This window comes from Pteropus medius, unplaced genomic scaffold (genome assembly GCF_902729225.1).
Source record: "Pteropus medius unplaced genomic scaffold, Ma_sr-lr_union100, whole genome shotgun sequence".
Lineage (NCBI taxonomy): Eukaryota > Metazoa > Chordata > Mammalia > Chiroptera > Pteropodidae > Pteropus > Pteropus medius.
This window is the reverse complement of record NW_024344241.1, coordinates 3,671,965-3,960,322: the sequence shown is the minus strand read 5'-3', so window position 1 is coordinate 3,960,322 and position 288,358 is coordinate 3,671,965. Positions and strand designations below refer to the sequence as shown.

Below are 288,358 nucleotides of genomic sequence, written 5' to 3'. Positions count from 1 at the left end.
GTCCACAAGTATACAAAAGATGAAAGCTTGGGTCTGTGTGAGGCAGACATTTGGAATTGAGGAACCCTGATATAATGCTGGAATTTGTGAAGGCCTGCATTCTCAATTAAAGGGTAAATCAGAATTGGAAAATAAAGCTTGTTTAAATTGAATGGATTCTGAGTATAAGAAAATAGGCCTCTTCTGAGATTTCTAAGACCCAAGCTTAAATAACACACAAGTTTGGGATTCCAATTTCAGTACTCTTGTGGTCAGAACCTTGGGCCAAACCAAGAAATGTTAATATGAAATTCATTCTGGGATGCTAATACCCTTAGGATTGTGTCAGAGCCAAACCCAAATCACTTTGGAAGGGTGCATCCATAGCTCAGACCACAAGGAGATCCGCAGGAAAAAAAGTCCAAATTAAAATGAGTCCACATAAAAATTACAAAACTGATGAGGAAATAATTCACCTTTGACAATAGTCAGCAGATATAGACAATAGATTTAGAATTCTCGAGGACTTAAGATAATAGATTACTTAAGAGAGAATACAAATTAGTAGAGTAGTCCCTCCTTATCTACAGGGGATATGTTTTAAGACCCCCAGTGGATGCCTGAAACTGCAAATAGTACCAGACTCTATGTATACTACATTTTTTTCCTATACATACAATCACTTTATAGCTTCTCTTTGGCATATCCAAATTGCCTGTATCACTACTGTTGCATTTTGGGGCCATTATTAGGTAAATAAGGGTTCTTGAACACAAACACTGCAATACTGTGACAATCTATTTGATAACTGAGAAGGCTACTAAGTGATAGGCAGGTAGCGTATACAGCAAGGATACTCTGGACAAAGGGATAATTTATGTCCCAGGTAGGGTGGAGCAGGACAGTGAGAGATTTCAACACACAGCTCAGAATCGTGTACAATTTAAAACTATGAATTGTTTATTTTTGGAATTTTCCACTTAATATTTTCAAACCACAGTTGACCATGGGTAACTGAAAGTGTGAAAAGTAAAATCACATATAAAGGGGACTACTATATGTTTAAAATAATAAAAGACATGAAAAAGCAATTGGCATTCTAAGCAAAGAAAGAGTCTGAGAAAAAAATAGGCAGATTTGAAGAGGTACTAATTTTAGTTCTAGAATTAAAAGATATAGCCGTGTAGTATAAAACTCTCTGTGCATGTTAGATAAGAATTATGACAAATACGAAGAAAGAATTAATGAAATGCATAATATTTTAACAAATTACTTGTAATGCAACAAAAAGATAAAAAGATGGAAGACATAAAAGTAAAGTAAATAAGAAGGTATGTTGTGTTTAATAGGAATTCTAGAAAGAAACAATAAATATCGGACATACTATATAATAATGGTAGAAATTTTACCAGAATTAAAGAACAATAAGCCTAAGGTTGAAGAAATTCAGGGTCTTATACAGGCTAAATAAAAATGAATTCACATACAGAAACATTGTAGTGAAATTTCATAGCACTAAAATCAAAGAGAAAATTTTATTCCTTTTGAAATGTTTTTCTATTTTTATAGTGCTCTGTTATAGTGTTTTGTTTTAAGGTGCTCCATCAGAGGTCGTGCCTTGGTTGCATTGTCACATTTCAATACCAAGCTTATAACTTATTTGAAATTCACATCCAGCACTGAGAATAATGATCTTCAGTTATCCTCATGTTCTCTAGACTCCATTGGACATGAGGCTGAATCTGACTATTATCACTTACTGGCATGTTACGGAATTTCCCTTGGCCTTGATGGTCTCGTCTCATCTGTTAGATGAGAATTATTCTAAATAACCTAAATGACTTGACAAGGCTATTTATAAGGTCAATACACAAAGTACCTATCCTAGAAAAGACATCAATAATATTCAATTCCTATTTCCGGTAGCATTTTAAATTTCCTGAGAAATAAATTCTCAAGACTTACTTATATATTTTGGTCTTGTCTGTAGGGGATTGTTACAGATCACTTTTTGTTCAGGAGACTTGAAAGAGAAAGTAAAAGAACCAATCTGATCCAAAGAAATATTGAAGGGAAATTGGTGCAGTTGGCCAGTGGGCCTTCTAAAGGTTATCTCCATCTTCATCTCTCTCTCTCTCTCTCTCTGTATATCTTGTGTCCCACTGAACACAAATTCTATCTTCTAATTTTTAAAAAAATAATTAAAAATTTTTTTCAATTATGGTTAGCATGTAATAGTATATTAGTTTTAGGTATATGACAGTGATTAGATATTTATATAACGTATGAAGTGGTCACCCACATAAATCTAGTACCCATCTGACACCATACATAGTTATTACAATATTATTGACTATAGTTCTTATGTTATATCTTACATCCTTATGACTATTTTGTAACTATCAATTTGTATTTCTTAATCCCTTCCCTTTTTACACCCACCTCTGGAACCCCTCTCATCTGGCAGTCCTCAAAATGTTATTTTGTTTCTGTTTTGTTTGTGTATTTTGTTCTTTAGATTTCACACATAAGTGAAATCATAATGACATTTGTTTTTCTCTGTCTGACTTATTCCACTCAGCACAATACCTTCTAGAGCCATGTATGTTGTTGCAGGTGGCAAGATTTTCTTCCCTTAAATTTTTTTTTTATGGCTGACTAATGTTTCATTGTATATGTGTACCATCTCTTCTTTATTCATTCATCTATTGAACACCTAGGTGGCCTCCATATCTTGGCTACTGTAAATAATGCTGCAATGAACACATTAATGCACATGTACCTTCAAAGTAGTATTTTGGGTTTCTTTGTATAAATACCTATAAGTGGGATTACTGGATTCTTTGTCTCTTTTTATAACCATTGTTTTAAAGTCTATTTTTTCTGGTATAAAGTATTGCTACCCCAGATTTTTTAAATTTCCATTTTTATGAAATATATTTTCTATCCCTTTACTTTCAGTCTGTGTGTCTTTGATCTGAAGTGAGTCTCTTGTAGGCAGCATATATAAAGGTCTTGTTTTCTTAACCATTCAATGACACTTATATTTTGATTAGAGCATTTAATCCATTTATATTTAAACTAATTGTTGCTATATATGTAGTTATGGCCATTTTATTATTCATATATTTTTTCAAAAAGACTTTGGTATTTTATTCCTGATTGGTTTCATACACACCCATCTTACAGGTAAGTCCAAAGCTTCAACTACAACTTTATGAGTTCACTTTTTTTTTAAATTCTTTTTAAAAAATGTATTTATTTTAATTAGTTTCAGGTATACAGTACATTGGTTAGACATCTATATAGTTCGTAAAACGATCCCCCCAATTGCTTCCTCTTTCACCTGACCCTCCACCTAACCAACATATTAATGCTAACTGCATTCCCTATGCCATGCTCCCCATCCCCGTGACCATCTATCAGCTATTAATTTGTACTCCTTTAAACTTTCACCCCATTCTCCTAGCTCCCCAACCCCCATCCCTTCTGTCCATCATCAAATTGCCTTCTATATTTGTAAGTCTGTTTTTGATTAATTTGTTCTTTTTATCTCTTAGATTCCACATATAAGTGAAATCATAAAGTGTTTATCTTTCTCTGTCTGACTTAAATACCTTCTAGGTCCATCAAGGCAATATATTTTTCCATCCTCTTCCTTTTAGCCTGTGTGTGTCTTTTAATCTGAAGTGAGTCTCTTGTAGGCAGCATATGTAGGGGTCTTGTTTTCTTAGCCATTCAGTCAATCTATCTTTTGGTTGGAGCACTTAATTCCTTTCCATTTGAGGTACTTATTGATAGGAATGTAGTTATTACCATCCTGTATTCCTGTTTTTGATACATATTTTTTCTTCTTAAAGAAGTCCCTCCAACATTTCCTGTAATACTGGCTTGGTGGTGATACATTCTTTTAGTTTATTTTTGTCTGGGAAGATCTTGATCTGTCCTTCAACTCTAAATGATAGCTTTGCTGGATAAAGTATCCTTGGTTGTAGATCCTGGGTCTTCATCATGTCAAATATTTTGTACCAAGCACTTCTGTCCTGCATATTTTCTTTTGAGAAATCAGCTGCCAGCCTTATGGGTGTTCCTTTGTAGGTAACTATCTGCTTTTCTTTTGCTGCTTTTAAGATTCTTTCTTTGCATTTAACCTTTAGCATTTTAATTATGATATGTCTTGGTGTGGGCCTATTTGGATCCCTGGTATTCTCTGAGCTTCCTGGGGTTTTATGTCCATTGTCTTCCCTAGATTAGAGAAGTTTTCCATCATTATTTCTTCAAACACCTGTTCAACATCTTGTTTTCCTTCAGGTAAGCTGATCAGAAAGATATTTTGACACTTTTAGTGTCCCATATACTCCTTAAATTATTATTATAGTTTTGGCATTTTTTTTTTTTTACCATTATGATTGAATGTCTTTGGCTTTCCCATCCTCTAGATAGGGCATTTGATCCTCTTCTTTATCCACTTTGTTTATTCCATTTAATATGCTTCTCATCTCAGATAATGTGTTCTTCATTTCAGACTGGTTCCCTTTTATAATTTCCATTTTCATTTTTATGTTTTTAATCTCATTGTCAAAGTTCCAAGTGAATTTATCTAGACTTTCCAAAAGTTTATTGAGCATCTTTATAACCAGTGTTTTGAACTCTGCATCTGTTAGATTACTTGACTCCATTATACCTGGATCTCTGTTCTCTCATACGGTTTCTGCTTCTTTGTCTTCCCATTTTGGCTGACTTTCTATCTCTGTTTCTATGTACTAAGCAAAGCTGCTAAGTCCCCTAGTCTTATTAGTGTGGATTTGTGAAGTAGGTGTCCAGTGGCACAGTCCTGAGAGTTCAGCTGCAGGCCAAATTTAGCCCCAGACTGTGACCCTCCAGAGCCACCTGTTAAGATTCTGCAAGCAATTCACAGATGCTGTGCTTATAGTTACCTCAAAAGGCCACACCAGAAACCAAGGCCAGCTGCCTCCAGTGTGAGTCTAGGTGCGCTCACCAAGAAGCACCTGACTCCCTGAGGATATATCTGGATGTGGCTTGGGTGGGGCTGTGAGTTGGGAGAGGTGGGGTTTCAGGAAATCCTCTGGGCGGAGCGACTTCTATTATCCAGATTGATGATGGTGGCGCTATGTCTAGTGCATTGGTAGTGGGGAGAGCTCAACAGGGAACAATGGATACCATCAGCACTTCTGAACAGAGAGAGTCTCCCCTTGGCCCTCACTCTGACAAGGTGTCCCTGTAAGTTCCTGGTGCTCCCTGTGAGCAGCCAAATCAGTACTGGTGCTCAGAGTGAGCAGGTCCGTCATTGTGAAAATCCACTCACAGACGCGGCCCGTTTAAGAGGTGCCTTCCCCTGCCACTGCCACAACCTCCATCTCACCCAGCCGCTGGGGACAGAACAGAACTTCATCCTCACATTCTTGTCCCATCCTATCTTCTGCTGTTGTAGAGCGATTTCTTGGATTTCTCCCTAGTTGTATAGCTTGCTCATCTAGATCCTAGGTGATTTTTCCTTGCTGCTGCTCTTTGTTTCTGTCACAACTTTGATTTGGTTGCCAGAAGGATGAACAAAGCTTCTATAATCTATGACATTTCCCCCCTACCTATTATTTATATTTTTGATCTTTTCTTCCTATTAAAAAAGTCTCTCTAAAATTTCTTGTAATACTGGTTTGGTATCCATAAAACCTTTTAGCTTTTTCTTGATTGGGAAACTTTTTATCTGTCCTTAGATTTTAAATGATAGCTTTGCTAGGTAGAGTAATCTTGGTTGTAGGTCCTTGCTTTTCATTACTTTGAATATTTCGCGAGAATCCGTCTGCTCTGCAAAATTTTTGTTAAAAAATCAGCTGACGGTCTTATGGGGTCTCCCTTGTAGGAAACTAATTGCTTTTGTCTTGCTGCTTTTAAGATTCTCTCTTTGTCTTTAAGCTGTGGCATTTTTATTATGATGTGTCTTGGTATGGGCCACTTTGAGTTCATCTTGTTTGAGACTCTCTGTACATCCTGGGTATGTCTATTTCTTCTACCAAATTAAGAAATTTTTTCATTATTATTTATTCAAATAAATCTTCAATACTTTGTACTATCTTTTTTCCTTTTGGTACCCCTATGATGTGAATGTTGATATACACGATATTGTCCCAAAGGCCCCTTAAATGATTTTCATTGTTTTTTGGCTTTTTTTTTTCTTGTTGATGGTCATATTGAGTGTTTTATGTTACCGTAACTTCCGAATTGCTGATTTGATCCTTTGCTTTATCTAATTTACTCTTGATTCATTCTAATGTATTCTTCATTTTAGTTATTGTAGTCTTCAGTTCTGATTGCATTTTTTATGGTTTCTATCTGCATTTTTATGTTTTCTATCTCTTTATTAAAGTTCTCATTGAGTTCATCTACTCCTTCCCTAAGTTCATTGAGTATGCTTATAAGCAGTGTTTGGAATTCTGCATCTGGTAGATTGCTTGTCTCCATTTTGTTTATTTCTTATTCTGGAGCTTTGTTCTGTTCTTTCATTTGGGACATGTTTCTTTGTCTCCCCGTTTTAGTGCTCTCCCTGTATTTGTTTCTATGTATTAAGTAGAACTTCTAAGTCTCCCATTCTTAGTAGAGTGGCCTTATATAGCAGGTGTCCTGTGGGGCCCAGTGGTGCAGTCTTCCCTGTTCACCAGAGCCAGGTGCTCCAGGTGTGTCCCTTGTAAGGGTTGTGTGTGCCTTTCTGCTGTAGTTGAGCCTTGGTGGCTGTTTGCACTTGCATGGGAGGAATTGACCCTTGGAGTGATTGGTTGTGTGGACTGGCCATTGAAGTACTGACCCTACAGAGCAGGATTGAGTTTAGCAGGCTCTGGTGCCTTCCCAGTCTACCCATTTGGTGTATTATCTCAGGTGCAGCCCTATGTAGTACTCTAGTTCCTATTGAAGCTGGCCACCACACATGCTGACCCCAGAGCCTCCTAGGAGGGGCCCAGCCACAGGCCAAGTTCAGCCACAGCCTGTGCACTGCCCAGTGCCATCTGGCAAGAGTCACCAAGAAATCCACAGATGGGATAGATTAGGTTAAACATGGCGGTGTGAAAGACGTTCCCAGATCTCTCCCCTTGAAACAACAATAAGCTGAACACCTAAATACACAAACTGCACACCAGCACATCTGAGCATGGGATCTGCGCATAAGAGCTATCACAGGTCAGAACCCTGGGTGTTGGGCAGTGTACTGGAAGGAACAAAGAAGCTGCCTCTTGCAGCCCGAGCTCCCTGTAGGAGGAGGAGGTGGAAGGGAGAAAGAGCAGCGAGTTCCCTGAACAGCTCTGCTTGAGAGTACTGTGAGCTCCACGTAGCTGGTGGCAGAGGCCCAATCATCAGGGCAGAAGGCAGAGAAACAAGAATGGCAGAAAGGCAGGACAGCAGAGAAACAGTAGTCAATTTTTACCAGCCACAGTTGCAAAATGGAGGCTGAGTCGCAGCCCCAACCCCTAACCCAGAGGGCCCCTCCCCCCATACTCTCTGAGATGGAACACCGCGGAGCCCAGGGGAGTCTGAGCTAATGCTACCAAAACTGCACTAACACTGACAGGAACTGAGACTGAGGGTAGTGAGCATGATTAAACATCTATAAGGGAAAAAAAGACATTATTAACACTTTATATAAAGCAGAGATCCAAGAGGCTTATACACCACCTACTGGAAACTAAAAGAAAAACACCTTATTTGCAACAGGCTAAGGACCATTATATAATAAATCTTTCTGCGGGGAGCGGGGGGCGGAGGTGGGGCGGGATGAGCACACTTTCATTAATGCCCAGGCAGAGAAATAGTCCATTAAACACCATGAATAACCAAGATGACAAGGCATCTCAGAAAGAAAGAGAAAAATCTCCGGAAAATAAGCTTACAGACATAGAAATATATGACTTAAATGACAGAGAATTCAGGATGGTACTTCTGAAAAAACTCAATGAGATCCAAAACGAATCATATCAGCAATTTCAGGAACTGAAAAAAAAAATTAGAAAACCAACAACAACAAAAAACTAGATGAGCAGAATGAGTTCTTTAGCAAGGAGATTGAAACCCTCAAAAAGAACCAAATATAACTTCTGGAGATAACACACTGCAAGAGTTGAAAAGTGAAATCACAAGCTTGAGAAATAGAGTCAACCAAATGAAGGAAAGGATCAGTGATATCTAAGACAGAAATCTAGAAATCAGAAGGAAGAAGAGAGAAACCGAAGAATTAAAAATAATGAAAGAGAAATACAAAAACTAGCTGATACTATTAGGAGAGAAAACATAAGAATAATGGGAATTCTTGAAGGGGAGGGAAAGGAGCAGGAATTAGAAAGCATTTTCAGACAAATAGGTGACAAGAATTTTCCAAATCTAAGGAATGAGCTGGAGCTTGGAATTCAAGAAGTCAACAGAACACCCAATTATCTCAACACAAAAAGGCCTTCACCAAGACACGTTGTATTAAAGTTATCAAAAATCAACGACAAAGAAAATTCTCAGGGCAGCCAGGGAAAAGAAGACGGTAACCTATAAAGGAAAACCTATTAGATTATCGTCAGACTTCTCAGCACAAACCTTACAAGATAGAAAGAAGTGGAATCAAATATTCATACTATTAAGTGAAAGGAACTACCAGCCAAGAATAATATATCCAGTAAAGCTCTCCTTTAGATATGAGGGAGAAATAAAGACCTTTCCAGACATACAAAAATTGAGGGAATAGTCCACTATGAGGCCTGCACTAAAATACAGGAAATACTAAAAGGGGTCAGATCACCTAAACAAAATGACAAAAAAAAGAAAAAAAAAAAGCGTAACTAGGAGTAAGGTGACTAGCAGGCTGATAAAAGCAGAGGAGTGCAACCCTTACTATGAACAGGTTATTACAAGCTTAAAATAAGAAGAGATTTGCTATAGCAAGATAGTAATGAACGTTCAGCATACATAGGTACAAAATTAGACAACAATGACTGAAAAGAGGAGGATTCAAAGATCCAAATTCGCAAAGGGGAATGGAGATAAGGCACACACAGAAGAAAAGGGACAACAGTATATGTTCAACTATCCTTTTCGTATTTGTAATGTAACCACACACCAAAGATTCAGAACTGTTGTATATAACATAAAACAAGAATGACCAGAGGGAAAACCCACAAAAGCCAACCAAAATAAAGAAAACAGAAACACAAGGACGAGGAAGCAATGGAAACACGGAGCTATCAGAGGCAAAAGGTAAAATGGCTATAAGAAAACCTCATATTTCAATAATCACCCTAAATGTAAATAGACTGAACTCACCAATAAAAAGGCACAAAGTTGAAGATTGGATCAAAAAACAAAACGCAACCATATGCTGCCTCCAAGAGACACATCTCAGTTCCAAAGACAAATATAGACTCAAAGTGAAAGGGTGAAAAATGATGTTTCAAGCAAATGGCATTCAGAGAAAAGTGGGAGTAGCAGTACTAATATCAGATGAAATAGACTTCAAAATAAAAAAGGTAAAGAAAGATACTGAGGGACACTTCATAATGATAAAGGGAATCATACATCAAGAAGACATAACACTTATTAACATGTTTGCTCCCAATCAGGGAGCCCCGAAATATATAAAGCAATTTCTAACAGAACTAAAGGGAGAAATAGACCAAAACACTATCATAGTAGGGGATCTAAATACCCCACTGTCAGATATGGACAGATCATCCAAACAGAAAATCAATAAGGAAATAACATCCTTAAATGACACATTAGACCAACTGGACATAATTGACATTTACAGAGCCTTCCATCCCAAAACAGCTGCTTATACATTCCTCTCTAGTGCACATGGAACATCTTCAAAATCGACCACATACTGGGACACAGAGCTAGCCTCAACAAATATAAGAGGGTTGAAATCATACCAACCATATTCTCTGATCATACTTTGAAACTAGTGATCAACTATAAGCTGAAAGAACCACAAATAAATGGAGATTAAACAACATGCTACTGAAGAATAACTGGGTCAGAGAAGAAATAAAAAGGGAGATCAAGAGATACATAGAAACGAATGATAATGATAGTGCAACATATCAAAACTTTTGGGACATGGCAAAAGTGGTCATAAGAGGAATGTTCATATCGTTACAGGCCTACCTCCAAAAACAAGAACTAGCCCAAATAAACAACCTAACGCTTCTTCTTAAAAAAACAAAAACAAAAACAAAAACAAAACAAAACTAGAAAAGGAAGAACAAATGAAGCCTAAAGACAGCAGAAGAAAAGAAATCATCAAAATTAGAGCCGAAATAAATGAAATTGAAAACAAACAAACAAAAAAATAGAAAAAATAAATGCAACAAAGAGTTGTTTCTTTGAAATGGTTAATAAAATTGACAAATCCCTGGCTAGACTCTCTAAAGAAAAAAGAGAAAGGACACCAATAAACAAAATCAGGCATGAAAGAGGGGAAATTACGACAGACACTGGAGAAATACAAAGGATCATACAAGAATACTATGAAAAAGTATATAACACCAAATTTAACAACATAGAAGAAATGGACCAGTACTTAGGAAATACAACCTTTCTAGACTGAATTAAGAAGAACTGGAAAATCTAAATAGACTGATCAGCAGTATGGAAATTGAAACAATCATCAAAAATCAACCAAAAAGTAAAAATCCAGGACCAGATGGCTTGACCAGAGAATTCTACCAAACATTCAAAGAAGATTTAATACCTATTCTCCTCAAACTCTTCCAAAAAGTCGAAGAGGAGGCAATACCTCTCAACTCTGATATCAACAGCTGGTAAAGATAACAAAAAAAAGAAAACTACAGACCAATATCTCTCATGAACAGAGACGTGAAAATTCTAAATAAGATACTAGCGAACCAAATATAGCAACATGTTAAAAAGATTATACACCATGATCAAGTGGGTTTCATCCCAGAGGCACAAGGACTGTTCATATGCAAATTGATTAATGTGATACACCACATAAACATTCCTATTTTTTATCCTTAAAAAATAGGAATCATATGATCATATCAACAGATGCAGAAAAAGCCTTCGACAAGATACAGCATCCATTTATGATCAAAACACTTAACAGAATTGGTATAGAAAGAAAGTACCTTAACATAATAAAGGCCATATATGACAAGCCCTCAGCCAACTTTATACTTAATGGTGAAAAACTAAAAATCTTCCCTCTAAGATCAGGAACAGGGCAAGGCTGTACACTATCACCACTGTTATTCAGTATAACATTGGAGGTCCTAGCGAGTGCAATCAGACAAGAGAAATATATAAAAGGCATCCAAATAGGCAACCGAGAAGTCAAACTATCACCATTTGTGGATGACATGATTCTCTATATAGAAAACCTCAAAGACTCCAGAAGAACACTACTAGAAGCAAATACAGTAAGTCTCTGGATACAAAATCAACGTTAAAAAATCCATAGTGTTTCTATACTGTAATATAGAAGTGTAAGAAAAAGAAGTGGAAAAATAATTCCTTTTGCAATTGCAACAAAAAGTATAAAACATCTAGGAATAAATTTAATAAAACAAGTGAAAGACCTATATAATGAAAACTATAAGACCCTATTAAAAGAAATTGAAGAAGATACAAAGAAATGGAATGATATTTCCTGTTCTTGGTTTGGAAGATTCAACACAGTTAAAATGACCTTATTAACTAGAGCATTATACAGATTTAATGCAATCCCCATCAAAATCCCATCAGCATTTTTTAAAGAAATAAAACAAAAAAATCATCGGATTTGTATGGAAGCACAAAAGACCCCGAATTGCCAAAGCTGTCTTGAGAAAAAAGAATAAGGCTGGAGGCATCACTCTTCTTGACTTTAAATTATACTACAAAGCGACAGTAATCAAAATGGCATGGTATTTGGCTGAAAAATTAGACACATGGACCAGTGGAACAGAATCGAGAGTCCAGAAGTAAACCCATATTTATATGGGCAAATAATTTTCAACAAAAAAAAAGCTAAAAACATACAGTGGAGAAAGGAAAGCCTCTTCAATAAGTGGTGCTGGGAAAACCTGTAAACCACTCACAAAAGAATGAAACTAGACTGCTGTCTACTACCATACACCAAAATTAACTCAAAATGGATTAAGGACCTAAATATAAGACCTGAAACAATAAAATGCATAGAAGAAAACATAGGAACTATACTCAAGGACCTTGGGCTTAAAGACGATTTTATGAATTTGGCTTCAAAGGCAAGAGTAGTAAGAACAAAAATAAATGAATGGGACTGCATCAAACTAAAAAGCTTCTGCTCAGCAAAAGAAATCGTCACCAAGGCAAAGAGAGAACTATCCAAATGGGAAAATATATTTGCAAGCAACACCTCCGATAAGGGCCTAATATCCAAAATATACAAAAAACTCATACAACTTAATAACAACAACAAAACAAATGATCCAGTCAAAAAATGGGCAGAAGACCTGAACAGATACTTCTCCCTAGAGGACATACAAATGGCCAACAAACATATGAAAAGATGCTCAACATCGCTAGCTGTTACAGAAATGCAAATCAAAACCACAATGAAATACCATCTCACGCATGTTAGAATGGCTATAATAAACAGGACAAGTAATAACAAATGTTGGAGAGGATGTGAAGAAATAGGGACCCTCATACACTGCTGGTGGGACTGCAAATTGGTTCCGCCACTATGGAAAGCATTATGGAGGTTCCTCAAAAAACTAAGAATTGATTTACCATATAATGCAGCAATCCCTCTACTGAATATTTACCTCAAAGACTTGAAAACTCATATTTGAAAAGATGTTTGCACACTACACCGATGTTCATAGCAGCATTATTCACAGTGGCCAGGACATAGACACAACCAAAGTGTCCTACAATATACGATTGGCTAAAGAAGCTGTGGTACGTATATACAACGAAATATTACTCAGCCATAAGAGATGAAATACTGCCATTTGCAACATCATGGATGGACCTTGAAATAATCATACTAAGTGAAATAAGCCAGACAGAAAAGGTCAAAATAAGCCAGACAGAAAAGGTTTATATGTGGAATATAAACCTAAAAGCAACAAATGAGCAGGACAAAGAAACAGAGATTCATGGACATGGACAATGGACTAGTGGTTACCAGAAGGGAGGGGATAGAAGGGAGGGGGAAAATAAAAAAATAAAATGTTAAAAAAATTATGTATATATAATATGAAAAAAAAAACTGGCATAAAAAAAAAATCCGCAGATAGTCGCTACCTTATACTGAGCTCAGAGGTGCCTTAAGAGGCCAAGCTGCAAGCCAAGGCTGGCTGCCACTAGTGCTGGGCTTGGGGTGCCTAGCAAGAGCAATGAATGACAACATAATCTCTAAGAAATTTTGAGGTTATAGATTAAGTAGTGTTTAGAGAAAAAAAATCATATATTTAAGTGTACATAATTTTTAAAAGAATAGAAAAATTCACAAGGTAAACATACAACTAAAGGAGTTAGAAAAATAAGAAAAGAGTAAACCAAAAATAAAAGATAAGAGAAGAATTTAAAGAAATAGCAAATTAACCATAGAGAAGACCAAGACTACCAAAAATTATTTCTTTGAGAGGAAAAAAAAACATTTAGTAAAATATGCAAAGCTTTAAGATTAGTGAAGACACAAAATAGATATTAGAAATAAAAAGGAGCTTTAACTATAGTGACTTTTAAAAATCATAAGATGATCTATGCCAATAAATCTAAAACTTAATGGAAACAATTTTCTAGAAAAATATAGTTCTCTAAAACCTACTTGAGGAGTCATATAAAATCTAAGTAGTCTTGTGACTTTCAAAAAAAGTGAATGAATACTAAACAAATATATTCCCCTAAAAACAGCAACCCAAACTATTTCATTAGTTATTTTTATCAAATATTAAGTAAGTCATAATTCTTATCTTAGACAATGTTTTCTAGAGAATAAAAAGAAGGCATGTTCTCCAATTCCTTTTATGAGGCTGGTGTAATCTTGTTGCAAAAATTGGTCAAAGGCATTATGAACAAAGAACATTATATGTCATTCTCACTCATCAATATTGAGGGAAAAAATCCTAAATAAAATATTAGCACTCCAAACCAAGCAATGGAGTAATAATCTAACATTAATGATCTAACATATTAAATCATAATAAATCACATGCACACATTAAAGCAACTATATGATCATTTCGAAAGATATAGAAAAACATTTGCTAAAATTCAACAGCCATCCAAGATAAAAATCTTTAATAAACTATAAATTAAAAGTAACTTCCTTGGGAGGTTGCATTAGAATTAGTTGGTGACAAGGAATGGATGTGTGCTATTATTATGTCTACTGAATATTGACTGAAGGTCCTTACCAGGTCACTAAGGCCAGACACTGGAATACAACATATAAGGGCTGGAAAGCAAACTTACTTTTTTATGGATGACATGAATGTCTATTTGGAAAATGCAAGACACTATACAGGTAAACTGTGGGAACTCTTAAGAACATTTGGCGAAGTTCTTATATAGAGAGCAATACGGAGGAATCAATAGCATTCTTAAACAGTGGTACCAAATGATTGACAATGCAATTTAAAAAAAGATAACATTTATAATGTTCCAATCTGTAAGATTATCAGAAATATAGCTACAAAAATACGACACCTTCATGGGCAAAATTAAGAACGCTTACTGTAAGACATAAAAGAAGATGTCATTAAATGTTGAAACATACCACATTCTTGGATAAGAAGACAACATTGCAATGGTTTTAATTCTCCCCTCAACTGTTTATAAACAATGCAATTCCAATGAAAATTTCACTTATCAACAATAAAATTCTCATAAAATTTTTCATGGAACTCAATACGCTTGTCCTAAATTTCATGAAATAGTAAAGGGCCAAAAACAGTAAAAAGTTTTTTAGAAAGCAATAGCATTCGCAGCAAAAGTAAAAGTAGAAGTAACAGAAGCTTAAAAAGGAAAAGGAAGGTACAAGAGATAAAAAGACATTATATAGCTCTAATAATGAAAATGAACAATAATGTAAGAGAGTGGCATAGCATAGACAAATAATGTGCCAGAAGAAGAATCTAGAAACTGGCATATAAATATCCTGTAACCTAAATGACAAGGTTGGTATTGCAAATTTTGAGAGAAAGGATGAATTCTTAAATAAATGATACAGCTACAATTGATTATTTATATGGAAAAATGCAATTACTTCTCTACCCTTTACAAAAAAAACCCCCACAAATTCTTGATAGGTTAAAGACCTGTTATGAAAAACAAACTGTATGCATTTTAGAATTAAACCCAAGATCCTGTTATTTTTAGCACTTTTCTGTGTCCTTAAAGTATTTCATAGTTAAAAAGTGTGTTTTTTTAAAGTAAGTGAACCAGATGTTTGGAGTTTCAGAAAATCCAAGGTATAAAATATTTATGATAATTATAAAATAGCCATAAAAGGCATTTTCCAATTTCTCATGGATAAAATGGCACTGAAGGCCAAGATGGAATATACTAGACTGCTAACGACTATTACTTGGCTTCACCAACTCCCTGTAGAAATGAGAAAAATAAAACATACTTCCTATGATTGTGTCTTTAATGTCTTTTATAATCTTTATGATCAGGTCTTTTATGGCAAGAGGACAGGAACACAATTTAAATTTGCTTCAGCAAAGATATGAAGTTTGGCTCACGTAACTGGAAAGTTCATGGACAATAATAATAAATATGTGTGCAGTGCCAGGCACTAGTCTAAGTACTTCACATCTATGCACCCATTTATTTCTCACAATGACCCTAGAGAGTGGGTTCTGTAATTCATCTTGCAGATGAGAGGTAAACAAAGAACCTAGAGATAAGCAACTGTATCTTTGTGTCCATAGTCAAGAAGGGACTTAGGAAGCAGAGACGCCTCATACAGATTTCTAACATGTTTGTTCAGGGCTATGCAATGTGAACTCCTGTTCCTATCTCCTATGGAATCACCAGCACTTTGGAATGTTTGGTTTATTTGGCAAAACCCAAAGAAGGGCCAAGCTCTTTTTTTTTTTTTTTTTTTGAGGTAATGTTAATTACATTATATAAATTGCAGATGTACATTATAATTTGCTATCTATATACTCTATTGTGTACTCACCACCAAAAGTCTAGTTTCTATCCGTCACTACATATTTCAACTCCTTTACCAACCCACCCCTCTTCCCTCCTAATAACCACCATTCTGTTGTCTATATTTATTTATTTTAGTTTTGTTAGTTTATTTGTTACTTTTTTGTTTTATATTCCACATATAAGTGAAATCTATGGTTTTCGTCCTTTTTTATCTGACTTATTCTACTTACTGTAACATGCTCAAGATCCATCCATGTTGTCACAGACATCAATATTTCATAATTTTTATGACTAAGCAGTATTTCACTGTGCTCCATAAATATATAACATATTCTTTATCTATTCATTTGTTGATGGATACTTAGATTATTACCATAACTTAGTAGATAATGCTGCAGTGAATTCAGTGAATTTCAGTGAATAAGAGTATATATATCTTTCATGAAAAGATGTTCAATACCATTAATTATTAGGGAAATACAAATCAAAATTACAATGAGATATCACCTCATACCTATTAGAATGGCTACTATCAAAAATCCAAGAAATAATTGTGAAGAAAAGGGAATTCCTGTATACTGCTGGTAGGATGGTAAATTGACACAGCCACTCTGGCAAACAGTCTGGAGGTTCCTCAAAATATTAAGAATAGATCTATCATAGCATCTAGCAATTCCTCTTCTGGGTATCTGAAAACAAGCTCTTAATCTAGTTTAATATGGGACGAAAATAGAGAAAGCATGTGTGAAAGGAAGAACCCAAGGGTAAAGGGCCAGTTGGCCTCTGGGTTACACAAAACACTTTGGAACTTATTCTGCAAATAGAGAGCCCTACATAAGTTTTTGAACAGGTCTAATCCAACCAAAACAGTGTTATGGGCATTTCAAGTAATATGTGCTGGAAGTGAAAGGTAGAAAACTCCAAAGCAGGGAGACCAATTAGAATACTGCTTGATGCATTAGTAAAACACTAGATAAAGTTAGATTAAATTAGAAGCATAGGTTGAGGTCATATGAAAAACAAGAAGAGAAAGACGAGAAAAGCATTATTATAGAAAAGTCAGCAGCACTTGATGACTGAATGGATGTTGGGGAAAGAGAGTGGGGAAAGTTAAAGATAACTTTGAAGTTATAGTCTGGGTGACTGGAAGAATGATATTATTGGAAAGAAAAGGAAAGTCACAATAAATAACAGGCTTTAGGGGAAAAAACAGAATTCAATTTTAGACAAATTGAATTTGAGATGATAGATCAGAAACTGTATCAGTTAGGAGTCTTAGTTGGGAGCAGCCAAAACCAACTCTAATTTAGGTGGCAAAAGAACTTTTTAGAGGGAGCTTGGGTAGTTTGCAAAGTCTTCAAGAGATCTGTAGAACCAGACTTAGAGACTCTCACCCTGGAACAATGACCTTAACCAAGAGGTCACCCCTGATACTGGCTCTGAGCCCTGGACATGGCAGCATGTACTGCCAAGTGGTTGACACTGCATTCTGCTTCCCTCAGCCTTTCAGCCACTGCTTCAGTCACCAGTGCTGCCAGGCTTCTTGGTTCCTGATTCCCTATGTCATGAACTAATTCCAGGAGGATAGGTGTATTTGATGGCATGGGCCATACGGCTATACCTAATGGCAAGGACAACTGGAAGAGTGAGTGCCTGGCTTTTTCAGCTTTATAGTGAGATGCTCTATATCTCACTGGAGTTCATTAGATTTTGGAAGTCTCTCAAAGCAGGAAAGGAGGTCACATGCCAGAAGGTCAAAAGAGCATTCAAGTACAAGTACTTATCAAGGGTTTAGAAAGTTTGGATTGGAGCTCAGGGGAGAAGCTGGGGTTGGTGATAAAGCTTTGGAAAGGGATGTTTCCAAAAATAGAGGGTTTAGGGCATGATAGGATATTTATGCGTCAAAGGAAGTGAAAGTAGGGGCATCAGACAAGTTTGAGAAGTTTCAGCAAGAGAGGAGAGAGCTTCTGTGGAGTGGAGTGGGGTGAGCAAGTATGGGATAGGTTCATAAGCCCCAAGAAAATACCAAAATTTTTAGAATTAAGAGGTCAGCGTTGGTCATCCCAGGAGTTCAAAACTGTTACAGCAGTGAGTGCGTAGTGAAGAAAGAAGGCAAGACATGTGGTTAACCCACTTGTAAGCATTATAGAGAACGCATACTATACAGACATACCTTGTTTTATTGTGCTTCACAGATGTGTTTTTTACAAATTGAAGGCAAGACCCTCCACCAGCAAAGATTATGACTTGCTGAAGGCTCAGATGATCAGCATTTTTTAGCAATAAAGTATTTTTAAATTAAGATATGTGCATTTTTTTAGACATAATGCTATAGCACACTTAATAGACTATGATACATTGTAAACATAACTTTTATAAGCATTGGGAAACCAAAAAATTCGTGTGACTCAGTTTATTGCGGTGGTCTGGAACCGAACTAGCAATATCTCTGAGGTATGCCTGTACGATTGGGGGCAATATTATTTGTGCTGTAAAATTATTCACGTGCTCCATTACTGGTCCCTTATGGAGAGCTCAGCTCTAGAGTGCTGTTTAGCAATTAGCTTTATGCATTTTCCTGAATACTTAATGTTTTTTGGCCAGAGACTGGGCAGTGAGGGGCACGCTTTATCAATATTTGAAATCTCTGGTTAAGTATAAAAGTCCTGCATTAGTTTCTGCTGATGTCTGCTTGACAGTAGATCACAATCATGACATATTAGAGATGGGTTTACAGGGGCGACACCTGACTTGCAGATGGGCAGATGAACTTCTTCAGGGTCTACAGCAGTGGTCCCCAACATTTTGGCACCAGGGACCGGTGCTCCTATGAGAATCTAATGCCTGATGTTCTGAGGTGGAGCTGAGGCGGTGAAGCTCGCACTGGGGAGTGGCTGCAAATACAGATGAAGCTTCGCACACTTGCCCGCCGCTCACTTCCTGCTGTGTGGCCCAGTTCCTAATAGGCCACGGACCGGTACCGGTCCACAGCCAGGGGTTGGGGATCCCTTGTCTACAGAACCAGGTAAAGAAGAAACTAATTTTATTGAATTCTGGTTGAATCAGAAATTTCAGTTGAACTTAATCAATGCGAAGCAATCAGCTATGCTCTCTGGGAAGGGCCAGAAAAGAAGGGAGGTCTTGGGAACAGATTTAAATCCTCATGGGTTTTCTATTCCACAGGAGAATGATGTGGCTGGGTCTGAGGTTTGGTCAGGGCATGAAGGCCAGCGTGTGGCAGAATGCCTTCGGGCTAGGCATAATCATCTCTCAGTTGGAAACCATCATATGACTTTATTGCTTACAAATTCCTCCACTCTCTGCAGTAAACACTCAGACTGTAGCAGCATGAAGACATAGTCAGAAGAGACTACTGCTTAATTATTTGATCCCCTGAATGATTAATTTGGCAGTTGGTGTCTGTTTTAAGAGGGCCTCAAACAGGATCTTGGGTAAATTCTAAGTTTTAGAAGTGTTAAAGGGAGGTGAGAAGGTGGGAGCTAGGTTATCAGAGAAGCTGGGAGAGACAAGGGGTGGGGCTGTGTGATTGTGCAACAGCAGATAGTCTGAGTGAGCTATCTTGAAGGCTTATTTGTTAAAATTTTAGGAAGTGAGTCTTTCCTGATGAATATGAACAAATCCTGTATTGCTATGAATAGCTATTAATGGCCACCTGATCTTCCCAGGTGAAAGTGATCTTTCTTCTAAAATTCTAAACTCTAATCTTATTTCTTTGTTTCTTATGGCTCTTACTGGTTTCCAACAAAGCCATTACATATCTTTTTACATCAAGGGACACTTTATTAACTGGGAAGCAGCATATAAAAATTAGTCATTTATATGTGTAGTATAAAAGGAAGTCAAAATAGAACAGTCTCAATTTCTTTGATCCCACAGGCCTTGATACCAACCAAGCACACATTTCAAAGTGAGACATGAGAAAATCCATATGAGTTTGGCCAAAATTTCTGAAAATGAGTTTTGTGACTGTTCACTCATCACGCACCTTCGAAATATATAACTGAAATATATAACCAAAAGCTAAGAATTTAGGGAAAGGGCTTAGACATCAGTAAGTGAGTTCCTTCAAGGAGAGTTGTTGGAAAATGGTGGCATTTATTTTCCCTCAAGCTATATGAGAGGGGCTTCAGGAGAGTGAAGCATCAATCTTGGTCTCCTGGAGTATGTAGGATCCAAAGACTGATGATTTCCTTCTCCTGGAAGGTGAAAGGCTGTGCTGGACTCTGCCTGCTTGCCTAGGGAATGAAGAAAGATGACTGGTTTGGACATGAACATCACTCCCAGAGATGGTGGCCAAAAGTCCATGCTCTGCCTGGGGACCAGGTGGATGATGCTAGTCTAGGAGTAGTTCTGTGATTTTACCTAAGAAAATTACCTGCAGTGAAGAGGGTGACCTCAAAAGAGGAGCACTAACAGATACCAGAGGCAGGTGAAAAAAATCCCAAATTGCCAGGCAGTGCCCACATACAGGAAGTTGAATATGGAGGGTTCCCCTGGGGATGCCCTATAGTTTGCATCCCAGTCAGGTAAAACCCTTCTTCCTCCTTGCCTTTCTTCCCTCCTTATGCCTCCCCACCCCCTGCCTTAGAGGACCCGGAGACAGCTTAGTAACTGGTGGAGGAATGATAGAAGAACTTGGCTGGCAAATACACCCACCCTTTCTTACCTCTGTCTTCTTTGAAGCAAGACAGAGTTGGAAGGAAGGAGAGAATAGTGTACAGTGTTGTATAATTTTGACATTGAACTAGATATTACTGAAATGAGACTGTTCCTATAACTAAAATGGACAAAAATCTTTTTTATTCTCTGAGCGGGATAGGGAAATCCAGAGTCCTGCAGGAGATATCATCCAGGGATTGGGAACACCCTAGTCCGCAGTTGGATTTGAGCCATCTTTAAAGGGACAGTGGGAGGGAAGAATGAAGTTTTCTGATTGAATCCTGTAGGTACCACTGTTTCAGAGAAATGATTGCAAAAGACTCCTCGAAGGCAGGGAATATGTCAGATTCATCTTTTTATCTCTGTAGTGCTAAGAATGTGTAGTTCTTGAGTATAGTTTTTTTTGTTGAAACCTGAGGCTTTGACTGAAGTAGAAGTTCTCGAACTTATAATGTGCATATCAGAACTGTTTGCAGAGCTCAGTAAAACACAGATTGCTCGGCCCCCTGCTGGGACTGATTCTGTAGGACTGTTGGTTTTGGGGAGGAAGCCTTTACTTATGGACAAATTCCCAGGAGATGCTGCTGCCGCTGCTCAGGGGGCCACACTTTGAAAGTCCTGATCTAAATGAAATAAATAAGGAAGGGCAAGGTTATTCGTCAACTAATTTATTCATTTTTTTCATGAATTAATTCAACAAATATTTACTGAGGGCCTATTGTGTTCTCTGTGCAGGTGCTGGCTGCAATCGGGATTACTCAGCTATCTAATTCATTAAGTGAAGCTGCAGCATTTCCACCAGAGAAATGAAGAAGCTTGATCAGAGAAACACTCCTCTCTGGCGCTCACATCTATCTCATGCGAGGTTTCACTTTCCTTGTTGGCCTAACTCTGGTTGGAATGGAAAGCCTACTTCATATTTAATTGAGGCTTTTGTTCCCCCTTCACACAATATATTGATTCTTATAATTGGGCCTTTTTGCTTTTTCCCAAACTACATTACCCACATTAACAGCTGGCTTAAAAAGCCATTATAAAACCATACGAGTCTTAGTGGAAGTGAAAAAAGGAAATGAACCTCTCAGAGCTCCATCTCTTCCAGTAAGGAGTTCCATGGATGGGGAAATCTGGCAGTGTTTGCTTTTCCGCCTCTCATTGGCTACAGTCCCCCAGAGCTTTCTAGCCAGCAGGCCAACTGCTTACTCAGCTCTGCCCTGCAGACCAAGAATGTGAGAATGTGGTAGGGGTCTCCTGTTTTCTTTCTTCTTTCTTTTTTTGGTATTAAATCTGTTCAATATCTTTAATAATTCTACTATTTCTAAATCCTTCCACAAAAGGGCATTACAGTTCTTCAGTTTATTGCAAATATGTCTTTAAAAACAAGTCAGCCCTAATATTGAAGCTATAATACAAACTTTTAATTATTGGCACTATACTATAAAGCACAATAAAAAACATCTGAGTTGAATAAAAGAAAGCTACGTTTTGCTCGGTAAAGCTATTGTACACATGCCATGTGAGCTGTTTTACAGCAGATACTAGTTTGCCAAACTTTAGATGACAAAATGCTAAGTTTTGAGTTTGATATTGTCCAGCTAGTTGTTTCTGTCGCCCTGGAGAGTCTGGTGGCATGTAATGTTGAGAGCCCACCTTGTTGCCACCATTTCTCTTCTCACAGGTGACTTCTCTTTGGTAGAACATTCATATACTTACGTTGCAAGGCTCAGCCAAAAGCCTCCCACAAATCCCAAAAGACTCCCACAAACCCACTGGATGTCATAATATTCTGTTTGACAAATTCTGTTGCTTTTTCAATTATGTTATGGATTTCAAGTGCTGCCTTATTCGCTCGTTTTTTAATTTGTCTTTTTGCTTTGTTTACACATTTTTCAACTTTCTTCTAGTTGATCTGCACATAGCCACTGTGACTAGCAATCTAAAGGAAAAGAAAGTCACCATCTACTACGGTTGCTCCAAGTTTCCCAACTTTCTGGAACAAAAATCCTGCACACTTGCCCAAAAGGACTCTTTGTGGTTAATTGGGCTCAAAATCATAACAAGAGTCTAGCAGCCATTGTTTACAGAGGCCCCTCATGCAAACTGCATTTCCGGGAAAAGCTGCCCTGAGCTGCCTGTTTCTTGCACTGTGCCATATTTTCTTATTCTACTCTTCTCTAATGAGACCTATGTCCTGTGAGTCATGCATATGTATTTGTGTACTTTTCTGGGCCTTGGCCTGTTGTGTTGTGAAGTTAAGAGGGCTGGCTACACAGCCCTGTGGAAATTCCCAGGTTAGCAAGTCAGACTTTGTTTTAGTGGTCCTTTCTTTATTTAATATCCTTGGGCTTACTTGGCCAAGGGTATTTTGGTCATTCCAACACTCCCAAATTGTGATTTTGACATTTCATTAGTATCAAGGAGATTTTTAAATATATGCAAATACTTTTATTTGAGAGTTACTTCCTTCCTGCCCCCTGCAGTTCTTACTGCTATGAGTCAAGTGCAGTGAGGAAAGAAGAGAAAGGATAAAGACAAGAGAAGTTCTCCAAAAAGATAGTTCCTCACAAATCTCTGAATGACATAATGATTGCTTTTCAGGTGCTGACATAGCATCACACATGGTAAAGATCTATATATGTATTTTGATTGAACTTAATTCAGCCCATGTTTACTGAGAGCTTGCCATGGGCAAGTGATTATGGCATACCCCGGGTGGGGCAGCAAGATGGGGATTCAGAGAAGAAAAAGTCATAATATTTGCCCCCTACATGCTCAAAGATGTTGGTGATCATTAATTTTATGTGTCAACTTGGCTTGTCCATGGTGCCCAGATATGTGGCCGAACATTATTCCAAATGTTTCTATGATAATGTTTTAGGTGAAATTAACATTTAAATTGGGGACTTTCAGTGAACCAGATTGCCTTCTATAATATTGGCGGGCTTCATCCAATGAATTGAAGGTCTAACTAGAACAAAAGACTGACCACCCCCAAGCAAAAAGAAATTATGCCAGCAGATGTCCTTTAGACTTGAACTGCAGCATCGGCTCTTCCCTGGGTCTCTAGCATACTGGACTACCTTGCAGAGTTTGGACTTGCCAGCCCCATAATAATGTGAGCAGATTCTTCAAAATAAATCTCTCTCTCTTTCTCTCTCTCTCTCACTCTCTCTCTATGTACCCTTTGATTCAGTTTTTCTGGAGAACCCTGACTAATTTAGGGGTCAAATACAGATTTGCACAAATGGAACATATAGATTGTATCACTGGAAATATAGTGTAGGGGGAGTTATGAGATCTGTTGAGAAGTGCCATGAAGTGTGGATAGAATGACCACCCATGATGTAAAGAGAGGGGATCCCCAACAGAGAACTCAACAGGAGCAAAGTGCAGCACCTCTTTAGGGAAGAGTACACTCTAGTTGCCTGGAGGACTGGGTGTCAAAGGGGGACATTTGGGGACAAAGGCATAAATATAATTGAGATAAATTGTGAAAGATGTTAAGGAATTTAGATTTTAATCTATATGTAATAAGTGAAGAGAGAGAGAGAGAGGACAGCTTTCTATTTGGGAAAAACATACCAGTAGCATTTGATAAAATATATACAAAATGGTAGGAGAGGACAATTGAAGAGAAATTAGAACCTGTGGGTCATAGGCATACAATGTTTACTTAAGAAAGCAGAAGAGTAGAAGATGGGAAGGCTATATTGTGTGGGACAATCTTCCTAAGAAAGAGGGAAGATCCAGAAATACATAGAAAGGGAGAAAAAGGAGCAGCAGAAAGGGAAGCAAACAGGTTGAGAGTGAAGGTGCTTAGGAGGCTTCGAGGAAGTTTATGATTCAAAGGTCAGGGACCATTTCATCATTTGGACTAGGTGGCAAAGTTATTGTTAAGGTTTCATAGTTTCTCTTTGAGGATGAGTTCATCTTGAGCTCCCACGCCCCCGCCCCAGGAATAGAATGGATTTACCCATATCCAACTCCAGCAAAGATGATACTTTGTTATAAAAAATTATGCATTTGTTTATCTGTGTGTGCGCATGTATTCCATGTCCCTAAAAGACAATTTTGACCTTATGACTCTTCCATAGCAGCTTCTCTCATCAGCTAAAGGTATGAGGTGCCATAATGTACTGGCATATTTCCTGGTACGCAGCAGGTGTTGAACAAATACATATGTGCAAATGGATCTCAGAGTCAATCAGAGGATTCAGAAGTTAAATTGTATGCACAGACACACACACACTCATTTGGCTTCTTACATTTTGAATGCTTAGGATAGCACAACCATTAAGTCTTGGACACCAGGAAAATAGCTCTGGTTCTGGAGAGAAAGAGAGACTGGGGGAAAATCTTGACAGCACAGAAAGAATGAAGTTTACTGTTGCTCACACCATAGGTTTTCCATCTTGGCTATATGTTGTAAACATCTCAGGAGCTTAAAAAAATACTGATGCCTAGGTCCTGATTTCTTTGGAATGAGGTATGGGTTGAGAATCAGGATTTTTAAAAAGCTCTTTAAATGACTTTATTGTGTAGCCCAAATTGAGAACCATTGCTTTAGATCTCTGCTATCCAATTTGGTAGCCACTAGCCACACGAGGCTATTGAACACTTGATATGTGGCTATTCAGAATTGAGATGTGCTCTAAGTGCAAAATACACAACGAAGTTTGAAGATTTTAAAGACAGTATGAAAACCAGACTGTAAAATAATATGTCATTAATAAATTTTATATTGACAGTGGCTGACAGAATAATACCTTCCATACCTACATTTTGAATTTCAAATCTCCAGGTCTTAAATGTCTTGTTTTAATCCACTTGTGGTAATTTGTTGTAAGAAATTGCATAATTGCAATAGGAAATTAATCTATTGCTGTATACATTGAAATAGTAATACTTTGGAATTGGGTTGAATAAGATATATACCTTTTTTTAAAAAAAGAAAATTTATTTATTTATATTTTAAATTTTAAAAAGTTATATATTTATATAGTCCACGAAGTGATCCCTCATTTACTCTAGCACCCGTCTGGTACTGCAAATAACCATTATAGTAATATTGGCTATATATCCTATACTATACTCTAAATCTCCATGACTGTTTTGTAACCACTAATTTGTATTGCTTCATTCCTTCACCATTTTCACCCAGCCTCCAACATCCCTTCCCTATGTCAATCACCAGTTCATTTTTGTATCTGTGAGGCTGTTTTCATTTAGTTTGTTCATTTCTTTCATTCTTAGATTCTGCATATATGTGAAATCATATGGTATTTATCTTTCTGTCTGACATTTCACACAGCAGAATACCCTCTAGGTCTATCCAAGTGTTGCAAATGGTAAGATTTTATTTTTTAATAACTGAGTAATATTCCATTGTATATATGAACAACATTTTTATTCAATCATCTTTGATGGATAGCAAGTTAGGTTGCTTCCATATCTTGGCTATTATGAATAGGGCTGCTGTGAACATAGGAGTGCATAAATCTTTACGAACTAGTGTTTTGGTTTTCTTTGGATAAATACTCAGAAGTGCAATTGCTACATCAAAGAGAAGTTTTATTTTTAATTTTTTGATGCACCTCCAAACTGTTTTCCAGAGTGGCTGTACCAATTTGCATTCCCACCAACAATGCACAAGGGTTCCCTTTTCTCTACACCTCTCCAACATTTGTTGTTTTTTGATTTATTGATAATAGCCAATCTGACAGGTGTGAGGTGATATCTCACTGTGGTTTTAATTTGTGTTTCTCTGATAATTAGGGACCTTGAGCATCTTCTCATGTGTCTATTGACTATCTGTATGTCCTCTTTGGAGAAATACCTATTTTTTAATTGGATTGTTTTTGTTGCTGTTGCTGTTGTTGAGTTGTATGAGTTCTTTATAAATTTTGAATATTAACCCTTTGTCAGATATATCTTCTCCCATTTAGTAAGTTGTCTTTTTGTCTTGTTGATGCTTTCCTTTGCTGTGCATAATTTTTGAATTTGATGTAGTTCCATTTGCTTATTTTTTTTCTTTGGTTTCCCTTGTCTGAGGAGTAAATCAGAAAAAAACATTACTAATATCAATATCAGGGGGTTTACTGCCTATGTTTTCTTCTAGAAGTTTTATGTTTTCGGGTCTTACATTTAAGTCTTTAAACCATTTTGATTTCATTCTTACATATGGCATAAGAAGGTGGTCCAGTTTCATTTTTTTCATGTATCTGTCCAGTTTTCCCAGCACCTTTTGTTGAAGAGACTGTCTTTACCCCATTGTATATTCTTGCCTCCGTTGTCACAGATTAAATGACCATATAGGCATGGATTTATTTCTGAGCTCTCTATTCTGTTCCATTGATCTTTATGTCTGCTTTTATGCCAGTACCATGCTGTTTTGATTACTATAGCCTTGTAGTATAGTTCGATATCAGGTAGTTTGATCCTCCAAATTTGTTCTTCTTTCTCAGAATTGCCATGCCTATTAGAGATCTTTTATAATGCCATATAAATTTTAGAATTATTTGTTTTAGTTCTCTGAAAAATGCCATTGGTATTTTGATAGGGATTATATTGAACCTATAGATTGCTTTGGGTAGTATGGCCGTTTTCACGATGTTGATTCTTCCTACCCATGAGCACAGTACATGCTTCCATTTATTTGTATCTTCTTCAAATTCTTTTTCGATGAATTATAATTTTCTGAAAACAAATCTTTTACTTCCTTGGTTAATTAGATTCCTAGATATTTTATTGCTTTTGATGAAATTGTGGAATTATTTTTTTAATTTCTCTTTCCAAAAGTTCATCGTTGGTATAAAAATACAATCAACCTCTGAATATTAATATTGTATATTGATACTTTACTGAATTCTTTGCTCAGTTTTGATAGTTTTTGGGTGGACTCTTTAGGATTCTCTATATTTAGTACTACATCATCTGCAAATAATAACAGTTTTACTTCTTCATTTCCAATTTGGATGACTTTTCTCTTTCTTGTCTGATTGTTGTAGCTAGGCCTTCCAATACTATGTTGAATAGAAGTGAGTATTCTTGCCTTGTTCTCGATCTTAAGGAAAATGCTTTCAGCCTTTCTCCATTGAGTATAATGTTAGCTGTAGGTTTGTTATATATGACCTTTATTATGTAGAGGTATGTTCTCTCTATTCCTGCTTTGCTGAGAGTTTTTATCATAAATGGATGCTAGAATTCGTCAAACACTTTTTCTGCCTCTGTTGATATGATCATATGATTTTTATCTTTCAATTTGTTCATGTGGTGTATCAAATTAATTGATTCATGGATATTAAGGCAACCTTGCATCCAAGAATAAATTCAACTTCATCATAGTGGTTTTAGAATCAGGGTAACAGTGCCTTTGTAAAAAGAGTTATGGAGTCTTCCCTCCCTTGAATTTTTTGAAATAGTTTGAGAAAAATTGATGTTAATTCTTCTTTGAATGTTTGGTAAAATTCACCTATGAAGCCATCTGGTCCAGGACTTTTGTTTTTTGGAAGTTTTATGATTACTGATTTGATTTCGTTATTGGTAATTAGTCAGTTCAGATTTTCTGTTTCTTCTTGACTGAGTCTTGGGAGATCGTATGTTTCTAGGAATGTGTTCATTTTTTCCAGATTTTGCAATTTGTTGGCATATAATTACTCATAGTATTTTCTTATGATCCTTTGTATTTCTGTGGAATTCAGAATTACTTCTCTTTCATTTCTGATTTTATTTTTTCGGGTCCTCTCTCCTTTTTCTTGATGAGTCTGGTTAAAGTTTTCTCAATTTTGTTTATCCTTTCAAAGAACCAGCTCTCAATTTTATTGATCTTTTAATTGTTTTTCTAGACTCTATTTTGTTTATTTCTGCTCTGATCTTTATTATTTCCTTTCTTCTACGCGCTTTGGGCTTCACTGTTCTTATTCTAGTTCTTTTTTTTTTTAAGCATGACCTCACAGTCCTTTTAAAAGTTTATTATTATTTTTATAATTTTTAATTAAGTTTATTAGGGTAACATTGGTTAATACAATTATATAATTTTCAGGTGTACATTTGACATTTGTATATTCTATTGTGTGCTTACCACCCAAAGTCCAGTTTCCTTTAGCTACCATATATTTGATCCCTTTTACCCACTTCACCTTCCCCCTAAACCCTATATTTGACCTGCTTGACCCCATCTACCTCCTCCCTCCTCCACCACCCCACTAGTAACCACTAGTCTATAGTCCTCTGGTAACCACTAGCCTATAGTCCATGTCCATGAGTCTCTGTTTGTTTGTCCTGCTCATTTGTTACTTTTAGGTTTATATCCCACATATAAGTGATATCATGTGATTTTCAATGTTTTCTGTCTGGCTTATTTCATTAGCATGATTATCTCAAGGTCCATCCATGTTGTTGCAAATGGCAGTATTTCATCTCTTATTATGGCTGAGTAATATTCCATCGTATATATGTACCACAGCTTCCTTAGCCACTCATCTATCATAGGACACTTCGGTTGCTTCCATGTCCTGGACACTGTGAATAATGCTACTATGAACATCGGTGTGCAGATATCTTTTTGGATATGGGTTTTCAAGTCTTTGGGGTAAATACTCAATAGAAAAATTGCTGGATCATATGGTAGATCAATTCTTAGTTTTCTAAGGGACCTCCATACTGTTTTCCATAGTGGCTGTACCAATTTGCAGTCCCACCAGCAGTGTATGAGGGTTCCTTTTTCTCCCCATTCTCTCCAACATTTGCTATTACTTGTCCTGTTGATTGTAGCCATTCTAACAGATGTGAGATGGTATCTTATTGTGGTTTCGATTTGCATTTCCGTAATAGATAGCGATGTTGAGCATCTTTTCAGACGTTTGTTGGCCATTTGTATGTCCTCTAGGGAGAAGTGTCTGTTCAGATCCTCTGCCCATTTTTTGATTGGATCGTTTGTTTTCTTGTTGTTATTGAGTTGTATGAGTTCTTTGTATATTTTGGATATTAGGCCCTTATCGGAGGTGTTGCTTGCAAATATATCTTCCCATTAGGATGGTTCTCTCTTTGCCTTGGTGACGATTTCTTTTGCTGAGCAGAAGCTTTTTAGTTTGATGTAGTCCCATTCATTTATTTTTGCTTTTAATTCCCTTGCCTTTGAGGTCAAATTCATAAAATCCTCTTTAAGTCCAAGGTCCTTGAGTTTAGTTCCTATGTTTTCTTCTATGCATTTTATTGTTTCAGGTCTTATATTTAGGTTCTTAATCCATTTTGAGTTAATTTTGGTGTATGGTGATAGACAACAGTCTAGTTTCATTCTTTTGCAGGTGGCTTTTCAGTTTTCCGAGCACCATTTATTGAAAAGGATTTATTTTCTCCACTGTATGTTTTTGGCTTTTTTTTGTTGAAAATTATTTGCCCATATAAATATGGGTTTACTTCTGGACTCTCGATTTTGTTCCACTGGTCCCTGTGTCTGTTTTGCTGCCAATACCATGCCGTTTTAATTACTGTTGCTTTGTAGTATAATTTGAAGTCAGGAAGAGTGATACCTCCAGCCTCATTCTTTTTTCTCAGGATAGCTTTGGCAATTTGGGGTCTTTTGTGCTTCCATACAAATCTGATGATTTTTTGTTCTATTTCTTTAAAAAATGCTGTTGGGATTTTGATGGAGATTGCATTAAATCTGTATAATGCTTTAGGTAATATAGTCATTTAAACTATGTTGATTCTTCCAATCCAAGAACAAAGAATATCTTTTTATTTCTTTGTATCTTCTTTGATTTCTTTTAATAAAGTCTTATAGTTTTCATTATATAGGTTCTTCACATGTTTCATTAAATTTATTCCTAGGTATTTTATACTTTTTGTTGCAATTGCAAAAGGAATTATTTTTTCCACTTCTTTTCTGATGCTTCATTATTAAAGTATAGGAACACTATGGATTTTTGAATGTTGATTTTGTATCCAGAGACATTACTGTATTTGTTATTGTTTCTAGTAGTGTTCTTTTGGAGTCTTTAGGGTTTTCTACATAGAGAATCATGTCATCTGCAAATAGTGACAGTTTGACTTCTTGATTGCCTATTTGGATGCCTTTTATATCTTTCTCTTGCCAGATTACACTTGCTAGGACCTCCAACGTTATATTAAATAACAGGGGTTATAGTGGACAGCTTCACCTTGTCCCTGATCTTGGAGGGAAGGATTTTAGTTTTTCACCATTAAGTATAATGTTGGCTGAGGATTTGTCATATATGGCCTTTATTATGTTAAGGTACTTTCCTTCTATACCAATTTTGTTAAGTGTTTTGATCATAAATGGATGCTGTATCTTGTTGAAGGCTTTTTCTGCATCTGTTGATATGATCATATGATTCTTATTGTTTTAATTTGTGTATGTGGTGTATCACATTACTTGATTTGCATCTGTTGAACCATCCCTGTGCCTCTGGGATGAAACCCACTTGATCGTGGTGTATAATCTTTCTAATATATTGCTGTATTTGGTTCGCTAGTATCTTATTTAGGATTTTTTTGTCTGTGTTCATGAGAGATATTGGTCTGTAGTTTTCATTTTTGTGTTATCTTTAACAGGTTTTGGTATCAGAGTAATATTGGCCTCATAAAATATGTTGAGAAATATTGCCTCCTCTTTGATTTTTTGGAAAAGTGTGAGGAGATTAGGTATTAAATCTTCTTTGAATGTTTGGTAGAATTCTCTGGTGAAGCCATCTGGTCCTGGAGTTTTACTTTTTGGTTGGTTTTTGATGATCGTTTCAATTTCCATACTGCTGATCAGTCTATTTACATTTTCCAGTTCTCCTCAATTCAGTCTAGAAAGGTTATATTTTTCTAAATACTGGTCCATTTCTTCTAGGTTATTAAATTTGGCGTTATGTAATGTTCGTAGTATTCTTATATGATCCTTTGTATTTCTGTGATATCAGTCATAATTTCTTCTCTTTCATGTCTTATTTTGTTTATTTGTGTTCTTTCTCGTTTTTCTTCAGTTAGTCTAGCCATGGGTTGGTCAATTTTATCAACCTTTTCAAAGAAACAGCTCTTCGTTGCATTTATTTTTTCTATTTTTTTGTTTGTTTGTTTTCAATTTCACTTATTTCGGCTCTAATTTTGATGATTTCTTTCCTTCTACTGACTTAGGGCTTCATTTGTTCTTCCTTTTCTAGTTTTTTAAGATGAAGCATTAGGTTGTTTATTTGGGCTCATTCTTATTTTCGGAGATAGGCCTGTAATGATATGAACATTCCTCTTATGACCACTTTTGCCATGTCCCCAAAGTTTTGATATGTTGTACTACCATTATCATTTGTTTCTATGTATCTCTTGATCTCTCTTTTTATTTCTTCTCTGACCCAGTTATTCTTCAGTAGCATGTTGTTTAATCTCCATTTATTTGTGGTTCTTCTTGATTTCATTTTGCAGTTGATCTCTAGTTTCAAAGCATTATGATCAGAGAATATGGTTGGTATGATTTCAACCCTCTTATATTTGTTTTGAGGCTATCTCTGTGTCCCAGTATGTGGTTGATTCTTGAGAATGTTCCATGTGCACTACAGAAAAATGTATAAGCAGCTGTTTTGGGTAGAAGGCTCTGTAAATGTCAATTATGTCCAGTTGGTCTAATGTGTCAATTAAGGATGTTATTTTCTTATTGATTTTCTGTTTGGATGATCTGTCCATATCTGACAGTGGGGTATTTAGATCCCCTACTATGATGGTGTTTTGTTCTGTTTCTCCCTTTAGTTCTGATAGTCATTACTTTACATATTTTGGGGCTCCCTGATTGGGAGCATAGATATTAATAAGTGTTATGTCTTCTTGGTCCATAATTCCCTTTATCATTATGGAGTGTCCCTCAGTATCTTTCTTTACCTTTTTTATTTTGAAGTCTATTTCGTCCAATATTAGTACTGGTATCCCTGCTTTTCTCTGAATGCCATTTGCTTGAAATATCATTTTCCTCTCTTTCACTTTGAGTCTATATTTGTCTTTGGGACTGTGATGTGTCTCCTGAAGACAGCATATGGTTTTGTTTTGTTTTTTGATCTATTCTGCTACTGTGCCTTTTTATTGATGAGTTCAATCCATTTACATTGAGGGTGATTATTGAAATATGAGGTCTTCTTATAGCCATTCTATCTTTTACTTTTTAGTAGCTTGATGTTTCCATTGCTTCCTTGTCCTTGTGTTTCTGTTTTCTTTATTTTGGTTGGCTTTTGTAGGTTTTCCCTCTAGTCCTTCTTGTTTCGTGGGTTTTCCTTCTAGTCCTCTTTATGTTATATACTGAGGTTCTGAATCTTTGGCGTGTGCTTACCATTACAAATATGTAAAGGATAGTTTACATATTTGTAATGGTAACGGATATATATATATATATATATATATATACACACACACACACACACACACATACAGTCATCCATTTTCTTTTGCGTGTGCCTTATCTCCATTCCCCCTTGCGAATTTGGATCTTTGAGTCCTCCCCTTTTCAGTCAATGTTATCTCAATGTGTTCCTATGTATGCTGAACATTCATTGCTATCTTATTATAACCATTCTCTTCTTATTATTTAAGCTCATAATGCCCTGTTTTTAGTAAGGGTTGCACTCCTTGCTTCTATTTGACCGATAGTCACTTTACTCCTAATTATGTTTTTTTTTCTGTCATTTTGTTTTAAGTGAACTGACCCCTTTCAGTATTGCCTGTAGTGCAGGCCTCATAGTGGAGAATTTCTTCAATTTTTGTATGCTGGAAAAGTCTTTATTTCTCCTTCATATCTAAAGGAGAGCTTAGCCGGATACATTATTCTAGGCTATTAGTTTCTTTCACTTAATAGTTTAAATATTTGATTCCATTCCTTTCTGGCTTGTAAGATTTGCTCTGAGAAGTCCGGGAATAATTTGATGTGTTTACCTTTACAAGTTACCGTTTTCTTTTTCCTGGCTGCCCTGAGAATTCTGTCTTTGTCATTGATTTTTGATAATTTTAATACAATGTGTCTTGGCGAAGGCCTTTTTGTGTTGAGATAATTGGGTGTTCTGTTGACTTCTTGAATTCCAAGCTCTAGCTCACTCCTTAGATTTGGAAAATTCTCGTTAACTATTTGTCTGAAAATGTTTTCTAATCCCTTTTCCTTGCCTTCAGCAATGCCCATTATTCTTACGTTTCCTCTCCTGATGGTATCAGCTAGTTCTTGAATTTCTATTTCATTATTTTACATTCTTCGGTTTCTTTCTTCTTCTTTCTGATTTATTTCTAGATTTCTGTCTTTGATATCATTGATCCTTTCCTTCATTTGGTCGACTCTATTTCCCAAAATTACGATTTCATTTTTCAACTCTTGCAGTGTGTTCTTTATCTCCAGAAGGTCTATTCGGTTCTTTTTGAGGGTTTCAATCTCCTTGCTCTAATCATCTAGTTGTTTTTTTCAATTCCTGAAATTGTTGATTTGAATTGTTTTGGATCTCATTGAGATTTTTCAGAAGTATGATCTTGAATTCTCTCATTTAAGTCACATATTTCTATGTCTGTAAGCTTATTTTCTGGAGATTTTTCTCTTTCTTTCTGAGATGCCTTGTCATCTTGGTTGTTCATGGTGTTTAATGGACTATTTCTCTGCCTATGTATTAATGGAAGTGTATTCTGCTGTTTTTCCAGGAAGATTTATTATATAAAGGTCTCTCTTTAGCCTGTTGTAAAGAAGGCACTTTTTTTTTCATTTCCAGTAGATGGCGTCTGAGCCTCTTGGATCCCTGCTTTATATAAAGCCTTAATAACGCGTTTTAAATTTTCTTGTAGATATTTAATTATGCTCGCTGCCCTCAGTTCATTCCCTGTTGGTGTCAGTGACAGTCTCAGTAGCGTTTGCCTAGATTCCCCTAGGCTCCTTGGTGAACGGCCTCGAAGAGTATGGGGGGAGGGGCACTCTGAGTTGGGAGTTGGGGCTGAGGCTCAGCCTCAGTTTTGCAACCGTGGCGGCAAAAATCAGCTGTTATTCCTCTATGGTCCCATCCCACTCCTCTGCCTTCTGCCCTGATGACTGGGCCCTGCAGCCAGCTGGCCACGGGAAGCTCACAGCTATCGCAAGAAGGGCTATTCAGGGAACTCACTGCAGGAACTTGCTGCTCCTTCTCCTCTCCCCCTCCTGAAGTAGAGAGCTCCAGCAGCTGTGAGAGGCAGCTTCTTTATTACTCCCAGTCCATCGCCGGACATCCGGGGTTTGGACTTGTGGTAGCTCTTAAGTGCAGATCCCACGCTTAGACGTGCTGGTGTGCAGTTTGGGTGTTTTTTGGTAGTGTTAGATGTTCAGCTTATTGTTGTTTCAAGAGGAGAGATCTGGGGATGTCTCTAACTCTTCCATGTTTCCAAAGATCCTCCTTTTAGAAGTTTAAATGCAAATTTCTGTCATGTAACATTCCAAGTGAAGCATGGTAAAAAGCCATTTCCTTTGCAACTTCAGACCCCAAATCTGGAACAAAGTTCGGAAAGCAACTTCTAACAGTTTATGTCACTCTTCTTTAAACTGATTTTATTCTTGGGACTATCAACTTCTCCCTGGAGTCCAGTGAGAGCACCCTGCCCTCCCGGGAGTCTGCACAAGTGCACTCCTCTAGTTCTTTTAAGAGTAAAGTTAGATCGTTTATTTGAGATTTTTTTTGTTTCTTGAGGTAGGCCTGTATTGCTATGAATCTTTCTCTTAGGACTGCTTTCACTATGTGCCATAGATTTTGAGTCGTTTTGTTTTCATTTATGTTTGTTTTTAGGTATCTTTTGATTACTTCCTGAATTTTATTGTTAACCCTTTCATTGTTCAGTAGCATGTTGTTTAACCTCCATGTGTTTGTGTATTGTCCAGTTTTTTACTTGTAGTTGATTTCTAGTTTCATATCATTGTGGTAGCAGAAGACACTTGATATGATTTTGGTCTTCTTAAATTTATTGAGACTTGTTTTGTGACTTAACATGTGGTATATTGTCAAAAATGTTCCATGTGCACTAGAAAAGAATGTATATTTTGCTGCTTTGTGATGAAACACTCTGAAAATATCAATTAAATCCATCTGGTCTACTGTGTCACTGCTGTTTCCTTATTGATTTTTCTGTTGGAAGATCTGTCCATTGGTTTCAATGGAGTGTTAGAGTCTTCTACTATGAGTGTATTACTGTCAATGGGGTGTTAGAATCTTCTACTATGAGTGTATTACTGTCAATCTCTCCCCATATATTGGTCAATAATTTCTTTATTTATGTAGATGCTTCTATGTTGGGTGCATATGTTTACTAGGGTTATGTCCCCTTGTTGTATTGATCCCTTTATCATTGTGTAATGCCCTCCTTTGTCTCTTATTATAGCTTTTATTTTAAAGTCTATTTTGTCTGATATATGTATTGCTACCCCAGCCTTTTTTCCATTTCCATTTGCATAAAATATCTTTTTCTATCTCTTTACTTTCAGCCTGTGTGCATTATTTGATCTGAGGCGGATCTCTTGTAGACAGCATAAGAATGAATCTTATTTTCTTATCTACTCAGTTACCCTACGTCTTTTGATTGGAACTTTTAATCTAATTACATTTAAAGTGATTATTGATAGGTACATAGTTATTGCCATGCTATTATTTGTATTTATGGGTTCCCCTCTCCCCCCGTTTTGTTTTTACAGAAATCCCTTTAACATTTCTTGTTATTCTGGCTTGTTAGTGATGAATTTTTTTAGATTTTTCCTGTCTGAGAAGCTCTATATCTCACCTTCAATTTTAATTGATAGCCTTGCTGGGTAGAGTAGTCTTGGTACAGGTTCTTGTGTGTGGTTTTTTTTTGTTTGTTTTTGTTTTTATCATTTTGAATATTTTGTGCCAATCCCTTCTGGCCTGCAAAGTTTCTTTTGAAAAGTCAGCTGATATTCTTATGGGAGTACCCTTGTAAGTAACTAGCTGACTTTTTTCTTGCTGCTTTTAGGATTCTCTCTTTGTCTTCAACTTTTGGCATTTGAAATATGATGTGTCTTGGTGTGGGCCTCTTTGGCGTACATATGATGTGTCTTGGCGAATGCCTCTTGGAGTTTATCTCGTTTGGGATCTTCATGCTTCCTGGACTTGTATGTCTAATTCCTTCACCAGGTTAGGAAAATTTTCTGTCATTATTTTTTCAAATAGGCTTTTAATTCCTTGATCTCTCTCTTCTCTTACTGGTACTCTTATGATAGAGATGTTGGTACATTTGATGTTGTCCCAGAGGTCTCTTCAACTTTCCTCAATTTTTTTGATTCTTTTTTATTTTTGTATTTGTATTTGGGTATTTTCTGTTACTTTGTCTTCCAACTCACTGATTTGGCCCTCTGCTTCATCTAATCTATTGTATATTCTTCATTTCAGTTATTGTATTCTTCATTTATGACTGGTTCTTCTTTATGGTTTCTATGTTTTTTTTTTTTTTTATACTTACTATCTCTCTGTCTCTGGTAGGTCGCTTGTCTCCATTTCATTTAATTTTTTTTTCTAGAGTTTTCTCTTGTTTTATTTGAGGCATGTTTCACTCTTTTCTCATTTTAGTTGCCTCTCTGTGTTCGTTTCTATATATTAAGATTTGTTACGTCTCCCAGCCTTGGCCAGGTGGCCTTGTATAGTAGGTGTCCTCTGTGGCTCAGTGGCACAGTCTTCCTGATCACCTGCATTGTGGGCTCTGGGCTTGTTCCTTGTGTGGGTTGTGTATGTTCTCCTTGTGCATGTTGTAGTTAAGCCTTGATTTCTGTTAGCACATCAGTGGATGGGACTGATTCTCAAGCTGACTGGCTGTGGGGATTGTCTACACACATAGGGTACGAGTTGCTATATGGAGGCTGACCCATTAGAGTGGGATTCCTCCCAGCAGGCTTGTGTACCTCTTGAGCCCGCCCTTTGGGTGTGTCACTTATGGGGCTAATCAGGTGTTCTGTTGTGGTCTGATGCCAGCCTCCAGGTGTGTTGGTTCTGTGGCCACTTGGGAAGCATTCCCATGTATGCCAAGTTCAGCCACTGCCTTTGATTTCTCAGGGCTACCTGGTAGGAGCTACAAAATGATTCAGAAATAGTTGCTGCCTATGCTGGATCTGGAGGGAAGTGGGAGAGAGCACGCTGTGAGCCTAGGTTGTTTACCCCTAGTACCAGGCCTGGGATGGCGTAGCAGAAGGACCAGTGCTCCTTAGGGCCTGAGACTGCCTGCCAGCTGCCTGTATGACTCTGCAGCTAGAAGAGCCTTTGAGTGGTATGTGAATTGGATGGGGCGGGGAAGCCAGGGAGTCACCAGGGTCAAGCAAACAAATTTCACTTGGCCAGTGAAGAGTCAGGTTTCATGCCAATGTTAAATTTGCGGTTTCCTGTAAAAAGTCTCAGGTTGCAGCAAAACCCGCACTGTCCTCAGGCCCTCAGACCCCCGTGATTCACCCAAAAGATACTGCAGTTTAGGCTGGCACCAGTGGCTCACCACCAAAAGTCTCCCCTGAAATGTATGAAATGTGTGTGGGCCATGTGAGCTGCCAATAAATATGCAGTTCGGGGAAGATGTAGGATGGGGCTGGCTGTCCAGCAATGGGCTTGTAGGGACTATTTGTGGTCTCGGTAGGGCAGGGCCCCTAGGAGACACCAGGTGGAGTGGGCCAATCTCATGGGGCCAATGTAGCTTCAGAATTGGCCGTAGAGGGGGAGGGTTCAACACAAGCAATATGACAGCCACCTATAGACTGCCCCTGAGGGGGGACAAAGGAACAATGGCAGCTGTCTCTCCAGCCTTTGCCCCAGGGCCACACAATTCAGTCTTTCCCCATATGTCTTTTGTACCTCCTGAGCTACTGACCCTCCTCCGGAGCCCAGGGTGAATGTCTGTGAGCAAGTGAGTCTGTGCATGGCCCCTTTAACCAGATGTCTGGGTTTTCAGGTTTTTTCCATCTCATCCAGAGAGCCAGAGTCCCCACTGGTTTTTACAGTCAGATTTTGTGGGAATTCCTCTTTCCAGGACTGGAACCCTGGGCTGGGAACTCCTGTGTGGGGCTAGGACCCCTCATTCCTTCATCTTTCTCTTTCTACTTGTTTTTAATGTTTGGCTACTGGTAATTTTACAATCAAATATGTGGCTTTACTTACATTTATTTTGAACAGTGCTTCTGTAGACCCTCTCAATCTTTGGATGTTATGGTACTATGTCTTACTCTATCTGCCCCCAGTAGATAAGACACCAGTCAACATGGGAAGAGTAATGACTTCCATGGGGATTTCTTGGCTAATTGAAAATAGTTTATATTCTTAGCTCCCTCTAGTTATTGGTAATAGGAGGAGAAAGTATATCTCATGACTGGACCATATAGTGAATAAATGGCTATAGGTCATTTTGAGTGACCACTTTCCAAGTTTGTAGACACTATAAAACTGGCTCGATCCAATGAATTGTTAGAGGTTTTGAGAGAAGTGAGCACAAATTGATGCCCACTCACCATTGGAACACGATTCTCTTAGTTCTCTCAACAACAGTGCAACTACTATAGGAAAGTGATGTGGACTAGATCCGTCAATCCACAAATACCACCACTGGCTAAACCTTTGAGTGACATGTTTGTTTTTTGTAAAAAGTGTCTTTTTGGTTACAAATAATAAATTTAATGTTTAGGCAATTAAGATGGTCCATAAGAGGAAACATCTCAATCTACAGTGCCTGGAGGGAAGGGAATAGGAGTAAGTAAAATTCAGAGTAAAATTGAGGCCTAATTCCTTAGCACACTCTCTTGGCCAAAGAAAAGCAAAGGGGATTGAATAGAGACTTCTTGAGAGGCCAGGACAAGACAGAAGTGGCCAGTCCTTGCTGTATCAGGATACACAGGTTATTTCTTACCCTCAAGCACACCAATGACTACTTTGAAAGAAAAATGGGGAGAAGGTGACACATTGAGGCAAAGAGCCTCAAAACATAACTGTCTTTTTCTTTTGCCATGATACAATACTTTCGTCCAAAGACACATACCTAGAGTATTATAGAGATTGTAATAAACATTAAACTTCCAAAATTCATATTAATAATTCTGGATTTGAATGCTAGGAATATTTGGAGTCTGATAACATTTTGTGACATTTTCTGAGTCAAAGGACTTTTGTTCTACAAATGTGTAAAACCATTTCCAGCAATGTGCAATGGAAAAATTTGTAAAACAATTCCAAGCTATGTGTAATGTTCGTAGGACAAAATGGGGAGCACTCAAAATGACTGCTACCACTCTGCAGTTGGTTGGAATCAAAGAAAAGAGAAAGCTCTTTGCTTCCAATTTGAGTGGTTTTCCCCTCTAACCCTAATCATGCTGTGTAGAACATGAAGTGGGAATGAGAGTGTTTTCTGCATTTTCTTCATGGCCTCATGCCAGTATCTAACGCACTTAATGCTACTTTATATTTCCGGCCAACTCCTATAATCCACTTACAATAGATTTTGGAACTGCTGTTGGTGTGGATGTCCTGCCTCATGCCCCAGCAGTAACAGGCCTGTGCTCCATGGATAATAAAAGCAAGAAGGGTATTGGGACTATTTCTTAGAAGCGCTTCTAATGAGCAGTCACCACACTAGTTGCAGGAAATACTGTGATGTTCTTATAGCTGTAAAGACACTTTCCCCCACGTGAATAAAGTTACCTGCAATAAATTAACTGTTTCTCTCCTAAAGACCTCTGCCTGCATTTCTCCTTAATCATTTTCTATAAAAGTACAGTGATGGAACTACAAGATATCCTCTGAGCTTTAATTCTCCAAGCTTCAAGATACCATCCAACCACGAAGGGCCTTTCACAGTCATAATGTTAAGGTTAAATACCATACAGCATCTTTATATTTTTCTTCCTTGTAGCTAATGGATTGGTGCTTCTCGCAAAGCCCAGTCTTTCTAGGTTCAGCTTCCTAATAAAATGGAGTCACAGGATTTCTTTTCACCTGTGTACACTATTCTGGGAAGCATCTTTCCTATTTTATGACTCACCCTTCCTAACCCTTTTTGGTCCAATTTAATTCTTTTTGCATATGAAAAGAGGATCTACAGAAGGCCAGTAAGAGTGCCTCCAAGCCACTGAATCATGTCTTCGCTTCAAACAGGAATCATGTCTAAAGGCATAAGAGCCACCAGTTTGGGTGAATATTTAATGCATGGTGAAAAAGAGAAAGAAAAGTGAAAGGAAATATTCTTAATTTTCTCTTTCTCTGCTTGTTCTTCAAACTTTTGCATGACATTGCCAAGAAACAAGATAAACTTGCTTTTATTTTCTTTAGTTTTTCTTTCCTCGGAAAATTTCTTAACTTACACATATAAATATAAGGGCCAGAGGCTGGGACAAATAAATCTCCAGCAGAACCATGCATCTGATATGGACTTCTCTGGTCTTCCCGCTCCTGCAGTTGACCTCCTTCAGTCATTGTCAACAGAGAAGCAGAAGTGAATCTGTTAAAACTGAAGTCAGGTCATGTGATTTCTCTACTTAAAACCCTCCAAAGGCTTTGCTATAGGCTGAAGGTTTGTGTCGCCTTCCCCCAATTCATACGTTGAGATCCTAATGCCCAATGTAAAGATTTTAGGAATTTGGGATATTTGGGGGTGATTATGACATGAGAGTGGAGGAGCCCTCATGAATTAGCGCCCTTATAAAAGAGGCCCTAGGGAGCTCCCTTGTCCCTTCCACCATGTGAGGACACAACAAGAAGTCTACAACTGGGAAGAGAGCCCTCACTTGACTATCATGCTGCTACCCTGATCTTGGACTTCCAGCTTCCAGAACTGTAGGAAATGAATTTCTCTTGTTTGTAAGCTGTTTGGTTTATGGTATTTTGTTACAACTGCCTGAATGTGCTAAGACAGGGTTCCTACTTCAGAGTAAAAGCAAACTCCCTGGAATGACTCTAAGGCCCCATGTAATCAGGTCCCAGGTCACACTGTTTTCCTCAGCTTCTAGACTTTTCCACTTAGTCACTCTAGTTCGGCCACCTGATTTTCTTGCTGTTCTTTGTGCCAGATTTATTCCTGCCTTAAAACTTTGCTTTTGTTATTCCATCTGCTTAAAAAGCATTTACCCTAGAGATGTGCTTGGCTCACAGACTCTTCCTCTTCATGTATTTACTCAAATGTTACCTCTTCATTGAGACCTTCCTTGGCTCTGACCTTCCCTCTTCCCCTTCTCTGCTTTATCTTTCTCCTTAACACTTAACTTGCAACATAATGTATATTTTATTTAATTAAATTCTTTATTATCTATCTTACTTAACCAGAACGTACACTCCATGAGAGCAGAGATTTTGTCTGTTTGATCACTGCTGTGTGTTCTGAGCCTAGAACACTGCCTATGGGAAATGTTTGTTCAGTGTGTTGAATGAGTGGATAAATCGCTTCTTTGTGGCTGGAAGGCAGTCAGTTCTGTTCAGTTTTAACAGACTCATTTCTGCTTCTCTGCTGTCAATGACTGAAGGAGGTCAAGGAAAGGAGCAGGAAGACCAGTGAAGTCGACATCAAATGCACGGTTTGACTGGAGATTTATTTGTCCTGGTCTCTGGCCCTTAAATTTATACATGTAAGTTAAGAAATTATCCAAGGAAAGAAAAACAAAAGAAAATAAAAGCAATTCTATTTTGTTTCTTGGCAATGTCATGCAAAAATTTGAAGAATAAGCAGAGAAAGGGAATATTAAGAATATTTCCCTTTACCTTCTTTTCTCTCAGTAAAATAAGAATAAGTGAATTGCTCCCTCAACTGTTCTCTGCTTTGACAAATGCTTTGTGGCTATGAATATAGTATCTGAAAGTTGCCCTTGATAGTTTGTGAATAAAATTGATTTGTCATTAATAGAATTAAAAGTCACCAATGGGATTAAAAAAGGATTACAGAGTGAAAAAGAAAATCAAACCATATTGATAACCTTCAATAATCAGAAGTAATATCAGAGATATTACTTATCGAATTGCAAAATAAAAAACAGAAATGTCAGTGTCTCCCTGACTGCGTTAAAACATGCTGCCATTGAGACACTGTATTTTAGGGTGTATTTTTTCTCAACTTTATTGAGATATAACTGATATATAATATTGTATACGTTTAAGGTGCATAATGTAGTGATTTGATACATGTATATATTGCAAGTGTTTATCATAATAATGTTAGTTAGCATATCCTTCATCTCATCTAATTACCATTTTGTTACATGATTTTTCTTGAAGAAGTCTCTCCAACATTTCCTTTAATACTGGCTTGGTGGTGATAAATTCCGTTAGCTTATTTTTGTCTGGGAAGCTCTTGATCTATCTATCTTTCAACTCTAAATGATAGCTTTGCTGCATAAAGTAGCCTTGGTTATAGATCCTGGGTCTTCATCCTGTCGAATATTTTTTTGCCAAGCCCTTCTGTCCAGCATAGTTTCTTTTGAGAAATCAGCTGCCAGTCTAATGGGTATTCCCTTATAAGTAATTACCTGTTTTTCTCTTGCTGCTTTTAATATTCTTTCTTTGTATTTAACCTTTGGCAATTTACTTATGATGTGTCTTGGTGTGGGCCTCTTTGGATCCATGATTTTTTTGAATTCTCTGAGCTTCCTGGGGTTTTATGTCCATTTCCTTCCCTAGGTTAGAGAAGTTTTCCATCATTATTTCTTCAAACAGCTGTTCATCATTTTGATTTTCTTCAAATATGCCGATCAGACAGATATTTGGACCCTTAATAGTGTCCCATATCCTCCTTAAATTATTTTTATAGTCTTGACATCTTATCTCTTGCCATTCCGATTGTATGTCCTTGGCTTTCCTGTCCTCTAGATAGGGCATTTGATGCTTTTCTTTATTTACTTTGCTTATTCCTTTGTTTATTCCATTTAATATACTTCTCGTCTCAGATAATGTGTTCTTCATTTCAGACTGGTTTCCTTTTATAATTTCCATTCCCATTTTTATGTTTTTTATCTCTTTGTGGAAATTCTCACTGAATTTATCTACACTTCCCAAAAGTTTATTGAGCATCTTTATAACCAGTGTTTTGAACTCTGCATCTGTTGGATTACTTGACTCCATTATATCTGGATCTCTGTTCTGTTCTTTCATATGGTTCTATGTCTTCCCATTTTGGCTGCCTTTCCATGTCTGTTTCTATCTACTAAGCAAAGCTCCTAAGTCTCTCGGTCTTATTAGAGTGGATTTGTGAAGTAGGTGTCCAGTGGCACAATCCTGATAAGGGTTCAGCTGCAGGCCAAATTTAGCCAAAGTCTGTGACCCTCTGGAGCCACTTGTTAAGATTCAGCAAGCAATCACAAATGCTGTGCTTATAGTTGCCTCAAAAGGCCACACCAGAAACCGGGCCAGCTGCCTCCAGTATGAGTCTAGGCGCTGCTCACCAAGGAGCACCTGACTCGCTGATGATACACCTGGATGTGGCTTGGGTGGGGCCGCGAGTTGGGGGAGGTGGGGTTTCAGGGAATCTTCTGGGCGGTGTGACCTCTGTTATCCAGTTTGATGACGTCTCGGCTGTGGCAGCGCTGTATCCATGCCCTGGGAGAGGGGAGGGATCAACAGGGAACAATGGATATCCCCTGCACTTCTGTACAGAGCAAGTCTCGCTTAAGCCTTCACTCCAAAAAAGTGTCCCTGCAAGTCCCTGGTGCTCCCTGCCCACAGCCTAATTGGCACTGGTGCTCAGAGTGAGCAGGTCCGTCGCCGTGAAAATCCGCTCGTGGACACGGCCCCGTTAAGAGGCTTCTGCCGCAGCCTTTGTCTCACTCAGCCCCTCAAGACTGGGCAGCCCTAAGTCCTCGCCTCATCCTACCTTCTGGCATTGCAGGGTGCTCTCTTGGACTTCTCTCTAGTTGTATGGCTTGTTCATCAAGATCCCAGGAGATGTTTCCTTGCTGCTGCTCCTTGTTTCCATCACAACTTTGATTTGGTTGCCAGAGGGATGAACAGAGCTTCTATCATCTATGCCATTTTTTTCCTACTCCCAGTAAATCTTAACTATATAGTACAATATTATTAACTGTAGTCATCATGGTGTACAATAATCTCTCCAGAACTTATTCCTCTTATAATAGAAAATTTGTACTCTTTGACCAACATCTCATTTCCCCTACCCTTACTCCTGATAACCACCAATCTATTCTCTTTCTATGAATTTAGCTTTTTAGATTCCACCTAGCATAATACCTCCAAGGTTCATCCATATTGTCATAAATGCCAGAGTTTCCTTTATTTTTATGGCTGAATAATATTTCACTATACGTACCTATATCTGTCTGTCTGTCTGTCTATCTATCTATCTATCTATCTATCTATCTATCTATCTATCTATCTATCATCTATCTATCATCTAATTTTTTCCCCTTGGCTACTGTAAATAATGCTGCAATGAATACAAAGGTGTAGATATCTCTATGAGACAATGATTTCATTTCCTCTGGATAAATATCTAGAAGTGGGATTGCTGGGTCTTATGATAGTTCTATTTTTAATGTTTGAGGAGACTTTGTACTGTCTTCTGTAGTATCTGTACCAATTTACATTCCCACCCACAGTGCTTTTGTTATCTTTTTTCTTTTGATAATAGCCTTTCTAACAGATTCTACCATCTTAATGTAATTATTGGCTATTTGTATATCTTCTTTGGAAAATGTCTACTCAGATTCCTTGCCCATATTTTGATCATATTGTTTTTTGCTATTGAGATGTATGATTTTCTTATATATTTTGAATATTGACTATCAGATATATGGTTTACAAATATTTTCTCCCATTTCATAAGTTGCTCATTCGTTTTGTTGATTGTTTTTTTTTTTTTTTTTTTTTGCTGTACAGAGCTTTTTAGTTTGATGTAGTCCCATTTGTTGAGTTTTGCTTTTGTTGCCTGTGCTTTTGATATCATGTCCAAAAAATCATTGCCAAGACCAATACCAAGGAGATTTTTCCCTACATTTTTTTTTCCCAGGAGTTTTATGGTTTCAAGTCTTACATTTAGGTCATTAATTCATTTCAAGTTTATTTTTGTGAGTTGTGTAAGATAAGAGTTCAATTTCATTCTTTTGCATGTGAATACCCAGTTTTTCCAACATTGTTTATTAAAGAGACTGTCCTTTCCCCATTTAGTATTCTTGGCTTCTTTGTCAAATATTAGTTGACTGCATATGCATGGGCTTATTTATGGGTTCTTGATTCTGTTCCATTGACCTTTGTTTTGGTTTTTAGTCTAACACCATAATGTTTTGATTACTATAGCTTTGTAATGTAGTTTTGAAATCAGGAAGCTTGATGCCTCTAGCTTTATTCTTTCTCAAAATCACTTTGGTTGTTCGGTGTCTTTTGTGGTTCCACATATGGAACCACGAATTTTAGAATTGTTTTTTCTATTTCTGTCAAACATGCCATTGGGATATTGATAGGGATTGTATTGAATTTATTGATGGCTTGGGGTAATATTAGACACTTTAGTAATATTAACTTCTCTGAAAATATTATTTTCTTCATTTCTTTTCAGATGGTAAATTGTTAATGTATAGAAATGGAACTGGTTTTTATATATTGATTTTGTTATTATTCTAACAGGTGTGTGTGTGTGTGTGTGTATGTGTGTGTGTATGTGGGTGTATGTGTGTGTGTGTGTGTGTGTGTGTGTGTGTGTAGTCTTTGAGATTCTCTACATGCAGGATCATGACATCTGCAAATAAACAATTTTATTTCTTTTACAATTTGGATGCCTTTTATTTATTTTCTTGACTAATTGCTCTGGCTAGGACTGCCAGTACTATGTTAAATAGGAGTGACGATAGTGGGCACCTTTGTCTTGTTCCTGATCTTAGAGGGAAAATTTTCAACCTTTACCATTGAGTATGATGTTAGCTGTGGGTTTGTCTTATGTGGCCTTTTTATGTTGAGATATGTTTCTTCTGTACCCACTTTGTTGAGTTTTTATCATGAAAGGATGTTGAATTTTGTCAAATGCTTATTTTGCATCTGAGATGATCATATGATTTTTATCTTTTCTATTAATGTGATGTATCAAATTTATTGATTTGCATATGTTGAACGATCCTTGCATCTCAAGGATAAATCCTACTTCATCATGGTATGTAATCATTTTAATGTGCTATTGAATTATGTTTATGAATATTTTGTTGAGAATTTTTGCATCTACATTCAGGGATACTGGTCTGTAGTTTTCTTTTTCTTTTCTTTTTGTAATATCCTTATCTGACTTTGGTATCATATTAATGCTAGCCTTATCAAATGACAAGTTTGGGAATACTTCCTTCTCTTTGATTTTTTGGAAGAGTTTCATTAGGAATAGTGTTAATTCTTCTTTAAATGTTTTGTAAAATTCATCAGTGAAGCTACCTGGGCCAGGACTTTTCTTTGTTGAGAGATTTTTGATTACTGATTCAATCTAATGGTTATTGGTATGCTCAGATTTTCTATTGTAAGCATACCTCGTTTTGTTGTGCTTTGCTTTATTGTACATTAGATATTGTGTTTTTTACAAATTGAAGGTTTGTGGCAACCCTACACCAAGCAAGTCTATCAATGCAATTTTTTCTAACAGTATTTTCTCACTTAGTTTCTCTGTGTCACATTTTGGTAATTTTCAAAAAATTTCAAAATTTTTCATTATTATTACATTTGTTATGGTGAGCTGCGATCAGTGACCTTTGATGCTACTATCGTAATTGTTTGAACCATGCTTTTATAAGATGGCAAACTTAATTGATAATTGTTGTGTGTGTTCTGACTTCACCAACCAGCTTTTCTCCATCTCTCTCCCTCTAATTAGGCTTCCCTATTCCCCGAGACACAATAATATTGAAATTAGGCCAATTAATAATTTTACAGAGACCTCTAAGTGTTTAAGTAAAAGGAAGAGTCTCATATCTCTCACTTTAAATAAAAATCAGAAATGTTAAGCTTAGTGAAGAAAGCATTTCTAAAGCCAAGATAAGCTGAAAGCTAGACCTTTTGTGCCAAATAGTTAGTCAGGTTGTGAATGTAAACAAAAAGTTCTTGAAGGAAGTTAAAAGTGCTACTCCAGTGAACACAAAATAAGAAAAGGAAATAGCCTTATTGCTGATATGGAGAAAGTTATAGTGGTCTAGATAGATGTTCAAACCAGCCACAACATTCCCTTAAGCCAAAACTTAGTCTAAAGCAACCCCCTACTCTCTTCAATTCCGTGAAGTCTGAGAGAAAAGTTTGAAGCTAACAGAGGTTGGTTCATGAGGTTTAAGGAAATAAGCCTTCTTTGCAACATAAAAGTGCAAGGTGAAGCAACAAGTATTGATGTAGAACTTACAGCAAGTTATCCAGAAGATCTAGATAAGATAATTAATGAAGGTGGCTACACTATACAAGATTTTCCATGTAGACAAAACAGCCTTATATTGGAAGAAGATGCCATTTATGACTTTCATAGCTAGAGAAGAGAAGTTGATGCCTGGCTTTAAAGCTTCAAAGAATAGACTAACTATCCTATTATGGACTAATGCAGCTGGTGACCTTAAACTGAAGCTAATACTTATTTACCATTCCAAAATATCTAGGGTCCTTAAGAATTATGCTAAATCTACTCTGTCTATACTCTATAAATGAAACAACAAAGCCTGAATGACAGCACATCAGTTTACAACATGTTTTATTAAATATTTTAGGCCCACTGTTGAGACCTTCTGCTCAGAGAAAAGGATTCCTTTCAAAATATCACTGCTCATTGAAAATGCACCTGATCACCCAAGAGCTCTGATGGAGATGTACGAGATTAATGTTTTCATGCCTGCTACCACATCATCCATTCTGCAGGCCCTGGGCCAAGGAGAAATTTTGACCTTCAAGTCTCATTATTTAAAAAAATATATTTATTAAGACTATAGCTACCATAGATAGTGCTGTTCCTCTAATGGATATGGGCAAAGTAAACTGAAAATCTCTGGAAAGGATTTACAATTCTAGATGCCTTTAGAAACATTTGTGATTCATGGGAAGAAGTCAAAATATCAACATTAACAGGAATTTGGAAGAAGTTGATTCCAATCCCCATGGATGATTTTGAGGGAATCAAGATGTCAGTGGAGAAAGTAACTGCAGATGTGGTGGAAATAACAAGAGAACTAGAATTAGAAGTGGAGCCTGCAGATGTGACTGAATTGCTGTAATCTTGTGATAAAACTTTAAGGGATGAAGAGTTTCTTCTTATGCATGAGCAAAGAAAGTGATTTCTTGAGATAGAATCTACTCCTCGTGAAGATGCTGTGAAGATAGTTGAAATGACAACAAAAGATTTCGTATATAATGTAAACCTAGCTGATAAATCTGGGCAGGGTTTGAGAGGATTGACTTCAATTTTGAAAGAAGTCCTAATGTGATTACAATGTTATAGAACAGCATTGCATGCTACAGATAAATCGTTTGTGAAAAGAAGAGTCAATTAATGAGTAAATATCATTATTGTCTTATGTTAAGAAATTGCCACAGTTACACCAACCTTCAACCACAGTTACCCCAATCTTCAGCAACCACCATCCTGATCAGTCAGTAGCCATCAATACTGAAGCAAGACCCCCATCAACAAAATGATTATGACTTGCTGATGGCTCAGGTGATGGTTAGTATTTTTTAGCAATAAAGTATTTTTTAAACTGAGATAGGTACATTGTTTTTAGACACACTTAATAGAATACAGTATGGTGTAAACATACTTTTAGGTATGCCGGGAAACCCCAAAAATTCATGTGATTCATTTTATTGCAATATTTGCTTTATTGTAGTGGTCTGGAACTGAAACTGCAATATCGCTGAGGCACACCTGCACTTTATAATTCAGTCTTGGTAGGTTGTATATTTCTAGGAATTTACCCATTTCTTCTCGGTTGTCCAATCTGCTGACATATAATTGTTCATAGTAGTCCTTTATGATCCTTTATATTTCTGTGGTATCAGTTGTAATCTCCTTTTTCATTTATAATTGTATGTATTTGACTCCCCTCTCTTTTTTTCTTGGTAAGTCTAGTTAAAGATTTGTCAATTTTGCTTATCTTTTCAAACAACCAACTTTGAGTTGTGTTGATTTTTATATTGATTTTCTATTTATTTCTGCTCTGATTTTTGTTATCTCCTCTTTCAGCTAACTTTGGGCTTAGATTATTCTTCTCTTATGATTTCCTTAAGGTATTAAGTTAGCTCATTTTCTTGAAATTATTCTTTTTTCTTAATGTATGCATGCATTGTTATAAATCTTCTTAGAGCTACTTTTACTGTATCCCATTAGTTTTGGTATGTTGTTGTTTTCATTTTCATTTGTTTCAAGATATTTTCTCTTTTCCTTTTTTATTTCTTTTTTGACCCATTAGTTGTTCAGGAGCATGTTATTTAATTTGCACATCTTTGTGAATTTTTCAGTTTTTCTTCTGTTACTGATTTCTAGTTTCATATCATTGTGGTCAGAAAAGATACTTGGTATGATTTCAATATTTTAAAATATTCGCTAACACTTGTTTTGTGACCAACATATAATCTATTCTGGAGAATGTTCTATGTGCATTGAGAAGAATGTATACTCTGCTGCTGTTGGATGTAGTGTTCTATATAGGTCTGTTAGTTTCATTTGTTCTAAAGTATAGTTCAAGTGAAATATTTCCTTATTGATTTTCTGTCTGGATAGTCTATCCACTGTTCAAAGTGAGGTATTGAAATTCCCTACCATAATTATATTGTTGTCTATGTCTCCCTTCAGACATGTTAATATTTGCTTAATACATTTAGGTACTCCAATGTTGGGTGCATATATATTTGCAATTGTTATATCCCCTTAATGAATTGACCACTTTATCATCATATAATGATCTTCTTAGTCTTTTGTCACAGTTTTTTACTGAAAGTCTGTTTTGTCTGCTGTATGTATAGCTACCTCTGCTCTCTTTTGATTTCCATTTGTGTAAAATATATTTTCCCATTCTTTCAATTTGAGCCTACCTGGATCCTTAATGCCAAAGTAAGTCTTTTATAGGCAGCATATAATTGAGATTTTTAAAAAAATTTAGCCACTCTGTATCTTTTGATTGGATAATGTAATCCATTTATATTTAAAGTGATTACTGATGCCATCATATTAATCATTTTCTGGATATTTTATAGCTTCTTTGTTCCTTTCTTTCCTCTCTCTTTGTTTTCTTTTGTGAATTTATGATGTTTTTACAGTGATATACCTTGATTTCCTTTTATCTTGTATGCATATATTATAGGTTTTTCATTGTGGTTACACTGAACCTTACATAAAACATCTTGTAGATACAATAGTCCATTTTAAGCCAACAACAACTTAACTTCAATTCCATACAAAAACTCTACCTTTTTACCATCTCTTCCAAATTTTATGTTTTTGATGTCACTATTTACATCTTTTTATATTGCATATGCAGTAACAAATTATTGTAGCTATAACTATTTTTAGTACTTCTGTCATTTAATCTTTATACTAGAATTAAATGGTTAACACATCACCCAATAATAACACTAGAGTATTCTGAATTTGTTTTTATACTTACCTTTACTAGTCTGTTTTATGTTTTCATATGTTTTCATATTACTGATTAGTGTCCTTTCATTTTACCTTGAAAAATTCTTTTTAGCATTTCTTGTAAGACAGGACTTGCAGTGATGAATTCCCTAAGCTTTTGTTTGTCTGGAAAAGTACTTCTCCTTTATTTCCGAAGGACAACTTCAGCACTTTGAATATATCATCCTACTTTCTCACAGCCTTTAAGACTTATACTAAAAAATTATATCTGTGGAATTTTGGGAACCTATGGGCATTCATTTTTAAGTGACAAGCTTTGTTTCTCTTGCTGCTTTTAGTATTCTCTCTTTGTCTTTGATTTTTGACAATATTACTATAAGATATCTTGGAGATCTCTTTAAATTGAATTTGTTTGGGGACAAATGCATTTTATGAGCTTTATGTCCAAATCTCTCCTCATGTCTGGTAAGTTTTCAGCCATTATTTCTTTAAATAAGCTTTCTCCCCTTTTCTCCCTCACTCTCCTTCTGGGACTCCAATAATACATAACTTTTTTCTATTGATGGTCTCCTATAGTTTATATAGTCTTTTTTCACTCTTTTTTATTCTTCTTATTCTTTTTGCTCCTTTGATTGAATACTTTCAAATGATCTGTCTTTGAGTTCACTAATGCTTTTTTCTGTTTGGTTCAGTCTATTGTTAGAGCTCTCTATTGAATTCTTCAGTTTTGTCACAGTCTTCTTCAATTCTAAATTTTTTTGTTTGATTGTTTTGTGTCTTTTCTATATATTTCTTGAACTTGCTCTTGATTTGTTTCCCTGATTTTGTTAAATTGTTTATCTGTGTTCTCTTGTATCTCTTTGAACATATTTAGAATAATTATTTTGAATTCTTTGTAAGGCAATTCATGTATTTCTATTTTGGAGGATTAGTTACTGGAAGTTTACTGTGTTACTTTGATGGTGTCATGTTTCTCTGATTCTTCATGATCCTTGTGGCCTTGCATATGTGTCTGTACATTTGAAGAAATACTCACTTCCTCTAGAGTTTATGGATTAACTTTGGTGAAAAAATCTTCACCCACAAATGGGAGCATGCTGTAGTGTGTTGTGACCCTGGGTCTAGTGGTGTGGGGTGAAAGTGTGGGACATGTAGTGGTTCCAAGTTGAGGTACAGGAGGATCAGGGCTGCTGAGGATCAGGGCATTGACAACTGCGTGATCCTTGATGATAACTGTGGGAGGTCCACAGTGGCTACAAGGGCTGTTGGGGTCTTCAGCAATGCCTCTACTACGTTCAGTGACTAGGGACCATGGCAGGTATCAGCAGTGGTCAGAGTCATTGATGTGCACATGATCACCTGCAGCGACCATTTGCAGGTGCCTCTGTAGTGGCAAGGGGCTAGCAGGAAGGTTTGGGGTCAACTGTGGGCACACTAGTAACTGTGGGAACTCTGGCTATTGGCATGCACTGTTGTGGCTGTAGGGTCCTGACAGAGATACACACACAGCAGTGGAGGACAATGACAGGAATTGAGCTGGCAGTATGTAGGTACACAGTTATAGGAGATAGCCATGAATGCACATTCAGTAATGGGGGTCAGTCATGGAGGTCAAGGCTGGCATTTTGCATGTGCACATCAGAGCGTAGAACTGGCTGCTGTTGTAGATCCCAGGCTCTGGCAGCAGGTGGAGAGAGGGAGCAAGGAGGGACTCAGATGGCTGGCATCTGTGAATGTAAAAACCTGTGGGGAAAAAACCTCAGTGGTAAAATCTGCAGGGGTTCTGCAATGGTTGTGCTGCCTGTTGGTTTCTTCAGCAGCAAAAGCTGCTGGGGTCCTCCTCACAGCAGACCATTGGGAACTGTGCTCATTCCCATTATTTGGTTGGTACTGGTAGCCCCTGTCTTTCTTCCTTATTACTACTAGACATCTCTAGATATCTCAGGTTTGCTGGTCTCTGGGTAGGGTAGTACCCCGTAAGCTGGTTGCTCACACTGTACTCCCTTTTCTGGTGAGGAAAACTCTTTCAAGCCACGGTGTTTCTCCTAGCATTAAACAGTGCTGTCTGGGGGGATGGGATTGGTGCAGACAAAATGAAGCTGTTCTTCCTGCCCTTTTTGTGCAATTAGTCTCAGTTTTGTTGTTGTTGTTCCACCATATTTCCAAAGCTTCTTAAGTGGACTCTTGAGCATTCCCAGAACCATTTTGTTCATGGATAGGTGGCTAATTGTTTATCTTTGTGAGGGGACAAAGACTGGGCTCTCCTACTCTGCCATCTTGGTGACATGACTCTTTGTGCGTATTTTAAAATTTCCATCTGGTACATGATCAGGGCCTGCTAAGACATGGAACTTGATTTTAATCCTGGATTCTTTTATCCCCATCACATTTGAATCAAGAAAAATTCTGAATTGATATTAGACCTACTATCCTCATTGAATATCGTATAATGCTTTTCATTCTCTCCTTTAAACTTGTATAAAATATAAAAAATATATAAAAAAATATAAACAATTTTTTGTCTTATTTGTTTGTTTTTGATAAATTAGCTCACAAAATATTTAAGCCATCTGTGCAGCTTTGTTTTACTCAAGAACTTTGTTCATGAGTGTTCAGTAGATAATTGGTTTGTGCATACCTGTGAACAAACTACCTGACGTCAGAGAAAGAAATATATACCTGTATAATTCCCACCCCTATCAAGATGCAGAATGTTTTCTCGTACCAGAAAATCCTTCAAGCTCCTTCAAGATCAATCCTTGCTCACACCTGTACCCATAAGAGGCAATAATTTTTGTGATTTCTGTCATATAGATTAGTTTTGCTTATTCTTGAATTTCATTTAATGGAATTATATAGTCTGGCTTCTTCTGCTTCTTCTACCCTCTGATGTGCACATGCAAAATGATTTGAGATTCATCCATATGATTGAATATATGTGTACTTTATTCCTTTTTATTGCTGAAGAATATTCTTTGTATATATGTAACCACAATTTGTTTATTCATAGTTCTGTTGAAGACATTTCCCCTTCCATGCTCCCAGTTGTTTTTACTCTTATAAAGAAAGCAGCTATTGATATTCATGCAAAACTCTTTTAATGTTCATAAATTTTTTCATTTCTCTTAGGTAAATTTCTAGAAGTGGAATTCTTGGTTCATAGGAGATACTTAATATTAAGAGAAGCTTCCAGATGTAGTTTTATATTTTCTTTTCCTAGGAGCTTCATAGTTTCAGCTCGTGCATTTAGGTCTATAATTCATTTACAATTAATTTTGTGTATGTTGACAGATGTGAGTCAAGGTTAATTTTTTCCCTACAATGGATATCCAGTGGTTCTAGCACCATTTCTTTATTCATTGGATTGCTTGGGTTGGTCAAAAAGCAATTTACCATGCAAATGTGGATCTGCTTCTGGATTCTCTTATTTTATTTTAGTCATCCAAATAACTATCTTTACATCAATATCTTGCTTACTTTTATAGTAAGCCTTAAAAATCTAGTTATACAGATGACTATTCCGACTTTATTCTTCTCTTCAATGTTGTTTTGGGTATTTTAAATTCTTTATATTGCCATAATCATTTGCCATTTGTCAAAATATATAATGATGACTGCTGTTATTTTTATTGGAACCAGATTGAATTTGTATATCAATGTGAGGAGAATTGATATTTCACAATATTGAGACTTCTAAACCATGAACATAGTATATTTCTATGGTTTAGATCTTAATAATTTTTTTCAATAATATTTTATAGCGTTCAGTACAGAGGTCTTACAATATTTTTAAAAGTTATCTATAATTTATGCTTTAAATGTGATTGTAAATAGAATTTTAAAATATTTAATTTTCCAGTTTCTTCCTAGTATATAGACGATCTTGTACCCCATGACTTTATTAAATTTATTTATTAGATCTAGTAGTTTTTATGCAGATTCCTTGGGATTTTGTAGGTAGATGTCATGTCATCTATGAACAAAGTCATTTTTATTCCTTTTTAGAATCTTTATGCCTGTTATTATTATTTCTTATTGCCCTGATTAAGACTTCCGTTTACAGTGTTGACTAGAAGTATGCGAGAGATAATATACTTACATTACTCTCAGTCATGACAGGGGAGAGTTCAATCTTTCACCATGCAGTGTTATGTTCAATGTGAGTTTTATCAGATTGGGAGAAGTTTCTTCCATTGCTGCTTTGCTGAGTTAAAAAAAAATCCTTTGAATATAATGTGTCTTTTATCATTGTCTGTTTTTAAACCCTTTTTCTCTTTGTTACTAGTTATTTGCTAGGTGACTATAGTGTACCTTGCTGTGAGTTTGTTTATCCTGCTTGAGATTTGTTTAGCAACTTGAATAAACCCACGGGGACTCAGTTTTTTTTAACAAATATTTAAATTTTAAACCATTATTACTTCAAATACATTTTCTGTCTTTGCTTTCTCTCCCACTTCCTGCTCTTTTCTGGTGTTCATGTATCTTTTAGAACATTTGTTATTGTTCCATATGTCACTGAGGCCTTTTTTTCTTTGTGTATTTTTTTAGTAGTTTCTATTGCCTTGTCTTTAATTGTTTAACCTACTTTCAAACAGATCCAGTAAATTTTGTTTTCATTTTATTTATAGATTTTTGTTCTAGAATTCTCATTTAGTCATTTTTTAATATTTTCTAATTCTTTATTAAGATTCCCTATTTGTTCTTTCATTATGTATATGCTTTTCTAGAATTGTTGCTCATGTTTATATCAACTGTTATAATAGTCTTACTCTTTGTTGACTTATAATCACTTCAGTCATATCTGGGTTTATTTATATTGACTGATTTTTCTCCTGGTTATGAGTAACATTTTCTCGCTTCCTTGCATATCTAGTAAATTTTAATTTTATACTGCCTGCTATATTTATATAGGAGCTGTATTTTTGAGTTTCTGTATGCTGTTGTTTAATAGAGTATTAATATTTGTTGTTACAAACAGTTAATTTGCTTGAGCATCAACTTAAAACTTTTAAGCCTAGCTTTCAAGTCTTGTTAGGGTGAGTCAAGAGTAGTCAGGACTAAATTAGCCCTACTTCTAAGGCATTGCCTTTTTGGGATCTCTACTGAAGGCTGTTGGTTTTCAGCTATCTTTTAGTTCTGGAAGAGCTCTGGTAACTGATCTCAGAAGTTTACAGGTCTCAGTAGTTGTTCTTTTCCCAGTTGTTGTATTTGCTTGACTTTGTGGAGTCTCAGCCTTTGCATACACTTTAGGCAAGGACATATGCTGCTTTCTGTAGCTTCATCTCTTCACAGCTCCCTTCAATATAATACCTTGTTCCACAAAATTTTAATACCTCAGAGGCCTTGGATTTTAATCTCTGTACTCTCAGGACTGTTGTGATTTATTTGAGCTCAACTTTCTTGCACTAAAATCTGAAAAGGACTTCCAGGCAGAATGTTGGAGAGATAACAGGGCTAATTTAGCTGTTTCCCTTCTATAACAGGGCTAATTTAGCTGTTTCCCTTCTCTCAAGTTTCACGGTCTGTGCTGCCTGGTATTCAACATTTGAAAGACTGGTTTTCTAAATTTTGTCTAGATAAAGAGCTAGACTGGTACTACTCTTTTAAGATGATCAGAAGTTGATGTCTCTTACATATATATATATATATATATATATGAACTTGGAGTCCTTTGTTATCAACATTCATAATAGCTTCATAGTTGATAGATCATAAATATTCAGTTGTGAATTATAACTCTCCAGATCTTGTTTCAGTTTATTTAATAAATTCACAGATATATGGTTTTCAGTTAGCAAAAATATTAAAGATCATTTATAATATATTAGACTGCGTATACAAAATAATCTCCAGATAATCAGCATTTGTCACATATATCGTAGACCAGCAGTCCCCAAACTTTAGCACCAGTGGTGCTCTTAAGAGAATCTAATTCCTGATGATCTGAGGTAGAGCTGAGGTGGTGATGCTAGAGCTAAGAAGCAGCTGCAAATACAGATGAAGCTTCACTGGCTCATCTGCCACTCACCTGCCATTTACCTGCTGTGTGGCCTGGGTAGCAGTTCATAGCCCCCAAGGGTTAGGAATCCCTGTTGTAGGCTGTAATTATAGAACAATTTTAATTTATGACTTAATTTTGTACATATTTCCTCATCATTTAGATTAATTTCTTATGAAATATTTTGGATAGATCAGTCACTTTGTTTAACTTATTTGCATCTTTCCAGGTAGTCATGAAAAGTAGATAAATTTAGCAATTAGCTTGACAATTCCAATCACATTTCTTTTATTTGGAGAATGCTGTTTTTCAGCATGACCTACATATGACCAAACCTTTTTCATATAAAGAAATGTGATAACTACAACTACTCTTATAGCACCTCAAAATAATGTTTTTTCTTATCTGTTCTTTAATATATTGATTCTATCCATTTTAATTTTGTAATCCAAGCAAACAGATCCTTGTTATACTTTGTGGAATCTCTATGACTTTTGAGAAATTTTAATATATTCATCCAGTCTGCAAATTCATCTGATCTAGATAATGTTTGTCTTGCTGAAGACAGTTCTCCAACAAAGTTAAGAAAACAATGACAAAACAATAACAAAACTTTTAGTTTTGTAATAGGCTACTCAAGATCTCAGAATATTTTGAAATTTTTAACTTCTATTAATAAAATATCTTTTTAACAAAAACCTTTTAAAACTCATTTTGTATTCTGATTGATTCTCTATTAACATTTTTGGGATACACGATTTTAAAAATTGAACAGTCTTTTACTAAAGAATTCTAATGAAATTATTTCTTATTATAATGGGTCATTTGGAAAGACTACAAAACAAATTGAAATCAATAAATTCATCAAATGAAGCTGGGACTGACTTTCCTACATGATCTGTTGACTGTAAAAACTTCTACAAGTCTTTCTTTTAGTTTATATTTTGGCTCCTACTAAAATTTTTCCTTCTAGTCACATTTAAATTTTAGTGTGATCTAGAATTCTGAAAATAACTCAAAATTTATCTGGTATTAGGGCATGAACAAAAGCAATTTGAATGCATTTTAAAATTACTGTTATGTTATACCTAGTTGTATAATTACTATTATGGCATATCTTCGACTTATTGGTGAATATATGTAAGAGTTTGTCACTGAAACACTTGTTTCTTCAGCTTGTTTCACTGAATTGGTGGGGATTTTCATGATATTTCATCTGGAACTACCAGACTTGACAAAGATTTGGTGGATCAAATCTGCTAAGATGTGATCTGATACTTGGGGTGCATAAAACATGTGAGTACAGATGCTAAGGTAATTGCTTGTATGCTACAAACTTGAGAATTTCAAAATCTATTTTACATTATTCTCATAAATACATGCTGTATTATTTAGTGTATACCTGACAGAAGAGCTCTTTCATTTTTACTTGGGATTGATTAGAACTGAATCCTTAGTTAACGAGTTTACCCCAACTAGCTTTCAGCTCTCTGCATTTTAAACCTAGTTTCTCTCACATACTTCTAAGGAGGAGCACCTCAGTCAGTTCTGTTGCCTGGACCTCTGTGAGTCAGAGATGGCAGTATTCCTGGAAGTTGTTCTTACGCTGAGACAACTAGCAATAACTTCACTACACACAAGACGGACAATGAACCACATAAATGTATCCAACTACATACAAAGTGAATCTGTTCTTAATTCTACCTGTCTTTTCTGGATCTTTAAAATGCCTGTGGGTAGTCTAATGCCACCTGACAAAGAGAAGTGTGACAGAGGGAAAACTGCTAATGTAATTGGTGATGGTTAAAACATCTTCCTTTTGAATATTTTGCATATACTTATGACAATGTGAAAACAATGCCAAGACCCCTCCAAGTCTTTAGAAGGGCTCTGTGCAAGTGAGGGGCCCTGAAGCATTTGTTAGCTCCCTGATTACTCTGTCTGGGCAGGGCTGCCCTGGGGGCTCTATTCTGTACATACTATTGGAATCTTGGAGTGCCTTTAACCTTCATCTTATATTTCCTGGGCCCTGTCATTTTGAGATACCATGAGAATCTGACCTTAAATAGTTTTTGTTCTCATTAAGTCCTTGGCATTCAAGAGGAATACAGAGAAATATTAAGAACTAAAAAGGCATGTTTTTAGGTTCTTGTGAAAGAAGAGAGTTTAAGAGGTCTTTTTTCACATGGATAAGTGATAAATGGAGAGAAAATTAAATTCAAATTATATTTAATTGAGAACATACATATATAAAGCATTTTATAGATCATGTGAACAACGCAGAAGTTAGAAAATCATATGAATTATCTATTTTTACTTGAATGACTTTAAAAAATGGTTAATTAAACCTGGCTTAGGTGATTCAACATGGAAGATAATTTATTCTGCAAATCAGGAGGTATAATTTTGCACTTGTAAGCCTCAGTATTTAGTGGCAATCTCCCTGAGATGAATACTTACCAAAGAATAGATAATGAATTAGCCTTTTAAGACTAAAATGATACTCCATTCCAATAACTAACATGGAATGAAATCATCACTGTTAATTTATAGAGTAGATTACCTAAACCATTGAGAGGTCATCAAAAAAGCATATCTTTATTGTTTAACTTTTTAATATCTTTTCACTCATTTTTTCATGCCTTTCCTTTCTCTTCATATATAAGAAACAATTAAATATAATAGAATTAAACAGAAATTATCATAAAAGTCAATGAAATTAGATACCACTGAGAGTGACTGTATCTTTGGAGAGAAAGGCTATTGTCTTTATTTGAAGCTTCTTTAATATGTAAATCTAGAATCCTTTTAGTAAGCTCTATAGTAGATAGTGCTTTGTGTTTAGCTCTGCCCATATTTTAATTTGGATTCATGTAAGGATCAGCCACAGTGAAGCCCTGTGTCTTTATTATCCTTTCCAAGAATTCCACAATTTAATGTTTTTCACATACATATGCAAATGAGCCAAAGTAAAGAGAGGATGTGCAGGGGAGACAAGGATGCTGAGAACCCTCCCTGAAGCCAGGAGAAGGTGAGGGGAGAGAGCTATTGTAAATCTGAGATGACGTCTATGAAAAGAGGCAGCATTGAGTCATGGTGTGTCAGTTCCCAGTCTTCTCAGGCCTTCCCACACTTTCTTAGCACTTAGTGCCAATGCATTTACAATCAGAAGATGTGGTGGCAGTGCCGGTCTTTTGAGACATAAGGAATTTTCTTTCTTTTCTTTTTTTTTTTTATAATATCATTTCTTTTAATTTATATTTCGCTGAGAGCATATTTCTCATACATTTAAAGCCCTAAGAATTTGGAAATAATAGACATCTATATTTAATTCTAAATGAGACATCTGTAGATCTGAATTTACAGGCTTTTGCTTTCCTAGAAAATTACTTCAGTGGAAGCAAAGGGTCAGACGCAAGAATGGAGTTTGAACATTACTCTTTCTGTCTTGAGCTGGTATTTCTTGTGGTCTGTTAAGATGAAGGACACAGAAAAGTAATAATTATATTATTAGGTCTTAATAATATTCTTTATAGGACAGACAATCCCAATTTTCTATGACCTTTTGTAGGATTATAGACTGTGGGGACCAAACTTTCAGAGTAATAGCTCAGCTCAGTTCTGATATACATACAGAAGACTTGGTGGATAAAGCAAGAGAAACATGGTTCCCAAGGATCAAGGCCAAAGAACCAGAAAATTGGTTAATTTTGGGGAAGAAGTGAAGGGAGAAGGTGGAGCAATATTAAGTGGATTTGGATTGATAGGGGACAATTTGGTATCTCTCATTTAAATGCTCCATCTCCCTATTTTATTGTGTCCTCTTTTGGGCCCAGGTCTTTCATTGCATTTACTCTTGCCTACCACTTTGGCCTACCCTGCCAATGGAGGGGTCCTTAACACTTCTCAGGCTAAAGGAGGAGTCCCTCTCCTATCTGAGTATGATGGATGATGAGCCTTCATTTCATCATATAGGGTTCAGCTGTCTTGCTCCTGTCTTCTTATCCTAGTTATCTCAAAGCTTATCCATATTCTGGGTGGTGGTTAGCTAAGAATGGGTCTGTGTAACACAGAGTATTATATCTTTCACAATGAATTTATGCCTCAAATACATATGCAGTATTACTTGAAACATCGGCTCTTCCAACCTGCTAATACAATTAAGTCATTTTTGCAGCCAGGGTTATTATTAGTTGCCTAGACCTTAATATCACTTTGCTTCCAAACCTTTATTTTCCCTGCTCTTACCAACATCCTATGTTTGTTAATTGGAAGGCAATTGTGATTAAAAACTGAGCCTTAGGTGCTGTGGAAAATCCAGCTAATAAATTGGGAAGTCTCTCTCCCTTTTTGTTACTTCTACCCTCTTTCATTTTGTCACTCAAAGAGCATATTGTCTTTATCTGATTAAAAAAAATTGTCTAGAAGGGCACACTGATGAGGCTTAGATTATGGGTTAAAGATAAGGTAACAAAATTATTATTTATATGCACTACAAACACAATCCATGATGGCCATCTTGGTCACTAAAAAGACTGAATGATGCAGTGAGTATTTCAGTTCACAGTGTTGGTCGGGAAATGTTAGGTGTTATAGTATATCAAATACAAAATCTTAATAGTAGTAGATTCTTAGACTTGGAAGTTACTTTAGGAATCATCATACCCATTCTCATGCAGTTTAGCAATCTTCACCAAACCATTCCCAATGGGTGGGCTGAGTGTCTAGCTTCTGTTTGGGCATCTTCAATTTGAGGACTCACTACTTTAGATGGTTGTTTGGTCTATGGTGAGAAATTATATTTGTGGGAAAGTCAGCACATGGTGCCTAGTTTTGAGATAGGAAATGAAAGCTTAATTTCTCTCTTCTGTTAACTTCATCTCTAAATTCCCTAAACCAGCCTCATCCCAAATTCCAATTTTAGCAACAGAAGGTGCTTAGAGCTACTGATGTTTTCTGCAGAGTTCTTTAAAATCACTTTGGTAGTAGTATGAGGAGGGAAAAGGGCTATTTATGACTCTCCAATTATTGTTTCAAGGGTGCTTGTGCATGAGAAAATGGGAACTAGGAAGCTGGGAAAATTTCGTTAGGATAATTCAGGTTAGAATGATTCAGAATGTTTTATTTCCAAGGAGGAGCAGATAGACATTGGACTATGTTCAAATGAGCTGTATTTGATGGTTGAGTTCTGATTCTCAACCCATCTTGACCCCTGTTCCCTTTGATATTATTTGGGCTTTGATGCTTAAGTCAACTCTGGAAAGTGGAATGGTAAAGAGGAAGGAAAACGCCTGAGGACAAAGAACTTTGGGATTTTAGTGGTATGGAAGATGCTTGAATGGAAGTAATTAAGATTTCAGGGGACAGCCTGACCTACGTAGTACCAGGGAGAGAAACACTTCTTCCTCACTCCATTAGGTAGCTATTATGGTCATTCATTTATTCATTCATTCATTCAGCAAATGCTTATTTACAGGCTATTCTGCACCAGGTACTTGGTGATGTACTCCCTAGAACCACAGAGATCCTTTTATAAGTTGAAAAGTGGATGCTTGCCTGAACAGGATCTATTTTAGTCATTTGGGGCTGTTAGTCATTTTTGGCAAAGGAAATCATCGTGATGGGTCAGTCAGATACTACAACTTCTTTCAACATTTGGTAAAAATTGTCAGGGAAGCTATGCCAAGGCACAACAGAGATAGAAAGAGATAATCAACTTTAAACTTAAAAGGTATTATTTTTCCATGTGTTAACATATGGTCTGATATAAAATCTTTTCTGTATTTACTGCTTTTTTTTTTTAAATATACATATAATTAGGTGAATCCCAATGAAATGGCCCAAAAATTAACGGTAAAAAGTATTAATTTTCCAGGTTCTTTTCTAAGCTGTGTTTAAAATGTGATACTGAGGTAAAAACAGCCACTCTTACCCTCCTGGCATCCAGGTAGTGTCTTCTTAGCTAGAGAAGTAGACTAGCAGGTCAAAGAGGCTTATTTGGGTCTAGTCAGATGGTGGTCTGACAAGAAGAAAATTCTGAAGCTTGATGTCTTCTGTTAAGAAGAAAGAAGCCTCAAGAAAGCAAATTAGAAATCAGTAAGTATTCATGAACAGCTTTGTAGGCCAGAGAAGAAAGACAATGTGAACCCAAAATATCTTGTGTAGCCAGACCCTGTGGCTTCATCTTGGCCATTATAAAAATAATTTTTTTCTGTAAATTGAGGTATAACTAAGATAGCCTCTAAGGATCCCTGCCTCCTGATATTCATGCCCTGTGTAATCCTCTTCCTCTGACTGTGAGCTGGACCTAGTGACTCACTTTTAATAAAATATGACAAAAGAAATAGGGTGTCATTTCTGAGTTTGGGTCACAAAAAGATTTTGACTTTTGTCTTGCTTGCCCTATCTTGCTCTTTTGCTTTCTCACTGTAATAGAAGTCAGATGTTAAGTAGTGAGCTGCCCTATGGGGAGGCCAGCCCAACAAGGGACTGAGAGAGGCCTCCAGCCAACAGCCAGAAAAGACCTGAAGCCCTTGGTTCACCAGTTTGCAAGTAATCCATGAATGAGCTTGAAAGCAGAGCCTCTTCCAGTTGAGCCTTCAGATGTGACCATGGCCCTGGCTAACACTGATTGCAGTCTTGTGAGAAATCTCAAGCCAAAGTACCCAGCTATACCATGCCTGGATTTCTAATTTTTTGAGGAGGGAGGAGGGGTTATTTTGAATGCTATAAATAATCTTGAACATTCTTATCTTTTAGTGAATATGTGCACGTATATCTGTTGGAAATACACATAGGAGTGGAATTACTGGGTCACCACATGAATTCAGATTACTAGATTCTGCCAAATAGTTTCCCAAAGGGGTTACACCAATGTACTCTTACCAGCAGTGCCCAAGACCAATCAATTATCTCACTATTTCAGGTGTGAATTTGTCACTTGAAAATCTCTGGAAGTTATAGATGTACATTTTTGAAATATGGGTAATATTAACCATAAGAAACTAGTATCGGAAATATAAAGGATAAGTGAATGACAAAGGATTAGGTCATTATAGTAAGAAAAAATTCAGCAGGGCTGTGTAGTGCTGTTGAGCACAGGACTTTTTGCTCTTTCTCAATTCAGCACAGCACCAAGTGTGCCATGGCATTTTAATGGCACATTTTATTAGTAATAATACTAATAAAAAGATAATAACAGTGAAGGTAATATTTTGGATACCTAATTACCCAATGTATTAATTTTCGAAGAGCCATATATAGCCAATACTTCATTATGTGTTATTATTTTATATGTATTGAGCACTAACAGAACAACACATTAAGCACCAGTTAGAATACATAAATAGCCTGGTTGTCTTTAAATTAGGTTTTTAAGGAGATAACCAGGATTAAAAAAATAGTTGAAGTAGAATGCTTTCATATTTTGTTCTTAACATTTAGGTTATTTAGGTGAGCTCAGGCTTTTTATTTTTCAGTTTAAATTTCCCAGATAATGGCCTTCATTTTTTGCTTAACATTGCTAGAGAAAATATCATTGAAGCTTATTTTCATTATAGAGAGAGGTTTTATTGTATTGTACCTATTTTTTAATTTTATGTCACTAATAATATTTTGTTGATCTATATGGGCTTTTAGCATTGTATACTCAATAAAACTAATTGGGATATTATTGAAGATAACTAGAATTTCTTTTAATGATTAGCATAAAAGCAGATTCCTTTATTAGAATTCATGGTTATAGGCAAGACAAAAGAATAATACTCATGAGCTTAGCCTTGTGTCTATGAAAAAGGCAATTTACAAAAAAGCAAGTTTGGCAACAGTAGGCCAACACCATGGACACTGTAGCCTGGGCAGGCTTGGTTTAGGTAGGGAAATACTTGGTGGGGTGTGAATTTGTCACTTGAAAATCTCTGGAAGATATAGATGTCTACATTTGAAATAAGGGTAATGTTGGCCATAGGTAACTAGTATCAGGAACATAAAGGATAAGTGAATGACAAAATATTAGGTCATTATAGTAGGAAAACATTCAAAATCCACATTAAATGCCATGATTCATAATATAAGGGCATGCTCTACTAAGTTTAGGAATCTGTCTTCTGAGGATAAGGTGTAGAATGACAAATCAGATGTTCTTCCGCTTTCTGAGGGCTGTGTAGTGCTGTTGAGCACAGGCAGGAGCCATGAGGGAGACTAACTCCAGTGCCTCTGTCAGGGACCTTGGGGAGATTGCCTGGATATTGGCTTTCTGTGGGTTTTGGATGGTACTGTGATGGAAGACTCTGCACAATATTGTGAGGCCCAATTGTGGCACAAAGGCTCTTGTAGAAGAGAGACTGGGCAGGAGAATGGCTATTCATGACCACTGGTAAATGTTGAGGACACATTTCTAGGGAACAAGACTATTTTAAGGTCATTACCATCAACTCTAGGGAACAAGACTATTTTAAGGTCATTACCATCAACTGTAGGACAAGGGTGACATTTACTACATCTATGGCTAGTTTTTGACTCATCTTTAACCTTGAACCTCCTGCTTTCAAGCCATTATTGGACTTAGCTGTAGCAGTGGCCACAAGTATTGGTTTAAGTATAACTAACATCAAAATAAACTGTTGTGACCGAAATAACCAGGCCCAACTCGAGTGCTCTAATCCAAGAGACAGTTTATTAGCCGGCGGCTGTCCTTGCAAAGGAGCAGCCCCGAGACGCAGGGGCACAAAGGTTTTAAACCCTCGATTCCATCCCCCACATCCTTAATCTTTACACAAAAGACTATATCTCCTCCATTCATTAACTAAGAGGTGGGTAAGCAAGCAGGGGTACAGAAGCAGAATGCGTCATTGTTAAAATATTTTGTACCTATAGGCAGTGATCCGGCCAGTAAATCCCTTTAGTTAATAAATTTTTAGCAGATAACTAACTAGAAGTGAGACATGACCGTTAGCACGTACCATGTCTTATCCTTAACCTATTGTTTCTAAAGGTGAGGTCACTACATTCCCCACTGGTTTTCTTTACAGTGACTCAATCTTCGAGTCAGAAGTTGGAATTCTCGGCCAACTCGTCGGGGCTGATGCTCCTAAAATTAAAATCTTTGCCCCGGTCATGTGAGACTGTACTAAACTTATAAGCCACTTTAGTAAGCAGGGTCCAAAAATTAATAATAATATCAGCATAATTAATGGCCCTGCTATGGCTGACAATAGCGTGGTTAGCCAGGAATTTTCATTAAACCAAGACTCATACCAGTTACTGCCCTGCCTTAATTTTTTATTTCTATCCTTCACCCTCTGTCTAATTAATGCTAAACTATCCCTAATAATACCAGAATGATTAACATAATAACAGCAAGTTTCTCCTAATGCTACACACAAACCTCCTTGCTTAAGAAATAAGAGATCTAAACCTCTCCTATTCTGCAGTACTACTTCAGCTAAGGAATTAAGAGATGTTATTAGTATTCCTAATAGTTGTTAACTGGGTAGGAGTTAAGTCCTTTAACCCTTCATTATTAGACCCGACAGGACCTATGGCTATCGACGGTATCCGGACAGGCTTTTTTTGTATTGTCATTAACATTCCGGGATCATCTCCAGAAACATACAACCTTAATCCTCAAGTTTTCCCAGTCACCCAAGATGGATCTTCCCAATTTTTGACAGTAAAAACGACAGGATTGCACTTCCCTGCTGTGGCACAGGAAGACTGACTAGGTCGTGTAAGAGTCAGAAAGGGGTCTGTGTTCTTCCAAGGGGCTATGGTCTCACAACCCCAATGACCACAATAATATTGGTTAGGCTTATTGCAAGTGCTTTGATCTTCTCTAGGACACATATATAACTGCACTTGTTGGATACCCTTTTCATAATTTTTAACTCCACAGCCCCACCACGGTCCTGATCCTGCTAGCATCTGTTCTTTTGTTTGCTTATTTAATTCCTCCCCAAGTATATTACACAAATCTACATGAAATGTAGGCTGGTACATAGTCTGGTTTACTAATATGGAGATACCTGTTTCTGATTTAATCAATTCCCATTGAGCCTGTTGAGGTTGATGAGGGTTCCCATGTACATTGGTAATAACAACTAACCCTAACACAATTATTCCCGCGAGAGTCTTATCTTGAGTGGATCTTCTGTGGGTGTTGCTTTCCATTTCTCCTTTTCTGGGGGAGGTTGAGCTGCCTTAAGGCGAGTATGGTGAATCCAATGTCTTTTTCCTGCAACTTTGACAGCCGTTGGTGTGGTCAGGATTACTGGAAACGGACCATCCCACCGGGGCTCTAGGCTAGCAGGCTGAATCTTCTTTATCCACACCCAATCGCCTGGATGATGTGGGTGAGGTTGTGATGTCCCCGGAGTCGGTCTAGTAGCTTTAATCAAGCCCTTGACTTGATTTTGGGTTTGTTGCAAGGCCTGTAGAGACTTAAGGAGACTTGTGTTATTACTTATTGTAACCTTTTCAATTCCAATTTTAGGGAGTAAAGGGGGAGGTCTCCCAAACATTTCATAAGGGGAAATTCCCATAATATATGGAGTACACCGGGCCCGTAACAAAGCAAAAGGAAGAAGGCTCACCCAATTCTCCCCAGTTTCCAGCTTAAATTTAGTTAAAGTTTCCTTAAGTGTTCTATTCATCCTTTCTACTTGTCCTGAACTCTGAGGTCTGTAAATACAATGTAATTTCCAATTAATCCCTAATACCTTAGCTAACATTTGACTTGTTTGGGCAATGAATGCCGGGCCATTGTCGGACCCCAGTGATAAGGGCAAACCAAATCGAGGTACTATTTCTGTGAGTAATTTCTTAGCTACTACTTGTGCAGTCTCCTTTCTAGTGGGGAAGGCCTCGGTCCATCCAGAGTAGGTGTCGATGAAAACCAGAAGATACTTAAACCCGAAAGTGCCAGGGGCAACTTCTGTAAAGTCTACCTCCCAATGTTCTCCAGGAGCTTGTCCTTTCTGTCGCACGCCACTGCCTCCTTTTGCGGTGGAGCAAGAGTTGACTTGTGCACATATTGGGCATCGCGCACTTACATCCCAAGCCTTTGAGGTTAGTCCAGGAATATAATAGTCTCTTTTTAGCAGTTCAATTAACTTAGTTCCTCCAAGATGGGTAGCGTTATGCATTTGATTGATTAAATGGCTGCCAAGAGCGGCAGGGAGGAGTGGCCTTCCATCTGGAATCCAAAGCCACCCATTTTCAAACTTCCCGTGCAGTTGCTTCCCCAACTCTATATCTTGGGGGCTATAGTTTGGAGCCTGTACCAAGGGGGGCACAAGAAGGGGACCAATTATGACGTTAGTCCCCACTGGTTTTCTGGCTACTTCCTTTGCTGTTTTATCTGCCAAGAGGTTTCCTTTTTCTACCGCTCCTTTCCCTTTTTGATGGCCGGGGCAATGGATAATAGCCACTTTCTTAGGTAGCCAGATAGCCTCCAAAAGAGCCAAAATCTGCTCCTTGTTCTTAATTTCCTTTCCCTCTGATGTTAATAGTCCTCTTTCCTTGTACAGGGCTCCATGTACATGTGCCGTTGCAAAGGCATATCGGCTATCAGTGTAGATGTTAACAGTTTTCCCTCGAGCCCATTTAAGAGCTTCAGTTAATGCCATGAGCTCGGCCTTCTGGGCTGAAGTCCCTTGTCCCGAGAGCCTGAGCCCAAACCACAGTGTCATTGGCAACTACCGCTGCTCCCGTATACCTGACGCCTTCTGTGACATAACTGCTTCCGTCCGTGTACAGGGTGGCGTCTGGGTTGAGCCAAGGCTCATCTCGTAAGTCAGGTCTTACCCCAGTTATGCTTTCAAGCAGGTCACTGCAATCATGTACAGGTTCCTGGGGATCATCATCTGGGAGCAAGGTGGCTGGATTCAATATTGTCGGTTTAGCAAATTGAACCTGTGGAAGGTTTAATAAGAGTACCTGGTATTGGGTGATTCGAGCGTTCGATATCCATCGCTCGGGTGGTCCCTTCAGGAGCCGCTCCACAAAGTGAGGTCCGATAACAGTCACAGGCTGCCCAAGCGTCAATTTGTGGGCTTCTTTCACTAGAACTGCCGTGGCTGCAACGGCCCTCAGACAATTAGGCCACCCTGCAGCCACGTAATCTAACCTTTTAGATAAGTGTGCAACTGGTCTTTTCCACGGTCCCAGCATCTGAGTTAATACCCCTAGTTATCTTCCAGAAGAATTGGGGTGCTTGTATTTTTCTTGTCACCTTTTGGTTGCTTGGGACACTCATTCTTCCAGTGCCCTTTCTGTTTGCAATATGCACATTGGTCTTTTTCAAGGCCAACCTGTTTACTTCCTGGTCCAGGTGGCCCGACAAATCCTGATCTTCCTCCTCGGCCCCTTCCTCTTCCTCTGCCTGGCATAGGTCCCTTCCCCACAAACATTATTTTCTGCACATCGTCTCTATTGTTGAAAACTTTCTGGGCTATTTCTAGCAATTTGGATAAATTCTCTCCCTCAAAACCTTCTAGCTTCTGTAACTTTCTCCTAATATCTGGGGCCAACTGGCTCACAAAGGCCAAATTAATGGCTCTTGTATTGTTGGGGTCCTCCGGGTCAATAGGTGTATACAAGCGGTAAGATTCTAATAGTCTCTCTAAAAATGCTGCAGGTGACTCATCCTTGGTCTGAATTACTTCGCTTACCTTGGACAGATTTATTGGTCTACGTGCAGCAGCCCGGAGTCCCTGTAGCAGGAACTGGCGATACCTTAGGAGAGCCTCCTTACCTTGATCCGTATTGGGATCCCACTGGGGACGCTGAGTAGGAAACACAGCCTGTATCCTGGTTAAGTCTGCTGTTGGCAGCCCATTCGGGTCCGTGACTCCTCTGGCTGCCTCCCGCAAAATCCTTTCTTTTTCCTCAGTGATGAATAAAACCTGCAAAAGCTGCTGACAATCATCCCAAGTGGGCTGATGGGTAAAAAAATAGACTCTAGAAGGGAGGTTAATCCTTGTGGTTTTTCTGAAAAGGAGGGCGTTTGCAATTTCCAATTATATAAATTACTAGTACTGAACGGCGGGTAGATGACAGTAGGCTCACCTCCACCTCCTGGAATCACCTTCAATGGGGCTTGAACAGATACTGGCTCTTTCAGGGAGGTTGAATCAGGGGAAGGTGGCCTACGACCCCTAGACCGGGTTACAGGAGGTTCTGGTCTTTCCGGAGGAGGACGTCCACTCCCATCACCATGATAGGGTGGTGGATACCAGTCATCCTCCGACGGAGGGCCCTGCAACACTGGTGGGGGCTTCTTAAGACCTTGGGGTATGGCTGCCATTACAGTAACGGGGGCGCGACTACAATTCTGTAAGTACTTAGGGGCATCAGAAACAACGTCAATCCATACATCAATATAAGGAATTTGGTCAGGATGCCCCGGATTCCCATAAACAACACCCCAAACCCGAAATGCAGTCTGTAAATTAAATGATCCCTCGGAGGGCCATCCTACTCCGAAGGTCGGCCAATCTAGTTGACAAAACCGCTGCAAATCAAAAGGGGTTACTGAAGCACCATAAGCCTTTGCCCTGTGACGGAAATCTTTAAAGTGATTAAGCATGCATTGAAGCGGTGTTAGCTTACCCTGTGATTGTCCCATAGTTCCACAGTAAAGCACACGAAGCAACACAAGAAAAACAGACACAGACTAACGAACCAAAAAACAAGACTGAGAAAACTGTCGTCACAGTCTCAGTTGACCGCCGACTTACTTGTCACGTCCGACGTCCGCACGGTCCTGGGGCCCCTACCAAAAACTGCCTCAGCACTCCCAAGATCACGCTCCACAAAGCGAGAAACCACGGGCGGTGGGCTAGGGCAAGTGCCCTAGAGGCCTCCCCAACCGCAAATGGTCCAACGCCCTGGTGCACTGATCAATTTTCCCACAACGAGAAGATCTCGCTGGGGCCTCCAAATGTTGTGACCGAAATAACCAGGCCCAACTCGAGTGCTCTAATCCAAGAGACAGTTTATTAGCCGGCGGCTGTCCTTGCAAAGGAGCAGCCCCGAGACGCAGGGGCACAAAGGTTTTAAACCCTCGATTTCATCCCCCACATCCTTAATCTTTACACAAAAGACTATATCTCCTCCATTCATTAACTGATAACTAAGAGGTGGGTAAGCAAGCAGGGGTGCAGAAGCAGAATGCGTCATTGTTAAAATATTTTGTACCTATAGGCAGTGATCCGGCCAGTAAATCCCTTTAGCTAATAAATTTTTAGCAGATAACTAACTAGAAGTGAGACATGGCGGTTAGCACGTACCATGTCTTATCCTTAACCTATTGTTTCTAAAGGTGAGGTCACTACAAAACTACTTTGTATTTTTCTAATTTTATTGAAATATAATAGACAATTAGTTGCTTGTATTTACATTGTACAATTCAATGTTTTTTTTCAATTACAGTTGCCATACAATAATATGCCAGTTTCAGTTATATAGTATAGTGATCAGAGATCCCTATAACTTGCAAAGTGATCACCCCACTAAATCTAGTACCCCTCTTTCCTCTTACATATTTATCACAACATTATCAACCATCTTCCTCATGCTACACTCTATATCTTCGTGTCTATTCCGCAACTATCCATGTGCACCTCTTAATCCCTTTGCCTTTCTTTTGTCTCCCCCAACCCCCTCCCATCTAATAGCCCTCAAAATATTCTCTGTATCTATGAGTTTATTTCTGCTTTTGTTGTTGTTGTTGCTTAGTTTGTTCTTTAGATTCCACATATACATGAAATCATGTGATATTTGTCTTTCTCATTCTGACCCATTTCATTCAGTACAATACCTTCTAGGTCCATTAAAGCAATATCTTTTTCCACCCCCTTCCTTTTAGTCTGTGTGTGTCTTTTAATCTGAAATGAGTCTCTTGTAGGCAGCATATATAGGGATCTTGTTTTCTTATCCATTCAGCCACTCTCTCTTTTGGTTGGAGTACTTAATTCCTTTCCATTTGAGGTCCTTGTTGATAGGAAAGTAGTTGTTACCATTCTTTATTCCTGTTTTTGATACATGAAATTTCTTCTTAAAGAAGTCCCTCCAACATTTCCTGTAATACTGGCTTGGTGATTATAAATTGCCTTAGCTTATTTTTGTCTGGGAAGCTCTTGATCTGTCCTTTGACTCTAAATGATAGCTTTGCTGAATAAAGTATTCTTGGTTGTAGATCCTAGGTTTTCATCACATTGAATATTTTGTGCCAAGCCCTTACATCCTACATAGTTTCTTTTGAGAAATCAGCTGCCAGTTTTATGGGTGTTCCCTTGTAGGTAACTAACTGCCTTCCTCTTGCTGTTTTTAAGATTCTCTCTTTGTATTTAACCTTTGGCATTTGAATTATGATGTGTCTTGGTGTGGGCCTCTTTGGATCCCTGGTTTTGGGGACTCTCTGAGCTACCTGGGGTTTTATGTCCATTTCCTTCACAAGGTTAGGGAATTTTCCCATCATTTATTTCTTCAAACAGGTCTTCAAGTCTCGGTTTTGTTTTTTTTCTAGTATCCCTGTGACACAGATATTTTTACATTTAATAGTGTCCCATAGGCTCCTTAAGTTATTATTATAGTCTTGGCTTCTTTTTTCTTGCCATTCTGATTGAGTGTCCTTGGCTTCCCCATCCTCTTTATAGGTCATTCGATCCTCTTCTTTATTCACTTTGTTTATTCCATTTAATATATTTTTCATCTCGGATAATGTGTATTTCATTTATGACTGGTTCCCTATTATAATCTCAATTTCCATTTTTATGTTTTTTATCTCTTTGTTAAAGTTCTCACTGAATTCATCTACACTTTCCATAAATTCATTGAGCATCTTTATAACCAGTGTTTTGAACTCTGCATCTGTTAGATTGCTTGACTCCATTATTTCTGGATCTCTGTTTTGTTCTCTCATATGGTTTCTGTTTCTTTATTTTCTCATTTTGGCTGCCTTTTTGTTTCTGTTTCTACATACTAAGCAAAGCTCTTAAGTCTCCCGGTCTTATTAGTGCAGCTTTGTGAAGTAGGTGTCCAGGCACAGTCCTGAGAGGAGTTCAGCTGCAGGCCAAGTTTAGCCTCAGCCTGTGCCCTTCAGTGCCACCTGTTAAGATTCAGTAAGCAATCCACAGATGCTATCCTTATAGTTGCCTCAAAGGGCCTTGCCAGAAACCATGATCAGCTGCCACCAGTATGAGTGTAGGCGCTGGTCAACAAGGGGCACCTGATTCACTGAGGATATGTTTGGATGTGGCTTGAGTGGGGCTGCAAGTTGGGGGAGGTGCGGTTTCAGGGAATGCTCTGGGTGAAGCAACCTCTGTTATCCAGTTTGATGATATCTCAGCTATGGCAGTGCTGAGTTCCACATGGGAGTAGGGAGGGCTCAACAGAGGAACAAAGGATACCGTTGGCTCTTCTGTACAGAGTGAGTCTCACTTCAGCCCTCACTCTGACAACTCAGTGTCCCCATGGTGCTCAGAGTGAGCGGGTCTGTCACTGCAAAAGTCCGCTCACAGACACAGCCCCTTTAAGAGGCTTCTGCAGCTGCCAGCTGCTGCTGCTGCAGCCTCAATCCCACTCAGCCACTAGGGACTGGGGAGCCTTACATCTTCATCCTGTCCTACCTCCTCCCATTGCAGGGTGATTTCTTATTTCTCTCCCTAGTTGTAGGGCTTGTTCATCTAGATCCCAGGCAATTTTCCTTGCTGTTTGTTCTTTGTTTCTGTCACAACTTTGATTTAGTCACCAGAGGGATGTACAGAGCCTCTATCATCTACACCATTTTTTTTTCTCCCTCCAAAATAAATTACTTTGTAGTATTTTGTTTCATATAGAGCTAAATCAGTGTAGACCTCTGTGCAAATCAAGGCATTTTTGAATGTTCAGGGAACAAAAAAATGGAAGGTAGTTTTGTGACCAGACTGTTTCACTATTTTCTATTGCTTCAGCTCATGAGAAAGCTGGGTTCATGGGGGTGATAGAGGGTCTGACACTTCTTCGAGGTTCTCAATGGAATGGTCCTATTTCCTAAGACTTTGTGAAAGAGCAATGTCATCCTTCTCCATCGTGCCCTCTTGCTCAACTTCAAGTTATTCCTAATTGGCATCTAACCAAATATTCCTAATTTGGCATCTAACCAAATATTGAGGGAGATGAGGGCAGGAAGGATCTATACTTAAAAGAAAGAGGTGAAGGCACTGAAAATACTTACACTATTAAATTGGGAATATACACGTTAGGTCTCTCCAAATATATAGAAGCTGCTGAGTAGCAACAAACTATATGTATCTCTATATAGTTTTCAGGAAGATAATGATCAAAACAGAGCATTTCCTTAAAGCAAGAAGAGCATTAATCAGTAAATTGCTCTCCTTTCTGAGATTGTTGAGGTAAGTGCTCTGGTTATATCTTACTGCATTACAAATAACCTCAAACTTAGTGGCTTAAAACAATAACTGTTTTATCATATCTCATAATTTGGTTGGTCAAAAATCTGGGTAAGGCTTGGCAGAGTGATTCTTCTCTAAGTGGCATTGATTGAGGTCACTTCGTGGCATTCTGCTCATAGGTAGACTGGTCTGCAGGGTCCAAGATGGCTTTATTATCATGTCTAGTGCCTTGATGGGGTAGCTGAAAGGCTGTACTCAGTGAGGGTGGTTGATCAGAGCATCTACATGTAGCTTCTCCAGGATGGCAGTCTCAAAGTAGTTGAGCTTCTACATGGTAGCTCAGGACTTCCAATGGAGAGTATTTCAGGAAACAAAAAGTGAAAGCCACTTGTTTCCCAAAACCTGGCCTGAGAATTGATAGTGTTGTTTCTACTGCACTAGAAACACTGAGCCTGACTGGAATCAAGGGGAGGTAATGGAAGTTTGACTCCACCTCTCAGTGGGAGAAATAACGATAATTTTATGGTTGTTTGTATTCTGTCATCTTAAGATAACAAATTCTAAGTCTGATTGTAATTTTTTTCATGCCATACTTTCTCAATGTCTAAACTTGTTCAAAACAAAAAGAAGAGTAAAGAACCCTCTTTGTGGTATGGGCACTTGATTTTACTAATAGAAAATACTCATTAGAACCCCTTATTTTTTAATTAGTTTCAGGGATGGTAAAACATTGCTTAGGTAATTACTTAAGTCCTAGAACAATGATTAATGTGAAAATTAATGGGAGTTCATGAACTGTATCAACAGCAAGCTTACTAAGCAACTTTTAAAAACATCTATTGTCTTTGGAGCTAGAAAATGGTCAGTGTAACTCCTGGCAATCGAGGTGAGCACAATTTCCTAGTAATTTTTCCTGCTGCAACTGAGGTGCTTTTTTTTCCTTCTCACTTATTTGTGTTTGCTTTTAAAGAGTGATTTCTGACAGCCATACTAAAAAGATGTTATTGTTGCCTTATTTTCATTTTTTATAGAGAGTTATGGAAGTAAAACTGAGTCTAAATGAGTTGAGGTGCTTAGAACTTAAGGAAAATCTTAAACTAAGATGGGAAGAAGTTTCTTTAGACACAGTTGACTTTCTTGGGTACCAAGTTCGAGATCTTTGCTTTAACACAGAAGTGAGCATGGGCCTAGGACCTAGGTCTTTTAACAGTCCCTGACCATGGCAATTACTTGGCTGCCAAATTTTAGCTTCTAGAAATTTGTCTGACACACACTTGTATAAGTTTTTGAAATAAGCAGCTCCCCTCAACATGCTACCTCTCCCATTTTATCTACATCTCATTTCCCAACACTGAATGCAAATGTAGCCACACCTCTAGTCTTATACCTTCCTAACTGACCTGAGTTAGGCATTCCACCCCATACACTTTTGGCTTGGTCACTCTTTGACCCACCCATAGATTTTAGTTCTGCATTCAGTGTGCTATTCACAGCCTCTATTAGCCTCCCTCCACAATACAGTGCCAGGGGAACAAACGCTTGTTTCTGGAATGTTCCAGCTCTGATCCATCCTGCGTTTTTGTGGCTAAAATCTTTGTAGATACTTTCTCATGAATGATCTCATCATGATGAATTTGGAGAGCCATACCTCTCCTTGCTGGATACTCATCATCTCTCCATGCCAAGCTCATCACAGTTCACTAGAAGGATCATGCTCTTCTTTTCCTCCAGGCTGTCATAGGAGCTCTTCTCTGTAAAATGATCTCCAACTTACCTCCCATTCTGTTTTTATTAAAATCTTTTCTCTATTATTCTTGTAGATTTTGGGGGAGGCTTTTTTATACATCTTTTTAAAAATTTCCATTATACTCTAGACATACTTCTATTAATGTATCCCTTTATACTTTATGTAGCTGGCTCCTCCTCTGGCTTGTGAATTCTTTCTGGGTAGGGACCATGGACTTTCCAGCTTTGAATCCCCAGGATCATGTAAGATGCCCAATATTCAATAAATACTTTTGAATTTGTTCATATGCATTTATTAATAAGTAATTGGATGGTTAGATGGATGGTTGGAATAAAGAATGGATAGGTAATTGCAAAGCTGGCTGGCTGGCTGAATTGTGGGAGTATGGCTGAATGGTAGAAAAGGCGAATAAATGTTTAGTTCAACTGGTTGACTAGTAACTTTATAATAATATTGGATGGATGTTCATAAATGACCTTACACCTAGAATTCTATGACTTTTAATTGCCAATGCATCTAGCACAAACTTCATTTCCCCCCGCATTCCTGTTATAAACTTGTGCATATTTTTGTTTGTTATACTGCAGCTCTTCAAAGAGTCTTTAAATTGGTTTTATATTAGCATTCTTAAAACTCTGAGAAGACAGCAAGAGGTTTAAAGAGTGTACAGAAAACCAGAGTTTGATTTCACTACTCCCACCTCAGCTTAATTTGCCATGATATATATAGCTTTTTAGCCCTTTTTAAGTTCTTCATAAACAGTTTGAAAATAATAATACTTACTTTTTTTACAGGTTGATAAGGTAAAATTATTTGGAAAAAAAAACACCCCATGTATATTCTATCTATCTATCTATCTATCTATCTATCTATCTATCCATCCATCCATCCATCCATCCATCCATCCATCCATCCATCCATCCATCCATCCATCTGAGTTTGATATGTGTTATTGCTAGGGTTTGCTTGACATATCCTCCAGAATATCCTTATGGAAACGTAAGCATTGTTACCCATCTTTAGTCATTGAACTTTAAATACAGATGAGGATTTGTTCAGAAGCATGGAGGACTAGCACAGGCAGAAACTACAACTCAGATTCTCTGTTGCCATCTGAGATGCATTGCTTACCATTGCTAATGTATGACTTGTAGAGCCACAACATGATTACACAGTATGGAATCCCAGCTATTAAAAGAGTTGACCTAGCTCTAAGGTAGGCATAACAGGCAGGTTTTATTTTGTATGCCAACTCCAAATCAGTTGGTAATAGCTGCCTGGAGTACTGTGTTGAGGAGGACTCTGAGGCCCTATCTGAGCTGCAATTGTTTAGTGATGTTTGCTATGAATATAGGCTCTTCTGTGCATATTTGCCATATATTTTCCATCTCTGTTTTAAGACCATAAAAGGTATATGTTGTGATAGGTATTTGTGCTGGCTTGTCCACTGATTCACCCTAATGATTCATGAGATCATTCATGAAAAAGTTTCTACAGACATTTTGCAGTTCTAGAAGATGGTTTTTGAACTAAATATGTAAACATCCTCCTTCAGTGAATATGGTTAAAATGTAGAGAGAGCAGTGAGGAAAGCTAACTGTGACATCAATACCTATTATAGTTATTTTCCTGAAAGGGGAAGTGCTTATCTTCCTATCCAGGTGGGTTATTCCTATCCAGGAAGGGTGATTTCTTGAGCAGTTGTGGTTAGTAGTATGCTGTATTGAAAATTCAAAGCATTCATTTCTGTGCAAATGCAAATACAATTAGATCAAGTTTATTTTAAGCTTTGATTACATTCTAGCTAATAGGAGTATACTATGTTAAGCCAACTTAGTCTAGCAAAATACATTTAATTTTAAAATTGGAAATTTTAAGGCTTGGCAAATGCTGGGAGATTACTTAAGAGTTAGGTATGCTGTTCCTATGGGGTACCAGCTACCCTTATGGATTCCTGGTGCTGGAGGCTTAGGAACAGTCTCAAAGGCTTAGAAATGTTGTTATATAGAGCAGAGAATTCCATTCTGACTCCTCCTTCCCCCTGGCCCCCTCCCCTAGTTTCTTCCCACTATTCATTTTTTTGTTTGTTAAGAATCACAATATACTGATCTAAATCACTCCCTAGGCATATCAATGGGTAATTTTGACCATAAATCAGCCTTGCAAATAAATATCAGGCAGCCTTGTCTGTTGGAACCTTGGGGCACAATACAAATGATGCCAGTGTCTTCTGTCATAGGGTAATGCTGGCTCTTTGCAAAGAGGAGTCCATGTTACTTTTCAGCACTTGAGTGATAGGCTGTGTTCTCAACATAGGTTATAAGAAAGACAAGAGAGAATTAGTGGCTGCCCATTCTTCCACATGCCTGCTCAATAAATCTGCCATCTTCTCCAAATCATTGGGCTTATTCTATCTCTAAAACATACCTAGGCCTGCATCATTGTGTGAAGATGATCTCAGAGAGACAGGTGAAGCATAATCACTAATTAAAGACTAATTCCTCATTCCTCCTGTCCCAAGACAGCCTCATAACTTTTTAGTACAGGCGTACTTGTGTTTTGTTTGTTTGTTTGTTTGTTTGTTTGTTTTTACAAATTGAAGGTGAGACCTTTCACCAGCAAAAATATTATGACTTGCTTTATAGTTTATTGTGGTTGTCTGGAACCGAACCTACAATACCTCTGAGGTGTGCCTGTGTTGAAGCCCAGAAAGGATTAAAATAAGGGCTATTGGTTCCTGCTGATCAGGCCATGGTGTGACACCTCCTATAAAATGCACCATAAAACTATATTATTTAATAGATCTGGGTATTACACCTGCTTTCTCATCTCCTCTTAGGTGATTAAGTTTCTCATAAATGCAATTTGTTAATACGGGGCCACATCTTCTGTGAAATTTGGCAGGCAGTTATTTCGCTGCAGGTGCAAGATGAAAGACCTTTCTCTGGCTTTGCCAAGAAGACAAATGATGTTGTACTCAATTCTTGGGAAAAATGTTCTGACACAGAGAGCAGAAACTGCTTCTAAGAAAAGGGAATAGAATTCTAGGGCCCAAATCACGCACTTCTCTCCATTTTGGGGAGTACGTTACCCCCAAAAGGCTGAATGGGGATCTGAAGTCTTGTTTTACATGAGGCCAGGTATTAAGCAAATCCCCTCACTAAGGGAAGTCCTCTGATATTTGGAGCTGCAGCCATTTGTGATGATAAATGATGACTTTTACTCTTATGAGCTATGAGAGCTTAATTAGAGCTTAATTAAAGCTAATCCTCAGAATCCTTCAGAAGGTGGAGCAATTAAAAACTAACTTCCACACTGAGTAGCCTGGGTTTGAAAAAGTGTGTTTTTGAAATACATGGCATCCCCACTCTGGGCCCTACCCAGTCCTATCTAGGTCTTCACACCTAAGTTAAAGCAAGAGCTGACTATTTTTGCATTAGAATTTCCTTAGCCAAGACAATGAAAGGCCAAGTGCCTAGATCTATCTCAGCCTCCTGTGCATTTACATAGAAGGTTGTCTTTGAATCTGCAAATCCAGCTCGCCATACACATGTCTCAGAGAGTCACTGGTCATGCTGGCTATCAGCTTCCGATGGCCAGAGACCCAAGGCCGACACACTTCTTCCCACTGCACAGTGGAGTTGGGCTGGATTTCACTGAAAGGATGGAAAAGAAAAGAAAGATTTTACTTTCCAGAGAGGTAGATCCAGTTTCCTATCTTGACTGGGTAGCAAGAGAACCTCTTTTTCCTTCTAGTTGGTGGTGGTTAGGATATTGGCTTATTCCACCAGTTACAACCCAAATGAGGCCCCTAATGAGGCTCTGCCAGATCCTGCCAGTGATAATTCCTTGGAGCATGGTTATTTCCATTTGGATGCATGTCTCCCAGTATACATGGTCTGGTGGAGCTGGGCTGAGCCGCACAAGCCACAAGTTAACTGAACTCTAACTTGTCTCTAAGCCTCCCCAGTAGCCTTGTCAGTGTGACTGATCTGCCTCAGCTCATTTTTTGGCACTCTAGTTCCCTCCTGGGCCTAGACTCCTATCTGAATCCCCCAGCTGCCTTTGCTGAGGTCCTGACACTCTAATTAGTTCTTACCCACCCCCTTGAAATAGACCTTGTTCCCAGCCCAAGATCATGACCCTACCTGCTGTGAACTGACTATGACTATATGCATGCTTTGTAATTTGTAATCCTGTTTCAACCATCAAATTAGGTCTTCTACCCATGCGCCTTTCTGCTCTCATCTGTGCCAATGCCCAAATCCATCCTGATAATGGAGCTAATCTGTAGTGGTCCAGGTGCTCTCCTTTTCCTCTGTAGCCCATGTTCTGAGGTCTTCCTAAGTGTCATGTTGGGGGGATTTAGGCTTTTCTGGGATGCTTTACCTATATTACCCCATGTAGTCCTCAGGAGGAGGTTATATGCAGGTTTTATCTGTATAATTGTCTCTAGAGGTAGCTACTACTTGACATATTTTGGAAGAAAAATGGAGGTTTAAACAAGTGAAGCAACTTTTCCAAGATCATAGAGCTGTTAATGAGCAGAGACGAGATTTGCACCCAAGTTTATCTGATTCCCAAATCCATGCTGTTTCTACTAGTGTATACTGTATTTCATACTATATCCTATAAGAAGATGACTTCTTGATCACTGTGCTTACTTTTTCACATGTTTGCTTTCTCAAGCAAGACAGATAACCTTTAATTCTGTAGGAAGAACTTCCTGCAAGTGTTGACCACGGAGGATTCTTGGTCTTTGCTAGAGGACACATGCTAGTTGGCTTAGTATGGGACCCTGGACTAGTGGTTTTCTGGGAGAGCATTAGGGAAATAAACAGAAGCCCCATGCATGTCTTGAAAAGAGAGAAAAGGAATCTGACTATTTTCATGGGGTTATTAAGGCCTCGCACGTGAGAATTGGAAAGGACTAAGAAATCACTTAGTTTGATTGTCTCATTTTACAGATGAGGAAACTAACTGAGATCCAAAGGGGACTAAGGACTCTTTCACAGTCACAGAACCCAATGGCCCAGATAATGGATGAAGAGAGATACACTGAGGGACATAATAAGGGTGCTTGTATTCAGAAACAAAGAACATGTTGTACAGAGGAATTCTGTGGCTAGATTCACAGACAACTGAGCAAGGGGTCAGGGCTGGAGGAGGTTACATCCTGCTAGTACCCCATGGAAGGACCTGGGGGACCAAAGGAGCTAGGAGTGACATTATAGTTTGGGTGGTTGGAGGTATTGTAAGGAAGGAGAATTGTGAAGGAAAGTCTAGAGTGGCTCAAAGGTCTTAGCTACGTGAGTCCCCATTTGCTCTTGGGGGCTGGAGCCATAGAGCACCACTTTAGACAGAACCAAAGTGAGGGAAGGAACACAGGACCACATACCTGTGTTGGACCTATTCTACATAAAGTTGGTACCTCAAGATTTCCTCAAATATCACTAAAACTATGTATTTCAGCTAGCGGTGGTATAAAAAGAGAAAAGTCTTTAAATTCTAGAAACCCACACACTGAATAAGAAGTCCCTTTTTTTCACTTATATCCGTGGCCTGTGAATTGGGAAAGGCACCTAAGGCCTTGGGGACCTCTTTCTTTGGGGCTACTCCAAGGCATTGACTTTGACACTGATAGTTTGAATGTCTCAGTTAATTTGGTATTTGTCAATGTTTTTCCTATTTTTTGTTCTTTAGAAATGTGGCTATATAAATTATTTAAATCAGTTAGATGAAAGCCAAATTGTGTGAAAAGTACACATACAACCTATATATGTATTTTTCAAATTCCGTATATTGATTTTATGATTCAAGGTTTGAAAATCACTGACCTCACCATGATTTTCCTCACCTGTAAAAGGTGGACACTTTGGAATATTGAATAGGCTGTGGAGAGGGTGAGGTGAGTTTATATTTGCATGGTGCATAAAACTATGGCAAGACATGGTAAGTGCCAAGTGTTAGATATGTAGCGTTGTTCTTATTATTACTTTTATTATTACTATCACTTTCGTGGCTGTTGTTTGCTCTGCTTGAACTCGCTACAAAATAATTTAGGAAAGTAAGTTCACTCTGCCTGTAGCAGTTTCCATCTTTAATTTACAGTGATTAATTCAATATGAATGTAAATTTTGAGATATTTATTTCTCAGTAATTGTTATTTTAACCCTGATCCATTCATTTGCTCTTCTCTGGTTTTACCAAGTGATCAATCAGAAACACTGTAAGATAGTTGTCCTGCTTAAGGATCTGGCCTAAGGCCATGTAATAAAGGTAACCTCAAGCAGAAACTATAATGCATTCACAAGCTTTACTTCATTATTTGCACTTACTCATAAACTCATCCATATAATGATATTTATACCTGCATCTCATACATGTATACATGTGTACTTATCATGTATGAGTATCATGAAAATATACTCATATATGAAGATATACATGCATGTCTAAGTATGCATTTATCTACATCCAGAAAGAGAGAAAAAATTCTTTACCCATCTTGGTAAGTGGAGTAATACTGGAATAATCCTATTTGCCTGGGGATAGATGTTGTGATAAATGATTCTCAGTAATGTGCTGAACCATCAGGATATGCTGGCCATTTATCATCTTGAACACACGCAGGCAAATGGGATTATTATTACAATAAACTGCAACTATCTATGGTTTGTCCTCTGTGTGTCTAGCCCTTAGCTTCTGTCCTATTTGAAAAACTCAAAATTTAAACCAATATTACAAAGTCAGGGAACTTTTTTCTTGAAATAACTTCCTGAATCTGACCATTTTTTAAAGAGAAAAATGAATCTGGAAGATGAATTATTTGATGTTCTGGAGTATCAAGTGTAGAAACTTGAAAGCTGAGAGTCTGTGGGAGCAGCACCTCCAAGCATTTGAGACAGGTGGGAGGAGGTGGGGGAAGGGCAGGAAGGTAAATTATCTTAGAGTAGAGTTGGCTTGTACCCTGATCAAGGAATGAGACATGGCACCGTCTGCCTTCCTTGTTTCTAGTTCAATTCCCTGCTCACCAGCTCCTGCCTTTCAGGCCCTTGCTTTGAGCTAGAGAACCCCTGCCTTCTAGGGCCCTGGCATGGGTGTGGGTGGACAGGTGGGGTGGTGACTCTCTAGACTATTCAAGATGTGTATCCTAGAAAGAAATACAATCTTGTGAAAGATTCTGGTTCTACAGAATTGCCCCTTTTAAGGCCCATGTCGATATATGGATCTGTCACCCATAGATTTGATCTTGGCAGCAGAGGGTAACTGGAGATTCTAATTATCTGGCAATGTGGATGTGGGCACTGGCTGGCTCAGGTCTTGGTTGTGAAGGTGTGTGCTGGAGTCAGGGGGAAATGAAGAAAGTAGTGCTTTCTCCAAAGTCTTAAGCCCACCTGGATAATAAATATTTTCTATTTCAAATTCTTTCCAATTTTTGACAGTGTCTGAGAAATAAAGCTTCCCTTGCTTTGGAAAGCTTCACCCCTGGATCTGAATTTCCATAAGAGTTTGAAGACCTGACATTCTATCTATTACCCATCTGCCATAGACCAAGATGCTGAAGTAACTAGTAATAATATAGGTGGGCCATTTGCCTAGTGTTCATGTAGGGACTGGCCTCTATCATACTTTCCCTGATTCACTCCACTTTACCTGTCCCAATGTCAGATATTAACAATAAACAATGCACCTGGACACTCAACCTATTTTGAGACCCACCTAAGTAGTGGGTCACTACTCTGAGTGAGCATTAATCTTCATTTTAACACATAGATTGCTTCTTTTTGTGTACTGGCTTTTGATTAAGGTGGAATTCTTGGGACAGCCAAGGTGTAAAGGTAGCTGGAAGTTCCCATATCCTCAGATAAAGCTTGTGGGGTTACTATTTGAGATGGAAAATTGGATACAGCAGGGGACTTTTTAGAAGTAGAAATGTGTTTCACTTTGCCTGAGTGATTATTGTATCTGATTCGAGTGAGAAGGTGTGAGAACGGACAAGTGAGACTATCATTTCTGACGAAAGCAGGACTATTACTGCTGACCTCTCCCTCTAGCTGGAGTTGATTTCTAATTTAATTCTCCCCCACCCCCCTGCAACTTTCCTATTAGCACAGGAAAGTTGTTAAGTTTTGTGCTTGCATTTTTTTTAAAGCACTCAAATCATTTTCTCTACTGTTTATTGCATGCACAAGCATAAAGTACCTCTTAAACTATGGGATGAAGAAGCTGTGAACCCTGTAATTTGAAAGAAATGCAGAGAGCCCTTAGTGGGAAAATTGGTTTTTAAAGCCACCCGAGAAAGGATGAAGGAGGCCTTGCACTTGTCCCACAGATTACAGATCAAGGTAGCTTCTATGAAGGATGTTGGGGGAATTCCTAACATATCCGGTCATGAGGCAGTTTCTAAAACCCTTCACCTCCTTTCTATGCCTTAGAAGGTCACCCACAGGAAATTTTCTAGATTGATTGATGCTGACAGGGACTTATTTGTGGTAGAAATGAAAGTAATAAACCTTAAGACTGGGATCCATTCTGGTATCACAGTCTTAAGAGGAGCACTAACAAATTGGAGCATGTGGGAGAGGGAGGAAGCTAAAACCACATTAGAGGTGAGAGGAATGAAGTCAGGGTAGCTATAGAGAGGACTCAAGAAAGATGTCACAGTTGTTTGCAAATATTTGCAAGCCATCAGATAGAAGAGAGATGGGCCTTATTCAGTATATAGGTCCAGATGACAGAATCGGGATCATTGGGATGATCTAAAAGTAGTATTGTTATCTAACAATTAGTGCTACCTGACCGTGGAATGGTCTGTCTTGTTGAGTGACAGCCTTTGTCAGTACAATTCACAGAAGCTGAGAACTGTATAGCACAATTTGACAGTGCTAGGTGTGAAAGAAGCAGTTTCATTCAAAGTATTACTGAACCTGGGGTTCCCTGACTAAGGAACTTAGTCTCAAACTCTTTAGGCTCACCTTTATTCTACTGAAAGCAATAGTTCTAGAGAGTGCGTGGGTTGGTGAAGTCCGGGAGGTGGAGTTGGATAGAAAGGACCCATGAAAAGGAACATCTTTCAGCATAATATCTGACACACAGATATTAGTTAATATTAGTAGGACTGATACCTGAGGAAGTTGTATGGCAAAATGCTTAAAACTTGGGTTCTGGATTCAGCCACCCTGAATCTGAAACTTTGTATTACTCTTATAAACTGTGCAACTTGGGGCAAACCAATTGATCTCTCAAAGCCTCAAATTCCTCTGCTACTGAAAGGAAATAATAACAGTACCTACCTCGTTTGGATAGTTTTAAGGATTAGATGATGAACGTACCAGTTGAACCAACCCTATTTTTATCCCTTGTCCCAAAGAAATGACAATAAGGAAGTAGCAGTTTCTTGGACATTTTCATTAGGGATTAGACATAAGTTTGGTAAAGACAGAGAGAGAGATAAGCTTCCCAAAGCCCCACATCACCTTCCCACAACTCCCTAGCACATACCGGAACAGCTTTCTCTTTGGTTTTATCACTCCAGGACCATCCAGATGTATCCAAACATTTTGCAGAGTTTCTTTTAAAGGATTAGTGAACTCAACTGTCACAACCATGTCAGAACCAACCATCTTTGGGCCGCGGACCTAAGAAATGAGTTGGGGGAGAATGCAGATAATTAGCAGCACAGAAACCTCTTTCTGCTCTCTTGTGCCCTTAACCACCTTTACTTTGCTTCTGTTTTACATTATGATTATTTTTTGGCAATGGAACTAGTGCAATGAGAATAGCTTATTGCTTTGATGGGGGGATATACCTATTGAGAAAGAGATAGAAAATTACTAATTAGAATCACACACTTTTCTTCATTATAAAAACCACCCTAATTAGAGCTCAGGTTAATAACCTGGCTACCAGCTGCTCTCTTTGTCAGCAGGAGGTGGAAGTGCATTTGGTGAAGCAACAGATTTCTGTGGTCAGGGTGGCCAGGCGAACTCTGCTTCTGGATAGGGCTCAAGTTTCCTGCCAGCACTTGGGGGATTCCTGAGTTCAATGGGAAACAATCGCTCCAGGGAAACTGTGCCTTGCAAATATTAGAAACACTGTAAAAAGTGTGTCCAAAGAGGGAGTCCTTACTGTTGAACTTGAAGAAGAGAAAGCTGGACACTAAAATAGACAAAAGAGAATTCTTCTACAGTTATGACATGGGAGTCCAGCAGGATGTGAGGCTATTTGTTGGTGAGTTCCTCCATAACAAATCTCAGAAGTATCAGGTATTTGGCAGGAGATGAGAGTTCAATGCTAGCTTCAACACTTACTAGCAGTGGGGCCTTCGGTGACAACCTTCTGAGACTCAGATTTTTTGTCTCTGACAGTGACTGACATTTCTATGAGGTGATCTATGTACATTGCTATTATTAGTAGTAATTCTTATGCTGTGTTTAATCTGTGTGGTCACTGCCCTTTGCCCTTGGAACTATATGTTTCCCAACACCAACACCATGTGCTGAAAAATGGCCAGGTGACCATAGTTTTGGTTGTTTGTTTAGAGATTATGTACCCCAAATAGATGGAACTGTATAAACTTTAAGTAACTTGGGAACTAGATAATAATAAAAGTTCTTTCTGATAAGAAATGGGTAGGATGAGATAATATATACAAAGCAGCTAGCACACTGCTTACCATGTGGCAAAGACTTAATACATTATAGCTCATACTTTTTTGAAGTAGCAATGCTTGGGGTAGTTTTTTTATTCACCTTATATTTCAGCCCACTTTCTACTCTAGTATCTAGCCAGTGCCCAGTAAATATTTGTTAAAGTAGTTTGGCTACAAAAAAGTAATGATCATTTGAGTTTTCTATATAACAACCCAGTCATTACTATACCTTATTTCTTTAAGCAGTGTATAATATAGAAAAAAAATCATGTGGAAATGAGCCTTTCTTATGAATAGAGGAAAAGAGGAAGAGCATTGTCCGGAGAGAAGACTCTCACTGACTCTACAGTTAAGAATAAAACCTAATGGCTTTACTCTTTAAGATATAGTGTGTGACTAAATCTATATCTATGAGATTTTTTAAAATCTATAAGAAAAATGAAAATTCCAGTCAATTCTCCATGTTCATTACATTCAAAACCCCATCTTCTGAGGTAAGATGGGCAGAGAGTGGGTTCTGAGGGATCAGGGGTGAAGCAGATACTGATCATGATGGTGACTGCAGCAGGTGTCACCTACAGAGCATGAATTGTTTGCCAAGCAGTGTGTTCAGCACTTTAATCAGTGGTCCTCAGCCTGGCATGCACAGGCCGAATCACCTGGGGAACTTTAAAACTATGGCAGTCAAGGCTCAACTCACACAATTAAATTAGAATCTCTGGCAGTGGAGCCTGTAATCAATGTTAAGCACCCCTCTTGATTTCTAAAGACCAACTTAGAAAACTGTCCCTCACCCCTCCAGCCAGATGAAAACCACTGATGCAGATGAAACATTTGGAAGACAGTTTTTCACTTTTTCCCCAAATGTTCCGACTCTATCATTGATGTTGGAGGTATGAGAATGCATAATACTGTAGGTTTAATTCTCAAATGTGTCCCAAATATTGTCTTAAGTTGAAAAGAAATTTCAGAATGCTTTTGAATTTTTAAAAATACAAGATAAAGATAATATTTATAAAAACTCTAAATTAGAGAAAGTGGGGCTACTTCAGACACACTATTGGTAAAAGTATTTGCTCTGATCACTTTAATTTTGGAAAGGAAAATATTTTGGAGCCATCTGCCTTCCTCATGGCATACTTTTACAAGTACGGGCACAAGCTCCTTAAAATAATCTGATAGTATTTACTGACCCTTATACCACACAGACGTAAACAGTGACAAATATATGGGACATACAAAGTCCACATGTAGTTTTAAGGGATTCATTGCAGACCCATGTGCCCTCTGGGGCCCATGGGCTCCGGGTTGAGAATCATTTCTATACTGGTAGGCTAGCTTTACAGGAAGATCCCCATGCTGTGGAAAGCCAAGTGTATCCTTTCAGGTCACTGATGACAGTGATAGGGAAAATTAGATATTTGAAAGATTGGCCCAAGTGTTTGGGTCTTCATGGATAAGTTTTAGACCTGAATATGATTAGAAGATTAAGTCTTCTCAGATAATTTCACATGTCATGTCTAATTAGTTTGTTTCCAGAGATTATCTCTGTAATTAACTGCTGGCAAGGGTATATAAATACTTCCCAGCCTTCCCTGATGCTGAAGCAGGGAGGAAGCCTGGGAGGGGTGGGGTATTGAAAGGAGAGGGCCTTTCCAGGTTTTATAGTGCTTCTTCTGCAGTAAATGAATACTCAGTGTCACTTTTCTGACATTTGTCCCTATTTAACATCTTTCGTCTGACTACTGAGTTGATAACGAGCCTTAGAACTCAAACTAAACCAAAATAAAAAAGCCTGCCCAACATTTAACATCAATATTTTCTGTTTAGGAATTTAAGTGGAGATGTTTCCCTCTGTTCTTTTGAGGAAAATGGAGCACACACATAGTATTTTCATATTCTGTGTTGATTTAAGTGATGTGCCATGCTATGGTATCTGTGAAATGTTGAGAATGATGACTATTGTAGGTAAAAATATCTGTTCACATCTATTTTTTTTTTTTTTTAGGGACTCTACAGTGCTTTCTTCAGTGCTGTAAGAATCATTCCACATCAACATAATTATATTTCTGATTTTCTTGCTCTCATAAAACCTTAAGTCAAGAGAGCCTTTAGCAATCCTGAGATGGTTAAATCAAGAAGCTTTTATGTGCATTCACTTTAGAGAAGAGTATTACTCAGACCAGAGAAAAGGATAAAGCATATGTCATACTTGGTGACATTAAATCCTTTTCCACATATTTGATGTCCTTGGTTCTTTAAAAATTTTCATTTAAACTATTTCTGTTTTAAAAAATTGACAAAATATGATGCTTTTACAAGTTAAATATCATTCACCAATATTAACATACTAAGTTCTTGTCTTTGATGCTATTTCATGATAATGAGCAACTATTCTGATTCTTTGGTAAACAAGTCTCTCTCTCCGCTCTCTCCTTCTTTCTCTCTCTCTTTCTCACACACACACACACACACACACTTTTGGGAAAAAATTACTTTTTAGGAAATTACAAGAGCTCTTCCATGGAGTATACGCTTTACAGTATACATAACCATGTTCGAAATTGAAACTGAAATGAGAAAAATTTGAGAAAGAATGAACTTAGTTGGCTATATGAGTCACATGATTTATTAATTCACCTCACAGCCCTTACTTCCTGTGCTTTCAATCATGTATTATTATTACATGTGTTGCTGAAAGATGAATTTTTTTCTCCTCAGCCTAAGATCACTGCTGGTAATAAACAATTGCTTGTTTGTAAATTATGCTCATTAGTGATAGCGCCACCATTGCTATCAGCTAATATACTTAGGTTGGCATTTGCTAAACAATGCTAATGGTTTAAGATAGGTAATGTTATAGTCTGCGCTGTCCATTATGGTAGCCACCAGCCACATGTGGCTATTTAAATTAATTAAATTAAATTAAATTGAAAAGTCAGTTCCTTGGTTGCACTAGCCAAATTTCAAGTACTCAGTAACTACATGTGGCTGGTGGCTATCATTTTGGACAGCACAGATTTAGAATATTTCCATAATTATAGAAAGTTCTATTGAACAATGCTGTTAAGTGATTTATGTATATTATAACTCATTTAATCTTCACAACTATATGAGTTAGATACTGTGAGTCTTCACTTTACAGATGAGGAAACAGACACAGAGAAGTAAGTTGCTCAGGTTCATGAAGATAGTAAGTAGAGGAAGTGAGAACTGAATGCAGACGGTCTGGTGCCAGAGCCATTGCTCAACCATACTTCTAGATTGACTCTGATTAGTAATAATAATAATAATAATAGTAACATACATATATATTATATATGTATATATGTATATATATATACATTACTAGGTGTATATATATATATATATATATATTTAGTATTACATTACTAAGTTAACACTAATATATTCTGCTTATCATTTTATTTGTATTATTTAATCCTCCTTACAGCCCTATGAGCTTGGGAGTTGACATGATTATATCACAACACATTCCATTGATGTGACACTGAAACTTAAAAGATAAAATGTCCAAGTTACAGAGCTAGTAAGTCTGTAGAATCCAGATATAAATCTAAGTCTTTCTGACTCCAAAACATTCATCTTTAAACACTGCATACACTGTGATCTCTGACAGCAGAGAAACAAAAATAGTAACATTTTCTTTGCTGGAAATAGCCTCATTATTTTCTGAAATTCACTGAAGAATCATTTGCAGTATTACCTTATAAGGTCACTAAACTACTAGTTGAGCACAATGAACTAAATTTGAACTAAATTTGAAAACATATACATGACCCAACTCTTTGATTTTATGGGGAAAGAATCAGATTTCTATAGCATAGTAAAATATGACAAGATGGACTTAGGGCCTTGATATATTATATTACTTGATGATAACAGGATTTTCTACTTAGAGTAAAGATGGAGATATTTTAAAAAACCAATAGCCCAAACATAGTGGGATTATATGATAAGGTAGATGAGATTCATCATTCTTGATGTTTAACTTTATGTGCCTTTTTATAAGATCAAAAAAAAAATAGCAAAAGGATATGCATAGAGCAAATTATGTTTTAGGTACACAAGTTGCCAGAGATTTCTCATTTTAACTCTCAAATACAGGTTGTTCTGTGGCTGTACTGGGTAGGGAAATAGAAGCGTATACCTTCCAGTTGTGGGGCTTCTCATTGACAGGTCTAGGATATGTACTCCTGGCTATTGGAGTACACCCACTGTCTGGTCCTCCATGACCAACAGCCATGATGGGGTGGAGAGTTAGTGAGCTGAGCATAGAAAGCCATGGCTGGTGGTGCCCTGCCTGGGACCCTCCCGAGATACATAGATTTTAACCACTCAGAGCCTATCAGGGTAGGATCTTACACAGACATGTTTGATTTTCTCCACTGATGGTCTAGGACCGTGCCAAGAGGCATGACCGAAGTGGCTGAGACACGGACAATGACCATACTTGGGGGAAGCTGAAGGGAAAGTGTTCTGGACTCAGAGTCTGAAAACCAGGGGCTGCTGCTGTATGTCCTTGGGCCAAATGACTTGGACTCTCTGAGCCTCAGTTTCTTATGTGGTTATGGAGAAGATTCGATGTGAAATGATTTAGAAGAGCATCTGAAACACGTTAACATTTACTGAATCTAAATGCTATTGAGTTTTAAGAGAAGAAATGTTGCCAGAGTGACCATAAGAACCGTCTAAACCATAAGTTCCCCTATGGAGATGTAGATTCAGTTTCTTAGGTATTAAGGAAGAGAATCACAAAGGGGAGAAGCTGGGAGCCTCCAGCAACGCTTTTTAAAAAGTGGAGAGGCTCACCTCCCTGCGCCCTTGTCTCAGCCTCCCACTGAAGGATCAAGGGGAAGGGCAGGGCAGAGGTGCATCCTAGTGACTGGGACATGTGACAAAGTCAGAGAGAACACAGGAAGTTGAAAGGGAGATATGTGCTTGGTTGGAGACATGGGAGGGGAAATGGTTCAGGGATTAATTAGAACAGTCTCTGTTTTCATTTTCTGCCTTGATAGAAGGTTTCTGATATTTAAGTTCTCATAGAACAAAAAACCATAGTGAGGTCTCACCCTTTTTACCCAGTGGCTGTCAAGCGTTTTGGGGACAATTATTACATCTCGAGTGGTTTCCCCAATTTTAACTTTTCCTGTGGGATAAAGGTATATGAATTGGGATGTTGTAGGAGCAGAGCCCAGTCATCTACCTCAGCAACCATCTTGGCCTTGCTCTACTCTGGTTAAAATGGTAGTTTCCATGGATACAAAGAGGATTCTAACTGGAGCCCACACTTCAGGAAGAAACATGGGCTCCAGTAAGAACACATTAGAATAGTTGTTCAAAAAAGCCAAGATAGTGTCTTGAGTCAGAAGAGAGCTGGACATTGAGCCAATGTGGGTGTGCATCAGTGCAGGTTAGGAAAGGGCGCCCCTTTTAAGGGTGGATGTAGCTCTCTGCATAGCTTGGCGAGTGGGCTAGATTCGGTCCCTTTATGGCCTCCTCACACCAGGCTGGGGACAGTCTGCGCAAGTGTTGGTGTTGACCTGGAGTAGAGCCCACCCAGAAGTAGGTTCTGGCACCCACCCTGGAGGGGTTGGCAGGGACATTGCCCATGCCACCTGTGTTATCCTTACCACTGCAAGTCCAGAGTGCTGAGGCCCAGGTGATTGGGGCTAGCAGTGCAGACATTCTGCTTACAAATTTCTATGAATTACCTGCTTTTGTAGGTACTGTGAACACTGTTTGTATGAGAGGGGTGCTTCAGGCTGTGTGGTAATGGTGGTCAATCCATGAGAAAACAGAGTGGCCTGGAGCTGACCAAGGTTGGCTACCACTAAACAGAAATACGAGCAATCTTTCCCCATTTCAAAGGAACAGTCAATACAAATGACTTTTTTCCTCTGATAATTAAAAAAAAAAAAAAAACTTCTACAACTTATGTACAGAGGGGGCACCAAATAACTGTTGAATGAAGTGAATAAAAGAATGAATAAATGAGTGAATGACTAAACAAAGGGATGAATAAATACTGGAAATTTCTTATAGTCAAGAGAACAAATAAGTAAGAAGCAATCCTTGTTAAAATCTTGTTAATGCCACTAGGCTAATACCTACACTTGGGCAGACTATGCCCATGCCAGGGGTGGGAGGCAGTGAGGCACATTAAAATCCATGTTAAAAATTCTTGAAAACAGTCAGTTGTTCTCATTTTAAATGTTTAAAAGATTTTTTAAAGAATTGAGGGGGGGCACCTATTTGTTCATAGCTTGTTCATGGTTATAATTTTTTAAAATCATGTACATAGAAAGTAGTTATATTTTCTCAGCAAAATTGCTCCTACGAGCAATTTCGTTCATATGAGAAAATGAGTTCTGGTATTTCATGAGGTCCTGCAAAGGCTACAGGAATTGCTCTACATAACACTACAGAGGTATTGGCACCTGAGCTATCTTAGAATAGCACTTGAAAGAGTTTATTTCTCAAGTACTGAATGAAAGTCATCTGAGGAACACATGAAAACTTCTATCTGCTCCCACTTTTACATCAGGCTCTTTAAAACTGGCCTTCCTCACATGAGGGTTCCACAGGGAACAGTGCACACACTCGACACCTAGAAGTCAGATGCAATGCCACCAGATGAATGTTACCTTCACTTTAGGCCACAGGGCCAAACATTGCTTTAAGTAATTTTCCAAGTGTGACTGCAGGATTTCCAGGCATAGATGGGACTAGGCAGGGAAGGAAGAAACTTTTATCAACAACTACCAATTCCTGGCATGGGCTAAGCATCCTCACAAACATTACAAATGTTAACCTACAAAACTTTGTGTTTTACATGTGATTGTAATTAATAGGAGTAGTATTATAATCGTTAGTGGGGTAATCATTTTGCAAAAGGGACACTGAAGTTCAGAGAGGATGTATGTATGTATGAGAGAGACAGAAAGAGAGAAGAGGAGGAGGAGATGAAAAAGCAAAGTGGAGGGTAGGTATGTGTGGTGGAAGCTGATAGACATTGGCCTTCATTGAGGACTTAATATGAGGAAAGTACCATGCTAAGCTCTATACGTGAATTATTTTAATGATCCCTCCCAGAAACACAATGAGGTCAGTACTATCATTGGACCCATTTTACTTCTCATGGTTGAGTAATTAACACAAAGCAGCCCAGGTGGATTATGACCCCAGCCACTTTGCTTCTACAAAAGGGGCTACAGGTGTCCCTCTTGGTGTTCTTATTCTAGTTGACTTGAGCGAAACCATGAAAAACGTGAAACCTTTGCTAACTGAGAATGGGAGAAACCCACCATAGTGCTATTTCCATGTTACACATCACAGATTCCAGACAAGCCAGTCTCTAGCCTGGAGACTAGCTGAATTCTCCCAATTGCCTCCATTCTCTCAAAAAAAAAAAAGCTTTTCATTAAAAACAAAAATGCCTAAGAGTCTTTTTCTGACTTAAAGCATCTTACAACCATCACCACATGGGAAGCCAGAAAAAAATTCTATGTCTGATTTTAATAAAATATTCTTTTCTCATCAAAATATTTTGATAGCATGGAAAAAGAAAAGTGTGCTCATTAAAGTTTAATGAACGTCTCTCTCTGCCATTTTCCATATGAGGATCACACACTGTGACTCATGCATTGTGGGTGCTGGGAATAATTAACTTATCATTATGGGGAAGAATGCATCCAAGACTGGGTCCATTAGGGTGTAATTACATGTCCACTGGCCAACTGTTTTGGTTGACATGACATAGATTCAGACAGGTGAGCTCAGTATTGTTCCAGGTTGGCCTTCACTTGCTCTAAAAATGGGGCTGGTTAAAAGCAGCTGCAAACTTGCTGCCAGAAACCTCCAGTCCCAAGGATGAGCTGAGGACTCCCAGAATGAGAGAGCGCCTTGGGCAAAGGCTTTAAAGAGAAGGGAGAAACAAAAGAGGTTCTGACTCTTGGGAGGACAGAGTTAACAGTAATGTTACATTTATGCTCTAGAACAGGGGTCCCTCTCTCGGGTCACGGACCAGTACCCGTCCAAGGCCTGTTAGGAACTGGACCACACAGCAGGAAGTGAGCAGTAGGTGAGTGAGCAAAGCTACATCTATATTTGCAGCCACTCTCCAGCGTTAGCATCACCACCTCAGCTCCACCTCAGATCATCAGGCATTAGATTCTCATAGGAGCACTGGTGCCTGGTACCAAAAAGGTTGGAAACCGCTGCTCTAGAATCTTTGCTGAAGCCTCTCTGTTCATAAAGTGAATTATAAAGCCCTCATCCCCAAATTTTAGGCTTACTTTAAAATGGCCTTAAGCTGCCTTTCTAGGTTTATCTCCACTAGTTCCCTGCTCCCAGCCTCGACTCCAGCCAAAGCAGGATTCTAGTTGCTCCCCACACCTACCATCTACCTCTCTCCTTGTCCTTCTTCATGTTTTTCCCCCTAGGATCTGGAGTGGTCTCTCCATCCATTTCTATTGCTTTAAATGTTATCCATTCATAGGGGATCATCTATTGTTCTATAGCATTAATTTGTGACACCCCACTCCAACCAAACTCCCTTGAAAAACACAGACCCTTGTTAAGGCAGTCACCATTTTCTACTTTCTGTGAAAATCCCAGTGTGAGAGCAATGTAGCCTAGTGGTTATCTACACAGACTTCTGAGTCAGAAGATCTGGGTTAGAAGCTTCACTCACTAGGCACGTGATCACAGGCTAGTCACTTATGAAAAGTAATGACAATAATAACAACCGACATATACTCAGTGTTTACTGTGAGTTAGGCATTAGGTGTCCATTAAGTCATTATATACTCATAACAGCCCTGTGAAGTATTAGCATTGTCTCCCTTTTACAAATGAGAAAAAAATGCTAAGGGAGAGCAAGTGATATGGCTAGGTTACAGTTATTATGTTGAGAAAATAGGCTTTGAATCCAGTTTTATTCCAAAGCCCATGTTTTGACCACTATGCTACAGGGCACTTTACCTCCTCTGGGCCTCAGTTTTCTCATTTCTAAAATGGGGGGTATAGTAATACACACCTCATAAGATAGTAATGATTAAATTAGATAATACAAGAGAAGTATAATAATACAGAGCTCAATAATTTATAGCTGCTATCATTGTCATCACCATATGCTGGTCTCATCCCTCCTGCCTGTGAGCTAAGGACAGGAGGATCAGGTCCTCCTAACCCTTTGTCTCTCACGTGGTCTCCCTTGTGCCCAGAACATTCATTGAGATGTTCTGGGCCCATCTCAGGCTCAAAGAGATTGACAAAGTTTTCTAGCATTTTCCTAGAATTTGAGCACATGTCCTAAGCAATTCTGGACCTCCGAGCCATTGTGCTTTTTTTTTTTGTACTTTCACCACATTTAGCTCCCTCTCCAACTCCTGTTTTATTCAATTTATTTGACACCTTTCCCTAAGGTCTCCTGTGTAATACTTCAATGTAACGTTTTCTTTCTCCTCCCTCCTTCCCTCTCCTTCCCTCCCCTCTGCTCTTCCCTCCTCTTTTCCATTCCTCCCCTCTTTTCCATTCCCTTCCTCTCCCCTCCCTTTCTTTACTTATTTCTCTTCTCCTCCCCAAAACCCCCTCCCCTCCTTTTCTCTGTGTCCTCTTTCCCTCTCCCAGTCACTTTCAGAACAAGAAGTGCCATCTGGATGCCATAGCTCTGTATTTCATATCTCCAGCAGCCTCCCAGGTCCCCAGTCCTTTAGCCAGAGTTTCTGGAATGAGGGCTTCTCACAGCTCAGGGATACATGGGTGGCTTTTAAGGTGTGAGGTGCTTTACCCAGAAATACCTCTTCCTCTGCTCAGATTTAGTTCGTCCTTGGGTTAATATGGTTAATGAGATTAGTGGTTAAGGAGTAGTTTTTTGAGGATGCCTCCTGACTCCTCTTTCAAATAATTTTGGCACAGGACAGAAGCCAGAATTTTTATTTCTCTCATGTTCAAATCCCAGTCAAATAGTCCTATCTCTAAATAAATTTCTCCTAGGAATAGCACCCCTGATACCTTTATGGAAATTCAAAACAAAACAAAACAACAAAAAAACAAGAATACAGCTCTTTTAAAAAGTGCATCCTTCCCGCCCAGGTCACTCAACTTATGGGAGAAGGTATTTCCATTCTGTCCCTGAGGAATGAAACTGCTCTTTAAGTAAACCCAAAAGATAACTAATAAATAATCCTTCAGATTAATAATGTCTAAAAGATGAAAGTTATTCGTTTCCTTTATACATACTGTTTATTATCAGCGGTGCAATTAAATTCTATTTTATGCTGTGGTTTGAGCACACAGCTTGGAAGTGCTCTCTCCTGAGCCCTTCACAGTGACAAGCCATCGCTTCATAAATAAGGAGAGCATATAGGCCTTGCCTCTGGTGAGAAAGCTTCTTAGGTTGAGTTTGTGGATGAGACTGGGAAAGGATAAAGGATGCCTCCACATGCAGCTGGGAGAGGCCTGCAGAGCAACACTGCACGTCTCCGAGGGAGAGCCAACCATGAGGGCAGCCTGCCTGTTTGTGAGTAGTGGGAAGGCCCGCCCCACTTCTGGTACCTTATGCTATTGAATTCATGTTCTCATGGGATTGACAGCACCTCTGGAGGAACCCAATGCCACTTCTCTGTTTTCCATTTGTTTTCTATTCCGCCTGCAGACCCGGCACATCCTCATTTTTGTCTCTTAAGGCCTCTCGTGCAGATGGTGCTGTAATGAGCCTGTGGGAGGTGACTGAGGTGAACGAACCAAACAGAGAAGATGACTTAAGCCTTTCTAGAAATAAAAGGCTTAGAATTCTCTTCCTCCACAGGCACTATACATCTGTGTTTAGATGAGCCTTATCCTAGGGTGATTAATGGTGGTTCTCAAGTGCCATCTACATGATACTAGATCCAATAAAAGTTATCATTTTGAATGCTATACAAGTTATTAGTTTTATAAATATTCACAGAAAATTATCCATGACTTAAGGCCTACCTCCCCCTCCTGACCCATTGCCTTCTCCCTACCACCTCTAGGGGCATTTAAAATATGAGCAACTTTATAAAACTTTGATTTGTCTATCACTTTAGAGGAATGCAGCTTAGGCTCTGTGCTAATCATTCTTAATTACTTCAAGGAAAATGTTCCCCAGTCACTTGGAAAGATCTCTAAGCCCTGGATCTGGCTGGTATAAGATGTCATCTCCCAAGGACCCTGCTGGAGGCCTGGGTTCCTGCTCACAGGTCAGGGTGGTGTCCCAGGGATGTGGCTGTAGATGCTGCCAGTGCTCCTGAGATGTGGGAACAAAACGGGCTACCATATTCAGCTCTTCTTTGCCAAGTTCCTTTGAACCATCAAGGCAGAGATTTCTGGTGATAAATGGGGAGATGTTAAAACTACTAGCCAAATGGTACAAAAAAACCATATGGTGACAAAAGTCAGAAGAAGTGGTTATCTTGGTAATGAGGGAGGGGATTATTTACTGGAAAAGGCATGAGGGAACTTTCTGGGGTGTTGGAAATCCCCTACATCTTCATCTGTCCGGCGTTTACAAGGTGTACACATATATAAAAAGTCACTGTCATCAAGCTGACATTTCAGTTCGTGCATTCTACTGTATACAATTATATCTCAATGAACAATAGTACAGTCCAAAATGCAGGTGGGAGATGATCCAAGCGGTTTCCATTTTATGCTATGCCTGACCCACTTTATACTGGAGACCGTGAGAGTTCTAAGTATCTGTATCCATTACACATCTTTATCTTCCTCCACAAGTATGTTTATACCCACAGGTTATATTTATATCTGCAGCCAGATCTATATATTTAAATCTGGAGAGGAGAGAAAAGTGTTATATGCTGTGTCTATATATAGGGTAGTTTACTTCTTTCAAAGAACAGGAGGATCCGAGCTCCATTTGTTTTTTTGTTATTGTTTTTTTTTTGAGCAGGACACACATTCAAATACACACACACACTCACAAACACACTAAAATACAGTAAGTCTGGATAACTAATCAACAAATTTGCTGCTCTCCCTTGTCTGAGATGCTAAAAACTGACCTTGATGTTGACCTTGGGGATTGTCAGCACAGTGGACTTCTGCTTGGCCAGAATATCTCCTGTCTTATCGACACGAGCTGTGACGAAGAATTGCAGAGATGCTTGTTCCAGTAACTGGCCCATGTACTCGCCAGCTCTCACCAGCACTTCCTCTTCCTTGACTGCCAGAAGGGAAAACAAACATGCTGGATATTGAGACTTGAGATAGAATCTACTTTACTTTCCCCAAGTGACCTCATTTTTTTCACATTAGCACAGCACCCACTGGAACACGGCAAAGGTGAAGGGCAAATGGAACAGTCGATCAGGGATACGCTCTCCTGCTTCCGGGTAAAGAATGTGCTGGAAATTTAATATTCAGTAAAGTCTTACTAGAGAAAATGTGTCAAATTTCCCAGTGTTTTTCCTGTTGTAAAATATGATAGTCATGTTTAAAATCAAGGATCAAGGGATTTTAACTGTGGCTATTTTGATTTGGGCAGAGACAGATGCCATCCCAAGATGGCAACTGTGGAGCAGTGACATTCAAGGCTACCATTCTATTTGCCCACCCCTCATGCCATAAGAAACCTCTCATGCAGGCTATGGGCCATGCTTGAGCAAAACTGTCAATTACCTAAACCTACTCCTTGTAGTGCTCCACATTTTCTTTCCAGGTTTTTAATTTAATTTAATTTTATTATTAGTTTCAAATATACAGTACATTGGTTAGATATTTATATAGTTTATAAACAATCTTCCTGATTGCTCTTTCTCTCCTCTGGCTCTACATCTAGCCATTACTTTAATGCTGACTGCATTCCCTATGCCGTGCTCCCCATCCCTGTGACTATCAAATACTAATTTGTACTTCTTTAACCCTTCACTACTTTCTCCAACCCCTTAAACCCCCACCCCTCTGGCTGTCACTAAATTGTCCTCCATATTTGTGAATCTGTTTTTGATGAGTTTGTTCTTTTTGTTCTTCAGGTTCTACATATAAGTGAAATCATATGGTATTTATCTTTCTTTGCCTGACTTATTTTACTCAGCATAATAACCTCTAGGCCTATCCAGGTCGTTGTGAATGGTAGAATTTCATTTTTTTAATGGCTGAGTAATATTCCATTGTATATATGAACCATAACTTCTTTATCCAATTGTCTGTCGATGGGTATTTAGGTTGTTTCCATATCTTGGCTATTGTAAATTGTACTGCCATGAACATAAGGGTGCATAGATCTTTACGAATTATTGTCCAGCTTTTTTTTTTTTTTTTGGTACCAATTTGACATGACTTCTACTTAAGAGAAAGACACTCTTGAAACCAGTTTTCACCATAGGTGTTCAATTCCCTCCTACCCCCTGTCCTATTTGCAACTTAAAAGACCTCTGTGCCAAATGCTTATTTCCTCAGGTCACTGAAATTAGCATTTAGGTGTCAGGGGACAGTCAGTAAGGATGACATTTGGGGGATGGGGAGAGGTCCTGGCTGCTGTCAGTCATCATTGGGCTGAAGGGGATTCTGTCTTGTGGCTCTGGCCACAGCAATGAGGTTGTTTGGCTGCATTGCCCACCTTCTCTATCCCTCTCATTTCCCATAGCCTGAGAGTCTAGAGAGCAAAGGGCAGTTCTTCTGCAGGCCGAGCCTGGGCCACGTGCAGCATCCGATGCTAGGTGGTCAGAGCCACCTGTTAGTGTGGCATCGTCAGCCAGCAGGCCCAGCAGGGGAATGGGTGACTCACATCTCCACCGCACACACAGAGTACAGGCTCTGTAAACATTCATGGAATTGAAGGTCTCCACCAGTGCTTCCCTGCCCCATGTCAGCCTTTTGCCAAAGAATTATCCTTCCTGCGAAAGTTTTTGAAGGAAATAATTCTCACGGTTGATAGTTTCATGTACAGAGGGTAGTTCATTCTCGCCCTCCATAACAAGCAGCAGTCCGGCAACATGAATTGAACACTGTGTGGAGGCAGCGCCAGGGCACAGGGAGGCCTCCTGACTTGCCAGCGCACAGGTGAGGGTGTGTCAGGTGCTCAGCATCTGCTTCAAAGTCTCACAGATAAGTAGGTGCTATGACCACCTCCAGCCCTCTGACTGAGGAGTTCTCAGTCTTGGCTCCACAACACAATCACCTGGGGACATTTAAAAACCTGCCCTGCTGGATCCCAACCCAGACCAAATAAATCAGAATTTTGGAGGTTAGAGCTAGGATGTTGTTTTAAAAGTGCCACAGTGGACGCTAATATGCAGCTGGGGCCAAGAAACAGCGCTCCAACAACCAGGGGATCCCCACAGAATGAGTTCTGAAAAAGCCTTGGTTCAAGTGGAAAGGGCAGTCTTTCCAACCCAGCCCTTGCTGCCCCAGGCATGGTCAGCAGCAAACATCACCTGGGAGCTTGTTAGAGATGCAAGTTCTCCGACCCCGCCCCACCTACTGGATTAGGATCTGCACTTGACTAAGATGCCCAGATGACAAGTGTGCAGGTTTGAAAAGCAGCCAGAGATACGAGGTTCTAGCAGTAGAAGGCGTGGAGTTAGGGCAAAGTTAGAGTGGACTTAGGACAGTCTCAGTTTTAAAACTGAAAATTCTGTACCCTGGAACCATTCAATTCCTGGCAAACTGGAAAGGTTGGTCATTCTAGACCAGTGGTTGTCACCCGGGGGTAATTTTGCCCCCCAGGGGATGTTTGGTAATGTCTGGAGACATTTTTGGTAGTTAGAATTGGGAGTTGCTACTGGCATCTAGTGGATACAGGCCAGGGATGCTGCTAAACGTTCTGCAATGCACAGGATGGGCCCCAGAACAATTATCTACAGCCTGAACTGTCAGTGGTGCCTCTGCTGAGAAACCCTGCCCTAGGCTATGCAGATTTATTAGAAGGTATTTGTCCATCCTAGGCAAGTACTGAACAACTTGGCTTGATTCCTGGGGCAGTCCTATTCCACTCAGAGCCAGCCTTTCAATCTATGACATTGCTTTGATCTTGGCCCTTGAATTCTGAATTTTTGAACAACCCAATCATTTTGCCTTCTTTGGGCCTGAGCCTGGACTCTGCTTTCTCCATAGCTCCTCCAGCAATCAATTGTCTAGATGAATAAGACTCTGTCTCTCAGTTGGATATAACCTCAAATGAACACATGGGGCCATTTTTCACTTCCCTAGATCTAAACGAATGGAGTGGCAAATGACAGGCCTGGGAGAATGTCCATTTTTGCCTCAAGCTGCCTTCAGTATTAATAAAACAATGGACCTCCTCTGGCTATTTCTGTGTTTGACCTCTAGGTTCCCTTAGGCTGGTGAGATACGCCTGACTTCTTTCCACCAATCTTTACAGAGGCTCTTGCTACCTTTACAATATTGATATAAAGACCCCTTAATCTCTGAGGCAGAGCATTCTCTAAATCATAGCACTAAGGAAAATGGGCTGTGCTTCGAGCCCAAGAGAACAGTTCTCCTGAAATAGTATGTTATGTAAGTGCTGTGTTTTGCCACCGCACAAGAAATTGTTCTAGATAAAGTTTATTAAACGTGGCAAGAGAAAGAAGAATAGATTTTCATTCTATAAGTGGTGGAGCTGGGATCCTGCCAACACCATTTACGGTGTCTGGGGAAAGCCAAGGGAGACACTGACTGGAGCTGCCTCATCTCTTTTCCAAAAAGCAAAAAAACCTAAATATAGCCGAGTAGAAATGATAGCACCTTTGAAGGTATTGGAAGGTTTAAGTTATTTAAGTCTTCCAAGCTGATTCTAGCCCACACATTTCCTTTAATCATCAATCTGGAAAGTATGCCTTCCATTCTACTTGGAACACTTTCATTGCAATACAGCCTCCTAAAAATGTACTTTGACCTCTAGAATATGCGACTTTTTGCAGTAATATGCAGTTTATTTTAGATTGCAATATGCAATTTATTGCATGCAGTTAATGACATCTACCTGCAGGGTAAAGCAAGTAACAGTCTCCAAACCTCTTGAAATTATTCAGGACAAGACTTGGGGTGGGCCAAGCTGTTGGGACCTGTGTTAATACTGAATCAGGCTTAGGTTTGGTCAGCTGTCCCTAGATCAGTGACTTCAGGGGACTAATATATCATTTTAGCCTGCTAATTCATATAAGCTCATTCTTTTGTTGGATTAGGGAGAGAGGGGCAAGGAGAATGAGCCGTGGAATTCTTGGGAGGTAGGAAAGGGATGGTATATAGTTCTCTGCCCAGGGAAGGTAGGGGCAGCTGGACTCCTGGCAACGGGAAACTGGCTTACTTAAGGCCCAAGATTACACCAGGGCCTACACTGTCATTGCCTGAATGAGACCTGACTTCTATTATCTGCTTTGCCTCTGACTACTGTTTGTGACTTTGAACACACCAACTCATCCTTCCAGTCTCAGTTTCTCAAAAGTAAACATGTTTGAAGTTAACATTTACTGAAAGCCTTACCGTGTGCGAAGTATTTCACACATATTTATCTTATTTAGTTTCCTTCACACCCTCTTCACATACCACACATCCAATCTGTCAGCCAATCCGGTGGGCTCTACCTTCAGAATATACCTGCATCTGATTGTATATTTCTTTCACTACCTCACCATCTCTCACTGAACTATTGCAATAGCATCTTAACTAGTCTCTAAGGTTCAGCCCTAATGCCCCTAGAATCTATTCTCAACACAGCAGCCAGAGTGACCTTTCAAAACCTAAGTTAGATCATGCCACACTTCTGCTCAGAACTCTCCAGTGGCTCCTCAGCTCGCTCGGAGTCAAAGCTAAAGTCCTTACCAGGGCCTACGGCTTTTTTCCACTACTCTCTTTCTGCCTCCTGTGCTCTCCACTCTGGTCTCCTTGCTGCTCACTGAGCACATCAGACCTGCTCTGGTCTCAGGGCCTTTGACTTCTGGTTTCTTCTGCCTGAAAAGCTCACTCCTACCCTTTTGTCAGGCTTCTGTTAAACATTACCCTATTAGAGAGATTCCGCCACCCCACTCCCCACCCCAACCACCTCACCCCCACCAGCACTCCCTATCTTCCTTACCCTGCTTTCTATGTTCCGATTACGTGCATAATAACACTAAATATTCACTTGTTTGATTGTTCGTTGTTGAGCCCCACCTCCACCACAGGAGACCACAAACTCCATGAGGGTCTACATTTCTGTTTTGTTCATTGCTGTGTCTCCAGCACAAAACAGCACCTAGACTTAGGAGCACCAAATAAAGGTTTGGGGAGTGAATCAACAGCCCTGTGATCCAGGTCGTATTGTCCTCATGTACAGATGAGGAGAGTAAGCTCAGATTACTTAAGTAGCTTGCCTAGGGACACACAGTTAGTAGGTGACATAGTCACTCCTCAAATCCAGATTTGTCTAATTCCAAAGCTTGGGCTCTAAAATCCACTGCATCTGCCTGCCCTAAAGAATTGCAATGACCGCCCTGCTTCTGAGTCTTTTATACAACTGCTCTTTTCTACAAGAATTCTCTTACCTGTAGGGATAAGAAAAGTGCTAGATATTCCAGTTTCTAAAGAAAATGCCATGTTGATTTCCTCAACTATTAAAGCCACATTACTGAAGTTAGGAAGGTTTACTTCCTTCAAGTTTGGGTAGGTTTCTTGGAGTTAAGATTTTTAAAAATAGTTTCCCAAATTCCTGGGACTATCTTTCTGAAGCCTCACAGGGCACTTACTGTGGCTTGGGACAGACACCTATTCCAGAAAGCTTGAACACTATGGAGACGTGATTTGGTCATCTCAGGGGGGCATAGTAGCTTTGCTTGCCTCTGTTTCATATACCTTTTTCTTTTCTATTTTTTTCTTTTTCAGTGGCACATGTCAGATAATGGAAATTTGGTTCAGGTCTTTTCCAACCCGCTCTGTCTACCTCAACATGCTTTGCCTGGAGACCAGTTTCTTTCTGTTGACCCATTTTGTCAGCTATGTGATTAACTGGGATGCTGACTAAATACTAAGACCCCAGGAAATGAGATTGGTCAAAACTGCAGTCCCCAGAGTAAGTTGCAGCATGTCAGTCCCAATCTTGCTTAAAATAGTATGCAGTTTTATAGTGAAGAAGATGCTTTAGAGGGGAATGCATACAGAGGAGGCTGGAAGAGATCAAGGATGAGAAAGAGGTCCCCTGAGAGATGGCAGAGAGAGCAAAGCCCTTCAGAGGCTCCTGGACAGCACATCCTGAGCTTCCAGTCTCCTCTCCCAAGGGTGGGCTCTCTCTTGGTCTTATATATCAGACAGATCATTTTTTCAAAAATGGCCTTTATGCAGAGCTTAGATCTCCCTGCCTTCTAAATGGTAAAGCAAAACCCATCCATCATTCCTGTTGAAGCAGTCCCGAAAAGAATTGGGGAGAGAGGCATCACCAGGGGTCTTCTTTCTAGATTTGTTTTTCACAAACTTTCCTGTTCACACTCCAAAGCTCTTGCGATCTTGTTAAAATGAAGATCCTAGTTCTATAGGTCTGGGTGGGGCTTGAGAGCCTGCATTTCTAACCAGCTCCCCAGGAATGCCGATGCTTCAGGTCCTCAGCCCACACTGTAAGTAGCAAGAAATTAAGTTATATTTAACTTTCACAACTTATGGGGCTCTAGGCTTTGAGAATTCCAGAGTTCACTTCTATGCATGAGACATGAAGACGAAAGGTGAAGCCTCTCTAGAACTTGGTTCTCCATGCTCCTGAGCTCTGGCGCAGAACTTACATTTTTACAGAAAGTTATTAGGGGGTGTGAGTACGTTGCCAGCCAGATCACAAGTCCTGCAGAGAATTGCCTCTCCCCACCCCCAGTTAGCTTACTAGACAAAGGCTCCAGTGTCACATCAAATGTCTCCTTCTTGAATTCCTCCTTAGAAACACCGGTGTAGAAGGTGATGTTGCCAGAGAGATAGGCTGAGATAGTGTGAGAGTTGGGGCTGTTGTTCTGGAAGGTGATGTTGACCTTGAAGTCTTTTCCCAGCACGGCATTTTCCACTTCAAAGTCCATGACCACATCAGACTTTGGTTTGATGACACTTTCTGTGTTGAGGGGCTTTTTAACCCCATACATCAGGGCAGTTTCAAGGGCCAGTCTCTCTTCTTTTTGGCCTAGGAAAGACAGAGATAATGATGAGGGAAAAGAAATGTGGTCCATCAAAGAGAAAGTTGCACTGTGCTCTGAGCACAAGCCATACAACTACAGCCATACAATTTCCCTTTGGGGCAAGAATTTTTCAAATTCTGCCAAATCAAGTTCTCAGAGAGTCATGAGCTGCCCAGGTTGTCAAGTTAGGTGACGTTTCCAGGGCCTGTCAGAAAGGAGTTGCTAAGGGGCTTGCTCTAAGGGTTGTTTGTCCGGTGCCATTATTTCAGGGTTCACAAGTAGAATTGGCAAAATCTAACTCTTCTCAAACTGCAGTATTGATTTGCTTCTTTCCCCAAGTCCTAGTCATGTAGCTAGAATTTAGAGATCTCTAAGCAAAGATTTTGGCAATAGTTGCACCTGGCCATTCCACCTTCCACAATATGAGTTTTCTCCTATTCATGGATCTCCCCAGTAATCATCTCTCTTTCTACTTGAGCCTGTCCCATTTGCTCCTGCTGAGCTCCTGTCCTGCCCTCCATTCCTTCCTCTGTTGTCATTTGCCTCCAGCAGAGTGCAGAGATCACTGTTTCCCACACAGTGCACTGCCCCATACACTCAGATCTAGCAAACTGTTAACAAGCCTTCCCTGCAGAAGGGCTCTAAGGCCAAGTTCTTTTGGGGAGCACTGGTTCTCTAGTGTCCCCTGGGTGTTCACGACGTTCAATAGCCTATGAAAGATTCTGAGATTGAGCCCTAAAATAAGGAGACTTATTTAACACAAGATTTCCCAAACTCATCTGACCCAGAATACATTTTCTTTTTTTTTTTTGAGGGACACCTATCGGCATCTGGTGGTGCAGTCTGAGAAGTGTGTTTTGTGTTTGGGAAAATGTCTTATGTAAGATTTCCAAGAATGTGGCGATGGAGACAAAGGTAGGGAGAAAAGAGAAAAGGATGAGCTCTGGAAAAAGAAAAAAAATAGCTTTGTGCAGGTGAGGAAGTGAGAAGTATAGGTATGAGTCAGGCCTGGAAGCTTGCTGCTCCCACCTCCAAGCTGGGCTGACACTCCTTAGAGCTCTGAATAAAATGCTTGGCCTTGGGGGTAGGGATTGGGGAGTGGAGGGATAGTCACTATTCTCTTCACCATCTGAATGCCTTTGAGTATATCTCAGTACATTGTGGAAAATAGAGAGGCACATTTTTTTCTGGCTTGTAAAAACTAGTCATGGGGATGGCTAGCAAAAAACAAAAACAAAAACAAACAAACAAATAAGAAACCAACACTTTGAAATAAAAATACTGGCTTTTATAATTATGTTAATTTTTAAGATACTATATCTTCCACTTTATAATAAAATCCAACAGAGATGAAGAGGTCAATTAATAATAATAACTATTATGGACAGCTAACCATGTGATGGGTGTTATGGTAAATACATATTGTGTTATCTCATTTAATCCTCAGAACACCTACACAAGGCAGGAACTATTATTATCATCGATTTCTCTGTTTGTAAAACAAGGGTGCTGATATCACAGAGTTGCGAGGTGGATTAGAGGTAGTACCTGCATAAGAATTGGTAGCTTCTAGCCCTTTGCAAAGACAGAGAAAATGTCAGCAGGTGTTGCAAATAACTGGAAGCTTTGTGTGTGTGTGTGTGTGTGTGTGTGTGTAGTGTGTGTGGTGTGTACACAACAATTTCTCTGATTGCCAAGACTGCCAGAATGTGACAGAAACAATTTGTCTAGGACAAGCATTGGCCAGAGCACATGTTTATGGATCAATAGGAGGGAGATGGTAATCAAGAGAGAAGGGGCTGTGACAAGGAAAGTGCAGCAAAGTATTTTAGCAGAAAGCATCTGGCAAATAGCTCTGTGAGAAAGAGAGCATTAACAGTTTTTGCTTTGGATGAGCACCAAATATGCATTTAGGCAAAATGCAGGGGGCGAACACCAGCAGCAGGAGCATGGTCAGAGAGGTGCCTCCATCGGGGAGAGAGGCTGAGCTGGCCTGGCTGGTGTGAAGGGAAGGGACAGTAGAAGACTTGTGGGGCTACGAGAGATTTCAAAGAATGTCCTATCATAGATGGAGGGACCTCTAGCTTCCTTCTGTGGACGAGCCTGTCTCTATGAGCAGGAAGTGCTAGGCAGAGGTAGGCTTGGGATTTTGCAGGAAGCACAGGCCCAGGTAGGAGGCAAGAACTGCAGGATTTTCCCAGAGCTTGGCAGAATTCCCATCACTTTGCAGTTGTGCTTTGTGCTCTGACATCTTACATAATTCAGGCCATGAATTTAGTGCTATGAGAGAATGATCTAAAGCCAGATTGTTATTTTCTGAGATTCCTCTGTGGCATCCAGGAGCAAGGTCAAAAACATCTTTTTGTTAACCGGGATGCAATGAGAGTGCCCTTTTATGTTTGACAAAGCCTCTTTTCATTGTTTGGGTCTTAGCTCAAATGTCACCTTCTCAGAGTGCCCTCCCTTTCATTACCCTGTGTAATGTGCCTCCAATAATGTGTTATTTCTCACTAACACATTATCTGGTTTTCTTTCCTTTTCCTAGAACTTGTCACTATATGACATTATTTCCCCTGCTAGAATGAAAGCTCCATGTCCCCAAGACCTAGGACTCAGCCTGGCACAGAGGCTTTTGAAGGGTCATAGTTTGAAGAAGGCTTTTGCTTTCATTCTTCCATCTTTGTAAGAGATACTAAATAGTCCAGTTTACAATATCTGATGTTTAGTTAAGCTCACTCGTGAAAGTGCCACCTATGTTGGCATTCATTTGATTATTTCATGCTAGTTGAGACCCTATAATTTCTATGCACTGTTCCAAGCTCAGGTTAGAAGCACAGTCCTTCTCTCAGGGGTCTTGGAGAAAAGTGAAGACGGATCACCATGAACATGTCCATCGCGCATGCTGAGGTAGATGTTTGCATGTGGAACAGGGAACATGGGAAAGACACAGCTTCCCTGGGGGCAGGGAAGTCTTCTCAGAGGTGTGATCCCTCCACAGTGAGAGCAAGTGGGAGCCTGGCTTGTTGGAGGAACTGTCAGCAGCTCACTTGGCTGCTGCTTATGATAATTGTGGGTGTGGTCAGACGGGGCCACAAGGGGGCCAAAAAGGCAAACAGAGGCTTGGCGACCTCTGATTGCAATGCCTTGGATATGGCTGAAGAGAGTGAGGGCTTTTAAGTAGAGCGGCAATAGGTTCAGATTTATTTTTAAATATATCACTTTGGCAGCAATGCAGGGTTTATAATGAGGAGAAGAGGATGAGAAGGAAAGGTAGATTTGGGAAACTATAGCAGGTTATCCAAGCGAAAAACAATCATAGTTCAAGTTAATACTAGTGATATGATAGTAATAATAGAATGGCTAGCTGTAGCAGAAGCTATCTTTTATTGGATACTTTCTATGTATCAGGTACTGTGCTAAGGGCTTTCCACACATGATACAATTTAATTCTCAGAGAGTGGCCACAGAGATAGAGGGGAAGGGATGGATTTGACCTATTTCAGAGGGAACATTTAGAAGATTTGCTGTTTGACTGATTCTCAAGTTGCTAAATTTAGGTAGATTATGGTTCTCTTCACTTGGGAAGGGAGCGTAGGAGAAACAGATCTGGGGTGGGGGAGGCAGTGGGAGACATGGCATCTGGGAAGGTTCAGTTTCAGGTTTGGGTGAATGTGGAGCTGAAAAGTGAAGTCTAAATTGGAGACAGTGACTTGGGAGTGATCAGTATATATGTGAACATAACACCAGGGGCATAGAAAGAACATAAAGGGGATGGAATGAAGCCCAAGGATGGAAGCCTAGAATAAAGAAACAGTCAGAGGGAGTAATGAAAGGGGAGCTTAGACTTGCAGGAGATAGGAAAAAGAGCCAAGTAGGTTGGGATAAAACCAGGAGACATTCGTATCATAGAAACAAAGAAAACAGAATTTCAAGAATTGGGAGTGAGCAATAGCATCAAAAGGTGTAGGAGGGTGAGGCAAGCTGAGGTCTGCAAAATGTTTATTCTACATGGCAATCAGGTGGTCTTGGCAACATTGAGAAGATCTTCAAAGACTTGATGGTAGCAGAATTCAGGGTATAGTAGGTGAGAAATGAAAGGAAAAAGGACATGACAGGATGCCGGGTGCAGGCAGCTCTCTCAAGGTGCCTGGCTATGGAGGAAAGGAGGAAGAAAGTACGGGCATGTTTGGTGGGAGATATACTGTTGAAAAGGGTTTTGTCAATTTTTAAACACAGGTGACACTTAGCCTGCTTAAATGATCATGGGAAAGAGCTAATAGAAAAAGAGAGATGAAAATACAGGCCACAGAGGGAACCACTGATGGAGCAAAGAGGAAATGGGATCCAGACACCAGCATAAAGAAGACACATTGCCACAGGAGAAATTTTAAGAATTCTGGTTTTCAAAGTTTTGTAATATAAAAGGTATAAACTTAAGCTTTAGTTTACTGAAGTGAAAAAGATCTATCCACAATTCAGTTAATTAGAATAGTAAATTCCTAAATCTGATAATAATTTCTTTGTTTTTACTTATTGCCACATTTTAGTAGCCACACACAGAATTTGTGTATAGAGAAATTATATGAGACATTCAATAATGAGAATTACGGTGACAAATGCATGGCCATGGATACTGGCAGTACCTTCCTAGATGTCCATGGCAAACATCAGTAATCACTCTTTCCCACTATATTTGAGTAGTGCAGTCAGCATCCTTCTCTGAATAGCATTCTACTTGGTCATTCCCAAAGTTAGAATTTGAAATGCCATCTTGATTAAGAGGCTAATTATCCATCCACCTGGCATCAAACTCCAGCCTAGCAGGTTGTGTGTCTCTTACAACTATACAAAATTTAGGGGATCTTCTGTTTAGACCAGATCCCCTACACTGTCTACCTCTCTGAGCCTTGCCATCTTGCCAAGCTTTGAAAACCTGGACTACAAATGTCTTCCTTATTCAGAGTTGGAACATTTTATTTCTTTAATCTGGTGTCCACCCCTGGCCAAGCCCCTGACTCCTCTTTCATAGACTGCTTTGGGGTCCTTCCTCTCTTGATATCTGTCACCTCCATGTTTGACAGCTATGGTGTTTTGCTGTGAGGTTTAGATAAGACAGCTGATCACTCGAATGGCTCCCTGTAGACTCACCTCTTGCTTTCTTGTCTGGTCAGAACTTATTCCACATTACAAAAGTTTATCCACAATCCCTATCCTGCTGCCTTTTCCCAGAAACTCCTTTCCCTTGCTTCACCTAGACAATTACTGTTTATCTTTCCATCTCGGTGATCCCATCATAATGTCCTCCAGGATCCTTCAGTTTGTCTTGGGAGTCCTTTCTCTGTGCCCTGCAACATCTGCCCACCCCTGTTCAGGGTATCCACCACACAGCTTGATGAGGGCTTGCTTCCTGCTTGTATCTCCAGCTAGATGGGAAGGCAGTGCTGTGCATGTCTCCATTTCTACACAGTATTGAGAATATTGAGGACGGTTAATAGCAAGTCATTGAATGAATTAATGAATAAACGAGTGAATGTTGCAGCTAGTTTCTTTTACTTCTATCATGGACTTTTTTTCTTTTCGAAACCTTTTTGACTGTAACTCTGTAACAAGAGGGCATTCCTTATTTGTTTTGTTTTGTTGTGCTTGTATTTTTTTTAGCAAAAAAACCTTTTTTTTGATTGTTTCTATTGCTATGTATTCAAATTTATTACTTTCCTTCCTTTTTAGGAAAAAGCCAATTTTTTTTTATCTGTATTGTACAATAGATAATAACCCACAGAAACGAAGAATGGATCATTTCAGAAATACAGCAAAAATTCACTGGTTCAGATGACAAAAATTCTGAATTTCTAATACTATGCACAAGAGTTCTCAATTCAGCAAACTTTCTCTTTATAGTGCAAATTGGTTTTGTAAATAAGAGCAGAGAGACTGCCTAAAATATTTAAAACAAATTCTGCATTCCTTAGCACTTCAGGAATACTGAGGAATATTTAGGTATATGATAATTATTCACTATTTTTTATCCATTCACTAAAATGAATGCCACTCCTAAGAACTCTGCTGGTGAATCATCTGTAAAATATACTCCACATTCCCCATCAAGATACCTAAGATCCTTTACTTCCTGTTTGCTACTGACCTTGGGCAGCTTTGTCTTCAGCCCCCGGGCACTCTGAGCTTGATGCTTTAGTAATGCCTGCAGGATGCTAAGCACACCAGCTGCTTCACACCTCCATGCCTTTGGTCATGTTCCCAGTGCCTGGAAAACCCTATCCAGTGTTAACTATGATCTGTGATTTATCTCACTCAGCTTTGCTTTTTCTGAATCTCCTGGTTGGATTGACTGTCCTTCTTTGTTATCAAAGGCCCCTCTATATAATAATTCTATCACTTGGCCAGGAACAGAAATTTGGTCCTGCTCACGATAAGAATCCCCAGCACCACAGACAATTCCAGGCATAGAGTAAGCAATCAATACTGATAGAGGGGGGAATTGAACTCAATGGCTCGATTGGAAACATACTGCACAATGAAAGTTAACAAAACCATCTTATCATTATTTTATAATTGAAATGGGTCTTCAACTTAATTAGCCTGAATTAGTGAGATTGCACTGTCCTATTAATATTGTATTATCTACCTCAAGGGATTTCCATGATAACTCAATGGAACAATGTATGTAAGAATAGTGTGTAAAGTACTAAACGAATGTGAAGAGTTATTTAAATTTCTCATTGAATTAAAATTATATTAGTTATACAACATTTTCTAATAGGATTATTTAAAATTATGTTCTTTTGTATTTTTGTTCTTACATAGATTCTATATGCTGTTAAAATAGATATGACTTAAAATCAAATTATTTTCATAAGCCATGCAAAGGAGAATTCTGTTCAAAGCAAACAAACACATGAAACTGTAATAAAAATTTGGTGTGTGATGTGTTATAATGTTGTATAACTAATATAATTTTACTTCAATGAGAAATTTAAATAACTCTTCACACTCACGAGAGCTTATACTTCTGCTTTGACTACCAAATGCTGCAATTGCCAGTGTATTCTCTGGGATATATCTCATAGTGACAGTGGGTGATTACTAAATGGACTTGGGCAAAGAAATCTTCATTCAGTTATAGTAAAATACCTTCTTGGAATTTGTAGGTATCAGTAATATCCTTCATGTCATCTCCTCCAATTTGTTTGGTCACGATTAATTTCCCAATGTGGGTGGTGTCAACAGCTTCCACAACATGAGTGCCATCTTTTTTAGCTGTAATGTAAACAAGATCACTGTTGACCTAAAAAGAGGAGAAAAGAGCATTAGCCATCATTGAATATCCTTGTTACCAAAATCGCTAACTCTTGATGGTGTAGTCATCTAAGTTCCCTGGAGTTAACATGTTTTTTCGAACAACATTGGATTCATAGGGCTAAACTCATTTTAAAACTATTCCAAAGGGGGATCTAGTCTAGATTAATGATCAGGTATTTTAAATTAAGAATATTGGGCTGAGACAATTCGTTGTCTAAATATCAATCATTTCTTTCTTCCCTTTTTCTTGCTCCTACCTCCTAAGAGAGAAGTAAAAGCACCATATATGTTACTTGCTTTCCTCGACTTCTTTTAAGCTAGCAGTGGCTGTGTGACCTACTTCTAGAAAGAAGAGAATGTTTGCTAGGTTGTTCCTGGGAAAGACTTTTCTCCTTTATAAAAAGGAAAGAAGTACACGGGAGAGTCTGACTTTCCCTTCCTGCTTTTGAACATTTTCATGCAAAGTGAAGTGCTGCTTTAGCCACCCTAGGATAGTGAGCAGAAATATGCTACTTTCTTCCAGTAAGATGGTATCATCTGCATATTTTAAGTTATTGATATTTCTTCCACCAATTTTCACTCTTCTCTCCTCTGAGTCTAACCCAGTTTTTAATATGTTCTGTGTGCAGATTAAACAAGGAGATAAACTACATCCTTGTCTGACACCTTTGCCTGTAGGAAACCATCCTCTCTCTATATATTTCATCCTTACAGTGGCTTCCAGTCAATAGTTCAGGTTATGCATCAGGACAGTCAAATACAGAGGTATGACCATTTCTTTCAGAGCAACCCATAGCTTTTTATGATCCACTAAAGCTCTACTGTAGTTTATAAAAAATTGGCTGATCTCTAACCTTTGGTATTTCTTATATGAGAAAAATTAAACTTGAATTCCTAAGTTCTTTTGTTACCTGAAGCCAAAAGCATTTTAATTAAAAAATAATAGGCTCTTCAGGAGGAATTCAGGCAATTTTTTGGTGATTCAGCAGCTAAACCATGACATTGGTGGGACTTAGAAATAGCATCTTGGAGTCATGCTGGCTGACCCCAAGTTCTTCCAAAGTTCTGCCTTATCACTCTACTTTTCAGACACAATGTCTAAATCTGTGCCTGAAGGTAGATTCCCACAGAGTTCCTTATTCTTTACAATCACTTTCTTGTGGGTTCCATTTATTATCAAGGAAGCAGGTAGGAAAAATGAATTGCACTGCTATATCAGGTACTCCAATTGAAAACAGTTACTGATGCATTTACTAAATGTTTTGCAAGACCCTCTCCAAGACTTGGTTCCCTCATTTAAATAAGGTAATAATAGCTCCTTTCTCAAGGTAGTTGGCAGAATTAATGGAAATAAACACATGTAAATTACTTGTAATCCCTGGCATAGAACCAACACTCATAAATATTATCCATAATAGTAATGATAAATTATTAGTATTGCTAGATATTATTTAAGGTGCTGGAGGCCTAATGATGAACAAAATAGATTTGGTCACTTATAGGGTTTACACTCTAGTAAAGGAATATTCTGTGCATCAGAATCACCTGAGGAAACTTAAAATAGATGTCTGATCAAGGAAGTCTTGGATGGGACCCTAAATCTATTATCTTTTTTTTAAAAAAGGTGCTAGATAAATATATTGGACACTCAGGTCTAAGAACCCCTGCAATAAAGTAGAACAAGTACCTAGCAGGGGTTCATTCAAGATACCATGGAGACACTTGGGGCAAAGCAGGGTTGGGGGTGCTAAGAAACAGCCAAGTTGAAATCTGGAAGATGCATAGAAGTTAGTGAACTAAAGGATTTCGTGTTAAGTGTTCTTACTAAAACCAGCCAGCCAACCAACCAACCAACCAAACACAAAACTCACAAAAGAACACAAGAAAATTTTTGGAGATGATGGATATGTATAGTATCTTGGTTGTGGTGATGGTATCACAGATGCATACATTAAATCTGTGTAATTTAAAATTATCAATTACACTCCTAGTAAAGCCAAAAATAATTAAAGCAAAAAAAAAAAAGAATAAAAAGAAAGAAAGAAAGAAAAAAGGTTACGATTAGCAGAGGGACCAGTTCCTGCAAATTTTCTGGAGAATATGTTTGAGAAACACACTGGATTAGCTGCAAGACACTTGGGTTCAGATCTTGGATGTGTACTTTTAGAAAGTTAGCTTATCCTCTCTGACCTTCAGTTCCTGCTTCTATAAAATGAAAATAATTATACGTGTTCAGCCAATTTTATAGGAACATTTTAGGACTGAGTGAGATAGGATCTAGGTGAGCATGACTTGTAAACTTCAAAACTGAGTAAAAATCTAATGGGGAAAATTGATGATAGATCCCTAACTTTTAAAGCTGAGGGGAAAGATGTTTAAAGTTTCTATTTTTTCACAGAAAGTTTTGAATTTACATAAAGTCAGATTCTACTAAGGAAGAAAGAAGTAGCTAACATTTATCAAATACACAACATTTCAGGGACATTTTAAAATTATTTAGTTTGAACCTTACAACCACCACTATGTGAGGTGTACATTATTATGCCCATTTTATAGATTAGGCCACCATGACTCAGAAGGTCGGTAAAGTGTTTGTAGGCACATGGCTCAGAGTGGGTAGAGAAGTGCAAAGCCTTGGCTGGCCTGTAGCATGTTCTTTGACTTGACAGCACACTGCATCTCTCACATCACCTGCAGAACCATGAGTAGTACTATGCAGTGGTGAAATGGTTCCATGCCTGGGCCTCAGATTTCTGAGGAGAGATAAGTGATGTTCCTGCTCCTTAGCAGAGTGACCAGGGCTTGGAGGCACCTGCTATATGATGTGAAAGGCTGAAATGTGAAATCAGGAATCAGGACAGGAGATGACAGAGCAGACACCTGAGGAATATTTGTCATTTTGGAAAAAAAGAAAGTTAACCTTTAAATGAGCTTCCTGAGAATTTTAGCTTTTCCTCTAGAGGAGGCCAAGCAACCACAAACAACTCCCTTTTCCACTTGCAAATTATAGCAACATTAATGTTAAATATTCTCTTAATAACAGTCCTTACAACAGCTTACAATTTTCCAGGGAGACAAGGCTAAATATGAAAGTGGTTAAATCCTTGTCTCTCCTTGAACACAGCTTAGGAAATTTATATAGGTGAAAATTTCAGGCCAGCCCAACAGCACTGTTCCTTGTGGAGAGAAGAGAGAAGAAACATACAAATGAAATGGCTTTTGTATATGTATGTTGGGAATGGGGCAAAGGGGAAGTATTCTATTCAATCAATATGACATCAGCAAGCTTTCTTTTCTGTTTCAGATACTAGTACAGTGATTCTCCACCTTGGTCACTGAAGAGTCACTGAAGGGTTTAAATAATAGCAGTGATAGATGCCCAGCCAAGAACAATCGTATGTCTACAGTACAACAGTCATAAGTGCAGGAGATGACGGAAGAAATATTGAACCCAAGCTGTGTGACTTTGGGCAAGTTACCCAATGTCTCTGAGCCTGGGTTTAAAAATATTATCCTTGTAGGGTTGGTAGGTAGATAAGTACTAATTCTTCCTTATGAAAGCCCTATGTTTAAAGCTAATTTCTTTTGAATAGAAAGGGGTCTTAGTGATTATCTAGTCCTACCTCTACATTTGAAGGAGCTATAGTCATGCAGAGCCCAGGCATCTCAACATGAAATCTGGTGCTGTTTTCGGCACATCACACCCTTGCCTCTTGGTCAGACACAGGCACTTTCTAGGCAGCCTCTCCCAAGGTTCAGGCCGCAGAGGCTCAGCAAAGATCCTGCCAGAAGCTATGCTCTTCACTACTAAGGATGGAGACTTTTTCTTCAGAACCCAGGACTGAGTTTTCTTTATTTGTTCCCAGGTAGATATAACTACATGGCATATAGGCTGTGCAGAGAACGTGGTAATCCTCTGAAGGTATATGAAGGCAGTGGATACCTGCTTGGTCCATGAGGATTCCTGGCAGGACTGCTGTACATCCACCCTGTGCTTGCCATTCCTTCAGCCTGTAGGGCTGGCCATGTTGCCAGGCTGTATGTGCTCCTCATCTCCCACCAGGACTACTAGCACTTAGACATGCCATCTGGTCCGTCTCTCTGAGCTACTGTTCTTAGCAATGTACTCTGCATCAGCTTTTGTTTGCTTGTTTCCTTCCTTCCTTCCTTCCTTCCTTCCTTCCTTCCTTCCGCAAGCATTTATTCATGACTACTATGTGCCAGAACTTGCTTTCAGCAATGAGGATCCAGCAGCTACTACCTTCCTGGAGCTTATATTCTAGAAAGGAGAGAAATAATCAATGCTAAGGCAGGTCAGGAGGATAAAAACAACCAAGCAGATTATGATATTTTAAGTAGGGTGTGAGGGTGAGTGAAGGCTACTTTGAAGAGGTGACCTGAGCAGAGACCTGGATATAGGGAACAGAACATGCAAAGTGGTGTGGAAGAGCTTTCCTAGCAAAAGACTTTACATTTTCCCAGTGTAAAGACTTCGAAATGAGAGCATGTTTGAATGCTTTCAGAAGGGTAAGAAGGTCATTATGGTGGGAGGGAAATGAGAAAGGGATAGGAGTGGAAGAAAGCCAGGGCCCTGATCTCAAAGAATCTTGTAAAGATTTATGTTCAATTTTATTGTAAGGGTGGTGGGAATTTATTAGACTGCTGGAGGCAGTATAGTATGTTTTTATTTACATTTTTAAAGGACAATTCTCGCTGATCTGTGGAGAATGGTCAGAAAAGGGGTAAGAGCAGAGGAGGGAGATGAATTAGCAGGCAACTTCACAGGATTCATTGCTGTACAGAGCTCAGAGGGTAATAATGAAGATCATAGACATGGTTGATAAATGACAATTTTTAAAGATATTTCTGGCAAGACGCTTCAGGAATGTTAAGAAGAAAAACCAAGATGATTTCTAAGTTTTATGTTATTTGAATGAATTATTTTAGATCAGAATAGACTATGCAGCAAAAAATGGGCTGCATCTAATTAGTGATAGCAAAATATACGACTTGGAATCGAGAATAAAGAATCTGCAGAGTAGCAGCTGTGCAGTTTGTACACAGAGAACTGCTGGTCAAGAGCTAGGAAAGACATACCTGCTAGAGCAATGGGCTGGTTACTGTGGCTCTGAGGAGCCAGTCATCTCTGCTGCAAAAATCAGCCCAGTGCCAGGGAGGGAAGGTGGAAGTGTGTGCGTGTATGTGTGTGTGTGTGTGTGTGTGTATGGATGCGTGCGTGCGTGCATGTGTGTGCGTGATGGTGGGATGGTGTGAAGGAGACAGCAGATCCAATTAGAAGCTTAAGATAGAAGAGAAGCAACAACTCCTGAGAACTCAGTGAATATGGGAATTCAGAAGACGACCCCAGACATTTAGACCTGTTCTGCTTCCTCCTCACTTCTTTAGAAGCTCCAAGGCACCACAAGTTAGGGAGAGAAAAGGAAGATGGGCCTCCAGAACTGAGAAACTCAGCCAGCACTGAGGGCATGAGAAGGAAGGAGGGGAGAGAAGTAAGTCTCAAGCCTTGAAAGAAATCTAGAAATGCTAAGAATAAATTTCTAAAATGGAGGAAAGGAAAAGGGATAGAAATTAAGGTGGTTTCCATGCATACCCCTCTCATTTTGGATTCTGCTCTCACTAACGAGGACCAAAGCCCTGAGAAGACCCCAAAAAGTCAATAAACATAATGCTTGATCTGGTCTGAAAATGATTAAGGAATGACCAAGTCAGCATACTGAGAGACAAGAAAAGGCAAACTCCAGCTGACATACTTGGGGTAGGCAGTGAGAGGCAAACTTACGCAGCAAGGAGATGGGAACAGGAAGAGCGGACACAGACTAAAGCCTGAGTCATGTTGACATCCCCCATGGGTTCCTACTTTAGGCACTCTAGTGAAAAGATTCTTCAGACACTTTCAACATCTAGAACATCTCTTATAAATGACTCAGCCCTGGAGCTCAGCCCGTGTCAGAGCAACACATTGTACACTATGTCAGACAACTCTGCAGCGGGTGAGAGAGGAGTAATTATAATCTGCAAATCCTGATGACATTCACAACACCCCGATCTATATTTAATAATAGCAAAAAGTGTTTGCATTAACAGCTATTAGGCAATTTGCTCTTGGAGGCAGGTTCTTTCCTCTCTTCTTCTTAGCAGCAATAAAGCGTAATAAAAATATAAAAACAAGGCTTTGTGAATTTTAGAGTGATTTCCTTTTAAGAGGTGTTAGTAGCATCATAAACTATCATATGACAGCTGGGGAGGTCTGGATGAATCTTCAAATCCAAAAGTGAAATAAGGGGGAAAAAATTCCAAGTACGATATGCCTGTTCTCCCATGGTTTCTAGAAACTAATGGGAGGTATGATGAAAGAAACGCTGTTCCTTTTGTGTATTTCACATTTCTGATTTTGCTGTCCAAATATTTATGCTCATTGTACTTACTAAACGTTACCAAATCCTGCCTCCTCCTTCCTCTGTCATTGCCATTTGTCCAGTTCTCTCTGGCATGGGGTAATAGCACAGCCTTCTAGCTGGTCTCCTCACTCAGCGGTGTTCCCATCAAGCCCGTGCTCCACAAATCTCACATCTCTCCCCCGTGGTAACTCTTTCATTTACAGGTTGAGGTGCTCGCTTCTCAGACATAAGTTCCCTATGTCTATTTTCTTCAGCTGTCATCTTTTGACATCCCCTGATGCATCACTTTATGTGAGCCTGCATAAATAGCTTTTAATGTCCCCTCCTCCTCCCCCACCACATACACACCGTTCGGATGCTCAAGTCATCACCTTTGCCAAAAATTTTTTCCTTCCTCTGGCTTCTTTTTTACCCCTTTTGCTTGAAAAACTACTAATCCCATATCAAGACTCAGCTCAGCCACTGATACCTGCAGGGAGCATCCTGATGCTCCTTCCAGGCCTCTGGCAACACTCTGCTCAACTTACTGGGGCTATCACAAAAGTGTCATTACTGTCTGTCCCCTTGTCACCCTTCCTCCATAGACAAGGTCTTATGGTCTTTGCTGTCCTACTTAGGTTCCTGGCTCATATTTTTCAGTTAATGAACTTGTATGTATAAATGCAGATCATTTATTACCTATGTTGCTCATCTGACAGTTTGTCCCACAGCATCTCTTGTATATTGTTATTTAACTTTTGATGTGCTTATGTACTCCACCTCCCTTCAAGAATCAAATTTCTTAAGGACATAGGCCTCTGAATTCCCCACAGCACAGTGTCTGATATATATTAATAGTAGATATTTACTGATTTTAGAGTAGTCGTAGAGTATGGTGGTTACTAGTGTGAGGTCAGATACCTGCCTGGCTTTCAAACTTACTGCTGCTAGTTCTTAGTTAGGTGATTGTGGAAAAGTTATTTAACCACTCTCTTCTGTAAAATGGGAAAAATTACAATACCCATTTTAAAGAGTTGCTAAGACAGCAAATGGTAGACAAAGTGATTATATAGTAAGAACTCAGAACATGATAAACATTATTTCAGTGTATTTGTTGGTGAGACTATACTCTAGGTAAGTCCTGCCTCTCAGCCTCTCACATATTTTTCTATCACCTCCTGACCCCCACCTCTAGCGACCTCCCAGCTTTTCAGAGCTCTCTCCTTCAGTACCATTATCTGCTTCCTCTGCTTATAGATCCCGTCCAGTTCTTCCAGAATTTTAGACCCTTCACCAAAGCGTCCCTGCCAGCTCATTAAGTGTGCTGCAGTCCAGTCACCTTCTCCCCCACACCACCCCATTCTGGCAGTTCTACTCTCCCTTACTCTGATGCAGGATGGCCTGGAATGGCAGGAAATGGATTGTAGTTCTAAGACTAAGACTGTGGCTGGGGTGTGTTTGAATTTTTGTTTTGTGTTAATTGCTGGTCTAGACTCAGAGTAACATAGTACACTGAAATTTCAATTCATGGACTGTCTCCACCAATTTGTAGTTGCATGATCCATCTAGACACTTAATTTCTTGGGAGCACTTGATACCTACTTTATGGGTGCAGAGAACTAAGCTAAGGTAGTAAGACAATTGTTTTTGAGGAGAAAAAAAATCTCAAATTATCAAGGAAAGAAAATATTAGGTAAGAACTGCATTTACAATTAAGAGCCCACAGATTAGAATGATGGCTAGTTAACTTTATAAAAACAAAGCATATGCCACGTACCTGGGAAATTTAGAAGTAATAACCCAGTATCTTATTTTTTGAGATATTAAGAGGTTGGGGAGGAAAGTAGCACTTTCCCCTGGTTTTCCACCTACCTCTGCAAAAACGAAGGGTGCATCAAACTGGAAGCAAACATGACCATGCTTAATGGCTTGAACAGAGGCTGGGCCACACCGATACATTCCTGCATCACACAGAGGAAGAAGAGTATAAGTTTGTCGTCTTCAGTTTTGTCTAGATACAGGACAGGTCACAGCACTGAAGTGACGAGTGTTTTTCAACTTCATTATTGATTTAGCCAAAAAGCTTTCCATGGCCAGGGAGGGCAGATGATGATATATAATCAAGAGGATTTTGTTGGAAATGACTTCTCAAACCAAAATTTGAAGCCATGAAAAAAAAAAAATGCATGACATCACTATTCTTTGCATCTGTTCTTCCACCTACAAACCTACAAGTGTGGGTGCCAAGCTGTTGGCTAATGCAATATTTATCCTTTTACAGTCGGAGTCTGTAATGTGGGAAATGGTGATGTGTCCTCAGTGGTTATGTTGTTTGTTGTTTTGATTTTTATTTTGTGTTTTTGGACACTGAGAACATATGTCAAGTTTAACTGCAGAATTTAGACACTAACCACACACATTGACCAATGTCCAACATGCATTCAGGAAGTCAGTAGGCCCATGTTTACATTAACAAAGTTCTTTAAATTTTACCCAGGTAACTTTAGTTAATAAGAGATTAATTGCCATTAGTCACCTCTGAAGTCTCTCATGATATATAATCCAGAACACCAGAAAGTGTTGGACTTTCTCTCTTAAAATACACTAAGTTTCTCTTATGAATACGTAATGAATGTTTATGTATATGTGTATGTATACACACACTAATATCTCATATCAATACCTGAGGAAATAAACATAATGTCTCCAGGCCACTGTGTTTTATCATCATATTGAAGATAAATGGAGGCTTATAATATGACTTTATAAAAATCCAGAGGAGGTCATAGCTGCCATTCACTGCTTAATATAGTTTTCAAATTAGATGACAAATACCCACATACTCAGTTTAAAAAAAAAAACACACACAACATATAAATAAATCAGGTATTAAAATTGGTATTTCAAATATCAATTTAAAGGATGATCTGTACAGGGTACAGCCATAAAGGGGGCTGCTCCCTCGCCCATCACTCAGTGTATGTTTGTGGGGAACCTGGTGCTAAACCATTCATAGGCAATTTGCTTCTGCATTAGGGTTTCATAGGTAGCAGAGCAGCTTCCTTGCTGCAATCTATTGAAAGTCAGCCCTTGACACAAGGGTCTGAGAAAATAAAAAGGATAAAAAATTTTAAAATTAAGGATAATCTGTAATAATTTTTTTGAGTCCTTTATTTTCTCTACTGCCTTATATCAGGGAGGGCTGAAGTACATTTTATAGCCTAATAAAAATGCTTACACAGATATTTTTTCTCCTATCTTCAAAACTGCTTATCAAAGCAAGAGCAGATGAATTATATATGTTGAGCTTTATGCTCTTTTTCTAAAAGTTATAAAATAATCAGGGTAAAGCCAACCATTGAAATGAAATTAAATCTAATTGGCAGGTAGTTAATACTATACATGTGCCCAAAAAGCACGCTTCTGATGTTCCCACTGCGAGTGCTTCCCACACATCAAGTGCAATCATAAAAGCAAAATGAAGATCGGCAATTAAACAGTTCCCCTGAGGAAAGATGCAGTTTTACCATCACTGTTTTCCTGGGGAGTACTGTCCACGGCTTGCCAACCACCAAATCCAACAGGAAGATCAGGCCTTGTCATCCAGGCTTCATTCCAGCAATGGTAGTTCCTTAGAAAACAGTACTCCAGTGAGATTAAACTTCCGACCACATTCAATGTTCCAAAAAGTGACAAAAAATTCCTGAGGCTATGCCAGAGATATCCTGCAGCTCTAGGCTCAAGTTTGCTGGGCAGATACATTTCCATTGACACAGCTGGGGGCACTCACATGAGTGAACATTGCTCTTCTCCTGCTAATATCAGCTTCAAGGACACATAGAGATATTCTAATGAGTGCATTACACAGTTTTGATTTTAGCCATTCTCTGCTACCTAATGAAACAGAACTTATTACATGATAAAAGGGTAGGGAAGAAAAGTTAATCAAAACCAATATATATATATGTATATCTTTGAATTACTTTTGTATTTACATATATTAGATTTATAAAAAGCATATGCTTTGTAATAATTAAGAAATGAAATGCTGTTTGTATGGACTTAAATGATTGCCATTAAGACTAGAACATTAACTTCTGACTATAATTGTCTACAATTTGTGACAAATTTTCATTTGGTGTTCAATAAGAAGGAAGGTTGTCAGGGTGAGTGTCTCTTTATCCTTTATCAGAGGTGGGCAACCCATGAGCTGAGAGACATGCAAAACTTTTCTCATGACCCTCGAGGCAAGAGCCTGGAATAAAATGTCATTATGAATTGTATTATTATGTCCTTGGAAAGACCTGAAATTATATGACAGTACAGAAATAAATGAGAGCACATTAACCTGTCCACACTACAGAAAATATTCATATAGTAATAACAATTTAATGGTAGTTATAACAGTCTTTGTTTATAGCACTGATGAATTTCAGATCTAACTAACATTCATCCTTTCCCTAAATGTCCTTCAGTGTCAGTAATTCGTTCATGTTTCCATCTCTCTCTGAGTTCAGCTCATCTTTGATTGGCTCAATTCAAAGTTACTTATTTAACTATGTACCCATTTTGTGCCAAGTACCATGCTAGATGCTGGAGATTCAACAAAGATCAAGACAAAAGTTTTTGCCCATAAAGAGCTCACATTCTAGGAGGAATGACAAACATGTAAACCAATTGTTCAAACATTTCATAAATTTGCTGTGAGGCTTGAACAAAATAATACATGTTAAGCACTTAGAGCAGCATATGGCATGTGATAGTGCTCAAAAATGGTAACTCAGACTTTTAAAAATAATTAATTGAAGTGATGCATGACAGAATGAAAATTCATCTGGGTTGCAATGGGGTCTCAATGGGAAATTCTCAGGGCATGAGGGGAGGCTTCACAGCAGAATTGATATTTGAACTGAGTCCTGAAAAATAAGTAGGAGTTTAGCAGGTCAACAAAGGACAAAGGATGAAGTTGTGGAGGCATGAAATAGCCAACACAGTGTGTCTGGGGAACTGTAGGCTGTTGTTTGGGCTGTAGTAAGTTTTCATATTTGTATGCATGAGAAAAGAGGGATGGCAGGTAATGGGTGGGCAGCAAATCACAAAACTGACAAATACACATCACTCTTAATTGTGTGTCAGGTACCCTTCTAAAACCTTTCTGTATATTAACACATCTGCTGTTCCCAGAGCCCTATCGGAAGGGTACTATTATTATTATCCTCATTTATAAGGTAAATTGAAACACAGAGAGATTAAAAGTCTTGCCTGAGGTCACACAGTTAGTAAGTGATAGAGCTCCAGGGTCTGTGCTCTTAAACACTGAGTTAAGCTATAGATCAGGAAGAGATTGTGAGATCTTTTGATCCCAAATTAAATATTTGGGCTTTCTTTTGGGGCAAGTTAAATGTGCAATTCTGTACTTGTGGAAGGTGTGAGGAGAGGCAGTACAGGAGATCGAGCTGAGTTACCCCCCACCCACCAAAATACTGCAGTAGTTTCCAATGGATCAAAAAGGTGTTCACCACGGAATTGTTCATCACTGTGGAGAGAGAAATGAGCCATTGGGAAGTAAAACTGATGGCTTATGGAGATGTGAGAGAACCAGATGATTTGAGGAAGACTTTTGAGTTAGCAGGGAGTGTGATGGTTCCATTTACCCAGACCAATGAAGGAGGAAGAGAAGAAGATTTGTATTGGAGAGAGAAGTGTTGGGTGGGTGGAAAGTTCGTTTTGAACATGATGAACTTGTGTGTCTGTGACAAATACAGGAGATGAAACCCCATGTATTTTTATATACACATGTAACACAAGATTTAATGAGGAAGAAGTCTCTGGCATCCTTACTGATGATGGAGGAAAGTGGGGGCAAGAGCCAAATGAGGAGTGAATGGGAAGGGGAAGATACAGTGTAGATTTCTCCTTCAAGAGCAATCTAGGTTGTGATGGGAGGAAGAGAAGATAGGGCGGTGGCTGGAAAGTAATGCAATGCAAGGAGGATTGTTTAGATTATTTTTACATTAGGAGAGATTGTCATGGTTATAGAGGAAAAACCAGTGGAGTGAAGTGGGAATGAAGAGAGAATAAAGAGAGAGATGCTCCAATACCAACGATGCAAGAAGATGAGGTCAAGAGAAGCACCATAGACAGGTGTTGGGAGTGAGGCATTGTCTGCGGTGGGAGGGAGGTGCAGATGTAGATCAGGATCAAAGTGTGGAGGTATTGGGGCAGGAACATGAGGTTGGTTTCCACTTGAGAGTCTCTATCTTTGCTCTGAAGCTGGCAGAAAGGTAACCATATTAAACAATGACTACTAGCCTCCCTTTAAAATAGTGAAGGTTGTACCATCAGGCAGAGATACAGAAAACACAGCAATGAAGCATTTGAATTCCAAATGGACACAGTCCTGCTTCCTACACAACTTGTGGTTGTTTAGCAATGCTGGCTTTCACTGTTACACCACCACCCTAAATTAATAGGTCCCAGAATCTCCTTATTTAAATTCAGATATCTTGGGCAAGGTTAGCCTTGAACAAGATAAACGAGCTTTGCATTTAAGATCTCAGATTAAAATATGTATTTGAGGATAACATTTCTTTTCAAATGACCAGAAGATGGGGAAAGTTTTCTTTTTTTTTTTTTTATTATGATATTTAATTAGTTACTTGTGATCTCTTCCACTTTCACCTATGACTGAGACCTTATCTGTGTATTTAGTGTGGGAGAGTTTAATAAGAGGGTCAGGAACTCGTAGGCAGTGGGTGAGGTGGACAGAACTATAAGCTGTTTACTTCACCCACTGCCTACAAGTTCGAGTGGGGTTGGGCCTTAGTCAACATGTGGAAAGCCAATGACCGGGCTCCCAGAATGGCCATGAGCAGAGGGAGAGGATGTTACCTCCAAAGCCAAGGGACTTTCTTCCATCATGTCATTCTCTGTTCAGGAATGATCAGTGGAAAATGTGTTCTAGGCCACCCCTGCCACAAGAGTTTCCTTTTGGCTGGTTGTTAAGTATTTCTGGTTATACATATTTGTTGTTTATATTCAATTTCCCTCATGAAAGAGGCTAATAATTATAGACATTTCTGAATTCTATATACTTACTCTCCAGATTGGGAAATATATATGTTTCCTGAAAGGTTATTTCTTGTTTTAAAGCTTCTTTATCTAGATCCTTAACAATTGTTCTGTTTTCATCTTGCAGTTTCGTCATGCATGTGTAGAGTGTATAGATTCACTTTTGGGGCTCTGTTTTGTTCACCATCACATTTGCAGCACTAGAGCTGGCTCTTTGTAGGTGCTCACAAAGTATTGGTGATTAAAAGGTGAAGACATCTCCTAGCAAGGCAGGTGTAATTAAATCTTTGTAAGATTCATGGTTTAATATTTTCTCAGAGCCTTCATTTGAAACCTGACTTCCCATTATACTATCAAAATGTGCAGTGTCCACTTAAAGTTAAAAAAAAAATTATAAGCCTTCAAAGTGATCTACTTTCCTTGTTGCCTCTTTCTAAAGAAGCAGTGTAGAAATTAAAATAATGCCCCCATTTCATTGAGAGTTATTTAATCAAGTTGAAAATAACTTTTTGTGGGGTTGATAATGATGGAGATGACAAGTGAGGAACACATTTTTGCTTTATGTTACTTTCTTCATGCTTCTTTCAGTGACAGTGATTTCTGGAATTTATTTCAAAGATGCTAATAATTTAATAGTATTTGGTACAAAGTACCCAGAAAATCTTCACCAAAGTTAGAGCTTCACTAGAAAAACAGCACCATGCACTGCTTGGAAACCCTTAAAGGGATGTTACAGCATTGGTTTAGTTTATACTTTAAATCAGTAAACCCCTTTCTTTGGAATTTGCACACAGGAAATGATCACAAAAATTCAATGACAAGTACATAAGACTGTTTATCCTTGCATAATCTAATCTGGTGAGCCCTTTAAATGTGGGTCTAGAGGTCAGGAACAGAGCAAACTAAAGATTCAAAGCTGGCCTTAAAGAAGATGGATGCTTCCATGAGGTTTACAGCTGCAAGGAAATGAGTTCAAAGAATGAGCCCTGAGCACCAGATGGGGCAACAGTCCTAGTTAATATTTTGGTTGCTGTCATTGGAAAGGACCCAGTGCCCAAACTCTTGACTCACAGAAACAGTTTGATAATAAATTTGTGTTTTAAAATGCTAAACTTTTGGTAATTTATTATGCAATGATAAAAATGAATATTATATACCAAGAGACATATTAAAGAATGCTTAGCAAAATGCTGAAAATGTTGAGTAGTTAGAAAGTAGATGACTCTTACTTTTGTGCTTATTTCCTGCAATGTTTGAAATTTTTATAATAAACATGTACTATGCCTCCTTTTCCCCAAATTAAGAAGACTATTTTTTTTTTTAAATTAAAATAAGGTAGAGCACAGTTCAAAATCTTTCCTGGTTCTAACAGCTGGATAAGGTCACATTTAGAGTTGTAAGAGCCCCTGGAAGGTGGAGAAGTGGACAGAGAACACAGCTGAGGCCATGATAGGCTTCAGGGTTCTGTGTACTATACATTCACAGAAAAGAAAGTGGATAACTTGAACAAGGAGTTCTTCACTGCCTTTAAATTAGCTAACTGCTTAAACACTCCATGGGGTTATTTCATTTACAATCTGTCCAAAAAGATTTCAGAGAAAAGGAATCCCTAAAAGGGAAGAAAGAGATATCAGCTTGTAACTTTATTTCTGCAGCTTTATTAGAGATTGAGGGAGAGAAAAAAGAAGATCAAGAGAAAGCCCCGAAGAAGATGTACTAGACCAACTTCAAGGGTAAACCAAGTGTTTGAATTTTTTTTATTTTTAAAAAAGGCAGGGTGTGGAAGAAAGGCACATGTCTATCTTGCAAATTGTGTATTTTTAACAAATAGGCATAGCCCTAATTCTCTGGCTCTGCTGATATACTCCTAATACAGACAATGATATTGGTGACAAAAATGACAGCACACCCTGAAATTGTTAAGCTCTGGCTATTCCAATGGCTGCAGGGACAGGGTGGGGTTGGATTTGTTGGAAAGAAGTGGGGACAAGTTGATGGATTCTGAGGCATGTCTAACAAAACATTCCTAAATGGAAATGAAAGCTTGGACCAAGAAAAAACTTGTCAGTTAGGAGAGGAGAGAAAGGAGCGGAAAGAATTTTGAGAAATAACAGCTGAAAAGTTTCAAAATTGGTAACAGACATTAATATACACATCTAAGAAGTTAAAAACTCCAAATATGATAAACTCAAAGAGATATACACCTAAATACCTCATAGTCAAATTATCAAAAGCTAAAGACAAAGAATATTGAAGATGGCATCAGAAAAGTGACTTATAATGTACAAGGGGTCATCAAAATGCCAAGACAATTTAATCATCAATAGGATTAAAACTGATATCTCATCAGAAACCATGAAATCTAGAAGCCAATGGGATGATGTATTTAAACTATTGAAAGAAAAACTATTAACCGAGAGTCATATATCTTGTAAAACTCTCCTTCAAAAAGAAAAAAGGTAAAGGTAATTGCATAGAGAAACAGAAAAGATAGTGAAAATTAATATTTCTTTGTAATTCTCCTCTCCGATTTTAAACACAACTTCATAAAGCAATAATTACAAAATTGTGTTGATGGGCATATAATGTAGAAAGATATAATCTGTATTACAAGAACAGCATGAAGGGCAGGGGAATGGAAAAAAGTTATTTTATGCTATTGAAATTAAGTTGCTATTAATCTGAACCTGATTGTTTTTAAGTTAAGATGTTAATTGTAACCCCCAGGGAAACCCCTAAGAAAAAAACTGAAAAATATATAGTGGAAAAATTGTATACTAAAAATGTCTATTTTACATAAAATAAGGAACTAATAGAGGAATAGAAGTAGAAAAAAGAAATAATCTATATGAAAAGGAAATAGTAAAATGGCAGATGTAAATCCTGCTTATCAATAATTACATTAAATATTAGTAGACTAAACACTCTGATCAAAAGGCAGAAATTGGCAAGATGGATAACAAAACATTATTTAACTATATACTGTATACAAGAGGTACACTTTATAGTCAAAGATGTAAATAGGTTGAAAGTAAAAAGATGCATGAGTAACCAAGAGATAGCTGGAGTGGCTATATTTATTTCAGACAAAATAGACTTTATGACAAATATTTTTAGTAGAGAACAACAAGGACATTTTATAATGATAAAAGGGTAATGCTATTAGGAAGACATAGCAATCATTAACATATTTACATGTAAAAATAGATCCTCAAAATACCTGAAGGCAAAACTGACAGAATTGAAGAATGAAATAGACAATTTAACAATTCAGCCAGAGTCAGGGTGTGTGAGTTAGATGAAATGGGTGAAGGAAGTCAAAAGGTACAAACTTCCAGTTATAAAATAAATAAATCATGGGGAAATAATATACAGCATGGTTAGTAATATGGTATTGCATATTTAAAACTTGCCAAGAGAGTAGATCTTAAAAGTCCTCACCATACACCCCAAAACAATTGTGTTATATATGGTGACGGACGTTAACTAGACTTATTGTTATGATTATATTTTTGTTTTTTTGTTTTGCATTTGGAGTGAAAAAACAAAACAAAACAATAGCAAATGTACTTTTTCTAAAAAGTATTGAAGGAAATTGGAACTTTTTAAAAAAGAACCAGACGCACTGCAGCCAGCCAAACAGTTACAGAATTTTCTGTGGTGTGTTTGATTTCTGCTTTTTTTTTTCTTCCTGGAGAAATGATGTGGAGCTAATTTGCAAAACAGTAGCTATAAAGTAAGCAGATCACAGCCCAGCCCTGTGTAGGTGAGCAGGTCTTCACACAAGCAAACAGAAGAACATGCAGAATATGGGAGAAAAAGCCTGGCTGAAGAATGATGAAAATTATTTTAAAAATAATAACAATTTTAGAGCTGGAAATGACACTATAGCTCATTAAGACCAAACTTGCACACTTATACATATACATATGAGAAAATTAAGGCCCAGAAAAATAAAGCAATTTGCCCAAAGTCACCAAGATAATTTGTGGCAGAGTCAATCATATTGCTTTGCACGAGAGAGAGAGAGAGAGAGAGAGAGAGAAATTACATGCATAGTTGGACTTAATTTGGTATTTTTCCATGATACCCTGAAGAACAACAAAACTGTGATTTCTTTCCACTTTGATGGCTGAGTAATTCTTAGATTGTCTAAACTTTGAGCCAAAATTGATAAACACAAATTTGGTAGTTTGCAATTATTTTAAAAGATTAAATTGAAAAATCCAATTTAATCAAATGTACTTAATATCAAATGAAAAGGCGGTAAAGGAAATAAAAACTTTTACTAATTATTTTAGCACTCGCCATCTTTACACCTTTTTTTAAATTAAAATTATTCGGTTGACATTGGTAATAAAATCAAATAGGTTTCAACTGAACAATTCCATAATACATCATATGCATATTGCATCGTGTGTTCACTACCCAAAGTTAGATTTCCTTCTGTCACCAAATATTTGACTCCCCTTACTTCCATCTACCTCCCTCTTCTCCCACCCCACCCCTTTTTTGATAACCACTAATCTACTGTCTGTCAATGAGTCTCTGTCTGTTTGTCACGATTGTTATTTTTAGTTTTATATCACACATATGAGTGAAATCATATGGTTTTCAACTTTTTCTGTCTGACTTATTTTGCTTAGTTTGATAATCTCAAGATCCATCCATATTGTCGCAAATGGCAGTATTTCATTGTTTCTTATGGCTGAGTAATCTTTCATTGTATATATGTACCACATCTTCTTTTTACTTTTATCTTTAATTTTTGATAAGGTGTTTAAAACATCTTTCAGTTGGCCAATCAGCTGGACTTTGAGATGTAGGAGGGCCAGCTTAAGGCCCTTGGTGTATATACGTGTGCTCGGCCCCCTTCTCTTTACATCTTGACAGCATGAACAGCACATGCTTCTCCACCTCTGACTTGGAATTCCATTGTCCAGAGATGAACAACTTTCTCTGGGAATATGTGTAGGATGGAAAGGGTCACATGACAGAGGGGCTCAGAAGCTGAACAAAAAGGAGTCACAGAGTCTAGGAAGCTGTTGGTTCCAAAAGGGAATCTGAACACTGTTGATTATTGGATCTTTTAAGACAAAGAGAGCGAGGGGAGGGTTTATCTTAAAGGAGGCAGGACCTAGGATTGAACAGAGGGTAGAGAAGAAGAAGAGGTGATGATAGATGGGTAATAAGGATACATCTCCACCCCTAAACAGTATCAGCTCCATCCGCTCCTTGCGAATGCACAGCCTGGGGGAATTAGACCCTTCAGGAAGGCAGGCAAAGAGTTAGGTGTTCTTGATATTGTGCAGGAAGGAGCAGCAAGGCGCTGGATCATGAGAGTTAGAGTAAGTTTCAATATTCAACAACTGTAGTCATAATAATACAGGATAACTCTGCATGAAACTCTCTTCCTTCCTACCTGGTCCTGATAAATACAAATTCGCTAGTTAATTTGATCTTTGGTTGTCTCATCTTATCATGTGAACAACCTTTCCACTAGCTCCCCCGAGCTTAGAATAGAAGCCCTTTCCCCTTTTCTCTGTGACTCCTGGCTCACATTACAGCCCACCTTATATCTTTTATTGAGTGTTCAATACATGGTTGTCTCACCCACAAACACTGGGTGGAGCTCCTCAAGGGCAGTGACCTGGTTAATTTCTCTGAATCCTTAGTATATAGATATTCAGACATATTAGTGCATGATAGTGTTTATTGAATGAATTAAATGACATTTATTCAGTTAAATGAACATTTAAAATTTTTTCAACCAATTCTATTTATTAAGTTCTCATTACATGCCCTACACCCTATTACATGCTGGCAAAACAAACAAAAATAAATTATATCAGACATTGCTCCTCTACCCCTCCATGGGGGTTATATTCTGGTAGGGGAAAGCCAAGAGATGGGCATAGTTCTTTTACTCAGAATCATAAAATCTGCTTACATCTTTATTTATGAGAGGAGCCTTTAATTAAAATACCTAATAACTGCCACCATCCCTTTCTTTTAAAGTTGTTTCAATTTTCATTGTGATCTTCATATAATGAAGTGACAAAACTGAGCTTTTTCCAGGTGAAGCCAAACAGAGCTTCACTCCTGCCTATGAGAGTGAGCCCATACTCTCCCTCCTCAAGGAGCCCTCATATCCCTATTCACTGGTGGACTACAGCTCAACACTGAAGAAGTGTCTTCATTAAACTGTCCACAGTGATTCATAGATGCCTTCCCACAGAGGTTACATATAATTCAACACCCATCAGCACACTGGGGACAGGCAGCTTAAATTGCTCCTTCCAGGATATGTTACCTTGGCCCACTCGGAATTTCATTTGCTACCCTGAGGTCCAATAACTTTGCCCAGCTGTCCCCATATAAGTTTCCTTGGCCCCTCCCTCTCCTGAATCATTAAACAGTTGACTCTTCCCTCCGTAGGCATCAACACTGTATCCACTCTACAAAATTGCTGACCCCTGTAAGGCAAGGCACCCTTGAAAGGGAAACCCACTATGCAGGGCGCTGCTGTGACAAACCAGGAAGCAGGAAAATAAGCAATCAGTCCTTGAAGGTCTGTGATGATAAAGGGAGAAGACTAGGAATATGAGAGGAAATTGAACCTCTCCTGTTTTGGCTTTGAGTGTGTTGAGCATGACACACCCTCACACACATTTTTGCCCTCTCCTCTCAACCCTCCTTACTGGATTTGGGCTCTCTGGACCTGGCTGAGTCATAGAGAAGAAGAAGCCCAGGGTCCTTGAGACCCAATTGGATAAATTAATTTACCACAAACCGTATACCATTAGGACCTCAGTGAAGAGATAGTGGAGGCACAAGAGAGAGAAACCAAGAAATCATTCTCATGGTTTCCTTTGGAAAGAGAAAAAGGAGGAGGAGGAAGGAGGGCAGGAGCCACATGCAAACTGAGAGGGAGTGGGGGCAAGTTTGTCTGACTGCAGCCTTTGAGGGAAGTGAGTCGGAGGCTTGAGTGAGGCCAATTGCTTCTCAGATCCTGCAAGAAAATTCACTAGACCGTGTGTTGCTGGCCACACTGCACTGGCCTCTTGAGAGTCAGCTGATGACCACCAAATCCTTCCTGCTCTCACCTCAGCCTTTGTCAGCCATCTGCACTCCCCATACCCTACCTACAGCTCAGGCTGCTGCTGTTCTTGGCAGTGGACATTTCCAATCTACTCAGCAGCCACTGATTGAGTGCTCCTTCTGGGCCTAGCACTATGGTAAGTCATTTACTTGGATTACCTTATTTAACTGTCATAACTACCCCATCAAGAAATGGTCGCTATTAAGATTACCCTCATTCTACTAATGAAGAAACTAAAGTTCATAGAGGTAAAGCCATTTTCTCAAGGCTACACACCAAGTAACCATCTAAACTGGTGCTTGATGTAGAGGTGTGGCTGTGGTGACCATGTGGTTAATGTGTCCAAGGACAGCCTCCAACAGTATCCTCAATCAAGGAAGGTCTTAGAAATATTTTTGTTTTTCTGGAATATCTATAGCTTCTAGGGTCCACTAGTGTTTGCATTGGAGAGGCACAAATTTCTGCTTTTGTTTAAAAAATATCCCATAGTAATAGAAACAGCATAGTCATCTTAGGATACTGGACACCCCTCTTTTTCTGACTGCTTCAATATGCTTAGGTTGATGGCGACATATTGCTTCTAAGAAATTCCAGCTGTGTGATTAATAATGAAAGCAATAATAACAGCTAACATTCATTAGGCACCTGTTATGCTTGGCTCTGTGCTGAGTAAAATAGAAAATTTTGTCATCTTTAGAGGAGAAAAGAGAGGCACAGAGAAGTTGTGCTTTGCCCAAGGTCACACAGCTAGTCAGTCAGTGGTATAGGCAAGCCTTCAACCCTGCTTGACTGAGCTCTCTATTCCCTGTGGTCCATAGTCTGGTGTGCTCTGAGTTGGATTAATATCCGCCACTCTATTAGTCAGATGGTCAGTCATTATTTTTTGGAAAACTATTATGCACCAAGTGAGGGGAGGGAAGACAAGCCTAGGGCAGTGATCTGGCCATGGAGGATGATTAAGAGTCATAGACCTGGGAACACAGTCCCAGGGTGATGGGATATTAGAGAAAGGTAAAGAAAGAGCAAAGGGTGACAAAGATAGGGAGAGAAATTTGGAGAAGGGAGTTGAAAGAAGAAAGGGTTGTCAAGAGTGAGATCTATCAGCTTCGCAATTTTGTATCAATTTTGTTTATATCCTCATGGTGTTATTTTGGGGATGCCTCATGGGGATTTATGATGAGAGGCATCTAGATCAAGAAATAGGAGGGAATAATTTTGAACTGTAGTTGACTACAAAGTCATTGAGTGTAGATGTGTGTGTGTGTGTGTGTGTGTGCGCGCGCACGCGCACATATAAGGAAGAGGTACACAATGTAGAATGCTAAATAATTCTCACTTTGCCATTTTAGACTGTCACAACAGGCTATTTTTGTCATTCCATGTATATGCAGGGCTGCTATCCTATAATTCTGAGGGCTTAAATGATGCCTTAAATTGCTGTTCAGTTTACACAGGTGAGGTTTTGACTTGCCTACACTCTCTAGTTTATCATTGCTCCACTCATTCTCTGTGAATGAACTGCACTATTTTTTATTTGTAGTAGCATTTTGCTACCAGTTTAGCGATTTCCGTCTTTCAGTATTTTCAAATAAGCATTTGCTGGTATTGGTGAGTTAATATTTCTCCTACAACTGTGATCATTCCTGTAACACAGGGGAGTTAAGGCACTTCTAACTTTTAATTTCTCTTAAAATGAGCTTATAACTTCCTACTATCCCCATTTGGATGCTTTTACAACTGACAGTGTTTTGGTTTTACTACTTATAAAGAACAACCATAAGAGACACATTTTTGGCTTGGAAATTCCACCTAGTTCAATGCCTGGCAATTTTTTCCCATGTAGGCCTTCATAAATATTACATTTAGACTCAGTATTTTTCCCTGCTTTTTAGAATATTGTTTTAGACTGAGTGCGTCCTATGGAAAAAGGAAATTTCCTTGGGATCTTAAACTCTTTATAGCCAGCTTGTGATGCAATTGTTCAGGTTAGTGAAAGAACCGAGTGGTTGCTATTTGGTAATAATTTCATCTTTTCTATCTCTGAATGAATGATGAGGCCACAAATCATGAAGAACCATATCTTTGTACTCAAAGAGCAATCCTATATCGCAAAAGTAAAAAAAGATTGCCAGTAAAGGTCATTTGGATTCTATTCTCAGCTTACATCTGGTGTAAGCTGAGAATAGAATCCAAATGACCTTGAGCAAATTACTTTAACCTCTCTGGAACTCAGTTTCCTCGTCATGTAAATGGAGATGTTAATAAGCACCTACCTGATAAGAAGTAGATAAGACCATGCACACATAGAGACTGGTACATAGTGCACACTTAATAAACTTTAGCTGTATTACTCTTAGAGTGTTGACATTGACAATGCTTGGCTCCCATATCTCTGCCATTCACCATAATATATTCATATACTAATGTAGAGAAGAACTAGTGTAGGCTCTCGCCTCTAGGACAATGGTCTTTTTCAGTGGTCGCTGTTGAAATGGGATGCCTAATCTTTATTACCAGGAACCCTAACTGCCTGTTCGGTAACATTTCTCATTCATTAGGAAAAAACAATCTCTGACAAGCAGACATTTCTGCTTACGGTATCGAACAGTTCTTAAAATAGAAGAGAAAGAAACATTAGACCAAGTCTGTCTTGTGGTAAATGTGTAATGACACTTTAATTTGATATCAGCAAATGCCCTTGTAAATCAAACTCACCACACTGAATCCTTGGTGAGTTTGGAGTTCACGTTCCCATCTTCTTCCAGGAAGATGTCCATTTGTAAATTGGCATCATTATCATGGGCTGAGAAATAATTGGTAACAACTCTTGCTGGTATCCCAAGGCATCGTAAAACTGCAGGAAAGAAGGACAGACCATAACTAAACACATCAATAAAATCTAATAAATTCATAGGGAACAATTTCTTCTCATAAGGGACTTTCTCCTTTACCAAGGTCAAAAGTTCAGATATAACAGAAGAAAAACCAATGAATCACTGGAGTAGTAATTAGTAAAAGTTTATTGTGCACACACCAAAAAGACAGTTTTTTAAACCAGGAGCACTCAAACCAAAATATGGAATGAGGCTCAAGGGTGTATTATTATAAAGCAGCTTATATGGTCAGAAAGCAGTTGACTGTTTATTCTTTACTGTGACTGGTTATATTAGAATTTTCTTAAATGACAGGGAATTGGTCTGTGGTTACTTTATATCAATCTTGGAAACGTTTAAGTTTTGTTTATGATTTCCATAGGCATAAGCAAGAAATAGCCTAGGTCAAGTTAGCCCTGAAAAATAAGCTAAAATAAGCTTTGTTTGTATGACTCAAGTGGTTTGTCTGCTTGGGGAATTTTCAAGGCTGGTCTTCGTTTGCTTTTGATTTGAAAACCAACATGAAAATCCACTTGGCATATATTGTCTTTAAATATTCCATACTGAAGAAGGGGGACTAAGGTCAGGCATCGGGGCTGCAGAGAGAAACTTTGCTGCAATATCATTCAGAACTACAGTTGGGCCAGATAAAGCCAACTAGAATAGAAACCCAGTAATGGGGTTCCAATTGTTTAGTTGCTAATCATAAGATCGTCAAAGTAGTATTATTTTAATCAAGCTAAGGAGACTATGTTTCTGAAAATAAAATAAAATAGTAAACCAACTAATAAGAAGGTAGGGATTTACAAAGCAGGTCCTCAGTGTGGTTTGCTTTTCTGGCTAGAATTTGCTTTGTGACACTTGGTGGAGGGTGACACCACAGATTCATTTTAATTGTTAGATAATAAATTACCTGGATGCATCTCTTGCCATATGTACCTATTGATTAAACTTAATCCGAATGCCCTCCCTGGCTCCCAGGATGCTACACATCAGGGCTCATTGAAAATAATTCAGCTGACAATTTTAAGATTAATGGCTTGGCTTGCCTTTTATTTTCTCAGAACAATTTAGCATATTTAACCAAAGACTATCCACATCCTTCAAGAGAACAACCTTGGAAGTCCAAAATGGAGTCTCGTAAGGTGAAACTCGACACTGGGGCATCAATACCCCCTTCCCCCCAATTTCCCTCTTTGGGTTTATTTCCCCATATTGTGCTTCTGCCTTTTCCTAGCTTACCATCAAAGCCTGGAATAGATCTGGTGACTCTTTTATATAAAAGGCGTAAATAGATGGAAGGTATTCATTATTTTATCTGGATCTAAGCTTTAAGGCATTACACTGGGATAACAAAATCATAGGCAGGAGGAGGACATGAAGAGTCAGAGGGTCCTTTCTGTTTTCCTGGAATCATTTCATAAAAGTGGTTGCCTCCATCATGTGCCCTCTACGTAGTCTTGGCTTGAGAACCACGAGAGAGGGGGACTACCTCCAACAGTTAGCTCATTTTGAAGTTCAGGCACCTCTCTAGAACTTTAGAGACCAGTCCTAGGAGACTGATACATTGGCCATACCTGCTTTCAAGAAATGTATATTCTGAGAGAGAAAAAATTGCATAGATGATAGAGGCTCTGTTCATTTCTCTGGCAACCAAATCAAACTTATGACAGAAACAAGGAGCAAACAGCAAGGAAAATCACATGGGATCTAGATGAACAAGCCATACAACTAGGGAGAAATCTAAGAAATCACCCTGCAATGGCAGAAGGTAGGATGGGGCGAGGACACGAGGCTGCCCGGGCCCGAGCAGCTGAGTGGATGGAGGCTGTGGCAGCGGCAGCCCACATCTGCAGATGCCTCTTAAAGGGGCCGTGTCTGCGAGTGGATTTTTGCAGTGATAGACCTGCTCACTCTGAGCACCAGTGCTTGTCGGAGTGAGGGCCTAGGCGAGACTCACTCTGTACAGAAGTGCTGGTTGAATCCATTGTTCCTCTGTTGAGCCCTCCCCCTCCAAGTGCGCAGACCCAGCACCGCCATAGCGGAGACGACATAAAACTGGATAACAGAAGTCTCTCCTCTGAGAAGATTCCCTGAAACTCCGCCTCCCCCAACTTGCAGCCTCACCCAAGCCACACCTAGGTGTACCCTCCTTAGTCAGGTGCTCCGTGCTGAGTAGTGCCTAGACTCATACTTGTGGCAGCTGGCCTCAGTTTCTAGTGTGGTTTCTTGAAGCAACTATAAGCACAACATCTGTGGATTGCTTGCTGAATCTTAACAGCTGGCTCTAGAGGGTCACAGGCTGGGCCTAAATTTGGCCTGTAGCTGAACCTCTCTCAGGACTGTGTCACTGGACACCTACCACACAAAGCCACACTAATAAGGCCGGGAGACTTAAGAGCTTTGCTTAGTACATAGAAACAGGCATGGAAAGGTGGCCAAAATGGGAAGATAAAGAAGCAAAAACCATATGAGAGAAGAGAACAGAGATCCAGAAATAATGGAGTCAAGTAATCTAATAAATGCAGAGTTCAAAACACTGGTTATAAAGATGCTCAATGAACTTTTGGGAACTGTAGATAAATTCAGTGAGAATTTCAACAAAGAGACAAAAAGCATAAAAATGGAAATGGAAATTATAAAAGGGAACCAGTCTGAAATGCAGAACACATTATCTGAGATGAGAAGTATATTAAATGGAATAAACAAGATGAATAAAGAAGAGGATCAAATGACCTATATAGAGGAAGGGAAAGCCAAGGACACTCAATCAGAATGGCAAGAAAAAAGAAGCCAAGACTATAATAATAATATAAGGAGCCTATGGGACACTATTAAATGTAAAAATATCTGTGTCATAGGGGTATTGGAAGAAAAAAAAGACGCTGAAGAACTATTTGAAGAAATAATGATGGAAAACTTCCCTAACCTGGTGAAGGAAATAGGCATAAAACCCCAGGTAGCTCAGAGAGTCCCCAAAACCAGGGATCCAAAGAGGCCCACACCAAGACACATCAAAATTCAAAGGCCAAAGGTTAAAGACAAAGAGAGAATCTTAAAAGCAGCAGGAGAAAAGCAGTTAGTTATGTACAAGGGTTCACCCACAAGACTGGCAGCTGATTTCTCAAAAGAAACTATGCAGGACAGAAGGGTTTGGCACAAAATATTCAACGTAATGAAAACCTAGGATCTACAACCAAGAATACTTTATTCAGCAAAGCTATCATTTAGAGTCAAAGGACAGATCAAGAGCTTCCCAGACAAAAATAAGCTAAGGCAATTTATAATCACCAAGCCAGTATTACAGGAAATGTTGGAGAGACTTCTTTAAGAAGAAATTTCATGTATCAAAAACAGGAATAAAGAATGGTAAGAACTACTTTCCTATCAACAAGGACCTCAAATGGAAAGGAATTAAGTACTTCAACCAAAAGAGAGAGTGGCTGAATGGATAAGAAAACAAGACCCCTACATATGCTGCCTACAAGAGACTCACTTTAGATTAAAAGACACACATGGACTAAAAGAAAGGAGATGAAAAAAGATATTGCCTTGACGGACCTAGGGAGTATTGTGCTAAATGAAATGAGTTGGATAGAGAAAGACAAACATCACATGATTTCACATACATGTGGAATCTAAAGAACAAAATAACAATGACAACAAAAGCAGAAATAAACACATAGATGCAAAGAATATTTAGAGGAATACTAGATGGGAGGGGATTTGGAGGGGATAGAAAGAAAAAGGCAAAGGAATTAAGAGGTACAAGTGGATAGTTGCAGAATAGACATGGAGATGTAAAGTATAGCATGAGGAAGATGGTTAATAATGTAATAAATATAAGGGGGAAGAGGGGCACTAGATTTAGTGGGGTGATCACTTTGCGAGTTATGTGGATCTCTTATCACTATGCTATACAATTGAAACTGGTATATTATTGTATGCCAACTATAATTGAAAAAAAAACCCATTGAATTATATGATGTAAATATGAGCAACTAATTGTTTATTATATTTCAATAAAGTTGGAAAAAATAGAAATAAAAAGCCATACAATTTATTAAGGGTGGCAAGGGGTAGAAATAAATATTTTTAGAATGAAGAAAAAGAAATATATATTCCTTTAGTCCTTGAATATACTCAAGTGGCTAAGAAAATGATTGTATTCAGTTTGATGCCATGACGAAACAAAACTTATGATTTCTCCCCACTTGAATCAATGACTAATTCTTATAATGTTACAACTTTGAGCTGAAACTGATAGGCTTCATAACCATTTATGAAAAAATGGCTCTACCCCAGCTTCTAGCCTCCAGTCCCTTCTTGATTTTTCTGATAAAAAAAAATGCTAACTAGGTAAATCAATCTTTATTAATAAGCAAGCAGAAAGGGCTCTTCAACTTGAGCTTAATGTTTTCTCCAAAGTTGTAGAAATGGCAGGTGAATAAAAGTCATTATCAATGATGAAGACATATTGAAATAAATTTATTTTTTTAAATATTCACTGAATTAACAATAACACTGTCTGGGCCTAGATAGGCAAATGCCATATCAAAAAATGTTGCATGAGGCTGAAGAAAATAATTTTGATCTTATATGTTTTCCTTTATGAATTGGATGTTGGGTAGATTGAAAATCAGAAGGGCAACTGAGGAGTAAAAATTGTTCATTATGTTCTGATATCTAAATGCTCAGGGGCATTGGGACTCATATATAAAAATAGAGATAAAAAATAGTTGAGGTAAGACCACATGCCATAATCCCTTTCATTGCTAGGATAAACATTAAGTGGGTATATTAACAAAATTTCTCAGTGATAAACAATAAGTAAATTAGCATATTTATAAAACTTCTCAATGACAAACAAGCAGCATACATCTTTTTTATTATTTATTATTTTAAATTTGGCTAATTTAAGCTTTTTAAAATGTGGGAGATTACTAAAAAGAAAATGCTATATTCTTTCCCCCAAATCCTTACTTGGCCCATGAGACCCCTCATTTCTCTGAATGTAGAATGATGAATTATGCAGGAAGTAGTTCATCATTCTTTCTCCAAAGTTTCTGCAGTCAAAGAAAAACTATGAACATATTAGGCCTAGAACAATTTAATTTTGCATTGACTACATCCCAGAATAGCCACTCATAAATTCTATAGAGCCAATAGGAATTGCTAGGTCTCTTTGCCAGGTTATATATAAAATCTAGTGAAGGGAAATTTCCTTTACATTAAAAAAATATTACTCAGGCTTACAGTCAAGAGACTGTGCTTGCTTCCTCCCAGAAGAATCCATGTCAGGACTGGTAGAAGGGACAGGGAATCTGAACTAGCTGGTCCCACATCCACGTGTAGCAGTTAAAAATTAGGAGGGATATCTTGGCTGTGGAGTTTTCCTCTGGGTTCCAGTGCCAGGGAGAGAAGTCCCCACACTTCTGGCTGTGAAAACTAGCAAAGATTATGGCTGAGTAAGACAGAGTTTGCCTGTAGTCCAGGTGCTCCTCTTAAATGGGCCACACATGGACTCACTCGCTGACAGACTCACTCACTCTAAACTCCAGCACTGGGACAGCAGCTTTAAAAATACCAGAGATGTACAGAAAGTAACTAAATTATCTGGCTTCAGGGTGAGGGCTGACGGGGCAGCTTTCCTCCAGAAAGAAGTGCCAGACACCATGTTTCCTTGTTGAGCCCATCCCTCACCCAACATGCACATACAGGTAGGCACCAAATCTGAGTATCCATCAACTTGGCTGAAACCATTCACCCAGCCCTGGTGATTTCTCTGAGGCCCTACCTCACCCAACTTTTGGGCCCACCCAACCACTTCCAGTGGATTTTCCATATAAACAGCCTATCTTGGCTCATGCTGTGGACTTTCCTAAAATATCTCAAAGGTTCACAAACCCCAAACAAACATCATCTGGCCTTGGCATGCTCTGTACCTCTTTCTGAGCAGCTCCAACCCCAGCACTAGTGGCAACCAACCTTAATTCATAGCTTAGCCTCTCCCAGACACCTCCAAGCCCAGCACAAATGGCAGTATCTGCAGATCACTTTGTAGCTCATACCATGTGGCCCTGGGCAGGACATTGGCAATCATTGAACTTGATCTGCACCAGAGCCTCTTCCATAGAGGCCCTAGAACCAACACACCCAGTGACCAGCTTCAAATTACACCAGAGCACCCCCCAACTGCAACCACCTCCACAAATGACATACCCAAGGGGCAAACTCAGCAGACACCAGAGGACCACTAAAGCAAATCCTGGTCCATAGGGTCAGCCCCTGCACAAAACTCCTCTGTGTAGTCACAGCCAGTCCTCACAGCCAATCAGCCTGAGGGTAAGTCTCTCCCACTGATGTGCCAACAGCACCTAAAGCTCAGTTAAAACAGAGGACACATATAACCCACAAAAGGGACATACTGGGAGCAACCGGTCCAGGTGACCTAAAAGACTATGCCACTGGACTCTATAGGACACCTACTATATAGGCCACTCTACCAAGACTGGGACACGTAGCAGCTCTACCTAATACATAGAAACAGACATTGACACAGGGAGGCAGCTCAAATGGGGAAACAAAGAAACATGTCCCAAATGAAAAACCATAGCAACACTTCTGAAAAAGCACTAAACGAAATGGAGACAAGCAATTTACCAGATGCAGAGTTCAAAACACCAGTTATAAGGATGCTTAATGATGTCAGTGAGAATTCAACAAAGAGAAAATCTAAAAATGGAGATAGAAAACATAAAAAAGAACCAGTCAGAAATAAAAAATATAATAACTGAAATGAAGAATACATGAGAGAGAATTAATAGTAGATTAGAGGAAGTAAAGGATTACATTTAAAATATAGAAGATAAAGCAGCAGAAAACACCAAATTGGAACAGCAACAAGAAAAAGGAATCCCCTCCCCCCAAAAAAAATTTAGGATAATTTAAAGGGTCTCTGAAACAACATTAAGTGTACCGACATTCACATCATATAGGGTACCAGAAGGAGAAGAGAGAGACCAAGGGATTGAAAACCTATTTGAAGAAATAATAATAAAAAACTTCCCTAACCTGGTGAAGGAAATAGACATACAAGCCCAGGAAGCACAGAGAATTCCAAACAAGACGAACCAAAAGAGGCCCACACCAAGACACATCATAATTAAAATGCCAAAGGTCAAAGACAAAGAGAGAATCTTAAAAGCAAGAAAAACGTAGTTAGTTACCTACAAGGGAGCTCCCATAAGATCATCAGCTGATTTCTCAACAGAAACTTTGCAGGCCAAAGGGATTGGCATGAAATACTCAAAATGACAAAAAGCAATCAAGATTATCCTACCTAGCAAAGCTATCATTTAGAATTGAAGAAAAGATAAAGAGCTTCTCAGACAGGAAAAAGCTAAAGTACATCAAAGGGATTTCTTTAAGAAAAAGAAGAAAAAAAAGTAAAAAATATAAATAATAAAATGGCAATAACAAATCTGTCTCAACTACTCTAAGTGAAAATGGATTAATGCTCCAATGAAAAGACATAGGGTGGCTGAATGGATAAGGGTGGCTGAATGGATAAGACAACAAGACTTTTTCATATGCTGCCTGTAAGAGACCCATTTTAGATTAAAAGACATACACAGACTGAAAGTAAAGGGATAGAAAAAGATATTTCATGAAAATGGAAACAAACACAAAAAGGTTGTTTAGCAATACTTACACCAGACAAAATAGACTTTAAAACAAAGGCTATAAGGAGAGAGAAAGAAGAATCCAATAATCCCACTTCTAGGTAAAGAAACTTAAAACACTAATTCAAAAAGACATAATTCAAAAAGAACATATGCATCAATATGTTCTTTGAAGAATTATTTACAATAACCACGGTCTGTAAGCAACTTAAATGTCTATCAATAGAGAAAGGGATAAAGAAGAAATGGTACATGCATACAGTGGAACATTACTCAGTTATAAAAAAGAATGAAATCTTGCCATCTGCAATAACATAGATGGACCTAGAAGGTATTATGCTGTGAAATAAGTCAGACCAAAAAAAAATACCATATGATTTCACTTATACGTGTAATCTAAAGGCAAAAGAACAAACAAAACAGAAACAAATTCATTGATTCAGAGAACATTTTGGTGGTTGCCAGATGGGAGGGCAGTTTGGGGGATAGGTGAAAAAGTAGCAGAGGGAAATGGACTAAGAAGTGCAAATTATAGTTTACAAAATAGTCTTAGAGATGTGAAATATAGCATAGGGAATTTAGTCAATAATATTGTAATAACTATGTATGGTGTCAGATGGGTGTTTATTGGGGTGATCACTTTATAAGTCATATAAATGTCTAAGCGCTATGTTATACACCTGAAACTAATATAATATCATATGTCAACTGTAATTAAAAAATAAAAAATTATTAAAGAAAAAATATTACTCAGTTGGATACTTACATGTGTTAAAGACACCAGCAAAAACCCAGCACTGTCCATACCGGACTGGGTTCTGAGAACTCTGGTATTCCAACAGAATGTCAATGCTTCCAGTCCAGGCTGATGGAGGGACACCATAGGCATAGATATTGTCCCAGGATCCAACGAGGACACCTTCATCATCTTTGGAATTAACCTACATGGTGAGAAAGAAGAAAGACCATTTAGAAGAGTCCTCTCCAGACTCTGACATTGGGCAAGCAAAGGCTTCTAGTAGCTTCATACATCCTACATGAGGAAAATAGTTCACTACTGTTTAATTTATTGATGTGTGGTCAGAGAAAGTGATGCAATAACTATGTGTGAAAGGGGAAACCAAAGAACCAAACTGCCTCTTAAATAGCATATCATTGTAGTAAGGTGGTGTTGAATAGCAGATAGAAAGATGTGTAATGTCTTCACCACATGCTTAGGAGAAGACACACATAGGACAGTTGGTTTCATTGAAATAGTACTGGAGAATGATGTGAGGAACAGAGGAAGAAGACTTATAGAAGAAGACAGCTTAAGTAGGGATCAAGTAGGAATCTTGTGGTAGAAGGAAAATTAAAAACTGACAAATGACAAAAGATATATTGGTAGAGTGGAGGCCCAAAGTCTCATGGTCTAAGGTGTTTTGTCTTTGATGATGAGTGGCAGACACTAATAAGTAAATAGATGCTGTCATAGGAACCATTAGAGTTAATAAGAAGCTAGATTTCCATGGGTAACTTATAGAATTTGTTTTAAAAAGTTTTATTAAAGAAGTATTTTATTTATGATTAAAGTGATTAAAGATTTATGATTTTGTTAAAAGGTATTTCCATTTACATAAAGGACCTGGGGTCTTATAGTTTAAATATGTAGAAAACTTAAGCAAATAATAACAATCTTGGATATTTGGGAAAACCTTGCTGCACATTTAGACCACAGTCATCTGGTAGCTGACCTCAAATGCAGGAACGAAGACCTTTTGTATTTAGACAATAAAAAAAAGGCTGGGAGTTAATAGTTTTGAGGCATTTTGCCAGTTTTCTTGGAGGAGTACTGCTTATTTCTCTTGGTATAACTTAAATCATATTTAATTATAGTCAGAAGAATGTCTAGGTGGGGAGCAGTGGGAGTTTTTCCAAAAATTAGTGTTACTTCAACAGTATTAACATGAAAATTGTTTAGAGCCTTGCTCCTCAAAATGTGGGCTCTGGACCAGCAGCAGTGGCATCCCCTGGGAACTCGTTGGAAATCCAGAATCTCAGGCCCCTCCCCAGACTTGCTGAATCAGAGTTTGCATTTTAACAAAATCCCATGTGATTTGTGTGCACATTAGTTTGAGAAGCATAGGTTTAGACTATTCTGGGAAGGCAGTAAGCAAAGTGAAACATGTGATTGAAGTAGGTGTGTTTGGCTTATGAAAATCATAAAAGAGATATTAAAACATGATGAGTTTTTATGTGTTCACTGTCTTGCCCACTAACAGCTCAGCATCAGCACTTGCCTAAACACCTCTCTTAGGTTTGCTGAGTTTAGCTGTATAGGTGTCTATCTTTCCCACTGGGTCATGAGTTAATTGAGGACAGAGATACAAATGTATGTCTTTCTGACTTCTAGCAAGTATTGAAAAGAATTGTTGAATAATCACTTGTATATTCAATAAGCATATAGGCATTCTACAACTGAATAAGAAGACCTCCCTGGGGAAAGATAGATAAGAAACCAATCAAGTGGAAGTAAATGTTTTGGTATTAAGGGTGGAGTTGGGGACAAAAGGAGGGAGTAATCAGTTTTATTAGGCTTCAGGGTGGTGGTGGTAGTAGTGGGCTGTATAGAGGAAATGAGATGACATCTAGGTTTTTAAGGAGCTGGGGGCCAGAAAAGGCCATTTACATAGTAAAAACAGTTTGAAAAATGCTTGGTGTCATGAAACAATATGGCAGTTTCAGGGACCTGCAATGATCTCTGCCTGGATATCATGCAAGTAGGCAATATTGAATAAAAGAGAATATACTAGAAGTAAACACTTAAGATGTGCAAGCACCTTCTACATTGAATGACAGACCCTCCAATGAAATATGACATTTATTCTAACACCGAGTGGCATTTCCCAAAGAGGATCCTTCTTGAGAGTATTCTCTAGAAGATCATCATTCAGTTTGATTTAGACATATTATTTATCATCATTCAGTTTGATTTAGACATATTATTTTTCCCCTTTGACTCTGACTAGTCAGGTTAAAGTGAAGGTAACTACTCAGTTAATTTGTTTAAGGTAGAAAAATAGTAATTCTTTGAAGATTAACTAATTGCAAACTCGTGCTTTTGATGTAAATTTTGACTTTATCCTGTAACTTCATGAATGATGGATATGCAGCAGGGGTTAGCCAACCATTTTGGCTCTATTCATGATAATATTTCTCATTGCAGTTAAATTGATTATTTTAAAATCTGCATCTATTATACTGAAGCCTTGCTAGGCTATGCTAGGCTATGATGTGGTTTGGTCTTTTCAGAGAGGTAGATTGAAGTTTAACTCACATTAACATTTCCTTACCTTTATCATTGAGAAGAAGAATAGGGCCTATGAATATCTGAGGTAAAAGTTTCTAAATTGTTTTGATTAATGATTTTCAAACAGATAGCCTTAATTAGAAGGGCTATTTATAGCTTATTGTTGAACCTGATCAGCTAAAGGGAAGAGTGAAAAAAAAGCTATCTCCTCTACAAACCTTTTAATTGTTAATGCTGAGTTGTTCCTCTATTGCTAGATAAATCACAACTCTCACTTATTAGCATTTGGCCAGATTAGCTACTGTTTTCTAATTAGAATATTGATGTCTGGAAAGCCTATACAATAAAGAGATAAGTCTTTAGTGACAGATATGAAGGGTTAAAGTAGTAACTCCCTCCTTAAACAGCAAGATATGTTTGGGGGGCACATTAAAGGCACGGTGGTCCTTCTTCATACCACAATGGATAGTTTTAATACCCTATCACAAACTCAGAGTTTAACCAGTGACAGAATGAAATGTCTTGGTCTTGCATCACTGTTGGTTAAGAAGACAATACGAGCCCAGGACTTGGAGGACTTTGAACAGAGAGTGCTATTAAACTTCATTAAGGTTGCACCAAATTGTTCTCCCATAATAGGTACAATGTTGGAAAAATGAAAGACCAGCCCTCCCCTACAAGTCACTGTCAGCAACCTCAGTAGCATAATATAATTCAGTAAACTTCAAAACCTGGTTCGAAGAAAATATGAGGATTATGGAGTGGAGAAGAGAGGCAATATGACTCAGCTCCTAACCCTAACCACCAGTTCTTTAGAAGTCCTACTGTCAACTCAAGACAATCCTGATATTTCTCATTTGTATTTTAAAATCTAGAAAGAAACAAACTGAATTAAAATGCTCATTTTTTCCTTGTTTTGACCAGAATAGGAGACACGACTGTTATGGAGAAATGAGGGAAGAAGGGCTTGTACCTCTAAAGAGGTAGAGATTCCGGGACTACAGTAGGGGAAATTATACAAAGCCTGAAAGTTATTTCCCCATGGGAAAGAGATATACCTCCAACTAGGTGGAGTGGATTCTAAAATGAGAATTTAACAGAATCCTGAAAGAAAGGGCAGAGCCCAAGTATTCAAACAAAGATTGCCATCTCTTCAGCTAAATTCCCTCCCCTGCTCCATTATTTCTCAGAGTACTAAAGAGTAGATAGAATGAAATACATTGGCTTCAAACTGATGTCCAGAGTTTAGAAATCAAACAAGTCTTAGATTGGGAAGAGTCAAGATTTCATCTACATTCTATTCGCAAATAAAACACTAGGAAGAGAGTTATGCAAGTATGAGAATGAATAATAATAATAATAATAATAATAATAATAATAATAATAATAAAGCAGCCCTGTAGAAAGAGGAGGAAAAGGATAGAAAAAGAGAGAGAAATATATATATTAAAAGTAATACATAGAAGAAGACAAAATTAAGGAACATAAAGAATTTTCTCACACACTCTTAGGAGATCACAAACCTAAAGAAACAAATTGAGAACCAAATTATATCATCATGAAACTAAAAATAAATTATAAACTGTAAGAAACAGAATAGATACTTCTAAAAATAAAGTTAATGACATGGAAGAAAAGCTTAAAATAAAGTATATACCAATTAAAGAAGTGAAGAGATGAAGTTATTTAGAGAGAAGCTAATAGTTATAAAAGAATACAACATAAGATGATACAACATAAGAATAATTAGTATCATTAAAATAGAGAACCCAACAAATGAGACAGAAGATATATTTAAGACATAATATAAGGAAATTTTACTAAATTGAGAAAAAATTGAATTTACACATTGAAAGAGCAATTTGTGCTCCAAGATAACTTGATGCAGAATGCTCATTGTCTAGAAACTTTAATTAACTAAGCTATTTGAATTTAAGAATAAAGAAATAATACAAACAGAAAATACAAATTCAAAACAAGAGAGGAAATTAGATTGCCTTCAGATTTCTTCATAGCACCATTCAACGGCAAACAGTCAATCAATATTTACACAGTCCTGAGAGAAGGAAAGGTTGACACAAGGATATTATGCAGAGCTATGGTATTTTGCAAGTATAAAGGCGACCAGCACACATTTCAAATATAAAAGATCTCAGGGAATACCGTATCCATCAAAACCAAATAACTTAAAAAGTGACATCAAGACAATTATGAGTTGAATCAAACAAAGAACCCAGGAACAGAGATGCTGTGATACAAGTGGTGAGAAAAATCCAAGTAATTATAAAAATCTTTGGAGATTATAGTAGTAACAGAATGAATATGAATTTTAAAACTTGCTAATGTAAAAACAATAATAATCCTAAGAAAAATTACATGAGGGAGGAAAGAAAGAAAAAAGGGCTAATGTTTCAATGTGTTGCTCTTTCTTAGTTAATTGACACATCTAAAATTAAAACGTAATTTAAAAATATAATTACTTTATTCTTTTAATGATTTCATTAATTTTTAAAAACCTTAACAGGATCTGTTAGGAAATAATATTTCCGATAGTGAAGAAATATTTACTTGAAGCTTAATAATTTCTTCTGTTGTAATTCAGTTTTTTTCATCTGTGAAAGTAAAATTCAGCAAAACTAAGTAAAACTTAAAATTAAATAGAATTAAAGTACAATTAAGTGTAATATTTTAAATTAAATAGTGTGACACTATTTAACATAAATACAAACAAACAGACCAATGGAAAACAATAGATAACACAGAAATAGACCTCAGAAATATAGTTAACTAATTTTGACAAAGTTACAAAGGCCATTTTATGAACAAAGGATAATCTTTACAACAAATGGTGCTGAAACAATTGGATATTCATATTCAAAAATGAATTTTGACTCATACCTTGTACCATAGACAAAAATTTTCTCACAGTGGAAGGATTTCCAGCCAAGAGAGTGGAATAGGTGGACACTGTGCTTTCTTCTTTTCACAACCACATCAGAATTACAACTAAACTACAGAATAACCATCACTGAGAATCTCCTAAGTCTAGCTGAACAGAAGTTCTACAACAAAGGACATACAGAAGAAGCCATGTCAAGGCTGGTAGAGGGGTGCAAGTGCAGAAAGGGATGGTCCCATGCCTGCGTATGGCAGTTAAAAATTGGGAGGGATATCTTGGCTGTAGAGGTTCCCCCAGAGGAGTGAGTGGTCCCAGCCCCACATCAGCTCCCTAGTCTATGGTTATAGACCCTAGAAGGCCCCACAACTTTCTGGCTGTGATAAACAGTGGAGATTGTGGCTGAGTGGGAGAGAGGGTTGCAGGAGTCACAGACATCCATCTTAAAGGGCCCATGCATGGACTTATTCACTGACAAACTCACTCTGAGCTCCAGCACTGAGGGAGAAGCTCAAAAGGCATGGGGGACATAAAGGGAGAAACTGAATTGTTTGATTTCTGAGTGAGGGCTGGAGGGGCAGCATTCTCCCAGAGAGAAGTGCTAGCAGGATCCATTATTTCTTTATTGAGCAGTCTCCCACCCATGTGCAAATGCAGGAAGCCACCATATCTAAGTCTTCATTAACCTGGCTAACATTGGTCACCCCACCCTAAACTACAGAATAACCATCACTGAGAATCTCCTAAGTCTAGCTGAACAGAAACAGTCTTAGGTGATTCCCTAAGACTCCACCCCACCCAACTTTCAGGCTCACCCAACACAATTTTAATGGCTTTTTCATGCAAATTGTCTGCCTTGGCTCATGCTGTGGACTTTCCTAAAATCTCTCAAAGGTTCACAAACCCTAACGAGCAATATCTGGCCTCAGTATGCCCAGTTCCTTTTGAGCAGACCCAAGTCTGGCACTAGCAGCAGCTAGCCTCGCTTTGTGGCTAAGCCTCTCAAGACATCTATAAGCCCAGTGTAGGTGGATTGCTTGGTGACTCTTGCTAGGTGGCCCTGGGCAGGGTACAGGCTGTGGCTGAACTTGGCCTGCAGCAAGGCCCATTCCAGGAGGCCCCAGAGCCAGCAAGCCCAGTGGCTGGCTTTGAACTGAGCTGGAGTTCTAACCAAGGCTGCATTCAAGGGTGACACATCCAAAGGGCAGGCTAGACAGACACCAGAGCCCTGCTAAGGCAAGTCCTGCTTCATACAGTAAGCCCCAGACCAGCCAGTCCTCACAACTAATCAGTCGAATGGTCAATTCCTTCAACTGATGGGCAAATAACAACCAAGGCTTAATTACAACAGGAGAGCACACACAACACACACGAGACACACTTGTAGTATCTGGCTCAAGTGTTCAGGGAGACTGTGCCACGGGGCTTCACAGGACACATACTATATAAAGCCATTTTACTAAGACCAGGAGAAATAGAATTTCTACCTACTACTTAGAAACAAACAATCTACTGAGTTCAAAACACTGGTTGTAAGGATGTTCAATGAACTTAGGGAATGAGTAGAGAAACTCAGTGGGAATTTTAACAAAGAGATAGAATACATAAAAGTGAAGATAAAAAAAAAAAACATTGAAAAAGAACCAGTCAGAAATGAAGAATACAATTACTGAAATAAAGAATACAGTAGAGAGAATTAGAGTAGATTAGATGAAGCAGAGGCTCATATCAGTAATATAGAAGACAAAGTAGCAAAAAAACACCCAGTCAGTGGTAAGTTACCTACAAGAGAGCTCCCCTAAGACTTTCAGCTGATTTCTCAACAGAAACTTTGCAGGCCAAAGGGATTGGCACGAAATAGTCAAAGTGATGAAAAGCAGGGATCTACAACCAAGATTACTCTACCAAGCAAAAGTATCATTTAGAATCAAAGGGCAGATAAAGAGCTTCTCAGACAAGAAAAAAATAAAGGAGTTCATCACCATGAAGCCAGTATTACAAGAAATGTTAAGGAAAGAAGGAGGAGAAGAAGAAATTTCGAAAATATAAATAATAAAATGGCAATAACTACACATCGACTTTAAATGTGAATGGATTAAATGCTCCAATGAAAAGACACAGGGTGGATGAATAGATAAGAAAACAAGAACCTTATATATGTTGCCTACAAGAGACTCATTTCAGATCAAAAGACACAGACACACTCAAAGTAAAGGATTGAAAACGATATTTCATGAAAATGAAAAAAAAAAATGATGGGGTAGCAATACTAATACCAGATGAAATAGACTTTAAAACAAAGGCTATAACAAGAGACAAAGAACTCATTTTGGTGGAAGTCCTTTTAAATAAGATGGCTGTAAAAAGATTGTCCTGCACTTGGTTCTGAAGTGGAGCTGCCTGCCAACAGAGTGGTTACTCTGACCTTAGGGCCTGGAGCTGGAGTTACACTGAGTAGACCTCAACCTAGGGTCAGAATAAGCCCTGAGTTCCTGTACAATTCAAAGAATAGGGAGGGCTTTAAAGCATGACTAACACTGAACTTCTCTCCAGTTTTGGTCATGGGAGATTGAGCAGATTTTAATTCTATACCGAAAAAAAAGGAACATTTCTTTATTCTCCAATTTCCTATAGCACATACCTTTACACTTTGTACAATCACCATTTTTTCTGCTTCTTTTTAAAGGTGAAGGTATTTTTCTTATCCCAAGTGCACATATTATATGGCTATAATGAAATGACTTTTCTCTGTTATAAACCTATTCTGTTAAATTTCATTCTTAAAATTTATATTCTCATAAAGGCTAGGACTTCTGTAACTCTCATAGTATACAATCTTATACCTAATCGTGTCTGTAATAGTTTCTCAAAGACCAATGGATATAAATTTTAGGTAATGTGAACTAGCTTCAAATGTGAAGAGTTAAGTTTGGAAAAGAGAAGAATTATTCCTTGAATAAGATCCTTTCCAGGTTTTGTGAACCACGAGCCCCCAGCTATAGTCTAGTGGTGATCAATCTAAATTGTAGTGGAAGTCATATAGTAGATGTCAAATTGTGCCCATGACAGTCCAGGATTCTGCAAAAGAACCTCAGCAGTCATTGTTTTAGGGGGTGGGGAAGGAGATGACTGAATGAGGGAGATGTTGAGGGATTCAGACACCTTCTCTCTTCAATAACAACAATTCTACCTTGCTCTTTTATATATTTGAGTTTGATTGATATTTGTTTGAGAAAGTTGTTCTAAAATGTAAAATTTGAAAACCCATTAGCCTGGGAATTATAGAGATCTGTTTCTTGTGTCTGCTGTGCCATTTTTCAAGTTACGTGGTGAGGATAGGAGGAGAGATGAGCTGAAGATTAAGTACTCCTAGACAGGTTATTCCATGGGCAAGCCTCCTAGGAAATACACTCAAGAGAAAGAATTAGGGTAGTACGAATTCTACATCCCCCCTTGCCTGGGTCTTCGTCTTTGATTCTTTTTGGACTTTCATAACACTAATAATAGCTAGGGTCCTGATCCAAAGAAAAAGAAAGCCATCTATAATCTCCTTGGTTTTTCATAGTGATGGGCTTAACAAAAGGCTGCTTTCTACCCAGTGCTATTGGAAGCGTTATCCTCTCTTCCTGGAATATCCTTCCAGACCCAAACTCTTTCTTTATCTGGTGCATGCCTAATGATTTTTTAAAACTCAGATGGTTTCATTCTGAAAATCTTTGCCTATCACCTTAATTTGGATGTCTTCGCTCACATAGTATTCCTTGCTTAGCACTATTCTATTCATTGCATCACCTTGTGTCATTGATTGATTGCGTTTGTTCCCATTACCAGATGTGCGTTCCTGGAAGGAAGGAAGGCATCATACTACTTTGACTTTGTATTCTCAGTCCTAGCACAGAGTGGGCACTAAATAAGTTCCGTTGAGTGAATGGACATAGTATCAGTGGAAGGTGGTATAGGCCACCTTTTGATATTTCTTTACTAGATCAGGACAAATGGGTTAATCAGAACACCAACAGACATTTTTGTTGAAATTGACAAGTTGTTTCTAAAATTTATATAGAAATGCAAAGGATCTAGAATAACCAAAACAATATTGAAAAAGAACAAAATTGGTAGATGATATGATTTGAAGATAACTAAAACACTACAGTAACTAAGACATGGTTTTTAAGGATAGATAAATAGAGCAATGGGACAGAATAGAGAGCCCACAAAAATAGATCCACACTTTTATAGTCATTTAATTTTTAACAAAGTCACCAAAGAAATTTAATGAGGAAAAATGACAGTCCTTTCAGCAAATGAAAGTCTTTTCAACAAATTAGTTTACAACAAGTTTTTCAATACAGGGTGCTAGAACAAATCGATAAACTGGGATGAAAAAAGCATTGACCCTTACTTTACACTGCACAGAATAATAACTCAAGATGGATCATAGACCTAAATGTAAAAGCCAAAATTATAAAGCTTCATAATATATACAGGAGAATATCTTTATGGTTTTGTGGAAATAATGCATTTCCTAGACAGGATTCTTAAATTTTTTAAAATATTGAATTTTATAAAATTTAAAAACGTTTGTTCCTTAAAGTATACTATTAAGAAAAAGTAATGACAAGCCATATTCTGGGAGGAAATATCTTCTACACATATCTGACAAAGGAGTTATATGAAGACAATAGAGAGAGCAACTACAACTTAATAATAAAAACACAAACAATGCAATAAGAAAATGGGCAAAGACTTGAAATGATACCACATCAAAAAAGATATATAATTGGTCAATAAATACATGAGAAGAAGCTCAGTATCATTAGTTATCAAAGAAATGAAAATTAAAATCCCAGTGAGATACCACTATACACACATTAGAATGGTTAAAATTAAGAAGGCTGAAAAAAAAAAAAAAAACAAAAATAGGTGAAGCTATGTAAAAACTAAAACTCTTATATATTACTGCCAGAAATAGAAAATGGTCCAAATCTCTTTGGAACACTGGCAGATTCCTATAAAGTTAAAAATATACATATCTTATGATTTAGACATGCCACATTTACCTACTTATCCAAGAGATATGAAAATGTATGTACACAAAAAGACTTATACAAGAATGTACACAGTAGCATTATTCACAATAGCCCCAAGTTGGAAAAATCTCAAATGTCCATCAGCAGGTGAATGGATAGACAAATTGTAGTACAGAATATAATGAAATACTACTCAACAATTAACAGGAACAAATTAAAGACATGTGCAACAACTGTTTGAGTAAAACAAGTCAGCCCCAAGTAGTATATACTGTATGCATTCAGTTACGTGAAGTGTCAGAACAAGCAAATCTAATCTATTGAAAGACTTCAGAATAGTGGTTGCCTATGGGAATGTGTATTGACTAGGAAGGGAGCACAAAGACATTTCTGAGCTGATGATAATGTTTATATTTTGGTTGGGGTGACTATTGCCCTAGTCAAAACTAACTGAGTTTTGTATTTATTACCGCTGCATTTCCCTGTATGTAAATTTTATTTTAATTATTAAAAAATACATGAATTAACCCTTACCTATATTATGAAGCATATAACCACTGTTATGTAAATGTTTTTTGGTATATATATACATGACACATGCTCTGGCAGGGTTTGGTAATTAGATTCATTTTTCATGAAAACCATTACAACTGGAGATTATTAAACTTTACCTCCCTTAGTAACTGAGGATTCTCACTCGGTCAACTGAGAGAGAAATAACCACATGTGAATTGAGAGAGAGATACCAAGATTTTAAGCTTTTCAAATTGCCTTTTTGCATTGCTATACCACTGCTGCATGGTGTAGGGCTGCTGTAGAACAGCCCTCCAAAAAATTTTGAATGAAAGGAATGGATGGATAGGAAGGGGAAAAAAGTAGAGGAAGAAGAGGAAAGAAGAGGATGTCAAGGGAGGAGACAGGAAGAAAAGAGGGTGAGAAGTGAGACCCAAAGTGCGTAAGGTTGTGAAGGCACATCCTAAAGGGCTATGTTGGCTTTGCTGTCCTTCTGTCTATCCTGGGGACATCTGCCCAGGAGACCAGAGGGAGCGCTGAAAAGATCCCATATTTTAGAAATAGCCTGTGTGATTACAAAATAGATGCAGCATTGAAATCTCATTCCAGGAAGCAATTCAGGGAAAACAGACATTTAGATTGACTATGATTATCACATTCGAGAGATGGCTTGTAATAAATGTCTGTTTTTCTCCAAAAATATGGGGAGAACAGACATAAGAAATGTAAACTTAATAATTGAGAAACCAAGTTGTTTGCCCACAAATGGAAACTTTATTACACTGCTGGCTTTTACCATAAGAGAGAAAAATGATGTCTGAGCAGTTCATTGTCCCATTCTCCCTACCCTCCGCCTACAAGAGAGGGATTGAGTCAGACAGAGCTTGTAAAAAATATTGTATTTGTATCCAAAGAGCTCATGTGATGTGAAGAGAGAACAGACAGAGGACAAATCCAGGAAAACATAATATAGCATATGAACCAGTGGGATCAGGCAAACTGGGCTCAATTTCCAGTTCTACGAGGGGCCTAGTATAAGTCATTTAACTTCCTTATAGCTCAGGCTTTTCACTTGCACATTGGTTATTTATGAAATGAATATAATTTTTCAAAATTGGCTACGTAAATAATTTCCGTTAGGTAAATTCTATTTTTTCCGCAAACTTCCAATATATTTCCTAATTGTTAAAAATTCTTCAAAAAACAGAAATGAAAAGCTCTACTGAGTAACATGACCCTATGGTATTACATTTAATTTGAAATATACTAGAGATTGTCCTGACTCTGTACCTTCTACTTGTCATTAGATTCCCTCAGTCTTTCCTTAACTGAAGATATGTCTCCCATGCTTAGGGATATCTTAAAACTCCAACTTTAAGGGTTCAAAAAATCTTTTTAGAATTGACAATTTAACTCTGTTGGACTACAATAATATTTTTCATTAATTCTAACCAGTAGATTACCTAAAACTGCCATCACTGAGAACCCCTAACTGATTGAGATGTGTTACTATTGTAAAGGTTAGAGGCTTCCAGTGTTTTCTGCTATTCAAAAGTGATATTTGTGGGCATGAATCATGCAGAGAGAAAATAACAATTTAAAATAAAACACCCTATTGGGTTGGAGACCCAGAAACTCTGGATGGAGACTCAAATCCATCTTGGAGCCTATAGCTGGCAATGGTCACTAGCCTGGAGGTTTCAGCTACTAGGCAGGTGTGTGGGTCATTCACGTTCTTCCACAATACCAAATGGAAGCTGTATGTTTACCTTTGCAAAAGTAGCACCAAATCATGTTCAGTGTGCTGCCACTGATTATCTGGTGGTGGTGATCACCACTGCCAACGCCATTAGAAGTTCTGATCTGCAATTATATAAACTTTTGACACAAGAATGGGGAAACAAATTATTATTACATAACCATGCTTTTTTGATAGTTTAAATTTTTCCAGATGGGGAAATGTGAAAAAGCTCCTCAGTGGTGAAATGGTTGAAAACAATGGACACTGAGAATCTGGGTCCTCAGATTTCTCGAGGACTGTTCACTCCAAGAAAGGTGTTTTAGCTGCTTATAAACCAAGGGAGAAACTGGATAGTGATTTAAAATTTTTGTTTTGTTTTTTAAAAATAAAATTGTTAGGGGCCTGTGCTGTGATTGGTCTGTATGAGGAAGAAGTAGATTTCATGTATTTATTTCTGATTCTAATGTTCATCTGGGATGACTGAGGGTTAGAATTACTAACCCAAGTGAATTTTTAAATGTAATCTAAATAGTCATAATAGTGTGTTGCAAAGAGAAGCTTGTTGAATGCAAAGCTTTCCATAAGATGCCTGAGTAAATAAGTGGAGAAAAATAAAAAGATGAGTTTGTAGTAAGTCTCCGTGGAGCTGTTTGGCAAAATATCAGAGGAGTGATGGCATTACTGTCTTTTTCATGCATGGAAAGCTAAAAACCACTTTTTAAATACCGGGACAATGAGAAGGGGGAGGAAGATGGAAAGTGAAAAAAAACTTTATTTTTAGTTTATCTATGAGATCACGTAGGCTTAGGGATCAGAACCTCCAAGACCATTTTATCTCAAAGGTCTATAGTCATTCATCTTGTGCCAGGCCTTAGGAAACTTTAGGAACTACCTCCAGTTGTGGCCAGTTTGATTTATTAGCTGAAGTTTGATATTTTTTTTATAACACTAAAGAGTACACCAAACATCGATAGGTTAAAAAAAAGTTCAATCTTGAGTTAGTTCCCAAAAGGCACAGTCAGAACAGGGTATTAATGGGGATTAATGATGGCATTGTAGTTCGATATTAGCAAAAGACCAAGGTTAAAAATACCTCAAGGGAAGCAGGAAAGTTCAGGCTGGCAACAGTATAAAGACTGGAGTTTTAAAATATGTAACTATATCGACATTTTTTTTCTCTCCCTCCTTCCAAAATTTCTCAATAATGTCACCTTTAAAAGATTATTATAATTGAATCAAATAAGCCCCCAGAGGAACAAATTATCCTGGTCTATACTTCCTTGCAGTGCTTTTGGTGACTAGTTATTTGCGTGTAATTTCCACCATAGAAAAAGGGTTTTCATGAATAATAGCATGGTTTATTATTGCTGTGGGCCCTTGTCAGCCATTCTTCTACCCCTTTGGTCAATATCCCAACACCTGCTAAGGCCAAGTATTTAGTCCTGGGAAAACTCTGAGCAAAACTTGAGAGATTTGCTTTTCCATATGTTTATTTCATCAGAGAATTTGCCATACTGTATTGAAATTTTCTTCTTACCAGTCTGTCTTCTCTATTAGAGTCAAAGCTCTGTGAAGGCAGAAACTATGTTGTTTTTAATTGTACCCCAAGATCTAGACTGGTAGATTCTCAATAAATACTTGTTGAATGAATAAGTTAATATTGAGTGTTTTACTACCATCAGCATCATTACAGCAATCACTATCACCATAACCACTACCATCATCACTATTATCATCACCATAACCATCATCACCTCCATTACTACCACTACCACCAATACCATCATCAAACCATATTCGGTACCTAATCCTCTTTGGGAACTCTTTCTCCAGGGGCCCAAAGCCTCTGGATCTTTAGAATTTTCCAATTTATACCTTTCTTCACATATTCCCTTATTTCAAAATTCACCTGTCTCTGGACCCATTCCCTTAGGTCCTTTTTTTCTAGGAGACAGCTACTTAATTTGGTATAGTAATTCTGTTACAGGAACTAATATGTTGGTAATGGTCCTCTAAAGTAATATGATCTGAGAGTAAGGGAAAATATCTAGTTCTAGCTCAGCCACTTATTTGCTGTGTGACTGTGAGTGACATCATTTCTAAGAGCCTCTGCTTCGCCTAGAAGACCCCTGGAGAGTTTTCCAGATCTCATGCACTGGTTCTTTATGCATTTCAACACAGATCTTCTATTGATAAAGTCTCAAGCCAAAGGAGCAAACCTGCACTGAGGTGAGATGTTAGTAGTTTCACAGTGACTAAGCAAGCAGTATCTGCTTAATAAGCAGATAAGCTTAGAAAAAGCAACGGTGGCCATCACAGCAGCTGCATGCCTCCTTGGACAACTTCTCTGCCAGCAGTTTGCTGCCAGATCCAATCAGTCATGGGGTAGAAACAGACACAGACAGGTAACCACCCAGCAGTAATGCCAGGCTATTGTCACTGTCTTCCCCTTTCCCCAAGACCGTGCTGTGCTGGTCACAACATGGCATTACACGATTGTTTTGATACTCTGACTGCGGCTCAGAGTCCATGTCTGATTTCTTCATGGTAATCCAGGGCCAATGATAAATTTCTTCATTAATACCCTGAGAGCAAGATAAGTTTTCAGATGGCACAAAGCTTCTTTCTAAAAATTTCCTGGCAATCACCTTGGGGGTACTGTCACATCAGATAAGTGGTGGAAAGAAAACAGCAATTAAGCAATGTAATTTAAAGGAGAAAGTGTGGCTTTGGACAAGTTCCTTCTGTTTTATAATTTTCTCTTCTTAAAATTTTTCTCTCTTACATCAATCTGCAGAGTAGCTTTGATAAAATTTACCACTTAGTATTTAGAAGAGTCTAAATCAAAGGTAGCTTGTATAAGGTGATAATATCTCAGACCCAATCCTAAAACAATGAAATTACAGGACTTTTAGACTTTCTTCCCTCCGAGAGAATCCAATAGCTCAAGGCTGTCCAGATTGTCATAAGCTTTTCCCATTTTCACATCAAAGTGAAGTAATAGCAATGTAAAAGAAGACCTAAATAAAATACTGAATATATAGAGCATTGTTCTGAAGAATAAAAAAATATTCTTGCTGCCACCTGGAATAAGAAATGCAGTTTGAGTACAGAGACAAAGTTTCATTTTAAAGATGAAGTGAGGCCTGGAAAGGCTGAATGATTTGCCTTGAGTCACATAGTAAGTAAGTGGTGGAGTCAGAACTGAGAGGTCTGATCTGACACTGGCCAGGGCCCTTTCTATACAACACTGCCTCCACTTTCTTGTCAGTTGCAGAATGAAAACCAGCAGGTTTTGAATGAGGTAAGAAGACAGATCCTCTATGCAGGCAAGAAGAGAGGGTTATATTCATTGCATAGGCAGGGAAACTGAGCCATAGAGGGGTTTACCGCTGTGGTCCCCATTGGGGGTGATTTTGACTCCCCAGTGGACATTTGGCAGTGCCTGAAGACATTCTTGATTGTCACAACTGGTGAGGAGAAGATGCTACCGGCATCTCTTAGGTAGAAGCCAGGGATGCTGCTAAAGATTCTCTTATGCAACAGGACAGCCCCACTCCCCTGCCCCGCCAACAAAGAACCCAGGTCATAGAAACTGGATAGTAATGATTTTTATCTGGGGATTGTGTACTTAACATCCACGTTTATTGTTGTTGTTGTTGTTGTTGTTGTTATTATTATTATTATTATTATTAGAAAGTTTGCACAGCCTGAGTTACTATCTGTGCTCATTTAGTATCGTGTACCCACTTAATCCTTGTAAATTCCTTGCCAATCTTCAGTGGTAGACTTTGCCATGACCACAGTAAGCCAGTTTGCCTTTGGGGCCTCAGGTTACTTCTCCTGCCTCTTGTCCCCACTTTACCTTCTCCAGGTGCTCAGCCAGGGCTGGGCTGTTCATTCCCACTCTTTCCTGGTGACAGTTGCTCCCAGGAAATTTCTGCCTCTCATCACTTTTACCTCGGCATGAATTGAACTTAGTGTCTTATCCTCCCCAGAAAGTTTATGTGTCACGATGTATCTCTGTTTCAGTTCTTGTATTCTGTGAAGGGATTTTCCAGCCTTAATAACCAGACTGGGGAGACGTTTGAAAAGAATTCCCCAAACAACCTGCAATGGCCTCTGTTCTTCCAGTGGACTGAGACAGCCCCCTGAGAACCCGTATGCTGGCCCAACCTGTCTCAGAGTCAGGGTTCTGGCTACACTCGCAACTTTGGAAAACTTTCTTTCTGGGCTCTCTAAATACATCTCATATTCTGAGGCAAATTTTTAATTGAGAATTTGATGGTTTTTGTTTTGTTTTGTTTTGTTTTCATCTTTGCTTAACTTCACTCAGCAATTTCATGATAGGTTTCTAGAATTTGTGAACAAGAGAGGAAGTGCCTGAATGACCAGAAAACAGTTAAATTTTTTTGAAGGTGCCATCTTTTTTTATTGATTTTTGGAGGCTTAATATCTTAGTTTCTTAAATCGTTAAAACAATAGATTTTGGAAGCATTTGCAGAGCTCTTTTAAGGATTAAAGGAGATAATAGTTGTGAAAGGGTTTTGAAAACTGTCAATCATGTATTTTGTGTATGTAAACAAGTGGTGGTGAAAATAGAGATATTGCCCTGAAATGGTCCAGTGTGGGGCTTCTGCCCCTAACACCTAAAGCCTCCCCTTCCAAAAATAAAACCAAACCAAACCAAGCCACCCCCCCAAATAGATTCTGTCTTGTTCTAAATCTTGTAATTGGGTTATAGATTTTCAAAACCGAACTTTATAGGCTTTTTTTAATTAATAAAATTTCAAGGCAATTTTCATTACTATTATGTGCTTAATTCAAGGTTTAATAGCTTCTCCTTGGTCAGATGCCATTACAGAAAGTATTGGGTTAGCTGCTTCATGTTTGCTTCTCTCTTGCTTTGGCTTGTGTTAGGCAGTGATTTCTAGATTAGTGAAAACACCATGTGTGAGCAAGCTTAGGCTGATGAGCATGCCATTTTATAATGCTTAAGAAGGAATTAATTTATATTCAGCCACCGCTAGCTATCACTTCCTTTCTCACTGCAAACCTGTCATGGTGATGTTAAAAGAAAAAGGAAAAGGGGAATGTTGTCGGTGAAACAGGAAGAATAGTGATGGACTGGCAGTTTAATATATGTTGTTATAAAGAAATTTCTATAAAGAAATTTCTCAATTCTTTAGAATTGTCTTTTCGTTATGCAATGCAAATTAACAACAGGAAACAAAACCGACTTTTGATTTTAGTTTTTACCTCCTATTTTTAAGCTCTACTATTTCTAAATTCTCATGTAGCTTAGTTATTAATAAAATAACCAGAAATTACATTTCATATCATTCTCAGTTTAATATTGATTAATTGGAAAAGATTGATTTTATTTAGCTCAAACAAAACTCACAAGACACAATTCTTACAAAGAGAAATTTTTTTAAAGAAAAATTAAGGAAATTAGTAATATAAGGATTTTTCGTTGTTGTTGTTCAGTCTTTGATGGAATGAAATAGCACCAAGCTTAATGTATCTTTAGGAATATTCTGGTCATGAGTCAGTTTTGGTATGCTTCTGTGCACAAAGGGCAGGACCTACGTGCTGTGTATAACAGTACATACAGTCCAGGACTGCACAGGACCTGGGTATCACTTTTAATTCACCTCCCATGCCAAACCTCCCAGCCTTCTCACTTGTATGGATTCTATCTCCTCTCCCAGTAAGTTATTCCATTGCAGGATCTTTGTATTCTCAAAGATGTTTTAAGGTTTTCTACAGAGCAGCATGGAAGGTAGAAAATGTCTAGATTTGGAGTCAGCTGACCTGGGTTCTCGAGGAAGCTTTGTCCCTGACAATGTCATTGCACAGCTTCCTAACTTGCAAAATGGCACAAGTAATACCCACCCTACTTATCTCATGTGATTGTTGTAAAGAATCAAAACTCATTTCATCAACTGTATGGTGAGGTATTATAGTAATAGAAGCTAAAATTAGAGTCATTTATTTCTTTACTCTTACTGTGGTTGTGAAAATGGAGAAAAGCTATGTCTTGCATATTTTCTTTTTGGTGCTCCCTGAAGTTCGTTGGTTTGCTTGATGGATTGATTATAGTCAATGACATTTTTGTCATGGTCACGCCTCAGTCCCTAGGCAAGAGATTCTTAAGAATAACTGGTTTATGGTATCATGTCATCTGTCATCATTTGTCTGAAGCCCCCTCCAAAACCTACAATACTGATTTAAGAATTTTGTTTTATAGCAGGAAATTTCAGGGGATAACAAACAAGAGTTTACTAAGTTTAAGTCACAATTTCAACAGCTCTTAAAGAACTGGCATCTGTACTGAGGCAAATGACATGTTCTTGATTTTTGTAATCACTAGTAGTTGCTTACCATTGCAGAGCCAACGCGGCTGACTTTGATGGGATTCCCTCTACCTGAAAGGTCCATTTGTGCTCTGTCCATCATATACAGGCAAGCGTCCAGGATGCCATCCTCAAACTATTTGGGGGGAAAAAATGAGAAACTGCTTAATGTCCATTCTACAAGTAAAATACTTTCTGGCAAAAATACAATGAAATCACAACTTAATGTTTAGACATGTGTGTTTCTCATATACTAATTGCCTATAATCTTTAGTACAAAGGAGACATCCTCTTTTATTTCTCAGTAAAATGAATAAGAATTTAAAAGCAAACTAAAAATATAAACAGAAGTACTAGGAAACTGATATACTCAAGGATCATGAACTGACTTGAAGTTCCTGAGAAAATTTTACAAGTTAATTTAGATGATCTCTCCAACACATTGGCTCCAGTGCCCAAAGCAAAGCAATGAATCATTGACCAAAGTCAGGCCAAAATCTTGAGACCTCAAAAGTATCATGAGTCCTTGTATGCTCAGAAAATAAATGGCTCTCAGGTATATCACAGGAAGGTACTTTAGGCCTGTATACCACATACTGGAAAGAGTAGGAGATTTCAAGTAGTAAATGCCTGTCTAAGGTTTTCCCTCTTTGAGATGGACTCCAGAGTCAAAGACAGGGCAGGAGATGGCAGATTAGCAGATTATATTATCAAGGCATCAGCCTTGTAGTCAGTTTAATCTCCTTCGAGAGAAGTGCTAGCCATTTGCAACACCAGTATTTTCCAAAAAAGGAATAAAGACAAAATAGTAATAAAAATTGCAAAATGGGAAGATTTCATCTATAGTGTATCTCACTTTACAAAAGATTTTCCTGAATATAGAAATCTTGCAATTATCCCCACAAATACTTGTGACAGAAACCACAATCTTAATGGCTAATTATCATGTAATTCTTTATTACATTTAATTAGAATATCAATTCTGTATGTACTCTAAACCTATGTGATGGGTGCAGTAATGGGTAACTGCACTAGTTCCGGAATGTAAAGAACTCATTACCCTGGTTCTTACTAAGCGGCATCTCTCAGCTGTGTCTGTGGGACATGAAAGCAGCAAACTGGCGAGGAAAAAGTAATAGTCATAGAACTAGTCGTTTCTCTGCATCACTGCAAACTACTGGCTTAGCTGTTTCTTTATGCTGAAGGACCCAAATTAAAGAACACCGAATGACAGAGACAGAGAGACAGAGAGTGGCTACGCTCAACTGGCTAAGGAGTACCGCAGTAATGCTTGGGACCCTTTCCTAGTCCTCCTTAATGACTTCATCCTTATTGGCTCTCTATATATTGTCACATTGAGAACATAAATAGAATCACACCTAGAGGTTAGGATTCAGGGACCCAAAGCTAGGGTACTAGACAATAGACAATAGTCAAGGGTTGTAAGTCACTCAGGAAGGGGAGAGCTTATAACCAGGGAGCCAGGCAGGGATCTGAAACAAGGGAGGAGAACATAGGTAATTAGCTTGACAGGATGGAAGGAATGCAGGTGAGCAAGCCTGAGCACTGGGCATGCGATTTTCAGGAATAAGGGTACAAGAGACAACCATGAATCTGTTTCTGTTTGTCTACAAAGCCGGGTGGACAAAATAAGAGCTAGTGATGACATAGGTCCCATTGGTCAGATTGGAACAGGAGAGAGGGATGCAGGCAGTGTCTCTATGGAAGTCAAAACAAGATATTAAGAAGCCAAGAAAGTATCATGCAACCTGGTGAGGCCAGATTTTTGTGAACTCTCCCCACTAGGTACCAGAACAATGGTGTACATTTCCAATTTTCTCAGCTAAAACTCTCTGAAAAAGGACACAATTACCTCCTCTCATGCTGCTAATGCAAAGTTGTTTCTGAATCACAGGACATGCATTCATTTTTGAAAACATAGTAAAATATCATTCATTTGCATTCATTGTTAAAATTACCAAACTGAAATGGTTGGAGTTATTGAATATCTTAAATGAAACACCATTTGCTACTTTATATCCAGGCAGTAACTTGAGGTTGCAGCTAATAAAACGTCTCTAGGTAAAAGCTCAGTGGGCCCCCTTTGACGGAATGGCAACACTCTCTTTTAATTAGCAGTATCTTATACTAACACTTAAAAAAGTTATTTCTTTGAGTTGGGTGCACACCTTGCAGTATCCTTTGCAGCTCTATAAAAACACCCTTTCCTTATAAGAAAGGGAAAACTCCGTCCATTCCGGGTTGCAAAGCAATGTCTGAGCTAATGAGATTTCGTTGCACTAAGATGCCAAAGCATTTCTTACTACAAAGCCATATTATCAGTAGAATCTCTGATCTTTGTAACATTGTAATAACTGAAGATATGTGATTTCAGCTGATAAATTATTCAGTTGCCTTTCTAGTCTCTGCTCCTGGGGTCTCTGTCTTGGAGTCTCAGATCCTGAAAAGCAGGAAACTGTGCTTGTCTAATATTGGCATATGGCATCCTGCAGTGAAACTTATGACAAAAAATATTAATCAACAATGTCCTTGACAATGACGAATTTTAAATGGCTCACCTGACCATAGCTCCAGCTTCTACTTTTGATGTTATTGAAGTCTCCATAAAAAATAACCCCGATGTCATTCAGGACATATTCTTCTCTTTCTTTATCATCATCCAGGTACACAGCATCCTCTGAATTTAAACAAAATGACCATTATCAAACCAGTCTGAATTTATATATTTGAAGTTTGTTTTGATCCTAAACTGCAGTTTAATCAACAAAATAAAAGGAAAAAGTCCTTTATCTCACTAAAGATAGCTCATTTCCTAATATGTAATTTTAGCAATGGTGAACCTAATCGGTAACCAAGATCAGTCTGTAAATGATGACATTTGTCAGCAAAATGCTGACAAACTCTGTCCCTTTAAGTTACAAGCAGCACAATTAAATTGACACGTCTCATTAAACATTTTAAGATTCTGGTGTATCAGTAGTTTCAGAATCAGAATTCTGTGATGCAGATACAAATCTGTAAAGCAAATCAAAAATAATTTTCAACCTATTAATGTTAATAGAAAACTAGCCAAAATGAAATGATTTTTAAAACAATTCTATGGCATATTAGAAGGTTGCAGTATCATCTGTCATGCCTGGTTTGTGGCCCATCACTGACAGGAAGTGGGAGGCTGGGCGTTGCCATCTTTCAATGAGCATTTTTTGTGGATGCTTTTGGAAGTGTGTGCCCTACCAGTCTCTCTGGTTAGCTCCTTTCATTGCAAAGACTTTTTTCTTCCCTGTGGCTATCTATAATCTTAGGAAGGCCATACTCCTCATCTGCCTACTTAGTAATTAGCCTAAAACTTATTCCCAGGGCAGTTGTGAAAACAGCAAAAACATCTTTAACACAGGCAGGACCATACAGGTATAAATTATAGTGAGGTAAATTTGAATATTTGGAACAGGGTCAGTTTGGGTCCTGAATGTGGGCATGGTTCATTACATTTCTCTGGCCCAAGTCATACCTGCCATTCCTCATTCCCTGATAAGGCTTTTATCGTTCTCTCTGAAACAGTAGTTATCAACCTTGGCTGCATATTAGAATCATCTGAGTAGATTTAAAGACTCCTGATTCCTGGGCTGAACTCTGTATCAATTAAATCAGAATCTCAGAGGGTGGGAGTGAGATTAAGGCATCAGGGCTTAAAAAAGTCTGTCTATCTATCTATCATCTATCTAATTATCTATCTATCTATCTATCTATCTATCTATCTATCTATCTATCTATCTATCTATCATCTATCTAATTATCTATCATCTATCTATCTATTTATTTATATTTTAAGTTCTCCAGTGAGTCTGATAAACAACCAAAATTGAGAACAAATGTTCTAGCCCCTTACTACTCAAAGACTGGTTAAAAAGACCAGCATCATCAGCACCACCTGGGAACTTGTCAGAAATGCAGAATCCCAGGCCCCAGCTCAGAACTACTAAATCAGAATGTGCACGTTAACAAGATCCCCAGGGGAAGGATGTACACATTAAGGTTTGCAAAGCACTGCTCAGCCCAACCACTTCAATCTCCACATGGGCTGTATTACAGTTTTGATGGAATTCCTTGAAGATTCTTTGTCTTGTTTACTCTCCAATACTTCCTTGTTTCTTCCTTTTTCTGTTCTCTCCTCTTGCCTCTCATTTCTCCGATTTCATAAAATTGTGAGTACACATACACACTTACATATGTACTAATGTCAATAAACTGCACACATTAACAGTGTAAAATTTCAAAATCAAAATAATAAACATATTTATCACCCTAAAAGTTTCATGAGCCCCTTTATACTCCTCCCCAAGCTTCTCTCTGATCCTCCCATTAATCTGATTTTTTGTTGTTGTTGTCACTGTAAATCAGTTCACATTTTCTAGAAATTTATTTAAACAGAATCATACAGTATGTACTTTTTGGGTGGTCTAGCTTCTTTCGCTCAGTCTAATTACTTTGAGATTCATCCTTGTAGCACGAATCAATAGTTCTTTCCTACTAAAGTCATTTTATCTTTCTAGAAGAATTTGACTCAAATGACAAGTGTCCTGCAGCCTTCCCTCAGCCCTTGCAAGTGTAAGCTTTGATGCCTCAAACTGTTGGCCTTGCCAGGTTTTGGAGGCAGAATGCCATGGTTTTATCAGCAATCTCTATATAGGCCAATGGCCCCTAAAAGAAAATGACAGCTTCATTTCCAAGTGGATAACACAGAAAGAATTGATAATTGAGTTTGAGGTCAATATTTCTGGGTAAAAGCATGAATGAATACCTTTATTTTAAAAGAAAATAATGTGAGAGTATATATAAAAGGGCACTGACCATTTGCATGCACATGGCCTTCCACCAGATGCTATCAAATGTCCCGAAAAGGAAAGGCTACTTTTGTTTTTATTCTTTTTTAATAGTAGTTTAACTGTTGTGACTATTGTAATGATAATCATCCTAGCCAATTGGGTTTAAAATGCCTGCTGTTGAAATAGAAATCTCCTCTTATGACCACTGAGGTCTAGAAGTTCCATTTAAGAAAGTTTTAAACATGTTTTCCTTATAATATGAGATGTTTATGGACTTGTTCCATAAGATTGGATTATAGAACTATTATAGTCGGTATAAAACAAGATTAATTAGTCCAAACAGATAACCTAGAAATAGATGTTACAATGTGCATATATCTATGTATGAAATTAATATACGATAAGGAAGTTTTGTAAACCAAAGGGGATGACTAGAGTGTTCATTAAATTCAACTGAGAAAGTTGATTGGTTGGTAAAAGTAAATTTTCTGAACATCAAAATAAACTGAAAATTAATTTAAAATCCGAATTTAAAAATGGAAAGAAAAAGAAGTCTAGAATGAAATAAAGGTCAATATATATTTCATCTCTAGATAAGAAAGTTTTATCTAAATAAAATAATACAAAAAATAAAAAAGAAAATGATTAATGCATTTTATTTAATATAAATGTAAACTTGATTTTCAAATATAATAAAATTTAAAGTATATAACAAACTAGGGAGACATTTACAACGACAGAAATTGTTAGTAAACTTCCCTTATATGTAAGAAATTCCAATAAACTGATAAATGTGTTGATTGAGAAATATGAAAACACAAAAATTATTTAAAAATTATAAAGTATATAAAAGAAAGTTAGTAAAGGAAAAATTATTTCACAGAAGAGGCATTGCGAACATATATACATAAAAACAATTTTAACTAAATTGTTTCCAAGAACTGCAAAGGTTTAAAAGGAAAAATATATAAGCATATACAGTAATATTTTTATAGATAAAATTTTCTTTTTTGATAGCACACCTTTTTAGGTATTATTGGATGCTAAAAGGCAAATGAATCATATCATGGACATCTAAAGGGATGACTGATTTTGCATCCAGAATTCTTTCCTAGCAAAACTGTGATTCAAATGAAAGTCAACCAAAAGGCATTTTTGGACATGAAAGGACTCAGAAATTAGATTACTTGCACATCTTCTCTATAAAAGTTATTCAGAGATTAACTAAATGAGAAAGATACAAATATAAAAGCTTTATAAATATCAATAAAAAAGTATTGAGAAATGATGTAAAACATTATTAATGGCATGAAAGTAAAATTCCAGATGATTTCAACAGAGGAAGGATAAGGGTTGAATGGAAAAGTAAATGTTTGCAAAGGTTCCTGTCACGTTCTGAAGAAGATCACATATATTATTTTTAGACATTGAACGAAAAAAAAGATTAAATATATGATTGGAAATTTTAAATTTTTCTTAAACACACAAAGATATTTTTTAAATTGCTCAAACAAAATGTGAAATATTAAATCTACATCTAAAATATTATTTCTCATTTTTTTAGACTGTCAAAAATGCAAAAATTTGACAGCATACTCTACTGGAACACTGAGCAGGAAAAAAGGATACCTTTATATATGTCTTGCAGTAATGCAAAATTTTATACACCAGTGGAGGGGAAATTAGAAATATCTAGCAAAATTGCATTTGCATTTGTACTTTGGCTTCTAGAGACCTATCCTAAACACTTAAAATGCCATACACACAAAGGTATTCTCTACAGCTCTATTTCTAATAGCAAAGTACTGGGAAAAAACCCCAAATATCTGTCAAAGACAACTGATTGAATGAAGTATGGTTATCCATATAATTGAGCAGTATGCAGCTGTATAAAGACATTGGAAAAGTATTGCTATGGAAAGATATCTAGGATCTGTTGTTAGATGAAAAAAGGCAAGGTGCATAAAAGTATATATAATTTATTATCTTTTATCTAAGAAAGAAAGGAGGTAAATAGGTGGTTAGGTACATATTTGTATACACAGGTGTTTATATTTTAAAATGTAGAGATAAACCAAAAATTAACAAAGTTATTATTTCAGGGGTAGGGAGGATTAGCAGTTAGACTTTCTTTCTAAAGTATCTTTGTTTTGTTTTGTAAATTTGACTTTGGAGTCATGTAAACATTTTGTAAAGTTATAAAACAAAACTACATATAATGAAAGACCAAGCACTTTCTAAATAAATGAAACCAAAATGAAACAAATGAACATCACCATGTCACCACAGAAAATTACTTTGTTACTTTATAACAGAGCAATTTCACTGTACATTCCCAGCAGAATATAACATAAAGATAAGAAAAACTGAAAAATAAGCAAAAAGCAAAAAAAAAAAAAGGGTAAACTGTTTTAGTAACAGTTTAGTAATATTATTAGTAATAATATCGCTATTGCTATTTTGAAACTAATATAACAAGCGGATTGAGTTAATGACATTAGAAACCAAGATTTGCAGGATAAGAGAAAGAATGCATAAGCAAAATCAAAGAAATAAGAATTTAAACCTTGTATCCTAACTTTAAGGCATTTGTTACATAATATTCATTTGCAAATCATTCTAGATTTAGGAATAGCTTTCCTTAATTTTTTTTATTATTATTATTTAAAATGAAAGCAGGGGAAAGGCTTTCTTTCAGTTTTCTTTTTTTAATAACTTGCATGCATGATACTTAGTACTACAGCTGTAGACTAATAGTTGGACTGATTTTAAATAAGAATGGAAGCAGTTAAGGGTTTGACGACAAAATGAAGTTTTTCTTTAAAATCCTTGTTAAATGGCTCAAAGGTGGACTCATCCTTGGAGAGCATCACACTGCATGTGATTTACATGACTGCTACACCCCTCTAGCTGCCACGGGTTTCTGCAATTTATCTGTGTGCTTGCACTTCTCTCAATCCTTTATGTGTGCTCTATTCCTTTTCTCTTCCTGATTCAAAAGAAAGACAAACTTATTGAATAAATAAATTAATTAAAAAAAACATTAAATATTACTTACACAGTGTAATTTATTCACTGACAACATATCAGGATAAATTAAAAGAACTTTTGTCTGAAAATGCTGCCTGTAGACTATTGTGTAAATGTAGCTACTTTGAAAAATAATCTTGAAACTGTAAATTGAAACATGTTTGGTCAGACTGTATCAGGCTTCATTTGTTTTGTTTTGTTTTTTTCATTATTAACACATTCTGCTATTAAGGGATATATATTTAAATTTTTCTGCAGAAATCTTAATGAGTATAGAGTTTTGGGGCAGGCAGTTTCTTTCTATCCACTCATGTCAGTTAAAGTTTTTGTTTCTGGACTAATAGAACCTTGAATATTTTTAGCTAGAAATCAGTCTCATAAATCTATTTTTGAGTATATTTTGTGTAAAATAAAAATATTTAGCTTCGTTAATAACTTTTCCAAGCTGAACTCCCTCTAGCAAGATTTTTTTAATGCTTTTATTTACTATGAATTTAGATGATGCACTTTTCCTGAAATATTTCATAACTTTCTTTTGTGCTTTTGTCATTTGAAAAGATTGTGGTGTAGTTGGCCTGCAATTAAGTTGCAAATTTAAAACCACTGTTAGCTTTGTAAATATTGGTGATTTATTCCTGGTGTATCATCATTCCATTTACAGCTGGAACTGGAATCCCATTATCTTCTGGCTACCATTCACTTCTTCATAGTTAACAAAAGAAGAATGTGTAATTCAGTGAATGCAGTTAAGTACCCTGTCAGGAGATGAATCTCATTTCATCAAAATTGAAATATGTTTTCCCACTCAAATAATGATACAAGTTGAGGACATATCACTCTGAAATTGGAAGACTTCCTCACTTAAGGCTCCAAGGTGGTTCACTCAGTTGAATTCTAGATTACTACTCTTTTCTTTGTTCACCCACTGAGAGGTATGATTACTTTAGTGGTGGGAAATGGCCATTCTAACTACTGTTTTGAGAAGATATAAGAAGAAAATTAAAAAAAGGATATATGTGAAGGGAAAGTCTGGTTACCTCTTCCCATATGGTTGTGCTTATGCTCTTATGGCCTACAGATGGATTTCAGAGACTCTTTAACAGATTTTCCTATTTCTACTAATCTTTACAATATTGTTAAATGTTTCGATCAGAGCATACTGTAATCATAAACTTAATTCCATTATAATAAAAAATCAAGCAAAGGATTTTAGGAAAAAAATAAATTGAAATTGATATCGGTAATAGCTCATGATGCATCTTCTTTTTAAAAATCACATTTTCTAGTTCTGCCCACTAAAAAGAACAAGAAAAAACAACCAGTGTAGTAGCAGCAACAGCCCTTGAGCCTGTATTATGGTCTCTAAGTAACACTCTTCCTCTTCCCCTCTCCCCACCAAAGAGTCCAGCGCTCCTTAAGAGAAATGATTCAAAGAGGTCTGTGTCAGGAAATGTACAAGACTAGACTGAAATATGTCTTCCTATCAGAAAACAAGGAGGTTATTAAAGATTGTAGAAGTCGTGATAAAGGAATCAAAAACCAACTTAAAGAAGCTCCCACTAGCCAAGAATGGGGCCATTCAAACATCAAATATAATAGTCACTGCAAGAAGTGGAATAAAATGTTTCAATAATTATAAATTCATAAAGGTTTTAAAAAGTCATTGATCACCTTTGTAAGTTGTTAGAAGCAAACTTATTATTCTGAAGACTTGGAAATAAGGAAAGAAAGATGTATCTAGATTTCCTTATATAAATACTACCTCAAAGCAACAAAATAATTGATGCGATAAATGCAAAAAGAATGGCAGTTTAGAATGCCACCATTTGCAATCCTTAATGAAATAATGGATCTAGACCAAAATTTGTTAAAGGCTAATGGGGAATTTCATAGTCGATGGATGAAAATGATAAAAGCTGATCCTATTGATAAATCTAAACATCAAAAAGATGTGCGCACATATACAAGTCTAATTTTTAAAGATGCATGCTAAAATATGTAGGGATACAATAACATGACAGCTGGAATTTGCTTGAAAATACTAAAGCAAATATAATGGAAAAAATAAATGAAGCAAATGTGGCAAAATATTGATAACTGTTGAATCTGGAAGATACATAAATAGATATTCATTGTATTATTCTTTGTGCTTTTGAGTTTTTACAGTTATAAATTTATAAATTTTTATAATAAAAGTTATAAATCTTTATAATAAAAATAAACTTTGCCAAAGGATATAAGAGAAAACTTGAATAAATGAAAACATTCAAAATGTTTCTAATTGGATGTGTAGATTTAATATTGTAAAGATATAAATTCTATGCACATTAGTTTGTACAGTTAATACAAACCCAACTAACATTCCACTTTGATTTTTAGAACTCTGCATGCAGATTAAAAAGTTTATCTGAAAAGGTAATGCGAAAGAATAGCCAATAAGTAAAATGTTAAAAAGGAAGAAAAACTGGGGGACTTGCCCCATGACAAATTGAACTTTTGACCCCAATTCACCCAATCCTGTATCCATGTCCTTTGCCATGTAAATAGCCATCTTTGTCTCTAGGCAGAAATATCCCCCTCTTGACTTTGGGCTTACTTTGGTTAAAGGGGTATTAGTAGAAGTGATGCAAGTAAGTGTTTGAGATGTCCTTGCACAATTAAGCACGTACTCTTGCATTTCTGCCAGGACCATGAGAAAAACATACTCCAGCAAGTCCACTAGTCACAGGAAGATGAGAGACACATGGAGCAGAGCATCTCCACAATCCTGCAATAACAGGTAGAGCCTCTCCAGCTACTCCCACCTGAAGCAGATCTGGTCAGTCAAGCTCAATCTACATTAGCCCAACCATAGTCAAGTGCCAGATCTATGAGATTAAATGCTTATTGTTGTATGCCAGTAAGATTTCCTGGTTCTTTCTGATGAAGCATTACTGCAATTATAACTAACTAAAACAAAGCTGTAATTAAATTGATTTGGCACAGTGATAGATAAATATGTGGATAGAGTTAGATATATATTAAAACTTAGTATATGATATAGATGGCATTTAAAAACAGTAATGGCAGATCTGATCAATAAATGACGTTTTGACAACTGGCCAGCCATGTGGGAAAAAAACTTCAGTAAGAGCTCTTTCTCTTACTATATCAAAATTTATTGATAGATTTAAGAGATGCATATATACTTCTTCCTGCAAACCCTTAACTCACTTAAATTGTCCCAGAAATGCACAAGAAATACAACATTCAATAAATATATTAAAATACGCTCAACTTTACTAATAATTAGAGAGAAACAAACTAAAATAACCACAAAATGCCATATTTTGCCTACTATATAGGCAAATTTTAAAGCAAACGGTAACACCTAGTGCCAATGAGGTCATGAAGAAATGGATACTCTTGTGTACTGTGGCTGTATTATAATGTACTGCAGCCTTTTTAAAGGGTAACTTGGCAGTATCTATACAAATCTAAAACATGAATTCACGTTGACCAAGCAATGCTGTTTACAGGTATCTATTCTACAGAAATACATTTGTGTGAAATATATGTGAAACATTTAATACAGCATGGTATGCTATGGTAAAAATAAGAAGCAATATAGATATTTGTAAATAAAAGACCATATTAATTATACAACCATATCAAGAAGTCATGAAAAAGAATGTTATGTACTGATATAGAAAACTCTCCAAGATAATTGTGCAAGAAAGGCATAGAGTAACATGCATAACATAATCCCATTTGTTGTTAAAAATAATCCAAACTCTATAGATGTATACATGGACATTTACATGTAAAATTATTGCAAAATATCTGAAATCATAAACACAGTTACAGTTGTTTTTCTCTGGAGATTCTCTAGAATTGGAGGATAAAAAGGGAAAGTCCACTTTTTACTATATGTGAGTGTATATATATATATATATATATATATATATATATATATATATATATTCAAAAGGACAATGTATTCAATTAATTGTCAGTTGAAAATGAAAAACATTCAAAAATATATTAAATGGATGGAAATACACCAAAATGTTAAGTGTATCTGATTTGTAGATCTCTGAGTTCTTTTTATGCTTTCATTATTATTACTTCTATAATAAGATTTTTATCACAAAAAAGTTATTTTTTTTAAATGTGGTTGCATTTAAGTGTAACTACCATTTTAATAAGAGGTTATTAAATTTAACTTTTATGTATTAACTTTTCTTCAAGAGCAATATGGCTGTGTTCTCTTTTATTATCAATGCCATTATTAAACATCATCATATGATCATAACTTTTCCTCCTTCTTTAAGTCTCCTCGTACTCTTTTCTTACCAGCACAGGCTGGAGTAAGCCTTATTCTGTGGTAACATCCATCACACCATAAGAAGATTATTTTGTGATTTAATTATTTATTGAACAAGTATGTGTTTGGTACTTACAATGTGCCCAGAACTTTCCAGGTGCGGTACAAATACAAATGAACTCATTAAAACTCATAAAATCTCTAAGAGAAAGGTATTATATAATCCCCATTTTATAGATAAGGAAACTGAGGAAGAGATAATAAGTAAAGTAACTTTCCCAAAGCCATAGTCTTAATAAAAGGTGAAGACAATATTTGAATAGTAAGCTGTCTCCCAAATGGACTGTGATTCTCGAGTTCGAGAATTGGGTCACTGTTCCTTCCCAGCACTCAGATCAGAGAGCCTGGGAACATGACACCATAAATGCTACTGCAAGAATGAGAGATGAGAATGGATGTCTGGAGTTTAGAGAGTGAGAGAGAAATCCAAGAAAATGAAGGATTTACCTTTGAGTTTTTGGTTACTATTGATGGGAAGTTATAAATTTAGCTGGCACACTATGCACAGGGAGGAGTTCTGTAGCTCAAAACTAGGCAACTCTTTTCCTTCTAGCAGCTGAAATAAATCTTCCCTGAAAATGGGCAGGTATGATCGTGAATTCTCAACGAGGCAAGGAAGTCAAATGGGAAGTCTTGATTTAAATTTTAAATTTATTTATGATTTTAAAAGAAGATTGAGGGTGGGAAGCAGAGCTTTATTTTTCATTTTTATTCAGATCTGTCACTTTAAAATACAGTTATTCAAAGCTTAGATAAAAAAAAATAATATGCCACCATGGAAACTCCAAAAAACTCTCTTTGTTTGATAGGCTATCAAAAATAGGAAAACTTAATCATTTGCCTCTGGAGATTTTTGTTGTTGGCTTTCTGGTGTTGCTTTTGTTTGTTTTTAAGAGATATAGTGGGACTTTACTAATCCAGGAGGAAAAATTATTCTCCACTTAGTAAAATGAAAAACAAACTAACCAATAACTCATTGTCCTAAAACCTAACAATCTAAAGAGTTAGAAGGCACACACACACTTGGATATAAGTGTGGTGATTGAGAGTTATACTTCTCAAATATGTGATAACTGATAGAAAAAGCTGGATCTAGATAGCTCATAAAGTTAGAGAGGCAGCATTGTGGATCTGCTGACAACTTCTTAATCCTAAGTGATCTCTGGCAAACAATCACCAGCATAACACTTGAGAGGAAAACAGATTCTGCATGTCATCTTTGGTGAATGTGACATGATACCTCCATCCACTTTACCCAACAGCTCTGCCACCAAAACAGACATTCAATATGCCTTGTAAATAACCAGGGTGACTAACATGAGACAAGTAGTAAACAAGGATGATCTCATTTATTTTACTGTTCCTCTGGTAGAAAAAGAGAAAATTGTGGGCTGAGAAATTTTGTGAGTCAGTCATAGGGCTGATTTTAGGTACTCTTGGAACTTACCACTTGCCACCACACCCAGAGAAAGTAAGAGTTTATAACAAACATGTAAAAATGAATGCTGAGTCTATTGATTTTAGTATCTGTGTAACCTCTTTGGGAGAAGGAGAGCTATTCATCACCACCTGGACTGAAAAATTCCTTTTGCTTATTTACATGCTATTCAAAGTTAAAGCAAGTCCCCTTTCCAAAGTCATTGAAGTCAAGTCTAGCAAAGTGAATTTGGGATCAAAAAAAGCTATAGTGGCCAGGAATGCTATCATACAAGTTGTCTCTGAAGAGAGTGCCTAACAGTTAAAATCAGAGTTTGGTTTTGTATCAAATCCTTTAGAAGAAATAATGGCTTTGTCCTTCAAAAAGGCAAAATATGTCACCTTTTCAGTGAACGGAGAAATTTTGAGTGAGGAAATTAGGAATAACTTCTACTTGCCTCCCCTTTATATAAAAGCTGAATATCACTAAAGAAAGAGGGAAGACTTATGCCAGGCAAGTGTTATCATTCTTTGAGGGAGTGGCTTCATCTGCGGAGCAAATGTGATTCCAGATTGGTGTCATCATGATATGTTTTTCCATTTCAAAGTAAATCAGAAGGGGTGGTGAACTCCAGCAGTCTGTGTGTGCTATAGGCATATTAAGAATAACTACCTGTCCATGGAAACTGGAGAACACTGGAGCATATTAAGAAATAGCATTTCCAGAGTCTGTGCTTTTTTTTCTGGAAGGTTCCAAAGCTACTATCTTCCTAAAATAGCTTGATATAGCCACTCTAGAGGCCAGACTTTGTCCCTATTAACCCTGGAATGGAATGAATCCATGAAACACAGGCAAGTGGTTCCTCAATATTTGGATCCAATTATGTATCTTGTAAACATGTTGCATTACATTACAGCTCAGATCAATTTAGGAAGTTTATTTGATTTGTGCTAATTTGCCAGTTTTGCTGGTTCAGGGATTTTTACTGTGCTTAAATATCTTCAGAAGATAGACTATTATACATGAAGTAATTCTACAGAGAAAAATGTCAGAGATTCTTTATTTAGCACATATCCTCAAAGGGAGCCTGTGTCCTTGTTGGCATGCTTACTTTTTTTTTTTTTTTTGCTAAGAAAACTTTCGTTTGATCTTATAGCTATCAACCTAGTTTTATTTTTATTTATTTTTAATGATAAGACTTTCCAATGTTGATTAGAAAACCATAGAAGCTTCCTGGCTGGCATTTACTTCTTGTTTCCCTGATTACACAAGACAGGATGCCAATGGTTCTGGTTTTAAAATTGAAAGAGCTTATCTTTACCTAATCAGGATATTCAAGTTTTAGCTCTAGCTTGTTTCCTAATTTTCTATATGACTTGAGAAACTTATGTAACACCACAGTGTCTGTTTTCTCTTTTGAAATCTAAGGCTAATAATCCTTTCTCTGCCTCTCAGAGTGATAATTATCAATTCAATTCAGTAAATGCATGATGCTAGGCACAGTAACTCTGTGCCTAGCATCATGCTAAGCTGAATGGGAGAAGAATTCTGCTTTCCAAAACACAAAATACAGGGTGATATTGGCTATCAGCATTCTTTGAAGAATATGAAAAACTACACATATAAGGAATTGTAAACCACCTGAATTGGCAAATTCATGTGATTCTGAATTAGATCCTTTCAAACCTGCTCCTTCCAGAAACATCTCATAAACAGCTTTGGTCCTTGAATCTGGGGTCACCTATATGCCATTGAAAATGTTTATTTTGTGCTCTCTGGGCTCCGTTGTAATTGTAAGGACACGTTGCATGATATTCACTTGGTATTGTATGCAAGCACTATACTTGGGACTAGAGAAGTTACAAAGATGAGCCACTGGCTGGTCTCTCTCCCCACTCCCTAGCTAAGCCAATGCCTCCATTATATATTTTTGTGCCATGACTTATTTTAGTACTTTTCAGATTGTAATTTGTTTTTATTAGTAGTTCATTTGTTAAACCTTTACAAGAAGCTTTATGAGGGCAAAGATTGTCTTTTTCATCATCATATCCACAGTGCCTAATTTAGCATTGACCCTTAAATATTTGTGAATGAATAAATAATACTGTTGTATTACCCATGGGTAATTACGTTGTCCTGGGTATGGGAAGACACATACTATCAATATTTAAGCATTGGACTGACTGAATGAATGGCTCTAGTTTTAGTGTGTAAGTTTTGGTGTGGACACAAGGGTATCTGAGAGAAAAGGGTGCTGGTCATTGTTAGCCCAGGAACACCAGTTCTGGCAAATTACTCCATTCTGTACCAAAGGGCCCCAAAGACATGTAAAATTACAAAGCAAATAGTATAAGGATGAATTTCATAATAAAATATAAGCTGGTTATATTTTTTTTTACTGTCTGTTAAAAGCATCCAGATATTAGAAATTTATTGATTTCTTTATATTGAGTTTAATTGATTTCTTTGTTTCAAAGAAAATACAAAAATTACATTGAATAAAAAGGTAGAAATACCAAATGTTAACTTGGTGTCAGCTATTAAGAGAAAAATCTACATACACTTGTTCCCACAAACAGAATCCCACAGACACTACATATGTTTTTGACTTTATTCAAGATGGTGTGAGATTACATTTATAACTGATCTGTGATAATAGGTTAATAGGTGCAGTGAACCTAAAAGCATTTACTAAGAACTATTAAATCAATGCATTGAACATTATGTACCAGGCACTCTGCTAGGTATTAGGATACAAAGCGGAATGAGGTAAGAGAAATCAGTGATGAGAAATGTGGCAGAAACGGATCATCAAGAGAAGAAAGACCAATGCCCAATCAAATACTGCCCCAGATAGAGTATGAAGCATAGATATGGGACATCTAAATCTTTCAGGACATACTATCTGGCACTAAGTTTAGACGAGCAATCTAAAACATTCTGAATTTAAATAGTAAAATACATCCAATGATCTAGACTTTCTGAGTGGTCAGAAAAACAAGACGAATTCACAGTAACTGTCCAACTCACTGTCGCCTTTGTGGGTACAGTTCTCTCTCCAACCCCCTGGAGAAGAGCTGCCTCATGGAATGGGTCTGAAGCCAGTTAGCACCATTAAATTGAAAAAAACTAGCCGATAATTCTCCCTGCATCCACTCCTGTCCTTACTAGTGTGGTATTGATCCCCACTAATGATTTAGTGATTAAGGAGGATAGATTGCCTATGAATACAAAGCAAGCTGAAAGGCTTCCAGGAAGACAGCTGAGCATTTTTTTAAATCAATAATTACTATATGTGCACATATAATTTCAACCCAGCGTCCTACACCACCTTGGATGTCACTTCTACATTGAGTGTGCTGTTTTCAGCATCTTGCTTACCTTGCTCTCTTTTGACAACCTCTGATTTCCTCTTCTGTTACCTTTTCCCCTTGGACAATGGCCCAAGCTCTCTCTATTTAACTGCTTTCCAATTGTCAGACCATATTTCTAAGAGTCCTTCATTATGAATTAACATACGCAAACACAAAATCAGCTGATTTTCAGGCTACGATATATTTGACTGTGTGTGGGTTTCATGATACATATCTTGGGGTCATGCCTTAGCTTCTAGGCTGGGAAAACCACACAATGAGTGTGGTTTCATAAACATTCTCTGAAAGATGTAAGTATTGACATAAAAATATAAAAAGTTGTTTTCTTAAAAGCTGGCACCAGAATTTTTCTGGACAAACTGGTCTTCAAAAAGTGTGTGGTCCCTAAAAGCCTGATTGTTGGAGAAGCCAAAACAGCAAAATCAAAAAGCTTGCTAAACTTTTTGCTCTGCATGACAGAAGAAAGATAATTTGCCCCTGAGAGAGGATGGGAGAGAAGTTTGGAGTACAAGGAAGAACAGAAAGAGAGAGAGAAGAGGCAAGAAGATGGAGAGAAATTAAAATTACGATTAGGGAGAAGTTCACAAAATTTTAACAGTAAATACACTCTCCTATATTTTGTGATTATTGATTTGAGATTATTATGTAAACCAGTGGTTCTCTAAGTGAGGTCCCAGACCAGCAGCATCAGCATCTCCTGGGAACTGGTTAGAAATGCAAATTCTCAGGCCTCATCCAAGATCCATTTGACCTGAGGGTGCTGCACAGAAATCTGTTTTAGCAAGTCCTCTAGGTGATTCAGATGTGCTCCAAGTTTGACAGCCAAAGTAAATCTTTTTTCCCTCACCCTCCACATTAATTTGCAAAAATGTCTAGACATTCATATATGTTTTGTGGGACTGTTTTTGTTGTTTCTGAGGCAGCATAGATGTCAACACTGAGAGAAATGAGATTCCTAGAGGTAGAAATGGCCATAAGGACAGAAATACCCAAGGCATTTGCAGAAATATTTGACCTTTCATAGGCCAAGAATTAAGACAATTGCAGAGTTTCCCCTGTGTTCTGGGGAGCAAGTAGAACCCACTTGCCTTGTTTCTGTAATAAGCCTGCTTCCTACTTCCAACTCTCATGTCTTCTCTATCAAGCCTCCGATACTCCCTCCTTTCTTTTCGTTCTTCACAGATGTCTTTGCTTTACACTTCACTGAGAAAAAGAGTACTAAATGGCAACAATGTCATTCTCCTTCTCCTCCTTGATTCAGTGGAATCTAGAAAACCTGTGCTTTTGCCCATCTCCTACTTTGCTCTTGTCACAGTAGAGGATGGATAGCCCCATCTATCAAGCCCTTCATCTGTTTCCTGGATCCCATCCACTCAAGGATTTCAGTCTGAAAGTCAGTGCTACTCAACCCTGGCTCCAAGAGTCACCTGCAGAGCTTTTTAAGAACTCTAAAGCTCCAGACAAATTACCTCAGAATGTCTGGGTGGGCAGACTACATTAGTAGTTTTTAGAGCTCCCCAGGTGATTCCAATGTGAAGCCAAGAATGTCAACCACTGCCCTCTCTGGGCAGCACACTCTCTTTTTCTTGGTTTGTCTCTATCATTATAAAATTATGCCCACTCTCTCCAGTCTTTTAAAAAAGATCTCCTTTGATCTTCATGTCACCATCTCGGTTTTACGAGAAGTCTTCCTGAGGAGAATGACAATACCTGCTATCTCCACTTCTTCAACTCTTATTACACTGCAGCCCATGCCCATCTTTCCAGCTTCTGTCTCTGGTAAAATAATCCCTTTAAGTTCCCTAATTACTTTTGTATTTACACAGTGTATGACCACTGTTTTTCCTTATCCTATTCAACTCACCAGCAGCATTCCAAAAAGCTAACTACTGTCTTCTTGAATCAACCCATATATCTGGCTCTGTGATACCATGCTCTTCACAATGTTGGCTACTTCTTCTCAGTCTAGACTCTTCTCCTTTGTCTAGATGCTGTTGATGACACTAAGTCCATTTTCGCTCCTCTTTAAACATCCCCACTAGCTCCTGGTGGTGCCAATATTTACATCATTAGCTCAGCCATCTCCTTTGATCTCCAGGTTCACTTATTCAAGAGCCTACTTGACATTTTCACTTGCATGTTCCACAGGTATCTCTAAATTAACATTTCTAGATGTAACTCTGTTGGTCAACCGGACACCCAGATTTACTCTTGATTCTACCCTCTTCTTTACCTCCCATGTTTAATCTCTCTGCAATTTCTGTTTTAAATCCAAAGTGGATCTCCAATCCATTCCCTTCTCATCTCCATTGCTATCATTGCGGTCCAGTCCATGATCATCTTTGTTCTGTGCCCAGTTTTCAAACTGATCTCTCTGGTTTTATTCTCATCTTCTTCCAGTCAGTGATACCTAGGGGAGGTTCCTCTGCTCCTTTTCTGTAATGCAGAATCTAACATTAAGGCCATGTTATCTCTATATCTAGGTGACTCTTCTTGAACAGAAGTACCCAGAAGCTGCTTATCATGGATACAACTGAAGACAAGGATGTAATCAGATAGTCAAAGGTTATTAGACTATCCACTTCTGAAATGGTTCTCCTGCAAAGTGAATATGTCAGACCACATGACTAACCCTTTTCACCACTAGAAGAGTGGTCACACAAATTAAAAAGCATGTCGATGTGTACCCCATTTTACACAGGTGATATAATCCAGAAAACTGCAAACTAACCAAAGTTTGGACAAATTATATCATTCTTTAAATATGTTAGGGTGTTGGATAGTTATATGATTTTCTTTTTTGTAATGCAAGGAAAGTCAATAACAAACTCCTGGTTTATTTATTTTATAAGTGTGGGTTTTCAAAATTCAATTTTCTAACAATAGATCATCTCCTATGTACTCCTCCATCTTTGACTCCTTTGCTGATTCCGTCTGTATCAGACTTTTAAATGCTGGTGTTGTTTAGGGCTTGATACTACATCTTCCTTCTTTCTTTATGTATATTTTCTCCCTAGGTGCAGATAACTCCTAAATTTATATCTCTATTTCTTCAGATTCATATGTCAGGATACCTGCTTGTCATTTCTATTTGGTATCTAAAGTTATCTCCAATTTAACAGTTTTGAAATTCTTAGTTTACTTACTTCCATCAGTCTTTTCCAATTCTGTAAATAACATCCTATTCACTCAGTTGCAGAATGTCTCCTATCTGGTAGACAAGATTACTACAAACAGGAGTGCACCTTTAAACTAACTGCACATGGCCCAGTTAACATCTCCTTTTGCTATCAACCTTGAACATCTGTCACATAGATAAGATTATTGGATACAAGATTATAGGAGTGGTGAGTAGTGAGTATAAAGTTAGCTCGGTGCCCTCTGCCAATGCTATTGAAATAGATAATTCAAAGTAAAGGTCAGTAGGATCCAGGTTTATGTTATATATGAGTAGAAAATGTTGTTCATTTATTATCTATGTGTAAGTCCAAATCAACCCTGATTTAAATGCAACGCTCACAAACAAGAATCATTCAAAATTAGCAATAATATAGACCCATTTTGGAAGTTTTAGAGAGCAGTGCGTATGATGTAAGATGATGTGAGAAGTCTCCTGCCCCATATAAGCTTTTATGTATTTTAATATATTTTTTTTAAGATCTAAAAGTGGGCCCCTTTCCACCAATGCTACTGCAACATTTGCATCTGCCTCTAGAACTTAAAATCATCTCTATGCCAAGTATGGAAGCAAGAGGCAGATATAGGAGAGGTAGAGATGAGGATGGGAAGAAAATATTGTATGTGACTGAGTTTTTAAATTGAATCAATAGAGAAAATCCTGGATTTGACCAAGTTTATTTAAGTATAACTATATTAAACTTCTGCAGCAGATAGAAAGAAGACTCAAAATAGCAGTAGTAATTAAGTTGTATTATTTTAAAATAAAGTTACATGTTTGCATATCCAGAGGTATAGCTTGTGAAATTTGCATCCATTATGCATATAAATAAATGTGTAGGAACCTTTAGATATTAAGGCTTGCTGTTCTTGAATTAGGGAGATAGAGAAGTTAGGTCCACTATGTACAGGATCAATTTTAATGTGTTTTTCTGAAGCCAAATTATAGATCTTAATAGTTTTGAAAGTCAGGTTTAATAAGCCTATTTTGTTCACAGAGCAATTGCAAACACAGAAGTGATGCCATCAACATATAGCTGGACAATTAATTAATTGTGCAACTTTAAGCAATATTCAATTGCCTGCAACAAATGTGTAGCAGCATTAACTTTATATAAACAAATTTTGTCCTCATATACACTGAGGACAAATTTTGCATCTTTTTCTCTCTTTTAATCATGGAAAACAGTGCATATAGAAAAGGAACAGGTCTTCTAGAATAGTTATGCTAATTCTCCCAAAAGGATGCATTGTAAATATATAAACTATTTTTTTTTTAATGAGAAAAATAAATGCCCGCCCTTTACCTTCACACCAAGGATTGAAGAGAATGTACGTGTCTGTTTCTGGGTTTCGGCTGGTGCGGATTATTCCGTAGGGGGTCCAGACGGCAATGTACATGCGGAATTTTCCCACAATGCACTTGGGCGAAGACTGGATAGACAGCCGGACAGACCTGTCGTCTCTCGTGACAACTTTGGCCCCCCACTTGCCCCTTTGCAGTTCCGAAACGATAGGAACTGGGACGTAGGTTCCCTTGTTCTCCTGAGGGTAGCGACCTTGAAAAGAAAGAAGAGGTAGCGTTGAGTAGATTTCACAGAACGACTTTGTTCTCACACTGCTGTTTTATAGCTGAAGGTGAAAAATAATTTGTTAGACTTGAAATCATACGACTTAGGTTGAATTTCATTTCTGCTACCCACTAGCTACATGATGGTAGTCCATTTTCTTAACTTCTTTGAGGCTCAGATTTGTCCTGTCTAGATTTTTTTTAAAAAAAAGGTACTTATAAGGATTTTTATCGGTTGGTTAAGCCAATAAATTCAAATAAGATGTGAAAATGCTAATCTGGAATGCAAAGTGGAGCTGTGTACTGTGGAGTTGTCTTTCCCTGAAATTCTGTCCTCTAAAAAGTTAGGGGTATAAAGTAATTTTTTTTTGTTTATTCTGAATGTAATTTTATTATTTGTTCTATCATCTATAATAGGATTGTACGTAAAGGTTGTTCTATGTAACCATTTCTACATTCAATCAAAATGTGTTTACTGCCAGTCTCAATGACTTAGGCCTACGTCATGGGCAAGCATTCAGGCTTCAGAGGCAAATTATTTAGGTCTGACTCTTGGTTTGCTACTTCCTTAGCTTTGCAACCTTTGGCAAATTACTTAACCTTTACAAGTTTCTCTTTCCTCCTCTTTTTCTTCATCAGTAAATGAAGATAGTAATACTACCTAAGGATGAATTAAAATCACACAAGAAAGATGTTTTGCCTGTAATTTTTCATGCATAACAAATTTTCAGCTGTTATTTCTATAGATGATTAAACATCAGGGCATTTTACATGTTTCCAGGCTCATCATACTTTAAGTATAAGCTATCTCAAGGTAAATTTTATTTATCTTTATCGCTACCATTTTGGACCAAATTTTTATTTCATGTGTTAACTTCAAAATTAAATTTCACCAATGGGTTCCTGAAATCAAAGTCTTCATTGTATATAGAAAGTCAACCTCACAGCAGTTTTTAACTCTTTAACTTGCCGTTTAATTTACAGTTTAGTTTATAGGATAATCCAATGCATCAATAATTGAAACCGGAGCAAATCTGTCATTTGCAAACTGTTTCAAAATATACTAGACATTTAATTCTCCAAATGAAGAAAAATACATTTTAGACTGTCTTTAGGTTATTTTGATTGTAAACAGAAGCAAATTCAAGAGCAGAAGTTATTCATCCATGCCAATTGTTTTATATAAAAAGTAGAGTATCCTACATTAAAACAAAAATGATGCTTCATTTAGCATCTTCAACTACTGAAGTTTTTAAGGTATTTGTCAATAGGTATGATGTTGGAGATGGAGCATCCTGAGGAGGTGTTTGCATAAGTTACTGCTGTGTAATCCTGTGAGATACTTAACCTTAATGAAAATAATAATTTACATAGTGCAAGTCAGGGAGAAAAATTAAAACCCCAGTGCTTTGCTATTTGTTAGGGGTATCAGTTAATCATTACTCAGAATAAACATCATCATAAATTTGATAAAATTTTAAAAATGGTTTTCTGCTAAAGTGTGACAGTGTGTAGGTGGTATTCTTGGGACTACATGGGGATAAGCCTCCAAAAGTCTGCATGAAATTCCACTTGTAAAAGCTGTTTGTTTCAAAGACAACTTTATCCCCATATTTCCTATGTTTACTTCTTTTTGAGCATGTTCAAACTGGGGAGGGAGGTGGCGAGGTTGCCCTTTTCTCCAGAGCATTGTTGTTCTCTGGAGCCCCCATCAATGTTGAAGTATAGGCATCAAAGGCAATCTTGCTAAATGGGGCCATAATTCGTTTATTACAGTAGCTCCTGGCAGCTATTGCTACTAAATACTGGCTTGGATTTAAAATACACAGTATTAAATATGACACACATTTAGTAAAAATAAACTTTTAGAGATAAAATCTATGCAATAATAACAGACTTAGATTTTTTTAAACAAAACGGATGAAAGGAATTTTAAAAGAATTACATAAGGATACTCCTTCAGGGATAGCAAAGAACTAGGAGAACATATCTGAAGTTATGTGCTGTGTGCTGTGAGCCTCAGCATCACCTTTGTACTAACATTCACTTTTGTTGGAAGCATTGAAATAACTAGGACAATTACTCATTTCCATGATTACACTTCAACTTGTGATTTTAAAGACTCATATTAAATTTGACCTATCAAATTCATGTTATACAAAATAAAAGTTTAAAAAAAAGGAGAGGCGTGTTTATTCATGCTGGCTTCAAATCCAATCATGTCCTAATTTAAAGATCATGTTTGAACGTTTTTCATTCATGCAACAATGTTGCCTACTATGTACTAGGCATTATTCTAAGTGCTAGGGATACAACAGTGAACTAGACAGATTCCTGTGTTCATGGGGTTCGCAGTTTATAGAAAAAAGACAATACCTGTGCTATTTATTTACTGCTTTATTTCTTATAACGAACCATGGGAGAGAAATCACTATTAACATCCCAATTTAACAAAATAGGAAATTAAGACACAGGGTCATTAAGCAATTTGGTCAAGGTGATGTAACTCATACATAGTGGGACTGAGATTTGAATCCAGCCAGTCTGGCTTGAGAGACTATGAGTTTAACCACTAAGCTCCACAGCAGTTATATATGTAGAAAATGCTTTGGAGCTGGTAAGAACTAAGTTCAAATTCTGACTCCACAATTAATTATTGGTGCAACTTTGGGCAGATTTCTTAATTGTCTAAGCTTCCATTTCCTTGTCTCTTTGCAATTTAGTTTTGGAAATAGAAAGAAAATGGATTTTATAATATAATGAACGCTTTATGCCTGACACACAGTATGGGCTGACTCAGGAGATATTTATTGTTTGTGCTGGATAGCAGATGTGTAAGACAGAAGTATGAATCCAAGGGCTTAGTAATTGGTGGGGAGAAAGAAGACCTGGCAGAGAAGAGCCTGCAAAGAGGGTCTCAGGCTACCATGCATTTACTTTGGGAATGTTTCTAATGAGTTGTCAGTGACTAAAAGGAGAAAGGTGAGCAACACTGATGATGTGGTCAGGCCATATGGCACCAGACCAGTGTATGGAAGCAAATCATGAACTGGCAGTGATTACAGGAATATATATATATATATATACACACACACACACACACACACACACACATATATATATACACACACACATGTACATATGTATATATATTATGATACATATCATATGTATTATATCATATATATCGTATATATTGTGTATTATTGTGCTGTATATATAATATATATGATATATATCATAATATATATGATATATTATCATATATTATGGTATATATTGTATATATATTATGATATATATCATCTATTATGATATATTACAGGAATATATATATGATATATTCCAAAGGGAGAAAAAGTAAACAGATTTGCAGGCCTATTCATATTCACTGTATGGAAAAGCTGAGTTTTAATGTGAGACCTGACATGTCAATAGTACCTCAGGGTATTGTCGCCTGCTCTATTACACCATGTTTAATTCTGAATGTAATGATTTCAGTGACAGCACTGGGGAAGAATTTTTCATGATTGAATTGTGAATAAGGAAGCTGTGACAGAATAGTATTTCATTTCACTAAGTAGCCCTTCTTGCCCCCAGGAGGTGGCATGTTTAAGAAACCACAATCAGGCAACACTCTGGAACACCCATCCATCAACATCCATGACTGCCCATCAGCTCTCCTTGGCCAAATCTGGGTGTGAAATGCAGCCCCACACAGATAACGATCATGTACACATTTGCTGTATAATGCCTGGATAGATGTTGTGTTTTATCCACCTCTCTCTCCCTCTCCCCACTCCAATTGTGTAACTTTTGTATTTAAAAAAATGAGCAACAAAGTAGAAGTAGGAAGTATAATACCCAAGAAAGGATCCTCATTTTGTTTTTAATAATATAGCCTTTGAAATTGGACTACTAAACATGAAAAATTACCAATTGTATTCTTTCACATTTATTTAAAATTGATGCCATCTTTCCAAGTGATCTAGAAATTAACATATGTTCTTAGTTTAAATGCTCGTTTTAATCTGTAAATTGTTTTTGAGGCCACAGGTATATTATCTGTAAGGCAAAATTTGGTTGGTCTATATGCCTATATTGGAATCCCCTGTGCCTTCTTTAATCTCTTTCTCTCCTTATACATACAGGTGTGAATACAGAGAAATGCACATACCTTCATCCCTTAGCCTCCCAGCCTGGAATTAGGAGGAAGACTGTAAAAATATTTAATCTTTTAAGATTTTATTTTTTCCAACCTTGGCTCAGTGGGCCTGAGCTTTTTGCATGGCTTCTTCATAGTAACGTCACTTGTAATTTGGCAAGAGAAATCTACCTCATACTTAGACTATTATTATATGTGAGAGGAAATTTTACTCTCAACCATTCATTTTAGACCTGAGAACTCATTGCAGGCAAAGCCCTTTATAGGTACTGTTGTACAGAAGAATATGTTGCATTTTTAAAAATTAATTTTTTAGCCAGTTGTTAGCTTTGGAATATTTTTACATTAAAAACACAATATTTTATGTGGTGATTAGCTTCCAAGGTAGTCCAGGAAGGCCACTAATTAGCATATAGAATGGTCAATGTGGTTGTATATTGTTGCTAATAGAATGATTCTGACTTCACTTTGCTGTATCTAGAATCTGGAAGAACATATTTGCCATGAAGAAGAAGTAGGTCCCTGTAATTGAAGTCACTGTTTCCCCTTGTGCTCTGTAATGAAGAGTGTATATCAGGACACCTCAATTTCTCTCATCTCTTGGGCACGTCATCTGAAAATCAAGTGGCCATGGTCTGTGCTCCACCTATGCCCTACTTAGTAAGAGTAACACTGATTGTGTGAGCCTTGATTAATCACCAGAAAATTCCGAACAAAACTTTTCCCCCATCTACGGCCATGCTACCCCGACCAAGCCTGATCCTGTCTGATCTCAAAAGCTAAGCAGGGTCAGGCCTGGTTAGTACTTGGGTGGGACACCACCTAGGAAGGCCAAGCTTACAAGGTCCTTGCAATCTGTGAGGTCGACCAAGGGTTGCCTCACCTAAAAATAATAATAATAACAAAAACCTTTTTCCCCTTGTTTACTTAGATAGCTATTTTTCTTATTAATCTGAACTAAAGATATTATCTTATTTGTTTCTATAGCCCCATAGAATATCACGATGCCTTGCACTGAGTGGGTGCCCAATAAATAAATGTCAATATGACTGAATTGAGCTTTTTGCATATGTCTAGTCCCATTTAAGAACATCACAGAGATTTTAGGAGCTATAGAAAGAGATGCATGCAGCAAGCCATTTGCCAATTCCCAGCACCCTTCACGTGAAATAAAAATTTCCAGTTCTAAATTTTTTCCTTCAAAGGGTGTTTTACATTCAGATATAAATACTTTTAAGCCGAACTCTGACTCCACCTAACTGCAGACTTGCTTAATAGTGAATTCTTATAAGAGGATTGTCTCTCAGGAACTCATGAATATATCATGTCTCTAGCTAGTAAGGTAAATTTCATGATGTTAATTCATTTTTCCATTTGATTCATTTGTTTTTTCTCAAGACGCACCTTTTGTGTACAAAATAATCAATCTATTTCCAAATGGGCCCTGGAAGTATTACTGTGACAGCATGATGCATGTGGCAGAGCTGGAGGCATGAATATGATAGCCTTGTAAAGGGAAGCAAACCTTGTTTTAGCAGCCTTAGGATGGAATGGGGGCGCACAGAGACCAGTATGGAATAAGTCCCTGAATAACTCTTAGAAGCATCAGGTTACCAACTACAAAAACAAAACAATTTCACCAAAGGAAAAAAAATCAAAAAAGGCACAGAAATCTTGGATAATACAACAAAGAAGAGAGAAACACAAATGTTCAAAAGGAAATCATTTCAGTAAGGACCTCCAGGAACCTGCCCTTTCTATTCCCTACCTTATTTTATATAGGTACAGATATATAGATATAGATACATGGATACATGGACATGTGGAGATACATACATACATATATATACATACATACATATATATACATATATATATATGTATATATATGTATGTATGCATGTATCTCCACATGGAAAAGGAAGAAAACTTCCTGGCACTGTTTTTTCTGTAGCTCCAGCAAAGTGGGGAATGTAGGGAAGCTTCTTGAGGACAGGAACTGAGTTTTGTTTAACTTTGTATATACAGCAGCTTGGGTGATGCTTGGAACATAGTAGGTGCTTAATAAATATTTGGTAAATTGAAGATAAATACTCTTTAAGATGTCTTATACATCTTTTTATTTCACTTTTTTTTCAATCCTTCCTAAAATTCTCTTAAAATCTTTTTTTGGGGTAAGGTATAATTTTGCAAAATATATATGTTACCAGCACTGTGCTGGACTCTTTGGATGATTTGGAAAAAATATGGGTACTGCCTGAAGCTGACCATCAGCATTAAGAAGTGCATGACTTTGATGGCCAACCAAGGCAATAATATGGATATAAGGAGAGGTTCCCTGTCTCAGGATGCTGCCAACAGCAAAGAGGATGAAAAGGACAGGAGATAAAATTCAGAGGAAACATCAACAGTATTGAGATACAAGAGTTTCTTCATCTGTGAAACAAGACTGTAGAGCTCCTTCAACAAATTTGACATTTTAAATGTGCTTACAGTATGCCATGCTTTAGCTGGGATTACTAGCCATGAGGAACAAGCTATAATGGAGGTTTCTGAAACATAGATCATTACATTGTTGGGTGTGGTGGAAACTCAGAAACCGTGTCCACAAAGTCAGAGAGGATACCTTAGAAAATGTGGCTTTGGAATATAATCTTAAAGGTGGACAATGTAGGGAGGAACCTTCCCATAAAAAGAGATAATGAAAGCCTGGAGCCTAAGGGAGCAAGGAGACACTCAGGAGAGGTAGTTGACTTGGCTAGGTTAAGAACCAAAGGGACCTTTAACACTGTGCAAAGGCATTTAGGTTGTGTCCCAGGGTGGGCTGGAAATGGGGCAGCAGCTATTGAGACACTTTAAGTGGCCTGCTGATATTGGCATTTACTTAAGAAAGATCTTACTGGCTGCAGGATGGAGAGTGGTTTAGAGGGGAAGAGAGTGGAGCCGGAGAAACCAGTCAGAAGGCTGCTGATATTTCCAGGTGGGACATGACAGTGTCTCTAGAGTGATAATTATTGTCTCTGGAGGGAAGATAAGTGAAGGCATGGTGGGTAGAAGCAGGAAGCTTGTTCAGGTATAATAACAGCTCTGAGTGAGGTAACCCCAGGTTCTGTTCATTCTTTACCAAAGAATTTTTGAGTGCCTATTAGGTGCCAGGCACTGTTTTAGTCATGAGAAAAAGTCATCCCCTCTAGCCCTAGGGGTCATGACTAAGCTGCAAGCCTTGATGAGCATGCTGTTTTGTGCTCCAAAAATTAGAGCCTAGTGTGGTTCACATTTATGCAGATTTATTCAATGGAAGTTCCCTAACCATATGTGTGCATTACTTCATTTGAGGGAAGGCAGAATATTTTTGTTTTTAAGAAAAAATAATCAACATAAAGTCTCTACTATTTAGACGAAGTTGGTTATAGTACATAACACTACACTCTAGATTTGTTAATATTGCTGATCCAATTCCTAAGAAAGAGGAGGAACAGGAGTTCGAACATTTTGATTTGAGATCCAGGTTGTTTATCGGAGAGTAATAGCTACTATATGTGCTTATTTACTGCGACTGTCGACCGCCTAGTTACTCTCAGACCCAAAGCCCATACCTCCCAGAACCCTCGTTTCGGTTCCACAGGAAACTCTACTCCCAGTCTCCTTTACCTTCAGGCTTCTATTTTGGTTTAGGCAATGAGGCTTTGGAGGTAGATGAAGGAGACACCAATGTGTGTCTCCCCTTCTCTGCTTCTTGAGAGATTGAGTTTTCTCCATGGCTCCCAGCTCTTAACAGGAGCTGGATAGCCCCTGCTGTAGCTGTAGTTTTCAGAGATGGCTTCTGAGTTTTGGTGAGACCTCTTTCTTTATGTGCCTCCCAATCCAGGTGTAGAAACTTTTTTCTGTTACTAACTCCCAGGTTACCTCACTCTGACAGCTGTTTGGCTTCTTAATTGTTCTCTCATCGGTGTAACCAACTGCTTTGAATAAACTTTTTTGATTGTAAGACTATGCCAAATAGAGGTAAGTGCTATGAAAAAGTAAATAAAGCAGCTTAAGAAGATAGAGAGTGATGGAGGTGGGTGTGTGGGTGTGCCAATTAGGATAGAGTGATATTTGAGCATTTAAGTAAGAGAAGTGAGGAAATGAGCATTGATGGAAGTGTAAAGGTCCTGTAGGAGGTGATGCTTGGCGACCTCAAGGAGGTTGATGTGCCTGGAGCAGAGGGAACAATGAATAATAAGGTCAGAGAGAGCCAGGAGATCAAGTGGGGTCTTGTAGGTTGTTTTCAGGATTTTGGAATTTATTCTAATTGAGAAAAGAAGTCACTAGAAAATAGATGTGTACTGAGTTATTTAAAAAAAAAATCACTTTCATTGCTGTGTGAAGACTGTAGGAGAGCAATCAAGATTGCTATGAAGATCTCTTGACTTCCTATAATATTCCCATTTTGATTACTGATCATGAAAACCCTTCCAATACAGGACACAAAGTGATAATGCTAAAATGCCTTTTCCCTGGGAAAGGCAATAAATTTGCTTAAATTTGTTACTCTATGATGTAAAACCTTTCCTAAAATCTGGTCTTACTAGCTGGGAGAGAACTGGACATTAGGAATAGGAAGACTTAGTCATTGAAGATGATATAAAAATGTGGCCATTTGAAGTACAAAGTTTATCTACATCACAATTGTTTCTAGGGAACCTCTAGCTCTTCTCCAGCCATGAGTTTAAACAAGGCTCTATGGTTCTATCAATCCATGGAGGCTGAACCCTACTAGGATCTAAAGATGTGGAGAAGAGTGATAGGATGTTAGCGTCTAGTTTATTATATTTTGATGGATTTCATGAATATAAACCAAACTGCATACTAGCTTTCTGTCCTTCCTCACTCAAACTGTTAGGCAAGACTTTCAACTCACAAAGGATGTTCCACAATTTGGAGGGTTCTGCTATCCTCAAGATGGGCTCTGGAAGCCCAAGACAAGTTTGGAGGAAGCAAAAAACGTACTTTGGACTGATAGTAGGGATCAAATGCAACAGCTAGCAGTTTTGGGGCCTATCTCTTGCATTTTCTCAATCGACTTTAGGAAGTATGTCATAAGGAATTCTCTCTTATAAGAAATAAATTTCTCCAGTAAATGGCAATTCTATGGAGTCAAAGATCCATTTGTTTGTGTTTTATCTGCCATGTAAGCAGACTGAGGCTTGTGAGTACTAAGATCATTTAATTAAAATCACAGCAACTGGCCTAAAAAATAGTAGTATTAGCCAAAAGGATAAGATAAAAGTTTAGCTGAATGTCTTCCAAACAGAACAGACCTCTGATGAAATTTTCACAAAACAGTCAATTCTTAATAACTTAGTGGTGATAACAATGAGAATAAGGGCAAATCACTGATAATTCTAAGAAAATATTTGCCTGTCTTTGGAATTCAATATATATTAATACAATATATAACAGCTAGTGTTAAATGAGTTTGCTTTGCCCGAGATAACCCAATTGTTAGTAAAGCAAAAAGCCATATGAAAATATTCTAGGTTTCAGGATGCAGTCCATCTGGTACTAGTCTTCAGGTGGATATTGATAAAATATGCACAATAAACATGTTTTAAAACAGATATTTACTAGTGCTTACTATGAGCAAAGTAATAGCACTTATCCTGGAGATGACATGGGTAGACGTATGAGATGTATGTGATATACTTCCTGTGCTCGGTGAATGTATAATCAAACATCCAAGTTTAGCTTGTAATTCAAGTCAGAAGACTACTGCCATACAAAAGCAGTGAATTGCTGGTGGAGTCAAGAACACTTTATTACTTCTGGTCAAGATGGCCAAGTAAGTAAACACTGTGCTTGCCTCCTCTAAAGACCACATCAAAATTACAACTAAACTACAGAACAACCATCATTGAGAATAACTTGAAGTCTAGCTGAACAGAAGTCCTACAGCTGAGGACACACAGAAGAGGCCACCTTGATACTGGTAGGAGAGGCAGAGATGTGGAATGGACTGGTACCACACCCATGTGTGGTAGTTGAGAATGGGGAGAGTTATCTTGATTGCGGAGGTCTTCCTGGAGGAAGAGAGGTCCCAGTCCCACACTGGGCTGTCCAGTCCAGGATTCCAGTGTTAGGAAGAGAAGTCCCCACAACCTCTGGCTGTGAAAACCAGTGAAGATTGTGGCTGAGCGAGAAAAAGCAGCTAGAGTTCCAGGTACTCCTCTAAAGGGGCCTGTGTATAAACTTACTCAGTGCTGGGGAAGCAGCTTGAAAAGTGCTAGAGATATGTGGGGAGCAAGAGAATTATCTGACTTCAGGGTGAAGGCTGGAGAGGCAACTTTCTTCCAGAGAGAAGTACTGATACAATCCATTGTCTCTTTGTTGAGCCCTCCCTGCTTCCAGAGTGCAGGTGCAGACACTAAGTCTGAGTCTCCATCAATCAGGCCTAAGACTGGTCACTCCATGCTGGTGATTCCCTGAGAACCCACCTCATCCGACTTATAGGCCCACCCAAGCTTCTCCCACTGGCTTTGCCATAAAAATGGCCTATCTTGGCTCATGCTGCAGACGTTTCTAAAATCTCTCAAAGGTTTAAAAAACCCTAAAAGCAACATCTGGCCTTGGCAAGCCCCATACCTCTCACTGAATAACCCCAAGCTGAGCACTAATAGCAGCCAGTCTCGATTTGTGGCTTGGGTTCTCAAGGCATCTCTAAGCTTAGTGCAGAAGGCAGCCATCTGTAAATTGCTTGGTGACTTTTGCCAGGGAGGTGTGGGGGGTCGAGGCCACAGGCTGTGGCTGAACTTGACTTGTGGTGGGGCCCATCACAGGAGGCCCCAGGGCAGGCATGCCCAGTGGCCAGCTTTGGACTGAGCTGGAGCAACACCTGGGGCTACATCTGAGGATGACACACCCCAATGGGCAGACTGGTCAGGCACCAGAGCCATGCTAAAGCAAATCCTGCTCTATATGGTAAGCCCCTCACTGACCAGTCCTCACAACCAATCAGCTTGAGGGTCAATTCCTCCCAGAGAACTGCAAACAGCAACCAAAGCTCAACTACAACAGGAGGTACACACAATACACACAAAGGAAACTCCTGGAGCACTCAGCTCAGGTGACCAGGGAGACTGTGTCAGTGGGCCTCACAGGATACATACTACATCAGGCCACTCTACTAAGACCAGAATACATAGAAACCCTACCTAATACATAGAAATCAACATAGGGGTGCAGCCAAAATGGAGAGACAAATACGTCCCAAATGAAAGAACAGAACAAAGCTCCAGAAAAAGAACTAAACAAAATAGATACAAGCAATCTACCAGATGCAGAGTTCAAAACACTGGTTATAAGGATGCTCAATGAACTTAAGAGAAGAGTAGATAAACTCAGTGAGAGTTTTAACAAAGAACTAGAAATCAAAAAAAAGGATAGAAACCATAAAAAAAATCAGAAATGAAGTCTATAGTAAATGAAATGAACAATATGTTAGAAGGAATCAACAGTAGATTAGATGAAGCAGAGGATCGAATTAGTGATTTAGAAGATAAGGTAACAGAAAACACCCAATCAGAACATCAAAAAGGAAAAGAGAATACAACAAAATTGATAGTTTAGGGGGCCTCTGGGATAACATCAGGCATATCAACATTCTCATCATGAGGGTACCAGAAGGAGAAGAGGGAAAGCAAGGAGGTGAAAACCTATTCGAAGAAATAATGATGAAAATCTCCTCTAACTTGTTGAAGAAAATAGACATATAAGCCAGGAAGTGCAGAGTCCCAAACAAGATGAACCCAAAGAGACTCGCACCAAGACACATAATTAAAATACCAATGGTTAAAGGAAAAGAGAGACTCTTAAAAGTAGCAAGAGAAAACCAATTAGATACCTACAAGGTAACTCCCATAAGACTGTCAGCTGATTTCTTATCAGAAACTTTCCAGGCCATAAGAAATTGGCAAGAAATATTCAAAGTGATGAAAAGCAGGGACCAGCAACCAAGGTTATGCTACGCAGCAAAGCTATCATTTAGAATCAAAGAACAAATAAAATGCTTCCCAGACAAGAAAGTGCCAAAGGAATTCATTAACACCAAACTAGTATTACAAGAAATATTAGAGAAAGTTCAAGAAGAAGGGGAAGGAGGAGGAGAAATATGAATAATAAAATGGCAATAACTACATATATATCAACAATTACTTTAAATGTTAATGGATTAAATGCTTCGACTAAATTATACCATATGGAATAGCCTTAAAACAAAGGCTATAATAAGAGACAAAGAAAAACACAGTAATTACACCCCTGATTATTTATCTGAAGAAACCCAGAACACTACTTCAAAGGGACCTGTGAATACGTTTGTTCATTGCAGCATCATTTTCAGTAGCCAAGATATGGAGGGGAACTGGATGTCCATCAATGAATGAATGGGTAGATAAGAGGTGGTATGTATATACCAGAGAATATTACTCAGCTATAAAAAAAAAAAAAATTGGCATTTGCAACCACACAGATGGACCTAGAGGGTATTGTGCTAAGTAGAGTAAGTCAAACAGAAAGACAAATGCCATATGATTTGAGCTGACCACTGCTTACATTTAAAAACTTCATAAAAGAACTGTACTCAAGCCTGGTTTTCATAAATCAACTTTATAAGTGAATACGAACATCTTATTTAAACACAAGGATGTAAAGGGACCACTTCCTAGATTGGAACAGGGGAGCCCTGCCTAGGGGCACCTTGAGGGAGAAGGTAATTGTTCCCTGACATATCCAAAAGGCCCTAGGATGTATTCCAATCTTCCTTCATTTCCTCCAATAACTTGTTACCTACTGATTTGCCTAAAATCTTTTAAAATGAAAGTCATTGCTCAATACCTCTTTATTTGTAGATTGAAGGGATATAATTTGGCCTTCATTGAATGACACCCAAGTCCAGTCCTTTGGGAAATAGCACCATATGGGAATTTTGTCTAAAACATTTGTTGCTACTCTTAAACTCCAAAGTTTAACTCCAAATTTAGAACATGTATTCGCGCTGTCTGCTGAGTAGCCAAAGAATCCTCTCTTTAGGACTTACTCTAGGCCTGCCTTCCCTGGAAGCTCCTGGTTTCCAAACATCTCCACACTGCACCCCATAAAAACAGTCATTTGGCAACTCACTCTGAGGGAACTAGTCTCAGCTAACAGCTAATGGCAAGATTCTAGTAAATCCATTCTTTCTAAAATGTTAATATCTGATAAAACTAACTATATTTCTTCTCAGCCCCATATTTACCCTTTATAGAAAACATCTTGAATGACTGCCATAGTTGAATTCCATTCATTGAATACAATTTAAAAGGAGGATGGGCTCCTATTCAGTGGACTCTATATCCTTTCAAGATCTTTCCAGATTCCAGGCCAGTCATCAGGCCAAAAATACTAGGACCAACTAGTAATCAGGATCTGAATTCTATTGATTCCTCCTTGAGGGAAGAGATTAGATATGAAGAGCATGGCTAAGATATCATTATATCTGTATAAGTCATTGTAATTACGTCTAATGTCAAAGTAATAAATTTTTGTTGTTTTATCTACTAAGATTGTGATCACTTGTTATAGCAGCAATAGAAAAACTAATCCAAACACAAAGCACTTTTGGGGCATGTTGTGAAGATTCACTAAATGTCATTTTATGAGTGATGTTATTGGCCCTACACTCACATTCACTCAAGTATCTTCAGGTATGAATTAAGAGAAATTTCAAGGATTAGAAATCTTATGGAGTTCAGGGTTTATGGTTGGGGTTCACCATAGGAATACCAGGAAGGCAAAAACAATGATAAGTGAGATAAACTTAGGTGAGATTGGGAAATACTGAAAGGAGGTAAAATAGCAATGAACATACCTAGGGTCCACATCTTGATTTTTAAGTACCACTTTCTGTTGAAAAGAAGCAGAGCTCCTTGGAGAAATGGTTTCCATAATCAAGGCAAGGAAAATACAAAACTATTTTGTTGTGCCAGAAAATAAGGAAATAAGGATACTGAAGCCAGTTGGAAGAGTTTTTATCTGGCAAAATCTAGGACAATATGAAGATCAAATTAATTAATGATAGTAACAGATTTAAGTAAGACATTTAATTAAATAGGGAATTATGAATTCATACTGATATCAACCAATTATTCTATCAATAAAAATTTGATGATGAATAATCTCATAGTCTCAAGGTTCTTTCTTACAAATTGCTTATCAGCTACAAAAAAAACAGAGTAATTTTGCAGTAGACAAATCCTGAAAGACATCACTGTGTTGGATTCTATGATGAGCTGTCCAGAGATTCCTTTAGGATTGACAGACTCACACAAAGTTGCTGGAATTGATGTCAGAATATGGTCTTCAGTAGGTCAGATCTCTTTAGGAACTGCCTTAGCTGAAGAAAACAGCCTCATCCAAGACCACACCTCATTCTAGGGGCATCCCACATCCAGTGGATGAACAACATGGGGGTACAAAGGCCTAGTCCACTTGCCCCTATACTAGGAGAATTCTGAAGAGCCATCCTAGCTCCATAGTTCCTAAAGTAGTTAGCTGTGGTCTTTGTTGGGACTGCATCACAGCTCAACTTCTGCCAATTCTGCTTTTTTCCACAGTGGTTGATCCCAAGAGCACTCCCTAATCAACTTCTTGTATGCTAATTTCAAAGCCTATTTCCTGGGGAACCCAACTACTATAGACTGAATGTTTTTGTCTCCCTAGATTCGTATGTTGAAAACTTACCCTGAATATGATGATATTTTGAAGTGGGGCCTTTGGGATGTGATTAAGCCATGAGGTTAGAGACCCCCAGAGAGATCCCTTACCCCTCTGCCATGTGAGGGCACAGTGAGAAGACAACCATCTATGAAACAGAATGTAGGCTTTAACAGACATCAAACTTGTTGGCACCTTGATCTTGAACTTCCCAGCCTCCAGAACTAGGAGAAATAAATATATATATTTTTTGTTTGTTTATAAGCCATCTAGTCTCTGGTACTCTGTTATAGGATCCCAAATGGACTAAGACACCAACCTTTAACAAGGCTTTAATCAAGTGATTGAAGTCAATAGTAATAGTAATAAAATCTATAAAAAATTATGTGCAACCAGATAGGATTCACTAAGGAGGGCACAGCGTCACTTCTGTGATATTACCGCCAAAGGTACATAATCTGATTTTAATCATGAGGAAACATTAGACAAACCCAGAATGAGTGGCATTCTACAAAATGACTGCCTTATAATCTTCAAAGGTGTCAAGAAATGAAAGACTATCAAACTGTTCCAAATTGAAGGAAATTAAAAAGATGAGATATGATGACAAAATGAAACATGTGATCCTGGACTGGATCCTCTTGCTATCAAGGACATAATTGGAACAACTGGCAAAACTCAAATGGGGTCTGAAGGTTAGATGGTTATAATGTATCAATGCTAATTTTCTGATTTTGATGGTTATATAGGAAAATGTCTTTGCTCATAGAAAATATGTATTAAAGTATCAGGATGATGGGACATCACATTGACAACTGTCTAAGGGTTCTGAATATAAAATGGAAATCTTTGTACTGTTCTAGTAAATTTTCTATAAACAGAAGTTTGTTTCAAAATGTAAAAAAGAATCTTGTCAACAATATCAACAGAATAACTTGTATAGCCACTGTTTATACAGTTACCCTATATGCTCCTGTCCTCCTGTCCTCCTTTTTTCTTTCTTTTTTCTTCTTTTTTACCATCAATGATGTGGGTCTTTAAATTTCTTAAGATAAGCAATGTTTTTTTAGCTTTCTTTCTTTGGAACACCAACATCAGTTCTTCAAAAGTATGTGCCAAAAGGCTATCCCCCAGTTGCCCTGCACTAGGCAGCAGCCTATCCCAAACAAAGGCACCATGTGGCCTTCCCCTCAAGAAACATCAGCTCTGAGAGAATGTAGGACTAACTGGTGAAGAGCAAAATGTCAATGAGGAGCTCAACCTGTTGCATAACAATGCAAATGGAATCCAAGGCTAAAGAAATCACTATGTGGGCAGTTACTCAATAAATCATTGAAACAGGGGAGATTGAGCACCCACAAGGCCAGGTTTACTATGCCATATAAATCTAGAGGAAATGAGACAGAGAGTTAAGAGAGATTTCTTTCTACCTTCTGAAGATGATTACCTTATACTTGAGCCCTAAATAATCAAGACTGATTTTTTTCTTTGAAATTTTATCTTGATGGTTAGAAATACAAGTGCTGTCTTTATGAATCATCTTTATTTTTAAAGTTCGGCTAACACTGCACTCAGATGTCTTCGACATGTTTAAAGCAATGTGTTTTGCAAACATGAAAGTTAAAAAAGATTGAAACGACAGAAATGAAATAATGGAGAATGTATCATTTTCTATCACTTAGTAATATGTTGCATAAATAAAAAAAGTTTTTGATGGAAAATGCCACCCTAGCTGTCTCCACTACTTCATTTTCATCATTTTATTCATAGAATTATTATTTTTATCTCTTTTGGTGAAATTAATTGCTTCAGAATACTAAAGGCTCTTGTCTACACTATGCACTAATATTCCAGAGAGCATATGGTATATATGTCAAACTAATTTTGAGATGTTGAACATTAAATGTGGCTTCTCTTTAGGAGCAAGTTATATAGGGTTGAGAGGAAAAGATATTTTGCCTTTGTTTTCTCTAGTTAAGGAAACGGGACTTGAAATATTATTAATTCTTATAAATCAAAATAGAAAGCATAATACTTATCTTAGAAGGGTTGATAGCTTTGTGCTGATGGCCACTTTACAAAGAATCCTGCACGTGTTTCTCCTCAGGTAACACCACTTTTTTGCTGTGTTCTCACTTCTGATCTCTCTTCCTCTTCTTAAACGGATATGAATTCTACCACGGGGCCCCACTTTCATGATCTTATCTAACCCTAATTACCTCCCAAAGGCCCCACCTCCAAATATCACCATATTGGAAGTTAGAGCTCCAACATAGACATTTGAGGGGTGTGTGTGTGTGTGTGTGTGTGTGTGTGTGTGTGTGTAGGGGGGGTAAAAGGAAATCTGACACATTTAGTCCATATCCATGTCTCATCCCTCTTCTTCATCACCTCTCTCTTGCTTAAAAGCCTTCAGGTTGTCCTGCCTATTCCATACCTTAACCAAGTTCCTCATACCTAATCTCTCTCCTCAAGGAGAAATCAGTGAAATTCAGATCCCAGTGACTGTCTCATCCTAATATTCCTGACCTGATGCTAGAACTGAGATCTGGAAAGGTCTTAGAATAGAGTCCACTGAAAGGAATTTTAGGTGATGGATAGTATTTAATTATGACAGTTTATCCATTTAAGATGTTAGGGAATTATTTCTATAAAGAATAAATATGAAGGAGAGATGAAGTATAATTAGTCTTCTCAAATACTAAAATTTTAGCAACAATACATGTACTAGAATCTTGTCATTAGCTATTAGCTGAAAACAGTTCCTTAGAAGGAGTTGCCAAAGGCTGTGTTTATGGGGTGCAATGTGGAAATGTTTGGTGACCAGGAGCTTCTAGGGAAGGCAGGCCCAGAAGAAGTTCCAGTGTAGGAATTTCTGAGTAGGCAAGGGGTACTGCAAAATTCTTGGTACAACAGGTGGAATTTAACTGTAACTGTCTCCTACAGCTAGACCACAAGCCCAGAGAATGGTTGAGGACCTGGGTTTCTACACTGGTTGAGCCACACTCAGGTGACTTTGGCCCATTCATTCCCCTATTTTTTATTAAAATTATTGGGGTGAGATTGCTTAATAAAATCATATAGGTTTCAAGTGTACAATTCAATAATATGTCCTATGTATATTGTACTGTGTATTCACCACCCAAAGTTAAATTTTCTTCTGTCACCAAAGGTTTGACCTCACTTACCTTTATCTATTTATCCTGTCTCCCCCTTCCCTCTGGTAACCACTAATTCACTGTCTGTGTCCATGAGTCTCTTTGTTTATCATGTTTCTTTGTTGCTTTAAGTTTTATATTGCACATATGAATGCAATCATATGATTCTCAACTTTTTCTGCTCCTACTTTCTGTCAGTGCTCACCCTATTAAGTCCTCATCCTCTCCGAGGTGATCAGGTTGGACATCCAACTACTAATTCAAGGCTGCCACCCTCACTCAGAATGATGAGGAATAATAGAGTACTGTAGCAATACCCTGACAGCCCCAAAAGAGAGATCTGAAGGGAAGCTTAGCTTCTGAATGCTGGAGTGCAAAGGTAGCTGTCTTGTTGCTCACCTCCTTGGGTTTCTTCGCTCCTGCAGTTAGAAGGTTTAAAGGAGTCCACACTATGCCTCAGATAGCTTTCTGGGAACAGGTTCCAGCTCTGTGCCTGCTCACCCATTTCCTGTGGTTGGGTCTTCTTCCCTTTGCCTTGCCTCATCTTGAATGCATGTCTCTGCTTGACCTCACCTATACTAGATGAGGTCATTCCCAGTTTGCACTTCCATAGCTGAGTCAATACTACGCACCACCCCTCCAACATTCTTGGCTCCTGGTATCTTCTCATGCTGGAGTAAGTTTTTTGTGCCCTATTTGGATACTCATTCTTATTGTTACCACCATGTGATTATTCCCTTTTCCTCTCTAGCTTTCTAGTAGCTTCCTTTTGCCTCAGTTTTGATATGGCAATCATATATTCAATGTATAAGTTTCAGCTTATACCCGTTTTTTCTAATATCTTGTCTACTTAGCCCCTCCTTTCCTCTCAATACTGTCCTGATTTGGAGGATAAATTATAGATTTACCCTAACTATGATCCACTGAACTTCATCCAGCCCTAAGCTAAATTTGTGAGGGAATATACTGGAAACTATCCACACACTCAGTGTAGATAGTTTCTAGATCTTTAAAACAAGTGGGTTGCATAAAGTGATGGCTATGATTCCTTCTAGCTAACATTTCTTATTCTGTGATTTGATGAAATATACCAAACTTTGGATTTCTTCACCTTTAATAATGAGCAGACACATATAGTAAAAACATTTAGAGGCATATTTTTTGGAGCAGGTGGTCCTAATTGCTCAGTGGGCAGTTATGCCCAGGCACATCTCCTCCTCTTTTAGCTTCCTGTTTCTGCCTTGAATACAAGCTCAGCCCTCAGTATCTTTATTCTATTCACTTTCAACTCATGGTGCCTTACTTTCCTGCACTGTCCATGACCGCCTTCTCATGCTCTTCATTGTTTCTCTCAAAACTTACTCTTTGACTATCTTGTTTTCTTAGGACACTGCTCTCTGCAGAATGTCAGTTAGTTATTCTGCAAAGCCAATTTGTGCAGATTTATAAATAGTTGGCTGAATAGTATTATTTATCCTCACAGAACATTTTTATTTTGTTAGGGAAGGTTCAAATGTTATATGTTCATTTAAAAGAGTAACTACAATAAAGAAATTCAACTTGCTGTTGCTGGAATACCTTTCATGTCCATCTGGCTATAGATTTGGCAGGTGGCAATCCTGTTTATCAATATATGATTGGTGAACATAATATGTGAATAAATGAATGAGCAAATGAGGTTGAAAATCTGTTTTTATTTATGATCCATTTTACTGCCATTCTACACATTTCTCCTCCAAAAGCCTTTATTTTTTTAAGTATATTTGGTTTCACAGTTCAAAATATGAGAATCCGATCATCTCTATATTAGCAGTAAGGCATGAATTATAGATATGCCCCATCTCTACTCTCCCACAGGTATATTCAGTAAATAAGTAAAGAGAGGTGGATATCATTTAAGTTTATCTTTACTCCCATGTGCACAGAAACCTACCCCATTTATTGAGCCCCTTTTAAACTGTTCTTGAAAACTAAGTGACTTAATTGTTTTTGATCATGTTCATGAGATTCTGATTTTTGATAAAAGATAGTTTTTCAGGGCTCATGTTTTAATCTGGCATGATGAAATAAATGGATTGTTTAGAAAGAATAACAATTCTGCTGTGTGGAGAAACCAGATGCCACAGCTCACCTCTACATAAGCAGAACACCTGAGCTCTGAATTCTACTACCCCAAAATGCAAAGAGTCAGGAAGCAAATAACAATTGGAGACTGATGCCACAAGGTGAGTACATCCTTTATGAGCCTGCCAGAATGGGCCTCCTATACCAGTGCAAGCACCTCAAAACTCTGTGAGCCTCGAGAGTGAGTGGTGCCCAAACCCCAAATATAGCTGTGAAACTTGATTCAGCTAAGGATATCTTTTTTCATTAGAAACATATATACATCGGTAGGACAATAAGATCTTGGACTTTCAAGAATGCCTTCCTCCCAATGTAGAGGGCATACTTTTCCTATTTCTCCTGTGATTCTCCCAATTCTTCACGATCCATCTCAAGATCTACTTGTCTTGTTCCGAGACCTTGCCCTTCACCTTTAGCCTATGTCCCTCCTTGGCAGCCTAGAGTAATGCCTGCCTGACTCTGTCACACATTTCTGATAGAGAATTATATCAGTTTAGCACCTGATTATATACAATATGGTTGTGTTCATTAATTGCTGTTATATTTTTCTCACCCCAACTACAGTAAGCTCTTTAAAGATAGGAATGGTGTCTTAACTCTCCTGTGGCATCTCAATGCAGTGCCAGACATAGCAGAAGTTTCTGCATCAGAAATTCACTGAACCAGCTGTAAGATGAGATATTATAAAGGAATCTAAGTAGAAATGGTAAAGAAGCAGACAGGAAAACTGAAGAAACCACATCAAGACTCCCTGAAGAACCTCCAGTGCAGCAGAAGGACCTCCAAATAGCTAAGTTAGGCTTTAGACAGAGGTAGGACAGTGCATTTAAACATCCAACTCTGGCTTCCTGAAGACTGAAGAAACACTTGTGAACAGATACAAAATTTGCTATACCTACCACCTGAGGGTAATTGCTGTCACTAACTAATGGATAAATAACAAAACATTTATCCACAGGACAGTTTGTACGTGTATACAAGAGTGAGAACAAGAGAGAGAGTGAGAGCAAGAGAGAAACAGACAAAGATGGAGAGTGAGAGAAATTGCAAGAAAGGGTAAGAAAGATCAGAAGTGCTAAGATATTGACAAGAAAGAAAAGGTGAAAAGGGTAGCAAAAGAGAGGTACAGCTATTTATAATTTATTTTATGGCCCTCTAATACCTGTCTGGCTCTAACTGCTATTATAGTACTGCTTTATGAAGGTTATACTTCCTCAAGGAATAATATAAGGATTTAGCTTTCCTATACAGCTGCAATATTCAAAATAAGGCTGGTAATTGGGTCATCTTATTAGCAAGCAACTATCACTAAAGAGTTCCAAGAGTTTTCCAGTGAGTTCCTCATCAATTCTTACAACACACCAGTGGAGTAACGAGAGGGCACAGATCATGAATAATTAGAGCACTTTTATTCTTTCTTCAATAGGTTTTAATTCTGCTCAGACACTGTCTCTCTTTTCACAGATTGGAGACTTAAGAGCACGGGACAACAGTGGGCACATTAGTTTTCATTAAATGTTTTTTCTCTACCTTTTTCACCCCTAACTTCACATACTGCAAGACTTTTTTAGAATTTATGTGGAAAAGGCAGGGAATGCCTACATTGTACAGTTCCTAAGTTCAGATCATGAGAGTCCAGAAGAGTACAGTTTCAATTATGTGGTACTAATTAGCCAAGGTTATGAATTCTCATCAGTGAGAGAGAGGTCAATATAAGACACAAGTATGAAGATGTAGAGAAACAGAAAAAAGAGTGAGCATGAAGGCAAATTAGGGGAATAAAAAAGAGAAGGGAGGAAGGAGGGAGGAAGTCAGGCATTTGTGTGGGAATTCTCATTCCAATAGCCACGGTTCTTCACAAGTGCTCCACACAGTACACTTGATGTTATGAAACAGACTGGTAACTCTATTACCCTAAGGACACTGAGCTTCGCTTAGAAACTCAGACTCTGCAGGATGAGATGTGGGTCACAAGGCAGGGCCTAGGGGGCTCCCAGTAGGACTCCGGCACTCGGATATGGACGGCAATCCCTCCTACATTGAGACTAAACAGACTCTGTCACTTCAGCTAGAACTGTGGGCAAATAGTTCTGGGCAGAACTTGGCCTGTGGGTTATCAGAGTTACCATTTGACCAACTAAAGCATGGATGTTGTAGACACTGGATATTTTTGTTTGGAGGTTCAGTGACCACTATCTTTGCTTAGCTATCTGGTGAGAGAAGACAGAAAGCAATGGCCTCCTATTTTCCTTTTGGACAGTGTTTTCTTATTTAGTACTTGTATCTCATTAGAACCTTATCCAGCACCACTGGCAATGGCAAAGCCTTTAAGGGCTTGGCCTAAAGGGGAGGGTTGGGAGCCTTCTCTCTCACTGTCACCTTTTCAGACCCAGGATGGGGGTGGAACATTACTCAGTGGATACTTAATAATGGAGAAATTGATCCCATAGAAAGCTGCTTAAAGAGTCATACATATTTGGAGTCAGGCTAGGCTGGTGCCTCAGCAAAGGTCTCCATTTACAGGTAGACAAGAAGATTAGAGGAGAAGAAATGAATTAATCCACCAAACAATGTAAATATGATTAATTTTAATCTTTTATTGCAAGCTTGGCACTTGACAATGTGTTGTGTCCTCTTTTTTTATTAAAAATTACTGGGGTGACATTGATCAACAAAACAACCCCTTTTGCAATTGAAACAAACAACTAAAATACCTAGGAATAAACTAATGAAACATATGAAGGACCCATACAATAAAAATTATAAGACACTATTAAAAGAAATTGAAGAAGACACAGAAAAATGGAAAGATATTCTGTGTTCTTGGATTGGAAGAAACGACATAGTTAAAATGACCTTATTACCTAAAGCATTATACAGGTTTAATGTGTCCTCTTTAAGAGGGCCAAGATAGACAAGCTTCTGGGCTAAGACATTGATGGTCTGAGGGGAATTTGAGGACAAAGGTTCTTCCCTCCACTGTACAACCCTTGGTAAATCACTCAATCCCTATAAATCTTGGTGTTCATTTTTTTTTAATGGAGTTTATTTCCACCCTCGCTGCTTCCCAGTTATGTTGTGAGAGAAAAAGTTGTTTTCATATATATTATCTCATTTAATCCATAAAAAGCTGTTTGAAGTAAATATTATAATCCCTATTTTCAGGCGAGGAACAGTAACTTAGGGAGCTAGGCAATTTCATCATTGCTTGAAGTATTGAAAGTAAGATGCTGACTGGAGTCTGCTTGACTTCAATCCCTCCTCTCCCTTTTTATTGTGCTGCCTCTTGGCCCTTTTATCAAATGAGCTGTCATCCTTGAAATGACTCCACAAGTGGCAAAGTGCAAGTAGCTGTAACACACTGTTATTCCTCAGACCACAGAGTATTACTTTACCACAGCTGAGTCTTATTTGGCTATGCAAAGAAAAAAAAAAACAACTTCACTACCTCTGGTTACAAAAGTACATTTTTAAAAAGAGGAAAAAACATACAAAATGATGTATTACACATTAACCTTGCCTTCCATTAATAAAATTTCCCCTAAAGTCTCTTACTGTTGTCCCTGACAACAATGTCAGCCCTCCAATCTATCTTTCATCCTCTGCCACAGTAACCTAAAAAGTAAAAACTTAGATCTTTTTAATACTTCACTTAAAACTCTTCTATAAAGGCTCCTAGCTATTTGTAGAATAATCTCTAAACTTCTTATCTAGCTGTACAAGCCCATCAATATGTTTTTGAGATTTTTCTCAATTGAACTTCTCATTTTTTTTTCTAGAATATATACTTTTTTTACTTGACTGGGTTAACTCTTACCCATCCATTGAGAACTAGCTCAAATGGCACTTCCTAGGGACTCCTCCAACTAACCCCATAATTTCTCTCTCCAAGGTGCTTTCCAAGCATTTTGCCCAACAGGTTGGCATTGAACTCAACCTCTACTGTGCAGGCTGTTCCTTTCAAACTTTTTGAGGACAGAAGATAAACATATATGTATTATTACTCCAATCCCAATACAGTTCTTTGCACATTAAAGGTATTTAGTAAGAGCCCAATAAACACATTCAAAAAGAAAGTAAAACATTCAAATTGGGTTTATGATAAAAGCCAAATAAAAATTTGGAAAAGTAAATGTATAAATATAAAAAAGGAAATTAATCATTTTTGAAAAGAAGATTTACTTAATATGAATGCCAAATTGACAGAGTTATTTTAAAGTTGGCACAAAATATTAAGTGTCAAGAAGAAGAAACGGATATTATATTAAGTTACCATAACATATGACTACAAATCCACTCAAGTTTCATCATCCACTCTCCTTGGTATTCTGCAGAATAAAGATAATTTGCAACTGCAGTTAGGCATTTTCTATGGTGAGTTCTGCATTTTACTAAAGGGTGTTATAAAATAAAAAAAATGGTAGAGTAGTGTTTGTAGCAAAACAATTTTGAAAAATGTTAGGCTCGAGAAGTTTTTTTTTTCTACTCTGTGCCTCCTCAGAGCATTTTTTTTAAATCACCTACAGCACCCAGTATTCCTAGGTGGTCTCCCACAGAGCTTTTAATATACTGATGTATATTAGGACTCTCTGAGAAGAGGCATGAAACACATCATGACCTAAATGTATTTGTCCACAGAACTTTTTTTAAGAGCATCTCACATGATAGGTGTTCACAGATAACATACTCTGGGAAACACTGGCCTACTTTCTTAGATGCCATTATTAGTCACATCGCAGAGGCACTTGAAAATGAACACACTGATTGTCGTGATGCCAAAACACACAGAAGCAAAAATTTGAAATGACAGCCTATATAAATGTTGCTTCAGAATGATGAAATAAGTAGCCTATTCCCATCAAAACACAGCATAATATAGTGGAAAGAACATAGGTTAAGAAATATTCCTTTGTATTTTACCAGCTGCATGATTTGGGGCAAGAAATTTCTCAGCTGAGAAAATGCGCAATGTATGTGAAGATCACGAATAGTGATTTTATCTGGACTTTCTGAACCAAAAATCCATAGGGACTCATAGTCTTAAAGAATTTGAGTGATGCCCCCAACTATAAGAAATGGTCCCTTGCTCTTATAAGCTCCTATAGCACTTGCTTACCTCCCACATCTTTGAGAAATCTGTGGTCATAGGCATAATGATCAGTTTCCTATCTCTCTATCTAATATGTCCACACTCTCCCTTACCTCTTTCCCAACACCACAGAGGCAAAGGCTTCTTCTTCCTAGTCAGTCCCTCATCCATGCCTCTTCACTCTATTCTACTTCCTCCAGCATTCTCCTTTAGTTACCCACTGTTTCTCCTGGATCTTCAGGATTCTTCCTGCACTGGTTCCTTTCCCTTGGACTACATACATGTTCGAGTATCTCCAGTCCTAAAACAAACACTGATAATAAAACATTTTCTTGATCCACATTTTCTATGTCCATTTCTTCATATTTCATATGAAGAGATAAGTGATACATTGGAAAAGGATGATAAAAGACTGAGAGGGTGACTGATCAGTAATTAAATACAGAGTGTGCATATCAGAGGCTTTCCTGGCTGCATATAAGTAGGCTCTCATGAAGTCAGAGTACAGAAAAAACTGAGCATTAGGCCCAAAGCTTAGTTATATAATTAGAATACTCCTTGGAAAGTTGAATTTTTCTCTTTAGATATATATACTAAAAAAAAGTCAAGGCAATAATTGGGTAGAAATGGAGAATTGAGATATCAGATGAAGACTTATACTTGAAACCATCCAAAATCATGAATCTAAGAAATATCAGACCCCTTTGAGCCTAAAGAAGTGGCCAATCCTATCAGCTAAATGATAGAAGACAGAGTTTAACTTATATGAAGTGAATGCCTTATAAGATACTATCCACTCAGGCCTGCTCCTACTTCTCCTCCTGACCAAAACTTGCATTAAGGTACAATATAACCCTGTCAGGGAGGTGCCGAGTATGTGGCATGATAGAAGTGTTAACTAAAGCTGCAGTAGTGATCAGATTGCAATATATAAATGCACCAAATTAACATGTTGTGCACCTTAAACTTACACAATGTTACATGTACATTATATCTCATTAAATAAAATAATATGTGGATAAAGTGAGCATACTAAGGTGATATAACGGGCACAGCTAACAAATCTAGAAGAGGATTCTATTTCATGGGCAAAGCCCCATAGGACATTTCATTCACCAAAGTAATCAGAAATGTGATGGTGAGTGAAGCGAGAGTATCACTGAGAAGTACAGAGGTGTCTGTCTTCTTTAAATTAGGACAGAGTAGAAACTGTTGCTACACAACTGCTCTGTGATAGCAGTGAGAATGATAGAGCCCTGATATCTTGGAGGCCGGATGGCACACTTAACTATGAAAAGAAAGGTGAGCACAATTATCAAACTAAGAAAGGGAGGATGGAAAGAAAAGAGGTGACTCCTATGGATCTGCATAACTATAGATATAGTTAAAATAATATAATGTCCATGAAGGCAAAAATGATGGGCCTGGTCAAAAAAAAAGTTTAAAAAATTGCTCAATCTACCTAAAAATATAAAATATAGGGAAATTCGGAGGCCGAGAATAGCCACTCCAATGAAAAACCATTTTCTCTCGCCCAGTTCTTCAATCATATTATAAACTCAGAACCCATTAACTAAACAACAAGAGGCCAGGTCCCCCAGAGAAGAACTCTGCAACATTATAGCAAGTGTATATGATAATGATTACCTTAGTTCTTCCTAAAAAAAAAATCCTATTGTTATTTATTCAGATAACTAGCACAAGGGAAAGGGCAATGGGTTCCCTGGACTCAAGGATTTGTGGTTATCTCCACTTTCCTCAAATGTATAATTAGCATGGACATCAGTGGTAGACATATTGGTTCTTTGGCTAATAGGGTAAGATCTAGGGTAAGATTAGACTGTTGAAATTTGGCTTCTCCTCTAGTAGCCAGTCTCCTCCTAACTGTTGCCTCACTGCATCTCCTTATTATATTCGGTAAAGCCGGTCATGCTTTGCTTTTCAAACACCCTGCTCTCTTGAACTTAGTGATACTGCACTCTCCTGATTTTCCTTCTATTTATCTGATCATGTGGTCTTCGTCTCCTCCAGGAGCTCCATCTCCTCTTTAAAAGGAGATCCATCTATGATATTTACATTTCTATATATCCAATCCAAATCTCTTCCCTTAGCTTCAGACTTGTATATGGAATCATCTACTGGACATATTTACTTGAAGTCTCTCAAGTCTCTCAAATTTCAGCAAGCTCAAATAAAATCACATTTATACCTCCACTGTTTCCTTGGTTGGGGTAGTATGCATTGTGTTTAGGAGAGAATGCCTGGGTTCGAATTGTAACTTTGGCACTTTGTAGGTGCGACCTTCGGTAAGTTACTTAACCAATTCAATCCTAATCTCATCTGAAAAAAAAAAGGAGATGATCAGAATCCAATCCCTAGAGGGATGCTTGAAGAATTGAGTACCCAGGATCAATGAGCGAATTATCAATAGGAGCCACTACCATCATTTCCCACACTCAATTTTTTCTTCCCAACTCCCTACAATGTTTATTTCATTTGAAAGTGCTAACATCCATTGTCATAGTCATACAAACCAGCAACTCTTGCTTCCCTCTCACTCAATGCAGACTACCAATCTCAAGTCCTGTAGATTGTGCCTCCTAAATATTTCTCAAATCCAGCCTCTCCTTTCTATCTCTACCACCACTGCCCTAATTCAGACTCTCATCCTCTCTCCTTTGAACACCTCCTCTCCAGTCTTGAACCCCATGACTGAGAATGGTTCAAGTCACTCCCATTCTTAAAACAGATCAGAGTCTGACTCCCTAGCCAGTTTTTGATAAATGCTAATTAAGAAAACAGTAAAATAAAAATATTGATGTGCTGAGGACATTTCAGTGCTTTATGAGGTTAATAATGTAGATGTGCAACTGATAAACTCCTGTAAATGCTCGAGTATGTGATGACTATACCTATGAATGACATAGCTTAATACGTAAAGGCTACACTTTTAGACTCTCAGGATGACAAAGACAGAAGGGACTTCTGGCATATAACACTCAATGTCTACCAGCACCCATGCTTAGCTCTCTCTGTCTCTCTCCTCTGAAAAGACTGAAAAACATTAAATGCTTCTCTTACAGTTAATGGTAGCAAGTGAGACATGAATAGCTTGCTGAAAGCTTCTGGGAAAGCTTTTGTTCTGATAACAGGAGCAGGCTTTGCCATCTTTCCTTTCTTTTTTCTGCCACAACCAGAAATATGAAGTCTGGAGCTGTGAGTCAAGAGAATCTTCCCGCCACTGGCTTTGACACCCTTGGGCTCTTGTGATTGGGCTCCAGGGTAAGAAATTTACTCACAGATCCTATCTTTACTTTGGAGGCCTCACTGAGTAGGGTAAACATCTGCTGTTTTGAGGGAGAGAGCTGGTAAGAAATATAACTGAGAATTCTTTCCTTAGAATGACCCTCCCTTAACAGCATATCAAAGAAATAGAGTGCCCATGTTAAAGTAACAGCAAATTAACACCACGAGCTGACCTAAATTTTCACAGCTCCTGCTACAGGTTAGCAAAATCTATAATTAACGTTCTGCTTCATGCCTTTCATAATCTGTCATGGCTGCAGGCTCAGAGGTAGAAAGAGACAAAGACCCCACAGACTACCAGGCGTGTTTTTCAGCCACACCCACCTCCTCAAATTCATTAACACCTCCCACCTACCTCACAGATTTTTGTGTTCTGCCAACAGCTAATGAATGCAGTTATCAAAGCCCTGAGACCATCTGCAGCACATGCTGCCCTGTTCATTTTCTTTAATCAGAGAGCCCAGCACACAGTGGGTTTGTCTGGGACCATTCAAGAAAGGCAATTTACTTAAATATTTAAAAAGAGATAAAGAAACTTCATATAAAGGAGAGTCCCTTATAAATAAATCCCATGACCTAGGTTCTGAGGACAGCAACAAAAGGAAACTCCAGCGTATCAACACATGCCATCTCATGTTATGTAAAGTCATAGGGAAAGAGAAAGAGAGAATAACAAAGAATTAAATGCAAACTGGAAATAGTGAAGTGTAAAGTCATTTTTTTCTGTATTTTTAATTTATAATAGATTGCTCTGTGCAACAGTTACAATTTTTAAAAGTAGTAAATATATTGATCTTTATTGATAAATCTAATCTTGTAAACATTCTAAAAGAGATTTTCAAAGAGATTCTTTTATATGTCCTTTATTGTCTACAAAGTATTCTCTTTTTTATTTTCTAAATCAGTTTTCACATTCTAGCTTTCCTGAAATTGAGGGCCGCCTGCATATACAAACCTTTGCAACTTAATTTCATTTCCAGTTAACTTGTCTCTTCTCATTACAGCAATTACTTTTAAAATAGAATTTCCATGGCTTTATTCAATCCTGTTGAAACAAGTACTGCATTTTAAGAGAATTATTTCTGAGCCCCAGTGAGTGTCCAACACTATTTTTTTTTCATTCTTAGACCTACAGAAGTAGTGAAGCCTGAGGTTGTTGTGGTACCCCTTGAACGACATGAGATGCAGAAAAGACTAATCCTGACAAATATTCTATCATTGGTCTTTTAAGGCCCTTTAGAAATGTGTTTGATTTCTCATACACTAAATAGTAGAAAGTGGAATTTTGTAGTTTTTTGTTTTTTGTTCCTACAATAAATTTGGAACTAGGAAGTCCTTAAATGTTCAGTGGGTCCTCTGTACATTTCGTTCAATGTTGTTTTGTTATAATATTAATGAGAAAATAAATCAATTCTTGCTGAGTTCACTGTCTGTGTGGAGGATGCACATTCTCTACCCATGTCTGCATGGATTTCCTCTGGGGACTAGTTTCCTCCCACATCCCAGAGATGCGCATGAGAGGTGAAGGGATATGTATACATTGTCTTGGTCTGAGTGAGTGTGTCTGTGTGTATGTGAGAGCACCCAGTGAAAGTTCTGTTTAGGGTGAGTCCACCTTGTACCCTGAGCTGCCAGGAGAGGCTCTGGACATCCATGCCTTGAACTACAATCAATGGGTTGGAAAATAATGACACTACTTGTTATTTATCTTTCTTAAATGTATGTATAACCACATTTATTTCAGTGTTCCATATTAGATGTATTTGGGGTCTTTCTTTAGAAGTTTGGTGATTTTTTTGTGATTAGAAATATGCTAATTGACTTTTGTTTATATCAATTAGCCTGTGGTAAAACTGATTTTGTTATGTCATTTTGTTTAAAGTGGCAGTTTCCTAGAACCTACTGACATTAAATGAAGACTTACTGTAATAATGCCTGTAATAGGCCATATATATTGGACTACAGCTTAACTCTGAAAGTAACACCTTATGGGCTCTAAGAAGGGTTTAAAATACATATTTGTTTTTAAAATACACGAATTTTTATCCCAAAGGCAATTTGCTATACTTCCCTTCCCCCATCTTTTTACTAAAGAAACAGAAGTAATACTATGTCTTTTGTAAAAAAGAGTACTTCAGATGCTCACTGTAGTGGATGTTGTGATATGGTGCCCAAACCTTTCCTGTTCGGGATAGAGGCATCAATGTCTCTGATGCTGAGAGTATTGGTGGCTCACAGCTCTCACTGAGTTGTTTTCAGGGGTTTGCCCTAAGCCATAGAGAGCCAACTACAGTAATTATTCTCTCTATGGGGGGTAGCTTGCAGCCAATGTCCAGTCAGTGTTAGTGTGTAAAGAGCCCATGTCCTTGCCTCAGGACTGGACAACTCTGAAGATCCAATCCAGCTCCAGAACTTGCTATGGGAATTCACTGAGGCCTTCGTTGATGGTAGTTCAACTCCTCTCTCAAGCCAACACTGAGCCCTTTAATCTCTCACAGATGTTGATCCTGAGAGCACTCCATAATAAACTTTTACCACACATGTTAACATCTCAGAATTCATTTCCTGGGAAACCAATCTAAGATAGTCATCATTTTTTTAAAAAAAAACTTCCATTATTATAGTTATTTTCTTAATGGTCAGTAGGAGAAGATCTCGGACCTCAGACAAGTGCAATTCAGGGGCAAATCTCCCCCGTCCTGTTCTCATTGCCTTAAATATTTGGCTATAAAGGTGGAGATAAAAATTTCTGTGAAGTTAGAGCAAAACTGTGGACAGAACTTCAAAGGGTATTTGTTGACATGCATGGAGTGATTATTCCGTTATAACTGTGTAAGGGCATTTTAATCAAATCCAGTTAAAACCAACGTGTGCACACATGTGTGCGCATGAGACAGAGAGGACTATTATGAACTTTCATCAGATTTTAAAAAATTAAAAATATTATTTGTACATTCCTCTCTCAACTGAAATACACATTATTAAAAATATTAACAGTAATAGTCCATTCCCTAAATGTACTTAACTTGTGGTTATTTAATTTTTCCTAACACTGAAACAGCAGTTTAGTTTTCCCTTCTCTTACCCACAACTGGGATGACAAACAATCTGTGTAGAAACCAAGCATCACACTGATGCTGTTTATTCTGACTCAGGGGTCTCTTTTCTCTTCTCCCACTTCTACTCTAGCTTCAACTAATTTCCCCACGTTTACATCCAAATTTGCAATGTAAATGCAAATAAGCACAAACCATATTACTCAAGTGGTAAGGGTCACAGATTTTTTTCTAAGAAAGTATTTTTAGTTTTAATTTTATTACTTTTAATTTATTTATATATACTACCACATAGAACAATAATTTTACATAGGTGCCTTTATATAATCGTAGCATGCTTACTTTGTTTTCTCCCTATCTTGTTTGATTTCCCTTCCCTTTCCTTCTCCTATTTTGTCTACACTCCCAGCAGGAAACCTATGTCAACACCTGTTTGTGTACTTCATATTATTTTCTGTACTCACAGTATTATACATATCTATGCACATATACAGTTGCACACACATATAGATTTTATGTTCACTCTTCTATATTTTGTTTTCTCACTCACTACCTCTCTTTTTTTAGTTTATTTATTTAAATTAGTTTCAAGTATACACCTATATAGTTCATAAAATGATCCCCCCATTGCTCCTTTCCTCCCCTGGCCCTCCACCTAGCCAACATATTAAAGCTAACTGCATTCTCTATACCTTACTCTCCATCCCCATGACCATCTATCAACTACTAATTTGTATTTCTTTAACCCTTCACCCACTTCTTTCAGCCCCCCAACCCCCTTACCTCTGTCCATCACCAAATTGTTCACTATATTTGTGTCTATTTTTGATTAGTTTGTTCCTTTTGTTCCTTAGATTCCTCATATAAGTGAAATCATATGGTATTTATCTTTCTCTGTCTGACTTATTTCACTCAGCATAATCACTTCTAGGTCCATCCATGTCATTGCAAACGGTAGGATTTCATATTTTTAATGGCTGAGTAATAGTCCATTATATATATATGAACCATAATTTCTTTATTCGATCATTTGTTGATGGACATTTAGGTTGCTTCCATATCTTGGCTATTGTAAATTGTGCTGTCATAAATATTGGGGTGCATAGATCTTTACAAATTATTGTTTTGATTTACTTTGGATCTCACTACCTCTCTTGAAGTCCTCCAGAATAGTTCTAATTCATTCTTTTTTGAAGAAGAACAGCCCATTATATGAATATATCACAATATTTTTAAACAATTTCACTACTGAGACATTTATTTTTAGTTTTTTGTTACTATAAACAATGTTGCAGTAAATAATACACACTTTTATAAACCGGATTTTAAATATCTTTGATATAGATTCCTAAGACTACGATTGCTGGGTCAAAAGGCATATGTCTTTTTAATATTAATAGATATAGCAAATTGCTTTCTAAAAAGGTTGTAAAATTGTACATTTATATCAGCAATTTATGCTTTTCTTTATATACTGCCAGTAGATATTCTAAAATTTTGCCAGTCTGATAGATATTACTTTGATTTACTTTCCCCTGTACTAGTGAATTTGAGCATGTTTTTATGACTATAGGCCATTTGGATTTTCTCTTTTGTGAATTGTCTCTTCATATACTTTACATATTTTTCTATTGCTTGTTTTTATATCGCCAATTTGTAAGAACTTTTTTGCTTTCTATTGTAACCCTTTATCTCTGATGCATGTTTTGAATATTTTTTCCAGAGCTCTTTTGTCCATTGACTTTGTGGTATTTTTGGTCATATATTTATATTTTGGTCATATATATGATCATTTGTGGTATTACAATAATATATAGCAAATAAAGATACATATATTATATGTAACATGTAATATATATACCAAATATATATATATACATATGTATACTAAAATCTTAAAATACAAAATACTAGTTGTTTGAGTCATTTAATTGATTAAAACAACACACAAAACAAAAACAAAAAATCCACATATTTTTCTTACTCCATTAAATATACAACTGTATTAAATAATTTTATATCCTGAGATCTATTTCTGGATTTTTTGTTCTACTAAATAATTTTTATTGTATATTTGTATAGCTGCTTCTGATAGAAAATGCTCTATTACTTATAATTTCTTTGTGTAATTTTCTTGGTTATCATTAGGCAATTATTCTTTCAAATTAACTATGTTATTTCACCTAGTCAAAAAACTTTCATTGAGATTCTAATTGGAAATAAATTAAATTTGCATATTAATTTTGGGAGACCATTTTTAAAAATGTATTGAGACTTTATATCCAAGAACATGTTTTCATTGGTTTCTTTTGCCTTTTATTAAGATTATATAGCTGTTTTATATACGTTGTGTGTCTTGTTCTATAAAATTTCTCCCTATATTTTATAGTTTTAGCTACTTTTACATGTGGAATATTTTTTCTTATTTTTATTTCTAGGCTTTTAGTGGTAAAGAAGAGAAAAGCTGTTGACTTCTATCTAGCCAATTTCAAAGTTTTATTAATACTGTGCTTATTTTCTTTAATTTGGTGGGTTTTCTATATATACTATTATAGCATTAATAAAGTATAGTTTTTATCTCTTATTTTCTATTGTTTATAGTAGATATTTCTTATATTGTTCATTTGCTAAAACCTTTAAAGCAATATTTTTAAAAAATGGTGATAGTAGGTGCCTCTAATTTTTTATTATAATTAAAATTACTAACTTTTTGCCACTTAGGATACAGAAAGTTGTTGGTTTGGGGTAATCTTTAGGAGATTTCTTCTACTTTTGTTTTATTCAAAGTGTTTCTAAAAACAGCTGCCATATTTAATCATGTTCTTTTCAGTGACTACATTTGATTGCCAATTTTTTTCCTTTAATTTATTTAAGTATAGGATTAGACAGATTTCCCAATTTGAGACATTCTTGCTCTTTGTGCATGTGTTTACTTGCTACTCTTATAAATTCCTAGAGAAATATTTATCAAAATGTGTCAAATGTTAATAGCTATTACTTAAAAGGTTCCATGATCAAATTAATTTGAAAAACTCTGGACTAAGCAAAATTAAATGGTACTTCTCAGAACCATTAAAACTAATGGACATTGTTAACTTGCAAGAGATTAGGATACAAAAGGTTTAGCAAACGTTATTTGACCATCTATTTTCCATATGCCATCCCATGGTACTATATTAGAGTAGAACTTTGGGAAATGCTAAAATAGAGATTACATACTAAGATTTGCAAATATTTTCAGCATATGAGACCAATTAAATAATGAAGGCAAGGGTGATAAGTAAAAGTCACAAGTATAGAATGCCAAAACCATTTGAAGAAAATAATTTAACATTTTGTGCCAGTTGTACTCACTTCTATTTATACAAGAATCTTGCTTGGGTAGACCCAAATTATTGATGTTTCTCATTATATAGACCCATCTTAGAGCATAGGTGGTCCAGAGGCTGAACGTAATCCCAGCTTCAGCCAACTGTTAAAGTACGATTCTAGGAAATAATGCAACTGAATCTCTATCCAGCCTCTATTATGTGACCCATAGTATCATGACTATCATTACATGATAACATGGATGGACATTCATGACTAGGGCTTGCACACAGCACTTACCAATGACATATTCCACCCTGAAGAGATCTCTTCTGGGTTCGTATGGACGATTGAAGTCGATCTGGATGTAGAAAGACTGTCCTCTACGTACAATAAGTTTGTTGCTATCATACTTGTCAGTGTGATGATCTATTTTGTTGGTATCCCATCTCTCCTTGAACAGGTGAACACCCGTGACATTAAGGTAGTCTATGCATAAAGAAAAGAATTGAGGCAACTATTTAGTAACTTTGGTTTAAACACAAACTCAAGAAACAAGATTTTTTTTCTGAAGAAGGAAGGTCTGTTGGATAAAACTCTATACACAGGGCTAGTAGGTTTGAGAGTTAGTTTCTTGTGACATTCTTGCTTTCAAAGAGGGTATGTAACAAACTTTTTCCTTTCTGATCTCATTTCGCACCACATGGCACTCACTTTGAGATAGATAGAGCAATGTTGATAATGTGTATTGTATAGATCTCGATACAGAGAAACTAGGACTGAAGTTCAAGTGTTCACATTCCCAGTCTCATGCTACTTTTCCTTATGTCAGGTATTTTCCTGGTGACCACTGCCTCACTGCTTCACTAACTAGGGATAAGCATGGAAGAGCAACTTTAAATATCTAACCTTTAAAGGGGAGGAATGAAATCAGGCAGCCTCAAAGGATGTTCTAAGGACAGAGATGACCATTAATCCAAAATTCTCTTCTTACTTCAAGAAGGGTCAAATACCTCTTCTTTTGTAATTCTAAAAGTAGATCTTGTACCGCAAAGGCAGGCAAGAGAGGGAACAGGTGTGGAGAATGGATACTAATACTTCTACGAGATAGATATGATTGTTCTCACTTTACACGTGCAGAAACAAACCTCACATTTCCCTAACTACAAGTCAAATCCTAGTCTGAAGCCAAAATCTAAATATTTTCCCTCTCATTTTTGTAAGTGGGAATATAAATGTCAGTAATACATTTATCTGTGATAGCACTGGATAGATGTTAGATCTCCTTCTGCTTCTTCCCTATTCCTTCTGAAAATGATCACTTGATGTGAAGGTAACTTTAACTACCTAACTACATTGTAGTTTAGAATATCAAGTCTAGCGACAGATTTTTGTGTGTGCATATGCAGTGCTCATGGGGCACTGGGGAGAAAAGCCTGGGTGGGGGATGAACTGGCCTCTTGCCTTCCCTCCATTTACCTGACCATACAAGCTGTATGGTTTGCCTTAAAACTATGAACACAGTGTGCACGGAATGAACAACTACTGAGCTTGTGCTGGTTCATCATTTTGCAATACTCCAGTGACTTCCTTTGCTTTTGCACAGGAATCCTGTGTAGGATGCCTGGTTCTCTCCAGCCTCATTTTTCTTCTCATTGGGAAAACCAAGAAGTTGGGCTTATTAAGATACTCTCCAGTTCTAAACTGTAGGAGTCCCTGAAACACTCTTAATTCATTCAAAGTTCAGATAATCTTAAGTTTAAATCTCAGGTCTCATAATTACTTAGGTAAGAGACATTCCTCTCAGAAGCCGAATTTCCTCAACTTTAAAATGTGAATACTAATACCTTAATAATTTTTGTGAAGATTCAGTGACATAATGATGCAATGTGTCCAGCACATAGTGGGTCATAGGCTTACTTATGGATCATTGAATATGAACTTTGATGGAACCAATTTATATTTTACATGGTGTAGTGCTCAATGGGCTATTCTGACTGTAACACTGCAGCAAACAGAAAGTGAAAGATGCAGTTTTATTTTTACTTCATCTCAGAACCTTGCCATAGTACATGGTCCCCTGAAGGGCACTTCCCTTCCATTATGCTGTGGACTAAAAGTGTTTAATTCTCTAGACCACTCTCTTATAAGCTGCCTTTCCCTTAAGTTCTCTAGCCTTATTAAGGTCACAATCCCTAGTGTTAAACCAGCTTCAGGAAGAGCTGAATAAGAAGGGGTCAAGATGGTGGAGTAGGAAAATCCTTAACTTACCTACTCTGACAGATACACCAAAACTACAACTACAAATAGACCAACTTTCTTTGAGAATGACCAGAAGACTAGCAGAATAGATTTTCTACAACTAAGGATATAGAGAAAAAACCACATTGAGAATGGTAGGAGGGTCTAGTCAGGACCCACACCCCTTCTGTGGCAACACAAGGGATTACAACCTTGGAGGTCTCCCTCGTGTAGTGATAGATCTGAAACCCACATTGAGCTCCTCAGCCCAGGAGAAACTTCACCAGGAAGAGGAGTTCACATAACATCTGGCTATGAAAACCAGTGGGGCTTATGTCCAGAAGAGCTGAGGGCTTTAGGAAACCAATTCTGCTCTTAAAGGACTTGAGCAAAAACTTACTCTCTTGGAGTTCCAGCATTGTGTCAGCAGTTTGAAGAGCTCCTGGGTGATATTGAAGGAGATACACTGACTGATTTTAGGGTGAGTGCTGCAAGAGCAGGAATCTGTTGAAGCTTCTCTAGGGACAAAAGCTCTGGCAAATGCTTTTTTTTTTTTTTAAATACTCCTAGCTGGCCTGGACCTGGCAGGCACCATTTCTAACACTATTCATTAACTTTGCTAATACTGTTCACCTTGCCCCAGTTTTCCCCTGAGATCCCACTCTGCCCAATCTGTCCATCCAACCCAACACCTCTCCAAAGCAGCTTCTACACTGCTACATCTATGGGATAACCTCTTCCAGCACTGGTGCCCCTCCAAAGAGGCCCCAGCCGCACCCTACCACATCTGGTAGGCAGTTTCAGCCAGGACCAGTGCCCCTACAAAACAATTCCCACTCTGAGGAGATAGCTCTCACACACCAGCATGCCTACAACAACTGGGGCAAGCTGTGCAGCCAGTCATGCTGGTGGTCTGCCTTCACACCAGCACACCCATAGCAATTGCGGCCAGCTCTCACAGTCAGCCAGGCCAGGGACCAGCCCTGCCCACCAGTGCACCCACAATAGTTATGCCTGAGCCTCACAGACAGCTGGGACTGTGGACCAGCCCTGCCCATCAATACATCTGAAGCAGTTGCAGCCAGGTCTCACAGCCAATCACCTTGGGGGTCAATCTTGCCTACCAGCATGCCTGTAGCAACTGTGTCCCAACCACAACAGGAGAGAGCATGTAACCCACACAGGGGACTACCTTGGAGCACCTGGCTCTGTTGAACAGGAAGTATTACACTACTAGGCCCCATAGAACACTTTTTATGTAAGGCCACTCTTTCATTACAGGAAGACTTAACTGATCTGCCAAATACCTAGAAACAAACAGAGAGTTGGGCAAAATAAACAGACAGAAAAATATGTTCCAAAAGAAAAAGAACAAGACAAAAAAAAAAAAAACAGAAAAGGAAATAAACAACATAGAGATAAGCAGTCTACTAGATAAAGAGTTAAAAAATAATGATCATAAGGATGCTCACCAACTCAGAGGAATGAATGAACAGTTGAGAACATCAACAAAGATATAGAAAATATAAAAAAGAACCAATTGAAACTGAAGAATATAATAGCTGAAATAAAAAAGAATACACTAGAGGGAATCAACAGCAGATTAGATCATTCAAAAGAACAAATCAGTAATCTAGAGACATGGCAGTGGAAATTACCCAATCAGAATAGTAAAAAGTAAAAGAATTTTTAAAAATTAAAAAGATAGTTGAAGGGACCTCTGAGACAACATCAAGCCTACCAATACTCACATTATAGGGATCCCAGGAAGAGAAGTGAGAATGAAAGGTACAGAAAACCTTTTTGAAGAAATAATGGCTAAAAATTTCCCTAACCTGGTGAAGGAAACAAGCATCCAAGTCGAGGAATTACAGAGTCACAAACAAGATGAACCCAAAGAGACCCACAACAAGATACATTAGAATTAAAATTTCAAAAGATAAAGAGAGAGTCGTAAAAGTAGCAAGCAAAAAACAACTAGTTAAGTACAAGGGTACACCATAAGACTCAGCCGATTTTTTAGCAGAAATTTTGCAAGCCAGAAGAGAGTGGCACTAAATTCGAAGCGATGAACCTATAACTGAGAATACTATACCTAGCAAAGTCATTATTCATAATTGAAGGAGAGGTAGTTTCCCAGACATGCAAAAGCTAAAGGAGTTCACCACCACTAAACTGGCATTACAAGAAATGTTAAAGGGGCTTTTTTTTTAAGTGGAAAAGAAAATGCCAATACTAGAAATAAGAAAATATATAAAAGAAAAAACTCTCACTGATAAAGTAAAACATATAGTAAAGGTAGTGGCCAAATCACTTATAAATCTAGTATAATTGTTAAAACACAAAGTAGTACAATCATCTACATCTGCAATAATTAAGGAATACACACACAAATATATGAAAAATGATGTCAAAAGTATAAAACGAGGGAGGCAGAGAAAAATGTAGTGCCTCTAGAATGCATTCAAACTTAAGCAAACATCGACTTAAAATGGACATTACATAATAATAAAGGGATCAATCTAACAAAAGGATATAAGACTTGTAAATATCTGTGTACCCAATATAGAAGTGCTTAAATGCATAAAACAAATATTAACAGATATAAAAAGGGGAGATTGACAGTAATACAATAGTAGTAGGAAACTTTAACACCCCACTTACATCAATGGATAGGTCATCCAGACAGGAAATCAACAAGGCCTTGAAAGACACATTTGAACAGCCTAGCGTGTGTGTGTGTGTGTGTGTGTGCGTGCGTGTGTGCATATATACAACATATATGACACGTATGACATATGTGACATATATGGGACAAATATATGACATATATGGCACATATATATGTTTGTGTGTGTATGTATATATATGTGTGTATATATATATATATATATATATATATATATATATATATATATATATATATATAAAACATTCCATCCATAGACCGCAGAATACATATTCTTCTCAAGGGCACATGGAACATTCTCCAGCATAGATCACATGTTCAGTCACAAAACAAATCTCAATAAATTTAAGAAAATTGAAATCACATCTGGCATCTTTTTTGACCACAATGGCATGAAACTAGAAATCAATTACAAGAAGAATACTGGGGGAAAAGTACATGGACGCTAAACAACATGCTACTAAAAAATCAATGGATCAACAAAAAAATCAAAGAGGAAAAAAAATACCTTGAGACAAATGACAATGGAAACATAACTTTCCCAAATCTATGGGATGCAGTAAAAGCAATTCTAAGAGGGAAATTTTTAGTGAGGCAGGTCTACCTCAAGAAACTAGAAAAATCTAAAACAAACAATCTAAACTTATACCTGGAAGAACAAGAAAAAGATAATAGAAGGAAGGAAATATTAAAGATCACAGCAGAAATAAATAAAATAGGGACTAAAAAGAAGAGATTAGGCTTCCAGTCAAGATGGTGGAGTAGGTAAATGCTATGCTTGCCTCCTCTCACAATTACATTAAAATTACAACTAAACTACAGAATAGCCATCATTGGGAATCACTTGATTTGTAGCTGAACAGAAGTCCTACAACTGGAGACACACGGAAGAGGCCACCTCATGATTGGTAGTAGGGGCGGAAAGCCAAAATGGACTGGTCCTACACTTTCATGTGGTAATTGAGAATCAGGAGAAATATTTTAGCTGTGGAGTTTCCTCTGGAAGAGTAAGGAGTCTGGGCCTTACACCAGGGTCCCCAGCCCAGGGTTCCAGTGCCAGGAAGAGAAGTCCCCACAACTCTAGCTGTGAATATCAGCAGAGATTGTGGCTGAGTAAGATGAAGGGCAGCTGGAGTCACAGACTTTCCTCTTAAAAGGATGGTGCATGAACTTACCTGCTGACAAACTCACTTGCTCTGAGCTCTGGGGCAACAATTTGAAAAGCGCCAGGGACATATGGGGAGGAACTGAGCTGTCTGATTTCAGGCTGAGGGCTTGATGGGGCAGTTTTATCCCAGACAGAAGTGCTGGTAGATGGCATTGTTCTTTTGTTGAGCCCTCCCCCACTGGGCCTGAAGACCCAGGTGGGTGCCACATCTAAGTCTCCATCAACGTAGCTAACATTGGTCACCCCACCCTGGTGATTCCCTGAGACTCCCACCCTCCTGACGTGTGGGCCCATCCAAGCCACTTCCAGTGGATTTTCCATACAAACAGCCTGTCTTGACTCATGCTGCAGACTTCCCTAAAATTTCTCAAAAGTTCACAAAACCTAAACAAGCAGCATTTGGCCTCAGTGTGCCCTGTATCTCTTGCTGAGCAGCTCCAAACCCAGCACTAGTGGCAGCCAGTCTCAGTTTTCAGCTTGGCCTCTCAAGGCACTTCCAAGTCCAGCATGGGTGATGGCCATCTGTGGATTACTTGGTGGCTTATGCCAGGTGGTCCTGAGCAGGGCACAGGATGCACTTGAACCTAGCCTTCGGCAAGGGCCCTCCCAGGAGGCCTCACCTGCACACCCAGTGGATGGCTTTAATCTGAGCCAAAGCATCACCCTGAATCACATCTGATGAGGTCATACCCAAAGCGCAGACAGGGTAGAAATCAGAGCCCTGCTAAAGCGAATCCTGCTCTGTAGAGTCAGCCCCTGCACAACAGCTTCTCCACTCGTCATGGCCAGTCATCACAATGAATCAGCTAGCCTGAGGGTCAGTCCCTCCCATTGATGAACAAACAGCAACCAAGGCTCAACTACAACAGGAAGGTACACAAAACACACACAAGGGAAACTCCTGGAGCACCTAGCTCAGGTGACCAGAAAACTGTGTCACTGGGACCCACAGCACACCTACTGAAAAAGGCCATTCTCCTAAGACTGGCAGACATAGCAGCCATACCTAATATATAGAAACAAACACAAGTAGGCAGCCAAAATTGGAAGACAAAGAAACATGTCTCACATGAAATAACAGAACTAAGCTCCAGAAAAATACCTAAACAAAATGAAGATAGGCAATCTATCAGATGCAGAGTTTAAAACACTGATTATAAAGATGCTCAATGAATTAAGGGAAGAGTAGATGAACTTGTGAGAACTTGAACAAAGAGATAGAAAACATAAAAGTAGAGACAGAAAACATAAAAAAGGACCAGTCATCAATGAATAATACAATAACCACAATGAAGAATACCTTCGGAAGAATTAAGAGTAGATTAGATGAAGCAGACGATTAAATCAGTGATTCAGAAGATAAAGTAGCAGAAAACATCCAGTCAGAACGGCATAAAAAGAAAAGAATGCAAAAATGAGGCTAGTTTAAGGGATCTCTGGGACAACATCAATTGTGCAACATTCGCATCATAAGGATACCAGAAGTGTAAGACAGAGAGAGCAAAAAATTGAAAACTTATTTCAAGAAATAATGAATGAAAACTTCCCTAATCTGGAGAAAGAAATAGACATACAAGGCCAGTAAGTGCAGAGAGTCCCAAACAAGATAAACACAAAGAGGCCTACCCCAAGATGTATCATAATTAATATGTTGAAGTTTAAAGACAAAGAGAGAATCTTAAAAGCAGCAAGAGAAAAGCAGTTAGTTACCTACAAGGGAGCACCCATAAGACTGGCAGCTGATTTTTCAAAAGAAACTATGCAGGACTGAAGGGCTTGGCACAAAATATTCAGAGTGATGAAAACCCAGAATCTACAACCAAGATTACTCTATTCAACAAAGCTCACATTTAGAATTAAAGGACAGATAAAGGGCTTTCCAGACAAGAAAAAGGTAAAAGAGTTCATCATCACCAAACCAGTATTACAGGAAATGTTAGAGGGACTTTAAGAAGAAGAAGAAAAAAGTAAAAACAAAAATAAAAAATATAAATAATAAAATGGCAATAACTACATATCTACCAACAATTACTTTAAATATAAATGCTCCAAACAAAAGACAGGGTGGCTGAATTGATAAGAAAACAAGACCCTTACATATGTTGCATATAAGAGACTCACTTTGGATCTAAAGACACACATAGATAGAAAGTAAAGGGATGAAAAGAGATGTTTCATGAAAATGGCAACAACAACAAAAAAAGCTGGCGTAGCAATACTTATACCATACAAAAGTGACTTTAAAATTAAGGTGATAACAAGAGACAAAGAAGTACCTAGTTATCTCACTTCTGGGTACTTATCTGAAGAAACCTAAAACACTACTTTGAAGGGACATGGGAATCCATATGTTCACTACAGCATTATTTACAATAGCCAAGATATGTAGGCATACTGGGTGTTCATCAATGGATGAATGAATAAAGAAGAGGTTTTATATCTATCTATCTATCTATCTATCTATCTATCTATCTATCTATCTATCTATCTATCTATACACACAAACACATATGCATACATACATACATACACACACATATATATACATATATATGTACAAGGAATATTATTCAGCCATAAAAAATGAAATCTTGCCATCTGCAACAACATGATGGACCTAGAGGGTATTGTGCTGAGTGGTTTCAGTCAGAGAGAGAAAGGCAAATGTCATATGTAGAATCTAGAGAACAGGATAAACAAAGAAACAACAGAAAAAAACTCATAGATATGAAGAACATTTTGATGGTTGTCAGATTGGGGGGTGGGGAAAAGGGGTAAGAGATTAAGAGGTACAGATTAGTAGTTACAAAATAATCATGGTGATGTAGAGTATAGCGTGGGGAATATAGTCAGTAGTATTGTAATAACTATGTATGATGTCAGATGGCTACTGGATTTATCGGGATAATCAGAAGTCATATAATGTCTAATTGCTATGCTGTATACCTGAAACTAATATAAAATAATATTGAATGTCGACTGCAGTTGAAAAATTTAAAAAATTTTAAAAAAGAAAAGATTAATGAAACTCAACAAAATCAATAAACCTTTAGCCAGACTCATCAAGAAAAAAAATGAGAGGGCCCAAACAAGTAAAATCAGAAATGAAAGAGGAGAAGTGACAACCAACACCACAGAAATACACAGGATCATAAGGGAATACTACGATCAATTATACACCACCAAATTGAACAATCTAGAAGAAATAGATAAATTTCTATAAACATCCAATCTTCGAAGACTGAATCAGGACAAAACAGAAAATATGAACAGACTAATAACTACTAACGAACCCAATCACTAATCAAAAAACTCATAACAAACAAAAGTCCAAGACAGACAGCTCCATAGATGTCTTTAAACCAAATGCTTAAAGAAGAATGAATACTTATCCTTCTTAAACTATTCCAAAAAATTGAAGAAATGCTTCCAAACTCATTCTACAAGACCAGCAATACCTTGATACCGAAACTGCCAAAGACACTACCAAAGAGAAAAAATTACAGGCCAATATTCCTGCTGAATATAGATGCAAAAATTCTCAATGAAATATTAGCAAACTGAATTCAACAATACATTTGAAAGGATCACATGCCATGATCAAGCGAGATTTATTCCAGAGATACAAGGATAGTTCAATAGCCACAATCAGTCAACATGATACACCACATTAACAAAACAAACGGTAAAAATCATATGATCATCTCCATAGATACAGAAAAAGATTTGACAAAATTCAGCATTCATTTATAATAACTCTCAACAAAGTGTGGATAAAGAAAACATACCTCAACATAATAAAAGCCATATGTGACAAATCCATTGCTAACATCATATTCAATGCTGAAAAGCTGAAAGCTTTTTCATTAAGATCAGGAACACAAGATGTTTTATCACTTTTATCTAAGACAGTACTGGAAGTCCACAACAATAAGACAAGAAAAAAGAAAAGGTATCCAGCTGGAATGGAAGAAATAAAATTGTCATTATTTGCAGATGACAGAATACTATATATAGAAAATCCTAAAGATTCCTCCAAAGAGGTATTATAGCTAATAAATAAGATCAGTAAAGTTTCAAATTAAAAATTAATATACAGAAACCTGTTGCATTTCTATATACTAATAACAAAGTATCAGAAAGAGAAATTAAGAATATAATCCCATTTAAAACTGCATCAAAAAAGAATAAGTTTAACCAAGGAGATGAAAGACATGTACTCTGAAAATTGTAAGACATTGATGAAAGAAATGGAAAAAGACACAAATAAATGGAAAGACATTCCATGCCCAGGTGTGGGAAGAGTTAATATTGTTAAAATGTCCATATAACCCAAAGCAATCTATAGATTCAATGCAATCTGTATCAAAATGCCAATGGCATTTTTTATAGATGTAGAACAATAATTGTAAAATTTGTATAATTGTAAAATTTGTGTGAAACAATACAAGATCCCAAATAACCAAAGCAATCTTGAGAAAGGAAGACAAAGTTGGAAGTATCATACTCCCTGATTACAAACTATACTGTAAAGTTATAGTAAACAAAATAGTATGGTACTGGCACAAAAACAGACATATAGATCAAAGGAACAGAATGGAAAGCCCAGAAATGAACTCACCCTTATATGATCTAGTAATCTAAGACATGGGAAGAAAGAATATACAATGGGGAGAAACTCTCTTTGATAAATGATATTAAGAAAACTGGAGAGCTACATGCAAAAAAAAAAAAAGAAAGTGGACCAGTTTCTCACACCATATACAAAAATAAACTCAAAATGGGTTAAAGACTTAAATGGAAGACCTGAAACCATAAAACTCCGAGAAGAAAACATAGGAAATCAACTCTTTGACATGGGTCCTAGTAATAATTTTTTGCATGTTGTTTCCTTGAGCAAGGACAATAAAAGCAACAATAAACAAATGGGACAACATCAAACTAAAAAGCTTTTGCACAGTGAAGAAAACATCAACAAAATGAAAAAGCAGCCTAATGAATGGAAGAAGATATGTGCAAGTGACATATCTAATAAGGGGTCAATATTCAAAGTGTATAAAGAACTCATTCAACTCAACATCAAAAAAAAAAAAAATACCAATCAATTTAAAAAATGGGCAGAGGACCTGAATAGACATTTCTCCAAAGAGGACATACAGATGACCAACAGACACATGTTGAAAAGATGCTCAACAACACTAATCATCAGGGAAATATAAATGAAAATTATAATCAGATACCGCCTCACACAGTCAGAATGGCTATTATCAAATAGATAACAAACAGCAAGTGATGGTAAGGATGTGGAGAAAAGGGAAGCCTCATGCACTGTTGGTAGGAATAAAATTGGTGCAGTCACTATGGAAATCAGAATGGAGGTTCCTCAAAAAATTTAAAACAAACTACCATACAACCCAGCAATTCTACTTCTGAATATTCATCCAAAGAAAACAAAAAACTAATTTGAAAAGATACATGAATCTCTATGTTCATTTCAGCATTAGTTACAATAACCAGAATATGGAAGCAACTTAAATGTTCATCTATAGATGAATGGACAAAGAAGATGTGATATATATGTATACATATGTACATATATATTCTTAAGATAATATATAATATATATAGTACATATATATACATATGTATAAAATAGAATATTACTCAGCCATAAAATAGAATGAAATGCTGCCATTTGTGACAACATGAATGGACCAGAGAGTATTATGCTAATTAAAATAAGTCAGACAGAAAATAAACAAATACTGTAAGATTTCACTTATATATGGAACTTAAAGAACAAAACAAATAAACAAACAAAACAGAAACACTCATAGACATAGAACACAAATTGATGGTTGCCAGAGGGGAAGGGAGTGGGGGGATGGGAAAAATGTGAAGGCCATTTAAAACTTCTAGTTATAAAATAAATAAGTAATGGGGATACAATGTACAGCATAGGGGATATAGTCAATCATATCATAGTTACTAGACTTATGGTTACTAGACTTATTGTGGTGATCTCTTTGTAAGGTATATAAATTTAAAATCACTGTGCTGTAACCTGAAACTAATATAGTATTGTATGTCAGCTATACTTTAATAAAAAAGAAAGAAAGGAAAAAAGAGCTGGAGAATCATGAATGTCCCAGTTTAAAATGACCTTAGTAATCAACTCATCTGGCCCTCTTTCTTAGGACTGTGACTTTTAATAATGTTTCTTATTTAAAAAGTCTAATATTCTAATTTCTCAGAAACAAGTTTAATCAGCTCTCCATTCTTTCCATTCACCAATGGAAAGAATAGACTGATATTTTAGCCTCACAGAATCTCAGAGGGTAAAGGTACTTTCTAGACCATCTGGTAGACCTGTTATACACTGCATGAAATATTTCTGTGAAAGCCTCAATTTAAGCTTCTTGCCTCTATCTAAACAGGGAACCCACTATTTCACAAAGCAAACAGTTCATTTTAAAACAACTTTAATTATTTGAAAAATTCTTTTACGATGAACTGACATCTGCTTCCCTGTAATTTTTCTAACCACGCATCCTGGTTCTGACTTCTGGATAAATATAGAATAAGTTTTATTCATTTCATCTGCCACTCTTTAGATTTATGAAGACTACTGTTAGGGTTCCTCTAAGTAAAACATTCTTCATATCTTCAGCTTTTCCATACCTTTTACCCATTACTCTGTTTTGGAATACATATTCCATTTTGTAAAATTCATCTCTTATATTTCCCCTAGAATTAAATACATTACTGGTTCTGGTTTTGCCAGTGAAAAACAGTGAGACAAGTACATATTTTGAAATAAATAGTATATTTTTATTATTTCAGTCCAAGATATCATTAGTGTTTTGAATACTTTTACTTAATTATTTATTTACATTAAACATCTGATAAATCAAAAGCCTTAAAAACACATTCTGATGTCATTTCTACTAGGAGTGGGTTAAAGTTCAGTCCAGACCCTTACAAGCCACTTAGTCATGTTGCTATTTTGTCAAATATATTTATGCAATTGATTTCTTCTTTTCAGCTCAATTTTAAGGCCTTATATGTGTTCATATTAAATTTCATCTTATTGAATTTGGTTAGTTGTTCCAATTTCTTAAGATAATTTGAGACCATAAGTTTAATGTATTTAATATCCCCCCAACTTTCTGTCCTCCAGGAATTTTATGAGTGATATTTTAACTTGATTTTAAAGACATAAATATAAATGCTGATTAAGTCACTGTCTTATTAATACAAGCTGGGTAAATGCACAGTGGTAGACACTAAAAAGTGAACAGGTAGTTATGATATAGTGTCACAAATATTCTGATAAAGGATGTATAGGAGAGCCCCTAACCCAGATTAGGGGGGATATAGGAAGCTATCTGGAAGAAGTGAGATATAAGCAGTGGTCAGAAAGATGAGCAAGTCATACAGATAGGAGTGGGCAAAAATATTTTAGGGACAGAAGAGAGGAGTGGGCAAAAATATTTTAGGGACAGAGGAGAATGAGTGAAGACTGAAGCAAGAGAGTGCATGGTTTACATAAAAAAATTGAAAGAGGATTGGTTGCCGAGTCTACATAGTGGTGGGACCCCAACAGAAGAGTAGGTAGGAGCTGCTCATGCAAGCATTTTAGACCGTAAGCATTTTGGACTTTAATTGCAGTGAGGATCCAGTGAAGAATCTGAAATAGCAAACTGACATGATTACATGTATCTGTGTGTATACATATATATAAATAAACATATATATATATGTCTACTCTGTTACCAGAAGCAGTTTATATATATATATAAATATATATATAAACTGCTTCTATATATATATATATAAACTGCTATATATATATTAATATATATAAACTGCTTCTATATATATATATAAACTGCTTCTATATATATATATAAACTGCTATATATATATAAATATATATAAACTGCTTCTGGTAACAGAGTAGAATGGATGAGATGATGATAGCACTGGAGGCAGGAAGGTCAGCTAGGAGGCTGTTGGAGCATTTCAGATAAGGGATGGGGTAGGTCTAGTCTGCCTATAGGGAATGAATGCACTGATCCTACAGTACTCACAGGATTTGCTTCACCTCTTTCTACCCCCACCCTCATATAATATGTCCTTGAGAATGAGTAAGTCAGCTTTATGCCTTGGCTCTTCAAGCAACTCTGTCTACAGGAGAAAATAAAACTGGAGAGAGAAATACAAGTATATTTTTGGTATCTAGTTCTCATTGGTTCTAGTTCTCACTGCAAACAAAACCCCTGGCTTTCCAGTTCTACTAGAGAACCTGGTTAACGTCTAGTGAGTCTGTCCATTCTTGAGGTAGTGCAGTGCAATCCTAGTTCTGTAGGATATTAATAGGTATTAGAATATTACCATGGTTAACCCAGTTTGGAAAATGCTGGTTTAACCAAGGTTAATCAGGATTCTTGCAGGATTTATGGGAGACTTTAATATGCTGTTGTGCATTGCAAATCTCCTACAAGTACAATATTTTCCAAATTTAAATGATCATAGAAACTATTTTTTTCTGGAGTATTTTGCAGAAAATGTTTTGAGAGATGTTTCACTGCTTACTAATTGTGTGGCCTCAAAGAAGTTATTTAATCTCTCTTAGCGTAGTTTTCTTATTTTAAAAAAGGCAACAAAATATCTTACAGAAGTAGTGTATGCACATGTAAAAATGTATATGAAGTGCTTTAGTATAGTGTCTGGCAACTAGTAAATTCTCAATATTTTTTATTATTATATAATTATTTTTAGTATTAGGAGAGATAGAATAGCATAGTGGATGACTGTGGATTCTGGAGCCAGAATGTCTGAATTCAAATCTCAATTCTGACACTTACTATCTTTGTGACTTTGGACAAGTTATATAAACTTCCTGCCCTCAGTTTTCTCAACTGAAAAATGGGGGCAGTGTGGGGATTATATGAGAAAACACTACATACCCTGTTTTCTGAGCAGGCAGCCTTGCTTTTCTTTCCCTGAATTTCTGTTGGTGGATGGCATCATTTTCTCTTTTCGATTCCTAGAATATGTTTTTCTTTTTTTTATAAAAAGTTTATTATCATTAACCACTTGATATTATCAGAACTTGGTGATTTTATCTATGCAAGTGTAAGCCCTTCGAGGACCAGATCATGTTTTAATCATCTTGTTACTGTGCCCGGGGACATTGTGTAGATCTTCCTTAGCAAATATGCCACTTTTCACTTTAACAAATTTTATACCTGAAAAATTGAGTCTGGAGTTGGTTATTCATTTTAAAATAGATTATTCCATTTACCATAGTATTAACCATAAGAGTTTTTTCAATGTCATTTATCAGACAATTTCATTCTCAAAATATGCCTGTTTCAGGACTGTGTATATATATATTGTTGAAGATGGTAATGTGGGTTTTATAACATGAGGTATATTTTCAGACTAGCAGTTCTGCTAAAAATTTGAATAAAAATTCCATGTCTTCACAGCCCACTTACACTGCTTTATAACAAAGAGTAAGCAAAAAAGGGTTAATGAATTCTTTTGAGTATAAAAAAATGTAAGCCTCAACCCCAATATCCTCATGGTTTTATAGTTTTCTTCATAATGAAAACAAACATACATATAAATATATATTAATATATATGAAGAGTTTGTTTTAAAATAATGTAGTCTATATTGTTATGTATTTGACAGCATTTAATTCAAAGAATGTAGTTTTTAAAATGTTATTTTTTCTGTGATCTTTTTATTTTCTATTGAAATATCACTCACTCTAACTCAATGCCTTCAGGAAGAAAAGAAAAATCATAAGAAATCACAGTGATACCCTAAGTGGGGAAAAACTAAGATAACGATAAATATAATTTCTCTATATAATCTCTTAAAAGTCCATATTAAAATAATTTAAGCTAAGGAAAACATTTTATTTAAAAAATAAAATGACTAAAATATGGAAGATTACAAGCTACACTGAGAAGTCAAGAGCTTAAAGAAATAATATTCTAGACTAGCGCTGCCCAACATTTTTGGCATCAGGGACCAGTGCTTCTATGAGAATCTAATGCCTGATGATGATCTGAAGTGGAGCTGAGGTGGTGATACTAGTGCTGGAGAGCGGCTGCAAATACAGATGAAGCTTTGTTCACTGGACCACTGCTCACCTCCTGCTGTTTGGCCTGGTTCCTAACAGACCACGGACTGATACTGGTCTGTGGCCCAAGGGTTGGGAACTCCTGTTCTAGACTATAGTCAAATTTATGACAGACAGAAAGTTCATAGGCAAATGGTTTACTCTTTAGAAGGATAAGAAAATGGCAGCCATGTTGCCCTCTGTTCAATGTTATCTCCCAATAGGTTTATAAAGTTATTATAATTTGCCCCAAGTATTGGGGAATGGGGTGAAGTCTCCAATACCACTGATTAAACAAGATTTCTTTTATTGCTCATGGAGAATCACCCACAGATTAAGTCAAGTATAGATATACAAATATCATAGTTCTTTCTATTATTTATTTTATTTAGTATTGCCCTTTCCCACATAGTAGGCATTCAAGAAACATCTATTAATCTGGCATATTGATTTTTGTTTTGTTTATTGCCACAAAAGCATAGTTGAGATTGAAAGAGCCTACTCATTACACAGGCTCCATTTGACACAAACAGGAAAAAAATTTGCTTCCGCCTGTTCAAATGTGGTTCCTAGAAAAATAAAGCACTCATTGCTAAGTTATTTTTGTGCATGTGTATGTGTGTGTGTGTGTCTTTTAAGGAGATATTGTAGCTGGAAACTTGGAGACTTGCTCTTTCAAAGTGACAGCTTTAAAAAAGTCTACATAACACAATTTAGCTTAATTCTAAACCCATCAGAAAATGGACTGTTTAAAAAAATCTCTCCTCACAAACCAGCTGCCTCCCTATACTCTTACTCTGTCACTAATATGAAAAAAAAAGTCGATTATATTCTTTTTTGGTTGTATAAACATTCTTCAGAGAATGATTATACCTGTCACAGATGGAATCTTCAAATAAGTTAAATGTTTATGGTCATATCCTAGGAATTCCCTAGTGAACTGAATTCTCCTTGCAATCTTTGGTAATATTATTTTAAACTATAGACATTTATACTGTTCATGAGGAAGTTGGTCTGTTTATCATGAAAACAACAGGGTAAAGTTTCTTTTCTCATATTTCTTTTAGATACCAGAATTTTAAAATATGATTAACTAGAATGGTAAAAAACATTTTCTTAAACAGCTTATTGTTTTTAACTGTTGCTATTAAAAATGTCTGGTACTTAGAATGTATAAGAAATGCTCATCTGCATAGAGGAAGCTAAAATAAGAGAAATGAGACTACCATCTTCTCCAGGTACTAAAATTTCTCTGATCAATTTCCCTTCTATCCCAAAGTATCTCAAAGCCTTCAAATGTATCATCTTCTCTCCATTTTCTCCTCATTCTTAAAATTACTTTTATAAAACATAATTCTGATTATGTCATTCTGCTATTTAGAATTTTTTGTAAGCCCCCTAAATATCTTCAGGAGGAAGGGTAAGGTTTTTAAGGCGTGTTATGGTATGATCCCTGATCAATTGTCTCAGGCTCATCTCCCCTCTTTTTTCCTTTCAACTTACTATATACTGTTCTCTCTGCAAGAAATACCCTTCTATGCACTTGTCTGCCTGGAACATTCCTATTCATCTTCTAAGACTTAACCCAAATGTCCTTTCTTCACAAAGCCTTCCTCATCCTCTTTTCCACTCCACTGACATTACTAGTTATTCCTTTCATTTGTTTCATTTACTAGATGGAGAGTTGCTCGAGGCCAGGGATTGACTTACTCATCTTGGTGTCCCCAGAGCTTGGCATAGTTCCTGACACATAGGTGGCAATCATTAAGTGTTTTTCCACAAACCAAATGAAAGGATGGACTGGTTCATTGCAACATTATTTCTTACCATACATTGAATGGCTGTCTTATTCTTTTGATAACCTTGAATCCAGAGAGGTTTGTTCTGCACAAAGGGCAGATTGATAATTAACCAGTTGCTTTAGTTCTGACATGAAGTAGTGGGAGGAAGGAAATGTTGAAAAAATACTAGATCCTATCTGTATCTGGTTTTATTTTATAGATCCAGACTTGCTTTCCAGTTTGAATTCACTGCATGAGACCTGTCAAATAAATATTATAGTTACTGATGCAAATGATCACCTACTGTTAATAATGCTCAAGAATTTAAGGTATGTTCTGGAACATTGCATCTCTTGCTAAAAGAAACTCTGAGACAAGAACACTGTAGAGAGATTTTTAGAAATACCAATCATGCATGCAGAGCAGTCTATTAGCTATAGATGCAAATCTAAACAATCTGAGATTTTCACTTACTTTTCTCGACTATAATTGAGTTCAAAGAGGGGCATTAAGAATTCTTAAAAACATACCAGGACATCAAACACTACCTCTAGCTGGCTGGTCCTATTTCCAGGTTTCCTTTGTCACTTCAAATATTTCTTATACATTCTTAGATTTTGTGCTGCTGTATGGGAGGAACCTTACTTAAGTTTATACATTTTGAAATTATAGGCTAAAATAATTCTTAGCCAAATATTTACAAAAGCTGTGAATTAAGAGTATTACATCCACTCAATATATATTATGTACATTGACTGCCATAGTACTATTCAAAATGAAAAGTCTGGCATTTTCCCCCTTCTTCTCCTCTTACTTCTTTGCCTTTCTCAGTCAATTTTCTAAGAGCAGCTTGCTAAAGAAACGCTTTTGAAAAAAGCTTCTATTGAAACAAATGAGGAGAAAGAGTTTGATTTAGGGCTTTGTGTTCCGGAGCCAAAGTCATATCAGACAGGGGATAGAGGAGGTACAAGTTCCTTTGGAGGCCACTAGTGGCCGCTGCATAAACTTTAAGAAGACGGTATTTAAACACACACGACTATGCCTTAGCAGGGATGATTTGGGGAGAAATTGATATATGGAGTACCAGAAAACCCACTTTTAAACACAATTAAACAAATTTTAAAATCAAAGGATAAATAGGAGATGGACCTCCTTGATCAGATGCTTTACATGTTTTTTGGTTTTTTCTGTCCTCCTTAGCTGGGACTCACTGCTATGCTTCCTGGGTTCAGAGATCCTGTCCTCACAGCATGTAGCACTTAGCTCATCTATGTGAGAAATATTAAATGGATGCATGTTTATGAAATCTGGAAGTTGTTATGAATAATAAGATTATAATGACTAGGGCTAATGAGTCATTCAGTTCTCAAGTGATTGCTTGTTCATTCATTCTACAGTCTTTGGGCACTCACTTCTATGCCACCACCTGCAATAAATATCCCAGAATGTCACTTGAGTTGTGGACATATGACTGCCAGGCAAATAATGACTGATTTTTCCAAATAATTCGGTTCTAAAGAATTCTCACACCTGCCTCTAAAGTAAACAAAAAAACAGTAATCCCAGAATTCTTTCTTAGCTGACCTCCCTGCTCAAGTTCTCTGGCTGTTTGATTTCTTATTAGTAACATTTTATTCAGATTTCAGATATACAGGGGCTTAAGGCTGTACATTTTCCCTTTATAATAAGTGTTGACTGGAGTGGGTTCCTGACTGTGTAGGGATATGATAATTTGCACATTCTGAATCAAAGAGCCTTTATTGGTCATGTACTGTGGGTCAGGGACTCTCACAGGCACTCGTCATTTGATCTGCATGACAACGGTTAAACAGGTAATGCTTCCATTTGCTGATGGAAAAACTGAGGCCTGGGGGCACTTACATGAATTCCCTTGAGTCCCAGGGTGTGCAAGTGGCAGATGTGGGATAGAAACCTGGGTCTTCTGAGTCCTGGACTGGAGGGCTCTTTGCCACATCTCACTGCCTCTGTGCAGGTTCACATTTCTCCTCACTTATCCTATTCCTCCTTCTCTTTCTGTTCTTCCTGCCTACTTTCTGCAGCACCCTTCCCTGGGGCTCAGAGTCTTCTCTGCCAGAAGGAATTTTGCTAGTGATCTGCTTAAAATTTGACATCTGCACATTTCTCAATTTATTTGCATTCTTAAAAGAAAAATAAAAAGACTCCTAGACTGGGCAGTGAAGGAGTTGAACATAATTGCTTACTTTGGCCTCAGTTTCCTAACCTATAACACATGAGGATTTAGATGAGTTGATTAGCAAGTCCTCTTAAACTCAGTTTTGTGCTTTAATGATAGCGTTTTCAGGAGTGCAGTACCTAGCTGAGAGAGAGAGAGCTCAGAACTACAAATTTACGAGTTTGTTTTGGTTCCTCTACTCAGCTGAAGATGCTCTCTGTCCTGCGAGCCCCTTCCTCCAAACTTGGATAATATCTCGTAGATGATACTGAATATCTCCCTGTTTTCACAATTGGATATCGAATCATCTAGACATGAGAGTAAAACAGTCAGACCTGTCCACAATATCCAGGCGATGCTCTGACCTGCTGGACTGTGGGAATCAGCACTGTCCTTTGCTTTCCACTGATGGTCTCTTTCTGATGAGGTGAATTAACCACACAATCATAGACTGATCATGGGCACCTATACCAGCTAGTGGGTATTTAGCCCCCGATGAAACCTAGCACAGACCACCCTCAGGAGCAAAAGTGGGTGTTGGTGCATGTGTGCTACTGACAAAAAGTACTCCATGGTAGATGCCATTCAGGGTCATGAGTCTGAATGTCCCTGCCTGGCCCAGGGGAATGGTGTCTGTCTCCAAGCCACCACTGGCACCTGGGCCCTGTCACAGCTGACAGGGCTGAGGAGAGGTCAGCTGCTGGCTGTTTCTCCCAGAGCAGGTCCCTTGAGATCAACAGAGGCAAGAGCAGAGAAAGCAGCTTGCATCGGCTGCTCACCAGGTTGCTCTGGAGAGAAATAGAGGGCTTCCATCTCCATTACTGTCAGCATCTGGCATCTCTCCCCGTCTCTGAAATTCACAGCAATGGATGGGAGGAAGGAGGAGGGAGAAGGAAGGTGGAGCAAGCCAGACAATCAAAACAACCACAATATTTGGGAAGTGGAAACTTCCAGCTAGAAAACATTCTTAAAAACAGAAGAGTAGAGCTGGAAGAGACCTTGGCTAAGCCCATGCCCTTGTTTTGCAGAGGTGACTTTCCTGAGATTACAAAGCTATTAAGTGGCAGAACTAGGACAAGAATCGTGGTCTTTTACCACTCAAAAGAGAGTTTTGGAGGCTTTTCTTTGAAACCTCAGACTGGCAGGGGGCCCCCTTTTGTGGGAGCTCAGCAGAGACAGAGGGTGCTGACCAAGTACCTAGGGGAAAGAGCGGCCAGGCTGGTTGTGACTGGGCCAGAGGTGTCTGTACCTTGCGGGTTGAAGCCCCGGGGCACCAGGCTCTGCAGCTCCACAGTAGAGAGTTCATTCTCTGCTGCATTGGAGTTGTTGGGGGGGACAGCTCTCCTGCCTCCAAAGGTGGTTCCAGGGGTCCCTGACATTCTCAGCTTCTGAAGTTCCTTGAGGGGAGAGGAAAATCGAGACACAAAAAAGGAATGTGAAGCAAGTTACATTTGACACAAAGTTTCGAAAATAGAGAAACAGACATAACTGTGTGTGATAGCACTGGAGCAGCACATTTTGAGTTTCACATAAATAAAATCTGAGAAGTGGTAGTGAGAATTAGTCTAATGATGGAGTAGAGTTCCCCAAGGATCTCAGAAAGATTTGTTGAAACATATGTAATTGAAGAAATGAAATTTATAGAAATGAAAATTGTAAAAGATTTTTGGGAGCAAGGTTTTTTTGTTCTCATTACCCCTAAAGGCAATATTTTTGTAAAAAAAACCCATTTACTGTCATATGCATGTATATATGCCTATTTCATATAGACATACAAGACTTAAGGCCCTTTGAAGAATAAACTCATACAACCATGTCCAGATCAGAGACGTCCTCCCAAGCATTCATGTTTGCAATTTAATTCAACCCTTATTTTATTGAGGGTCCACTGTGTGCCACACTGTGGTCTGGGCACTTGAGATACAGCAGAACAAAAGTCTTCTTGCCCAATAGAACCTTTGGTCTAGTGCGGGTTAGGGTCCAGCCCAACAAAATTCAGAAGTGAACAGTAGGAGGTGAGAAATTGGTAACTACTGTGGAGCCAGGACCACAAGGAAAAGGATAAGGGAGTTGGAGAGTTTGGGTAGGTGAGAAGGAGGCATGCTCAATATTAAATAAGGATATAAGTAGCCCATCTTCTAAACTTACTTGATCAGTGGTGCTGACACCGCCCTTGTTCCAAGCCTGCTTCCCCTTCCTTTGGAGTCTGTGCAGGCAAAAAGCCAGTGTAAATGCCACACACATTCCTGTCAGTGCCCAATAACTAACTGACCAAATGAAGGGAGACCTTGTTTCTGACCCCAAAGAAGTGTCCCCTTGATCACCTGGATTACCCAATCATGCCTCTTGGCGATTTTGCTATTTTCAAAAACCAGGCACACCCTCAAAAGATGAAGAGTGGTCATTATAGAGGCAACTAGAGAAGACTGTTCCAGAAACATGTTGAGCAAAGGCAACACAGCTGGAGACAAGAGAATCACTTTCTAAGGTATTTGGTCTTAGAAGGAGACAGCAGTGTTTGGAAGCATAAGGTCTGAACAGGTATTCATAAATATCCCACAGATATATTTACAGACAGTTTCTAGTGAACTGAAGGGGGTAAGAAGGGAGGAAAGAGAAAAGAGTTAATGATGGGGAGAAGGCAGGTAAATGCAGTCCTCAGTGGGAAATAGCAAGAGTGGACTGTAGGATGACCAGGAGAGGTTAAGACTTAGGGAAGAACAGCACAGAACAGTTCAGTAGCCTGTTAGGAGAGAGAACCCATTAAGCAGAGAACTGGGAAGCCCATGCAAGTCTGGCTGGGTTAGTGAAGGTGGACAGAGACACCCCTTTCCCCAGGTCTCAGGGAAGAGAAGGTGCTCTAGTTCAGCTTCCTCACTGGGATGCAGTCAAGCAGGTGTTCTCACCTGCTCCTACTTCCTGCTCCCCAACCTTTTATGTCCCTTCTCCATAGTCTGCTCCCCTGATGAGCACCCCAACTCCCCCATTCCCACTTGTTGGCCTTCTTAGCCAGCAGAACCTTCAGGAAAGCTTTGTAGGGTGCCTGACAAAAAGTCTTGCTCAAAACAGGGGCTGGGTAAATGAGAAGTTAGGGGGCAGGAACAGAATCGGACGAGTGGGGCTGCCTCTGAACTTCATCCTCAGGTGCCCCAAGCTGCAGCCCGAGGGACCTAGTTTCAGCAGGTAGGACACAGCAGACACTAGGCAGCCCCTGGGTGCAGGGCTGTATCTATCCTGGCAGTAGGGATGACTTCTTACCTGTGGTCCCCTCCTGCGGTGCCCTAGGGCAGGCTGTCTGTGTGTGTCTCCGGATACTTCCTCAAAAAGACACAGAAAAAACGACCAGAAAGTTGGCTCTTAAATAACTTCCTAACAGCTCCCTCCCTTCTCCCCCATCAGACAGGGTTTTCTCCTCCCCCTTTTTGACAGTTGGAGAAAGTGAGCAGTTTCAGGACTTTCTATTTCTTTCTATTTACTTCTCCCATCCTGCTCTGTTATTCTGGCATGCTGCTCTTCCTCTTATCTACGACCCCCTTACTCCCAATTTCCCAGCCCGGTTTCTCCCCACCATCCCCACCTCCAGTTGTGCCTCCCACTCCTCAGCTGATGCCTGAGAGGATCAGCTAATTGCCAGGCAGACCTGCCCCGCTTCCCTTAGTAGGGAGAGCTAGAAGGGTCTAGATTTTGCCATGCAAGTTGGTGGGGCCTGAAGGGAGGTCTGCACTCCTGCAGACTGGTCACAGACAGCTGTGACCGTGTATAAAGTAAAGCTGAAGGACATGGTCTGTATTCTTGAACCATCCGCGGGTGTCACAGCCACTACCTAACCGCAGACTTCCTGCCAGAGGGGATGCCCAGCTGAAGGGAAAATGAGTAAATGCTTTAAAGAGTGCCACAAAAATTAGAAAATTGCACTTTTTTTTGGTAAACCATTTTGGTTTATCTTCAAACAATTGGAAAAAAGGAAAGAAATTTTTCTTTCTAAAATTTTCCATATTTTTTTTCTGAATCTTGGTATCTCTAAAAACTCCTATTTTTAGTCATGGCTATTTCTAACTTCATTCTGTTTCTAAATTTCTGACCCTACCACTTAATCTAATTTCACAAAAAAAAAAAGACTCCATTGGTTGGGAATTCTCTCAATTTCCTGCTACCAAATCTATGAATTTACCTGCAACCTTACACATCTTTCCCCTCTTTCTTCCTGTTACTAAAGTGGGAAGAATTCCTACTCACTCTTATCCATGGCCAAGTGCACCTTTTCCTCTTTGCCTATGCTCCATGGCCCCTTCTCCTCCAGGTATTTGCTGCACTATTCATCCATTCTCTCTCTTGTATCTTAGCTTCTGCTCTCTAGCAGCTGCTTTCGATTATCAAGAGCGCACTTCAAGTCAAATCTCTTCAATATTTCTGAGTCCTTTCTTCAGCCCACATCCCCCTAGCTATTGCTTCTTTCTCCTCTCCTCTTCATTTCAAGCTTCTGCCACCTGGTTTCTGCCCCTATTATTCTACTGAAGCTGTAGTTCAGGGTCACCAATGGCCTGTACTAAATCCAAAGGACGATTCAGTTTTCATTTACTTAACCTTTGGAAGTATTAAACTCTGTTTCTCACTCTTGCCTCGAAGGTCTTTTCTCCGGGCCTCTCTGGAGTATCCTTAGTGCCGTGAAGCTCCTTGATAATCTCAGCGACTTCCATGTTTTCAATTTCCATCCATATCCTGATACCTCCTAAGTCTAGGTCTTCAGCCATAGTTCTTTCCAGAATGCCAGACTCTCCTCTGCCCACCAGCCATCTTCACTTGGCATGTTCCAGTGATAATTTATACATTCATCATGTCTAAAATGAGATGTATAATTTTTCCTGAAAAACTGATTCATCTCAGGAATTCCTTATCTCAATGAATGCCATCACCTTGCATATAGTTACCTCACACATAGCATCGTTTTTGACACTTCCTTCTCCCAAACCAACCTTCAAATCCAATCTTTTAACAAATATTTTCTACTCTGCTTTTTAAATATCTCTTGAATATACACCCATTTACTCCCTTCCAATCCATTCTCTACAGTACAATCAGAATGAGCTTTGTGGAACTTAAATCTGAAACAAAATATTTTGTCCAAAGCCTTTTTATTGCTACTCTTCTTTGCTCTTACTATAAATTCAAAGCATCAGCTGACAATGTCCCATTCAGTCTAGGCCCTGCTATGCTCTCCAGCACCACCTCTTTCATGCTCTCTGTCATACTGTCTCACTCCCCCATCTCAACCTGTAGCCTACTCACTCCATTCTATGCTGCAGCCACAGTGAATTTCTTAGCATGTGCTCTCTTCTCTCTCCTCCTCTTGCTGTAAGACTATTTCTTATTTACCCTCCAGATCTCAACCTAAATTACTCAGATACACTGCAAGGAGCTTGCCTTGTGATGGTGCTCCTCAAACTGTATGACCATTTTTTGTTTCCTTAGACTACATCATTAGACTACAAATGAGTGGAGAATCCAACCAGAGCTCTTCAAGGAAAGCCTGCTACCATTCAATTACCCAAAGCCCATACTTTCTATATTCTTTGCTGAGTGCTAGGGAAAGATATTAGAGAAATTTGGTAGTTCTCTTGGCAAACATTAAGTCTGAGTGTACTGGATTTCTAGATACCCTTGCTATATGAGGCAAGAGTGGTCAGCTTTGCACCCTCCAAATTAGGTTCCACAACTGCCAGGTCCCCCTAGGACTCCTGGCTGTGTTATGCATTTTGGGATAGGTTTGTAACCCTCACATTCACCACTATGGGGTCACTTTTGGCCTGAGACTCACTGATTATTGTGTGAACATGCACACATGCTGGTTAATGTTCTAACTCTTCCAAATTACCAACCCAGGAGCATTAAAAGCGCAGTGGCTTTCCTCGTGCCTAATAAATAGTGTCAATAAGAGAGTGTCTGGGTGCCCTAAGCCGTAACACGTGATCGAAGACCATCCATGTTACAGAGTCTTTCCTCACAGTCCTGTGACTGAGAAATCAGAATAAAGTTTCCTGGCCATGCAGTCAACCTCGAGCTGTGCCAGAAAATGTGACTTCTGTAGAAGCAGCAAGGTGCACAGACTTTGAGATCTACAATGTCGTTGATCTCTGAATGTCCCTTCCCTGGCGTTGAGGTGGCACGGTGCAGGTATTTAAGAAATGTAGCAGGCGGGATCCAGCCAGAAAAATAAAAACAACTTAGGTCTTTTTGAAAGAAGGGATTTAACACAATGGACTGGTTTCACAGGTGATAGAAGAAACAGGAAGCCAAGCAAGGGAAGGTGAGTCATCTCAGCAATTAGCAACAGCTGGGAGGATTTGGTATCATCACAGCACAAGAGCTGGACTTATGTACCAGGGACTGAAACTGCCTGAGATTCAGTCATTACCAGAAACACTGTCTGAAGTCAAAAGGGAGGGAAACCCTATCCTAGCTTGTCTTTCACTCTCCCTCCGTTGTCTCGCATTTGCTGCACTTAGCTAAAATCAGCTGACAAAGGAGCTGGGAAAACACAGCCTGCACAGTTGGCACCACCACGCCTGTTTTGGAGGGGGTGTCCAAGGATCATTCCCATGTTCAATGATTCACAAGGTGGACTCAACAGACTGTAATCCTCGAAGCTATGATATATTACAGCGAAAAGATACAAAGTAAAATTAGCAAAGGGAAAAGATACATGAGACAAAAGCTGAAAGAAGCCAGGTATAAGTTTCCAAGAGTCCCCTCCCAGTGAAATCACACAGGACATGCTTAACTCTCCCAGCAAAGAGGTGTGAAAACAGGTGTGATGTGTGGTCTATCAGGGAATCTCTTAGAGACCTAGTGCTCAGGGTTTTTACTGGAAGCTGGTCGCATAGATACCCTCTGTCTAGCATGTATGGAAGTCTACGCTCCCCAAAGAAAACAGGTGCTCGGCATAAACCACATTATCTGTGCAAACCATATAGGTGCAGTGAGCCATGCTTATCAGTTAGGCAATGGTGAGACATCTCCTAAAATCCAAGTTCCTAGATGCCAGCCGAGGGCCAGTCTTACAAGGAGGCCTCTCTAAGGAGAGCAGTTTCAGGTCTGCTGTGTTGATTCCTTTCTACACACCCTTTCCACCCCAACTCAGTACAAAGTAGAGCAGAGAAAAGATGAGAGATGGATCTCAGGGCAAGCAGTTCCAGGACTGGCACATCAAACAGTGGACGATTCATCACAGTCTGACCAGTTCCTCACTCTCCCTTCCAGATGTTGCTATTGTGTCACAACAATGGCCTGGAGCAAGAGGGCATTTCAGTGGGAAGGACATTTGGTTAATGCAGTTCTGCGCCCCCTGCCCCCCACCCCCGCCGCCCTTTCTCTGGTATTACGGGCTCAGAACAAGCCCTCTGAGAAGATGTGCATTCTCTCTGAGTACATAAGCCCTGGCACACCTTCTCAGTTTTCTGCAACCAAAGGGGCCAGGATCCCAGTTTGTTGACTGAAACTTGAAGAATGCTGCAATTTCTACTTCACAGTCTGCTCAAGGGGCAGGGCAAGAATGCCTAAACAGTCACGGCGGGATCCTGGCTCTGTCAGATTGATGAGGAAACCTTTGGGAGTTGTAGGTGACAGAAGATACATGGGAGGAGTGATTCTAAGTTCCCTTACTTTGACTCTTTAATTCTTACTTTTATTTCTATGGTATGGATCCTCTTCTCTCTAGATACACTACCAGCTTTCCCTACTTTGCTCTGTCAGGAAGCAGACTGTATTTGCTCAGGGGATGACTTTTCCAGCAAACTGTATTTGATTTACAAGCAATACTTCACATCCCAAACAAACAAGCAAACAAAAAAATGTGTTGTTTTTTTTTTTTCCCAGCTGAAACAAGACTTGCTGTTTTTTTCCAGCTGAAGTTGGACCTGGATTTTGTTGGTTATAGATGTAGCTGCAGAGGGAGGTGAGTGGATATAAATAACAACTGGCCTGGTACAAAGATGCCAAACCCTCTGACATGAATAATCAAAGTCCATCTCTTAGGAGAAACTTTCTCCTCCAGTGCCCTTGAGCCTCAGGAGATGGGGAAAAGCTTTCCTCTCCAGAAAGAGGTGGGTTGGGTTGAGGATGGGAGGGAGGCTGGGCTAGAGTTTATAATCACATTCCAGCTGCAGTGGTGAGCAGTTGGTGGAGGAGAGTGGCCCTGTGCACCCATTCGCATTATTAGAAAAGTCTCAGAGGAGTTTTCGCAGTCTGACAATGACATTTAAAGCCCCAAGAAGGAATTTATAGAGTACCATCACAGCTGCCCAGCAAAAGGGCTTGAGATTTAAGAGAGGACTTTCCTCCAACAGCTCTTTTCCCTCTTCTGTTAGGAGAGACATAATCCACGCCAGTGACAGCTCCAGATGGCAGACACCTTGTGTTGCTTCAGCTTCCCTAGGCATGGTCTAGGCCCTGTGCCCTGCCATCACCCTGATCCACCTTCCGGAGGAGCAGTGGTTGCTGGACTGTCTCTCCTCATGGCAGGACCCCTAGAAGGACAAGTGGAAGAAAGCGGTTTTCTCCTTAGGAATCAATGATTTAACTAATACACTCATGCGCTTACAGTGAATATCTCTATTCCTACTGTTATTTTTAAATTAATTGCAGTTGACATTCAATATTATTTTATACTAGTTTCAGATGTACAGTATCATTGTTTCTTCTGATTGTGGTAAAATACATGTAACATAAATTTACTATCTTAACCATTTTTAAGTATACAATTCAGTAGTGTTAAGTATATTCACACTATTGTGCAACCAATCTTCAGAATTTCTTTATCTAGCAAAACTGAAAGTCTATACCTATTAAACCATTGCATATGAGTGTATATGTCTGGAAGAGCGTGTGTGTAAGGGTGTTTCTGAATGTATTTCTGTATGTGAGTGTGTGACTAGGTGTGTGTGAATGTGTGCAAGGGTATTTGTGAGTGTGCATGCCTCTATAGGAGTCCATTGTCTATATGAGTGTGTATGTTTAACTGTATTTGTGAGTGTGTGCCCATCTGTGTGAGTATGTGTGTCTAAGTGTGTGTAAGAACATTTGTGAGTCGTGCCTGCACTTGAGTACATTGTCTAAGTGAGTGTGTAAATCTGAACTGTATTTATGAGTGTGTCTATATGTGAATGTGTGCCCATCTATGTAAATGTGTGTGTGAGTGTGTAAGGGTATTTGCGAGTGTGTATGCCTGTATGGGAGTGCATTTTCTACATGCGCGTGTATGTCTGACTGTTTTTTGAGTGTGTATATCGAACTGTATTTGTGAGAGTGTAGCCATATGAGAGGGTGCACTCGTTTGTGTGAGTGAGTGTGTGATGTGAGTAAGTGTGTGTGCAGAGGCACAGGGAGGACTGAAGAATTCTCAAGAGGATGTCTTAGCCCTGGGCACTCTCTTGGATGTGGGTTTAGCTCCAGAAAACAATCTCCATTGGCTTTCTAGTGCCTCCAGAGTTCTGGCTGGACTGTTTTAAAGACACTCCAAGAACTTTTTAAATTTTTAAAGACTTTATAAAACACAACAAAAGTCAACTAGCACTACTAGATTTCTTACAGATGAAGGCTCTCAAATTTGAAGGGAGTAAGTTTGTCATAAAATAGTAATGATATCCAGAGTGGGGAGAGATGCCCTTATGGGGCTGTAACCCACAGCCTGAACACGTGGCAAAGCCGCCTTGGTTTATTTGATTCCATTGCTTACTCTGGTGAGGGCCAGACTGTAGTGACCACAGCAGCAGTGTAAGAGGCACAGAAACAAAGCAAGAGACCCACATCCACTTATCTCACTTATCTCACTTTCAAGAGAAAAAGTAATCAATGATAACAAAGCATTAAGGGAAAAAAGCAGTTAAAATGGTAACATAGCAATGCATATAGACGAAATGATTAACTGAAGTGAAACCTAATAGTAACACTGTACATTTATTACAAGTATATTAATCGAAAGAATAGTAGCAATTGAAAACCACAAAAACACCAGATGTTTACCAGATGCACTAGAAGCAATGCTTGCTTCGTTAAAATTGCCAGAATGCCAACTACCCATGTGTGTGTTTGTGCACGTGTGCATGTGTGTGCATAGGTTTTCAGTCAAGAAGCTCTTCAGGAGTTTCATCTGCAGTTCACACTCATCAATGGGAGATTAGATTTAAAATTGGCTGGTTGTAATTGTGTATATGAGGATACATATGGGTTTCTTTTGAACTGAAGTGAATGAAAAACCTTCCAACACAAAGAAGCTGTCAGGGGAATGGGTCAGAGAAAGATTTTAAAGGACGTATGCCAAGTGAATGGATTAGTTTTTGTATGGTTCACAGCTTTTTTTGGAAGCCCACATCCTGGTAGGTCAAAGGGCAGATCTACCTGGGCATTTCACCATACTTCCAATGAGGCCCATGGATGCCAGCTGGTAGGAGTGCCCAGTTTATGGCAGTCACTTCCTGCTCCCTGTTGTAGTTGCACAACAACACCTTCTTGCTGGTGAGGTGAAACACTACAATCAGGCCTGTAAGACTATTCTGAAGGAGAGCTAGAGCAGAGACAGAAAAAGAAACTTGGAAACTGGAAGAGGAGCTTCTAGTGAGGCCAAGCCGGAAACAGAAAGGCCATGATGTTCTGCAGGGTCTTCCCAGCAACAGAACTTTTGGACAATAACCTTTGAATTTCCAAAGCAAGCCAAAGGCTGTTGCATAATCACATGTGTGGGCACAAAAATACAGCTAACAAATGGTGTAAGTTCTCTTTTCTTTGATGCTCACTCGGCAATTTCTGCAATGAGCTTTACAGATAAATGTGTCAGATTCTTTCCTGTGAATGTGTTTCTTGTTAGTGCATTTATCCTTTCATGATGGTAACTATAAGTGTTTAAAGTAGCATCAGAAGTATTAGCTGTACCATACGGACACATATCGTGATCCAATGAAAATATTTCCCACAACTCATTTTCAACTTAAATAAAAGCGGTTTAAACACATGCATACAATTCATGTTTAATAGATTCAGATATTGTGGCTTAGAATATTAAGGCTCTTGAGTGGTCCACCCTACCTCCTATATGCTATGTGCAATAATGGTCTAGCATCGTTTCCAAAGAGAAGTCCTCTAACAACCACAAATTATTATAAGACATTGTCCTTGGTTATTCAAATTCTTCCTTAGTCATAAAGCCCATTAAAACTTTTGGGAGGGGCTAAGGGAATAGAATCAATAATGTTTTATAAGTAGCATTGCACTTTATAGAAATCGCTTGGTTTAAAATGGGTTTGTGTGTTTCTCTACTGTGTTTTCATTTTCTATGCAGCCTTCTAGGGTACCATTGTGTGTGTATGTGTATGTGTGTGTGTGTACATATTATATATATATATAGTTTTAGATATATGTGGCTTTCTATAATACTTTCTTCCACTTGTCCTAAATCATCCTCTTTCAAACCTGAGTTTTTTAATGATTGTGTTTTATTCATTCATTCTTGAATTAGTTAGTTTCCAAAGATAGCCTCAATAATTCATGCCTCTCAGTATTCACACCCTTGTGTAACATCCCCCCACAGTGAATCTGGGCTTTAACCAATGAAGTGCAGTGGAAATGACACTATGCCAGTTCCCAGCCTAAGCCTTAGAAGGTCCTCACAGCTCCTACTTTGTGCTTTTGGGACGGATACACTCACAGAGTCCAGTTACTCAATGGATGGATCATATGGTGAGGGCAGGTAGAGTCCCTGAGATAACAGGAGAGAAAGAGGAGCCCAGTTGTCCCTGCATCCTAACTGAGCCCAGACTTTACCTACCCCTGCTAACTCACCTCCCATGTGAATGAGCCATCATGCAAATTAATGCTCTGGCCCCAGTCAAGGCATGCCAGCTGATGCCACTTGGAGCAGAGACAAATTGCCCAGCTGAGTCCTAGCAAAATCATAAAATTTTTGAGCAATTAAATAAAGTGGCTGTATGTTAATTTACTAAGCTTTGGGATAGTTTGTTACACAGCAATAGGTAACTGAGACACATTAATTCAACAAATATTTATGAAATATCTACTATTGGTAGACTGTGCCATGAATAAGATATGATATTTATCTTTAAAGCATATAGTCCAGAGGGGGGAAACTATACTAAAAGCTAGTCTTTTGGAACTTAGTCAACAAGCCCGAGTGATTTCACAGACTTTAACATATTTTCTTTTTCATGCCCATGACGACTTTCTTCCATATGGACTTAATCTGGCATATAATATATGTTCAAAATATGTGTTGAATAATTAATGAATTAAAGTCAGTAAGATATCTTTGATCAATGAAAGCAATATGAGTTGCTGAGAAAAATAGGAAGTAAAGGCTTTCAGTGAATTATGTCAGAGAACTGGCTTTGTTTTGTTTTTTCTTGTCCTAAACAGTCAGTAATTCACTTTAAACTTTGGTTTCCAAATCTGACAACCACATAAAAGGAAAACCAAATAATTTCAAGGGTAAATAATGATTTATGCAACCTAAAATGCTTTATTTATGCATAGTAATCTTTATTTAAGTAATAGGTGCACAATCCCTCCACTCTCATTCTAATTCACAGTGTTTTCATTTCCTCCACATTTTCTTTGGGCCACTTATCCCAGAGTTTTTATTTCCATCAAATCAAACTTGATTTAATCATGGGGAGAGCATAGAGGAAAGAATGGTAAGTCCTATACCACTAGACCTGGGAACCCATTATGCATACCTTGCTAACAATTGTTATTCCATGATTTGAGGACATATATGAAGAGTACCATATATATTCTAGAGGCTGAGTTTGAGAATAGTGGGACAGAAACTTGGAATCCATGAATGTTAGTAAATCTACTCAGTACATTGAGTCACCTCTACCAACCTCTTCTCTCCCCACATGCATAGCTTTCAACCATATAAACTTGGAAACTTTAGGCAAGATCTCATTTTGAGAGAGAGATAATGATACAGGAAAAAAAAAGATCAAGTATGTTATAGATGAACACAATGAAGATAATCAAATCAACTTGAGATTAACATAGCATGATTTCTTTCAGTTTCCAGTCCCATAAGAGTACTAATTTACATAAATTTTCATTGTCGTATTCTCTCTCTATATATAATTTATTATTTATATATAATTTATTATTACAGCATATATTTTAATTTCCAAGTGGACACAACGCTTTCATTATGTGGAATTCTATGAGAGATATATATGTATGGTTACATACATGCAAAACATAGTGTTTATGTGTACATAAAGCATATATTTGTATTTATGTATGTATGTATAACGGGAACCAGAGAGTTGAATAGCCTAGAGAAAGAAACAGAAATCAGAAGTGTTTTATTTTGCTTTTTAACATTGGCCTTCAAAATGCTTTCATATAAAAAGGCAATCGTATCTTCTGTCACTCTTTAAATTAGGATTAATTATAGAAAACACAGTTATGATTTATTGTGCAATATAAAAACCTTGTAGTTGTCTAGTAACTTATAGCATAAAAGACATTTTCATGACTGCTATTTAATTCTCTAAACAATCCTCTGCAGTATCTCTGTACACAGATAAGGAAACTGAGGCCTGAAGAGGCAAAGGAACTTGCTCTTAATTATACAGCTGGTAAATCACACATTTGGGATTTGAATTTAAGTTTTGAAAAATTGAACCCAATGTCTCAGCTAAAATGCTCTTTCACCAAGCCGCTATCTTTCTCTTACTCAAATTTCCTGTCAAACCTATATGTTCCAAAGTCTCTCTAGAAATGGACTCACACTGCTTCTGGAAGACAATGACTGGATCCATCCAAATTCTCTGAGCAGTGACATAGACAAATATGCTCCTGCCCAGGACTTTTTAAGTGTAGAGAGTAGGGAATAATAGTGAGACAGCTAGTCTGTACCCAGTAGAGTCATCCTTATGGATGGCATGCCACTACCCACCCTTGTCAGTCAGTAGACTAGTTTTTCTTGGACCTCTGTATGGGCCAAGGATTCTGCTAGGTGCTACAGGGGATTCAGCTGGGTATAAGTGAGCAATTGTCCCTAAACTCATTGGTGAAGGAAAGAGCAATAGTTATCATTAACTTTGGACACTTCAATCCCTATACTCCCACCCCTGAGGGCAATTTCTGATGGCTCACTTTTCTGGCATTTTGCTCACCATTGTGGATCACCTTGGGTACCCACAGCAGGTTCAAACGACCCAGTTCTTATGAATACACCGGTCAACTAATTAACTACCATCCTCACTCCAACCCTCAATTCCCACCACCTAAAAATGCTTTCAACACAGACAAGAAATATGAAGAAGTTTCCAGTCTAACAAATGATAATGGGAATATTCTTTGTTGCCGAGCTTTTGCAATCAAAGTGCATCACACATGTTCGCCGGCTGTAGTTCAGATGATTTGTATTTTACCCCACATTAATTTTTTATGAACTCTCTCTAAGGCACATGGGGCCTATAATTGGCTTTTAGTTCTTTTTTCTGCACTGTCGTGTCTAATTGCTGAGATGATTCTATGATAAGACTCACATTTTAAGGTAGCTTTAATGTATTTGCCAGGCTTCCCATCTGCAGGCAGGATCAGGTCTTTGTGTGGAATTTTAATCATGTTTTTCCTTTAGATGGGAGATGGAAGAATTATTGGCTATATTTGCTTTTTATTATGTTTTTCACATCAGTAGCATAGCATAGAGAGCATGGCCAATAACAAACCTAAGACTCTATTTTCTAATTTCAGTTTGATTCTTGAGAAGAGTATGAAATCTGTGCAGCAGAGGCAATGCCAGTATAAAATGAAGCCTGCTCTTCCTCTGGAACATGCTTCTGGGGTTAGGTATGATATAAGGCCTATTGGGTCCAATGAGCATCATCCCTCCTCCTTAGCAGAAGCAGCCCTGATTTTGTATCGAATTGTCTCTGTATCCTTTAGTGCATCCAGCTAGTGGCTCCCACAGCCTACCCGTGGACCCGCTTTTCAGTCTCCGTTACCAAAGAACCCCATGTACCATTTAGAAAACACTGTGATATAAAAATGAGAGGGCCTGGACAGTTGCCAGGGCTCTACATGCAAGGCCAGTGCTACAATCTCTTTCTTTAATTTCAGATGTTCTTTTTCTTGCAAATTTCATATGCTTTAGGAAACAAAAGAAAAAAATGTTGGTCATCTGGCCGTACTTCCTTAAAGTGAAGCTAATAGAGGTATATAGGATCTGCCTACTGCAGCTGATTTGCTTACAATAGTGATTGTAGCTACACACCCTATGTAGACAGCATGCAAGATTTTCCCAAAATATAGTTTCGTGTCCTTGACTTCTCCAATTGGTTTCAACTGTTTAGAGAGTCCAGATTTTTCATAAGTCACTATATTTGGGAAGAAAAGACATCATTTTTGGCAGTTGTGGCTTAATGGCACTATTCTCTCTTGTGCAGTGACAGCTTGAAGGTACTCAAGACCTCATTTGCTTCAGTGTCAGGCTTTTGATCCAGCCCCTGGTTAGGAATCAGCACTCTCCACAGTCATTAACTTCCTTTCTTTCACAAGACTACCCATCTAGTTAGTAGCTGGCTTCGGCACTATTGTTAAGTCTGAATTTGCTGGTATTAACTCACTCTTCACAGACCATAAAAACCTCTGCTCCTTGAAGTCTCTCAAGTGTGTGAAGGCAAATGCATAGGGAGGAGCTGCCTTTTAACATGTGTTTTACCTTGTGTTCTCAGGGCAAAGAGGTATTGTTCAATTGCATTTGTTCAGTCCTTGAAGGCAGAAGGCAGTGCTTCTATTTGAAGCTTTGGTTCATTCAAAGGGGAGCAATCAATTTAATTCTGCAAGTTTCATTAAGCACTTCCTACGACCCAAGGACAGGGCCAGAGGCTATAGGGCAGCGCCTCTCAAACTGTACTGTGTGAGAGACTCACCTGGAGAGCTTCTAATTAGATAGGTCTGGGACAGGGTCCAATTAATCTGTATTTCTAAAAAGTTCCAAGGGAATGATGATGCTGTCTGTGGACCTTACTTTGAATAGTAGTGCTGTAAAAGACCTTTTAATGAATTTGCAGAGGGTTGTGGGAAGACATTCAAACACATCTGAATTAGAGATTAAGACAAACAATAATACGGGACCAAATCATCTAAGTCCTCAAATACACACTGGAGATATCGAATGCTAAGGGCCTTCAGGAGGTAATGAAAATAATGTGGGCCAAATGTACTAGACTATAGTTTACCTGAAGAACACAGGTTTGAACTGCATTGGTCCACTTACATGTGGATTTTTTTAAAAAAATAAATATATGGAGTCCTATAAATGTACTTTCCCTCCTTTACAGTTTTATTCATAATATTTTCTTTTCTCTAGCTTACTTTGTTGTTAAGAATACAGTATATAATACATATACAAAATATGTGTTAATTGACTGTTTATGTTATCAGTAAGGCTTCCGGTCAATTGTGAGCTATTAGTAAAGTTTGGGGGAGTAAAAAGTTATATGCGAATTTTTGACTGCACTGGGGCAAGGGGATAGGTACCCTTAATCTCTACATTATTCAAGGGTCAGCTGTAGTTGCCACTAGTCTGGGACGGGGTTTTGGAGGCAACAGAGTTTTAAAGAGAGTACATGATCTGGATAAGTGAGAAGAAAGAAGAAAGCTTTCTGGAGAGGACAAGAAAGGTGATATTTAATGTTAATAAGATGATTATTTAATACGGAGTTTGCACTGAGAGCTGATGAGATTGGTTTTGCAGGATGTATCATTTTTGTGGAAATAAATGAAGATCAACCAAACGAGAACAGATGAAGTCCATTTATTTTGACCTTACTCCAGCAAGGGACTGAGCCACCATCACTTGTGTTTTGACAGAGACTCAACAGGAGGCAGAGAAGTGTGAGAGTCTTATAGTAGTAAAAAGGAAGACTTCAGGTGTGCCCTGATTGGAGATTGTTGGCAAGAGAAGGCTGTAGACAAGCTAACTAGAAACGGGGCATCCCATGTGATTTGTTAAGGGTGTGTTTTTGGCTTTCTCTGGTTAGTCCTAAGTTGGAAATGAAAACAACTTAGGAGCCAATGGTTATATAAGTCATTGTTTGGCTTTCTGAATTGTTACTTGAGATAGCAGTCTGGCTTCCTGCAAGTTCTGACTTAGAGCTGGCAGGTTTCTTGGACTGTTATTATAGATAATGGGTTGGTTTCCTGGGCAGGTTGCTGCAGAGAGCAATTTTTATATATGATCTGGCCATTTTCCATTTGTATATTCGGTCTCCCATTTCTGTTTTAGAGACAGTTGAAAACTGTAGGGTTCTGTGGGCTTGTCCTGATGTCATCTCTCCCTTCTTGTTTTTTCTATCCATTTTCTGGGAATGTAGGTTTGTAGCATCAGTCTGCTTAGCTGGTGACTTTTAAGTGCCCCTTTCCTTTTTATCTGAATACTTGCAAACCCCTCTGTGTTCTGTCCATTCTAAGCCTCTCAGTTTGATAATCAGTAAACTTCTGGACAAGAAGATATTCGTCCAGTTGCCCCTGAGTAAAGCCCAATTCTTGGGCTGCATTATACTCACAAGATAAAAGCTATGGCTTTTATCACTGCAGAAATATCAAGACTGTTTGGGAGGCATCAAGGACAAGGACTGAGGGTCACAGTTATCCCTTTGACCTCATATCAAAGGGAAACTGAATGCTCTTTAATAAGCTCCCAAGTCTCCAGATGGAGGGGAGCCCTGAAGATTCTTGTTGGATGGATGCAGCTGTAGGCCCTGGTACCTCTGCTGATGGAGGGAAATGGAAACTCTGCAGGTGGGGTCCTTGTTGCAAAGCTAACATCCTATAGGCCTGCAGGCCCCAAGCACCTGAATGAAGTTAACAATTTTCCTGGCAAGCACATAAAAAGGCTCCACATTAGTGGTCCCTAGACACCATACTGAGGGTTTGCAGAAGTTTCCTCTGCTCTCACCATCTGTCTGCAGCTACTTTGGCCATGGATTTGGGCTGCCAATCTCCCAGCAGAAATGTCCTTCCCTAGGTTTCTTGACCATCTCCTTGGTGATGGTATATAACCTTTTAGCCACATCCCTACTTCTGCAGGTAGCTCAACCAGTTTATTTATCCTATTTTCTTTTGCCTTCTGAAACTCATCTTGATTTGACTCACAGGATGTCTACTGAGCCATGAGCACCTAATTAAATTTTCTAAGTGAAGCTCATGTGTTGGGTCATCCTTTCTCTTTTTCTCTGAATTGTTATTTGCTACACTTAAATTCATTTCTCATGAAAAAATTCAACAGGAAAATCGATCACAGATTAATCCAGTAAACTAAACTAAAAGGGCCATAGGTACTCAATGTAAAATACTTTAGCATTTAAAAACTTTTAGCAAATATTTATCATTTATAATAAATATTGATATTATTAAAATACATCTGAAAACTAGGACTTTTTCAGCTTTGCTTTCAGACATGTAGAATATGCTTGGGCATAAATATTTTTTTCTGGGGAAAAAACAAATATTGTGTTTGTTGCACAAAAGATGAAAAATTAAGTTATAAAAATAATTATTCTGTTATATATATTGCAATAGAGATTCCTAGCTATCTGTCAATATTCATTTTCCTTTTTTTCTACAGTAGTTGAACCTCCAAATTTTAGCTGAGCATGTCTCTGGAAGAAGAATCCTATTTCTATTTCTCAACTTCTCTAATAGCTAGTTATGGCCAGGGAACAGAACTCTGGACAATGGGAAATAAATAAATATATGTGTGAAATTTCTGGTGTGAGTTCTTAAAGGGGTGGGGGTGCCTTTTCTTGCTCTAGTTTCTTTCCTGCTGACTGGAATGTGAACATGATCTCTGGAGCTGAAACAGCCTTTATGAACCTTCAGCATGGTGAATAAAGCACTAAAGTGAAAAGAACCTGAGCTCTGGATCACTATAGAACTCCTATTACAGCTTTGGACCACCTAGTCAGACCCTTAAATGAAAGTAAAATAAATAGATGTCTAGTTTAAAGCACTATTAATTTTTTTTTAATCACTTGCAACCAAACCTAATTCTAATACATATGCCAAAATAATCAAAGAACAAAGACAAATTTTGCATTATTCCTAGAAAGTTGAGAAGAACATTTATGCCATATAGGACTGCTCTTGCTTTTGTCACCTTAAATCAACCTGGGAGCATATTCACTGGAGTCGCAAATAGTAACTCATCATATTCACAGACTTTAGTGCATTAAAGTTGCTCACAAACACAGGATGATACAGAGGTCATTATATTGGCCACTGATGTTTATCTGCCTTTGTGTTATCACCAAGAATAAAGTAATGTCATGTCAAGAATGTAAGCAGTGATGATATCATAGCACTCAGGTTAGAAATAATGGAAGAATAAGTTTGAGAAAAAAGCAGGGTTAACATAAAATATTTGGATGTTGGTAAAAGCCAGGCTTCACAATCTCAATCTCAGATACCTTCAGGGACAAGCAGTTAATGTAAATGTAGCTTAATTTAAGACTACTGGAGTGGCAGGAACTCATGCTTAAAGTCTAAGAATTAATGCCCTGCCTGAATGCACTTAAGTTTTTCTAAAACATGCTTCTGGCCAAATAAAACTCATCTCAGAGCTCGTCCTATGCCTGGGACACAAGTGTATGTCTCTGGTGTATTCTGATGAACATTTACATTGGATTATAGTAGATTTCAGTCTTGGAGCAAGACATGATCTTAGGCTTCAAAAAGTTTATAATCGAGGGGAAGAACGCAAGATGGGTCAACACTATTTTCGTCAGTATGATGATTTTTAGAGCCTGACATGCCTCACTAGGATTAGAGTTGTAATTTGGGAAGGTTATGTTTGAGGTTGGCATATGGTATGGAGACTAAGGGAGTGACTTAGATCAGAAACCAAAACCCAGGTAGGAACAAAAAGATACTTGATTTGCAGAACTAGGGTTTGAAATCCAAACAATAAGCTATCAGTCTTTTTTTCCTTTCCAGCTTTTTTGAGATATAGTTGACATAAAACATTGTGTAAATTAAAGGCATACAAGGTGATCAGTTCTTGAAACATATGACAAAAAATGACCAGAATAAGAAGCAGAATTTTTAAATGTTTTAGTTTACAGCAATGCCACCCTGAACATGCCCGATCTCGTCTGATCTTGGAAGCTAAGCAGGGTCAGGACTGGTTAGTACTTGGGTGGGAGACCACCTTGGAATACCAGGTGCTATAGACATTAAAAAAAAAATGTTTTAAATGAAACATTTCTCTTGTGTGTTATATATCAAAATCAGGGTTAAGTTCAGGAAGGATAATATGCATACAATAATGACTGAAATGTTGATAGTCATTCTTCCCCAACACCTGCTCAAAAATACAAGGGTCAAGAATAATTATAAAAAATTGGAATTTATAACAAATCCTCGTTAATGTCTTACCTTGTTCAAACCCCCTTTAATATAAATAGATGATACTGAAAATTATTAAGAATCAAATATCTAATTTGATTATTGACAAATATACAACATTAATTCATAGACTGGTCCATCTCCCCATATAGCATAACTGACAACAATTTAGAAAAATAAAACACATTTTCTTATACCATTATTCTTTCTTCCAGTCAGAGCATTGTATTCAAGTTAACATTGCTGAGCTAGAAAAAAAATTATATAATTTCATTTGAGATGGTAAAGAGACTAGAATATTAGAAGATACTATGAGAAATGATATGTTAAAAAGATGAGCTTGGAATGAATCACAAATCTTATCTTTATACTCTTCACTTGTGAGCTGTCTTTGCTCAAATGGATGGAGATAGTATGTATGAAAAATTGCCAAAGAAGCTCAATATATAGGAATCGACATATTGACAGGCAAAAGTAAGAAAGCATGGCTCAATAGCGCCAGTCCAATTTCTCACATCTACATTGTGGGACAGATGGAGAAACAAATTGACATCTGAAAGGTCACTGATTTTGATATTCCTAGAACAGAAATGCTTCCAACTGGGAGTAAATTCACAAGTCACTGAAGTGTGGAGGGCTAATCCACTTTTTTGCCTTCATCAAATATTTAGAAATGGTACAATACTTATTGGAAAAAAATTAAGAGTATAAGAAAGGAATATATATATATTCTACGGTTTACTGTGCAAAGGCTAGATACTTTGTTAAAACATCACAATTATTTTTTTTTATGCAAACAAGAACCTCAGTGAGATTTGAGAAACAGAATTAATAGGACTGTGTATTGAACAGATATTGCCAGTTTTACATACGTCTTATATGGTAACACTAACATCCCACTTAAACCTATTACAGAGTCGAAGAGGCCAAGTGATCACAGGCTAGATGGTCTGCTGGTTTAGTGAATGATTTTTTGCATTAAAGATTTGACATTGAAGATTTTCATTAAAGATTCAGTTGCTGGCCTGAAACAGAATACCAAGTGAGGCTTCTCACACTAATCTCTTCTTCCTAAAAAATGTTTTCAGAGACTTAAACAACAACAACAACAAAGTTTACTGAACTGTATGTGGTTATGTTTAGAATAATTAGGTATAAGGCCTACAATATATAAATTTAATCACTAGCATAAGAGTTATTCTGGAATCCATTCTAACTATAATGAAATAATGCATTAAGCAATAGCTCTAAATAAGAAACTTCTTCCCAATAATTTTAAAATTCTGTACAACTAAACAAAGAAACCCCAAGAATCCATCCACAATAAAATTTTCTTTGATAAACTACAGAAGGTTACGAAAGATACAGAAGATACGAAACAATACTCATCACAAATTAATACAGCTTTCTTCCCCAAATACTATAGTTCTTTTTCTGAACATTGAACACCTTTTTAAATTTTTATTGATAAGAGACAAAATAACTACATAAGGCCAGAATGTTGAAAGGTAATCTATATCCTCAAAAGAAACTAAAGGTATTGTAAACAAGTCATATCACATAAACTGCACTTACCTTTTTCCTTTGCAAGAGTTATGGTACCCACCAGTTGCTGGAATTCCTAAGCAATAGAAAAGCAATCAAAATTATGTGCTTTGTTTTTGTTTTTATTAGTTAAGGTGAAAAATAGAAAAGTCTGGTGTTGAAAGCACAATAGATTTGAAGTAATACTGCCTAAGTTAGAGTCACAGCTGTGCCAACTTTAACTTTACAACCTTGGGTTTACTATGCAAAAGCTAGATACTTTATTAAAACATCTCAATTATTTTTTTTTATGAAAACAGGAACCTCTTAGTGGGATTTGAGAAACAGAGTTGGGCAATTATTTAATTTATTGTCTTGAGTTCTTTTTCTGTAGACTGAGGAATCTGAATAGGTCATGCTTTTTAAGATCTGATGTTTAGTACTGTTATGTGCGGCTATTCATTTCTTTAGAAATTCCTGTAAGTTTTGTTGTCACTTTCTCATAACACCTATCGGGAACTCTATTGCTTTCTTCTTCATCTTCCTATGAGATCCCCAGTCTTGAGAGAAACCAGTTTTGTTTGTGATTAGTTTAGAAATGAGCATATGACTCAAGTTGAGAACACTAATATCAAAGGGTTCTGGGAAAGTTTATTCTTATTTTTCTGAGAAAACTTTTGTTCACTTTCTCTGGACCTGGTTGGGTGCAGAAGATAAAATTTGAAATATTATCACTATCTCCCTACCTCTCTAGAGATGAAGCCAGTGTTTTGAAAAAGGCAAAGTCAAAGAACTGTTGGGAACAACTGATCCAGAGCCACAGGATTAAGTCAGCACTGAAGCTGACCCTACTCTGGGCTTGCAGTTACATGAGCCAACACATTTCCTATTGTTTCAGCCAACCGGAGTTGGTGTTTCTGGTTCTTGCAGACAAAGATATTTGAAAATTTCATTTCATCATACTTGAGATATTCATCCATGCTAATCTTTCTTCTGTACTTATTCAGCATGCTGTGGAGGAAGTAATAAGAGTGATTTACCCACAATGCGTCCACTTGGTCTGGAATCTCAGAAGTGGAGAGAACATAAACTATGAGGTTGTTATGTAGAGAAACTGCATCTTTGAATTCCTAGTACTTAGCAAGGGTTCCCAAGGTAGAGAGTAGACACTTAATAAGTGTGTAAGGAATAAATAAGAAAAAATAATATTGACAGCTAACATTTATTGAGCACTCACTACTTGTCAAAACACACTACAGGAAGTGTTCCTTTTGAATGTTCAATCAGATGAAAGATTAAGTAGCTTTCCAAGAAGTACTTACAGACTTCCAATCTAGACTTGCCTGATCCTGAGTTGGAGCCCAAGTTCTCTATTTGTAATTTCAACTACTTTAGATGTTTTCTAGTTCAATGATACACAAAATGTGGTCCAGGAACCAACTACGAGTCTGAAAACTGTTTGTACAGTCTAGTTCAGCTGACTTTTTTTTTCCATAGCAAGACCTTCCCAGTGAAAGAAGCATACATTCAATTTGAATAAAGGCCAGTCTTCCTCAAAAAATGAATTGCCAACTTTTCATCAACATTCGGTATTTGGAATGGTGTGTTAGTTCAGTTCATTACCTGAAGGGAAACTTAAACTATACAATAATCGCATAGAGTTTGTATTATGGGGCAAAACATTTTTTTTTTTTGCTTCTCCTTTCAAGTTACTATTTAGTGCATAAAGAAATCACTTTGGGTTTCCTCCTCTCTCTCTGATATCACTTCCTATTCACACTTGCCCCCATCTCCCGACACACCCCTCAGTGTTTCCCCTCCTCTATTTACTCCCAGGGTTCCAGCTCCATCTCCAGTTAGCCTTGCCAGGTCCCCAAGGTCCTGAGCATTGCACCTGACTTTAACCAAGATACATAAAGGTAGCTTCTTACTGTGTTTTGAGGGGGGAGGCCTGAGATTTTTGAGATTCCTCAGAGTGGAACATCTGCAGAATAAACACACAAAACATATAAAAACTATCCTTTTTTGCTAATATCAGCCACTTCTTATGGAGTAACTTCAGGTATTATTTTGTTAACAAAGCACTGTTCTTCCACGAAGGAAAAAGAAGAAGAGAAAGGGATGAGAAGGAATAAAAATTCTACTCTACCACACATACACCCTCTGGTTGTGCTCACTTGTTCTCATATGTTGAGGAACATGGAAAATGATATCCTCTTTTAATGGCATTTGGGACCCACTTGTCTTAGATAAGCACACATCTGTCAGACACTAATGCAAAACTGATCTTTCACTCACTACATGTACAAGGGTAAGAGGAGAACATAAAGGGTCTTTAAAAAAATTAGATGATATTTCCTTCCTCACACTTTAGGGTTTTTTACTCTGAAGTCAATTGTTATCTGGTGGATTCATAAATGGAATGAAAAATCTTATATATTTGTGCATCTTTCTGGAGCCCCTGTAACTTCAAATGGATGATAATACATTCCTAATCTGTTTGCCCACTGCAGAGAGAGCAGTCAACTATATAGTTAGCATATTGTTCTCTTTCCACTTATGGGCATATGAAAGCATATATATTTAATCATATTTTTAGGAAAATAAGATAAATTAATAAATAAACTGGTGTAGCCTAACCACAAAATTCTATTCCATGGCTTCAGACTATGTCTGTGCATTTTCCAGCCATCTCACAAATACAAGGAGGGTTGAGAATGAGATATGGGAACCTATAGCAAACTTTCACCTCTAATGGGAGAAAAAAAGTAAATGTATTCTTATTTTATGTGCATCAGTAAAGGAAAGTACATTCTGAATTTCATTTGGAGATGGCTAAATGAAGAAGACATATAACTTAAGACAAAATAAAGCTAATAGATAATAGATGTCAATTTGCGATTTAGCTCTTTCTGTCATGAGACAATTTAGGGTTCTATAGGAGATGCGTTTTGGTTTTTTTTTTCACAAGCCAAAAGAAATCTCATTTAATTTTTCAGTAATGATAGACATGACGTCACATTTGTTCTTTGCCTTCAATCCTTATTTTGCTCTTCTTTGGAAATTACATCACCTGTGAAAATGTAGTAGTACAGACCCTCATGTTTACTTTGCAAACAAATAAGAAAATTAGCTTGTTTTATATTCAACTATACTTACAAAAGGGAAAGAATATAACAAATTTTAATTGAATTAAAAACCACATGTTATTTTTGTATGTTTAAATTTAGATAATTATCAGTTAAAGAATTTTGTATTTATTTGGAAAGTCTTGTATCTTAATAGAGACTTTTGCAAATAAACACATTGTATTAAATATCAATCGACATACAAATTAAGCACTAAACAGTTAAAACCAACTGTCTTCTTTGCTGTGAGTCTTAGATCCAAGAGCTTTACCAGGTCCTCTGAATGCCTCTTACTGGTCACTCCTGACATTTTCCGACATGCTTCCCAGAACTCAAGGACCAAAGAACATCTGGTGCCACATTTATTATTTATTTTTATATAAACCAAAGATGCTGAGAGTGTCCACATGAAAGAAGCACATTGCAAAGAAATTTACTTTCATTAGTAATCACTCTTTTATTTGTGCTGTTAACTTTTCAAAAGACTTCCATAAGTGAGTAATATGAAATCACATTTGAATCGTACTTCATCATCCACAGAACTCCTTTACATGCATTGTTTCATTTGTTTTTCACAAGAATCCTGTAATATAGATAGACAGGGTCTCATACTCACATTTTTTTTCAGATGAGAAAAACTAGGCTCGAAAAATGAAGGGATCTGACTGGATCACACAGCTAGTAAGGGGTAACACTAGAAATTCTTTAGCACTCTTTTTACCAAAACTTGATGTAACTTCCATTTAATGACTCCTGTTGAGATTATAACCATCTTTTCAGATAATTAGATGAGATACTATGATGAATTTCATAATTAGATCAATATTATAATTATAATGTAGTCTCAGGTTAGGTAGTAGTTTCTTTAAGAAGCTATTTTCGTATTTCGAAGAAATAGAAGTGGTGTCTGATTTGAGTTTTCTGGATACAGTATGTTCCCAGACCCCAAGGACAAAAAAATGAAGGAAGCTTTTAAGAGTGGGGAACGTAGAGAGAAAGAGCACTGAAGGGTAGAGTCCAAGATCAGATGGAGGTAGATCTCTACCTGACTGGTTATGTGACCTTGATCAAATCACTAGGGATGGGTATTAATTGTGTGAACAATTGAGCTCAAATTCCTCATTTAGTGCTCTTAAAAACCTGTTTCCCAAATGAAGAGAAATTAACTAACTTTCCCAAGACTATTTAACAGGGAAATAGAATTAGGATATTTGGCTTCAAAATCTTCAATAGCCTCAACATTCTCACTGACTTTGTTGATTGCAATGATCTTGAAAAGTCCTTTCCATCCCTCAAATTCCGAGTCTGCTTTAGATATAATAGAATTCACTAACAAACCAAACTGTCCCAGTTGACGTCATTCCCCTCTTAATGATTTTTTTTTTAAATTTGAATTTAAGCTAGCTAGTAAATTGTGATATATTTTAGAGACCATTATAGTTCAATAGTACTAATTTCTCATTGTTTGTCATTGTTATTGTTGTTACTATTTTTAATTTTAGGTTTTTCTAATTGTTTATTGACATCTGGTTTAAATTTTTATTGAACCAAATCATGTATTTTCAGAGACTACTCATATCTTGCTTATTTTCATGCTACGCAAATAAAATATCATCTGAAAATAAGAAAAACTGTCATTTTTTTCAAAAAACCTAGGTTGACAAGTTAAAGTTTCGATTCACTTTTCAGTTCTCTTAGGAAACAACTAAATATAATCTTCATTATGAGACATAATTAAACACTTTATTATTTTTTTAAATAATTTAGAGGAATTAACAGTGTCTTTCTTTTTCTTCAAATTTTTTTTCTGCCTCATTCTCTTTTTCTTTGAGGGATTTCAATTGCATGTATCTTAGAACTTTGGATGTTATTCTACCAAGGCTTTATTCATTTTTCTGCAATCTTTTTTCTCTGTGTTCTACAGATTGGATAATTTCTATTAATCTGCTCCTTTTGATCTCTTTCTTATGTCATCTCGAGTCCACCATTAAACCCATTAGTGAATTTATTATTTCAGAAGTTTTTTTTATTTATTTATTTAAAATTTTCATTAGGTTCTTTTTTTATACTTTCTTTTCTTAATTCAGATTTCCTACATATTTCTGTATGAGATTTGCTATATGTTCATTTGTTATGACTGTACTTTTACATTTTTGAGCATGGTTAGAATCTCTACTATAATATACTCATCTGGTAATTTCAATATCTGAGTTGTTTCAAAGTTAGTCTCCACTAATTTCTTTTCTTTTGAGTATGGGCCGTGTTTTCCTGTTTATTTTTTTATTTTTATTTTTTATTTATTTTTTTATGTGCAGTAACCCCGGATTGCATCTTATACATTATGAATAGTGTATTGCAGAGACCACGAATTATGTTATGTTCCTCTCAATAGTGTTGATTTGTTTGTTCGTTTGTTTGTTTGTCTATCTTAGCAGTCAGTTAACTTAACTGAACTCAAAATCCAATTTGTCTCCTCTGTGATGGGAAGTGGCTGAAATCTGTTTAGTTACTTTAGTTTTAAATAAGCTGCTTGGAGTCTACCACATGCATGTATGCTTCATGTGTCAGCCAAAGGTTTGGGCAGATTTTGTTTGCGGAAATTGGAGCTTCCCTCTATGGCTCTTTTTTTTCCAAGATTGCTCCCCTCATTTTCCAGTTGCTATGGTAGAACCAAAGTGTATGTTCTGATTTCTCAATCATAAGATGGCTGGTTCCTATCTGTGTTCTGGTTGCTTTGCAGTTCACTGACTGTAGCCTGTCCTTAGTTGAGAAAAACAGGAAACTGACCTCTTGCTATTTCCTTTTTCCAGCATGGCCTCCTCTCCAATTTCTGATTTTAGTCACTCTTCAGATAGTTGTTATTTTATATTCTGTTATTGTTATCTGAAGAAAAATTGATATATATATTCTCCTTCTCCATTACAAGATGTGAAATTTCTAAACATTTTATATTAAGTGGCTTCTTTGAAGCACGTGAAGAACCTGATATTAATCAGTCACTTAGTCACTTCTTTGAAATTCTTAAGCTGAAAGAATATTATTACATCTTAAATCTAACTAAATACAGGGTTCTGAACAGAAGTTTATAGACCTTCAGTTTGTAGGGAACCTCCCCACTAAAAAAAATTAAAATAATAAAAATAAAAAATCTCTCATAGCACTTATGTTTTCCAAAACTAGATAAGATAAATTCATTAGCTCATGAAAGCACATGTCTTTACAATTCTGTTAGTCATTGTGTAGCTATTTGAGTTCTATAAACCAGATTGACATTTGGAGGATTTCTTAAATGACTTAAGTGACTTGTACTTCTTGGATGAGTCAAATTTGAACTGCAAGAAAAGTCCCGGTTAATGAAACTACATTATTATTATACACACCACAGAAAACAAAAAAGCAGCTTTTAATAAAATTGGTCTCCATTACACAGAGTGGAAAGTTATCTGAAATTGATCTAGCAGAAAAAAAGAAATTTATGTTCTGGGTTAGCTGCAGACTAGTTTAAACATAACTAACTCCTGCTTGTGCTTTAGATGATTTCACTGGTATTCTGCTATGAGATTTCAGGAGAAAGTAATTTTGCAAGAAAAAAGACCATCTTGAGATAGGATTCTGATTTTTTTACTATTCATAGTACTTAAAAGTCTGGAGTAACATATTTTAAGGATCAGAGTAAGATGCTCAAGACAGAGAAATACTTAAAGCCATCCTCAGAAATAGATGACATAACTAGAAGTATGGACAGATGTTTCCATTTGCAGGGTTTCAACAAGCAGCAATTTTACATTAGACAATAGCAGCTCACATTTCACTTTATAAGAGCTTTTTTTGGCTGGCAAATAGTCTTCAAAAATTGTAATTAACCCACATTTAATTTTCCTGGAAATTAAGTAAGTTGGCTTCTTTATAAAGAAGTTTCTACTCATCAATGTGAAGAAGAATGTTGAATCTCTATGGAAAGGAATTTATACCTGTAGGAATCACTACTCCAGAAATTGATAAAATTTAGACCACTGAACTTGTCAAATTGCCTATAGTGTTCTCATCGAACTATTATACCATTCCATGTAAAAGTTGGATGTGCAGTATCTAGAACTAAAGAAGACTTTACAGATTATGCAGTCAAGTCCTTGTTCCTTCTAGACCTGGAAACTGAGGTTCAAAGCAGAGATTTGCTTCAACATCTAAGTGAACAAAGAATCTTCAAATCATAGCATAGAGCCTGGGGCTTGTTGTCTTTCGCATCTCTGTACAGAGATGGGATGAAATTTTCAAGGTTTGAGTCAGTCATCATACCAAGAATAACTCGTGAAAATATACATTCTATACGTAGCTGAGACTTGGGTCCCAAATTCCTATTTAATTTTTCTATCTTAGAGAAATAAGCCAAATAATAAGTAAGCCTCAAAACCTATGTTGACCTGCATCATCCTAAGGTATAGACGGGAAGCTGACCAAGTACCCTGTTCCTCCTACCCTCTTCCTAAAACTAAACCTGTCCTTGGTTCTGGATCTTACCTTTCCTTTTGTGGGAGAAAGAGGGATGCAAAAAAGACAAAAACAGTGATGGAAAACAAGCTTTTCCTCCCAGGAGTAGAAACCAGCCTGAACTCTCCTATCCTTTTCCCTTTATTTGAGCCTCACTTTAATTTGATTTCCAAGTGTAAAAGCACTTCATAAAATGAAGACCCATTAAGATGGTGGCATCATATCAACCATATGGAGAAAAAGAAAGAGAAGAGACATGTGGAGATACCATCTCTATTGTCCAGCAATAGTGTCCTGTGTGATATAGCTAGAATAGATGATGCCAATGACCAAAGACCTGTGGGGATCACATATCTCAGGGAGCCTTGTGCCATATGCCTGCAATTACAGTTCAGGTAATTCTCTGATACCCAGATAGTGAATAAGCTTTATCTACGAGGAGAAAGAATGGCAGAAGAAGGGGCAAAACTGTAAAACCTAGTGTTCACCCAAAATAGATTAAGTTTAATCTGGAACTCTAGCTAAACTTAAATTGACTGTATTGTTTTATTACATTCATAGAAATTGCGGGCTCATGAGATCAGTAACAGAGAAAAAGATTTTTAAACATTTTTGCACACTTATGTTCTTAAAAGTGAGATCAATCCTCCTATATAATCAATATTTGCCGAGAGTCCATTCTATGCTGGGTGCTCTGCTATATGCTTACAATGACCTCATGAAACAATTATTTCTGGAATAGATAGTGGAAAAAGAAAGCACAGGGTCATGAAAATGTATATTTCTTATTTTAAATGATATTGCCAAAATGTCCATAAAAATAGCCACACTGACTTTTGTTTCAACAGTATTTTATGAGAACACTGGTGTCCCCAGTCTCATCAAAACATATTATTAAAATTAAGTTGATATCTACATTTATAGAAAACAAAATTTCATTGTTTTAATTTCTCTTGACATTAATGAAACTGAGCAAATTTTAATGTGCTTAATTAAATAATTGGATTTCTTTTGTGAATTATATATTCATATTCTTCAACCATGTGTTATTGGTTATTTGTACTTTACTTATTAATTAGTAAGACTTTATTATAGTTATTAATTCCTTAACTGTTACATATGTTGCAAATATTTTAATCTAAATATTATATCTGTAAATCATTTGTTTTGTTTTAAAGACCTCCACCATAATTACTAACAAAAAAAATCCTCTAATAATTTGTAATTTTTTAATTAGTTTCAAGTATACAGTACATTGGCTAGACATTTATATAGTTTATAAAATGATCTTCCAATTGTTCCTTCTCTACTCTGGTTTTCCACCTAGCCAATGTATTAATGCTAACTGTATTCTCTATGCCATGCTCCCCATCTCTGTGACCACCTGTTAACTACTAATTTGTAGTTCTTTAACCCTTTACCCCATTCTTCTAGCTCCCTAAACCTCTTAAAAAATGAAATCCTACCAATTGCAATGACATGGATAGACCTAGAGATTATTATGCTGAGTGAAATGTCAGACAGAGAAAAACAAATACCATATGATTTCACTTATATGTGGAACCTAAGGAACAAAAAGAACAAACTAATCAAAAACTGACTCACAAATATAATTTTGTTTTTAACATTTATGACTCTGTATCTAAAATTTACTTTAGGTATGATATGAGATAAAAAATTTAATTTTTTCTTACCAAACGTGTAGCCAAGTGTTCCAACTTAATTTATTGAATATTTCTTCATAATCTGCTGATTTGAAATGGCATGGCTTCTACACTAAATTTCCATATAGACACAAAGCTGTGCTTCTATTTAATGTTCTTTTTCATTGATCTATTAATTCGTCTCATGGCACCATCTTTGTTCAATTGCTATAGAATATATATGTATATATATAGTACATATACATTCACAAACACACACATATGCATATACGGTTCTCATTGTTCTCTTTTAAAATTACCATAGCTACTCTTGCCCATTTACTCTTTCAGATGATTCCTAAATCACCTCACCACTTTCCATGAAATATCCTGGTGTTATGTTCATTGAAATTGCATTGATTATGGAAAAGTAGCTGTCTTATAAGTATTAAGTCTTCACTTAAATAAACATGATCTATCTTTTCATTTGTTCAAATTTTCTTTTTATGTATTTTATTAAGCTTTGCACGTTTTTATAAATATTTTTATGAGGCTTATTTCTCAGGCTTTTATAGTCTTTATTCTTACCATAAATTATTCTTCCTCTTTACAAGGTCAATTGGTTATTAGTCCTTGGTTATGGAAAATATACAGGTTTTCAGATATTGTTCTTATAAGTGATGGCTTTACTAATTTTTCATTAGTTCAAATTATTTTTCAGTTGGTTTTCTTATATTTTCAAAATATACGGACTTACTATCTGCAAAAAAAAAAAACCATCGTTCTATCTCTTTTTTTCCAATATTTAAAACTCATATTTTTTTCTTGTTTTATTACATTGTTCAGAACCTCCAGAACAATGTTGAATAGTAGAAAGGATGGTCGGAATCCTTTTCTTATTAGAATAGTGTTTGAGAAGCAAAAATATAGCATTGATAAATATGAAAATTTTAAAGACTATGGTTTCATATTACTAAATTGTTATCTAAAAACATTTGTGGCAAATCTTACTTTGACCAGCATTATATGAGATTATCTAATCCTTAGGCCACATTTTTAGAAAAAAAATCTACCCTGAGCTAACTGTATGCTAAATAAATGTGACATAAATATGTCAAAATAGAAGGGAAGCAATTATGAGAGGATGCTTGAATAATCCAAAGGATTGAAATTGCTAATATGGACAGTACTCACTTTTTTAATTTACAGGGTCTTTTTATGATCAAAGAGGTACTAGATGAGAGTTTGCCTGTAGTATTAGTGGTGTAGAAATACTTGAGGATTAATACTATGTCTAGTAATAAATTGCTGCTGTTTAAATTCTGTCCCTGTCACCTCTGATCCTTTTAAGACACAAATATTATGCAGGTAAAAAAACCTATATTAATTTACCTCTTAATTCCTAAAAAATGAATAACTCTTGTGAATAAAATGGACAGAGCCCATGTAGAAAGCAGTGCTGAGGAGGTATTTTTGTTTTTAAAGTCTTTATCTAATTCAGGGTAAAGATAGAAGCAAATGAGAGATATTACTGCACTAATAATGCAGCATCTTTGACTCCTGTGGAAGAACATGAGGTAAAATGATGAAATACATCTGGCAACTCTGTTTAGCAGGCCTCCTCCAGCACTGTACCGCACAGAACCTTTAGTCATCTGCAGCAAGTTTTAGAGTAGTCAGTTATTTGAAGATGAGAAGTTAAAAGTTCAGCAAATATGAAATTCACAAATTTCATAAACTTAACTGACACAAATGCAAAAAAATGCATTGTCAGAGACTATGGAGTGGTGTAATCCATGTGTAGCAATAACTGGATGAAAAACAGTGATTGTTTAAGGACACTTTGTGTTAGAATGAGATAAATTTTGAGCTACTTCGAGAATGCATTTCCTTGGAATGATCTCATAAAAATCAATATAGACTTTTGATAAGTATCTTTGAAAAGATATGCTCAGTTGTCCAACATGTATTTCATTTCCTATACAGTCTTTTCAACATCAGAAACATTTCGCATCCAATAATTATAAGAAACGAATGCGTTTTATTATTGCCAACACTGCATTAAAAAGAACTATTTAATAAAGTAGCCTAGGTCTTTAAATGATTGCTCAACCAGCTCATCAAAATAATCTAAAAGAGTCTCACAGAGCAAACTATCCTTGCATGTTCCTTTTTTTTTTTTATCATCTGTCAGTCATCAAACAAGGAACAGCTGCACAGCAAGCCCCCAGTAGCAACAGCTCTAAAGTGATAAAAGTGGAAAAATAGTAACCTCACAGTGGAGACATCTTGCTGACACCTCCTTAATCAAGGGATCAAGTAAGTCCAGCAATGGGAAAAATTAACATCCTTATGCCTCCCGATAAGATGTACTGAGAACGCAACATCACTTTTGAAGTATTGCTGCCAAAAAGCACAGCCTGAATCTCAACAAACTCAAATCAAAAGACATTCTACAGAATATCTGGCCCTTTCTGCAAAAATGTTAAGGTCACAAAAGTCAAGCAAAGACTGAAGAACAACTATTTCAGATTAAAGGAGACTAAAAAGGCAGATGACTGAATGTAATACATGATACAAGATTTTCTTTTGTTGTAAAGTATATTACTGGGACAATTGGTGAAATTGGGAAAAGGTCAGTAGATTAGAGGACGGAATTGTATTGTTAATATCCTATTTTTAGCATTTATATTGTGGTTGTATAAAAGAATGTCATAGTTTTTCCAGTACAGAATCACCTGACCACTGCTAACTACAAAGGAAAATGGGCAAGTCAGTCTACATGCTCAGCGGGCTAGTTAAGAATCAGGGTTCTACTACCCAAGAACAGGATACTAGAATAAAAATACTGATTTTAGTCATAAAGAACATGTTCTTGGGAAAGCTGATTGTAAAAAGACAATGTCATGTAAGAGGAAGACTTATTTTAAGGCGATAACCTGCGATCTCATGGGTGCAAATGACTCTGTACCCTGACCTCACGTGGAGGCTGAAAACATCAGCAATGGAGCTTCTTCACTATCACGATCTCTCAGGGCCCACATGAGCTCCTTAACCTCCACTTTCCTTTGTCTCACTATCACCGGTTTGCTCTGCCTACCTACCCTACATATGCTTCTCAATGGCATTCCTAATTCCCAAGCCCACATTTCACAGCAGGCTCAGCTTTTGCTACAACTGCTGGTGCTCTTAAAATTTCAGTTCACATGTAATTGGGCCTACTCAGACTTTTGCGAAAAGACTTAAGTTGACTGCAATATGCATAGAAGTGCTCTAGGATGTTTGTTCCCCACCACCTATCTAATCATACATGGCTTAAGAGAGAAGAGGCAATGTCACCTGGCCTTCTGGACTCCAGGAAGAATAAATGGAATGAGAAATGATTGTGATCTCTAATGTTGTACTTAGATAGGCTACAAACTAAAAGATACTTCAGAGACTACTTTTCACACACACACAAAAACCACCACAATGCATACAAAGTGGCCTATTCATTTCCAGATGTAAAAAGTGGCCAGGATTCATCTTGAGAACAGCAAATCAGGTAGTCAAAGTAGAAATGTACAATAAATATAATGAAATAAAATTACTCCCAATAAAAAAACAAAACAAAACACTTTATCGGCCTTTTTGAAAAGGTCTTTTCACCACAGCATATGTATAAAATTGGATAGGGTGTGGAAGGGCAAGAAGGAGTTAATTCCAGTCAATCTGCAGTTAAATTAAAAGAGAACTGAAACCTGTGAAGTTCCCCCCTCCCCAGAAAGCTTTCTGCCTTTACTTGAATCTTTTTCCTAGACTAGGAAGGTCTGGGTAAATCTGTCAGCTGTCACAAAATACCATCTGTCCTAAGAAAATGGGTGCAGAGGTGGCTGTAACCCAGGGGATTTTCCCAAATGCTGTCAGCATGCATTTTCCCTGCTAGAGGAACACAGTCAAGTCCCTGACAAGAAAGTGAAAACCCTACAAAGTAAATGTCTAAAGTTGTACTCACAGGGGAACAGGTGCAGGTTTGGGTAGACGATGAGGGTGGTTGCCACCCACCTGGGACAGAAGGAGAAATGAGGAGGCATCCGTTAAGATCCACATAGATTCAAGAGAGGCAGGAGGAAGAAGGGAGAGGCATGGGGACTATGTAAGATAGGCAAAGAGTTAGCCATGTAAGAACCTATCCACAACTGGCTAAATGTATGGATTTGTCAGTACTGCCTGTAACTTTAGTCTAACAGCTTAGGGTATGCTGCTAATCTGAGGCTGTGTTCACATTTGAAAGCCATAAGTGCTCAGTCTAGTTAACTGACAATTCAAAATTGTCCTCATAAGCTCTCTTTAAAGAAGTCAGCCAAGCATTTGAGAAGGAACACTTATAACCTCGTTCTGCCATTGTTGTAAGAGGAGATTTCCTCCAAGTTGCAGAGAAAGCCATCTAGCTACATTTAGGATAACCTCAAGCTGCTGACTCTTTCAGTGGGTAGGCAGGTATTGGTTCTGGAGCCTAGATTTTGCAAGAGTCAGAGCACTGAAACTGTTTATACATCTTCCAGCAAAACTGTGACTGTGAGTCCTGTTTGCTTTGAGAATCTCCCTAGTGTTTTTTAACCAGGCTCTTGGCTATTGTTCTGAGCCTGTATTAGGGGGATGGCAGACTTGCTAATGAATACTTCCTGCTGTTCATGTAGTGGAAGTGTACCAAAACATGCAGCAAGAGCCTCCTGATTTTGTCAGATGTTTGCGAAGAATTTGAGAGATGCCTCTAAAAACTAGAACCTCAGCTAGGCAAAGACCAAATGCGTACAGATGAGAAAAGCACAGAAATATAAGCAAAGGAAACAACGCACACCACACACACACACACACACACACACACACACACACACACTTTTCAAGTCCATAGTAAACCCCAGGCAGGAGCAGCAGTTCATGGATACTTCTTTCTCATACATAAGAGACAGCATGAATTTATTTTTAGAAAGCTGTATGAGCGGTGGGTAGAATATCTCCCAGTTAATGATGAAAGGACTTGCAGGCCTGAACATGCCAGCTACAAGGATTTTCTGCAGTAAAGAGGCTGCTGTGACCCCTGGGGTTGGGAGCAGATCCCTTTACAGAAGCTGCAGAACCTTTCATTTGCCTGGAAATAAGACTACCACAGCCCGGTGTTCACTTTGAGTTATATATACATCTTGAGACCTCTTGAGTATTTGCCAGCCTGTGAAGGAGAATGGCAGTGTTCTGCCTGTGGTAAATACAAACGTTGTATCATAGTTTGAGGCACTTAGGCTACATGTCTAGGGAGATACTTTGCCCCTCTGGCAATTTTTTTCTTATCTCTGGTTGTGTCTACCAGGTGGTTACAGATGCTTCTTTACATTTCAGTCAATGAGCCAAAATGCCATAGGAATGGGAGAATTTCCATTGTTACACTGGGTGCTGGGTTTTATTAAAAATTATTTAAAAACATTTATACACACATACAGACACTATATATTATATATACATACACATATGTATATATCTTTTATTTAATTAGCAAACGCATATATACCATATCCTATAAACACTTTCATATCAGTTACTACATGGAAGACATTCTTTTAAGCCCTTCACAAATGATAATTCATTTCATCTCCAAAACCACTACAAAGCTGCAGTTGCTTTTCTTATTCCCACTTTACAGAAGAGAAAACTGAAGTATGGGCAGATTAAGAAACAAACTCAAGGTCACCTAACTAGCATGCAATGAAACCTGTGTTCATCTGACTCTCTGACTCCAGAATCTTTGCATTACTGTTATATCTCATCAACTTGTCCACATACCGTCTCTGCTCGCTCTCTACTGAAAAGAGACCTATGAGGGATTACTTAATCACACTGAGTTGAGCAGTTTGGTAGTATTAAAATTTTTACATGAGTATTATTCTAGGCTACAAACTCTCTAAGATGATTTGGGGGTATGTGTATCTATACCACCTGACCTTTCAAATTCAGCTTTGCAAAGTCTTAGACTTTGTATAAAGAGTTGTAGGTGATGAATTTGTTAACAGTGCAAATAAGTGTTAATTGTGTATGAATAGTGCAATTCATACTAAAGAGTCAGAAAAGTCAGAAGAAATCTACTCTCTCAAGATTTCATTTAAGCTATACATTTATTTACCTCTGATAAAAAGAGAAATAGTCTACATCTAGTTTAAAAAAAATTCTACCAAATGGTATAAGGAACAAAAAAAGTCTATTAAAGTATAACTGTCTTATTACTTACCTGCTGTAAAATTTTAGACCTGCATCTTATTAATCCCATTGTTAATTGGTTATTACTGATCATCACTGACCTTTTATGCTATTTTACTTGCTTTTATTTTATTCTCACTTTTAGGAAATTTTACTCCTGTATTAAGTTCTACATTGAAACTATTTCTTCCTTAACATTGTTTGAATGTAAACATTGTTTGAATATAGAATGTAATCGAAGATACTCAAGGGTTAAAGTTTTCTTCATAGCAATATCAGTTGCTTGTATAGTGTCTTATAGACATTATGAGCTGAGTAAGAATATGATTTTGAAAATGGAAATAGGAATTAAGACCCAGTGCCCTTATCACCTTCTTTTCCTGAGGAAGCCCCATGGAGCAAAAATGCTAATATCAGAATTGGGAGCCCACATTGCTAAGAAGGCTTTTAAAGATTATAAATCCCTTCCTCCACATAGTGTGAGAATTCCAGAAGAACCATTGTCCTACAATGCCCACTATTTACCTGAAAGATGTAAAGAGAATAGACGCTGGTGTGCAAGGTAGCCCAAGGGCAGGCAGAGCCCAGACCCATAGAGTAGGGTTGCTCAATTTAGCAAATAAATACATAGGAAAATCAGTCAAACTCACATTTCAGATAAACAACAAGTAATTTTTTATTATAAGTATACCCCAAATATATCACAGGACATACTTATACATAAAAATTTAACTGGACATCTTATATTTTATCTGGCAACCCTCCAGGAGGCAATGAGGACACAAATGTATTGAGGCCACTTTGCCCTACTGACAGACAAGTACAATGTTATTTGCATATGCTTTGCCCAGATGAGTCTTATAAAGTAACGTTTTTGTGCGATTAAGGTGTCAGGGCCAAGAGGATTGTGTCAGCTACACTGTGTCAGCGGTACTGCTGATAGAGAAGGGAAGGTTCGATGGTGAGATGTCCATTGGAAGAATGCACAAGAGGCAGACATGAGAATGAAATGGCAGGCACCAACTTTATTATGCGGAGTCCACTTCCATTGGGAAGTGCAGTTCTATTGCAGGGGCGAGCGGTATTGCGCGCACTTCTTTTGCTCTCCTTTCTTGTGCTCCCCTTTTGCTCTCCAGGGGACTGAATGGCTCCTCACATAGCAGAGTACAATAGTTGACCTTCAGCCACACATGCGTGATGCAATAAGCTGAAATATGTTTACAGATTTTCTAAATCTGGGATCCTATTCCTAGCTGTGGGGCTGGATCACAGCCAGAACTTGGACCAGCCAGACCTTGGGCCAGGCAGACCTTGGACCAGCCAGGCCTTAGATAATAGCCAGACCTTGGATCACAGCCAGACCTTGGGCCAGCCATGCCTGGTACCCACATAAGGTATAAGCATATTTGGGGGATTCTCTACCCAACCATGGATGAGAAGACAGTGTTAGTAGAAAATGAGCGAGACTGGAAATTGAAAGTGCTGAATTCAAGCCATTCCTCAGATACACTGTGTGTGCCCTTGCACAAGTCAGTTAATGCATAGGGAAGGGAGAAGTAACTAAGATTTTTTCACGTGTGAATTATGGCTCGGCTGCATCCATAAGTGAGGGTGATAATGTATCTTCCTACTATTTACAGGTTTTGTGAGGCTTAAATTACATCACCGACCATAAAAGGTTTTTTTGCACACAAAAATAACACACAAAATATTACACAAATACCAGATATCGCGATCACAATCATTAACTCTACTTGTTCGGGGAGGAAAAAGGGGAGGAGATAGAACAGGACCCTCTTACTCTCCCTCTTCCTCTGGCCTCTATCCCCTTGTTTGTGAGCACCTGGTGTGTCTTTCATATATTAAGGGCTATCGTATCACTGTGACCACTTCAACTAGTATTAATTAATTCAAGCTATCGGTAAGTGAATGACTCAGCAAAATTTGATATTTTGCTAACTTAAACATCTTAGCTTAGAATAGCCAGGCTATTTCACAACTAACCAAATATATGTCAAAGAAAGTCAAGTCTTTACATGCTACAGATATAAGGCAGGGTTCTTTACAAAGTAAAGATGTAGAGTTGCACTGAAGCAAAAGGCTGAAATACATAAATTGCTATCCAGTATAAAGCACGGTCATCATGGCAAACATCCTTAGAGTCAGAAAACCTGGATTTGAGGACAATCTCTAACATACGCCATGTGATCTGGGGCCAGTTCTTTAACCTTTCTGAGCCTCAATTTTGTTATTTATACAATAAAACTAATAACCTTCTATCTTATATGGGCTGTTATGAGGATTAAATGAGGTTTACATATATATATAGCACTTTAAGAAATGTAATATATAATAAAATGCGGGTTGTTGTTCTTAGTAACTTATGTTGTGTTCATTTTATCCTAACTAAAATAGAAGTAAAATCTTCTAAAAACACTCATAAGTGTCAAAATTCTGCCATTATCTTTAATTTTTTTGTTTATATATTTTGACTATATATTTCTCTAAAGTAAAATTATCCTTGCTTTCTTTCAGCTGAAATTCAAAGTATTGGGAAGACATGTACAGTTTAGTTTAGCAATTTGAAAGGATGTTTTGTATTTAAAATGCATTTTTCTCTGAGGCTTTGAGATCCTCAAGATGATTTTGGTTTGTGCGGATACATCCTCTGACAACTCAAATTCAGCTTTGTGAAGCTCTCTCTCAGCTTTCATATGCAGACGAACTTGTTAACAGTGCTAACTAATGAGAATTACAATGCAGTTCAGACAAAGGGGTGTAATAACTTGGAGGAAATCTGCTTTGGCAAGAAACCTTACTGAACGCAATCAAGACAGCTCTGAGCTGCAAATGTCATTCCCCCTACCTAGCAGGTAGGGGTCTGTCTTATTTTGAGCCACTGAGCAATTGGGAGCCTGACTAATATTTATTATTCATAAGGTACGGAGCTAGTGCATTTTAGACATTTGCAAAGCATTGCAGCTGTTAATGAGGAAGGGGGAGTGATCTGTTCTCCAGTAGCCCCCACTGTATTTATTTGAATGTGTGATCATTAAACTGCACAAGCCTCTCTGGGGCTCAGTGCCCATAGTGCATTACACCCTGGGGAATGTGAAAATACTTTAATTAACAACAGGAGTGGGCAGGCCTGCTGGGTTCCTTCTGTTACTATCGCCAGGACCTGAAAAGTCTGCACTCAGTCATCACCTCCACCATTTTCATTATCAACATAAAAGAAAACACTAAGTAACAATTTCATTTAAAATTGATTTGGAAAGACTACTAAATATAAGATACTTCTCCCCCTTCCTTCTTCTGGCTCAACTTTATTAATAATTTAACATCGCACCAATATACACACACATCCACTAGCATGCACACATACACACACACATGCACACATAAGACATGAACTTGACATTCCTCTATATTCCACATGCTCTGCAAACAGTACAGTACTCTGGAATGTATAGGTGGATAACATGCCAAATTGGCTGGGAATATATATTCATGTGAATGTGTAAATGTATGTTAGTCAGTTAGTCAGATAAATAATTTGGTTCATTAATTTAAATAAAATACTGGCAATTCCTTAGCATACTATATAGCTGAGAGTCGATGTGCTTTTGTTTGTTTGCTTGCTTGTTTGTTTTAAAATGTTGAATCAATGATTCCTGTCTGAATGTCCTGGACTGATTTGTTGTCATGTGTGAGTGGAAATGTGAGCAGAATGGGCCACATACACATGTGCAAGCTAATTATTGCTGTCGCCTAATAGCTCGGTCTGTAGGTGGGCTTCTTGTAGAATAAATTTATTCAATGACAGGAACTCTGGTTTTGTCAGAATTCAGAATTCACTTAATGAAGATTTAATTATTACATTACTCTATCAATTAGTAAGTACTTATTGAGCATCCACTGGTGTCCCTCTTTGAAATAAGCCAAAAAAGCAGTGGGCAATCCAGATGGAGCGATACCAATATCTGAGACACATTTGGAGAAAATTAAATATTGATGATTAAGGCTGGGACTTTAACCTTGAAAGCATACTATTTTTCCAGGTTTATTGGGGAAGTTTTATTATTGTTTTTTAGGACAGTAAGTGGAAGTAGAATGAACAGTAATGTAAGAAAACTTTTAAAAAAAATAATAAACATTATTTTAGAACAACTCTAAATTTGCAGAAAAATTGTGAAAGCAATAGAGAATTACTATGTACCTCATACCTAGTTTCCCCTATTATGAACATCTTACTTTAGTATGATACGTGTGTTACAATTAATGAATCAATATTAATACATTATTATTAATTAAAATCCATACTTTATTTTAATTTCCTTGTTTTTTTCCTGAGGTCTTTTTTTCTGTCCCAGGATCCCACCTAGGACACCACATTATAGTATGCTAAGGAATTGCCAGCATTTTATTTATTTATTTACTTATTCCTCGTTAGGCTCTTCTGGGCTGTGACAGTTTCTCAGACTTTTCTTATTTTTGATGATCTTGACAGTTTGAGGAGTACTGATCAGGTATTTTGTAGAATTAAATTGGGATTTGTCTGATGCTTTTCTCATGATTAGATGAGGGTTATGTTTTTGGGGGGAGAACTACCATAGAGATAAAATGCCTACTTCATCATATGATATCAAGTAAATACTATCAACATATTAGGTACCATTTTTTTCTCCCCTAGTAGACTATTCCATAAAAATGTTTGAAAGCTTTCTTGGAAAAGCTGAATTACAAGGAATCTACCATATATACAGAAGCTCCTGGATCCACTCTTTAGACTATGGCTGACCTCTTTTTGCGCTTAAATGATTTATGGACCCTAATATTTATTATGCAGCATGGTTTTTTTAGAAAACATTTTCAACATTAACATTAACTTTAGATGCACAGAGGCTAACTCTCATATAGAGAATATAATTTTAACCTCATTCTACAAAATCTTGATAAACTTATATGTAAGAAGTTGGCAATTGAAAAGAAATTTGGCAGTTTTTATTTTAAGTAAGCTGAACCTTTACATTTGACTTGGTGATTTTACATTTTAAATGTTCCTGTCACAGCTGAGAAGTTATAGGTATAATTTTTCTTTAACAGAATTTATGGGGTTGGGTTTCTCTGCCGTGGGAGGATACAAAAGAAGTCATTTGTCTACAAACCAGAAAGAGTTCTCACTAGACACCAGACGTTTTATCTGCCAGAACCTCCAGAATTGTGGGATGATGGAGGATGGGTTCTCAGTCATGAGGCTGTCGCATTGGGAGAATTGCTGATCAAGGAAAATTTTGATGGAGTACATGGGAGCATAATGAAGGATGGGACTGATGTGGCTGTTGGGGTATATGGAGAGGATCTCCCTCAGGAACTGAGAATAGAATTTTTATAAGAAGCCAAGATTCTCAAGCAATACGATTGTCCCAATATTGTCAAACTCGTGGAGGTCTGTACCCAAAGACAGCCTATCTGCATCATTGTGGACCTGATTCCAGGAGGTGATTTCCTCTTCTTTCTGAGAAAGAAAAAGGATGGAATAAATAAAACTCGGTCAGTGAAATAATCATTATACACTGCTTTCCAGTGTGTCATTTCTCAAGACTGAAAACTGTATACATAGATTGGCAAGAATTAACCCATTTTCTGTTTAGAAAAAAAAAGTATAACTCACTGCCAGCGTTAATTGAATTTTACATAAACACATTCTTTGAGGCTGAAGCAAATCTGACTGATTTTCAATGTGAAAATAAATATAAAAACTGTTCTTGGAGTTATTTCTAAACAGAATTTGTCTCTCATCCTAATGTAACAGAAATGTATACATAAATTGATTCATCAAATGAATCTTCAGCCAACAATTGTTCAAGAACAATGTTAGCATCATTTGTAGAAATGCTACATTTTCTAAAATCCAACATTTTCAGCTATCAAGAATTACTATATTTGATAAATGGAAATATCACTTATAAAAACAGAATGCCATAAATAAAATGAAGTCATTCATTTCCAGAGATTATTGATATATTAGAGTGATGCGAAAATAATAATAAAGTGCGATATTTCATGACAAACTTTGGGGGTAAGGTTAGGACTGTAATCTGCGAGTTATCTCTGGATAAACACTGAAGCTACAAGTGCTACCAGGGACTATTCTCTGGGCAAATGGGAAATGGGTTAAAAAGAATGCTATGAATCAGTGTGGATGAGGATGTGGAAAAGCAGATATGCATATGCCACTGTTGGGTGTATAAATTGCACAGCCTCTTCGGGCAGTAACTTAAGAATATATCTCTAAAACTATGCAACTTTGCCTTTACTTTATCTCAGATATTTCACTTCTAGAACTATATTCTATGAAACTAACCACAGATGTGCGAATAGATGTGCTTGAGCAGGTGTTCTTTGCAACTTTATTCATGGTAGCCAGAGAAGGGGGGTAGGAGAATTTGGGAAAGTAAATTAAAATATCGAACAACCAAGTATTAGTTATATAAATTATAAGATGCCCATTAATGGAATACAAATGCTGACATTATAAATTCTGTGATGCCAGAACTCTTGTTGGTAGGGAAAAAATGTTTATATTATATTCTTAGCTAAAAATACAGGACAAATGTCAGAATCTACATGTACCACTTTTAAAATAAGTATATATATACACAAACATATGTATTTTCTATCAAAGAAAAAGTGTGTGGGTGTGTATGTATATGTGTGTGTATATGTGTATATGTGTATATGTGTATATACACATATATATGTATGAGTGTGTGTGTGTGTAAATGTACCAATAAAACACACCAAAATTATTGAGTGGTATCTTTAGTTATATTTCAAGTATGTATTCTTTTCTTCTAATTTTCCATATTTTTTCCCTTGAGCAATTATTTTTATAATTAGTCAAAAAAATTAATGTCTCCATCCATAGTCAAATGTATTTATTCAGGAATTACCTATAATGTCAGTTTTTTCTTCTTCAATTATATGTTACTTTGATAGGGTTTTTATGTTGTACATATCTATATAGTTAACCATAGTAGGGACATCTGTCTCAGCTAGGTGCATTATGTTGCTGGAATCTATATATATAATAGCTCATTTACCTGGGATCCAATTATTTAGCAACTGCAACTATCCAGAAAATAGTTAAGAATGGGAAATAACCTATGAAAGATCTCCAAAGCCTAAATAAGTGCCATAAAATATCCCTGCCTTAAAACTCTGACATTTTAAATGTGGGAGTTTTCCTTTAGGATATTTTTATTTTCACTTTAAGCATAGTCAGAATTAAAAAGAGGCCATGGGGGAGGGTGTAAACCAGGGAGAAAAGAAACAGAGACTTTGAAAAAAGAGAGACAATGCAAGAAAGAGACAATATTCTTAAAGCAGTAGATAGCATATGAGAAGAAATCGAAAGTCTCACCCAGGCATCACTCCCTTCCACCAAAATTTAGTCATTGTTATTCACGATTATTATCTTGAGTCATGGAGGACAGTAAGGGGTTTCAGTATAGGAATATAAGAAAGCAAATGCTGTATTTTAGAAAATTTTTCATTCAAAATGGTTAAAACTGTTTAAATGTTTCGCTCAAAGGTTTATTAATCCTTAGTTACTTGAGTATTTTCCTTATGTAAAATATCTATGTCCAGTCAAAATGAGGATTTGCTGTGTCTATGTATTATCACAAAGCAAGAGTGTCACCTGCAATGTGCTTTGATGGTTGGGATCATAAGTACCTAAGTGGCAACAAGCGTGCAAGATAGAATTGGGGATGCTGAAGAATAGAAACATTGTAAAATAAGGATCATATAATGACTTGCATTTTAACCTAAATAAATTATACTACTTACAAGAGTAAAAATATCAGCAAACTATATCTGTTTTACCCATTGTTATCACTTGTTACCTAATCAAATTCAATCAGAGCCGTAGGTCAAAATAGTTACTCAGGTCACTTTCAGTTCTGCTATATTAAAAAATAAATACAAAATCAGGTTATAAAAATTGCGATATCTCACTATCCAGTCTTATCGGAATGTCTCTGTGACTGTACGTGTAACCTCATTTAGAGAGGATGAGAAAAGTAAAATTTGGGGCCTTTCCTAAACGTAAGGGCTCTGCAAATAGCTCTTCTGCTCTCCCTGCTTCCACTGCCCCAAAGAGCAATGAAGCTTGAAGGAGTTCACTTTAACAGGGATAGGAGGAAAAAGAGGTAGAGGAAAGTCTTGGGCATGAGACACCTTAAAACTTTCTGAGTACCCACATTCTTATCTCTTAGACTGAGTATCTGAGAGTATAATGTCCCTCAGGCTGAAGGACCCGATCTGCTGGCTCCTCACTTCCTATCATACACACCTGCCTTCCTCCGAACCCATTTTTCCTTTTATCTTGCCTCATGGCCTATAAACATACTTTCACTTTCCATGGAGCATTCTATACCCATCGTACATGGCTACTTCTTCAGGTTGTGATTAGACCTCATGTCCCCTTAGCAAAGGAAATGTTTCTCTACTAAATTTTGATTAGTTATCTTTCATATTACCCTATCACAACACTTAATACACTAAATTACGATTGTTTATTTAGTAACATCTTCCTGGAAGACTTTTATGACACTGCTGTAGAATATAAAATATTACCGTCAATTAACTAGGAGGCAGAAAACCAGCAAACACAGCCATAGAGAGTCTGGTAGCTGGTTCTTAAAAGGGGAAACACATGGTAAATTATCCCTTTTCAGGTCCGAGAAGCCAAAATATATATTTAAAGTGGTTGTTGTTGTTGTTGTTGTTGTTGTTGTAGTAATCTTTGTCATTACTAGTCTCCTGGCATATAAATTTATGAAAAAGTTGCTGAAAATAAAGTTTTATGTGTCTTTGCTGTATTGTTAAAAAAAAAAACTCATGGGGTTAGGAACATGGATATTTACTGAGCATCAACCCTGCACAGGTATTTTACATACTGTATCTAATTTAGTAGCCCTACAAGTCAGGTTCAATCACGTGCATTTTACAGATGAGAAAGTGGCGCTGGGATACCAAGTCACATGATTGATAAATGATGAGCCAGAATTTCATGTTTTCAAATGAAATAAAAATGGTCAGTAAATGTATATTTACTATAAAAGATATTCAGACTTTTTACTAATCAAATAAGTGCAAATTTAAAAAATATGGTTTTTGACACCTCAAATTGGCAAAGATTAAAAATGCTAATATCCAAGTACAGCCTAGGGACTATAGTCAATAATATTGTAATTACTACATATGGGTTTAGATAGGTACTAGACTTATCATGGTGCTAAATGTCTAATCACTATGCCATACACCTGAAACTAATATAATATTATATGTCAACTATAATTTAAAAAATAAATTAAAAAATGTCAACTATAATTTAAAAAATAAATTTAAAAAATGCTAATACTCAGAGGCAAAAATGTGGAAAGAAATGATTTTTTTTTTAGCAATAC

General features: G+C 37.6%; 1 protein-coding gene and 1 pseudogene across 1 annotated transcript; one reads left to right on the top strand and one right to left on the bottom strand.

Moving 5' to 3' along the window:
* Positions 1–75,828: 75,828 nt before the first annotated feature.
* F13A1 (coagulation factor XIII A chain) lies at positions 75,829–244,958 on the bottom strand. The gene is made up of 15 exons (XM_039869403.1): positions 244,718–244,958; positions 242,709–242,856; positions 221,546–221,734; positions 186,045–186,296; positions 167,109–167,227; positions 164,558–164,665; positions 145,468–145,642; positions 136,859–136,997; positions 123,498–123,601; positions 121,843–121,931; positions 113,405–113,558; positions 105,973–106,260; positions 99,191–99,351; positions 85,970–86,106; positions 75,829–80,121 (listed from the first exon to the last, which is right to left on the bottom strand). The coding sequence occupies exons 2-15, from the start codon at positions 242,836–242,838 to the stop codon at positions 79,968–79,970; spliced, it is 2,199 nt and encodes a 732-aa protein (XP_039725337.1). The 5' UTR covers positions 242,839–242,856; positions 244,718–244,958; the 3' UTR covers positions 75,829–79,967.
* Positions 244,959–261,580: 16,622 nt separating this feature from the next.
* On the top strand, positions 261,581–261,699 carry LOC120607775 (uncharacterized; annotated as a pseudogene).
* Positions 261,700–288,358: the final 26,659 nt, after the last annotated feature.

What these genes read in the sequence shown, in the direction of transcription:
- F13A1 (XM_039869403.1), bottom strand. Translation starts at nt 242,838, where the DNA reads ATGTCAGGGACCCCTGGAACCACCTTTGGAGGCAGGAGAGCTGTCCCC. An exon ending in GACACTGGAGCCTTTGTCTA is followed by an intron (nt 99,352 to 105,972) that starts GTAAGCTAACTG and finishes CCCTTCTGGCAG; the next exon opens with TCAAGGAAGAGGAAGTGCTG. An exon ending in CCAAAGAGAAAGCTGTTCCG is followed by an intron (nt 80,122 to 85,969) that starts GTATGTGCTAGG and finishes CCATCCTTTCAG; the next exon opens with TGAAATCCAGCCCAACTCCA.